The following is a 288,358-nucleotide window of genomic DNA, read 5'->3' on the forward strand; positions in this document are numbered from 1 at the left end:
TAAGCCACCTAGAAATGCTATGGGCAATGCACCAGGTCCAATATTCAAGTCCACAGCCTGTCTTAGGACAACAACCTCTATTGTTAGGTGTCCTAATGCCTTTAGACATGAGATACACATAGATGATGGAGCCAACCAACAAACAAGCGTTAGTACCAACTACAATGTATTATAACTACCAAAGTGGGTACTGCCCTTTGAAGCAACAGAAGATGAGATAAACACAGTGAGTGGTGAGGCCTATACAATCTCCACCTCCTGCGTTCTGACCTGAAGAAAGAAGGTATGAGATGGACACAAGGACATTGCAGCTCATTGTGAACAGAGGCTTAGCTAGGTCAGAGCATGTTTACAGTGCCAAGAGGAATTGCAAGAAAAGCTCCTCAAAAAGAGATAGATTGTCACAAAGGCCATGACAATCACTTGGTCAAACAATGTCCTCAGATGGAGATCACTCAAGTGAATGCCTATTGTCTTGACTGTGGTGTCATTTCACTTGATCCCCGACTATCCAAAAAATCCAAACCGAGTTAGAAATATCACAACAAATGTCTCAAGAATTATTCATCTACCCCCAAGTCATGATATTTCTTACCTATGTATTTTATAAAAAATCATTTCATGCAAGATTCTCTTATTTTTGGTGTGAATCCACTCCAAGGAAAAACCTCAAAAAAATACCTTCCACCATCAATCATTGCTTTTTACTAAATTCCTATTTCCTATAGGTATTATTTCTTACCTCTTGTAAATAAATATACATCAATAAAACAAATGAGGACCCTCCTCATTTGATTACTTATATTTTTATATATTTATGTTTTTTATATATAGCTCACACTATTCTAGATTCCATGAATTCTTTATATATACTAATCTGTTTTTTTCCCATCATATTCATTATTATATTTGTGCATAATCCACAACCATGCATGTTTTCAAACTTCTATAAATAATTTAGGTCATGCTCTCATACAAGGAGGGGCTCACCTTTGGAGTCTAATGCAAATTCAACAAAAAGGGGGCCACTGAAGACTTTTTGTGAAGAAAAATAAACCTTTTGGTGGGATTTTGTATATCCATCTCCACTCCTAATTTGAAGCCTCCATTAAAAGAGAAAATGTGGACCAAAAGCTGAATAATCACTTCAAAACTTTTGATCATTTTTGGAGCTACCACCGGTGAGATAGGATATTTTGAGTGCACCCGAGTCTGCCCACTTTTCTCAAAGTAACCCATAGTCTTCTCTCACCTCCTTTCCTACTTACACACACACACACACACTCATTCCTCTCCATCCCTCACTCAAACCTGCAACTTTCATGGCTTCTTTCATCTTCTTCACCATTCCCATCTCTCCCTTATACACATAAAGGTCAATTTTTCTCTCTAGAATCAAACCATATTACCATGACCTTTTCATTCTTTCACAAAAAGGAAAAAAAATCAGCAAATAACCAAGATCAAGCTCGAAAAAAGAAGGAGTTTGATCATGGAGAAATCAACTTTTCCATGGTCCCAAAAACTACACCGATAGATTTCTACAACCACTCATTTGTTGGAGGAGATAGGTGGAAAATTTTGTTTCTATCTTATGGCTTTCATCAAATTGTGTATACTCCAATCTTTCTCTTACTTTTTATCATTGTATAAATCATATAATGCACCTTGAGTACATATGCATGTAATTTTACCCCATCCTACTAACTACAAACTACTAGCACTAATCACTAACAATATACTAACACAAAATATCAATTGACCTAACCATAAAATACACCTCACCTCAGGCCTACATGTGCATAGTAACTCTCTCTCTCTCTCTCTCTCTCTCTCTCTCTCTCTCTCTCTCTCTCTCTCTCTCTCTCTCTCTCTCTCTCTCTCTCGTTCTCCTTCCTTAAAACTCCACTTTCACCTTATCTACCGTCAATAATGCTCTCTTTTGAGCCCACATCCATGACTCAAGCAGACAAAGAAGGCCCACAAGTTTTTGATATTCAGAAAAAATCATAATCCTGAGTTGTTAGCTTGTAAATTATGATTTCCGATAATCTGAATGAGAGGTCTCCAACCTATAAATAGTCCTCTCTCATTCTTGTGAATAACCTCCAATATCTCACATAGGACCCCAACACTCTATGCGTGAGGAGAGACTTAGGCATAGCAACCACTTTGTGAGCTTCATTTTGGTGTGAGAGAAGCTTTCAAGCTACACATTGCAAGTGAGAGAGTCTCAGTTCAAAAATCTCAAAACCACTATTGTATAGGTTTCCTCCATCATCAATAAACTGAGGTTTGGTGCATCAAAGGCGTGAGTTGACGTTCAAATATTCGTCCTTTTTCTTGGTGATATACGGTTTGGTGAATTCAAGGTGACTTGTGTATTTTAAGTTTCTATCATCATTTGGTCTTGTTTGAGAAAGTTTTTTAGTGTCTTTTCATTGCCAATTTTGTGTCCATTGTAAGAGGGTATTGTGGTGAAAGGTCTCCCACACCCTAAGATAGTGTGTGTGTGTTTGTGTGTGTGTGTTGGCAATGTTTAGAATTTACTGAGCATGAGTTAGTTTTGTACAATCTCTACATCATAAGGAACCATCTCCATTTGCAAGTCACAAACAAGGTATTAAGAAAGTTTTATTCCTCTCCCTCTCTTCCCTTTTCTCTAGCTCTCTCTGCTCCATTTGGTGTGTGTTTTAGTGTGAGATTACTTGTGTGTGATTTGTGGCACATATTCTTGACAAAATATCTCTTGCATCCTAGTTGGCATACCATAACTAGGTGATGCCCCTTCACTTGTTTGATTGTGGATTTGTTGTTGTTTATTGCTTGTGGTTGCCCTAGCCCCAATTGAGCAGCACTGGAGCCTTGAGGGGTGTTTAGAGGTTGCCTCTCTTGTTTCCTGCCCCAGACCGCCACAATGTATTTGTGGTCACTAGATTGAGAATGTAATTCCCTCTTGTTATGGTTGAGTTTTCTACCACATTGACAAGCATGTGGTTATTTTTGGGCACGTATTTGTGCTCTTGTATCCACTCTTGCAAGAGTGAGATTTATCTATGCTCAAAGTGTCTACAAGTAGACTTACGATATGCACTATTTTTTATCAACAGATATTTCAATATGTGAGTCTATTACACATACAATTTAATATAGATAGTCATTGGTTATAGATTCCATGTACTTTTGATAGTTGAGACTTGAATCAGTATGATGATTACAAAGCACAGTGTGGTTATACTACTACGAGAGATTTTATGTGCTGATGTTCTTGATCACTATGAGTGTTGATGAGCTGTTTTTACAGTGTTTTCTCCCCACAAGGAGCTCCTTTAGTTCCAAGTTTGGTGCACTTATCTTTGACATTGATTTATACACATTTCCATTGTACATGTTGTAGATCCATATCTTCATTTATGGAAGTTGATATGTGAGATATTCAAGTCCATGATGATGAATCATGTAAGGAAATTTTTCTTGTTTGTGTCAACACTTAAGATGTTGGAATTGTGCTCACACAAGGCCCATTAGACATCATTTCTTTAGACACGTGAGGTAGCAGTGCAGATCTATGCATGATGTAGAGCTTGTTTTGACATAGATGAGAGAGATAGCTTGATATTCTAGTGACATTGATGTCATGTTTACCTCTAGTGCTCCCCTTACTTTTATGTTGGATATAGATGCCACTTGCTCATGATGGCTACTAGATGAGTATACAATGTTCCAAGGTGTGAGTGCTTTAGCACTTTTTCTATTCGGAGCCTTCATCCTGTGCATTCATAAAAAAGATCAACATATGAAACAGACATTGCAAGAGATGTATACTTTTCATTACCTAGTGGTGAATCTTATATGCTACGGCGTGTGAATTATGTTCCTGAGATTGCACAAAGATTGATATCGGTGAGATAACTAAGAGATAGTGGATGTCAGGTATTTCTTTGAGAGAAATTTCACCAAATGCATTGTGGTTTCCTAATCATTGCAAGAGGATCCAGGATTGGCTTGGCTTACACTATGCATGAATCTGAGGTGCAAGATGGCATAGTCTCAACTACATTGCAGTCATGTCATTGAGAAACCAGACACATATCTTCATGGATGAGATCCAAAGTGCTTTGCACAACATTTCTACAGATCCAGAGTTAGAGCATCCATGTTCTAGCAAGACATATTGGATTGATCCTCTTTGGACCCTCCTACAACAAAGATGGGCAATATGGAGTCCATTGACATGTCATGATAGAGGCTAATATGGTGATTCCACAACACGTGGATACAGTCCCTACAGATGATGAGGGAGTGATGAACACCCTAGATTAATGATTGATGGGTCCATACACGACTAGTTATGGTGGTGATGTAGTGAGGCTTAACATACCTACTGCAAATAGATTGGCAGAGGTCATTTCACATGGCATTGATGCGATTGGCATGGATATGCCATAAACTATTACACATTTTTTATCAACCTTCAGGACTCATGTACGACCTCTTAGTGTGGAGACTCGATATAGCACCTCTAGTGAGAGCGTTTGCAGTTGGTATTGTCAGTCGTGCAATGAGTGACACTAGCATAATGCATCAATGAGTATTGCATGTCATTATAGGATATCTTTAAGATATACATACTGATTCTAGTAGGGATATATGCTTTGCACATCGCTAGAGCCTATACAACAGTATGCATCGACTTGAGAGAGCCAATGGGCATATGTTTAGACCAAACCATGAAGTTTTCTAAAACTAAATTTTTTGGCCGATACACTCCATAACAAATTGCAACCTATGGTCTTTCTTAGTGGACAACACCATGGGGGAGACAAGCAGGGACTACATACTTCCAAAGAATCCCACCAACAACACCTCCTTCTAGCCTCCCTTCTTACCAACGCACCCACCTTCCATTGTAGGGATCCACCTCCCCGCATCATAGGGACCCACACCATTGCATTTGACTCCTTCTTTGCTCAAGCCTCTCCAACATTCTACAGGTGGTCCACGAGCATCATCGACCAACAGCGCACGATGATATTCGTCTCTAGGTATCAAGCATAGGTGGAGCAACTAGAGCTCCTATTGAGAGGCTTGTTTTGGTGGTGAAGGGAGGATTGACTCACCTATTTCAGAGTGTGCCACTCCAGTCATAGAGGATGAAGACACAAATGCACCCATGTAGACACACATGGGTGATACTATAGGGTAAATTATAGTGTTGAGGTTGACTTTGGGACTGCATAGGACATAGCATTTTGGCACCATCTACAGATCCTTATACACTTGATGAATAAGAATTTCTTTATAAAATTCAAGGAACAAGTTCCCAATCATGCATGTTACATTCAAGAAGCATTGCATACTCAATTTCCAAATGCCCTCGACCATTGTTTCTCAGCACGGTGGCTGGAGAGGTATATCAAAACATTTTTTAAAAATAAGCAATAAAGTGTACGGTGTCAAGAAATTTGTGGTCTTGCCGGGAAAGCACCGAGCTTATGGCTGTGAGAGTTTGTGAGAGAACTAAAAAAAACTATATGAAGGAGTTAAACCATAGATTCCATGAAGACTAGGGTTTGGACGAAAGTGCAATCAAAGAAGACCCACTCTTTCTCTCTTGGACTCACACGCACAAAATAGGAACACAACAGAGAATGTCAAAATAACACAAAGATGAAAACATTAAGGTTATGGTCATATCGTATCATGGGTAGTCTGAAAGGGTAAATAGATGAGTTAATGGCATTCAATCTTGGCTGACCAAATCGGCTACGAATTGTTCTTTGGAATTGTAGCTTTGTGCTTACCATAATATATATATTTTGTCTAGTGATTGGGATTAATTGTGTATATAAATCCTCTTGGCTCATAGCAAGATAACTACGCTTACGTCAAAAGAAAAGTTATAGTCTATGAGAGGTAGTATAATCGGATCCGGTGATAGAAGTATTTCATTGAGCCTTTCTGGGCCAAAGAGAAACACTATACGTTGTTGAAAGTGTATTTTACGGCTAATCCATACGTTAATTCTAATAGATCGTACAAAGTGAAAACGATAGAAATTATCATCATGTGGATTACTCATCTAGGATAACTCTAGTATGTGTAAAATGTAGATATGAGAGAAGAGAAGGGAAGATAAGAGAAGAGAAGAGAAGAGAGTTTCCCTCCCAAGCCCTATTCTTGCCCGTAGGCAATAAGGATACTACGGGGAGAGATGTACCTGTAAGCAAGGAGAACTTAAAATTTGTAGAGAGGATGAATTACTAAGAGTGAGAAAGATAGATTTGGTTAAGGAGACGAGATTAGATATATATATATGTTGGATTAGAGATGAAAAAGAAAACAACAAGAAATCAAGAAAACATCAATGTAGAACACATCTTACTTGACAAACCCTTCGGCACCATTATTGATGGAGAGAGAAGAAGAGGGTAGAATTCAATGTTGATTGATACGCCAAGTCCAAGATCTTCTTTGATTAGAGTTGATCTTCCAAGGATAGCGTACAAGAATGGCTAGTCTTCCTCTAGGAGAAAGTGTAGGCTTGGGCTTATGTTAATGGCTAGTACAATTAGGCATTACTACTCACTCCCTCAAGAATTCCTCTCATCAATGGCTTGAATGCTTGAGTTCTTTTCAAGGAAGAAGAGGTCCCCTTTTATAGTTCAAGGGAACCCCCAAGGGTTTACACAAGAAGAGAGGAGCCAGTGTGAATAGAAACTAGAAAAGTTGGAAATGAGTTGTCCATGCATGATGTGGGCAGACTGGGATCCAGTATTTTGATCATATCTCCTCAATCGTGGCTCCAAATAAAAAAGTAAAAATATGGGCACAAATTTCAGCTCATTAGCTATGATATTTATTTTAAAATAATTTTCCAATTCAGATTGGAACCTTGTGTAAAAAATCATCAAAATAGGTTCCATTTATGGCAGCAAAAGTCTTCCTGTGGTTCCCTTAGCCTAGACTTTCATTTGATTCCAAAGGACACCTCATGCCATATGAAAGCATGACATTGCTCCTTGAGAATGTTTTGTAATCATTCTTGCAATAATGCATTAAAATAAGTGTATCTTTGAAGTCATGCTACCTAGTGTCCCACTAGGATTTGATTCCCTCCTAGTAGCTATTTAAAAAGAAATATGAGAAAAATATGAAAAATACATAGAATATATATATATTGGAGTTTATCCTAGATATAGGATATAGCTAGGGTGTGAGATGATAATGAAATAGTAGAAATAAAGAATCAATGCTCTTGCCCCCATGTTAAAGAGACGGAGCTATTGATGCTTTTCCCATAGTATTTTCTGATGGTAATGTAAGAATAGGTTACCCTTGAGAAATATAATAGGATGAGATAGAAGGCTTATTATTATACTTAGATATGCATATGTACATTGTAGGAAAGATAATTATTTATCTAAAAATTTACAAGATAACTCTTGTAGAATGCGTTCCCACTATGTACGTGTCACAGCACGACATCCACCCCCTCTAAACCTGCACATCCTCCGGCATGTGCCAACCTCGTGGTAACTTGTGAAAGCAATTGTATCCCCTGTCATCCCATGCCCTCCTCCATGATCATATGGGTAACTCAAAAACTTGTATTGTACTAAGCAATGAGATTCTCCGCATCTTTTAATTCCTCTTGGATCAGAAGGAATTGTTATATACATCTGTCTCCAAAACATCTGTAACAAATCTCCATTATGCGCAAAATCTTCATGACGAAGAGACATAAGTTCCTCATCCTCCTCTTCAAAAAACACTTCCAGGCTTCCTGTAATATACTTGAAATATTTTTGAAACTACACTTCAACCTTCTCGCCAACCTCTAAATCCATATGTACCTCTTTCGCATAGAAGTCTGAATCTGCATCTTCATTCTCAAAAGAATCCTCTAGATATCCTTTCTCAACATCAAGAGAAACCTCAAAAGTATGCATGGTAAACCTCTCATCAAATCTCTCACCTTTTACCAAATACCTCTCGAGCTTTACATCATAAAACTTTGCATACCTCTCGAATATGGTGTCTAATTCCCTTTCCAAATCATCCTGGTAGGTATGCTCCCGGTCACTTGTAACCGGATCCTCAAAAACCTCCTTGGAGTTAGTCTATGACACAATATCTTCACCCCTTATTCCTTTTTGACCCATCCCTAAATTATCTTCAATTGAATCATGTCTCCACTCATCTAGGGAGAACCCTTCTTCATTACATGACTCTGGTGTCAGCACAGAGCTAGCATCCTCTTCTTGCTTCAAGGAATCACCATGTATACCCTTCATATCCATAGCAGATAGATGCTCACAAACTTGCTTGCAATTCATACCCTGTGACACAAGACCTAAATCCCTTTTATGCCTCAAATATTGTTTGCATACCTGCAGGCAACCAAAATTCTTAGAACCCTGTATAGTAGGAACTTTATGGCAAGCATCTTTATTTGCATCTTCACACAGATAAGAAATATCACCCCAATCACAGACCATATCCCAAGAGGTTTCTTGCTCTTCTACTCTATCCTCTGATGTCACTTCAACCTGTATAGCATAACCAAACACTTCTCTATCTTTGATTTGTGAATTTTGAAGATTCATAGCTTCATCCGCAGAACCCCAATCCTCATGCAGAGAATCTGCATCTGTCATTCCTTCCTCTACCATGGAATTGTGAAAGCTTGCTTCATCTAGATCTAAATAAGGCACAATTTCATGAGTCATCTACATCACATCTGCTACCCCATATATACAAGTCATACATATTACTCTGTCAATGCACTCCTCTTCTTCCACCTCGTCTAGCTGAGGTACTTCACAATCCGCAATGCTACTAGCAGAGCTATACTCACAAAGGAAGAGATTTTCAGTCACTCACTCTAAATTAGCACTTTTGCAGCTAGGCATATCCATTTGGGTAGTACCACATGCATCAAACTCGCATAGGAAAGCATTGATAATGGCTTCTTCATCCTGGTATATGTCTTCACTATAGGCATCCGGATCTTCTAAACTTGGTAAAAGTTCCTGGATCTGCTCAAAAGTAGATTGTAGCACATCATTAATATAGCCGTCTTCCACCTATTTTCCCTTCACATCCTCTATCAAAACCATAGCATCCTCATCCTTGTATACACTCATGTGCATCTTCAAACGAATCAAAAGGAGTGTCCAGATCATCTATTATAGCCAACGAGTTTACATCATCCTCTAAGTTGCTTTGAGCCATTTCAAGCGCTTGGATAGCATCATGAGAGTCATTATCTTGAGATATGAAGGTTACAAGACCCAAACGTGCATAAATAGCTTCCACTATGTCTTCTTCATCTGCATACAATAAATTTGCATCTTGCAAAAGATATGCATCTATTAATGCTTCTAAATTAGCATGTATGGATGTGTTGACACTTGCATGGCTTACAGGAGACACCAACTGTAGCTGGTCATATCCACTTCTACTCTGCTCCATCTCTTGGTCTTGATGTTCCAAGCATACCTGTGTTATAGCTGTAGAAAATTCACCCCAGTTGCTTGCATATACACTTGCATAGTCTTGAACTTGGTGCTTGAAATCATCACTCACAAGTTCAAAAAATGTTGCAATCATCCGAGCTTCTGGAATTGCTTGAAGCCTCATATCTGTCACATGGCACTCAAGATATCCTTCTGGATCATAGCCTTTGAATATATTAAGCTCATTATATACGGATTGCATAGCGCTTTCAATCGCTTTTTGAATCCGGTCTTCTTCTTCAAGCAATTTGCATCTGTCTGCAAGCTCTTTCATTTCAGCATATAGCTGCTCCACTTTTCTAGCCATCTTTATGTACTCTCACCCCGGCTTGTTCGCATCGGGTTCACCAAAAATATGTCGAGAAATTTGCGGTCTTGCCGGGAAAGCACCGGGCTTATGGCTATGAGAGTTTGTGAGAGAACTTAAAAAAACTATATGAAGGAGTTAAACCATAGATTCCATAAAAACTAGGGTTTGGACGGAAGTGCAATCAAAGAAGACCCACTATTTCTCTCTTGGCCTCACACACACAAAGAAGGAACACAAAAGAAAATGTCAAAATAACACAAAGATGAAAACATCAAGGCTATGGTCATATCGTATGATGGGTAGTATGAAAGGGTTAATAGATGAGTTAATGGCATTCAATCTTGGCTGACCAAATAAGCTACGAATTGTTCTTTGGAATTCTAGCTTTGTGCTTACCATAATATATATATTTTGTCTAGTGATTGGAATTAATTGTGTATACAAATCCTCTTGGTTCATAGCAAGATAACTACGCTTACGTCAATAGAAAAGTTATCGTCTATGAGAGGTAGTATAATCGGATCCGGTGATAGAAGTATTTCATTGAGCCTTTCTGGGCCAAAGAGAAACACTATATGTTGTTGAAAGTGTATTTTACGGCTAATCCATACGTTAATTCTAATAGATCGTACAGAGTGAAAGCGATAGAAATTATCATCATGTGGATTATTCATCTAGGATAACTCTAGTATGTGTAAAATGTAGATATGAGAGAAGAGAAGGGAAGAGAAGAGAAGAGTGTTTCCCTCCCAAGCCCTATTCTTGCCCGTAGACAATAAGGATACTACGGGGAGAGATGTACATGTAAGCAAGGAGAACCTAAAATTTGTAGAGAGGATGAATTACTAAGAGTGAGAGAGATAGATTTGGTTAAAGAGATGAGATTAGATATATAAATATATATATATTGTATTAGAGATGAAAAAGAAAACAACAAGAAATCAAGAAAACATCAATATAGAACACATATTACTTGAAAAACCCTTCGACAAACCATTATTGATGGAGAGAGAAGAAGAGGGCGAATTCAACGTTGATTGATACGCCAAGTCCAAGATCTTGTTTGATTAGAGTTGATCTCACATCTTACTTGACAAACCCTACGACACCATTATTGATGGAGAGAGAAGAAGAGGGTAGAATTCAATGTTGATTGATACACCACGTCCAAGATCTTCTTTGATTAGAGTTTATCTTCCAAGGATAGCGTACAAGAATGGCTAGCCTTCCTCTATGAGACAGTGTAGGCTTGGGCTTATGTTAATGGATAAGAACAATTAGGCATTACTACTCACTCCCTCAAGAATTCCTCTCATCAATGGCTTGAATGCTTGAGTTATTTTCAAGGAGAAGAGGTACCCTTTTATAGCTGAAGGTAACCCCCAAGGGTTTACACAAGAAGAGAGGAGACAGTGTGAATAGAAACTGGAAAAGTTGGAAATGAGCTCTCCCTGCATGATGTGGGCAGACTGGGGTCCAGTATTTTGATCATATCTCCTCAATCGTGGCTCCAAATAAAAAAGTAAAAATATGGGCACAAATTTCAGCTCATTTGCTACGATTTTTATTTTAAAATCATTTTCCAATTAGGATTGGAACCGTGTGTTAAAAAATCATCAAAATAGGGTCCATTTTTGGCAGCAAAAGTCTTCCTGTGGTCCCCTTAGCTTAGACTTTCTTTTGATTCCAAAGGACACCTCATGCCATATGAAAGCATGACATTGCTCCTTGAAAAAATTTTGCAATCATGCTTGCATTAATGCATTAAAATAAGTGTATCTTTGAAGTCATGCCACCTAGTGTGCCACGAGGATTTGATTCCCTCCTAGTATCTATTTAAAAAGAAATATGAGAAAAATATGAAAAATACATAGAATATATATATATTGGAGTTTACCCTAGATATAGGATCTAGCTAGGGTGTGAGATGATAATGAGATAGTAGAAATAAAGAATCAATGTTTTTTGCCCCAAGTTAAAGAGGTGGAGCTATTGATGCTTTTCCCATAGTATTTTCTGATGGTAAAGTAAGAATAGGTTACCCTTGAGAAAAATAATAAGATGAGTTAGAAAGATTATTATTATACTTATATATGCATATGTACATTATAGGAAAGATAATTTTGTATCTAAAAATTTACAAGATAACTCTTGTAGGATGCGTTCCCCCTATGTACGTGTCACAGCATGACAACGGTGCACAATGGCCAACCAAATGACAAATCCAAATAGAAACTGTTGTGGTAGGAACATGGTAGATGCAGAGTGGGAGTGGAAAATCCAAGAAAAGATTGATCAAGTTGCAACGGGCTCATCCCCCCCCATAGTCAACAACGTGAAGCTTGGGCTACGTAAACTCCCACATTGTCATGCTACTTTGTGGCATGGGGTGAAAGACAAGAATCTACCTACATTTTTTAGGTTGTTTCAAACTTATGATTTAGACCAGATTCTGTTATGACATCAGGAGATGATTGGAATGTATGCTAATTGTGGTTTTGAGGCCATCAAATGAGGTTGTTGCCTGTAGACTAAGATGCAGTGATGATTATCAAAAAGTGGTTTTATAGGCCAACAATGTAGTGCTTGAAGTGATTTACAAACTAGTCTAGACGGCTCATCAACCAGTGAGAAATTTATTGCAGTTTGAAATAGGAGTGCGTTGTAGATATGAGATGGATAGGGAAAATGGAGACAATTGTTCAAATCAAGTTTGAAGAGATAGATGTGTAGAGATTATGATATGTAGCCTATCAGTCTTTTCATATTGCCAATCGGAGTCCGGGATGTCAAGATATTGCCAGAAGAAGTTTTATCCAGGGCTAGGTGTATGGGAGTTTACCGCATTGATGAATGTGCCATCATGTGGTTTTTGAAGTATGTTAATTGATTCAATGCCAGTTAATAGAAGTTGCTAAAGACCGAAGACATACGGATGCAGATCAAGGATGAATACGAAGAAACAGTAAAGATTGGAATCACACATTTTTCACGTTTTCTTAAAATGGTTATGTATTGTAAATACCCGAATTATTTCAAGCCATTGTAATATTTTAAAGTGTTATGGGCTCAATGGGAGTTCCAAGTTGTAAAGAATAGGTCACTTACTGTGCCTAGGTTGCAGATTCAGTAAGTGGTGAGCCCTAAAGCCTTGGGCGCCCGAAAATTGCATATTTCTAACCTAGGTATATAAGGCAGTGTGTAAAATAAATTAGGGTTATCAAGCTCATTTGTTGAGAGCACTCTTTGGTGAGAGCTCTTGAGGTGTGTGGCTATGGAGTCCTTGAGCTTCTCCTTGCTCATGAGACTTGATTAACACTAATCAATGATTCATTCTATTTCACTATGCCTCTCTCATACTTCTTATGATTGCCTATGATGCTTAGATTAACTAGATCTTAACTAATGAGTGGTTAATACCTCTCTAGTCTTGTGTGATTGCCCTCTTTTGCTTGTATGTGCATGTAGGTTTGATTGGAGTGTGGTGCTCGATAGATCTATGTGTGTGTGATTGCGATTAATGTGTTGCATGATAGGATTAGTGTTGTGTGTGTCTTGCAATTGTAGTGTGTGTGATTGGGTTGATCAGAGGTGAAGAGAAGTGGATATGGAGATTGCCCTTCATTGCAGCTTAGCTCCTCCATAGGCCGAGAAGCTCACCTCGTAGAGTTAACCATTTGTATTGCCACGATTAGCTCACTAACCGTGTGAGTGTTTCCATGCCCTAGCCGAGTATCTCATCCCTCCAGATTGATAATTTTGTTTGTCATTGGAGCTATTGCAACGATGGGACCTCCAACATTTGGCACCGCTGTAGGAGACGATGGCCTACGCTAGTGTAATTGTGGCATAAACGAATGCGTTCCCTCACTAATTTCACTTGTGTGTTTATGTTTTTGTGGATTTTGAATGTGTGTGCATGAAGCATTGTGTTCATAATTCTCTAATGTGTGACCATATCTTGCCAATTGTGTGTTTACACACTCTAATTTTTCACTAACCCCTTGCTAATTTGACTAATTTTTGCTAGTTTACTAATGTGCTATGAAGGATTGGAGCATTCGACCATTCAATTGATCTTCAATGGAAAGGTAATTAAGGTGGTATTCTCAACCTCCCTAGAATCTAGAGATGTGTAGAATTGTGTAGATATCCCACCAAGATGCAATGTAATGCTATGCTATGTTGATGCAATGCAATGTTGATGTTAGGGATGGAAAATTTTGCGATTTTGCGTATAATTTGACAAGTTTCAATTGCTAATTGATGAATGTGTGTTGTTCATTGGGTGCTTAATTGAGTTGATTGCATGCTTGGATGGTCAATTTTAGGTGTGTGTACTAATTTCAAGTGTGTGTGCATTCTAATTGAGTGTATGTATGCTAATTTTAGGTGTGTGTGCACTATTTTGCCCATGTTTGAGCACCTAGAAATCAATGTGTGCGTTATCATTTTTCAATTGTGATGATTGATATGTGTTGTGCATATGCCCAACTAATGATTTGTGACGTCACATTGCAAATCCGACAAATTTAACCCTTTTGTGGGCGCACCTAAAGATTGGTAAAAATTGCCAATTTTTTAGCGTGTGTGTGCCTAAAAAAATGTTTAAATTGCATGGTTAATTCAATGTTTTGATTGCACAAATGATGTGTGTAATGATTAATATCTATGTTTTTGTGCTCAAAACAAAGATTTACACACTCTAATTGCGTCAATTTTTGACCTATTTTTGTCGATAATTTTGCCGGTTTAATTGCCTAGTCTTGATTTTATTGATAAAATTGTTGGCAATTGAATTGCCATGATTTTGGTAATTTTATTTGGCTGCACCATTTCCTGGAGAATTTGTAGAATTTTTTTGGGTATTTTTCGAATAAGTTTTGTAATTTTTTGCCAGTTTTTTGTAAATTTTGGATAATTCCATTAAAAATTGATTTTGCGATCTTTACGAGCTATTTTGTGTGTGCGAATTTACGCCATCATTTTGCCCTCTGTGGTCGAGTTTTGATCGTTTTACTATTTCCGGGGGCCGGGTGGACAATTTTGTCAAAATTTGTATTTTTGATAAAATCTGTTATTTTTTATGTGCTTTTACTCGTCCGAAATTCTTGAGTGTGAATAACGATGATTTTCTAAGATTCCTAGAAATTTTCGGGAGTTTTTTTGACTTTTCTGGTAAATTTTGGGATTTTCTGACGATCTTTGGAGTTTTCGGCTAATTTTTGGCCTATTTTTGGCATTTTTGGAAATAAAAAATAAAAAAGGAAAAGCTGGTTTCGGCTCCCGCAGTGTCTTGCGGCGCATAAAATTCTCCGTCAGGTAAATCTTTTCGGTCTCTTGGGATAGTTTCTTTCGACGTTAAAAGATAAAATAAAATAATCTTCTTCTTTTTCCTCTACTGCCCGCTCTCGTTTCGTTCCGCGTAAACACACCCCTCTCTCTCTCTCCCTTTTGTCGACTCCACACAAACACGCCGGGCCCTGGAACCCATGCCTTGTCGTTTACCCTCACTCTCTTTGCCTCCCCAGTGTTTTTTTTAAAAAAAATCAGGGTACGATATATTTTAACCGGCTGAAATCCTAAAAATCCCGGTTAGATTTTGAGCTTGCCTTGAAGAAAACCGAGAATTTTCACAAGTCTAGTGTGATTACCGGCAAAAGCTTCGAATTTTGACCTAAAAACCGGGAGAGCTTCGAATTTGCCCTTATTTTCCCGTGCGCACCCTCCCTCGACTCTCTCTCTCTCTAAAACTCTCTCCCCATCCCCCTCTTACTCTCTCTCTCTCTCTCCCTTTTTCTCTCTAACTCTTCCTCTTCCTCTGTCGCATGTGAGTCTGTGACGTTTGTAGTGTAGTCTCTCTCAGCCCCGGCCTCGCGATTTGCCTGCACGCATCTCCTTCCGCGCTGAATGCGCGCTGCCAGCTACATTGAACCCGCCCGTCTTCTCCTCCACCTCGCAGTGCGCGCTGCGCGCTGTTGCAGGCTGTCAGTGTCAGTCAACGCTAGGGTAAGCCAGGTAAGGTATTATTATTTAATTTCAATTTCCATTTTTATAACAAAAAAAATCCAAAAAAGGGTAAAAAAACATCAAAATACAATAAAAAACTCACCAAAAAAAAAACTCATAAAAATCATTAAAAGGAAAAAAAAATTGAAAAAAAGAAAAAAGAAAAACATAAAAAACTCACAAAATTTTAAAAGAGTTTGGAAAATCACCAAAAATTTTAAAAAAGGGACTAAAAATTTACACACAATAAAAGAACTCATAAAAAGTTCACAAAAAAATAAAACTCACATAGAAAATCATAAAGAAATTTAAAATTCACAAAAAAATTCAATAAAAATCTCAAAATTTACGGGAAGATCATAAAAATTAAAAAATTGTCCCGAAAAAACAAAATAAATCACAAAGAGAGTAAAAAACTTTTTAAAAAATCACAAAAATTCTAAAATTCAAACAAAAGATTAGAAAAATCCACAGGAAAATAAAAAACACATAGAAAAATTCAAAAAAAACTCTTAGAAAATTTGTAAAAATTTTAAAAATTCCACAAAAAACTCACAAACACTGTAAAAAATTTATAGAAAACACATAAAACTCTAAAAAGAAAAAATTACACAGATAATTCACCAAAAATCATAGAATTTAAAAAAAGTCACGAAAAATCATAAAAAATTCATAAGCTGATTGAAAAAAACATCATAAATCACAAAAAATTTATAAAATCTTTAAAAAGTCCTAAAATTTTCTAAAATTCTCAAAAAAATAATAAAAAATCAAAACCTTTTCAAAAGAATCGTAAAAAATCATAAAAAGACTATATAAAAAAAAGAAAATTCAAAATTTTACAAATAATTTGAGAAAATATAAAGAAAGCCGCCAAAAGAGCCAGAAAATATGTGAAAGACTCAACAAAAGTCAGAAAGTACCAAAAAAACTCAGAAAAGTAAAAAAATCACACGCCGAGCAAAAAACACCAAAACGAGCAAATTAAAAGCCAAAAACAAAAAGCCAGAGAAGTGCACTACAAAGCGAGCACAACTCGAGGACAGCGGCCAAGAAAAAATCAAGCAACCAGCCGAGAAAATCGAGAAATTGACCAACTCACAGCCGATTAAGCCGCAGTCAAATTTTCAAAATTCTGCATACTAGAAATTGGCTTATGCGAGTAATTGCGTAGCAAATTAGTTTGCAATTGGACAAACAGGCGCACAACTCGCATACGATTGTAGATTAGGCTAGTACGAGCAGTAGAAATTCTGCTAATCAATACTAGAATCTACCAATTTACAGTTTTTATAGGACCCTTTAACATGGACTCAAATCGAGCCAAGAATTCACGTACAGCAAAGCAAGTGAGTAGCAGTGGCAGCACAAGTGCAACTGAAATTGACCAGATTTTACAGCTTTATGGCTACAATGGAGACAAAGTATTATATGCAATTCAGAAGGCCATAGATATCTAATGAGCAGCAAAAGCAACACGGGATCCAAGATCCTATTGATCAGAGTAAAGCCAGAGTTAGAGAACTCCCTGATGTTCACAGACTTCAGTGGAGCCAGGTATTGCAAGCTAGAAGTGCAAAACATTGACCCAAGTGGTTATCCAAAAATCTGCACAAGTCCGCAAAGCGTCTATTTGGCGCATATGCAATCTGGGTCATTGTACATGGATTACAATGGTCAAATCTATAGTCGAGATCCAAAATTACAAGATCCAACAGATCAACCAATAGAAGCCAGTTGAAGAACCAAGCTAAAGATGGTACAAAGGTCAAGATGGAGCAATCTACAACTTGATGCTCAGTGTTCTAAAAGAAGATGCCAACAACTTGGCAACCACAGAAGAAGAATCTTCTCAAGTAGAGCCTGACATGATAGAGCCGAATGAAATACCACCAGCCATGGTGTATTGCTCAGATTGTGGATGAAAAGGTGGACATTTTGCTGAAGATTGTCCAAGAAATCCAAACAGCAGGGATACATCAACTGCCAAGCAAGGTACAGAGAGAATTGGAAATGTGAATCTCGATGTAAGTGCATCTTACTCGTCACTTTTAATGCAATCAGATGATTTTGCATTACCATTAGAAGCATCATTAAAAACACTGCAAATTCAAAATCAGCATAACGATGCACAGGCACCTAAAAAGCTTAAAATTGATTCTTTGAACAAAAAATTCTTGCATGAATTTAATCAAGGTGTCGAGATATCACCAAAGGTTGAAAAGACTGTTAAATTTGCAAATGATTTTTCATCCACTGCCACAAGTGTGCAATCATTCACGAGTCTAAGGGACACATCAGACAGAATGATGTTAGCCTTGTATGGTACACATAATTCATATGCACACTATGTATACCAGAAAAGGCAACTATACAAAAAGGATCAACTAGTGTTTGAACGACCCACATACCAGCTCATAGAAGTACGTCCAGAGGAAAGAATATACTATAGCCTATCCTCTCTAAGGCTGAAGGATATTACTCGAGTGAACCCAGAAATCTGTTTAGAGCCAAACTCTCCTCCATTAGAAATCAAGCTTCGATGTTGTGACCAAACGAACATATACTTTGACCACAACAGTCGTAGATATAGACGGGATTCTAGCATCTATGATGCATTGGGTCTTAAAACCACAGAAGATCATATCATAGGAGACCCATGGGATAGACAATATCAAGGCAAAGATAATTCTATCTACAGCGTAACTTGGGGAATCATTTGTCATGTTTCACAAAGATACATAGGAAACTATGTAGAAGCTTTGTAGATGCCAAATGTCAACAGTGATGCCCAAAGTGTATCTTCACAATCCCAAAAGGAACAACATCGAAAGAGGCTAAAGTCCACCACAATTCACAAGAGGATACAGAACAAAGATGGATCTCAAAGAATGTTCCTCTTGGACAAGGATTCTACACAGGGTATACAAAGATTTGGCTACCAGTCAACCACAAGCCAACTGCAACTACACCATACCTGCATAAAGATCTGAAGAAACCAATAAGAATTAGCATGAATCAAAGTCAAAAAAGGAGTTACAAAGGTCATCAAGAGATTTGGATTCCTAAACCTTCCAATGCTCCTAGTCAAAAGCCAGATGCTGACAGCCAACAGAGGCCTACAACAACATCAAAGACTCCTATAAACAGGCCTACTTAGAGAATCAAATGGATAATGGAGTCTTCACAGTCAAAGAAGAACAAACCAACCAATGAGAATGCAGATTTGAAGAAGATAAAACAGGTATGGCAAAAGAAACCTTCAATGCTAACTTGGTCCTGCAGTAATCCTCTTTTTGAGGATTCAAGCTTACTTTTACCTGAAGAAATGTTTGTAGTAAGCTCAAGAATGTAAAAATTCAAGTCGCCAGGGTGCAAAAAACATCTTTGGCATAGTCAGAGTTGGGCTGCTAAGCCATAAAATGAGCAAAGCATTAGTCCCAAAGCTACACGTCATATTAAACTTTGTGCTAAGAGTCATAGTTATTAGGCTTACGCTCAAGTTAGAAGAGTTGCGCATATCTAAAGTCATGTTGCTCATGCTGGATGAGATGAGCATAAGAGTTTAAGTCTATTAACTTACAGTTGGTGGAGTGTCGTAGAGTCCAACACTCACGCACAGTGCACAGTAAGATGAGAGCACATATCCTCGTCAACGAAAACCATTCTTAAAGGAGTGCCAGCTTGCAAAGCCATGTCAACTTTTATAGCTACACCATCTTTCTGAATTACCCCTCAAAATCATTCTTGCAAAGCATATTTTTTCCCATGTATTTTTGTGTATGCATAAATAGGATGTCCCATCATTGGACATATGCATTAGACACTCTTTTTTGCTTCCACCTATGCACCTTAAGTGGACTACAACAGGAAAACCAATGTTCCATCATGCTACAATCTCACATTTGATGCCTTTTTGTTTCCATATCTATCAGCATTTAATTCCTTCAGTACTTTATTAATATTTCCCATGCTAATAAGTACTTCAATAACGTGCGTATCCCAAAGGCACTTTTTTACCACTGGGTTTTTTCCTTTTGGTCATCCAGGTATTAGACCCTAATTTAGAACCTCATCACTCTACATCCCTTGTAAATACTTTCCCTAAATAAACAACGGCCTCATCATTATATTATCACATCGATAAATGCAACATCATCTCTCACATCAGACATATTCGGACTAATGAAGATGCTACAACAAATTGAGCCTCATCAACAAATTCAACGACAAATGAAGACAATCAGACCATCTGTTAACCCTCACGGCTCACGAACACCCTATTAGCTACGACGGACGTTGTAACCTACGGTGGACATTGTATTATTTATTTGGTAGAGTCAGGTACCGGGCTTGTCGGTCCAATAGGAAAAGGGTAAGACTGATCGCCGATGAGAGGCGCACTCTAACTGGAGCATTCAAGGGATTAGTTGGCTAAGCATGGGCGCCCAAGTGTGAATGGAGCAAGATCATATAAAAGTCAACTAAACCTAAAATTCACTCATTCTCTCATTTGTGCAATAGAAGAGTGCTCTTGCTCCATCTCCATCTTCTTCTTCTTCATCTCTTTGTGTGTGAGAGAGAGAGAGAGTGAGAGAGGGAGAGAGAGGGAGTGTGTGGGCGATCGAGCATTACGAAGGCACGACGGCGGTGAAGCGGTTGAGTGCGGCGTAGCGGCGTCTCCTTCTTCTTTGTGGCGAGGAATCCTCCACGAAGCAAGCGTAGAGCGGTGAGTGACACACCATCGCCTTCTTTGAGCTTACTAGTTTAGTCTTGTTGTGTGCTTGGAGCCATTTGTGGCTCGCACACGGTGTATCGGCAAGTTCCTTGCATTGACACGTGCAACATACGCGCACATTTTTGGTGCCGCTGTCGGGGAATGCCATACATGAAGCTCGAGTAGTACTCTGTGCTTCTCCGTGGTGCAATTTCTATTGTAGGAAAGGTAAGGAAGGAGTGTGTGTGTGTTGAGAAGAGGGATTTTGTGTTATACTGTGTTTTTTTTTTGTTAATGGAGTTTTCAAAGGTTCTGTGTTTATTCTCTGTGTATTAAGGTAGTTAGTTTTCTTTGTTAATGGAGATTTCAAAGGTTCTGTGTTTATTCTCTGTGTATTAAGGTAGTTAGTTTTCTTTGTTAATGGAGATTTCAAAGGTTCTGTGTTTATTCTCTATGTATTAAGGTAGTTGGTTTTCTGTGTACAGTAAGAAGGAAGTAGATTAGTGAGAGTTAATAGAGTATGTTAGTGTGTAAGAGTAGGTTTATTAGTTAGAAGTAGGTAGATAGAGTGTGTGTGTGCTCTCGCGCAAGCCGAGGCGACCTTATCCTTTTTTTTTAATATATAAAATTTTTTTAAAAAAATTAAGGTAGGACCGGGATTGGGAATATCTCCCAGACCCAAGCCCACGCTCACGCTCAGGCCTAGGCCTCAGTCGCCTTTTAAAAAAACGAATTTTAGCTTCACACGTAGCTAAAAATTGATTTTTTGAGGTCCAACGGAACGTCAGATGCCCGAAAATTGTGTTGTAAAGCACACATCGATCCTTTAAGTGATATGCTCGTTTCAAGCTATCACACACTTTAAACAAAAAAATCAAACATTAAAAAACATTCAAACAATCAAACATTAAAAAACATCAAAAACAAGAAAAAATCAAGTAAAAAACGGGGTGCAAAACACCCACAAAACAAAGCAAGTAACCTTTGAGGGTACTTGATGACACTTGTAGGGCACCCAAAGCACATGTATCAACGCTCTGGTCGTGTGCTAGAGTCCGAAAAACTAGCTAGTGCTTCGATTTACAGGGGTACTCACTATCCTTCCACACTAGGGTCTACACCCTCGGCGGGGAGCCAAGGTAGTGTAACCCAAGACCCAAATATAGCGGCTAGCGACTCTTTCTTTGACTACGATATTATGGAAGAGCATCTTACACAAAGCCCCGGGGGAACAAATGAAACCGTGCCTAGCTAGGCCCAACAACCTGGAACTAGTGTTTTTAGCCGTTTGATGGAAACTTTTAGGAGAGCTACGCGCTCTGAACCTACGGCTAGTGAAGTAAATGAAGGAGGTGGGGAAGTAGAATCACCATTCACATCTCTTGTAGACCCCACACTCCCTCAGAGTGTCCACGTAGACATTCTACCTACCTCATTTAATGAGGGCCCTACCGAGCTACCACATTCCAAAGTCGCCTCTAAGGTAGCGGTGACTAAAAGTCAAAACACGGGAAGCAACATTGCATCCACCTCACGGCAACCCTCTAGTACACCAAGTTTGGACGGGATATTTCTCAATGAAAATTGGGAATATGACCTACCCACGGAGAGTTTGATCGACCTATACATGGGCTACACATACCATGTGGGTTGGTTAGAAGTTGTACAATCCACATCTAGTGCCACTAGTCTAGAGGAACAACAACACATGATCTACAATTTCATCCATAGGATTATCCAGTCCGAAAGGCAAAATCGAGGAATAAACATACCTTCAACGGGTCCTATGCGATTTTTAGACACGGGCAAAGGGAAACAACCCACTCTATCACAAATGGAGACTCCCTCAGTGAGTCCCATTGATCCCCCATATGTTGTTTTGCCAGGGGTCTCAATGCAATCTGAGCCCACAAGTGATAGCTTTAATTTTCCAAGTCTAGCTCATCTTTCCCTAGATGACACCATGGATACCATGCCTACCCCAATGATGGGCATGCCAAGAAACACACCATGGACCTCATTTGTTAGTAAAGCACCGCTACATGGTAGCTCAATGCCTGCAATAGTACCTACAAGTGCGTACCAATCGTATGCACCTATGGGTCCACGTACTCATATAGTCCCTACCCCTCCCATTGTTTTAACTACCTATGCTCCACAACCACAATACACAAGTTCTTATTTCCATGGGACTATACCGGCTAGCATTAGCATGTCACATCCGACATCTGCTATGCCTAGGGCCACTCATATGAACTATGGACCACCACATGGCACAACATCGTACCCAACGTGGAACCCAAGGGCTTCCTATGCACCAAGCCCAATGCCAATACCTACTCCACATGTAGTCTCTGGAGCGCCTTCACCCACGGTGCCAGCTCATTTAGGTGACTTGGCAACATTTGCTCAAGATATTGGTCGATCTATTGCTGAGAATATGCGTAACACGCCTGATAGAGAGCCTAGAAGTAAGGCTATACAAATAGCCAAGATCACACAAAAATTTAGTGGAGACGGGGATGTGAGAAATCATATTGAAGTGTTTGAACAAATATGTGATTCTCTAGGAGAACACAATGACCTACATTAGAGCAATGATTTAAGCCTAACCTTAAGTGGAAAGGCTAGGGATTGGTATAGAACCCTAAGGGTGGAAGAAAAAACGATTTTCCCTACTCTTGGGAAATTGTTCTTAAAAGAATACATACGAGAGGGAGTGCTTTGGGGTGTAGCCTCTCAGCTCCAGAAAGCCCAACGAGAGGAAGGAGAGTCGGTGAGAGACTTTATAAGTCGCTTGAAGCATTTGAATTCTCGTTGTAATCCAAATGAGCACTTCAACAATAACCAATTGCTTGATAGATTCATTAGGGGATTACGACATGAGGATATCTACAATGGCCTAGTCATTAGAGGTATCACCACTTGGGAAGCAGTCACCACCAATGCAATCCAATTGGAGGATAATTTAATGATTCAAGGAGAAAGAGTGTCTGTTGAGCCTAAATCTATTAGCAATAGGCATCATCCAATGACCCTAAAGCCTATTGCTAAGGAGCCAAAGATATCTAAGATGACTTTAGCAGATCTCACCAAGGCTATTCAAGAGAGTCTTAGAGAAAATCGTGCTCCACAAAACAATCATATGTATCCAAGAAGGGAGCAGCAATGGTGTTCAGTATGCTATGGACCGCATAGTACCAGTGAATGCCCTACTTTTAGAGTAAAATTCAATGGGAACTGCAATGCATGTGGAAGGTATGGTCATCAAGATAAGGATTGCATAGTATTTAAGTGTGCGATGGCCAATAGACCAACCTTAGCATGGACAGACACACCTCGAGTGCCTACATTGATGCCGGCCCCACCTCTTGAACAAACATCACAACATATGGTCCCTAGGGCCCAAAATGTTGTTCAAACAACACCCTTACCACCTCCAGTGCTAGGACTGCAACCACCACATCCAAGAATCACTTCTGTGAATCAAGTGGGTTGTGAGTCATCTATTTCTTGTTTGGAAGGCTATGAGGAAGATATAGATCCTAATATCGCTTATGGGATGGATGTGCTTGAAGAAAGTCCACAATATCACATGGAGGACTATTGGGGACAAGTCAAACATGTATATCAAGTAGCTGCTCTTGCGTCAAGAGGCCAAAAGATCAATTACACTGCTAAGAGACCACCTCTTCAATGCTATGAGTGTGGAGGTCCACATCGTGTAGCCGAGTGTCCTATTAGGCTACAAAAGAACGCCACACTAATGCAAACCAATCAAGCTAGCACGTCTATAATGCCGATACTCATGTGTAATCGATGTGGCATAGATCATTTGATTGCCCAATGTCCAAATAATCCAAATGCATCGAAGATCACGTCATTAAACTTGATTGAAGTTACCGAGGAGCCATCACCAAGTACACCCGTGGTACCAGTAAACGTACTCACACGATCGATGCTCCAAAAACAAAATTATATTCTTGAGGAAAGAGACAGAGCATCAATTTCCCAATCTCAAAAAAAGAAGAAAACATGAAGAAAGAGATCGCATAAAGCAGCGAAGTCAGACCCCAGTTCAAAGACAAACATAAGGACTGGTGATGACCCCGTATATATGAATGACGCTGAAGAAGATTCTGATTCAGGTGAAACCATGGAGACCAAAACGACCACTAACATAGAAACCAACAAGGAAGATCTTCATGAGCCACAATGGCCAAGATCCAAAAAGAAGATAGGAACTTACCCAAACCCTACAGAGGAGATTGAGCGAGTCCAGCAATTAAGGAGTTTGGTAGAAGATACCCAAAGGGATCTAGAACCAGCACCTAGGAAGATCCAGATTACAGACACCGTGTTCCCTACGCAACAACAACATCACCAAGTCCATAGACCCTTGGACATACCTAGTATCATCCACGAATGTTTACAGAGGGACTACCTAATCCTATCGAAGAAACGGAGATCCCGTCTTCCCCACGTCAAGGGACTCAAGGCCAAAAGGTGTCGTTAAACATTGCCAAATTGATCGATTTCATGTCTTCAAAAGTTAGAGCCACCATCATGTCCAAGATATATAAAGACCCTGAGCTAGTCTCAGCCCTTCGAGCCTTCCTCAATGGAGAACTGAAGTTTGGGCTACCACAATTTGCACAGGTGGATGGAGCCGGGGAGATGCCAATAGAGGAGGAATACATAGATCCACAACCCAACCTAGATGAGAACCTTGTTATAAAAATACTTGTTAACAAGTTGGGACAATACTTTGAGGGTGATGAATCCAATGCGACCATACCAATCACTACTAAGGAATTAACTGTGAAGGAAATCCTTGATGGTGGCGCTGGGGTTAGCATTGTGACTAAAAATTGCTGGGAAACTATGGGAAGACCTCACCTTGCGACCACAACCATAGTAGTGAAGATGGCCAATGGGTCTATCGTTAAACCTATTGGGATGCTAGAAGATCTTAAGATCAAGGTCTTTGGACATAAAATAAGAGTTACCTTCATTGTTATGGATTTCTCCAAACACACTATGGCATCGGAGATGATCTTAGGACGTCCTTTCATGATGGAAGCAAAAATGGTGCATGACTGGTCCAAAAACCATGTCTACCTGCAGTTGCAAGATAATGTCATTCGAGTGGATCTTGTGACGGGTTGAGCACATCCTCTAAGAAACAGGTTTATAATTGATCATAGATTTGACACCACAGTTCACTCGGCCCCATTGCAGTATTGTTACACGTGTAAAGCGGACAGTGATGTTGGGGAAGATTCTCCTTATATGGATGTACTACCTGGGATGACTGAGTCAGACAATGTGGATTGGGTCCACCTAGCAGCAACCATAGACACTTTGGGAAACAAGGGGACGACCTGGGTAACACCTGAGGGGGATGAAATGCCCATACCCTTAAATATGCTACAAGCAATGTATATAGCTTCTGACAAGACTCATCCTTATATAACAAAAAGAACATACAAATGGGTCCCTAAAGCTTCTTTAGCGACCATAGCTAGTGCTAAAAAACAGAAGCCTTCTAAGAAACTTTCCACTCGCTCCAAGAAATGTAAGAAAACGTGGTGCTAGATTCCTAAACAACTATTTGAAGACCAAGGCTACTATCAAGGAAATGATCGAATTTGGGTGCCAAAACGTAGATTGTGTTCGTACCTGTCACCTGACCCATGTGAGCCCAATCCTGTAGCTCCAAAATGAATCGACAATCGTGGAAAGAAAAAAAATCAAAGAATGCTACACACCCGCTCCAAAGCTAGTTTGGGTACCGAAGAAAGAACGATTTGTTCCATCTAGCTCAGGAAGGGGGAGTCCCATGAAGCTTCTAGATCCTCATGTAATGCATCCATAGAGGTAAAAGATTCTCCATAGCCTCCACCTACAATAGTGGACCTCCATGAAGCTACAAAGGAATCCACACCTCCCAGTGTTCAAGAATCACCGGATGAACCACTTCAAGTCCGATCCTGGGAGAGTACCTTACCACCCTTGCAACTCGATGAGACACCTAAGGTAACAGAAAACTACTGGCAAAAACCCTCAACTATTACCAACTGGAACAATTGGTTTCAAAGGGTGATAAGCTCATTTCAAACGGTATGATCTACCCAAGGAAGGGGGGAGTGTTTGCTGATAGTCATCATTCACTTGCTTCCCTCTCAACCTTCCTCCCTGACCTCTCAATATCCCAATCTTAGGGAATGTATATATAAATCCTTATACTCATTAAAAACAAAAATAATAAAGAGCAAGAGCAATTAGCAAACGAGTATGCACAATAAAAGTCAAAACATTGACCAGACCTACACATTCACATTCGGTACACTGAAACAGAAACCTATGAAACTGAAACTGAATTAGTATGATAGGAGTGTTTCTGTTTTAGAGTTGAGTGATTAGCAAAGTTCCTTCTTCCCACTGATGTGCCTCCTAGAGGTATTCTTTGTGTTTCTTAGTGTGTACAGGAACGTGTTGTTGTGGTTAGGATTTGGACCTTCATGGAATCTTTATCTCGACTCACTTTTCAAATCAAGTCCGACCATCAACACAAACAGGTGTTTCTTTTCCATTAGCATTGCCCCTTATCTTTTTTGCATCTATGATTGCCTGCTTTGATTGTGATTGGTAGCATAATATCCAGCACATTTTCTTAATATCAAACATTTAATTCAATGTAATTTTTGTCATAATCACTTGTCTAGGTTTAAAAATCAAGCAAGTTCGACTAAGCAAATCTGACCAAGTTAGGTGTTAGAGATCTTCTCTTAATACCATGGGGAATGCCTTCCTAATAATCAATGGTCACTTAGGTTCTTGATCCAATTTAGGTAGCATTGTGTGAAATGTACTAGGGCTTTCTAGTGGGCTTGACCCTATTGACCTTTAGCTTAAGTATTATAAAGGGAGTTTACTAGTGTGATGAGCCTGGGGAGGTGTATCAGTGTTATATGACCCCCCCAAGTTACAAAATTAAAATGCTGAAAATGAACAAACAAAAAATCAAAGTGCCACAATGTAAAATCTTAAGCTGGAAGAGAAATCTCAGCTTGATTGGGTACTTCACTCACATGTATCGCCTATGGTACTAGAGCCCTAGAGGTTCCCAGTGTGGGCGCTTTTCATTGAAAAGCAAAAAACCCAAGGCATACAAAATAAGCACACACATCAAAATTGAATCACTGTGAAAAGACTTTGGGGGGTCAAAGAAAAGTTAATCATTTAGGCGATGATTTTATGAGAAATTCCTTTTATCGTAGCTTAACTACAAGATCTTCTAGGTATAGCCTCTAGTCAGCCCTCGAACATGAAATACTTGGCTCTCGCGATTAAACAACTTAATTGACCAGAGAAAATTAAGAAGCTTACCCATGGTATTAATAGTCGATCTCTAGTGCCTTTCGATCGTTAAATTAGAGACCCTAGACTTGTGTAATTTTTTACCTTTACATCTATTTATGCATTTGATTACATTGCAATTTAATGTTTATTGCTGACAAATTGTTTAAAATTCTATTACCAATCAATTTGTCTGCCTAAAACTGCATATGCTTTTTAATCGCTTATGAGAATGCAATTACTGTGCTAATGTTGTTTGATTTTGCAGTGACTGAAGAAGGCTAAGGACATTCATCTCAAATTCTCTTCCACCTTGATGAACGAGCTTCAACTCAATAGCTTCCGAGGACAGAATCTACATCAGGAAAGGGGGCATGTTAACCCTCACGGCTCACAAACACCCTATCACCTACGACGGACGTTGTAACCTACGGTGGACATTGTATTATATATTTGGTAGAGTCAGGTACCGGGCTTGTCGGTCCAATAGGAAAAGGGTAAGAGTGATCGCCGATGAGAGGCGCACTCTAACTGGAACATTCAAGGGATTAGTTGGCTAAGCATGGGCGCCCAAGTGTGAATGGAGCAAGCTCATATAAAAGTCAACTAAACCTAAAATTCACTCGTTCTCTCATTTGTGCAATAGAAGAGTGCTCTTGCTCCATCTCCATCTTCTTCTTCTTCATCTCTTTGTGTGTGTGAGAGAGAGAGAGTGAGAGAGGGAGAGAGAGGGAGTGTGTGGGCGATCGAGCATTACGAAGGCACAACGGCGGTGAAGCGGTTAAGCGCAACGTAGCGGCGTCTCGTTCTTCTTCGCGGTGAGGAATCCTCCACGAAGCAAGCGTAGAGCGGTGAGTGACACACCATCGCCTTCTTTGAGCTTACTAGTTTAGGCTTGTTGTGTGCTTGGAGTCATTTGTGGCTCGCACACGGTGTATCAGCAAGTTCCTTGCATTGACCCGTGCGACATACGCGCACACCATCAACAACCAATCAAAAACCTTCCACAACCTCCATGGACACCTTTCAACAGTGCCCGAGGATGGGCACTAAAATAGGAAGGGGGAATGTTAATTGAGTCAACGTCAGTTAACAGAAGCTGCTAAAGATCGAAGACGTACGGATGAACATTGAGGATGAATACAAAGAAACAGTAAAGATTGCAATCACATATTTTTCACGTTCTCCCAAAATGGTTACGTATTGTAAACTCCCAAATTATTTCAAGCCATTGTAATATTTTAAAGTGTTACGGGCTCAATGGGAGTTCCAAGTTGTAAATAATAGGTCACTTATTGTGCCTACCTTGCAGATTTGGTAAGTGGTGAGCCCTAAAGGCCTTGGGCGCCCGAAAATTGCATATTTCTAACCTAGGTATATAAGGCAGTGTGTAAAATAAATTAGGGTTATCAAGCTCATTTGTTGAGAGCACTCTTTGGTGAGAGCTCTTGAGGTGTGTGGCTATGGAGTCCTTGAGCTTCTCCTTGCTCATGAGACTTGATTAACACTAATCAATGATTCATTCTATTTCACTATGCCTCTCTCATACTTCTTATGATTGCCTATGATGCTTAGATTAACTAGATCTTAACTAATGAGTGGTTAATACCTCTCTAGTCTTGTGTGATTGCCCTCTTTTGCTTGTATGTGCATGTAGGTTTGATTGGAGTGTGGTGCTCGATAGATCTATGTGTGTGTGATTGCGATTAATGTGTTGCATGATAGGATTAGTGTTGTGTGTGTCTTGCAATTGTAGTGTGTGTGATTGGGTTGATCAGAGGTGAAGAGAAGTGGATATGGAGATTGCCCTTCATTGCAGCTTAGCTCCTCCATAGGCCGAGAAGCTCACCTCGTAGAGTTAACCATTTGTGTTGCCACGATTAGCTCACTAACCGTGTGAGTGTTTCCATGCCCTAGCCGGGTAGCTCATCCCTCCGGATTGATAATTTTGTTGGTCATTGGAGCCCCAACAAAGTACAACTAGGTTCTAGAGTGTAGTGCATATCATGGGGAGTAACCAAGAACTGATGGTGTGTCAAATGACATCACCATTGCCAAGCTATGGCTAGAAGAAATTGGGCGTGTTTGTCAGACGAAAGGCACCAAATGATGTCATTTTGACGGCCTTAATAGGGACCCAGAGGAGTCAAGATGTTGTGGGAATTGCATGGTTTGAGTTCAAAAACTGGGGGCTCCATATGGTTCTTATAGCACGATAACTGAATCACTGAGCAATGAATTGCAGGCTCTAAAAATAAGTGGAGAAGTTTATTTATTTTTGTGTACCACACTATCGGTGTTTTCAAGGGGTTTGAAGGGGTGGCCACTTCTGAGTGTGCCACATGGTCAAGTAGTAGTCCCATAGGAAAACACGAGGATCAATTTTGGAGAATATAAGAGATGAGGCGGGCACTCTAGTAGGTGCATCAAGTGAGGAGCTCAAGGCTATGACTATGGCGATCGCCCATAATTCACTGCTTGCATGGACCTGGTGGCGCTTGATAATGGCCCATTGATGGTCAACATGGCCTGATGTGGCATATTGGGGCACCCTCAGGGGGGTCGTTTACACAGCCTAAAAATACCATCTTTTTATAATCAAAGACCACCTTGCTAGTGCTTGGGGAAGGGGAAGGGGAAGGGTTGTGTGTGTGTGTGTGTGTGAGAGAGAGAGAGAGAGAGAGAGACACACACACACACACACACACACACACAGAGAGAGAGAGAGAGAGAGAGAGAGAGAGTTCAAAGCCTTCAAAGGGAGCTCCAAGTAGACAACTCAAAGGGAGGCTGGTCAAACTAGCCAATTGAGAGGTGTTTCCCATGCAGGGAAGTGGGGAAAGCTTGCCAAGGTGGCAAGGCATGCAAAGTTTACTTGATGTAAAGTGCCAATTATGTGTATGGCATACAAAATACTAAAATGAGCTCAAAGTGAACTGCACAAGGGCCGGAAGCCATTTTTTTTTTGTTTTTTGGGGGGTTAATATCTCCTATAAGAGGAATAGTTTTGAAAGGAGAAGGGTTCTTTTGGGCCATTTTTTAAGGTTTTTGGACGAGTCTTTTGGGGACCTGACTGCAAAGAACCAATGTGTGTGGATGAGTTCTTGAATGGGATTTTGTGCACTGTGGAAACCGACTAAAGCCCATTGGGTTTTGGAGGGTTCTTTTCTTTGATTTTTATTCTTGAGAGTAGTTGGTGAGTATCAAGGGAGGTCTAAAGAAGCACCAAGAGCACAAACTATTTGGACGGTGGTGCAACTTGGGAAAGTTTTTTGATCCTAGGGTTGCAATTCAAAGGCCATATCAAAGCAAGTGTATGCAAAAAAATTGTAAAAGATTAATACAAAATCTTATGTTGTATCACTTGTCAGCTGGCAGCATCTCTTGCATCTCGTTTCTATGTTTCTTATCACCTTAATAGTTAACAGTGTTCTTATTTGCAGTCTTTTCTCTTAGACTCTCTCTAATCACCAATATCATGTGTATCAAACCTTAATTAAGTCTATTGGCACTCTTTTATCCTAGTTTGAGCGATACTAAGCTCTTGTCTATAGCCAAAGGCTCGATGCTTTCTCGGTCGACCCTAGAGAACCATGCACTCCGACAAATTTGGTGAACCTGACGCGAAATTGATTGGGGTAGATACAGCCAACCGTGTGAACAAACCAAGAGAAAGAGATGTAGCATATTATGGGGCTAAGTGCTATTATGTTGCAGCAATAGTATTCAAATCAAGTGCAAAATACAAACCAAAATTTGGATACTAGTTCAAAAATTGAATATCAGGATTTGCAACAATCTACAAAAAGTGAAGTGGGTGGATTTCAAGAGAAAAATAACACAGAAATTTCTCAAGTATCAGAGTCAGCAATGGCCAAAAGGGAATTTAAAGAGGCAAAAAGCTACAAGCAAGAGATGGTGAAGCAATTGGCACTTGAAAGTACCAACCGCTCATTTTTTTATCAGCAGAGTTTTTTTTTTGTTATGATCTAGCAGGTTACTTGGAGTGTTATGAAGAGGAATTGGAGGTACATAGGGGTGCCAAAAGAAAAAATGGATTTTAAAGTTTGACAAGTTTGTGATCCCAAATTTTATTGATCGAGTCCAGGAGCTTCAACAACAAAATATGCTTGCCTGGAGCAAGTTTAAAGATGCTGTCATCCGTGAACAATGGGATCCTAGAATGTATGAAGATGATGAGGATTGTGATAATGTGCCCATTCTGTGGAGGTTTGCAGTTTGATTTGGGCTAAGCTAGGAACTGCTATTGGTGAGTGCTTTCTTTACGATGAAAGGCTATTACAAGATAAGAATGATGAAGAAGTTGTACGACTAATCTATACAAAGCTTGGAATTGAAGATTTCATGGTAATGGTTGAAGATGAAGATATGCAAAAAAGGAGCAACCAAGCATAGCAGAAAAGGGTAACTCAAAGGTAAACATTGAAGTATATCAACCTCAAAAGATGACTTTACCTTCAATGAGCCCCCATCAAAGTTCCCACAAAGCCTCTACATCAAGAGCCAAACCATCAAAAATGCAATGGAGACCAAAGCAAAAAGTCTATCAACCAAAGTTTCCATCATAAAAAAGCATCCAAAAGAAGCCAAAGAAAATCAACCATATGCTAGCATCCAAAGAGCACATCCAAGTCAAAGACCTACTTTGGATACATGAAGCACAAGTTTAGCCTCAACAACATAAAGTGATAGGGTGGGTAGCATTAAAAGAGTCAATTATTGCTCAGGGCTACTTCCAAGGAAACGCTAATGTTTGGGCCAAAAAGCCTAAAGTAATAGCTAGGACCTACCCACCTCAACCAATGAGCTCTACAAAGAACAAGACACACTATCTACACAAGGCAAACAACTCAAGCATGAGAAAGAACAACAGAAAAAGGCATCAAAAGAAAATATCAAAGAATCAGACAATGCGACAAGTTGTGGTAAGTCAATTGCTAGTCAAATTAACCAAGAAAGACACGTGAAGCAACGGATGATTCCAGTCAAGCTACTCAAAGCACAAGGATTTTATGAAGGCAACACCCATATATGGTTACCAAAAATTGTAGCTCAATCTAGAACAACCAAGAGAAATCATGCAGCACAATCTTCTACCCAAAGGCAAGAAATGATAACCAACAGCCAATAGAAGTCAATTGCAACCATGGCTATTACAAACTCTAGATGGATACCCTGATTCCAACTACAAAAGCAAGGCTTCTACAATGGAAACAATCAGTTATGGATATAAAAGCCTAGTGTCCGTCAAGTCATTGAGCAAAAGAAGCAAATGCAAAAGACGGTCACAAGGTGGGTTCCTAAATTTCTTGTGGAAACTCAATCATAGCGAATCCACACATCTCAACAATCGCTTCGCATGCAAGATAAAGCAAAGACTACATCAGTCCCTACAAGAGCCGAGGGACTTGTTTCACAAAATAGTGACAACATATGACAAGAAAGTCAAAAGGAGCCAAAATATGCCAAGCTACTCGACAAAATGGTGTCATCCAATGACCAAAACAATGGAAGAGGCCTAAATTTCTAGAACTTATGGAATTGGGTTTCTGGCATTGAACAAGTAAGTCCAAGTTTCTATTAAAAATACATGGCATAAAAGTCAGAGTCGGGCCACTGATCCACTAAATGAGCAAGTTGTTAGTCCCAAACGTTCATATAATATTATATGTGGTCTAAGCGTCTTAGCTACTCTAGGTATTGATCAAGCTGGAAGAGTTGAGCATAATTATGTTGTGTCACTCATGCTGGTACAGGTGAGCATAAGAGTAAAGATCCTTGTAGTATTGTGGTGAAGTGAAGGAGGAAGTCCAAAAGACACTCATGCACTTAGCACAGTAAGGTATCAGTGGAGAATCTTATACATTGAAAACCCTTCTAGGAAACATGGAATCTATTGAGACATCCATTGATGTCACATGTGCTACATTTGTTCTTTGAAGCAACCATCATCTCCATCTCTTACACTACATGCTTTTGTTCAACAAACTTTCACACATAGAGAGTGTCCCATAATTGGCACTTGAATTAGACACTCTTTCTTTGTTTCTCCAAAGCACTCACCTTGCATGACAAGTACTTCAAGTCCAAATGCTCAACTCCAATAAGAGCGTATACTAAAGGCACTTTTTTCCCACATGGTTTTTTCCTTTTGGTCATCCAGGTTTTAAGACCCTAACCTAGAAACCCTCATCTTTGACTTCTTGTATATTTTCTTTCTACATCAACAATAAGGAAATGGATAACCAAATCAATCATCAATGACTTGGAGATAAAGTTGTAAATCACAACATGATTATCGCGATCAACAAAGCTTCATTAAAAAATGGCAAGATAAAAAATGGCCTACAACGACAAGCAATGAAAAATTCATTTAAAAAAAGCTGTTAATTGACAAGTCAGACAGTGGAGTCATCACTGGGCAAATAGGAATCTTGGGGACTGGCCAATGCTCCCTATTGCTTGGTGTTGACCTTGGTGTTAAAGTCATTACAAGAGGCAATTGAGTCAATATTAGGCAAATAAGAGGCTTGGGGATTGCCCAAACCTCCCTATCTCTTGGTGCTCACCTTGGTGTCAAAGACATTACATGTGACAGTGAAGTCAACACCGAGCAAATAAGAGTCCTGGTGAATGGCCAACGCCACCTATCGCTTGGTACTGACCTTGGAAAACGGGCGTCAGCCCAGTAAACATCCACAAACATTACATTGTTTTGAGTTAGGGACCGGGCTTGTCCGTCCAATAGGAAAAGGGTAAGAGTGATCGTCAATGAGAGGTGTACTCTAATTGGAACATTCAAGGGTTAGTGGGCTAAGCATGAGCACCTAAGTGTTATTGGGCGAGCTCATATAAAAGTCACCTAAACCTAAAAATGACTAATTCTCTCATTTGTGCAATTGAAGAGTGCTCTTGCTCCATCTCCATCTTCTTCTTCATCTCCTTATGTGTGTGTGTATGCGTGAGACAGGGAGAGAGAGAGAGAGATAGAGAGTGATCGAGTACTGCAACAGTACGACAGCAACGAGGCGGTTGAGCACCACACGGCGGTAGCTCCCTCTTCCTCGCGGTGAGGAATCCTCCACGAAGTTGAGCGTAGGTCGGTGAGTGACACACCCTTTCTCTCTTAAGCTTGCTAGATTAGTCTGGTTGTGTGCTCGCAGCTATTTGTGGCTTGTACAGAGTGTATGGCAAGTCACTTGTTTTGACACGTGCGACAAACGTGCACATTTTTGGCGCCGTTTCCGGGCAATGCCCTGGATTAAGCTCGAATAGCACTCTATGCTGCTTTGTGGTGCATTATGAAATGTAGGAAAGATAGAGAAAGAAGGTGTGTGGCTTGTTGAGAAGGATTTGTGACCTTTGTTTTTGTTGCAGTGTACTGTTTTTGTTAATTAGGTGTTGCAATGCACTGTGTTTTCTGTTCATAAGGTGTTAGCTTTAAAGTATTAGATCTGTAATGTTAGGTCTTTAAGGTACAGTAAGTAGATCTTTTAGTTAATTGATGGTTCTAGTATTTTGTTAGTGCGTAACAATATCTCTATTAGTTGCAAGTAGGTAGGTTAGTGTACTCGCGTGCGTGGCACGACTGCGGTTATGTTATCCAAAAAAAAAAATTGAAAAAAAATTAAAAATCTAAATAAATTAAAATTTTTAAAGGTAGGATCAAGATCGAGAATATTCCCCTAGGCCCAAGCCCAAGCCCAAGCCCATGCTTAGCCTCACGCCTTAGTCACCCTTTAGAATTACTTATTTTAGCCTCATGCCTAAGTAAAAATCAACCCTTTTGAGGACCAACAGAGCCTCGAGTAACCGAACGTTGTGCTATAAAGCACACCACGAATCCCTAAGCGATGTGCTCATTTCGAGCTATCACGCGCTCTAATCCAAAAATCGATCATAAAAAGATATTAAAAGACATCAAAAAACAAGTGAAAAGGGGGTGCAAAACGTCCAAAAAATCAAGCGGTTAACCTTCGAGGATATTCATCGATGCTTGTAGGGTGCCAAAGGCACATGCATCTATGCTCTAGTCCTGTGCTAGAGTCAAATCAACTAGCGATCACTTTGACTTACGCGGGTTCTCAATACCCATTTACCTTAAGTTTTGAGCCCAGGGACCCAAGGTAGTACCACTCAGGACCCGCATATTGCATTTAGTTACTCTTTCTCTGACCACGACATCATGGAGGGTTACCCAATGCCTAATCCTAATAGCTCAAGCCAAGACATGCATGCCATGGGCCCACAGTCTGGGTCGAGTGTGCTTAGCCGCCTGAAGGAAACCTTTAGTAGAGCCACTCGCTCTGAACATGGAGCTAACAATGTAAATGAGGGCGGTGGGGAAGTAAATTCTCCATTCATGACCAACGTAGATCCCATGCTCTTGGAGAGTGTGCACGTGAATACTCCATTCACTACATCCCCTGACTCTTTAGAGCTATTCCCCTCCGAGGTTATATTACCTGGTGGTAGAAGCCTTGCCAAAGTGCAAGAGGTTGAGCGATATATCATTGCGGCTAGGGAAAAGGAAATTGAGAGCTTACGCAAGGTGGAGCAACGAAGAGAGTTCAAAGAAAAAAGCCCCTATGTCAATATCCTTGCTAGGAGAGCAATCGAGTGCTCCTGAATTAGCGACCAGTAAGGGTCAACCCATAGAGATCCACATTGCATCTAGTTCAAAGAACACCCCTGGCATCTCAATCCTAGATGGACTATCCCTAAATGAGAACTGGAAGTATGAACTACAAACAAAAGCTCTAACTGACCTATACACAAGTCACACCTATCATGTGGGTTGGTTAGATGTTCCTACAATCCACAACGGGTGCTACTAGTGTAGAGGATCAACAACAAAGAGTTTGTGACGTCATCCATAGGGTTATTGAGCTAGAGAGACAGAACAAGGGGATCCACATGCCTTCAACGGGTCTCATGAGATTCTTGGATACAGGGAAGGCTAAACAACCAAACTTATCGCAAATGGAGACTCCCTCAGTAAGCCCGATGGATCCTCCATGTGTTGTTTCTCCAAGGGTCTCAATGCAATCTGAGCCCACAAGGGATAGTTTTACCTTTCCAAGTCTAGATCTTCTTTCCCTTGATGACACCACGGCTACCATGCCTCCCCAATGATGGGCATGCCAAGAAACACGCCATGGACCTAATTTGTTTTAGTAAAGCACCGCTACATGGTAGCTCAATGCCTACAATAGTACCTACAAATGTATACCAATCTTATACACATATGGGTCCTCATACTCATGTAGTTCCTACCCCTCCCATTGTTTCAACAGCCTATGCTCTATAACCACAACACCCAAGCTCTTATTTTTATGGGACTATACCGGCTAGCATTAGCATGTCACATTTGATGTCTGCTATTCCTAGGGCTACACATATGAACTTTGGACCGCCACATGGCACAACACCATATCAAACTTGGAACCCACGGGCTTCCTATGCTCCAAGCCCAATGCCAATACCTACTCCACATGTAGTCTTTGGAGCGCCTTCAACCACGATACCTGCTCACTTAACTGACTTGGAAACGTTTTCTCAAGCTATTGGTCGATCTACTGTTGAGAATATGTGTAACATGCCTAGTAGAGAGCCTAGAAGTAAGGTAGTACAAATGGACAAGCTCACACAAAAATTTAGTGGAGACGGGGATGTGAGAAAGCATATCGAAGTGTTTGAACAAATATGTGACTCTCTAGAAGAACACAATGACCTGCATAAGAGTAATGATTTAAGCCCAACCTTAAGTGGGAAGGCTGGGGATTGGTATAGAACCCTAAGGGTGGAAGAAAAAACGATTTACTCTACTCTTAGGAGACCGTTCTTGAAAGAATACATACGAGAGGGAGTGCTTTGGGGTGTAGCCTCTCAACTCCAGAAAGACCAACGAGAGGAAGGAGAGTCGGTGAGAGACTTTATTAGTCGCTTGAAGCATTTGAATTCTCATTGTAATCCAAATGAGTGCTTCAATAATAATCAGTTGCTTGCTAGATTCATTAGGAGATTACAACATGAGGATATCTACAATGGCCTAGTCATTAGAGGTATTAAGAAGCAGTCACCACCAATGCAATCCAATTGGAGGATAATTTAATGATTCAAGGAGAAAGAGTGTTTGTTGAGCCTAAATCTACTAGCTTGCAAGCATCGGGGCACCAGCCAATGACCCTAAAGCCTATTGCTAAGGAGCCAAACATATCTGAGATGACTTTAGCAGATCTCACCAAGGCCATTCAAGAGAGTCTTAGAGACAATCATGCTCCGCAAAACAATCATATGCATCCAAGAAGGGAGCAACAATGGTGCTCAGTGCTATGGGCCTGCATAGTACCAGTGAATGCCTTACTTTTACAGTAAAATTCAATGGGGATTGCAATGCCTGTGGGAGGTGTTGTCATCAAGCTAAGGATTGCATAGTATTTAAGCTCGCGATGGCCAATAGATCAACCTTAGCATGGACAGACACACCTCAAGTTCTTGCATTGATGCCGGCCCCACCTCTTGAACAAACATCACAACACATGGTCCCTAGGGCCCAAAATGTTTTTCAAACAACACCCTTACCACCTCTAGTGCTAGGACCACAAACACCACATCTGAGAATCACTTCTATGAATCAAGTGGTTTATGAGTCCATCTATTGCTTGTTTGGAAGGCTGTGAGGAAGATATAGACCCTAATATTGCCTATGGGATTGATGCGCTTAAAGAAAGTCCAAATACTACATGGAGGACTATTGGGGACAATTCAAACATGTCTATCAAGTAGTTTTTCCTGCTGCAATAGGCCAAAATATCAATTATATTTCCAAGAGACCACCTCTTCAATGCTATGAGTGTGGAGGTCCACAGCGTGTGACCGAGTGTCCTATTAGGCTACAAAAGAACACCACATTAATGCAAACCAATCAAGCGAGCACATATACAATGCTGATACTCATGTGTAATCGATGTGGCATTGATCATTTGATTGCCTTATTGTCGAATAATCCAAATGCACCAAAGATCACACCATTAAACTTGATTGAGGGTACCGAGAAGCCATCACAAAGTACACGTGTGGTACCAGCAAACGTACTCACACAATCGATACTCCAAAAATAAATTTATATTCTTGAAGAAAGAGACACGGCATCAAATGCCCAATCTCAAACAAAAAAAAAACACAAAGGAAGAGATCGCAAAAATCAGCAAAGTCAGACCACAGTTCAAAGACCAACATAGAGACTGGTGACAACCCTATATATATGAAGGATGCTAAAGAGGATTCTTATTCAGGTGAAACCATGGAGATCAAAATGACCATTAATAAAGAAACCAACAAGGAAGATCTTCATGATCCACAATGTCCAGGATCCAAGAAGAAGATAAGAACTTATCCAAACCCTACAGAGGAATTCGAGCGAGTCAAGAAATTAAGGAGTTTGGTAGAAGATACCCGAAGGGATCTAGAACCAGCACCCAGGCAGATCCAGATGTTCCCTATGCAACAACAACCTCACAAATTCCATATACCCCTAGCCATACCTAGTGTCATCCAAGAAGAAAGTGACCTAAAATCATGGGAAAGTGGGCATACTCACTTCTTGTTGGAAAGAATGTTTACAAAGGGAATACCTTACCCTCTCGTAGAAATGAAGATCCCATTTTCCCCATGTCAATGGACTAAAGCCCAAAAGGTGCTGTTAAATATTGCCAAATTGATGAATTTCATGGCTTCAGAAGTTAGAAACACCATCATATCCAAACTATATGGAGAACCTAATCTATTCTTAGCTCTTCGAGATTTCCTCAATGGAGAATTGAAGGTCGGGCTACCACAATTTTCACACATTGATGGAGCTAGGGAGATGCCAATAGAGGAGGAACACTTAGATTCACAACCCAACCTAGATAAGAACGTTGTTGTAGAAATACCTGTTAACAAGTTGGAACAATAATTTGAGGGTGATGAATCCAATGCAAAAATACCAATCACTACCAAGGGAGTAACTGAGAAGGAAATCCTTGATGGTGGCACTGGGCTTAGCATTGTGGCTAAAAATTATTGGGAAACTATGGGAAGACCTCACCTTGGGACCACAACCATATTAGTAAAGATGGTCAATAGGTAGCTATTGGGATGCTAGAAGATCTCAAGATCAAGGTATTAGGAAATAAAATAAGAAATACCTTCATTGTTATGGATTCCTCTAAGCACACTATGGCATCTGAGATGATCTTAGGACGTCCTTTCATGAGGGAAGCAAAAATGGTGCAGGGCTGGTCTAAAAACCATGTCTACTTGTAGTTCCAAGATTCTATCATTCGAGTGGATCTTGTAACTAGTCGAGCACATCATCTAGGAAACAGGTTTATAATTGACCATAGATCTGACCCACGGTTCACTCAGCCCCATTGTAGTATTTGTTACACGTGCAAAATGGACACTGATTTTGGGGAAGATTCTCCTTATATGGATGTACTACCTGGGATGACTGAGTCGGACAATGTTGATTGGGTCCACTTAACAGCAACCATAGACACTTGGGGAAATAGGGGGACAACCTGAGTAACACCTGAGGGGGATGAAATTCCACCACTCGTATCCTTAAATATGCTAGAAGCAGTGCATATAGCTTTTGATAACCTACAAGATGAAGGTTTGACTGGCATTGGAGCTAGTAGCGTCTCACAAGACTATAGACCACTTGATTTGGGGTCAAAAATCATCAATTGAAATTTATTGTGAGGACAAAGAATCTGAGTTAAATCTTAGTGAAAATGTGGGGACAAACCATTCAGGGCCCAATGGTACCCTAGATGACAATCTATCCAAGGGAGCAGAAGACACAAGTAGCGATTCATCTAATGACTCTTCACTAGAGATTGGCCATAATCAAATATTAGACAAGAAGAGTAAGAGATATAACAGGCGACAATATCGAGAAAATGTGCACGCTATAATAAATGAAAAGAAATCTACCGTAGAGGCCAACCTAGGAGTTACACATGCATTCCACATTGAAACAGAGGATGATTGGTTGGACTCTGACACACCTCTATGATACCCTATTGAGATAAATAGCACCTATGGAAAAGTGCTATATAACACACAGGTGCTAAGTATAATATGTTATCCTATGGAGTTTGGTGTCAGTTAGGGAAGCCACCTCTATCTGAGAGTATTTCCCAAGTCAAGGGTGTCAGCAAGAAAGAAACTACGGTTTTTGGAATATGGCACACTTCCATCATTTATGAAAATGGGGTTGTGGCTCAAGACTTTTTGTTCATGCCTACTAGAACTATGGAGGGTAATATAAACCTATGATGCATGTGGATGATAGCCACCAAATGCACTATTGATTGGAAGACTAGGGGTGTCACAACATACAGAAACCAACTCTTAGCCCTACCACTCAAGCCATAGTCCCTGGGGTCTTGTTTTCACTTGTCTTCATCTCGCATTCGCATGAGTCAGTTTAATTGAGTGAAGGGCTGCTTTGGTTCCGCACGGTAATGCGTTGTTGTAAAACCCAGAACATTGCATGTCCAAGAGGATCAACAATATGTCCCCATAGCCCAACTCTCTAGAGCTTCAACTGTTGTAGTTGAAATAAAGCTTGAGACACACAAGACCCATCCTAATATAGCAAAGAAAACATACAAGTGGGTCCCTAAAGATTCTTTAGCAACCATGGCTAGTGCTCAAAGACAAGAGCCTGGTAAGAGATGTCCCACTGGCCCCAAGAAATGTTGCGTTGGATTCCCAAAAAATTATTGGAAGCCCAAGGCTACTATTAAGGAAATGATCAAATATGGGTGCCAAAACATCAATTGTGCTCTTACCTGTCACCTGACCCATGTGATCCCAATCTTGTAGCTCCAAACAAATTGAAGATTGTGGAAAGGAAAAAATCACCGAATGCTACACACCCACTCCAGAGCTAGTTTGGGTATCAAAGAAAGAACGATTTTTTTCACCTATCTTAGGAATAGGGAAGTCAAATGAAGCTTCTTGATCTTCATGTAGTTACTATACGGAAATATAAGCTTTGACACAACCTCCACCTACCATTGTACATATCCATACAAACAAGGAAGAGTTTGCACCTCTCGTTGTAAGTTCACCACCTACAAAAACGTTGCAAATAAAATCATGGAAGAGTACCTTACCACCCTTACAACTAGATGAAACGCATAGGGTGGTCAAGAACTATGGGTTAAAGCCTTCACCCATAACAACTTGGAACAATTGGTTTCAAAAGGTGATGATATCATTTCCAAAGGTATGATCTACCCAAGGAAGGGGGGAGTGTTTGCTGACATCCATCATTCCCTTGCTTCCCTCTCAACCTTCCTCACTAGCCTCTCAATCTCCCAATCTTAGGGAATGTATATATAGAGCCTTATACTCACAAAAAACAAAAATAAGAAAGTACAAGAGCAAGAGCCACCAAACAATAATCTGGAAACCTTCAAGTTCTACACATAACACAAAATCATAAAAACACATTATGCTCAAGGAAACGACCTTTAGACACGACCCTTATAATATTTTCACTCTGATCATCATCTATCTGTGTGTACAGATATGGCTAGTATGCTAGAGTAATCCACTCTTGCCTTGGGTGCGAGGTACCCTTGTTAACTTTCACAAGTGTTTCACATGGCCTTTTTGGTGCTTGCGTGTGAATGGGATTTGGAAGGTATGCTAGCATGTGAGAGGAATTTTGATGAGTTAGAATGGTTAATATGTCTCTAGACCACGATTGAATTATACTTAGTAGAGAGTGTTTCTCCCATTGCACAAGCCTACCCTTTTGACCAAAATGACTAGATGTCTAGTGACCTTCTTAACAACCATTGGTGCCTCTAATGATGAAGAAAATTTACATGATTACAGGGATGGTACACATGGTCTCACCGATGATAAATTTGTTTTTCTCGACGACGAGGATAGGGGGTTAGCCTCAGGATTCTACCCCAATATCTACAATATCCTATTCCCTTGACTCTCTAGGGGAGTGCAAATAATTAAATTAGGGTTCCTTATGTCGTTTATTTGTGTTAAATAACGGTTGGTACCTCTTCCCATTGATGTGCCTCCTAGACATATTCTTTGTGTTTTCTAGTATGTACAGGAACATGTTGTTGTTGTTAGAATTTGGACCTTCATGGAATCTTTCTCTTGTTCACCCTTCAAATCAAGCACAATCATCAACACAAATAGGTGTTTCTTATCCATTAGCATTGCCCCACTACAAGACGTTGTGTGCACTTGTGACGTTTTTAGCGACAAAAATACATTGGGTTTCTATACTCCTCAACGTCGCTAAGACTGTCGCTAACACCATGTCTACGGGAATGTCTCTATGAGCATCGTTATAATCATCGCTATATGCGTCTCTATACTCGTCGCTATATAGCAACACCTATAGTGACGCTTATAGCAACGATTAGAGGCTACCTATAGAGACGCTCATAGCGACGTTGCAGAGCCTTATATAGCAACGCTTATAGCGACACCGGAGAGTAAAATGTTTTGGGTGGCAGGGCATTGAATGATTTACCACCCATCAACCATATTAAATGTTTCAATAATAGAGTAATCCTAAATGAATCCAAGATAAGCCCAGATTCACCTTTGAAAGAAAATGCAAGGTATAGACCCAAAGTAGTCACCCACAAGACAATATAACCATTAACTCCATCATCCATAGTATTGTTTGCAGAATAAAGATACAAAACTAGCAAAAGTAAATTGATGAAAGTAAATCAATGACAATTGTACACATTATAGGAAAAATCACTTAATTGTGAAGCGTTGCAAATGTAATAGTTACAACACCATTGTCATTATTAAGAAAATATACACGGTTTTTCAATAGTTACGAAAAGACGTATACACGTCATCTCACTATACATGCTATGACAAAAGGAAACTAATGCTATCTATCTATGGCTATATTGACATCGTTTAATCAGCTATCTCATCACGTCCAAGCGGCATATCTATCGGATTCTGCAGAAAAAAACAATAAGACAACTTTCTATAAGTATAAACATATATTTTACAAAACAATACAACAAATAGAAAAGAGTAAACCCTAATACTAACCATGCCGTCGTGAGAACTTAGAATTTCCATTAGGGCGTTTAAGCCCTAATGGAACTTAGAATTTAGAACTTAGAATTTCCATTAGGGCGTTTAAGCCCTTTCTGCCTGCGTACTCGCGCTCGTACGGTGTGGGGTCACGTCCTGTCATTGACCACTGTTCAAAACATACAAAGAATCAATTACGTTAGAATTTAAAAGTACAAATAGATGTAACTACCACACCTAAAGAGAAATGTAAAAACACTTACAAAATTGGCCTCAAATGATTCCCACCCGACGCTCCCCAAGTGGTGTGAGCTCCCTGCCTCTACTCGCGCTTTGGCTGCCTCCTTTTGTTGCTTCCACTTGTCAGGATTCTTGCATGCTGCTCGCTTTGCATTCTTCCAATCTTCTTTAGCCAGCCAATTTGGTATGTTCCACCCATGCTTTATTGCTTTTTGCACTTCAAAATGCTTGTGCTTGCAGTATTTGCGCATTCGAACCCTCATCAGGTCTTCATTGAAGCGCTCATCCCGTGTTGACACCAGAAACTCGTCATGCAACTTGTTGGTGACTCTATCTTTTAATTCACTTGGTACTTCACTCCAGGTGTTTAGTATGTAGTGTCTAAACACCTGAGAGCAAAGACCGTGCATGCACAAGATCACCTTCTTGCCTTCATCATCCAAGATGATACCGCTGCTGATGTCGATGGAGTACCGCAAGCCCTCTCGCCTATCACGCGTGAATCTGGGTGTCCCGGTAGGGGTCTCTAGTAACGTGTTGATGGGGGTATGGATGTTAGGTGTCTCCACTAGAGTCTAGGTCCCAAAGCAAGGAGTGTTGATTGGGGTGACTTCCAAAGGAGTAGGTAGTGGTATATAGCCAAGAATAGCCGATAGCCGTGCAAAACCTGGCGTAGATGGCACTGTCGTGGCTCGTGTGGGGACAAGCAAAGAAGGGGAAGGTAAAGAGCCTCATCGAACACGAGGGGGTGTTGAGGAATTAGTGGTGGCATCCCCACAAAAACAACCGCCGCCACCACTAGCGCGTCGGTGCCTAGACAAGTGTGAAGATCGTCTCGTCGACACTGAAGCTTCAGAGCATGGTGAATGCTCTAAAACAGAGGGAGACGATGAAGGAGTAGAATGATGTGATGGTGCTCGTACCACTACCTCTCCTAGGGTGACAAAGAAGAAAGAAACTCATCATCATCCATACCTGCATTAGACACACGAACATTTAATCTTAATATTGAATGGAGAAGAAAACATGGACAAGTAGAGAGAGAGAGAGAGGACTCATAAAGGGGGAGGGACTCCAGTGCAGAGAGATTCCTGTGAATTTCTTGTGAATTTGTTTCCCGTGTACATTCTTCGTATCTTGTAAAAGCACTATGCTCCAAGTGCGATGAAGATTGAGGCTACAATCATGATGGAGGTGATCCCTCTCTGCGCATAGATGATGCTTTTCCATCCACTAGATCTAGTTGATCGGGTGAAAGAGATGCTAAGAAGCAGGAGTAGTGCTTCTTAGCATCTCTTTCATCTAATCAACTAGATCTAGTGGAGGGATGAGCAGCATCTATGAGCAGAGACAAATCACCTCCTTTGGGATTGCAACCTCAGTCTCCATCGCACTCAGAGCGTAGTGCTTGTTGGCATATCATACTTTCACGACACATCGAGGAGTGTCCCTGCTTGTGAGAACATACTTGGAGCATGCATACTTGGAGTGGTCGCAATGACGATTAAACACAATTTACATTTCTCAAGTATAGCCACGTGAATACAATATATATTATAAAACGAAGAAAAAATGTTCAAATACAATTTTTATGGATTTAATACGTCTCTCTCTCATCCTCGCATAGCTCAGCATAACTCCCTATGTCTATATAGAGCTCTTCGTTTAGGCAAATGTCCTTCATTTCATTTTTTAGATCCTCTGCATGCACCCCATAGGGAGTAGCATCTTGATGCTCGTCTAGCACCACCTCAGCGGCTTTTGATTGAGCATCTTCTCCAATCTCCTCCATTGATGCTGCTATGATTGGCACATGGTAGCCCTCATACATTCGTGCACTACGAGGGGTTACCTCTATGACGTACCACCAGTTGGATGCAGACTTTGTAGGATGAAATATCACCTGCCAGAGCCACATAACTTCTAAAATTGGATGTTAACTATTTACATGCTTACTTGTTCACAATGCTCGAGTAGTACAAAAGTGTCTCTTAGGTTGGTCCATTTTTTAGTTTAATCCACCTCAACGAAACCAAACTCTCCTCTGCGCACAATAGTGCTGCAACCCTCCATGTTTACCTTGAACCATTGCACTACGTCGAACAAGTATCCTCTATATTTGATCCTCAAAATCTCTTGTAGCATGTCGAAGTAAGTGAGTTCTGCCACCACATGATCTGCATCAAAGGACCGTCGTCAACTAGACTGTTCAAGTTTTGCCATGATTGCACAATCTTAAGTAAAATGCTTTTTGTCAATCCGTTCCACCCTAAAATGTTGACCTTTACACCATGCTTTTGTGTATGACTTATACTACAGCCAACAAAGATTATGAGTGGCCATTCAAACATCTAGAAAGTCACTAGTCGTACATTGCAAACTTACCTTGGTTGCGCAACCCCAAGAGTACTCCCACTCCTCCTCAGTCACTTCTTCACCGCACTATTGTACGCTTTTCAATTGGTTGTGCAACCATCTTACGCTCATAAATGTTGGTAGGCTCTCCAGACCCACCGAATAATGCATCGATGGTCGTCTTCCCCATCTGCACTTGATCCGTGCCCTTTGTCGCTCTTGCTTTGCATCCTCGTATTGTGAAATCTACTTTTGCATCACTGGATTGTGAAGCATACAAAATCGATTCATTTTAGCCTCTAGATCTTTCGTCATCTTCTTCTCAACACTGAGATTGCACATGACAATTCCAGATATGCGCTCATCATCTATGGTTTTCCATAGCATGTCCCGGGCTTTATCAAATCCATCTAGCCACTCTCCAATGTAAACTAGGGACTCTGATACCAGCCAACCTTCTGCCATGCTACCCTCCAGACGTTCCTTCTGATGCACATATCCCTTAAGTGTTTTCGTGAAACGTTCTAAAAAGAAAATCCATCTGGAATGTACTATGCCAGCTGTTTCCACCTCATCAACTATGTGAACAAGAAGATTCACTTGAATGGTTAGCATGGTAGTAGGAAAGTGTTTCTCCAACATGCACACAACCTCCGCATCGTTTAGTTTGGTGAATGGTATGGAGTCTACATGATCTCCTTTTGTGAGATCCATTGCACCAACTTTGCAAGTTTGTAGATTGTGTTATGGACATCAGGAGACAAACATCCCTCAATGGACACCGATAAAATAAACTGCAAAACACGTCTAGCAATGATATAAAAGTCCACATGCAAATTTTTTACACAATTCCCACTATGATATATTCCACTTCAAACATACCTAACACATTTTATGCCACTTGTGTGACTTCAAACTGGTACGCTTTCCTTCTTTAGTGAAACACGTTCGGAGCGAGTACATTACGCCAGTGGGGATCCGTGCAGATTGAATGGTCTCTTTTACTTTGCGTTCTTGGGCTCCTGTCAAAATCCATGACGCTTTAGGGAGCTTTATCGACCCATCGGATGATGTCTGTAGCCAATATTGCTCCATACGATCCACATTTCTAAGGTCAATCATGGCTCCCAAATTATCTTTCTTGCCAGTCAGATGGTCCCATAGCAGATTATTCACATTTTTGAATATGTGCATTGGATTGAGCAAGTGATTGATCATGAGTCGGGGCCAATATGGTAACTCGTACCATAGAGAGAGTCTCTTCATGCCTGGGGTAAAACCGTCATCACACATCTCCTTCTGCTATAACCATGCTTGTGCAGACATCCTCATCGGCTCTCTTCCCAAATATCCATCGTGTAACACATGATTCTTTGGAAGATACGCTTGATGACCTTCATAGATTTGCTTCTTCAATTAGGGTGCCCGACGTGCATTAAGTCTAGGTCCACATGTGACACATGCTCTATATCCACTTGTTTGAAGCCCTTCATGTATACACATGACAATAGATAAGCTTGAGAAAAACCAAGATTTACAGTGTCTGAGTTTGAGTGTAAATCACCTGAGCATTATGTTAGTCCGGGATAGTCATGCACGGTCCACATTAGAATACCTCTGATCAAAGCATTCCGTCGACCTGTGTGTCGGATAATATCCACCACTTCTATGCCAATCCACAATTGTTGTAGCTCTTCCAATAGTGTACAAAGATACATATCCATATTCCTCACTTTATATCACCCCGGCACAATCAAGCTTAGCCACAGGTGCCCCTTCTTGGTAGTCAACCATTGGGGGAATGTTGTAGTTGAGGATGACAATGGGCCATACACTGTAAGATGTTGATCTTTGACCAAATGAATTTTATGTCATCCATAGCCAGGCCTAGGTGAAACTTTTGAGCTTTCCTGGCAAAAATCTGGTCATGTTTTGTCTATATGTTTCCAGGCTGCGCAAACTGCAGGAATCCATAGCACACCATCCAAAGATTTATTCTCCTCATGCCATGATGCTAGAGCGGCCATGGACTTACATTGGAAGAAATTCTTGATGTGAGGAAGCAAAGAAAAATGTCGCAAAACATTTGTGGAGTTTTTGTTCCGTGGAGATCTACTCTATATCTCTTGGAATCACATTTCGGACACTTCTCCATGTCTATATATTTTCTCTGAAAAGAATGCAGTCGTTAGGACAAGCATGAATTGAATTGTAATCCATCCCCAAATTTTGCAAGATCTTTCTTGCTTCCTCTTTGGAATGTGGCATCACATTATCAGCTGGCAGTATGTGCTCTTTGGGCAATCAACACAATGAAAAAAATGCGGTACACTTGTGTAAGTAATCTATCAGATCATTATACATCTAGAGTTTTTTATTAAAGTAAACACATTGTAATAGATCACCTGAAAAGCATTGTGACGCTAGTGTCACTCCATCCAAATTTTTCTTGCATGTTGAAAAGAACCAGGAGCACCTTCAATCTAGACACACGTATTCCATTATACAATGGATTACTGGCTTCACCTTTTATATCATGATAGATAAGCCTTTCTGAATCCATGATCATTTCAATCATTTCATCGATCTTGGGCTCTAGCATTGCCTCGTTGGGAATGTGGTCTAAATGATCATCCTTCGAGCTATCAGAGGCTACATCTTGTAGCCTCACGTATGCTGCTTGACCAAAGCGCCTGCGAACACGACTATTGGGTTGCAAGATTGCTACCTGTTGGCCAACGTCAGAGTCCGACGAGTTATAATTGGCAAAAAATTGATCTGTAATAGATGGATCCAACTTGCCAAATGCGCGAATGTGCTGCAAAGAAACGTGTCTTGTCCGTTGCACAGCATGCTTGCATTGATTACAAGGACATAAGATCCTTGTTGAGAGATAGGTGTTTCCGCTGGACGGCCCCACATCCTCGTCACTACTCATAATGAAGGTAAAACCTTATAACCTGGACATAAATTTAATCTTCTATTGGCATCCTCCATCTTTTATCTCTCTCTCTCTCTCTCTCTCTCTCTGTCTCTCTCTCTCTCTCTGTGTGTGTGTGTGTGTGTGTGTGTGTGTGTTCACATTGTAAACTACCTCATATTCTCTAGTAACGTCCAATCCCCGCACACCTCACTCTAGAGGTGCACGGAGATCAAAACCACCGGGTTATAATCTCGTTTTTATTGGTCAATGCATATATTTGTGATTACGAGAAATCTACACACCCACATCTACATGATAGTTCATGTCGTGGACAAAACCCCTTTGCCTCTTCTCTAGCTGTAGCAATTCATAGCATCTTAACATCTCTTCACATCAGATTTTTGTTTGATGGATTACTTAGCACATTACATGCTGGCCTGCAATCTGAGTATCATGCCGTTAAAAGCTTTCCAACTTAATGTCGCATCCGTAGAGAGGAAGAAAGGAATCACCGTTCACCTAACTCTAACTGTTTTACCGTAATCCCAAAGGTAGACTTCAATATAAAAATTAAATCCAAAATCTAAGTTTAAATCTAACCTAATTGAACATGTGGTGATTCGTTGCTAATTGAATATGGTTAGTGTGTGAGTTAATAGGTGTCAAATTCTGATGGGAATATACATATGGTTGTGTAACTAGTGTTTGCTCTTTGGGCAAAGCGTGCCTTCATTGACATGCACTAAATCTAACCTAAATATAATCTAATCTTAAATCGAATATAAACCTAGATCTAATCTAATCTTAAATCTAACCTAAATCTAAATGTAATCTAATTTAAATCTATTTAATCTTAAATCTTGTCTTAATTTCAAATCTAAATCTAATTTAATCTTAAACTCAACATAAATCTAAATCTAATCCAATTTTAAATTCTAAACCTAAATGTACTCTAACTTAAATCTAACATAGCTAGCTAATCTTAAATATTTGCCTAATTTTAAATCTAACCTAATCTTAAACTAAACATAAACATAAATCTAAATGTAATCTAACCTAATCTTGAATTTAATTTAAATCTTAACCTAATCTCTCTCTCTCTCTCTCTCTCTCTCTCTCTCTTTGTTTTCTCCCCTTACCTCTCTCTTTCGTCTTCTCCCCCCCTCTCTCTCTCTCTTTGGTTTTTTATTCTCTCTCTCTTTCTCCTTCTTTCTCTTTCTCTTTGTTTTCTCCTCTCTCTCTCTCTCTGTTTTATATCTCTCATTCTCTCTCTTTACTTTCTCTCTCTCTCTCTCTCTCTCTCTCTCTCTCTCTCTCTCTCTCTCTCTCTTTTTCCCTCTCTCAATATGTGTGTGTGTATGCATTCTTTGTTTATGCATGTGTGTGTATGTGTTTTTTGTTTATGCATGCTCTTTCTCTCTCTCTCTCTCTCTCTCTCTCTCTCTCTCTCTCTCTCAAAGACACAATGTGTGTGTGTGTGTGTGTGTGTGTGAGAGAGCGAGAGAGGGAGAGAGAGAGAAAGAGGAGAAGGAAACATGAGAGAGAGGAGAGGGAATAAGCATACCTGGATCTCTTTCCTCTCCTTGTGTGTGTGTGTGTGTGTGGGGGGGGGGGGGGGGGGGGGGGGATGTGGGGGGGAGAAAGAGAGAGAGAGAGTGAGAGAGAGAGAGAGAGAGGGAGAGCACGAGTTACCTCTTTCGCTTAAAATCGAAAACTCAGATCTGAGATCTGAGTTTTTGGCGCTCTTGGTTTATTTTTTTTCCATGTCGGTGTCGCTATAGACGTTGCTATGCAACAAATAGAATAGGGATGCCTATAGCTACACCCATAGCAATGTTGTGGATTTTCACTTTTGAGCGTCACACTGCGAGCGTCGCTAATGTAAAGTACCTCTTGTAGTGCCCCTTATCTTTTTTGCATCCTTTTTTGTCTGCCTTAATTGTGATTGGTAGCATAATATTCAACGCATTTGCTTAGTATCAAACTTTAAATTCAATGTATTTTTTTGTCATAAGCACTTGTCTAGGTTTAAAATTCAAGCAGTCCGACTAAGCTAGTTTGAACAAGATAGGTGTTAGAGATCTACTCTTAAATACCAAGGGGAATGCCTCCCTAATAATCAATGGTTACTTAGGTTCTTAATTTGTTTTAGGCAACATTGTGTGAAATGTACTAGGCCTTTCTAGTGAGCTTAGTCCCTATTGACCTTTAACTTAAGTATTATAAAGGGAGTTTACTAATGTGATGAGCGTGGGGAGGGTATCAGTGTTATATGACCCCCCAAAGTTACAAAATGTAAATGCTGAACACGAACAAACAAAAAAATCAAAGTGCCACAATGTAAAATCTTAAGCGGGAAGAGAAATCTCAGCTTGATTTGGTACTTCACTCACATGTATCGCCTATGGTACTAGATCCCTAGAGGTTCCCAGTGTGAGCGCTTCTTCTAGTAAAAAACCCAAGGCATACAAAATAAGCACACACATCAAAATTGGATCACTGTGAAAAGACTTTGGGGGGTTAAAGAAAAGAAAATAAGTCACGCAATGATTTCATGAGCAATTCCTTTTCCTATCTTAACTACAAGGTCTTCTAGGTATAGCCTCTAGTCATCCCTCAGACATGAAATACTTGGCTCTCGCAATTAAACAACTTATTGACCAAAGAAAATTGAGAAGCTTGCCCTTGGTATTAATAGTTGATCTCTAGTGCCTTTGATCGTTGAATTAGCGACCCCAGACTTGTTTAGTTTTTTTACCTTTACAACTGTTTATGCGTTTGATTATATTACAATTTAATGTTTATTGCTAGCAAATTGTTTAATATTTTGTTACCAATCAATTTATCTGCCTACAACTGCATATGCTTTTTATTTGTATATAAGAATGCAATTACTGTGTCAGTTTTGTTTGATTTAGCAGTGTTGACCTTGATGTATAAGACATTACATGAAATAGTGAAGTCAACACCAAGCGAATAGGAGGCCTGGTGACTGCCCAACACCACTTATCGCTTGGTACTAACCTTGGCAAATGAGCGTCGGCCCAGTAAACATCCACAGACATTACATTGTTTAGAGTCCAGGACCGAGCTTGTCGATCCAATAGAAAAAGGGTAAGAGTGATCGCCCATGAGAGGTGCACTCTAATTGGAACAATCAAGGGTTAGTTGGCTAAGCATGGGTGCCCAAGTGTGAATGGGTGAGCTCATATAAAAGTCACCTAAACCTAAAAATGACTCATTCTTTCATTTGTGCAATTGAAGAGTGCTCTTGCTCCATCTCCATCTTCTTCATCATCTCCTTGTGTGTGTGTGTGTATGCGTTGTAGAGGGGGAATGAGGTCCACACCCGACACACAACATAAAGCCTCCCTATAGCTCAGGGTATCCACGGCACCCCTAACCTCTCAAATAACACCTTCAAATTGGCTAATTTGCACTAACAGAACCACCTCGGCACACAGAACAACTATCTCCTACCTTTTGCACATCTTCTCTTACTCCGGGAAGCCTCATACTGACATTGGTTGACCACTGGCTCCTTAATTTAGGGTTTAATGCAAGCAATTACCCAAAAGTGATGTTAGCTTTTTGATTTTGGACATCTCTTACCATATCATATTCAGGATTACCGCACCCCAACTGAAAATCCTTATGTGTAATTCTTCATCTTCACCTCCTCTTGCTTGGCTCTGGCTGCTCTCTACCTTTGTTCACTTTCCCTTAACCCTACTTTGATCTATTTTCCCATTCTGTCTCCGTCTCTCTTTCGCTCCTTGCTCTTTTCTAAGCCATAATATCAACCTCATGCCTGTCAACACCAATATTATTAACACTTTGCACTTCATCATTACCTAAAGGAGCCGCCTGTACTTGGTTTTTGATTTCTTGTTGCTCCCTTTGACGATTAAGATGCGCCTGACCCCTGCCTTGACCACACAGAGGATACATACCTCCCCTTTCCCTCAGTGGGTGAGGGCAATCTGGAGCATAATGGTCCTCCTCTCCCCAATTGTAGCATCTTCCAGGAATTTGCCTAGATCTACCTCTTCTTGTTTTTGCCTAACCTTTGTCCATTAAACTTTAATGCAACTCTTGCATTTTCTCAGACAAATCTTGAATTGTGCATACCCATTGTTGAGGAACGGTTGATACCCCTTGATTATGCTGATCCTCCACTTGAACTTCTTCCCTCGGACTTGAGTCCGGATTGGGAACCATCGCCTCGTATCCCAACGCACCTTGCTCAATCTTTTTTTTAATTTTTTGGTTCTTTGACCATGCTATAGCAACAGCCCCGTTGTAATTCTCCGGGCCCTCAAAATCCACCTTTTCACAAACTTTGGGATGCAAACAAGCCATAAATTTTTCCAATTCAAAGTACTCACCCCCATTGACCAACTGCATGGCTACTACAAAGTCTCTCAAGCACTGTTCAAAACGGGCGAGAAAAACACCAAACTCCTTGTTCACATCCTGCTTCAACTACTTCAATCTTGCATCCAGATTGACAGGAGATACCTCTTTATGTAAGTCGTGTAAAAAACAGGCCCGCAACACCGGCCACATAAGTCTTGGCTCTCCTTCCAAGGCATAGAACCATTTCTTTGCTCTTCCCCACAACAATAGCGGAGACGTTTTCATTTTGCTATCTTCATTTGGCATATGCAGTGATAGCATATACAACTCAAAATCGGCCATCCACTCTTCTGGATCTTCTTCTCTGGTGGAAAATGGTCCATTACTATGCGTTTTCGTCTCTCCTTAATGGAAATAATTGTCTTTTATCAAAACCGACAAGCAATCAATTGCTCCTCATCAGTTGCTCCTCCGTGAGGGAACCAAAAGATGGAGAGGGGGAATGAGGTCCACACCTGACACACAACACAAAGCTTCCCTACAACTCAGGGTATCCACAACACCCCTAACCTCTCAAATGACACCTTCAAAAATTGGCTAATTTGCAGTAATAGAACCACCTTGGAACACAGAACAACTATCTCCTACCCTACAGAAACACTTTCCAGCACAAATACACCCACACTGCTCAGCTCACCCTTTCCAGCTCACAAGACACCCCTATTCTGCCCTCTTAGTAACACACTTCAAGCTGCAGGCATACCCTCTGCAAGCACTGGCAAGTACACAAAGAGCGAGAGAAAAGGAGGGAATGGGGAGAAGAAACACGAGAAACAGGGGAAAATGTTAAGTAGTATTGCACAGGGAGATAGTACAACCAAGCCTGCAGCTCCAATGGCAAGCTTACAACACACAAGCTTGCAAGCCTCCCACAACTATCTCTGGCAAGAAATCCCTTAAAATTCACTTCTATCCCTTTTTATAAGGCTTGGCTAAGGCTAAAAAAGAAAAAACAAGGAGCTATCAAGCTTGTACAATCAAGTGAAGCTTCATTTAGAATTTTTTTTGCATTGCCACCACTTGGCACACTTGTTTGTTTTGGTAACTACATGGTACCTCTCTCTGCCCAATTTGGCCGCCCGACTTTCTTTGCATAGCCCTTTGGGAAAGCTCTTTCCTTTTTCTTTCTCTCTCTTTTGTCACTTCTTACTCCTTGGCCTTTGTGGTGGGCGGGATTGGCTCCTTTGCCTTGCCTCTTGAAGCCTTTGAACTATCTCTCTATCTATCCTGTATGTTGGCCACATGTCGTGGAACCTCCCCCAAAAGAGCAATAGCGACATTGCTATTGGGGGGGTACCCCTCTACCTTCAAACATATTTGACATCCTTGGGCCTGCAGGACCCTGTCCTTGCGGACGTGCATGCCATGTCATCGTTCAACTCTCACTATCGTGACCACCACAGCGAGCGCGCTACTGGGCAAGACCACCCCCATTCACCAACGGCTAGGCAAAACAGCCGCCGTGTGCCATTGGCACCGCCAACACAAAGCCGCAGGAACCCGCCATCAGTGTGCTCAAGGGGGAGCTCCCCTCGCTACTCAAATCCCTTCAAAGGCTCACACCTAGGTCATATGCACTATCCCTGGGCTATCTCATCCCGCATGTGGGATTTTCTACTGCCACGTGGCACCTCCTGTGAGAGGACACTCTAAAGCCTTCAACAACTTAAAATTACTATTATAAAATCCCAAAAGCTTTGAAAAGATCCATCCGTGCTTTCCCAATTTGAATTGCTTGCTAGTTGCCACCCGCCGATCCAATTACCAAGCCGTAAAAGCCGGCCAAAATTTCATCATGTCGACTTGAACACCCCCGGCTCTAGCCGCACCTCAAAACTCCTCGAGTCCCCGAGCCGAGGCTGCAAAAACCGCGAGAACCACCTCTAGCCAATTCTGGGCAAATGCATCTAACCTTCCGGCTGTTGTAACTTTCTGCTCTGGGATCCCTTTGACATGCCGTCAACTCTTGCTAGCTCCATACATTGCGCACCACCTCCTTGAACTATGTCGCGGTCCAAAAAACACCAAATGGCACACCTCTGTATGTGGTCAGGTGGGCACCAACCTAGCCCCCAGCAAAACTTCGATGGGCCATAAGCTGCAACTGGTAGCTCTAATCTGCAATCTAAAAATACAGGTAAGCTCCATAAATTAAGCACTACACGCCTATACCTTAACATCCACTTGGGCCACCTATCCCGAGTTGCCCTATCCTACAAGAATCTACTACACACCGTATCTTCAAACTCCAATTACTTGGGTTCCATTGCTCTGTTTGATCAGCCATCTGGACCTGCTCCTTTAGTACTTCAAGCTCTACATTCATGGATCCAAAGATTGCACCTCGCATCTTGTCATAATAATCAATGTCTAATTCTCCTAAATGATTTTATCATATTAAACTGATCATTTAATGTGGGGAGGTACCAGGGGAGAAAAAGCTAGAATATTGGTTAAGCTAGCAGACCGGCCACAGTAGGGATCCAAAGGAGGGAAAATAGGGATCCAAAGGGGGGGCCATCTGCAAAAGATCCATGTGCAAGAATGGGCTAAAAAGACCCTAAGGTTCAGCCCATTAAGACTTCCAAAATGCTAAGGTTCCAAAATTCAAAGGTTGTGTCCAAAAGGTCAACCCTAGGTAAAATTGGATGCTTTGTGTGTGCCCTAAAAGTGTTTGCACATCCCTACATGGGAGGGGGCGAGCCCTAAAGGTAGGGGATGAGAGAGAAAGCCACACACACACACGCAGGCTCCCTTTACACAAAGGGAATTAGGGACACATGTCAGCTCCCTAGGCCAGATGCCCACAAGGTGTGCCCAATTCCTATTGGAAGACCCTTGAAGTGGACCAATGAGAATTAAGCTAGAGTAAATCTATTTAATTAATTTAAAAACATTTAATAAAAGAAACCAATGAGAATTAAGTCTCCTAGAAGACTATTGGGCAATCTCCCAAGGGGTCCAATGAGCATTCAGAAGCCCCAAGGGTCCAATGAGAGTTTAGTTTAATTATTTAATTACCTAAATCTCTCACAAAAAAGGAAAGGGGGACACATGTCAGAAGGCTATCACTTATGTTGCTTAACACCCATTGGCTTGACTTGGGGAGGTCCAATGAGGCAAAAGCCAGACCAAATTAGCAACAAGGGCTCGCCCAAGAGAGAGAGGGGGCTGATTTTTGCAAGGCATTATCACACACACACTCACAGAAGCTCATGTGTGAAGAAAGAATACTCTATCTCCTCCCAAGCTTTAAGGGAGAGCTCATCACCTACTCCAAGCTTGTGAGATAGAAGCCTACATCGACACTCTCTTGGCATGTGGATGCAAATCCAACCAAGAGCCAAGCTTGAATGCATGCTCATCTCCTCTACCAAGATAATTACTAAGATAAGCTATGCTAATATGAGTGATTATGTGAGGAGATGTACATCTTTCTCGTAAGATACTCCTTCTTCCTCTCAATCTACTCTCATACCCTGCTAGCTCTCACCATCTTCGAAGGTGTGTGAGGTCTTGGGTCTGAGAACGGGGATAATTCAAGTTGTGTTTGATTAAGTGTTTTGCTTAGTGCATGAAGCTTCCATCTTCATTGCACTAGCTAGTCTTGAAGGAACACAAAGAATTGTATTGTACAATGTCTCTCTTGATGGGAGAAACCATAACACAAAGCCTTTTGGAGGGGGGACTGGCTCCATGCAAATCCGGTCCTCAACTGTTGTCAATAGCTTAATTTCACTCTCTTTTGAAAGTATTGTTGATGCTATCTAACTAGGTGTTATGCTTTTTGTTGCTCTCTCCACCCAAGCACTCTTGTAATTCTCATTAGGAATCTATTCTAATGAAATTCCCACTATGTTCATGCTAATTTCCGCTACACATAAGTTATTAGGCCATTAAATGTTACATTGGTATCAGAGCTCAAGGTTTCTCTTTTCTTTCTCAAGAAGGGAGGTCCTAAAGCTAGCTACAAATGGTTGGTACTATTAATTGCCTGTAAGTAAGTAGAATAGGGATTTTTCAGCCTTGCAGTGCGCCTGCCTTCGTGCAGTTAACGGGGCATCACCGACGAGAGCTATGGTCTTAATAGTGGAGTCCTATGGGGCTTGCCTACAGCTTAACCACTGTCATAATAATCAATATCTAATTCTCCTAAATGATTTTCTCATATTAAACTGATCATTTAATGTGGGGAAGTGCCAAGGGAGAAAAAGCTAGAATATTGGTTAAGTTAGCAGACCGGCCACAGTAGGGATCCAAAGGAGGGAAAATAGGGATCCAAAGGGGGGGGCATCTGCAAAAGAGCCATGTGAAACAACGGGCTAAAAAGACCCTAAGGTTCAGCCCATTAAGACTTCCAAAATGCTAAGGTTCCAAAATTCAAAGGTTGTGTCCAAAGGTCAACCTTAGGGAAAATTGGATGCTTAGTGTGTGTGCCCAAAAAGTCTTTCTGCATCCCTACATGGGAGGGGGCGAGCCCCAAAGCTAGGGGATGAGAGAGAAAACCACACACACACACACAGGCTCCCTTTACACAAAGGGAATGAGGGACACATGTCAGCTCCCTAGGCCAGATGCCCACAAGGTGTGCCCAATTCCTATTGGAAGACCCTTGAAGTGGACCAATGAGAATTAAGCTAGAGTAAATCTAGTTTAATTAATTTAAAAACATTTAATAAAAGAAACCAATAAGAATTAAGTGTCCTAGAAGACTATTGGGCAGTCTCCCAAGGGGTCCAATGAGCATTCAGGAGCCCCATGGCTTGCCTGATTCCTATTGGCCAGGAGGCAAAGGGGTCCAATGAGAGTTTAGTTTAATTATTTAATTACCTAAAGCTCTCACAAAAGGGGAAAGGGGGACACATGTCAGAAGGCTATCACTTATGCTGCTTAATCCCTATTGGCTTGACCTGGGGAGGTCCAATGAGGCAAAAGCCAGCCTAACTTAGCAGCTAGGGCTCGCCCAAGAGAGAGAGGGGGCTGATTTTTGCTTGGCATTGACACACACACTCTCACACTTGACCATGTGTGAAGGAAAAACACTCTATCTCCTCCCAAGCTTTAATGGAGAGCTCATCACCTACTCCAAGCTTGTGAGATAGAAGCCTACATCAACACTCTCTTGGCATGTGGATGCAAATCCAACCAAGAGCCAAGCTTCAATGCATGCTCATCTTCTCTACCAAGCTAATTACTAAGCTAAGCTATGCTAATATGAGTGATTATGTGAGGAGATGTACTTCTTTCTCGTAAGATACTTCTTTTTCCTCTCAATCTACTCTCATACCCTGCTAGCTCTCACCATCTTCGAAGGTGTGTGAGGTCTTGGGTCTGAGAACGGGGATAATTCAAGTTGTGTTTGATTAAGTGTTTTGCTTGGTGTATGAAGCTTCCATCTTCATTGCACTAGCTAGTCTTGAAGGAACACAAAGAATTGTATTGTACAATGTCTCTCTTGATGGGAGAAACCATAATACAAAGCCTTTTGGAGGGGGGACCGGCTCCATGCAAATCCGGTCCTCAACTGTTGTCAATAGTTTAATTGCTCTCTCTTTTGAAAGTATTGTCGATGCTATCTAACTAGGTGTTATGCTTTTTGTTGCTCTCTCCACCCAAGCACTCTTGTAATTATCATTAGGAATCTATTCTAATGAAATGCCCACTATGTTCATGCTAATTTCCGCTACAAATAAGATTTTAGGCCATTAAATGTTACATTGGTATCAGAGCTCAAGGTTTCTCTTTTCTTGCTCAAGAAGGGAGGTCCTCAAGCTAGCTACAAATGGTTGGTATTATTAATTGCCTGTGAGTAAGTAGAATAGGGATTTTTCAGCCTTGCAGTGCGCCTGCCTTTGTGCAGTTAACGGGGCATCACCGTCGAGAGCTATGGTCTTAATAGTGGAGTCCTACGGGGCTTGCCTACGGCTTAACCACTATTGAGCTATTAGAAGCTTGACAGGAGCCAGTGCTGTTTTGGTGTCGAAAGACCCTCTCTTCTATTCCTTGCAATTAATGGTATTCGAGCCGCGGGTACAGTAGCTTGAGTGCTTTTTCTAAAGGGGTAAAGAGGAGTAGCAACTAGGGCTTGAAGTTCCAAAGTACACCTAAAAAGTTTACACCTAAAAATTGTTAGAATGGCTGACAATATTAAAGAGAGTGAAGTTAATGTTGATAACTTTGATTTTGCTCATGAGCAAGCTACTAATGATGCTTCAATGCTTGTTAATTATCTTGTTTCTAGGCTTCAACAAGCCATGGGCAATCCATCTCTCCAAAGTGAAGTGCAACGGCAGCTCCGTGCTCACGGGATTCTCCAAGCTCATCACCATGACGAGAGAACACCTAGGAAGCCTCCTTGTGAGACTACCAAAAGAGGTCTCTCTCCGATTCGGGAAGAAGAAGAGAATCCATATGAAGGGCTCAAGAACTTACTTCTTGATGATGCATCTCCTTCCCAAAGGAGAACTCAAGAGCCTCCACCGAAGGAACGAGAAAGAACCGAGTCTCCCGCCACCTCGGCGGAGATGGCTCCACGAAGACGGCGGGCTAAACGCTCTCCATCACCACCAAAGCGGAGAAGACCATCACACTCTTCTCCACGCCATAATTCAAAGAGGGATGATAAAAAGCAAGAGAAGAAAAAGGCGAGAAAGAGGACACCCTCTTCTCCATCTTCTTTATCCTCTTCCTCTTATGAAAGCTATGGTGAAGACGACAAAGATCAAGACAAGAAAAAGACGAGAAAGAGGTCACCCTCTTCTCCACCTTCTTCAAATTCTTCATCTTCTGAAGAAAGTGATGGTGCAACTTTTGAACCATCAAAAAGAAGAGGCCATAGGAAATCCTATGCCGCATGGAAGAGGTCGTCCAAGCTGAAGAAATTCAAAGAGGGAGGGAAGAGCATCTCTTTCCTTACCTATGATGGTACCTTTGGTGCTACAGACAAAGTTTTGGCCTTTATCCAGCAATTCGATGCGGCGTTTGGAGATGAGGGCTTCACGGAGTCCTCTAAGCTACGCCATGTAGCTATGCACTTTCAAAAGTCCGCCAGACAATGGTGGTCTAGCCTACGAGCCAACGGTGAAGCTCCACGAACATGGAAGGCTTTAAGAGCTTCCATTATGAAGCAGTTTTTGGCCACCGATGCCAAAGACAAAGTACTCACCGAATGGCGAAGCTTAAAGCTCTCTCCCAATGAATCCATCCACAAATATGTAGACAAGTTTTGGGACTTACAACTCAAAGCCACTGTCTTCAAAAGGTTGGATTTTGGAGAGCAAAAGCAACAATTTTGTGCGGGCTTAACCGAAGAAATGGCGGAGTATGTCAACTCCCAAAGGCCACGTACCATATCGGCGGTAATACATCATACTATGGTGGCCTCGCGAATCAATTTCCAAACGGGGGGTAAAAGAAATAATAAGCCCCCGGAAAACAAGGGTTCCAATGAGCCCAAGGGGAAGGACAATGTCCAAAAGTCTCCTAAGGGCAATTCCAACAAAGCCAAAGAGAAGGGAGTTTACAAAGGAAAGAATAAACTCTCTCCTGAAGAGCTTGAGCGTTATCGTAAAGATAACCGGTGTTTCAAGTGCAGCGAACAAGGGCATGCGTACCGCGCTTGTCCCCAAAAGAACAACCGCCAAGATCCTCCTAGAGCTTCTTTGGTTGAAATCCAAGAGGAGGAGATTCATCAAACTCACCACAAAGGATCTCCTCTATGCCATGCTTGGGGAAAGGTAAGAGAACATGATGCTTTTATTCTCTTTGACCCTGGTTCTACTCACAATTTCATATCTATGGAGTTAGCCACCAAGCTAGGCATACAATCCTACGAGATGGGAGATATCCTACCCGCAGACAGTGCCTTCAAGGGGCAAGAAGCTTCAGTCACTCCCTTAATCGGGAAATTGAGGCTTCATGTCCAAGGCTATGTGGACAAAGAGGATTTCTTTATCTCTCCTCTCAAGCATGAGGATGTAATCCTAGGGGCACCATGGTTTGACCGTCTGGCTGCCCATGTTAAATTTCCTGAAAGGAGAATCTCCTTTAAGTTCAGGGAAAAGGACATGTATATAGATGCTAGGGAGATGGGTAACACCATCCCCATTGTACATACACCAGCTTTCAACAAGTCAATAAAGAGCTCTATTTCCGTGTACATGATTTTTGTTAAAGATTCTCAAAATGAACCTAATGCTTTAGCAAAAGAAAATAAAAGCAACCAAAAGGAATTAGAGTTATCCAATTTTCTCAAGGGGTTTCAAGATGTCTTTATTGACGACATCCCTTGTGAGCTACCTCCTAAACGAGGTAATGACGACCATGCAATTGAACTTCTTCCAGGAAGTTCACCGCCTAACAAACCTCCTTATAGAGTTTCTCAAGCTCAACAAGAGGAGATTATGCGGCAAGTGCATGAGTTAATTGAGAAGGGCATGGTTAGGCCTAGCTCATCTCCATTTTGCTCACCTGTGCTATTAGTGCAAAAGAAAGACGGCACATATCGTATGTGTGTCGACTATAGAGCACTAAATAGGATCACTATCAAGAATAGGTTTCCCGTTCCACGGGTAGAAGACCTATTTGATAAGCTACAAGGATCGACCTACTTCAGTAGGATTGACCTAAAAAGTGGCTATCATCAAATAAGGATAGTTGATCAAGACATTGTAAAGACCGCATTTCGTACTACATTTGGTCTTTACGAATACATTGTCATGCCTTTTGGCTTGACTAATGCACCAGCCACATTTAACCGCTTGATGGAGAAGCTGTTCAGACCTCATCGAACCTTCACTGGAGTGTTCTTTGATGATATTATCATCTACTCTAATTCATTAGAGGAACACAAGCAACACCTCCAGGTAATATTTCAAGTTTTAAGAGAGAATAAACTTTATGTTAATCGAAAGAAAAGTGAATTTTTCTTGCAAGAGATTCAATATTTAGGTCACATTATCTCTCAAGATGGAATCCAAATGGATCCATCCAAGTTAGAGGTAATAAAAGGATGGCCTAAACCAAGGAATCTTCATGAACTAAGAAGCTTTATAGGTATGTGTGGATACTATAGACGCTTCATAGAAAAGTTCTCACAAATTGCGGGACCATTACATGACCTAACAAAGAAAAATGTTAGGTATACGTGGTCTGCTAAGGAGAACAATGCTTTCGAAAAGCTTAAAGAAAAGCTTATCTCTCAACCTGTGCTTACACTACCGGATCTCTCAAAACCATTTGAGGTCCAATGTGATGCTTGTGGTGATTGCCTTGGGGCTGTTTTGCTCCAAGAAGGGCATGCCATAGGCTATGAGAGTCGAAGGCTCGACCCTGTTGAGCAAGCTCTAGGCATATACGAAAAAGAACTCCTTGCAGTTCTACATGCCTTAGACTCATGGAAGCACTATTTATTGGGGACTCCTTTCATTCTGCGAACGGATCACCAAAGTCTTAAGTACTTCATGACGCAGACCAAGCTCTCCGACAAACAAATGAGGTGGGCAAATTTCCTTTCGCAATTTCATTTTCATATTGCTCACATTGCTGGCAAGCATAATCAAGTAGCCGATGCACTCTCAAGACGACCGAGAGTGAATGCGGTTTCCATAGCAACTCACAATGATCTATCTTCAATGATAGATGAGTATGCTATTGATCCCGATTTTAGAGATGTGATTTCAGCCCTTGCATTAGGGAAGAAAGAAGAACCATTTACTTTACAAGATGGTTATCTTCTCTATGGCAATAGACTATGCGTTACTAACTCACTACGTGAGAAAGTAATGTATGAATCTCATGCTCCCCCATATGCGGGGCATAGAGGGATTCAGTCTACCCTAAAGGGAATTGAAACATATTTCTATTGGCCTACCATGAAAGCGAACATACATGAGTATGTTTCCAAATGTGTGGTATGTCAAAAGACAAAATTTGATAGAGGGAAGCAACTTGGATTGCTTCAACCCTTGCCAATCCCTAATTCACCGTGGGAGAGCATATCCATGGATTTTATCTTTGGATTGCCTAAGTCTATCCATGGGAATACGGGAATATGGACGATAGTAGACAGGTTTAGTAAACAAGCTCATTTTATACCTGTCAAAAAGACTATCAAAGCCCATCAAATGGCAACCCTCTTCATTTCACAAATTTTTAAGTACCATGGCTTGCCAATGTCCATAGTGTCGGATAGAGATCCTAGAATGACCAGTAATTTCTGGAAGGGTCTCTTTGAGAATTTAGGAACAAGGCTAAACTTCTCTTCGGCCTATCATCCACAAACTGATGGCCAAAGTGAAATACCTAACCTAACTATTCTCGATCTACTAAAAGCCTATGTAACGGAAGTAGATCAAAGATCCCAATGGGAGAAGTACTTACCCTTAGTAGAGTATGCTTACAATAACACTGTACATACTTCTATAGGAAAAGCACCTTTCGAGGTAATTGAGGGAAGATCAAAAAGTCCCTTGCTACTTAAGGTACATGGGAAGATCTTCGCTGCAGATGAGTATAGCCGAGACCTACAAGAATATTTCCAAGAGCCATGTGAAACAACGGGCTAAAAAGACCCTAAGGTTCAGCCCATTAAGACTTCCAAAATGCTAAGGTTCCAAAATTCAAAGGTTGTGTCCAAAGGTCAACCTTAGGGAAAATTGGATGCTTAGTGTGTGTGCCCAAAAAGTCTTTCTGCATCCCTACATGGGAGGGGGCGAGCCCCAAAGCTAGGGGATGAGAGAGAAAACCACACACACACACACAGGCTCCCTTTACACAAAGGGAATTAGGGACACATGTCAGCTCCCTAGGCCAGATGCCCACAAGGTGTGCCCAATTCCTATTGGAAGACCCTTGAAGTGGACCAATGAGAATTAAGCTAGAGTAAATCTAGTTTAATTAATTTAAAAACATTTAATAAAAGAAACCAATAAGAATTAAGTGTCCTAGAAGACTATTGGGCAGTCTCCCAAGGGGTCCAATGAGCATTCAGGAGCCCCATGGCTTGCCTGATTCCTATTGGCCAGGAGGCAAAGGGGTCCAATGAGAGTTTAGTTTAATTATTTAATTACCTAAAGCTCTCACAAAAGGGGAAAGGGGGACACATGTCAGAAGGCTATCACTTATGCTGCTTAATCCCTATTGGCTTGACCTGGGGAGGTCCAATGAGGCAAAAGCCAGCCTAACTTAGCAGCTAGGGCTCGCCCAAGAGAGAGAGGGGGCTGATTTTTGCTTGGCATTGACACACACACTCTCACACTTGACCATGTGTGAAGGAAAAACACTCTATCTCCTCCCAAGCTTTAATGGAGAGCTCATCACCTACTCCAAGCTTGTGAGATAGAAGCCTACATCAACACTCTCTTGGCATGTGGATGCAAATCCAACCAAGAGCCAAGCTTCAATGCATGCTCATCTTCTCTACCAAGCTAATTACTAAGCTAAGCTATGCTAATATGAGTGATTATGTGAGGAGATGTACTTCTTTCTCGTAAGATACTTCTTTTTCCACTCAATCTACTCTCATACCCTGCTAGCTCTCACCATCTTCGAAGGTGTGTGAGGTCTTGGGTCTGAGAACGGGGATAATTCAAGTTGTGTTTGATTAAGTGTTTTGCTTGGTGTATGAAGCTTCCATCTTCATTGCACTAGCTAGTCTTGAAGGAGCACAAAGAATTGTATTGTACAATGTCTCTCTTGATGGGAGAAACCATAATACAAAGCCTTTTGGAGGGGGGACCGGCTCCATGCAAATCCGGTCCTCAACTGTTGTCAATAGTTTAATTGCTCTCTCTTTTGAAAGTATTGTCGATGCTATCTAACTAGGTGTTATGCTTTTTGTTGCTCTCTCCACCCAAGCACTCTTGTAATTATCATTAGGAATCTATTCTAATGAAATGCCCACTATGTTCATGCTAATTTCCGCTACAAATAAGATTTTAGGCCATTAAATGTTACAACCACTATTGAGCTATTAGAAGCTTGACAGGAGCCGGTGCTGTTTTGGTGTCGAAAGACCCTCTCTTCTATTCCTTGCAATTAATGGTATTCGAGCCGCGGGTACAGTAGCTTGAGTGCTTTTTCTAAAGGGGTAAAGAGGAGTAGCAACTAGGGCTTGAAGTGCCAAAGTACACCTAAAAGTTGTTAGAATGGCTGACAATAGTAAAGAGAGTGAAATTAATGTTGATAACTTTGACTTTTCTCATGAGAAAGCTACTAATGATGCTTCAATGCTTCTTAACTATCTTGTTTCTAGGCTTCAACAAGCCATGGGCAATCCATCTCTCCAAAGTGAAGTGCAACGGAAGCTCCGTGCTCACGGGATTCTCCAAGCTCATCACCATGACGAGAGAACACCTAGGAAGCCTCCTTGTGAGACTACCAAAAGAGGTCTCTCTCCGATTCGGGAAGAAGAAGAGAATCCATATGAAGGGCTCAAGAATTTACTTCTTGATGATGCATCTCCTTCCCAAAGGAGAACTAAAGAGCCTCCACCGAAGGAACGAGAAAGAAGCGAGTCTCCCACCACCTCGGCGGAGATGGCTCCACGAAGACGGCGGGCTAAACGCTCTCCATCACCACCGAAGCGGAGAAGACCATCATATTCTTCTCCCCACCACAGTTCAAAGAGGGATGATAAAAAGCAAGAGAAGACAAAGGCGAGAAAGAGGACACACTCTTCTCCATCTTCTTCATCCTCTTTCTCTTATGAAAGTGATGGTGAAGATGACAAAGATCAAGACAAGAAAAAGGCGAGAAAGAGGTCACCCTCTTCTCCACCTTCTTTAAATTCTTCACCCTCTGAAGAAAGTGATGGTGCAACCTTTGAACCATCAAAAAGAAGAGGCCATAGGAAATCCTATGCTGCATGGAATGAACTTCTTCCAGGAAGTTCACCGCATAATAAACCTCCTTATAGAGTTTCTCAAGCTCAACAAGAGGAGATTATGCGGCTAGTGCATGAGTTAGTTGAGAAGGGCATGGCTAGGCCTAGATCATCCCATTTTGCTCACCTGTGCTATTAGTGCAAAAGAAAGACGGCACATATGGTATGTGTGTCGACTATAGAGCACTAAATAGGATCACTATCAAGAATAGGTTTCCCGTTCCACGGGTAGAAGACCTATTTGATAAGCTACAAGGATCGACCTACTTCAGTAGGATTGAACTAAAGAGTGGCTATCATCAAATAAGGATAGTTGATCAAGACATTGTAAAGACCGCGTTTCGCACTACATTTGGTCTTTACGAATACATTGTCATGCCTTTTGGCTTGACCAATGCACCAGCCACATTCAACCACTTGATGGAGAAGCTGTTCAGGCCTCATCGAACCTTCATTGGAGTGTTCTTTGATGATATTATCATCTACTCTAATTCATTGGAGGAACACAAGCAACACCTCCAGGTAATATTTCAAGTTTTAAGAGAGAATAAACTTTATGTTAATCAAAAGAAAAGTGAATTTTTCTTGCAAGAGATTCAGTATTTAGGTCACATTATCTCTCAAGATGGCATCCAAATGGATCCATCCAAGTTAGAGGTAATAAAATGATGGCCTAAACCAAGGAATCTTCGTGAACTAAGAAGCTTCATAGGTATGTGTGCATACTATAGACGCTTCATAGAAAAGTTCTCACAAATTGCGGGACCATTACATGACCTAACAAAGAAAAGCGTTAGGTATACATGGTCTGCTAAGGAGAACAATGATTTCGAAAAGCTTAAAGAAAAGCTTATCCCTCAAGCTGTGCTTACACTACCGGATCTCTCAAAACCATTTGAGGTCCAATGTGATGCTTGTGGTGATTGCCTTGGAGTTGTTTTGCTCCAAGAAGGGCACGCCGTAGGCTATGAGAGTCGAAGGCTCGACCCTGTTGAGCAAGCTCTAGGCATATAGGAAAAGGAACTACTTGCAGTTCTACATGCCTTGGACTCATGGAAGCACTATTTATTGGGGACTCCTTTCATTCTGCGAACGGATCACCAAAGTCTTAAGTACTTCATGACGCAGACCAAGCTCTCCGACAAAAAAATGAGGTGGGAAAATTTCCTTTCGCAATTTCATTTTCATATTGCTCACATTGCTGGCAAGCATAATCAAGTAGCTGATGCACTCTCAAGACGGCCGAGAGTGAATGCGGTTTCCATAGCAACTCACAATGATCTATCTTCAATGATAGATGAGTATGCTATTGATCCCGATTTTAGAGATGTGATTTCAGCCCTTGCATTAGGGAAGAAAGAAGAACCATTTACTTTACAAGATGGTTATCTTCTCTATGGCAATAGACTATGCGTTACTAACTCAATACGTGAGAAAGTAATGTATGAATCTCATGCTCCACCTTATGCGGGGCATAGAGGGATTCAGTCTACCTTAAAGGGAATTGAAACATATTTCTATTGGCCTACCATGAAAGTGAACATACAAGAGTATGTTTCCAAATGTGTGGTATGCCAAAAGACAAAATTTGATAGAGGGAAGCAACTTGGATTGCTTCAACCCTTGCCAATCCCTAATTCACCATGGGAGAGCATATCCATGGATTTTATCTTTGGATTGCCTAAGTCTATCCATGGGAATACGGGAATATGGACGATAGTAAACAGGTTCAGTAAACAAGCTCATCTCATACTTGTCAAAAAGACTATCAAAGCCCATCAAATGGCAACCCTCTTCATTTCACAATTTTTCAAATACCATGGCTTGCCAATGTCCATAGTGTCGGATAGAGATCCTAGAATGACCAGTAATTTCTGGAAGGGTCTCTTCGGCCTATCATCCACAAACAGATGGCCAAAGTGAAATAGCTAACCTAACAATTCTCGATCTACTAAAAGCCTATGTAACGGAAGTAGATCAAAGATCCCAATGGGAGAAGTACTTACCCTTAGTGGAGTATGCTTACAATAACACTGTACATACTTCCACGGGAAAAGCACCTTTCGAGGTAATTGAGGGAAGATCAAAAAGTCCCTTGCTACTTAAGGTACATGGGAAGATCTTCACTACAGATGAGTATAGCCGAGACCTACAAGAATATTTCCAAAAGATTAAGGATGCTATCTCTATCTCATAGCAAAGGCAAAAGGATGCTGCTGACAAGCACAGAAGAGCCCAAGCCTTTAAAGAAAACGATTGGGTCTTGTTAAAGTTTCCCAAGGCTCGATTAAGGCACACGACGGGCAAGAATCCTACGGGCCACCAAAAGTACTATGCTAAACTAGCAAAAAGGTACTATGGTCCCTTCCAGATTCTTAGGCCAATCAATGACATGGCCTATCAACTTAAGTTGCCCAATCATTGGCTCATACACAATGCTTTTCATGTGAGCCTATTAAAGCCTTACAAAGGAGAGCCACCTCAAGAACCAACTATTGAAGACCCACCGGAGATCGAGGACCAAGAGGAGGTGCTGCAGCCTGAGTCCATTCTCTGACATGAAGACAAGGTATTAAGAGGCGGTAAGACTATCCGACGATATCTTATTAAGTTTAAGAATTATCCTTTTAAAGATGCTAGATGGATGCAAGGCATACAATTAAAGGATAACCTAAACCTTGTTAATGCTTACAATGCTTCCCAAGAGTAAGCAAATGTACAAAATGTTAAAAATGAACAAAAAATTTTGTCTTATAAGACTCTCTTTTTCTTTATTTGTGCACAAAAATGAAGTAGTATGCATGCTTAGATCAAGTTTGCGGAGACGAAGTCTCCCAAACACCAAGTAGAGCTTGTCACTCTATTATGGAAGACTGATAGGACTAATGTGCAGACATGCTTGCGGCAGCCTCAGGCTCTCAAGCGCCAAATGGACTAGTCATCCATTGTGGAATGATGTTGTAGGGTAACATAGGGATCCTCTACCCGCTAAGAAAAGGACTCATGAATATGCTTTATCTTCTCTACACCATAGTCGAGGAGGACTATGATTTCAAGAGAGAGGTAATGTCATAATAATCAATATCTAATTCTCCTAAATGATTTTCTCATATTAAACTGATCATTTAATGTTGGGAGGTACCAGGGAAGAAAAAGCTAGAATATTGGTTAAGCTAGCAGACCGGCCACAGTAGGGATCCAAAGGAGGGAAAATAGGGATCCAAAGGGGGGGCCATCTGCAAAAGAGCCATGTGCAACAATGGGCTAAAAAGACCCTAAGGTTCAGCCCATTAAGACTTCCAAAATTCTAAGGTTCTAAAATTCAAAGGTTGTGTCCAAAAGGTCAACCCTAGGGAAAATTGGATGCTTTGTGTGTGCCCTAAAAGTCTTTGCACATCCCTACATGGGAGGGGGCGAGCCCTAAAGGTAGGGGATGAGAGAGAAAGCCACACACACACACACAGGCTCCCTTTACACAAAGGGAATTAGGGACACATGTCAGCTCCCTAGGCCAGATGCCCACAAGGTGTGCCCAATTCCTATTGGAAGACCCTTGAAGTGGACCAATGAGAATTAAGCTAGAGTAAATCTAGTTTAATTAATTTAAAAACATTTAATAAAAGAAACCAATGAGAATTAAGTCTCCTAGAAGACTATTGGGCAGTCTCCCAAGGGGTCCAATGAGCATTCAGAAGCCCCATGGATTGCCTGATTCCTATTGGCTAGGAGGCAAAGGGGTCCAATGAGAGTTTAGTTTAATTATTTAATTACCTAAATCTCTCACAAAAAAGGAAAGGGGGACACAGGTCAGACGGCTATCACTTATGTTGCTTAACACCCATTGGCTTGACTTGGGGAGGTCCAATGAGGCAAAAGCCAGACCAAATTAGCAACAAGGGCTCGCCCAAGAGAGAGAGGGGGCTGATTTTTGCAAGGCATTATCACACACACACACTCACAGAAGCTCATGTGTGAAGAAAGAATACTCTATCTCCTCCCAAGCTTTAATGGAGAGCTCATCACCTACTCCAAGCTTGTGAGATAGAAGCCTACATCGACACTCTCTTGGCATGTGGATGCAAATCCAACCAAGAGCCAAGCTTCAATGCATGCTCATCTCCTCTACCAAGCTAATTACTAAGCTAAGCTATGCTAATATGAGTGATTATGTGAGGAGATGTACATCTTTCTCGTAAGATACTCCTTCTTCCTCTCAATCTACTCTCATACCCTCCTAGCTCTCACCATCTTCGAAGGTGTGTGAGGTCTTGGGTCTGAGAACGGGGATAATTCAAGTTGTGTTTGATTAAGTGTTTTGCTTAGTGCATGAAGCTTCCATCTTCATTGCACTAGCTAGTCTTGAAGGAACACAAAGAATTGTATTGTACAATGTCTCTCTTGATGGGAGAAACCATAATACAAAGCCTTTTGGAGGGGGGACCGGCTCCATGAAAATCCGGTCCTCAACTGTTGTCAATAGCTTAATTTCACTCTCTTTTGAAAGTATTGTTGATGCTATCTAACTAGGTGTTATGCTTTTTGTTGCTCTCTCCACCCAAGCACTCTTGTAATTCTCATTAGGAATCTATTCTAATGAAATGCCCACTATGTTCATGCTAATTTCTGCTACACATAAGTTATTAGGCCATTAAATGTTACACATCTCCTTAATCTGCTCCTCAAATTAGTCCCTTCTAGAGCCTTCCTTGGCCTATAAACCGCATGAGCCATATATTTCCGTTGCTACCTGTCAGTCCATGATCTTTCTAGCTGCTCCAGCCTTTTGCCATACTTCTGCTAGCCTGCACTTATCTGCCCATGCCATCTTCTATGGTCGACACACTTTGGTTGTACCAGTGAGAGAGAGAGAGAGAGAGAGAGACAGAGAGAGAGAGAGAGAGAGAGAGAGAGAGAGAGAGAGAGAGAGAGAGAGAGAGAGAGAGAGAGAGAGAGAGAGAGAGAGAGAGAGAGAGATTGAGCATTGCAATGGCATGGCGACAGTGAGGCGGTTCAGTGCGTCATGGTGGTAGCTCCCTCTTCTTCGCGACAAGGAGTCCTCCATGAAGGTGAGCGTAGAGTGGTGAGTGACACACCCTTGCTCTCTTGAGCTTGCTAGATTAGTCTTGTTGTGTGCTTCCAGCCATTTGTGGCCTGCACGCAGTGTATGGCAAGTCCCTTACTTTGACACGTGCAATAGATGATCACACGAGCCATCTACAACAACCATATGTAGCTAACATAGTGCTTCAACATTGGCTACCTATTGTGGAAAACTCAAATTGTAGTGGACCTTGAAATCAAATCCATCATAAATTCCATGACACAAAGAGGATCAGTTCTACAAGCTTAGACATATCAACATCCATCTTTACGGCGGCTAAGATTGGCAACAAAGAGGCGAATGCACAACAAGAAGAAAAGTTGCCTCGACAATCAAATCTCAAATCATGTATCAACAACACAGTAGCTATGCATCAATCAAGGAAGGGGGGAGCGTCATCAATGAAAATGCAATTCCCAAGATGAAGACCAACCTTGAAGACAAAGTTGAAGACAGACCTATGACAAGAGTGAACAAGGTCGTGTCAAGGGGAGATAGGATTAGGAAGTGGGAAATGTTAAGAGACAGATTGAATGGGTGTCCACTTGGCCGATCAGGTAGCCAGACACCACATTTGTACTCTATTAGCTTCCCGAGCTAGTGTAGTGATACTATATGTAAATCCTGATTCCAGAGTAGCAGGTCAATTCCCTAAGTTGTAATGTTGCCATTATATTTGTAAAGGTCCATGCGAACTGGCCACTGACCATTTAGAATGCCCTAGGTATAAATGTCAATAACCTTAATGTGAAAAGGGGGCTTATCTTTAGAGAAGAGAGAGCTCTGTTGTACGTACGCTCAAGCGACTACAAAGCTCTAACTTGTAATCATCGCAGCTAATGATTGGGTAATCCGTTTTCAGTTTTGAAACTTGCATTGTGTTCCTCTCTCTTTGCTCTTTCATTTAAGTATAAGCATTGTCAATTTTGTTGTGGTTTGCGACTACGTGTCTATGAGCCTTAATGGAAGATTTGAGTGCTTAAATCACTGTTTATAGTCATTTTTGACCATAGGAGAGTGTTCTTATACCATACTGCAATATTTCTAGTATGTTTTGCTGCAATTTTTATGACCTTTTTCATGATGGATCATGATTTTGGTACCTTGTTGGATTGCAACCATACTTGGTAGGATAGTGCCTCTAGGTGTCCTAGATCTCCTCCTAAAATTTTGTTGCATTTTGAGTCCGTTCGAGTGCCAAAATGGCGTGATGACCTAGAGCTGTGAGAAAGGATATAGGCAGATTTCTCTGATCGTTGAGTATTGGTCTGCTTGTTGAGCTAGTGTGTTTGATGTTAAGGTTCACTTCTTGAGATTGATGGTCTCAAAGAGTATCCATGCCCCATCTAAGTCACTTCCCTGACATCATGTTAGTACCAAAAAGCTATGATGCGAAAGTTGGATGGGGGGAGAGGGGAACGCACCCGCCGGAAGCCAAACAGTTTACCTCTCTATAGCCCAGGATAATCACTGCACCCTGCTCCACTAGAGTTCACCTTCAAAATTCGCACAATAATCCACATTGATTTGGCCCATTTACGATTGTACCACAATACACTAACTCTCTCTTTCTCTCTCACACATACAGAGGCCTAGGGAGGCACACACATCTCCAACATCGGCACCGGATGGTCAGAATAGAGCAAAGAGAAGAAGGGGGGAAAGGGGAAGAAACGACACCAAAAATCGATATAGTCTGCTTCGATTATGACAAAAAAACCTCGTCTACACAACCATGAAAATTTTCTACAACTTGCTCGATATGGAGACCTTGAGCAACAAAGAAAAAAATTGTAATCTCTGGCTTCACCACCCATGTGGCTCTCCTTGCTGATAGCATGACAAAACACACCTATGATGGCATCTTTGCTCCAAAGGGAGGCCCGCCTTTTTTCTGTCTTGAGAACCCAGGAACACACCTCAGGTTTTCCTCCTCTAGGACAAGGGATCCTCCCTTGAGCAAAGAAAACTCCCTGCTCTTCTTCTTCCTCTTCTCGTTCTCAGCTACCTAGGAGCTCCCTTCCAAAGCCGTCCCCAACTTCTTTTCAAAACTCCCAAAAAAATAGGCCCCTATGGCTGTGTGAGCGTCCTCCTTCCTATTCTCAGACTGCACCTCCTATTTTTAGCCTCTTGTTTTGCATGTGAAAGCACCCCGTGCACTTTCCTTGAGCCCCAAGTCACACAGTTGTGGCGGTGCCACTGTGGGCACCGCCCCTTATTTAAAAGGTTTGGCGCCTCTACGGCACGCGGACATGGCACCCTAGCAAGCTACCATGTCATCGTCCACATCGCAAGCTACACCGCCTGCGTACGCCCAACGCGCCACCCCGAGCAACCAACACAGCACCGACTGACACTCGCTATGGCCGCCGAGAGAGAAAGTCTTTTCGCTCACTTCAATGCCACTGAAGGGTGATGCCTTATGATATGTAGCCTTATGAAACCCCTTTTGAATTTTCATGTGGGGCTTGTATCCACCATGTGGTGCCCATTGGGAGATTGCCTTCAAGCCTTCAAAGAGTTCAAAAATATTTTTATAAAACCCCCCATGCAACCCAACTTTTATCTTGCTTGCCCTTGCCTGCCAACTGTCACCTGGCAATCCAATTGCTGAGCCGCAAAACCCAAGTGCAAGCTCACATGATTGGCTCCAAACTCATCCAACTTTGCCACACTTCAACATTCCCCGAGACCCCAAACCAAGGTCGCAAAAATTCTAGATTTTATCTACAATCAATCACGAACAACTGCACCCCGAATTCCAACTGCTATATCTTTTGGCTTCGGGCTCCGTTTGACAAGCATTCAACTCTTGCTAGCTCGGTATAGGACATAGCACCTTCTTGAACTCTGTCAAGGCCCAAAAAGTGCCAGATGGCATGACTCCCCATGCGGTCACCAACCCGGCCCTCGGAAAAACTTCAACTGGCCATAACCTGCAATCCATAGCTTTGATCTAAAATCTGAAAAGACAGGTATGCTCCATAATTCAATCACTACGCGTCTATGCACTGACATCACCTTGGGTCACCTGTCCCTCAATACCCTATCCGGCAAGAATCTACAATGTAGTGCACCTTGAAACTCAAATATCTTGGGCTCGGTAGCTTGGTTTGATGAGCCATCTGGACCTGCTCCTTCAGCGCTTCAAGCTCCACATATCTAGGCCAAAAACTAGCACCTTCAACCACTTCATCTTCCACCCTATCAGGCCCTATCTAGAGCCTTTATGGCCTGGAAAACCTCATAAAGCATACATCTCCTGCACAAGCTCTTCCCATCTGCTCTAGCCCTCTGCCATGCATCCATAAGCATACACATCATTGTGTGTGCCCTCTTCTAGGGTCGACACACATTGGTTGCACCATCATTGCCCTACCCCCTTGTTGAACATTCATGTTCAACCAAAAAGAACCTTTATTCTTCTACCAACTACAAAAGCTAGAAAACACTATCCAAAATTGTGAGCAAACCACAAAAACCTACCATATGTACAAGCCCCTACTCTTGCCAACTACTTACAAACCTCATGTGGGTTGCCCCAACCCCTGTATCACATAGCTTCCACCTAGGTCAAAAACTTGACATTGATGCATTCCATCCATCAGTAGCACCCTCCAATAGTGTTTCACCCATGTCTGCAAAAAACCATGCACACCACATGCCCAACTCACCTTAGCACTTCTTCTCAACTTTACCTACCTCGTTAACACACTCCGATCTATAAGCAGACCAGCTGTGCCAACCAACAATTCTGACCCTCCCTCGCAACCATGTAAAGCAGAGTTCGTCTCCATGGAATTCCGTATCTGGGAGATAACATACCTTACTGCTGCACTTTCAAGAATACACTTCAACCATGCATTGCATACTTCTTTAGACAACTTGGACTCACCCTCAACATCTCCTTTCTCCTCCATGAAGCGTGACCAATGCGTTGGACCCTCCACCTGTAGAGGGATTAACCCTTTGTGGTCAAAGCCTTATCCACACGCACTTGCATCTCTTCGTCCATGGCATCCTCGGGACCATCAAAGCCCCAATCAGGTTCACTTTCACAACATACCTGATCCAAAAGGCTCGCATTTATATCATCACTATGGAAACCCATAGGCACCTCCGACTACTCTTCACCTTGGCCAATATCCATCACCTCATGAGCTACGAAAATATGCCCAACCCCCTTGGTTTCTGCTTCATCATCATCCCCTTGCCAATTTGGTAGGCCAGCTTGGCTATCTATAAACTCGGACCTATCCTCCTTTGCAGAGCTTTGAATCAATTGTACCGCCATAGCCATTTCCACTGCTACCTTCATTAGCATGGCTGCCAGTAGAGCATTGCATGTCACCTTCGACAACATATCCTCTCTCACTTGCTTGGGCACTTCAACCTGTTCTTCTTTCACATTGACTATGACCACATCATTAGACGCATAATTAGGCAGCATTTCCTTTACCAACACCGACTTATCAGACTCAGTCTCCTTGTCATAGGATGTGGGCTCATCCGGTCTATCTTCCTCGCTTGTCTCTTCGAAATCGGAAATGGCGTCTCCATCTTCATCAGCATCATACACTGACTTGGTATCTGCATCTTCAACCACCTGTTTCTCCACAAAATCTTGACCATCATCTACGCTTTGCACACTTTCTTCATCTTCATCAGCATCATACACTGACTTGGTATCTGCATCTTCAACCACCTGTTTCTCCACAAAATCTTGACCATCATCTAGGCTTTGCACACTTTCTTCATCTTCTTCTAAATCCTCGGTTTTTGCAACTTGATTGATATCTACGACCTTAATTCTCCTGCAAGCTTTTCATAAGAATAGGCTCTACTATTTTAATCTACTCTAGAAACCCAACACCTGTTTCCTCTTTGGCACACGCACTCACTTCATCAAGGGGTCTATCCTCTTTGACAAGCTCGTCCATCACTGGCATATGCACATCATAAACTGGAAACTTCCAAGGAACATAATCAATTGTAGACCTTACCTCAATATTTCTTCATGTTCGATACAATTGGCACTCCCTTTGATTGAACCATAGAATATTCTGCTAGCTTTGCAACAGGAAAATAATTTGTACGCTTCAGCAAACCTAGCTATAGCTTCCAGTTCACCTTTCTGCTCTTCATCTTGTCCAAATACATCATGTCTTCATAGGTATCAGCACCATCTTCCACCTTATCTATGATCCTCAGATGCAAGCACTCAAGAAACTTCGACAGCTTCAAAAATTGATTGCCTTTCACCCCAATGGCAACCTCTAACTGCTTCCAATAGGCTTCAAACTGCTCAAAAAAAAAAAAAATCCTTACTTATGTCTTGGCATACCACTTTCAGCTTTGCACTAGCCTCTATCGGGGTGATCACTTCTGAAAACCGCTCCAAAACTGCCTTTGCAATTGCTACCATGAACTTCAACCATCAACCTTCAAATCATCGTACCAAATCTTTGCCTATCCACACATCAGCAGCGGCACCGCTTGCAACTTTTCTGCATTTGTCAACATATGCATTGATAGCATCCATAATTCAGTGGGTTGAGTGGTGTAGTTGAGAGTAGTAAGATTCTTGATTATGGACTAGTTAGCCTTCTAGAGTGTTTTATGCGTGGGATGTTCTTAGCTGGACAAGCTAAAGAGATTTCCTTTGTGCACCTGTTCTATCATCTGTGTCCTTGATTGACATTATGCTGATCTAGGTTGTGTTGCATGGACTTTATGGGTGGCGTGATTTGCTCCAACAACAATGTGGTAATTGCCTTGGAGCAGTTTTGCTTCAAGAAGGGCATGTCGTAGCATCTGAGAGTAGGAGATTGAATTCCAATGAGAAAACATTGGGCATTCATGAAGAAGAGCTATTAGTTGCTCTACATGCCCTAAAACCATGGAAGCATTATCTACTAGGGACTCCCTTTGTTCTACTGGTGGATCATTAAAGCCAAGTGAAGTAAAGTGTCCCTTGTGTTTGTGCGGAGTACTAGATCTGATCTGAATCCTTAAACACTTCTATTACACCTAACATTGGTATCAGAGACCTGTGCGTACTTTGGCTTCACTAACTCAAGGGAAGAACCATCAAGAACCCAAGCAGAATGAAGAACCCAAAGAACCTCTCTCAATTTCTTTTCTTGAAAGAATCTTCGCGTCCCTACCCCGGAAATATTATCTCTTATCTTCATCACCATGTCTTTGAGCAAAGATCAACATCGGATACACAAAAACCTAGATCTTGACTACCAAAATCTACTTGCCTCTTATGCGGATATGGAAGGAGTTGGAGCTAGGATCCCTAATCCTCTTCTGCATTCGCATTCGCATCCACATGTAGTGTGCATCCACTTTTGTTGACATGGAACCAATGGAGCTACCTCCAAGCACCCTTATCTTTCAGCTTCACCTGCAATGTTTTCACGATAGGACTATTCAAGTGGTCGTACTTGCTCAAAAAGTAGAGTCAACACCAAGGCTAGTATTTTGTAGTAGTAGTAAGTATACCTATAAACTCGTATGGTCTGTGTTTACATTGCAATGGTACCTACATCCAGCACATATAGTAGGAATTTTTGAAAAAATGTGTAATTTTGGGACAAATGTTTGTGAACCAAGTTCTTGAGTGGTGGTTTCATTGTGGTAGGTTGTGGTGTTGTCAACCATTTTTGTCAAGTTCTAGAGTAGAGTTTGCATTATGCTAGGTTGCATCATCATCAACAATTGGTTTCAACTTTGCTAGGTTGCATCATTGTCAACTGCTGGGTGTCCAATTCTACTAACTCACAAAAGTTGCATTGTGCTAGGAATCGTGAGTATATAGAGAACTTGGAGTTAATGTTTGGATGGGGATCAAGAGTATCCACAATGAAATGGAAAAGGTTGATTTTTGACAATTAAAGTGAAGGTAGCTTCTCCTTGTTCTACAAGTAGAAGTCTAATTTGAAGAAACTTGGAGGGCCTTAGATGGTTAAGTGCGGGGGCTACCATGTTCACTTCTTTGAAAGCATGGTGTAGTTGTCCTGCAAAACTCAATCTTGGAATTCTCTTGTATTCTATTGGCAAGGCTCAAGCTAGAGATTGAGTCTTCAAGTGACACCCACAATTTAAAGATTCTAGTTGGTACTTGAGTTTTAGCTAAAACATCCAAAATAGAAAACTATAAGAGAAATGAAATAAATTGAAAACAAGATGAAATTTTCAAGAGATTTTAGAAATTCTTGATGTAAGAAATTCAAATTCAGGAGCTTCCGCTTGAGAGGCATTGCACATCATTTGAGGGAAAGGGACCACATGCCCTCCCATCAACATGGTGATCCTTTGCCCCAACAACATTTAGCTAGATATGCCGCGCACATTTCATAAAAGCTCATGCGATTTTTTTAGGTCATAGTTTAGAATGTATGATGAGAAATTGTATAAACACACTTGTGATACATAACTAAGGTTCCAAGGCTAATACTATCGGAGTAGAATGGAGATGAAGCACTTTTTAAATACAAAAGGTGAATCCTTATTTCATCTAGTTTGTGTGCTTCGTGAATACTCCTTTGAGATGATTGTCATGAATGGAGTATCGCGTAGTAGTGACGCATAGACCACTCCACTAGTGTGTTTTTTGTAGGCTTGGAGGTTGGTGCAATAATATACGTCTTCACTAACACTAGTAATTGGGGTCGCTACTGAAGTCACGGAGCGGAGCTTAGATTGACTCACACACACACAGATACACAGACAAAGATCTTACAGAGTACGCAGAGAATTTGTTGAAGGGTTATCACCCAAATCTTATTATCCACACAATTATAAGTGAGTATATACAAAGAGTTAGTGATAAGCGAGTTAGGCGGGCGGATGGCCATATCCGTATAAGAGGTCACTTGGGGTTTAATCCCAACAACCTCCCACTTAAAGTCCAATGTGGCACTTTAAGTAACTGTAAATCTATGAACATAAATGTACAAAGATTTACATGGCTACCATCTATCCAATGCCCAATAAGTCACGACAATGCACAAAGCCCTCTCCTGGAAGTCCCTTTGTGAGTAGATCAGCAGCATGGATCTTCAACAGTTGTATTTGCTCGTCTTCAAGTACTTCCCTAATTAATGAAGTGATATTTCACATCAATATGCTTAGTCTTCAAATGGAACACTGGATTCTTTGCCAATTGTATAGCACTTTGACTATCACAATATAACTCTGGCATATCTACTTTGATTCCCAAGTCTGCAACCAATCTACCAATCCAAATAGCTTCTTTGCATGCCTCATTTGTTGCAACATACTCAGCTTCTGTAGTAGACTGCGTAATACAATCTTGTAATCGAGATCACCATGATAAGGCACCTCCAGCCAATGTAATTAAAGAAATAGCCTGATGTAGATCTCCTCTTCCTAGTCTCCTGCATAATCTGAATCAGTGTATCCTCTGACACTCAAATCCTGACTACCATAGCATATGCCAATACTCTTTGTATGTTTTAAGTATCTCATGATACCTTTCACTACCTCCAATTAATGTTTTTTGCCGGGATTTGACATATAATTGCTAACCACTCCCACTGCAAATGCAATATCTGGACGTGTAGAAATCATTGCATACATCAAACTCCCACATGCAGACGCATACGGCACCGTATCCATTTCAACCTTTTCCACCTTAGACTGTGGGCAATCTTGGTTGCTTAGTTTTACATATGATGGCAATGGTGTCATCAATGCCTTTCCCCTGTCCATATGGAAACTTTGCAACACCTTGTCAATATACTCTTCCTGAGATAAGTAAAGAATCTTTTTTGACCTATCTTGCTAGATACGCATACCTAGTATATGACTTGCCTCACCCATGTCTTTCATGTCAAAAACCTTTGCCATTTTTGACTTAAGAGCTGAACTTTCTACCATTTGTCTACCAGCAAGTAACATGTCATCCACATACAAGATGAGGATTATCAAGCTACCATCCTTAGCTTGTCGAGTATACAGGCAATGATCTGGCTCACTTCTCCTGTATCCTTGAGAAAGCATAAACTGGTGAAACTTCTTGTATCATTCTCCATAGAGACTCTTTCTCAAACGACATACCAATTTCTCTTTGCCTTTCTCAACATACCCTTCTGGCTGCTGCATATAAACCTCGTCATGCAAATCTCCATGAAGAAATGCCATTTTCACATCCATCTAATGTGAATGAAGATCATGTTTGGAAACCAAATCAAGTACACTTCTCAATGTTGTCATCTTGACAACTGGTGAAAAGACTTCATCAAAATCTATTCCGTGTTCTTGCTTAAAACCCTTAGCAACCAACCGTACTTTGTATTTTGGCTGTCTATCATGAGGAGTAAGTTTATACCTGTAAACCCACTTACAAGGTAGAGCTTTCTTGCCCTCTAGCACTTGAGGAGAAGGCTTATATCACGAATCTACAAAGCCAACCTAGGGGTACATCATGTTGTAACTATAGAGCCCTTTAGAATCACTTTTGACCGGTCTATGGGGGAGCATTGGTAAGGCTCGAGCTTTAGTAGGGCCTTCCCAGCTTTGGAAAGGCCTCTTAGCCAAGATATGCATGCCCATAATATCATTGTTGTGTATGATCTAAATGCTACAGTCCAAATAAAAGCACATAAATTGGGAGCCTCGAGCCGGTTGAAGACTCCTTTTGACTAGCTATGACAAGTTTGGATGCAACTATCTATTGTGGGGGGTGGTAGAACCACCCCCTAGCTTGACCTGAGAAGACAGATTGTTTCACGGAGCTACAAAGCCAACCTATGGTTACGTCATGTTGTAACTACATAGCCCTTTAGACTCACTTTTGACAAGTCTATAGGGAGGAGCATTGTTAAGGCTCAAGCTTTAGTTCGAACAAGCTTGAGGAGGCACTGAGGAACCTACCCACGCGTAGTCATTGGTTAAGTCCATCTAAATTGACGACAACGTTAGGTTTCCCCGTCAAATTTGAAACCCAATGTTAATTTTAAAATTTGAAAGTGACGATGTCGTCTCGCTGCTATCCGCTGAGTCCGCCATCCCGCTTGCTGCTTTAGGTGTGAGCTCGCCATGAACTAGGCAAACGCGAGATCTTGAAGCCCGCCATGAGCTGCAGCCGCCATCCACTACAGTAACTATCCCCTTGAGCCCGCCATCTCACTCCGGCAAGATCTCGCTGCTATCCCCTTGAGCCCGCCATACTCTGCGGCAAGATCTCGCTGCTATTCCCTTGAGCCGGCCATCCACTGCAGCAACTAAATGTCATATCAGCCATCGCGCTTGTTATTGTGCCATGTCAGCATGCCTCTCGCTGCTCTGTTGTGAGCTTGCCATGAACTTGGCTAAGGCATGATCATGAAGCACCATGAAGTGCCATGCCTTGGCCCCGCCATGAGCTACTGCATGAACTCAACATCGCATCAGTCACCATGATTTGATGTGTCTGCACCATGACATCAATTGATTTGCTTCATCTTCACCTTTGTCATGAGCTCTGGTACCAAACCTGCAGTGCGCACTCAAAATTTTCGCTCTCAAGGGCCCCAAATCCTTGCCTGTGTGCATAAACAAGAAGATGCACATCCACAGAGATAGAAATCGAGTTTCCAGCCCTACATTGTTTGCAATTGCTACTACGCCTGCTGCTTCCCCTATTGCCACCCTCTACCTCTCACTTCGCCCCAAAACGCCCTGATTGCCTGCAAGAAATTGCCATAGGTGCTTGCCTCAAAACAGATGCCGGTGGTCGCCTCAAAAAGCACCAATTGCCTCCATGCACCTACTTCTATAGCATGAAGCAGAAGATGGCCAACCCTTGCTCCCTCTTCTGCAACAATCGAGTTGCTGAACGGAGATAGACCTGAGCTACACATTAACTGGCTTGATGTAAAGACTCTCTTTTAATGTGTGTTGAGGCGGTATAAGAAAATGCACGTGACATGCAGGTGCAGATATCATTGACTTGGGTGCACAGTCTACATGGCCATTTAACACCAAATTTACGAGCGAGGAAGAGCTCGCTTGCCTGATACTTGTTGTGGAGGCAATTAAGAAGCTTCCATTCATGGAATCTGTATGGTATGCGCCTACATGCAGGTACATCATATGGAAAAGAGAGCCTCTTGGGAAGTAGGTGGTGAGGATACTGCATGGACAACAGAAGATAAATATTGAGCAAAAGCATGCATGCACTCTTGCAACTGTCATCCACGCTTGCCACATACTACAAAGGAAGTGACACTCATGCCCTTAATTTATTTTGAGGACAGAAGTAGCTCAAGGTATGATATATCCTCTCTCTCTCTCTCTCTCTCTCTCTCTCTCTCTCTCACTCATGATTCTTGAAACAAAGACTCTTGCAAAACTCTTTCTAAGTAGTCGAGCGTTTATTCTATTCCTCTTGGGCTCGAATTAAAGTTTGACCCTCATGACCTGGATAGTTTTCAAGCGTCTTGAGCACGATATACCTTATTTTAGTTTAGCATTTAGTCTCTACCTTCGAGTCTCAAACTTAAGTTCGAGCCTCATGACATGGATATTTATTTTTCAAGCCTCGTGAGCACTCAAACATAACTTGTTTTAGTTGAGCATTTAGTCTCTAGTTTTCAGGCTCGAACTTAAGTTTCAGCCTCATCACTTGAATGTTTAGTTAAATCAAGCTTCATGAGTACTCAAATATAACTTGTTTTAGTTGAAAATCTAGTCTCAAGATTCGAGGCTTGAACTTAAGTTCGAGCCTCATGACACGGAAACTCAATTTTCAATCCTCATGAGCACTCTCGTAGAACCCATAAGGCTCAATCTTAAATTCAAGCCTCATGACATGGACACTCAATTTTCAAGCCACATGACCACTCTAGTAGAACAATTTCTCTCTAGAAACTATCCCGAAGGGTTTGTATCTCACAAGATTTGAATTGAGTCTTCATGCGGTCCAAACTTGTTTTCAATCTCATCATCTAAGGACTCAATTTGTAAGCATCATGAACACTTTAGTACGACTCTTCCAAGCTAAAATACATCTACAAGAGTCCTATCTCATGAGGTTTGAGTCTCATGGGCCAGAGACACATGGAAAAATCTTTCAAGTTGAAAACCATATTTAAACATCTTTGAATCATGAGGTTCTTGACCCTCATGCCCTTGAGACTCAATTATTAATTGTGCGCGTCTTTCACACGTGTCAATGCAAGGAACTTGCCAATACACTGTGTACGAGCCACAAATGGCTCCAAGCACGCAACTAGCCTAAACTAGTAAGATCAAAGATGACGATGGTGTGTCACTCACCGCTCTACGCTTGCTGTCGTGGAGGATTCTTTGTTGCGAAGAAGAAGGAGATGCCGTTATGTCGTGCTCAACTGCTTCGTCGTCGTCGTGTCGTCGTTGCAATGCTCGATCGTATACACTCTCTCTCTCTCTCTCTCATGCATACACACACACACACAAAAAGAGGTGAAGAAGAAGAAGATGGAGATGGAGCAAGAGCACTTTTCAATTGCACAAATGAAAGAATGAGTGAATTTTAGGTTTAGTTGACTTTTATATGAGATCGCCCCATTCACACTGGGGCGCCCATGCTTAGCCAACTAATCCATTGAATGTTCCAGTTAGAGTGCGCCTCTTATCGGCGATCACTCTTACCCTTTTCCTATTGGACCGACAAGCCCGGTACCTGACTCTACCAAATAAATAATATAGCATCCGTTGTAGGTGATAGGAATGTGTGTGAGGGTTAACATGCCCACCTTCTTGATGTAGATTCCGTCCTTGAAAGCTATTGAGTTGAATTTGTTTGTTGAGGTGGAAGAGCATTTGAGATGAATGTCCTTAGCCTTCTTAAGTCACTGCAAAATCAAACAACATTGGCATAGTAATTGCATTCTCATATACAATTAAAAAGCATATGCACTTTTAGACAGACAATTGATTGGTAACAAAATTTTAAACCATTTGTTAGCAATAACATTAAATTGCAATATAATCAAACGCATAAACAGTTGTAAAGATAAAAAATTAAACAAGTAAGGGGTCGCTAATTTAATGATTGAAAGGCACTAAAGATCGACTATTAATACCATGCTTCTCAATTTTCTCTGGTCAATTAAGTTGTTTAATCGCGAGAGCCAAGTATTTCATGTCCGAGGGCTGACTAGAGGCTATACCTAAAAGACCTTGTAGTTAAGCTATGATAAAAGAAATTTCTAATGAAATCATCGATCCCCCAAATTCTTTTCATAGTGATTCAATTTTGATGTGTGTGCTTATTGTGTAAGACTTGGGTTTTTTTCTTTTCAAGGAAAAGCACCCACACTGGGAACCTCTAGGGCTCTAGTACCATAGGCGATACATGTGAGTGAAGTACCAAATCAAGCTGAGATTTCTCTTCCACCTTAAGATTTTTCATTGTGGCACTTTTTTTTTTTTTTGTACCTTTTCAGCATAATTTTGTAACTTTGGGGAGTCATATAACACTGTTACCCTTCCCAAGCTCATCACATTAGTAAACTCCCTTTATATTACTTAAGCATAGGGACTAAGCCCACTAGAAAGCCCTAGTACATTTCACACAATGCTGCCTAAATCGGATTAAGAACATAAGTAACCATTGATTATTAAGAAGGCATTCCCTATGGTATTAAGAGAAGATCTCTAACATTTAACTTGGCCAAACTAGCTTAGTCGGACTGCTTGATTTTTAAACCTAGACAAGTGCTTATGACAAAAAATTACATTGAATTTAATGTTTGATACTAAGCAAATGCGTTGGATATTATGCTACCAATCACAATTAAAGCAGACAAACATGGATGCAAAAAGATAAGGGGCAATGCTAATGGACAAGAAACACCTGTTTGTGTTGATGGTCGCACTTGATTTGAAGTGTGAACGAGAGAAAGATTCCATGAAGGTCCAAATCCGAACACCAGCAACACGTTTCTGTAAACACTAGGAAACACAAAGAATACCTCTAGGAGGCACATCAGTGGGAACAAAGAACTTTGCTAATCACTAAACTCTAAAACAGAAACACTCCTATCGTACTAATCTTACTTACCCTCCATCACTCAAGTGATGAGGATCAATGGTGTTTTATGACATAGGTTTCTGTTTCAGTGTACCGAATGTGAATGTGTAGGTCTAAGTCAATGTTTTGACTTTTATTGTGCACACTTGTTTGCTAATTGCTCTTGCTCTTTATTATTTTTGTTTTTTGTGAGTATAAGGATTTATATATACATTCCCTAAGATTGGGATATTGAGAGGTCAGGGAGGAAGGTTGAGAGGGGAGTAAGTGAATGATGACTGTCAGCAAACACTCCCCCCTTCCTTGGGTAGATCATACCGTTTGAAATGTGCTTGTCACCCTTTGAAACCAATTGTTCCAATTGGTAATAGGTGAGGATTTTTTCCAGTAGTTTTCTATTATCTTAGGTGCCTCATCGAGCTGCAAGGGTGGTAAGGTACTCTCCTAGGATCGAACTTGGAGTGGTTCATTAGGTGATTCTTGAACTCTGGGAGGTGTGGATTCCTTTGTAACTTTATGGAGGTCCACTATTGTAGGTGGAGGCTGTGGAGAAGCTTTTACCTCTTTGGATGCATTACATGAGGATCTAGAAGCTTCATGGGACTCCCCCTTTCTGAGCTAGGTGGAACAAATCGTTCTTTCTTCGGTACCAAAACTAGCTCTAGAGCGGGTGTGTAGCATTCTGTGATTTTTTTCTTTCCACGATCATCAATTCATTTTGGAGCCATAGGATTAGGTGCACATGGGTCAGGTGATAGGTAAGAACACAATCTATGTTTTGGCACCCAGATTTGATCATTTCCTTGATAGTAGCCTTGGGCTTCCAATAGTCGTTTAGGAATCCATCACAACATTTTCTTACTTTTCTTGGAGTGAGTGGTACATTTCTTACAAGGCTTTGGTTTTTTAGCACTAGCTATGGTCACTAAAGAAGCTTTAGGGACCCACTTGTATGTTTTCTTTGTTACATTAGGATGAGTCTTGTCAGAACCTATATGCATTGCTTGTAGCATATTTAAGGGTACGGACATTTCATCCCCCTCACGTGCTACCCAGGTTGTCCCCCTATTTCCCAAAGTGTTTATGGTTGTTGCTAGGTGGACCCAATCCACATTGAGACTCAGTCATCCCAGGTAGTACATCCATATAAGGAGAATCTTTTCCAACATCAGTGTCCGCTTTACACGTGTAACAATACTGCAATGGGGCAGAGTGAAGTGTGGTGTCAGATCTATGATCAATTATAAAGGATGTGCTCAACCAGTTACAAGATCCACTGCTCAACCTGTTTCCTAAAGGATGTGCTCAACCAGTTACAAGATCCACTCGAATGACAGAATCTTGGAAATGCAAGTAGACATGGTTTTTAGACCAGTCATGCACCATTTTTGCTTCCCTCATGAAAGGACATCCTAAGATCATCTCTGATGCCATAGTGTGTTTGGAAAAATCCATAACAATGAAGGTAATTCTTATTTTATGTCCAAAGACCTTGATCTTAACTAGATCTTCTAGCATCCCAATAGGTTTAACAATACACCCATTGGCCATCTTCACTACTATGGTTGTGGTCACAAGGTGAGGTCTTCCCATAGTTTCCCAACAATTTTTAGTCACAATGCTAACCCCAGTGCCACCATCAAGGATTCCCTTCATAGTTAATCCCTTAGTAGTGATTGGTATGGTTGCATTGGATTCGTCACCCTCAAAGTATTGTCCCAACTTGTTAACAAGTATTTCTATAACAAGGTTCTCATCTAGGTTGGGTTGTGGATGTAAGTGTTCCTCCTCTACTGACATCTTCCCAATTCCATCCATCTGTGAAAATTGTGGTAGATCAAACTTTAGTTCTCCATTGAGGAAGGCTCGAAGAGCTGAGACTAGCTCAGGGTCTTTATATAGTTTGGACATGATGGTGGTTCTAACTTTTGAAGACATAAAATCCATCAATTTGGCAATGTTTAATGGCACCTTTTGGGCTTCATCCCCTTGACGTGGGGAAGATGGGATGTCCATTTCTTCTATAGGATCAGGTAGCCCCTTTGTAAACATTGTTTTCATCAAGAAGTGAGTACGTCCACTTTTCCATAACTTTAAGTCACTTTCTTCTTGGATGACACTAGGTATGGCTAAGGGCCTGGTGAGGTTGTTGTTGCGCAGGAAACACGGTGTCTATAATCTAGATCTACCTAGGTGCTGGTTCTAGATCCCTTTGGGTATCTTCTACCAAACTCCTTAATTGCTTGACTCGCTCGATCTCCTCTGTAGGGTTTGGAGAAGTTCCTATCTTATTCTTCAATCCCTACCATTGTGGCTCATGAAGATCTTCCTTCTTGGTTTCTATCTTAGTAGTTGTTTTGGTTTCCATGGTTTCACCTGAATCGAGATCCTCTTCAGTGTCGTTCATATATACGGGGTCGTCACCAGTCCCTATGTTGGTCTTTGAACTGGGGTCTGACTTCGCTGCTTTTTGCGATCTCTTCCTTCGCGTTTTTTTCTTTTTTTGAGATTGGGCAACTGATTGATGCCATGTCTCTTTCCTCAAGAATATAATTTTGTTTTCGGAGCATCGATCTTGTGAGTACGTTTACTGGTACCACAGGTGTACTTTGTGATGGCTCCTCGGTAACCTCAATCAAGTTTAATGGTGTGATCTTTGGTGCATTTGGATTATTTGGACATTGGGAAATCAAATGATCTATGCCACATTGATTACACATGATTATCGGCATTTTAGACGTGCTCGCTTGATTGGTTTGCACTAGTGTGGAGTTCTTTTGTAGCCTAATAGGACACTCGGCTACACGATGTGGACCTCCACACTCATAGCATTGAAGAGGTGGTATCTTAGCAGTGTAATTGATATTTTGGCCTCTTGCCGCAAGAGCAGCTACTTAACAGATAGATTTGACTTGTCCCCAATAGTCCTCCATGTAGTATTGTGGACTTTCTTCAAGCGCATTCATGCCATAGGCAATATTAGGATCTATGTCTTCCTCACAGCCTTCCAAACAAGAAATAGATGACTCACAACCCAGCCTGGTGGATTCATTCTATATACAAAATGGGATGCCACCTGCAAGCGGACAACTTTGATAAAACCCCTATATACGACTCATATTAAGGAATATGACCCCTCTTTCTATGCTTATACGACAATACATGCAAAAAATTATCATATCCCTATCTTACATATAAAATTTAGGTCTTACATGATCTAGTTGAGTAAAACTAGTCAAAGAGCATGTAGCATAGTGACTGGCAACGTACTAAGGAACCCTCAATGTGTCTTAGTTTGACTTTCAAAATATGTGCCCGTTCAACCTGCACTCTAGCTACTCGTCCAATTCTGACCCATCTAAATTACTCAAAAAACATGGTTATAATGTTTTGTTAGATTCTCCGTGTAAATTTGCATCTATACAAACTCTTTATAGCTTTCATTCCTCAACAAATGAACTATATACAAAGGAGTGTTAGTTCTTGCATGTATCTTTGTAGCTATTGACTCACAGGTTCGAGGGTAGAATATTTTGGGAAGCCATGATTTTGAAACACAAAAACTTCCTCTCATGTTTTCCTTTTCCCACTCCCCCCCTCCAAAAAAAAAAAAAAAAACTATATGATACCCCCTCCCTTATTTTTAAGATTGGGAGATAGATTATTGGGGGCCTACCCCTAAATTATATGCTTATGTAACTTGTAAAAAAATCCCCCTCCCCTGCACTTACGTGATGCAATAGGTTTTCCATGGTGAATCCCCCGGGCAACCCACTTGATTCACAGAAGTGATTCTCGAACGTGGTGGTTGCGGTCCTAGCAATGGAGATGGTAAGGGTGTTGTTTGAACAACATTTTGGGCCCTAGGGACCATGTGTTGTGCTGTTTGTTCAAGAGGTGGGTCCGGCATCAATGCAGGCACTCAAGGTGTGTCTATCCATGCTAAGGTTGGTCTATTGGCCATCACGCGCTTAAATACTATGCAATCCTTAGTTTAATGACCATACCTCCCACATGCATTGCAGTTCCCATTGAATTTTACTCTAAAAGCAGGGCATTCACTGGTACTACGTGGTCCATAGAATACTAAGCACCATTGTTGCTCCCTTCTTGGATACATATAATTGTCTTGTGGAGCACGATTGTCTCTAAGACTCTCTTGAATAGCCTTGGTGAGATCGGATAAAGTCGTCTTAGATATCTTTGGCTCCTTAGCGATAGGCTTTAGGGTCATTGGTTGATTCCCTGATGCTTGCGAGCTAATAGATTTAGGCTCAACAGACACTCTTTCTCCTTAAATCATTAAATTATCCTCCAATTGGATCGCATTGGTGGTGACTGCTTCCCAAGTGGTGATACCTCTAATGACTAGGCCATTGTAGATATCCTCATATCGTAATCCCCTAATGAATCTATCAAGAAATTGGTTATTGTTGAATCTTTCATTTGGATTACAACAAGAATTCAAATGCTTTAAGCGACTAATAAAGTATCTCATCGACTCTCCTTCCTCTCGTTGGGCTTTCTGGACCTGAGAGGCTACACCCCAAAGCACTCCCTCTTGTACGTATTCTTTCAAGAACAGTCTCCTAAGAGTAGGGTAAATCTTTTTTTCTTCCACCCTTAGGGTTCTATACCAATCCCCCGCCTTCCCACTTAAGGTTAGGCTTAAAGAATTACTCTTATGCACGTCATTGTGTTCTCCTAGAGAATCACATATTTTTTCAAACACTTCGATATGCTTTCTCACATCCCCGTGTCCACTAAATTTTTGTGTGAGCTTGGCTATTTATACTGCCATACTTCTAGGCTCTCTATCAGGCGTGTTACACATATTTTCAGCAATAGATCAACCAATAGCTTGAGAAAATGTTGCCAAGTCACCTAAGTGAGTAGGCACCGTGGGTGAAGGCTCTCCAGAGACTACATGTGGAGCAGGTATTGGCATTGAGCTAGGCGCATAGGAAGCCCTTGGGCTCCACGTTTGGTACGGTGTTGTGCCATGTGGTGGCCCAAGGTTCATATGGGTGACCCTAGGTATAGCAGATGTTGGATGTGACATGCTAATGCTAGCCAATATAGTCCCATGGAATTAAGAACTTCGGTGTTGTGGTTATGGAGCATAGCTTGTTGAAACAATGGGAGGGGTAGGGACTACATGAGTACAAGGACGCATGGGTGTATACGATTGGTACACACTTGTAGGTACTGTTACAAGCATTGAGCTACCATGTAGCGGTGCTTTGCTAACAAATGAGGTCCATGGCATGTTTCTTGGCATGCCCATCATTGGGGTAGGCATGGTAGCTGTGGTGTCATCAAGGGAAAGATGAGCTAGACTTGGAAAGGTAAATCTATCACTTGTGGGCTCATATTGCACTGAGACCCTTGGTGAAACAACATATGGAGGATCCATCGAACTTACCAAAGGAGTCTCCATTTGCGATAAGATTGGTTGTTTAGCCTTTCTTGTATCCAAGAATCTCATGAGACCCTTTGAAGGCATGTTGATTCCGTTGTTCTGTCTCTCTAACTCAATGCCCTATGGATGACCTCACAAACTCTTTGTTGTTGATCCTCCACACTAGTAGCACCCATTGTTGATTGTAGGACATCTAACCAACCCACGTGATAGGTGTGACCTGTGTATAGTTCGGTTAGAGTTTTCATTTGTAGTTTGTACTCACAGTCTCATTTAAGAATGCTCCATCTAGGATTGAGGTGCTAGGGGTGTCCTTTGAGCTAGATGCAATGTTGCTTTCTAGGGGTTGGCCCTTAGCGGTTGTTAAGTCAGGAGCACGCAATTGCTCTCTTAGCAAGGATATTGACATAGGGGCTTTTGCTTTTAAATTTCTTCATTGCTCCACCTTGCGTAGGCTCTCAACTTCCTTTTCCCTATCCGCAATGATATATCGCTCAACCTCTTGCACTTCGGCAAGGCTTCTACCATGGGATATTATGACCTCGGAGGGGAATAGCTCTGAAAAGTCAGGAGGTGCAGTGAATGAAGTATTCACGTGCACATTCTCTAAGGGCATAGGGTCTATGTAGGTCATGAATGGAGAATTTACTTCCCCACTGTCATAATAATCAATATCTAATTCTCCTAAATGATTTTCTCATGTTAAACTGATCATTTAATATGGGGAATTAAGTGCCAGCGGAGAAAAAGCTAGAATACTGGTTAAGCTAGCTAGCAGACCGGCCACAGTAGGGATGGATCCAAAGGAGGGAAAATAGGGATCCAAAGGGGGGCCATCTGTAAAATATCCATGTGCAACAATGGGCTAAAACGACCCTAAGGTTCAGCCCATTAAGACTTCCAAAATTCTAAGGTTCCAAAATTCAAAGGTTGTGTCCAAAGGTCAACCCTAGGGAAAATTGGATGCTTTGTGTGTGCCCTAAAAGTCTTTGCACATCCCTACATGGGAGGGGGCAAGCCCTAAAGGTACGGGATGAGAGAGAAAGCCACACACACACACACACACAGGCTTGCAATTGATGGTATTCGAGCCACGGGTACAGTAGCTTGAGTGTTTTTTCTAAAGGGGTAAAAAGGAGTAGCAACTAGGGCTTGAAGTGCCAAAGTACACCTAAAACGTTTACACCTAAAAGTTGTTAGAATGGATGACAATAGTAAAGAGAGTGAAATTAACATTGATAACTTTGATTTTGCTAATGAGCAAGCTACTAATGATGCTCTGAAGCTTGTTAACTATCTTGTTTCTAGGCTTCAAGAAGCCATGGGCAATCCATCTCTCCAAAGTGAAGTGCAACGGTAGCTCCGTGCTCGTGGGATTCTCCAAGCTCAACACCATAACGAGAAAACACCTAGGAAGCCTCCTTGTGAGACTTCCAAAAGAGGTCTCTCTCCGATTCGGGAAGAAGAAGAGAATCCATGCGAAGGGCTCAAGAATTTACTTCTTGATGATGCATCTCCTTCCCAAAGGAGAACTCAAGAGCCTCCACCGAAGGAACGAGAAAGAAGCGAGTCTCCCGCCACCTCGGCGGAGATGGATCCACGAAGACGGCGGGCTAAACGCTCTCCATCACCACCAAAGCGGAGAAGACCATCGTATTCTTCTCCTCACCACAATTCGAAGAGGGATGATAAGAATCAAGAGAAGAAAAAGGCGAGAAAGAGGACACCCTCTTCTCCATCTTCTTCATCCTCTTTCTCTTATGAAAGTGATGGTGAAGATGACGAAGATCAAGACATGAAAATGGCGAGAAAGAGGTCACCCTCTTCTCTACCTTCTTCAAATTCTTCACCTTCTAAAGAAAGTGATGGTGCAACCTTTGAACCATCAAAAAGAAGAGGCCATAGGAAATCCTATGCCGCATGGAAGAGGTCGTCCAACCTGAAGAAGTTCAAAGAGGGAGGGAAGAGCATCTCTTTCCTTACCTATGATGGCACCTTTGGTGCTACGGACAAAGTCTTGGCCTTTATCCAACAGTTTGATGCGAATTTTGGAGATGAGGGCTTCATGGAGTCCTCTAAGCTACGCCATGTAGCTATGCACTTTCAAAAGTCTGCTAGCCAATGGTGGTCTAGCCTACGGGCCAACGGTGAAGCTCCACGAACATGGAAAGATTTAAGAGCTTCCATTATGAAGCAGTTTTCGGCCACCGATGCCAAAGACAAAGTACTCACCGAATGGAAAAGCTTAAAGTTCTCTCCCTATGAATCCATCCACAAATATGTAGACAAGTTTTGGGACCTACAACTCAAAGCCACTCTCTTCAAAAGGCTGGATTTTGGAGAGCAAAAGCAACAGTTTTGTGCGGGCTTAACCGAAGAAATGGCGGAGTATGTCAACTCCCAAAGGCCACGTACCATATCGACAATAATACACCATACTATGGTGGCCTCTCGAATCAATTTCCAAATGGGGGCTAAAAGAAATAATAAGCCCACGGAATACAAGGGTTCCAACGAGCCTAAGGGGAAGGACAATGTCCAAAAGTGTCCTAAGGGTAACTCCAACAAAGCTAAAGAGAAGGGAGTTTACAAAGGTAAAAACAAACTCTCTCCCGAAGAGCTTGAGCGTTATTGCAAGGATAACCGGTGTTTCAAGTGCGGCAAACAAGGGCATGTGTACCGTGCTTGCTCCCAAAAGAACAACCGCCAAGATCCTCCTAGAGCTACCTTGGTTGAAATCCAAGAGGAGGAGACTCACCAAACTCATCACAAAGGATATCCTCTATGCCATGCTTGGGGAAAGGTAAGAGGAACATGATGCTTTTATTCTCTTTGACCGTGGTTCTACTCACAATTTTATATCTATAGAGTTGGCCTTCAAGCTAGGCATACAAGCCTACGAGATGGGAGATGTCCTACCCATAGACAGTGCTTTCAAGGGGCAAGAAGCTTCAGTCACTCCCTTAATCGGGAAATTGAGGTTTCATGTCCAAACCTATGTGGACAAAGAGGACTTCTTTATCTCTCCTCTCAAGCATGAGGATGTAATACTAGGGGCACCATGGTTTGACCGCTTGGCTGCCAATGTTAAATTCCTTGAAAGGAGAATCTCCTTTAAGTTCAGGGAAAAAGACATGTATATATATGATAAGGAAATGGGTAACACTATCCCCATGGTACATACACCAGCTTTCAACAAGTCAATAAAGAGCTCTATTTTTGTGTACATGATTTTTGTTAAAGATTCTCAAAATGAACCTAATGCTTTAGCAAAAGAAACTAAAAGCAGCCAAAAGGAATTAGAGTTATCGAATTTTCTCAAGGGGTTTCAAGATGTTTTTATTGATGACATCTCTTGTGAGCTACCTCCTAAAGGAGTTAATGATGACCATGCAATTGAACTGATTCCAGGAAGTTCACTGTCATAACAATCAATATCTAATTCTCCTAAATGATTTTCTCATATTAAACTGATCATTTAATGTGGGGAAGTGCCAGGGGAGAAAAAGCTAGAATATAGGTTAAGCTAGCAGACCGGCCACAGTAGGGATCCAAACGAGGGAAAATAGGGATCCAAAGGGGGGGCCATCTGCAAAAGAGCCATGTGCAACAATGGGCTAAAAAGTCCCTAAGGTTCAGCCCATTAAGACTTCCAAAATTCTAAGGTTCTAAAATTCAAAGGTTGTGTCCAAAGGTCAACCCTAGGGAAAATTGGATGCTTTGTGTGTGCCCTAAAAGTCTTTGCACATCCCTACATGGGAGGGGTCGAGCCCTAAAGGTAGGGGATGAGAGAGAAAGCCACACACACACACACAGGCTCCCTTTACCCAAACGGAATGAGGGACACATGTCAGCTCCCTAGGCCAGATGCCCACAAGGTGTGCCCAATTTCTATTGGATGACCCTTGAAGTGGACCAATGAGAATTAAGCTAGAGTAAATCTAGTTTAATTAATTTAAAAACATTTAATAAAAGAAACCAATGAGAATTAAGTCTTCTAGAAGACTATTGGGCAGTCTCCCAAGGGGTCCAATGATCATTCAGCAGCCCCATGGCTTGCCTGATTCCTATTGGCCACGAGGCAAAGGGGTCCAATGAGAGTTGAGTTTAATTATTTAATTACATAAAGCTCTCACAAAAGGGGAAAGGGGGACACATGTCAGAAGGCTATCACTTATGCTGCTTAATTGTAATTGGCTTGACTTGGGGAGGGCCAATGAGGCTTCAACAAGAGGAATTAGCAAGAGGGCTCACCCAAGAGAGAGAGGGGGCTGATTTTTGCACGGCATTATCACACACACACTCACACAAGCTCATGTGTGAAGAAAGAGAAGACTATCTCTTCCCTAGCTTTAATAGAGAACTCATCACCTACTCCAAGCTTGTGAGATAGAAGCCTACATCAACACTCTCTTGGCATGTGGATGCAAATCCAACCAAGAGCCAAGCTTCAATGCATGCTCATCTCTTCTACCAAGCTAATTACTAAGCTAAGCTATGCTAATATGAGTGATTATGTGAGGAGATGTACATCTTTCTCGTAAGATACTCCTTCTTCCTCTCAATCTACTCTCATACCCTGCTAGCTCTCACCATCTTCAAAGGTGTGTGAGGTCTTGGGTCTGAGAACGGGGATAATTCAAGTTGTGTTTGTTAAGTGTTTTTCTTAGTGCATGAAGTTTCCATCTTCATTGCACTAGCTAGTCTTGAAGGAACACAAAGAATTGTATTGTACAATGTCTCTTTGGATGGGAGAAACCATAATACAAATCCTTTTGGAGGGGGGACCGGATCCATGCAAATCCGGTCCTCAACTGTTGTGAATAGCTTAATTGCTCTCTCTTTTGAAAGTATTGTCGATGGTATCTAACTAGGTGTTATGCTTTTTGTTGCTCTCTCCACCCAAGCACTCTTGTAATTCTCATTAGGAATCTATTCTAATGAAATGCCCACTACGTTCATGCTCATTTCCTCTACACACAAGTTATTAGGCCATTAAATGTTACATTGGTATCAAAGCCCAAGGTTTCTCTTTTCCTGCTCAAGAAGGGAGGTCCTCAAGCTAGCTACAAATGGTTGGTATTATTAATTGCCTGTGAGTAAGTAGAATAGGTATTTTTCAGCCTTGTAGTGTGCCTGCCTTTGTGTAGTTAACAGGGCATCACCGTCGAGAGTTATGGTCTTAATAGTGGAGTCCTACGGGGCTTGCCTACGGCTTAACCACTATTGAGCTATTAGAAGCTTGACAGGATCCTTTAGAGTCCTACGGGGCTTGCCTACGGCTTAACCACTATTAAGCTATTAGAAGCTTGACAGGATCCGGTGCTTTTTTGGTGTTGAAAGACGCTCTCTTCTATTCCTTGCAATTAATGGTATTCGAGTCGCGGGTACAGTTGCTTGAGTGCTTTTTCTAAAGGGGTAAAGAGGAGTAGCAACCACGGCTTGAAGTGCCAAAGTACACCTAAAAGTTGTTAGAATGGCTGACAATAGTAAAGAGAGTGAAATTAATGTTGATAACTTTGACTTTGCTCATGAGCAAGCTACTAATGATGCCTCCATGCTTGTTAACTATCTTGTTTCTAAGCTTCAACAAGCCATGGGCAATCCATCTCTCCAAAGTGAAGTGCAACGGTAGCTCCGTGCTCACGGGATTCTTCAAGCTAATCACCATGATGAGAGAACACCTAGGAAGCCTCCTTGTGAGACTACCAAAAGAGGTCTCTCTCCGATTCGGGAAGGAGGAGAGAATCCTTATGAAGGGCTGAAGAATTTACTTCTTGATGATGTATCTCCTTCCCAAAGGAGAACTCAAGAGCCTCCACCGAAGGAACGAGAAAGAAGCGAGTCTCCCACCACCTCGGCGGAGATGGCTCCACGAAGACGGCGGGCTAAACGCTCTCCATCACCACCAAAGCGGAGAAGACCATCGTATTCTTCTCCTCAACACAATTCGAAGAGGGATGATAAGAATCAAGAGAAGAAAAAGGCGAGAAAGAGGACACCCTCTTCTCCATCTTCTTCATCCTCTTCCTCTTATGAAAGCTATGGTGAAGACGACAAAGATCAGGACAAGAAAAAGGCGAGAAAGAGGTCACCCTCTTCTCCAACTTCTTCAAATTCTTCACCTTCTGAAGAAAGTGATGGTGCAACCTTTGAACCATCAAAAAGAAGAGGCCATAGGAAATCCTATGCCGCATGGAAAAGGTCGTCCAAGCTGAAGAAATTCAAAGAGGGAGGGAAGAGCATCTCTTTCCTTACCTATGATGGTACCTTTGGTGCCATGGACAAAGTCTTGGCCTTTATCCAGACCCTCGATGCGGCGTTTGGAGATGAGGGCTTCACGGAGTCCTCTAAGCTACGCCATGTAGCTATGCACTTTTAAAAGTCCGCCAGACAATGGTGGTCTAGCCTACGAGCCAACGGTGAAGCTCCACGAACATGGAAGGCTTTAAGAGCTTCCATTATGAAGCAGTTTTTGGCCACCGATGCCAAAGACAAAGTACTCACCGAATGGCGAAGCTTAAAGATCTCTCCAAATGAATCCATCCACAAATATGTAGACAAGTTTTGGGACCTACAACTCAAAGCCACTGTCTTCAAGAAGTTGGATTTTGGAGAGCAAAAGCAACAATTTTGTGCGGGCTTAACCGAAGAAATGGCGGAGTATGTCAACTCCCAAAGGCCACGTACCATATCGGCGGTAATACACCACACTATGGTGGCTTCTTGAATCAATTTCCAAGCGGGGGTAAAAAGAAATAATAAGCCCCCAGAAAACAAGGGTTCCAATGAGCCTAAGGGGAAGGACAATGTCCAAAAGTCTCCTAAGGGTAACTCCAACAAAGCTAAAGAGAAGGCAGTTTACAAAGGTAAGAGTAAACTCTCTCCTGAAGAGCTTGAGCGTTATTGTAAGGATAACCGGTGTTTCAAGTGCGGCGAACAAGGCACGTGTACCGCGATTGTCCCCAAAACAACAACCGCCAAGATCCTCCTAGAGCTTCCTTGGTTGAAATCCAAGAGGAGGAGACTCACCAAACTCACCACAAAGGATCTCCTCTATGCCATGCTTGGGGAAAGGTAAGAGAACATGATTCTTTTATTCTCTTTGACCCTGGTTCTACTAACAATTTTATATCTATGGAGTTAGCCACCAAGCTAGGCATACAATCCTACGAGATGGGAGATGTCCTACCCGCAGACCGTGCCTTCAAGGGGCAAGAAGCTTCAGTCACTCCCTTAATTGGGAAATTGAGGCTTCATGTCCAAGGCTACGTGGACAAAGAGGACTTCTTTATCTCGCCTCTCAAGCATGAGGATGTAATCCTAGGGGCACCATGGTTTGACCTCCTGGCTGCCGAAGTTAAATTTCCTGAAAGGAGAATCTCCTTTAAGTTCAGGGAAAAAGACATGTATATAGATGCTAAGGAAATGGGTAACACCATCCCCATTGTACATACACCAGCTTTCAACAAGTCAATAAAGAGCTCTATTTCCGTGTACATGATTTCTGTTAAAGATTCTCAAAATGAACCTAATGCTTTAGCAAAAGAAAGTAAAATAACCAAAAGGAATTAGAGTTATCCAATTCTCTCAAGGAGTTTCAAGATGTTTTTATTGACGACATCCCTTGTGAGCTACCTCCTAAACGAGGTAATGATGACCATCCAATTGAACTTCTTCTAGGAAGTTCACTGCCTAACAAACCTCCTTATAGAGTTTCTCAAGCTCAACAAGAGGAGATTATGCGGCAAGTGCATGAGTTAGTTGAGAAGGGTATGGCTAGGCCAAGCTCATCTCCATTTTGCTCACCTGTGCTATTAGTGCAAAAGAAAGACGACACATATCGTATGTGTGTCGACTATAGAGCACTAAATAGGATCACTATCAAGAATAGGTTTCCCATTCCACGGGTAGAAGAACTATTTGATAAGCTACAAGGATCGACCTACTTCAGTAGGATTGACCTAAAAAGTGGCTATCATCAAATAAGGATAGTTGATCAAGACATTGTAAAGACTGCATTTCGCACCACATTTGGTCTTTACGAATACATTGTCATGCCTTTTGGCTTGACCAATGCACCAGCCACATTCAAACGCTTGATGGAGAAGCTGTTCAGGCCTCATCGAACCTTCACTGGAGTGTTCTTTGATGATATTATCATCTACTCTAATTCATTGGAGGAACACAAGCAACACCTTCAGGTAATATTTCAAGTTTTGAGAGAGAATAAACTTTATGTTAATCGAAAGAAAAGTGAATTTTTCTTGCAAGAGATTCAGTATTTAGGTCACATTATCTCTCAAGATGGCATCCAAATGGATCCATCCAAGTTAGAGGTAATAACAGGATGTCCTAAACCAAGGAATCTTCATGAACTAAGAAGCTTTATAGGTATGTGTGCATACTATAGACGCTTCATAGAAAAGTTCTCACAAATTTCGGGACCATTACATGACCTAACAAAGAGAAGCGTTAGGTATACATGGTCTGCTAAGGAGAACAATGCTTTCAAAAAGCTTAAAGAAAAGCTTATCTCTCAACCTGTGATTACACTACCGGATCTCTCAAAACCATTTGAGGTCCAATGTGATGCTTGTGGTGATTGCCTTGGAGCTGTTTTTCTCCAAGAAAGGCATGCCATAGGCTATGAGAGTCGAAGGCTCGACCCTGTTGAGCAAGCTCTAGGAATATATGAAAAGGAACTCCTTGCAGTTCTACATGCCTTAGAATCATGGAAGCACTATTTATTGGGGACTCCTTTCATTCTGCGAACGGATCACCAAAGTCTTAAGTACTTCATGACGCAGACGAAGCTCTCCGACAAACAAATGAGGTGGGAAAATTTCCTTTCGCAATTTCATTTTCATATTGCTCACATTGCTGGCAAGCATAATCAAGTAGCTGATGCACTCTCAAGACGGCCGAGAGTGAATGCGGTTTCCATAGCAACTCACAATGATCTATCTTCAATGATAGATGAGTGTGCTATTGATCCCGATTTTAGAGATGTGATTTCAGCCCTTGCATTAGGGAATAAAGAAGAACCATTTACTTTACAAGATGGTTATCTTCTCTATGGCAATAGACTATGCGTTACTAACTCACTACATGAGAAAGTAATGTATGAATCTCATGCTCCACCTTATGTGGGGCATAGAGGGATTCAGTCTACCTTAAAGGGAATTGAAACATATTTCTATTGGCCTACCATGAAAATGAACATACAAGAGTATGTTTCCAAATGTGTGGTATGCCAAAAGATAAAATTTGATAGAGGGAATCAACTTGGATTGCTTCAACCCTTGCCAATCCCTATTTCACCATGGGAGAGCATATCCATGGATTTTATCTTTGGATTGCCTAAGTCTATCCATGGGAATATGGACGATAGTAGACAGGTTCAGTAAACAAGCTCATTTTATACCTATCAAAAAGACTATCAAAGCCCATTAAATGGCAACCCTCTTCATTTCAAAAATTTTCAAGTACCATGGCTTGCCAATGTCCATAGTGTCGGATAGAGATCCTAGAATGACCAGTAATTTCTGGAAGGGTCTCGTTGAGAATTTAGGGACAAGGCTAAACTTCTCTTCGGCCTATCATCCACAAACGGATGGCCAAAGTGAAATAGCTAACCTAACCATTTTTGATCTACTAAAAGCCTATGTAACGGAAGTAGATCAAAGATCCCAATGGGAGAAGTACTTACCCTTAGTGAAGTATGCTTACAATAACACTGTACATACTTCCATGGGAAAAGCACCTTTCGAGGTAATTGAGGGAAGATCAAAAAGTCCCTTAATACTTAAGGTACATGGGAAGATCTTCGTTGCAGATGAGTATAGCCGAGTACAAGAATCTTTTCAAAAGATTAAGGATGCTATCTCTATCTCACAGCAAAGGCAAAAGGCTGCTGCTGACAAGCACAGAAGAGCCCAAGCCTTTAAAGAAAACGATTGGGTCTTGTTAAAGTTTCCCAAGGCTCGATTAAGGCACACGACGGGCAAGAATCCTATAGGCCACCAAAAGTACTATGCTAAACTAGCAAAAAGGTATTATGGTCCCTTTTAGATTCTTAGGCCAATCAATGAGATGGCCTATCAACTCAAGTTGCCCAATCATTGGCTCATACACAATGCTTTCCATGTGAGCCTATTAAAGCCTTACAAAGGAGAGCCACCTCAAGAACCAACTATTGAAGACCCACCGGAGATCGAGGACCAAAAGGAGGTGCTGCAGACCAAGTCCATTTTCCGACATGAAGACAAGGTACTAAGAGGCGGTAAGACTATCCGACGATATCTTATTAAGTTTAAGAATTATCCTTTTGAAGATGCTACATGGATGCAAGGCATACAATTAAAGGATAACCTAAACCTTGTCAATGCTTACAATGCTTCCCAAGAGTAAGAAAAAGTACAAAATGTTAAAAATGTACAAAGTTTTTGTCTTATAAGACTCTCTTTTTCTTTATTTGTGCACAAAAATGAAGTAGTATGCATGCTTAGATCAAGTTTGCGGAGACAACGTCTCCCAAACACCAAGTAGAGCTTGTCACTCTACTATGGAAGACTGATAGGACTAATGTGCAGACATGCTTGCGGCAGCCTCAGGCTCTCAAGCGCCAAATGGACTAGTCATCCATTATGGAATGATGTCGTAGGGTAACATAGGGATCCTCTACCCGCTAAGAAAAGGACTCATGAATATGCTTTATCTTCTCTACACCATAGTCGAGGAGGACCATGATTTCAAGAGAGAGGTAATGTCATAATAATCAATATCTAATTCTCCTAAATGATTTTCTCATATTAAACTGATCATTTAATGTGGGGAAGTGCCAGGGAAGAAAAAGCTAGAATATTGGTTAAGCTAGCAGACCGGCTACAGTAGGGATCCAAAGGAGCGAAAATAGGGATCCAAAGGGGGGGCCATCTGCAAAAGAGCCATGTGCAACAATGGGCTAAAAAGACCCTAAGGTTCAGCGCATTAAGACTTCCAAAATTCTAAGGTTCCAAAATTCAAAGGTTGTGTCCAAAGGTCAACCCTAGGGAAAATTGGATGCTTTGTGTGTGCCCTAAAAGTCTTTGCACATCCCTACATGGGAGGGGGCGAGCCCTAAAGGTAGGGGATGAGAGAGAAAGCCACACACACACACAGGCTCCCTTTACCCAAACGGAATGAGGGACACATGTCAGCTCCCTAGGCCAGATGCCAACAAGGTGTGCCCAATTTCTATTGGATGACCCTTGAAGTGGACCAATGAGAATTAAGCTAGAGTAAATCTAGTTTAATTAATTTAAAAACATTTAATAAAAGAAACCAATGAGAATTAAGTCTTCTAGAAGACTATTGGGCAGTCTCCCAAGGGGTCCAATAAGCATTCAGGAGCCCCATGGCTTGCCTGATTCCTATTGGCCAGGGGGCAAAGGGGTCCAATGAGAGTTTAGTTTAATTATTTAATTACCTAAAGCTCTCACAAAAGGGGAAAGGGGGACACATGTTAGAAGGCTATCACTTATGCTGCTTAATTGTAATTAGCTTGACTTGGGGAGGGCCAATGAGTCTTCAGCAAGAGCAATTAGCAAGAGGGCTCGCCCAAGAGAGAGAGGGGGATGATTTTTGCAAGGCATTATCACACACACACTCACACAAGCTCATGTGTGAAGAAAGAGAAGACTATCTCTTCCCAAGCTTTGATGGAGAACTCATCACCTACTCCAAGCTTGTTAGATAGAAGCCTACATCAACACTCTCTTGGCATGTGGATGCAAATCCAACCAAGATCCAAGCTTCAATGCATGCTCATCTCCTCTACCAAGCTAATTACTAAGCTAAGCTATGCTAATATGAGTGATTATGTGAGGAGATGTACATCTTTCTCGTAAGATACTCCTTCCTCTCAATCTACTCTCATACCCTGCTAGCTCTCACCATCTTCGAAGGTGTGTTAGGTCTTGGGTCTGAGAACGGGGATAATTCAAGTTGTGTTTGTTAAGTGTTTTGCTTAGTGCATGAAGTTTCCATCTTCATTGCACTAGCTAGTCTTGAAGGAACACAAAGAATTATATTGTACAATGTCTCTCTTGATGGGAGAAACCATAATACAAAGCCTTTTGGAGGGGGGACCGGCTCCATGCAAATCCGGTCCTCAATTGTTATCAATAGCTTAATTGCTCTCTCTTTTGAAAGTATTGTCGATGCTATGTAACTAGGTGTTATGCTTTTTGTTGCTCTCTCCACCCAAGCACTCTTGTAATTCTCATTAGGAATCTATTCTAATGAAATGCCCACTATGTTCATGCTCATTTCCCCTACACACAAGTTATTAGGCCCGTCAATGTTACATTCATCACCTAAAAAACCCCCTTATAGAGTTTCTCAAGCTCAACTAGAGGAGATTATGCGGCAAGTGCATGGGTTAGTTGAGAAGGGCATGGTTAGGCCTAGCTCATCTCCATTTTTCTCACCTGTGCTATTAGTGCAAAAGAAAGACAGCACATATCATATGTGTGTCGACTATAAATTTAGGTTCTTAATTCGATTTAGGCAGCATTGTGTGAAATGTATTAGGGATTTCTAGTGGGCTTAGTCCCTATGCTCAAGTAATATAAAGGGAGTTTACTAATGTGATGAGCTTGGGGAGGGTAACAGTGTTATATGACCCCCCAAAGCTACAAAATTATGCTTAAAAGGTACAAACAAAAAAAATCAAAGGGCCACAATGAAAAATCTTAAGGTGGAAGAGAAATCTCAGTTTGATTTGGTACTTAACTCACATGTATCGCCTATGGTACTAGAGCCCTAGAGGTTCTCAGTGTGGGCGCTTTTCCTTGAAAAGAAAAAAACCCAAGGCTTGCACAATAAGCACACACATCAAAATTGAATCACTATGAAAAGACTTTGGGGGGTCAATGATTTCATGAGAAATTCCTTTTATCATAGCTTAACTACAAGGTCTTCTAGGTATAGCCTCTAGTCAGCCCTCGGACATGAAATACTTGGCTCTCACAATTATACAACTTAATTGACCATTGAGAAGCTTGACCTGGTATTAATAGTCGATCTTCACGGCCTTTCAATCGTTAAATTAGCGATCCCAAACTTGTTTAATTTTTTACCTTTACAACTGTTTATGCGTTTGATTATATTGTAGTTTAATGTTTATTACTGACAAATTGTTTAAAATTCTATCACCAATCAAATTGTTTGCCTACAACTGCATATGATTTCTAATTGTATATGAGAATGTAATTATTGTGCCAATGTTGTTTGATTTTGTAGTGAATGAAGAAGGCCAAGGACACTCATCTCAAAGTCTCTTCCACCTTGAGAAATGAGCTTCAACTCAATATCTTTCGAGGAAGGAATCTACATCAGGAAGGGGGGCATGTTAACCTCACCCACATTCCTATCACCTAAGACGGACGCCGTATTATTTATTTGGTAGAGTCAGGTACCGGGCTTGTGGGTCCAATAGGAAAAGGGTAAGAGTGATCGCCGATGAGAGGCGCACTCTAACTGGAACATTCAAGGGATTAGTTGGCTAAGCATGGGCGCCCAAGTGAGAATGGGGTGAGCTCATATAAAAGTCAACTAAACCTAAAATTCACTCATTCTCTCATTTGTGCAATTGAAGAGTGTTGTTGCTCCATCTCCATCTTCTTCTTCTTCATCTCGTTGTGTGTGTGTGTATGCCTGAGAGAGAGAGAGAGTGCGATCGAGCATTGCGGCGGTAAGATGGCGACGAGGCAGTTGAGCGCGGCATAGCGGCATCTCCCTCTTCTTCGTGGCGAGGAATCCTCCACGACAGCAAGCGTAGAGCGTGAGTGACACACCATCGTCTTTTTTGACCTTACTAGTTTAGGCTAATTGCATGCTTGGAGCCATCTCTGGCTCGCACACAGTGTAGTGGCAAGTTCCTTGCATTGACACGTGCGATAGACGTGTATATTTTTGGCACCGTTGCCGGGGAAATGCCAATACACTGTGTGCAAGCCACAAATGTCTCCAAGCATGCAACTAGCCTAAACTAGTAAGCTCAAAGATGGCAATGGTGTGTCACTCACCACTCTACGCTTGCTATCGTGGAGGATTCTTTTCTGCGAAGAAGAAGGATCCATCGCTGCGTCATGCTCAACCGCTTCGCCGCCGTCGTGCCCTCATTGCAATGCTCCATCGCACACTCTCTCTTTATCTCACGCATACACACACACAAAGAGGTGAAGAAGAAGAAGATGGAGATGGAGCAAGAGCACTCTTCAATTGCACAAATGAAAGAATAAGTGAATTTTAGGTTTAGTTGACTTTTATATGAGCTCGCTCCATTCCCACTTAGGTGCCCATGCTTAGACAATCAATCCCTTGAATGTTCCAGTTAGAGTGCGCCTCTCATCGGCGATCACTCTTACCCTTTTCCTACTGGAGCGACAAGCCTGGTACCTGACTCTACCAAATAAATGATACAACATCCATTGTAGGTGATAGGAATGTGGGTGACTGTTAACATTAATCCTCATGAGAACTCTAGGAGGAAGAGCTTGCTTTCTTGATACATGTTATGGAGGCAATTAAGAATCTTCTGTCAATGGAATGTGTATGGCATGTGCCTAAATGCAGGTACATCATATGGAAAGTAGGGCCTCCTGGGAAGTAGGTGGCAAGGATACTGCATGGACATTAGAAGATAAATATTGAGCAAGAGCATGCATGTGTTCCTCCAACTGGCATCCATGCTTTCCACATCCTTCAAAGGCAGTGACACTCATTCTCGTAATTTGTTTGAGGACATAAGTAGCTCAAGGTATGATTCATTAGGAAATTTCGGAGGTCATTTGGAGGGCCATATGAAGGAGAGAGAAAATAGAGCGCGTCCAATGAGCAGGAGGGCTACGTTACGTAGGAAAATACGTGGAAAGACTCAAAAAATAGGAAAATATCCTAAAAACTTTCAGGAATCTAGGATTGTGTCATCGTAACTTCTTTGCTTTTACCGAGTTGTTAGGTGCATGTGTGGTCCCACTGCTGATATTCTCTTATGGTCATTAATGTACTGGAGGGTGACCATTAAGCCCGCACAAGATATTGGGATTGTAAAACACTTTCCCTCCATTAGGATGCTTTCAAAGTGAATCTCCCTCCACTAAATCTTTTCTCTCAGAGCTATGTCTTTCACGTCTTCTAGCCCAAGAAGCTGTAGGTGTTTATGGTCTCTCACACCAACTACCAACACCTGCACTTTTCCTAGAAGGCCAAGTAGTAGCATATCCTCAATTGCAATATCAACTTCAATAAGTGTAGAGAACCAATGGGTTGGACAAAGGATAAAAAAAGGTTCATGGGTCCTCATGCAACCAAGAAGAGCCAAGAGGTCTAGTGCTATCAATGTTTACCGCTCAGCATGGAAGGCTAGAGTGTTGGATTCCAAAGTTGAAATCGGCAAAAGATTTGTAAAGGAAGTTCTTGTTCAGCATGTGTTTACCCATCCAGACGTGATAGCAAACGGTGGAAATGTGTGAGATATACATCAACCACGTTGCAATTGTAAGTATTCTTGACATCTCAACTGCATTTGATTTGTCATTTCACTTATTGATACCCTCATTATAACTTTTCTTATATATTTTGGAACATTTATCCCTCTTCTTATGAGCAATGGCTCCATTCTTCACATCTCAACTACATTAGATTTGTCATTTTGACTTATTGATACTCTTAGTTTAACTCTTGTTATATATTTTGCAGATGTTTATCCCTCTTCTTATGAGAATGGGAGCTTGTGGAGTGCATAATAGGCCTCTTCCTTGTCATTCATGCCCACATTGGTTCTCTAAAGTATTCAGGGAGAAGCAGCAAAAGCCTGGCTGATGAAGAAGTATTTTTCTATGACCACTTCTACCAAATCTACCCAGGGAATAAGAATGGCATGTTGGTGAAAGTGCCTCTACCAACTGACTGGAACACTGTGGACTGACCAGTTCCTGAGGAAACAATGGTGGAGGCAATGTGAAGTAAGCTCTACAAGGATATACAGAGGTCTCTACGTAGCTCATTTCCCACCAAACTGGTTAGAATTGCAAATTGTTGTCCTGCTGCAATGTTCATAGAGTTGTTTCATAACTACAATATACATGTTACAAAAACTATGTTCATGTGCAAGTCATTTTAGCGGTCATCCAGTGACAAACTTCTTGACACAGGATGGTATGTAAAGGAAGTGATTGGCATACGGTGCGAGGTCGCACTTGACACTCTAGTTGTCAAGTACAATATGATTGCAAGCCAATCACTGTTAAGTCTCCTTTTGGTATATGCGATCACAAATGCTCAAAGGTAAGTACATTCCTATGGACCAGGTTTCTGCAGGTTTGGAAGATAATCCTGCTATGGATGTGGAAGTGTTTGATAAAGAGCATGGCCTAATGTTGGTGGTTACAATAAGGGAGCTATGCAATCTTATGCAGTTGCGGCACGAATAATTGAAGAGTCAATGGACAGGGACCTTTCAGATTTTTCCTTTTTCCTAGCTGGCTGTAAGCTGATGCGGCGTAGGGAAAAAGATATTTTGTGCAAATAGTTGGATGGTCGGGTTGAAATAGTGTCAATGTAATAGAGATTCTTGTGAACCCAAGTGTATACGAATGACTTTCAATACATGAAGTTTTTTCGAGCTCATTTGTCAATTGTGCTTTGTGAATATAAGTGTTCTTGAAATACATTTCTTTAGACATTGCCACATCTCTCTCTCTCTCTCTCTCTCTCTCTCTCTCTCTCTCTCTCTCTCTCTCTCTCTCTCTATGTTAGGCAATACAAAGACATGATAGAAGAGTCATCTTAATTCATTAGAAAGTACAAACTCGTCCATGAACAATGGACTGAGATACAATTTCTGTAATTATGGAATCAAAATGTCTTCAAGGTAAAAATCAAAGGTATGCCCCTCATAAGAGGGTGGTGAGATAGTTGTTCCTAGTGGATTTAGTTCTCCCTTTTCAGGAGTATCAAATCAGTAGTGTATTATTTGCATCAAAGGGTACATCAATTTGGCTAAATGGTTTGTACAAAAGAGGTAAGTGTGGTTTTTTAGGGTGGCAGTGGCCCTCGACGATAATGCACTTTCTTTGATCATACAAAAAGGCAAAATCAGACGTGTGAGCGCCGCATACACCGCAAACTATTGTAACTAGTGGCGACAAGTTTTGCCTTTGCATTGAAGACGATACGGCAACTCTGAAGCGCAGAAGAAGAAACTGAATAAATTCTTTGGTTCCTGGACGAACCACGACTCGACAAGTTCCCATCCGAAATGTTTGCAAATCCTCGAAGGGGTCTGCTATACCCAAAGGCATGCACATCAACAACAATCCATTGATGTCCAAGATAATCAACCTCTGTAAAAGTTGACAAGTACATATAAGTAGTTAGAATCTGAACATATTTTGCCATACTTGAATAGACATTACCGGAACAACCGTATCTATATGTAGCAAGGGTCCATACTGGGTCTCTATAGTGTTGTTGTAGTTGCTGCTATCCTCTACTTTACCTTCATCTTCATCAAGGGTCTCCCCCATGGCTCTTTCTGCCTCATTCAGGGTTTCCTCCAAGGTCTTTTCCTCTATCTCCGTTTTCCGGCTTGCATCATCCATATCCTTTTGCTCATCCGTAGGCCTGCTTCCCTCATCCATCGTTGCCTCATCCAGGGTTTCATCCATGGGCTCTTTTGGCTCCTCCCCTAGCCTACTTGGCTCTTTCATTGTCTCCTCCATAAGCCCCTCTGCTTGTACACTAGCACCTTGCATATGCTCATTTGACCTTTCTTCATCCTCGGCTCTTTCATCTTCGGCTGATATGACCCCCTCGGCCCGTTGTGATTCCACTGTATCTTATGCAGGGGTTTGTCGTGGTGGCTCGTCATGTATTGTCATATCAATTGTGCGGTCGTCCAAGCCGCTATCTTCAAGTTCTCTGGGGTTCGACATAGTGAGCAGGTGTTGTATTAAAATTACCCGATATCTTTGCAAATAATCATATGTGTAGTTTTGCACAGCACTATGCAAGATTGAAAGACCACATGGTGAGAAGTCTTGTATAAAGAAAACCAAAACTGACTGAATGCATTGCCAAATGGTTACCTTAGTCATGAAAGGTTTTAATGCAAAGTAGCTTTGCAGGACATATTCTGCATCGAGAAGACATCTCCAACCGCAAGAATTTGCATCGGTTTAATTTGGTACAGGTACATCTTTGATTGGGGCCTTGTATAGTTCATACCTTCAACATAGCTCGCCATAAGCAAGCAACAACCTCTTTATACAACTGCACAAAGGAGTATCAGGATGTTAGCTTGAGGCTTTCAAATTTACATGGATATCTATAAAAAACACTTTCTAATACATAACACTTATAGCCTAATTTCAAGGTGGGTTCCTTTTATTGAATTGAGCACCCACACTACTGGCTGCTCAACATCAAGGCATATGAGACTCCAGTGATGATTGTTCTCATATTGAAAGATGATGACAGTTACTTCTAGCATAGCACAGTGGAGAAACCAAATCTCAAATGTGCCAGATGGACTGTTCTTCTGTCTAATAATCACTAATATTTGTGGATCAAGAAGAAACACCTCCGTGTGGGTGTGCGGTGGAAGTTGACTTTTGATCAAACTGCAGGGAGTGTACCTGAGTTAGTACACCTATCATTTGAGTTTTCAAAGTTATCAAGATATTAACACTTACTTAAGATAAGCGTAGATAATTGTATCTAAGATCTGAGCATCTGGATTCAGCAATATCTTTGTTGCTTGCATCTATGGACAGGGTCACATTGCATTCTGTTTGCCTCTGGGACTCCACTGCTACTTTTTCTTTCTCCTTAAGCTATGCTTCCCTCATGTCTTCTGTTTGGCAAGCAACCATCTCTGCCCTTGCCCTTGTATTCACATCATGTGTGACGTCTACAACTGTGACTTGTGGCAATAGCTTAGGGGGCTATAGCAAAATTTCCCTCATTTTATTATCCCTGCAGACATTGGGGACCAGAAGTTTGTCATACCTCCACCTTACCCTTTTTAGTGTCTCACTATCTTTGTCCATTACAGTCACCCTGTGGGCATGGGCTGCTACAATTTTCATATCATTGAAGTACTCAAGCAGGAAGTCCTCTGCTACTTCCTGTAGAGCCATCAATGCATCCACTTTCCACCTTTTAGTGCCCCAGGTAGATTCTTCACAAATGGACCTCACCATCCTCTGAAAGGGTAGCTTTGGTATGCATAAATCAAAACATTTTTGTGCTTTCCTGATTTCTCTAAAAAGTCCCATGCAGCTCCGTAACTTCTTCACCCTTGGACCTTTCAAACTTTTATTTGGTTTTCCAGGTCTCTTCTTTGGGGTTGCAGATCTGCTACTTGCCTTAGCTGCTAACCCTGGTCCCTTGCTTGCATTCCTTGCAGTGGCCTTTATTCTAGCCATTCCACTGTATAAAAATAGAAGACTCTCTCTCTCTCTCTCTCTCTCTCTCTCTCTCTCTCTCTCTCTCTCTCTCTCTCTCTCTCTCTCTCTCTCTCTCTCTCTCTCTCTCTCTCTCTCTCTCTCTCGGGGGATTCACTATGTGTAAAACTACCATATCACGTGCGTTCAAGACATGTTTGTAAAATCCCTTATCTGTGAATTTTGTTAAGGATATAATGTACCCTTTTCTTTTAAAATCTGTAGGTTTTTTTCAAATTTGAAAAAATAATGCCCTTCTGTATGTAAGTTTCAAGAACTTTAAATACCCTTCTGTTGAACTCACATGATAAGTTACATTTTTATTAGGTGACCTGCCTGGGCTCTCTCTCTCTCTCTCTCTCTCACCAAAAATTATCCCATTACTAACGGTGCGCATGAAAGGATTTTTTGACCCCAAAATACACCTCCGCGCACCGTTAGTGAAAAGGAAACAGAAAGACTCTCTATCTCCCTCTCTCTCTCTCTCTCTCTCTCTCTCAAAGCCGACCAAACCACACACACACACACACACACACACACATACACACACCAAGATACACTCCCTCTCTCTCACTCGTTCTACTTGCATTTCCACAGTACTAAAGGCGCGCAAACAGACATCCAAATCGGAGGTGGTTGTCTCTGTGCGCCTTTAGTACATAGAGAGAGAGAGAGAGAGAGAGAGAGAGAGAGAGAGAGAGAGAGAGAGAGAGAGGTTGTGTGTGTGTGTGTGTGTGTGTGTTGTATTTGTGTCTATGTGTGTGTGTGTGTAAGAGAGAGAGATATAAAATTTACTGTGAGAGAAAGAGAGAGAGAAAAAGAAACAGAGAGAGAGAGAGACCTTTGAGAAACAGAGATGGTGATAGAGAAAAAGAGAGAGAGGCACATCCCGACCTTTTGGAATCTTTGGCTTATCAGCCAATCTGATACAGACGGTACCCAACCCCATAGGGCAGCCATAAATTCTGTTTTTATTTTTTCTCAAACAGTGTAATATTACCAATCTTAAGGTTTTTTATAAAAATTTAAGTAGCAAAAAAAGTTTCCAGCACTTCATCCTTAACTAGATTATTCCATTTGAAGTAGTCTCAGGCCACATCAAAGAATACCCACTACCTTGTATATCAACACCATAGAACCTTTTATTCGGAACTTGTTTTATAATTGGGCTGAGATATCCCCCAAAACAAACTTTAAGTTTTTACCACTTATTACCTAACTGAGATACCCCTTCTTTAGAGAAAATTCATAACCATTATTCCCAAAATTTATGTTATGTCATTCCTACTGCTGCCGTATGCCAACTAACAAATGTATACTACAATATATTGGACCACTTAGTCATAGTGAGCCACCTTAGACTCGGTCCGGAAATTTTTATCAATCTCAGGTTATGCCCAGATAGAGGGAACTGTATGCCATGCTCAACTTCCATATAATGCATTCATTCCTATCAACTATCAGAAGTTAGGGCAATAACACTGAAGTAATCTGTAAATTCAGAGTATCATTTTAGTTAAATCCGTAAAAAAAACGTCTGTTATTAAAAAACATCAGATTTAACCAGCCAGGATCCACTTAAGGTCACTATAGGATTTACCCTATGGTATCAAGATCAAACTTATTAGCAAGATGTTAGGTAAGGCCAAGTGCCTATATACTTTAAAAGAGAAAAAGAAGCCAGTAGAAGAAGCTAAAAAAGAATTGAGAAGCCAAGGTTCAACCGAACATCTGCCATCAAAAATCTGTCACCTCTTTGAACTTAGTGATAGGTTTAATCAGAACCTACCCCTATTCTTCTTAGTATATGACAATGCTGAAAAAAAACCTGTAAATTATAAACTTGCATTTTATTCAACCTCAGCCGGTATTTGCAGTCTGCATCAAGGCCACCATAGCCGAAGCCAGTACTTAGGATAACCTTTTTAGCCGATTCAGTACAATAGGCCATCGGTAAAAAAGATCAATCTTACTTGTAAAAAAAGTTGAGTTAAGCTGAAAAAACATTATTTAATCTTACAATCGGGTATGCGAAACCTATCATACCCTACTGTAATATGAGATGCCTGGCCACTATTTCCAAAAAACAGTTCTGAATGACCTCTGAATCCTCTCAAGTAGTTTTTACTAAAATAGGAACCAGATTAAGTAACAGATTCAATTCCGGGTAAGTCCTTTTTCCGAAATTACCTCAGCAAAGTCACCAAACTTATCCAACCACTCACAAATATCTCACTCTTTTTGTGTAAGACAGGTTATTCTCATATCTGCAGTACACCATTCATGAGTACATTACCCATTTGAGTAAAAATATTACCAGAGTCAACATTATATACCCTTCATGTCTTTTTAATACCCCACCATCCTCATTTTTATGTAGTCAAAAGATAAGACATACACCTGGCAATCTGCTTTTTTTTTCAAAAAATTTATACAGGACACAAAAGAACCAGATAGTCCCCCCCCTTTTTTAAAATTCATTTCCATCAAACATTACTCAGTAGATACTGGTTTTTTAAACGCTTTCTTCATGACCAGGAAGAGCCATGTTCCGGAGCCAGTCTCCCAATACTTTACATAGCAAAAACACATCTTTAGTCGAAGCCAAAACCCCATTCCAACCTTATCAAAATTTTCATACTTTACCATATACTTTTCTCCCTATGAACTTTTTGAGAACAGTCACCGGAGCAAGAGAAAATAGTCTAATTACCTGGTTTTTTTAAGGCAAAATATAGGAATAAAAAAAAATTCTATTAACCTGAAGATTAGGAGATGATGACGCCTCCACAATGGCTTTCTCCGATTTTTTTGGCATGTTTGAGCCACAGCAGCCAGTAGATAGAATACGCACAGTTCTGAACTAACACACGCAGAGAAATGATAACAGAACACGCAGCTATGTGAGTATGATAACTCACCTTAGAAGTCATATTTATATAGTTGATGCTCCTCTGTAGCAGACAAGATAGTTGATTTGGACAGGTTATGCCCACAATCGAGGAAGTCAATCCAGGCACGTACACCAGTATCCCCCATAGCCTAAGATCCCAAGGCAGAATCCGGAGGTTAACATGTAAGATTCCACAATATCAACACCTACTGCTCAAGGGAAAAAATGGCGGGAAAGACTGTCATTGCAAACTATTCCTCAAAAAACTAAGCGGCGGCGTGCAGAAGATGCAAGAAGGACCTCAAGCCACGCTTACAAAAAATTAAAGATTTGTACTGTGACCAAACTAATGTGAAGCCAAGTCGGACAGTCCACCTCAACCTATGGTAACATAAGATAGCATATATTCCCATAGTCAAAGCTTGGTTTTATCCACTAGAAGCGATTATATTTGGTGTCGGGTATTTAAAACCCAGTAGGTATTTTTATCTGCTATCCTAGCATGACCTTAAGTTTTAGCATTTCCTTAGTGTAAAATACCTTTCTACACTGTGAGTATATGATATATTTTGGGAAACCTTTCCACATCATAATAAGTCTTAGGAGTTAATAAACTGTTTTTATTCTAAATGGTTGGTTAAATAAAAAAACAAATCTTGAGTATTATATCTAGAGTAAGTGGTTTTTAACTATTTTGTTTTAATTTAAATGTAAAGCCCAGTCAGACAGACTACATCACTCCAAGGTAAAATTAAATAGCAATAATTCCCATATTCATACCCAGGTCTCTAGACTCATAGCTAGTAAGCTGTATCATGTCTCAGGTATATATACACAGTAGGTATTTATACCTGCTATCCATTCCCTATGCTAATGCTTCCGCCCACACAATAGTGTGAAAAAAAACACCTTTTGTGTGAGAGACAACACCATATTTAGGCACACTTTTCTATTTCAAAAATGGTTTTATTAGAGATGGTTGGTCAAATATAAAACCCCAAGTATAGAGTATCATTTCCAGAGTTTGGCATTGTTCATCTATTTTGCATCCTTGGTGTATTATGGCCTACAGTCATGACCAAGTTTTTTTCATAGCAACTGCACATCTCTTTATGTCAAATGAATCTATACGATGAGCAACATTACTCCGTTATGAACATCATCTATTCCCACAGTTAGGAACCTCTGTTTCCCAAACAAAGTGGTGGAATTATCAGGACCGAGTGACCAGAGTGACACTTTGGGGTCGCGAACATTTCAAGAATAATATCCGACTGGCGATGCTTACTGAAGCACTGGGTCTAGGGCCTAAGTATTATTATATCGAGCATTCCATAAAGCCTGGTTTTCCAGATCGGCTATATATGCTAGCCCAGTTTCTACCTCCTCAGAATATTTTCCTATACCGTAGTTATGGTCATCAGCTACGAGGATATTTTAACTGTAGTCACCACACTTGGGAGTATGGGGTAGCCTTGGCGACTCGTATCGTGCCTTTGGCAGAGAGGCCAAGTACTTGCTTCTATTGTGATAGCTGTTTGTGTGATCATGTGATGGGCGGCATAATAGAGATGTAGCTACAAAGCTCATTAGGTAAGATTTTTTTTTGTCACGTGACAGCTTTTGTGTGTGTGTGTGTGTGTGTAAGAGAGAGAGATATAAAATTTACTGTGAGAGAAAGAGAGAGAGAAAAAGAAACAAAGAGGGAGAGAGAGACCTTTGAGAAACAGAGATGGTGATAGAGAAAAAGAGAGACAGGCACATCGCGACCTTTTGGAAAGAGAGAGAGAGAGAGAGAGAGAGAGAGGGCCAAATCTTCGTAGGACGCAAATGTGCTTTTTGTCAGAGACGGGCCTACTATATTTTGCAAGTGCTTTCTGTCGGAGACGCAGACGGAGGCTCAAATTCTCTTCCTCTCACTCTCTTTGACTCTCGCGGTGTCTCACTTTCTCTCTCATACCTTTTATATGTCACATACCAAAGTATCCGGGCCCATTAAATGACCGCACGTGCGGCATCATGCAACTACATTCAATTTTTTAATAACCACGTGGGGTGCCGCCGGGGGTAACCGTTATAAGTGTAGATAGATAGATAGATAGATAGATAGAGAGAGAGAGAGAGAGAGAGAGAGAGAGAGAGAGAGAGAGAGAGAGAGAGAGAGAGAGAGAGAGAGAGAGAGAGAGAGAGGGACATTGAGAAAGCGAAGAGAGAGCAATGGAGAAGACCATGGAGTTTTTGAAAACTCCACCAACAAAAGGTCATCTCTCTCTCTCTCTCTCTCTCTCTCTATTTCTAACAATAGCTAGCAGAGAGTGTATGTGTGTGTATATGTATGTGTGTGTGTGTATGTGTGTGTGTGGAAACAAAGAAAAGCCCATACTGTTCAACACACACACATACACACACAGGCAGACACAAATACACATACATCACACTCCCCTTTCCCTGTGTGTGTGTGTGTGTGTGTACTAAAGTCGTGCAGAGACAACCAAATACCCTTTGCAACTCTCTTCGTGCGTCTTTAGTACAGTTATGAGACCTCTCTCTCTCTCTCTCTCTCTCTCTCTCTCTCTCTCTCTCACACACACACACACACACACACACACACACACACACTCTTTTGATCATAACTTCTTCATCTGAACTCCGATTTGGGTGATCTATAGCCTCAATCGAAGAGCACAAAGTCCTCTACGCATTGATGTAAAGACAAAAATTTTCAGAGTTATGGAAGACATTTCTATAGCAGAATTTCCGAAGTGAACAGGTTCAACAGAATTGATTCTCATCTCCTATTTTACATACAATGTCTTCCGGCACATGCAAGGGTTCTTCTTCTTCAACAAGGTCCACAACCATTGTGGAAAATGATCCAAAATATCCTAAGTGTGGTGATAGAAACACAACCACCCAACCAACGACATCAGAAACCATGATCATGGTGTACTTGGTATCATTGCAAGAGACTATAAACAAACAAGGCGAAGACTTACGAGCACTTGCAATGGAGAATGGCACACAAAGGGTACTTGTGGTTGAGAATGAGAATCTCAAGAGGACACTTGAGATGCAAACAACACGTTTGATGCAACTTGAAGAGGAAGTCAAGGAATGTAAACGCTCTCTTGTGGACTTGAATGCTTTGAAGGAGCGGATGAGCAAAGTAGAGCATGACCATGTATTGAAAGAGGACAAATTTGACACTATGAGGAGGGATGTATGCGACATGAAAAATGTATGCACAAACAAGTCTTGGGCTGATGTATGTGGTAGCAATGTGGTTTCTAATTCCTCACTCATGCAAGCTATGGTTCAAACAAAGAATGTTGAGAATGTGGATGTGGAGGAGTTGACGGAACGGGAGCGACGTTCCAAGAACATTGTTATTCGTGGATTTCCCGAAGAGAATTTAGAGACACCTCCTTCTCTTGCCATTGTTATTGAAGATTTCTTCAAAACCCACTTTGGCATGTTCGGAGTTATGGTCTATGGAGCACATAGAGTGGGGAAGCAAGGAGCTCCTCGCTCGGGAGAATAGCCAATTGTATGCACCATGCCGAATGAGACCAAGCGAAAGATTATCCTTGATAATAGTTGGATCTATTTGAGGGATACAAAATGTTTTGTATGTGAAGATCGCACTATTAAGCAACAAAATATGCGTCGCAAGGCATATGAGGAAAAGAATAATAAAAACAAGGAGATCTCTCATGAAGAAAATGTACCCAAGGAGGAGGAAAGTCTCTCAAGCAAATAGGGATGCGTGACCTATGAGACCGAGTTACAATTGAAAATATGCTTTTGGAATTGTAATGGATACCCATGGAATGCGGGGGTTGGCATTGATGAACTAACAAGCAAAGCCGATGTTGTACTTCTTGTTGAAACTTGGGAGCATGATACACAAAGGATTAATGGCTTGGAAGATTACAATGTACATTCATTGATGTGGTCAAAGAATCTCAAGCAACGAAGAGGACAAGGAGGGTTAGCATGTATGGTTAAGAAAGGATTGGAAGATTTTGTATCAATTGTGAAAGATGACAAGTACAAATGTTATGTATGGCTGAAAATTATGACACCAAAAAGAGCACCCATTTTTGTAGCCGGTTGCTACATTCCTCATCATGATTCTCCCTTTTATGCTTGCATGGATAGAGATCAACCATTTTCTGATTTGGAAGAGGACATTGCTTATTTCAAAGGTGAAGGTGATGTTATTGTATTTGGGGATATGAATGCTCACACAAAAACATTGCAACATGATACTCAACAATTTGATATGCCATACATTTCAAGGGAGTTGGAGGAAGTTCACTTGTATGATCGTACTTCAATGGATGAGAAAGAGCCGGATCACTATGGAAAGTTACTTTTACACATGTGTAATAGCACGGGTATGCTCATTGCCAATGGTGTATCTTTGTGGAGTGGAACCAATGGATTTACATGTAGGAGACATAATGGGGATAGTGTGATTGACTATATGCTACTCTCTGAAGCCATCATGTATCGCATAAAGAGTTTTATGTTTGGTCAATGGACCCCGGAATCCGACCATCGCACCTTATGTATTGACCTTTCATGTGGAGAAGCAACTAAGCATGATAATCTCAGCCAAAGGAAAGAGAAGTTATCACTATGTATGGATTTCAAACGGGCACCAATGTACATTGAAATGGTTGAGCAAAAATTATGGATGACAAAGCTTCAATGTGATGCACCATTATAAACTAAATGGGAAGCTTTCAAGAAAGCTATTTGTTCTTGTGCAGAAGAATGGTTTGCCATAAAGCATCTCCATGGTATCAACAAAGATAGATCACGCAAAAGGTGGTTTGATAAAGAATGTCAAGATGCTTGAAAGTCCTTGATAAAGCTTGATGCAACTATGGACAAAGACAACTATCAAAGTCATTTGCATACATACAAGGCATTGATTCAAAAGAAGAGAAGAAGATGGGAAGTAATGAAACAAGAATTTCAAGTCCAAGAAAAGGCACATGCATGTGGAAGATTTTGGAGAAACTTGAGAGGCAAGCGGGTTGAGAATTTTGGTAACTTGAGTCTAGTGGATATGTACACACATTGTAGGCAATTATATGAGCAAGCAAATACTGAAAAAATGCCATTTTATGGTTCACTCCCATGTATACTGTCTTTTTTTACTATTGAGGATGTATGCGGTGGGCTTGAAAAGTTGGCCACTCGCAAAGCGGGAGATCTTCAAGGTATCAATCCGGAGATGATCAAATGGACGGGAGATTTTACCCATGAGTGGATGTGTGATATGTTCAACCTTGCACTTCAACATGGTATGCCTTATGATTGGAGTACTAATTGGGTTAAGCCTTTGCATAAAGGAGGGGATGTAAAGAATGTAAGCAACTACCGGACTATAATGATTGGGTCTCTTATGGAAAAGTTGTTTGGGTGCATAATGGAGATGAAATTGAGTGATTGGGCTGAGAGAATGACAAGCGTGCAAAGGGACAAGCGAGTTTTCGTCGATGCCATAGCACCATTGATCATCTTGTCACTCTTCGTGTTCTCATGGAGGAAAGTCGGTTGAAAGGCAAGCGATTGTATTGTTGTTTTGTGGACTTTAAGAAAGCCTTTGATATGATTCCACGTAACAATTTGTGGAGAAGGATGGAAGAACTCCAAGTGCCAAGTGAGTTTATGCTTGCGGTTTCTCGAATCTATGAGAAGGTGATTTGTCAATTGCGCATGGGAAGAGAAATTTCAGAGATTTTTGTAAGCACTATTGGGGTTAAACAAGGATGTCCATTGTCACCAACTCTCTTTGGTCTATGCATCGATCAATTGGAACAAATGGTACTTGACTTTATGGAAGAAGAAGGCATTGAAGATGTCACTATTTGCAATGGGGTAATCATGGTTTTGTTGTATGCGGATGATGTAGTGCTTCTAGCACACAGTTTAGAAGATGCACAAAAGCTTATGGTTGTCCTTGAGAACTTTTGCTTGCATAGTGGGCTGATTGTAAATGAATTCAAAACAAAGGTTATGCTTGTGAAAACCAACCATAAGGAGAAGCCATGCATTGTGTACAACAACGAGACACTTGAAGTTGTTGAGAGCTTTAAGTACCTTGGCCTTGAGGTTCCATCCAATCACAAGTGGCATGAATGTGCTATGCATCGTTTGGAAGCGGGAAAGAGAGCATATTATGCATTTGAGAACATGTGTAATGCGGGAAACATCAAGTGTTGGGTTGTCAAGAAGTATCTTTTTGATGCATTGGTGACACCGGTTCTTCTTTATGGAGTTGAAGTGTGGGGCGGGAGCATCTCAAAGTTTCTCCAAGTTAAGAAACAAACACCATATATGCTCCTACTTCTTGAGTAGGGATCTCTTCCAATTGAGGTTATGGGCATGGAAAGGGTTGTGGAGTACATGATAAAGATGCGTCAAAACTCCTCACATCGACTTCCTACAATTGCATGGGAAGCAAGCAAAAAAGTTCAAAAGACGCATAAAAGCAAGATCTTGAGCACGGGATGGATGCAAGACATAAAGAAGTGGTTTGGGAGATGGGATGCATTACACTTGCTACATGATGCTTCAATTGACTCTCAAGTGAATGAAGCTTTTCTACAACGCCACTGTATTACAGCTTGGGAGAAATCCGGTGGGTCACGCTTCATACATTACACCACCTATATTGCCCCCAACTACAAAACCATGTTCTTCGCTGAGAGAGGAAACCGTACTCACACTTACATGCTTGAGCCTATTCCCTTGTCCGCGATACATACTATCGCAGCGATTCGGCTTAGCTCCCATTTCCTTCGATGCGAGATAGGGTGTTGGGGCAATGGAGAAGAGTCAAATCGATTGTGCAGATTATGCTCACTGCAAGTTCAAGAGTCTGAGTACCACACACTACTAGAGTGCTCAGATTTTGATCACATCCGAAGTTGCTTCTCTCACATTTTCAGCCATAACTTAGACCTACACACTTTCCTCTCCCAACCAAAGTGTGGGCTCTCCATTGCGACTCTCATCACTACAATTTTGGAGCATCGAGAGTCACTCATCAGCCATACACATACTACATCACATGTAACTTTGGTCCCATAGGTCATATTTGACCTCCGAGGACGATAATAAAATCTATCTATCTATCCATCTATCTCTCTCTCTCTCTCTCTCTCTATCTATCTATCTCTATCTCTATCTATCTCTGTGTACTAAAGGCGCGCAAAGACAACCACGGACTCTTTGCAACTCTCTACGTGCGCCTTTAGTATTGTTGAGAGAGAGAGAGAGAGAGAGAGAGAGAGAGAGAGAGAGAGAGAGAGAGAGAGAGAGAGAGAGAGAGAGAGAGAGAGTTTGTGTGTGTGTGTCTGTGTGTGTGTGTCTGTGTGTGTGTTTTGGAGACACACACAAACACACACACACACACACAGGGAGAGAGAGTGTCTATGTGTGTTTTTTAGTGTGATTTGGAGAGAGAGAGAGAGAGAGAGAGAGAGAGAGAGAGAGAGAGAGAGAGAGAGAGAGAGAGAGAGAGAGAGAGAGAGAGAGTCTATGTGTGTTTTTTGGTGTGCTTTGGAGAGAGATAAGGAGAGAGATATGCATCTTGATGTTATTCTTGATTTGTCTGCAGATTATTTTGAGACATTGTTCACTGCTGATGTATGCACTACTGAGGTTTTACTTGCCCGTGAGCAGATCTGGCATCACACTCGACCCCATTGTACAGACACTATGGCAGAGATCTTGTTGGCACCCTTCACACTTACAGAGCTCCATGCTGCTATCGAGAGTCTTGATCCATCCTCCTATCCAGGAGAGGATGGCCTCACTAGAGCTTTCTTTTTGACTTATTGGGATGTATTGAATATACGGCTGCTTCGTGTTTGTTGGGACATCTTTGCATCAGGATATATGCATCCGGATCTTTGTTCAGGTCTTATATCTCTTATTTCGAAAGGGGGTGACACCACTCAACTCAGATAGTGGAGACCTACTACCCTACTCCCTTCGGTCTATAAGATATTAGCATTACTGATCAGCCATCGCTTGCGACTGTTCTTACCAGATATTATTCATACTTCTCAGACAGGCTTTGTCATGGATCGATGCATACTGGATAATATCTTCACTTTTTATGAGGCAGTAGAGTGGGCCAGATCATCTTGTGAACCTCTCGATTTTTTCATCCTTGACTTCGAGAAAGCATACGATCGTGTTGAGTGGGACTTTCTCAAAGGATCATTAGCTAGGACGGGTTTCCCTTCGAGATGGATCTCAGGCATTTTCGCTCTCTTCAGGACTGCCAGCAATGCTATTACTATTGGTGGCCGTGTCACTCGCAATTTTGAGCTTTCTCGATCTGTCCGTCAGGGATGTCCTTTAGCAGCATATATGTATCTGTTTGTAGGAGAGACTATGTCCTACTTTCTTCGTGCTCAGAGTCATGCATTTCGTGTCTTGACCATGCCAGTACCTACAACTCTGGACCTTATCGATCAGGAGTTTGCTGATGACACTATGCTAATGTTGCACTATTTGCTAGCTGCTCTTGATGCCATGAGAGAGGCCCTAGAGGTTTTTTGCATTGCCAATGGTGCATGCATTAACTGGCATAAATCTTATGGGTTACTGGTTGGCAATGATGACATACCTACTTGGGGGGTCGCTGATGGTTTCACATGGCTGCAGCCGGGTCAGACATGCAGATATCTGGGCTTTCAGGTTGATTTAGATGTTTCCTCACAGTAGCAATTTGCACCCGTACTACAATCTATTCGCAGGAAGCTATGTCATTGGCCTTCACGTCATCTGTCGTTGGCTGGACGTGCATTGGTTTCCAACCAGGTCATTCTGGCTACAGTATGGTATACGGCCTCTTGCTGGATGCTACATTCTGGTGTGATAGCTTAGCTCCGCCGACTAGTACAGAACTTTTTATGGAGTGGCACAGATGGGACTACTGATACTCGTGCTCGAGTTTTCTGGTCCACGATTATTCGTCCTAGGTCAAAGGGAGGCCTTGGCATTATTGATCCTGAATTACAGAGCCGCGCCCTTCTTACCAAGCTTATTGTTTGGGGTCTTTTTCCCGGCCAAGAACCTTGGAAGATGCTTCTTCAGGCAGCTCTTTGCACAGTGACTGCACGCCTCGGCACTAAAGATGGTCATACTTGGCAAATAGGGTATGGTTTTCTCTTTATGGATTCCCCCTTGTCCACCACCACCCTCTCACCCTTCATCCGATTGCTCCTTCAGATTTGGGTTTCCATGCGACGGGCTATCATACGCTCACCTCCCTCACGTCGTGAGGAGATTGAGCGCCAGCCTCTCATTTGGAATGGTGCAGTTCTTGATTCTTTGGTTAATCCACCTCTTCAGCTTGGAGAGAGGACTCACATTGATTAGGCTGCCTGGGACACTGGCCCTGCTGCCTCTATGCGGTTGTTTCATGAGACACGTATGCTGGATGCAGATTTTGTGGCACAACATTATGACATTGGTCGCGGGGTGACAGATAGACTGCTTGAGATTGAATCCGCCGTTCCTTCACAGTGGGATGTAGTCATGTGAGGCAAAGTTCAAATGCCTCCACATTGTGACTGGGAAGGCCTCTTTGCTTAGAACACTCTCTCATTAGTTTGTTTAGACACCATGCTGTTCACAGTTGATACTGACTACTCTCAGGGGATTCATGCTAGATTGACATATAATACCACCTCTCTGCACCTTGTCCCCCCCGACGCTCGATGGGAGTCCATACGAGTAGTTGGCTCCTGCGGGAAGCGTCATGGTGTTGACCCCCGTTTCGCTTCTGCTGATGCTGCACTTTGGAGGCTTTGGGTGTGGGAGGGTCGTGCCCTATCTCAGCTTTATTGGGACCCAAGAGAGTGGCATTGGCCTCATTCTGACCCCATCGGTGCACCTGTATCATTATTTGAGTACACTGTCAGGATTGGAAGGTTAGCATTGATGAGACAGCAACCAGAGTAGCCCACTTGTATGCGTTTCTGGTTACATTCAAGTCTCTCCCATGCCTATCTAGAGCAGTTTTGGTCAGCCATCTAGGATTTACATGCGGCTCGTCGTATTTATTTTTTCATGTGGATGATTGCACATGCAGGACTTCTAGTTGGGACTTGGCTAGCTACTATGGGTCATGATCTGTATGTACTTGCTGTCCTTTGCGAGTACTTGAGTCACCTTCACACTGCCTTTGGTCATGCTAAACTTCTCATGTAGTGTGGATTGCACTTTGCTTTTTACTTAGCAGAGCGGGTGTTCAACATGGATTTCTCACTTGGGGATCTGTCTCATGGTTGATGCCGATGCCCGGACCGCATCTTTTCTATGAGTGCTCAAACACAGATCTAGCCCTTATGCTTACCTTGACTGGTTATCGGCGAGGGACTTTGGCTATGCTACCAAAGATTGCTTGGCAGGGGGATCCTCAGACACGTGATGAAGTTTTTTCAGTCATCACTAGCATTACACTATGGAATGTTTGGAGAGCTCCTTGTCTTCACATTCTCAGTGCGGCTCTACAGCTCCTCCAGGATACCCTCACTTCCATTTGGCTGGACATCATTCACACCCTAATTTGGTAGTGGGATTCTTCCTCAGGTACATCTCGAGTAGCCGAGGCTCGTCGATTTTCCTTCCTTTGGCGTTGGGCCCGATCCCCACTCTTCTTGACACTTACAGGTGGCCAGATTACATGGCATTATGCCCCTCCTCAGTGGTTTCTCCTCCACTCATCACACCGACCACCATGAGATTGTTCTAGTCGAGTTGTCACTATAGTGGCTCTCATCCTTACATTCAGCTTGTACACCCCACGTGATAGGCTATTTTGGCATCCGCTGGGGATTATATTGTACTCAGTAATATACAGCCCTGACTTTTGAGAGAGAGAGAGAGAGAGAGAGAGAGAGAGAGAGAGAGAGAGAGAGAGAGAGAGAGAGAGAGAGAGAGAGAGAGAGAGAGAGAGAGAGAGAGAGAGAGAGAGAGAGAACAAAGACTTGACATGCTTCCTGATGAATAGGATTAAGGTACATTAGGCAGAAGAGGATAAAACCGGACCCAGAGCTTGTGCCAGGATTCCGGCCTTTGCAGGCTCAGTTGCTTAGTGTTTCTTCCAAAAGAACTATTGACTTTTGTGAGGACATTGATCAAGAAGAGTCAATTTGTGAAGATGAGTCAGAGAGGTCAGCAGGCCAAGAGGATCCCTCACCCTACAAGGGTCCCTCACCCTCTACGGTACTTGTCAAGAAAAATACAAGAAAGAGGAATATAGACTTCTCAGATGATGCAGATCTCCCAGCAAGCAGTCCTTGTGCAAGTAAAAGTAAATCCAAAGAGGATGTGCCTTCTCTGGAAGACCTAGCTGTAACTGATGTGAGTTTGTTCGATTTTGCAGCATCATGTGGTGTTGGAGACAAATATGATCTAGTTCATTCTATGTTTAACCCAAAATTTGATATTGAAGACCTTTTAGCTCAGCACAGTGAATTCTTGCAGCCCTACAGAGATCAATTTGAACTGATGGTGTAGGTAGGGAGGGTTGTTCTTCCCAGTATGACTGTCGTTCATTTAAATGACTATGGTGGAAAAGGACAGGGACCGAAGAAGTATAGGGAATTACCACCTACTTGCCGACATTCATCCTGCCCTTTGCACCAAAAAGAGTGCAAACTTATTCAGGAATCCTTTGGCTTTATGATTTACCTGAACAGCCTGTTTGGATTCCTCATGCAGAATCCTGATGAGGTGCTAGAGGAGCAGGATGCAGCACCAGACAAAGAATGCGAGGAGACAACACATATACAAGAAGTCGAGGAGGTTGAAGATACAGTAGACCTTGAGGTTGAGGAAATTGAAGTACAAAGAAGTAAGATGCTCTCTGTGAAAACAACAGAAATCAAACTACCCTTGGATGTAAGTAACTTCACTGAGAAGCATGCTCAGATGATGCTGCGTGCTATGCCTGACTTCAGGATTGGAGACAGGACCTATATCTTTTTACATGATGTGCAAAGCATCTTTTATTTAAGGCAGGACTTCTCCCTGGCTATCATTTCCAGAGTCCAAGAGGAGAGGAGTGGATTCGTTTTAGAGGATAGTAGTGATGTGAGGCAATGGAAACATCCAGCAATCCAATGGAATGCCTCCGAAGATGCTTTGAGAAAGCTGAAAAATACAAAGAGACACTAACGGATGAAGCCACCTTCCAAGAAATAAGACAAATCCTAAGACCATCAACAAGTCACAAAGAAGTGGAGGATTGGTTTAACCATTCAGGTCAGGGGTCAACTACATCTGTGGACATGTGGCAGGAAAACCTCTTTTTGCAGGATGAGAGCTTCATGGTAACTCTGTGTGTGTGTGTGTGTGTGTGTGTGTGTGTGTGTGTGTGTGTGTGTGTGTGTGTCACTTACTCAGACATGATATGTGCAGTATTGGATTGCTGACAACGATGACTTCCTTCGACGGTAGACTCGAGAGTATCATGGAAGGGATGTGGCCCTAGCACAGTACCTTTCAAAGCTTTGCGAGTCGCCGATAGTAGTTTTTCACAATGGAATGTCACAAGAGGGTTCAATAGCAACTTACACATTAAAGACATTATCACGCTTCTTGGGTGGACCCGTGCTGCCTAAAAGTGCAGATAAAGTCATTCTTGTGGACAAAGTGTTTGCCAGAGATTGTTTTGGTTATTGCCCAGGCTATACAGGTGGTCAGGCAGCGTATTACTACACTTACACAGCAATGTCACTAGCTCTTGGCAGACAAAACCCGGATGAACTTTTAGAGTATGGAAAACATCTCATGATTCGTTACAAGGTGATGTGCCAAAAAACAAAATTGAACCTTCAAAATCTTGATACACTTCAAGTAGCAATTGTATAAGATCATGTATTACAGAAATTTTGGACAATGTCATCCACTCAGAGTATCTTTCTCCACTTGTGGTTCACATACACCATTGTCTCTCTCCACCTGCGTTGACCTTCATGAGCACCGGAGTTGTTGTATGCCATTGATCTTTTAACTTTTTTTTGTTGTAAATGTCTGATGGCTTGTGCTGTTGCTGAAGAGGTCAAGACTTCTTTTGCCTGCATTCGATGAATGATTCTATGATAGAACCATTCAAATAGTTCTCTCAAATTGTTAGCCTTGATTCGAGAGCCACCATGTCGTGTGTGCCTGAAATAAGCATTTCTCGCCATGTAATGAGACTTTTCCATCCCTTGGGTATTCCATATTGCCGGGTTCCCATAATTTTGTATAAAATATGGTAAATGATTGAAAAATGATGTGCTGGATATGAAAACAGATTACTTAGAATGTTTTACACTCACATAGTTACACATAAAAGAGAATCAAATACACAATTATACCATGTAGTGAGTAATCTGGGTGTCTGTCCATGCTGTCTTGAATGATTTTTTGAGAAGGTTGAGATTCTCCTTGAACTTGTTCATATCACCTTGTGACCAGTCATCTTTGTCGCACATAAAAAATAGCATGTCTATTGATCGCCAAACCTCAGCCTTCACGTTACGAGTAGTTGGTTCTTGATCTTTGACTGCAATATATAGCTTTTTCCAGCTCTCATACTCTACCTTGCTAACATAAGATGTGTTATATATTTTTCCATGTTTCATTAGCTTCAGATCTCGTATTCCTTGGTGTTTAGATAAAAACCTTCGTGTCTTCATCCTGCAGATGGATGGTTTGCATGGAACATCCTTCTCAGCAGTTGATCTCTTTTCATCCCGTTGGATTTTCACATTGCCACCATGAAGCCCCATATCCGACAGTACCAATTCTAAGCACTGCAGACCCACTGGTCGCTCTGCTGAGTTCTTGATTTTCCAAGCAAACCCGATATATAAGTAGACCAATTTCTCCATACTTCTACAAAGGGCATGCATTGTACAGATGTGGACATTCACAAGTGGTATTTTCAAAACCGGTCGAAAAGCAGGGTCCTCAATGTGACATGTTGGAGCTTTTCTCCACCACTTTGGGTCCATGACCTTTGCACGCTCCATGCAGAACAAACACGATGGCTTTGCCATTGCACCCATTCCACAATTATACATGCACTTTAATGTTTTGAGGTTACCTGCAAGATGCCACTAAACTTGAAAGTCTCCCCTTCCATCTAGACGTAGTACCTCTCCTTGGTTAGTCTGTCGATCAATCACCTCCGGAACATTAGTTTGATGGAACACCCAATATAGAATCTCATGATCTTCTTTCTTTACATGCCACACAAAATAAATAAGACTTAAGTAGATGTGAGCATTTGAGCTTAGCTAAGAATCTCTCTTACCTCAAAAGCACCAAGCCACCATATGTTAGATTATGATTGAACACTAAAATACAAAGGATCATCATTGGGACACTTTGAGAGGGCTCTATTCATTAAAGTAATAGTAACACGCTGTAGCTTTTTCTATTTAACAAGCTCACACTCATCCAGTTTCAACACAAAATGTAATACCCCTCGTGACTCTTCAAATGTGATGTTGTAAAACTCCACCATTCTCTTCTGCAACATCTGCAGGTCCATAAAAATATTGTTGAACTCATCATATGACATGTTTGCTCCATGGCCACTGTAAGTTGCTTTAATATGAAAGGGTTGTCCAAGATATTCTCCCTGTGCATCGTTAAGCTGAAGCCTCTCTTTCCAAACACTTGAGGCTGATGGTAAAAGTTTGGATTTTATACCCTTCTTAACAAAGATGGATGAGACAGATTTTTGAATAGCTGAATATCCTCTTTTTCTTACACCAAGTGAATCAAGTGTGCCTTGTATCTCTTTTGCAGGCACTGAGTTATCTGAAATAAAGCGTTCCACTACATTTCGTTGTAGGACCTTAAACTTCTTGTCATGTACTATATCTGTTGCAAGGCTTCTACTTATAAGTGGCTTCAATCTCTTTCCTATATTGTCTTTGGGGTCAATGTTTTTCTTGTCAGGATAGATTGAATCTCTACATGAAGACAATACATAAGTAAATAACAAAAAATTTACTTCACTAACACTATTTAGGCACATGAAAACAATGCATAACAAGAAAAAACAAAAAAATTACTTAACTAAGATAATTTAGTCAACCAAGAAGCATCACCTTAATGCTCGGATTCTTTTCTTGAGACCTCCGGATGCAACCTGCAATGTTTCAAGATTGCGCAATTTCTTCTTTCGGATACGACCACCCAAGATGGTGTCCTTCATTTGACAACTTTGTACCTTTCCTTTCAGTTCCTGTACCTCTGTTTTGTGTTGCAAAATGGTAACCTGATCTGTAGAATGTAAATATGAAAGACGAACAATCTCACATTGTTGAGCTTGGACAATGCCCTTATAAGTTCCAGCTTCCCTTGTAAGAGATTTATAATAACCCAGAAGGTCCTTTTCTCCATCACTAGCAAAGGTCGATAAGCTTGTCGGATTGACAAACGATGGAGACGCATTAGTCATTGGATTCTTAGGATAGAGAGAGCCTCTCGTCCAGATATCTATGTGTTTAGCTCCCTGAGCTCTGAGCGTGTCTATGGATGCGGGAGGTATATGTGTGTTTGCTTTACTAAGCTTAATCAATGGTTGGTACTCATTGTCCAAATCAATGTGAAGGTGATATTTGGCTCGTTTCTGCGTAACATTTGTGCCATTTGAGGAGTGTTCCATTAGCCAAATGTGCAGGTTTAATGGAAAGTGAATAGGCGGGTGCGCCTTCGTCCCTCCATGTTAGCCTCATTCCCTCCATGTTGACGAGGTTCATTCAATGCAACTGAAAAGAAGATTATCCCTCAATCATTACGAACGAATGTTCAGAAGAGTAAAGAATCTACTTAAAGTACACTTTTTGAAATTTTACCATGAAAGACCCACCTCTATTACTCGCCATATTTTCTAGAGAGAGAGTGCAAAAAATACATTTTCTTAGAAGGCCCTCTAAATGACCTCCGAAATTCCTAATGACTCTTAACCAGATTCTGACACTCAGAGACATTACCAAGGACAATAGATATCATGATAGGAGGATCTATTGTAGCTTTGTGGATTTTTGCAAAGCTTTTGACATAGTGCCAAGAGCCAGAGTTATACACAGACTATAGGACATGGGTGTGCCCATAGAGTTGATATGTAGGATCTTGAATTTATACAGGACAATTGTGGGGTAGGTACATATTGCTCAGGGCATGTCTACAGACATGGTTCATTCCACTATTGCGGTGAAGCAGGGATGCCCCCTATCTCTGACTCTTTTTGGGATGTATGTGGATGAGTTTTCAAAGTATGTAGAGCAAGAGGGATATTGAGAGGTGCTCAGCTAGTAGCAACATTGATTTCTTTTTTCTTATATGATGATGATATTGTGCTGATTTCAGACTCTCTAGAGGAGGTGCAACTTCATTTTGGATGCATTGCATGTGTTTGCCTCGAATAGCAGATTGTCGGTGAACCTTGGTAAGACCAAGATAATAGTGTTGCACACCCGACACAATGACCTTTACATATGGTCAAGAGACTATGTAGAATACAGATGCATATACGTACCTCCGGGTGATCTTTCACTGGCCCAGTATTTTCCTTGAGGAGAGCAACAAAGACAGATTGACTAGAGCTTACGCATCATTAGGGAGAGTAGAGAGGATGTGTTTGCAGGCTCAACTCTAGGAACCTTGATTAAAGATCTAGCTCTTTTGACACTCTAGTCACTTCTGCCATGCTATACAGAGTGGAGATATGGGGACCCTTAGTGGACCATCAAAACAGAGCTAGTAGTAGTAGTCATAGCTGGAGATGTTTGAGTTTGAAGTTAGAGGTGGTTACAAATCTGAGACAGATAGGCCAGGTTGATGCCAGGTAGTCCAAGCCAATTTGGAGCCATGGGCATGTAGTGCTTGATATATGGAGCGTGTCGGTCTTTTCAGATCGTCCATCGGAGCTATGGATACCAAGATACGGAGAGATGAAGTTTTGTCGGGGGCAAGGTTGGTGCCGGGTAGTCCGTCTCGAGAGATGTGCCATATGGTTTTTTTTGAGGCTCGACCAAGTTTTGGACTATGCTATGCAACATATGGAGTTATCAGAAGAAACTGCATGTTGATTGGAACTCAGAGCGTGAAGTTATAGCCCGTTGAAGTTGCAGACGTGTTGTTGAGCAGATCAATACTGATGATTGTGGCAATTTTTGGACTGGCGGTTGGAATTCTTGGCAAAGTCAAGGTGCGGCCAAGACAAAAGAAACCAAATCTGAAAACATGGAGTTTTAAGATAAGTTTACGGCTCAAGGAGAGGAGCTCTACGCCAATAATGGTAGGTCTATGAAGGTGGGCCAAAAATGAGTTTTTCGGTGGATTTTTTGGGGATTTTAGGAACCCTTGTGGGTGTGTTTCCATGATGCAGCGATAGAAGAGGTGGTCAAAGAACAGGAAATTGAAGATGACAAGCAGGTGGAACAGATCGATCTTGAGGAGCCAGTGGTTGAAGAAGAAGATCTTGATGATGCTAGTAGAGAGAAGTGTACGAGTTCAGAGGAGGTGGAGAGTCTAGTGCCAGAGGCATGCCATATGCAAAATGAAGGAGATTTCCCAGTTGTGTCCAAGCTATCAAAAGAGGTATGCAATACATGGCTGAAGTGTATGCTTGTAAGTGCAGCACTGAGGTATGTTATCTACCAAATACGGAGTTCCATCGAGATGAACTCTTCTTTACATGGTTGGGAGGGAGGATCAGAATTGTTAGTTGGTACGGATGGTGTGTTTACAGAGTCAAGTATGTTTATGAGGCAGGTAACGGTGAAAGGAAGTGCTAAGGTGATTTGGGCATATTGTGTGCATAGCTGGTTGCGGACATGGGTGAAGCATTATTGGAGGGTGCTACAGATGGATGGAAGGAGTCAGTGCCAGGTTTTTGATCCAGGTGGAAGCCATGTGGTGCAAGGAGTGGGGCAACCCACTTGAGGTTTGGAAGTAGCACGCATGAGTAGGGACCTGTACATATGGTAGGATTTTTGTGGTTTGCTAGTTTTGTATAGTGTTTGCCAGGTTTTGCACCAAATAGAAGAATAAGGATGCTTTTTGGTTGAGCATGAATGTTCAACAAGGGGGTTGGGCAATGATGGTACAACCAAAGCGTGTCGACCTTAGCAGAGGCCACAGGTAGTGATGTGTATGCTTACAGATGCATAGTAGAGAGCTAGAGCAGATGGGAAGATCCTATGCAGGAAAGTGGCAGCTGAGATGTATGGTTTATGTGGTTTTCTAGGCCAAAAAGGCTCCAAATAGGGCCTGACAGGGTGGAAGATGAAGGGTGATCAAAGTGATGTTTTTGGCCCTAGTATGTAGAGCTTGAAGTGCTAAAGGGACAAGTCCAGACGGCTCGCTAAAAGGAGCTATAGGCTGCAAGATGTTTGAGTTTGAAGTTAGAGGTGGTTGCATATTTGAGACGGATAGGCAAGATTGATGTTGGGTGGTTCGAGCCAATTTGGAGCCATGGGTGTGTAGTGCTTGATTTATGGAGCGTGTCGGTCTTTTCAGATCGTCCACCAGAGCTACGGATACCAAGATATGGCCAGATGAAGTTTTGTTGGGGGCAAGGTTGGTGCCGGGTCTCGGCTGCCTTGGGAGATGTGCCATCTGGTGTTTTTGAGGCTCGACCAAGTTTCAAATTGTGCTATGCAGCATATAGAGTAAACAGGAAGAAACTGCATGTCGATTGGAGCTTGGAGCATGAAGTTATAGCGCGTTGAAGTTGGGGACCTGTTGTTGTGCTGATCAATACTGATGATTGTGGCAATTTTTGGACCAGTGGTTTGAATGCCTGGTGAAGTCAAGGTGCGGCCGAGATAGAACAAACCGGAGCTAGAAACATAGAGTTTTAAGAAAAGTTTACGGCTCGAGGAGAGGAGCTCTACGCCAAGAATGGCAGGTTTATGAAGGTGGTCGAAAAACAAGTTTTTTGGTGGATTTTTTTGGGGATTTCAGGAGCCCTTGGGGGTGACTTGCTCAGGCAGTGCCACGTGGTGAAAAAGTGGTTCCATATGCGCAGTGTCTGGGTGGGTTGCCAGGAAATTAGAGCCTGAAGCTGAAGCCCATTAGGCATCATGAGGAGAGCAGAGCTCTTTGGGAGCGTGGCTATGCTGCGGGCCTTTGGACATTGTGTTGGGCGTGCGCAGTGGCGCGTTGGGCGTCCGCTGACAATCGCGGGCGCCCTAGCTTGCGAGGAGGGCGATGACATGGCGACCTACCAGGGGGCCGTGCCCGCGTGACAAAAAAGGCGCCCAAGAAACTTTTGATAAGAAACGGTGCCCGCAATAGCGGCGTCGCAACTATGTAAACTTGGGGCTCAAGGCAGGGCCGCCATAAAGGGGTGCTCTCACATGCAATAAAGGGAGGCTAAAAATAGAAAGGAGGCCAAAAATGATGCCGGGACTCACACACGCCGAGAGGAGGAAAAACCTTTTGCATGGGTGGGGTTTCCTTGGAGAAGAAGAAGGAAGAAGGAGGGTGCTCGAAGGTGGAATTTGTGTGTGAAGGGATTGTGAAGAAAGCTGCCCACGACAGTGTAGAGAGCTCTTGAGGTCTTTCCAATCCAACGAAGGTTCTCGTGCTTGTGTTCTCAAGAGGGGAACAATTCTGAGGCGGCATCAGAGACCTTCCCAGTCCCTTGTTGCTCGTCGTATTGGAGATGACTACGTCGTGTGATAGTACGGATTCCATGGAATTGAAATAGCTTTTTGTTGTGATTAGAAAGAAAACCATAGCCGAGCTTGGTGTTATCTCTTCCCCATGTTTTCCCCTTCTCGTCTTTGCTCTATCCCTACTATGTGGTAATGGTCTGAGAGCGGTTTGTGTTGTGTGGGAGTTGACAGCAGACTAGGTTAGTGCAAAAGTTGTGTGTGTACGGTCGTGTGTAGGATTTGCAGTCGAATTGTGGATTTTTGAAGGTGAACTCTAGTGGATTGTGGTGTAGTGGTTATCCAGGGCTATAGAGAGGCGTGCTATTTTGTGACGGGTGTTTTCCCCCTTTCCCCCCATTCAACGATAACGAAGGCAACATTCACGATCAAGAACAAGATGATAACACATTGAAAAAAGAGTGGAAAACGGAGATGGAATGATGGTGGAAGGAAAAGGCCAACCTCATCCAAATGGTCTTCAAAGAGGGTAAGCAATGGAAAAGGAGAAATAATATTTTTAGACAGAAGTCCAAGCGCTCCAAAAGGAGGTCTTAGCCCTCAAGCAAGAGCTTGGCAAAACTAGAGCAGGGAGTAGAATTTAAGGAGAAATCCAACCCTCGATGATAGAGGAACTCAAAGTTATCAAAAGAACAAGTACGGAAGATCAAAGAACAAGAGAAGCAACATGAGGCAAAGATGTTCATAGTGGGTAGATGTAATCACGAAAATGTGAAAGAAGGTAGATGAGGCCGAGAAATGGGTAGAATTTGCCAAGAAAGTGAAAGGGAAAGAACCAACAACCATCCCCACTCCCACATTAACATGATCCTAGAGGAAGAACAAAGGAGGAAGGCTAGAGCTTTACATGTACGAGTGACCGGCCTAAAAGACATTGATGATGTGTAGGGGGAAGTCAAAGAACTGCTACTTATGATGGGTAGTGAGGCCACTCACACAAAGGCTTGGAGAGTGGGGAAGAAGAAAGAAGGAAATGGGAAGACTTCAAAGGAAAGAGCCTTGATCCTTCACTTCCCCTCCATGGGAGCAAAAAAGGATTTCTTGAAGAGGCATCCTACACTACAGAAGACGGGGATATTCCTCGGGGACTACCTAACACTCTCACAACTTGCTCATATGCAAGAATCTATGCATGAGATAAAGACAACCCGAGAGAAAGAAAAAGTGACCTTCTATAGATATGGATGAGTGGTGATTGTGGAGAGGCGCTCCGCATGACGGTGCAATACCTATGGGGCCACACTCAAAGTTGTTGAGTGAGACATCATCTTTTACTCTGAGACACATGAAGCCCCTTGACAGTCAATGCCACATGTTAGCAAATACAGATGGGAGTCATCTTGCAGACAGGAGACTTGATCAGAGCACAGAGGATGGGGCTCAAGGGGAGTGGTAGTTTTACTCAAGGAGGAGTTTCAGCCATTGATACATATAGCCCATAGGGATGAGCAGGCTAGGTACATGTGGGTTATATTGATGGTAGAGACACGCAGATACCTCTACATTTCTATTTGCTACTTTCCTCCATACACATCAATATATGCAACACCTCGAGGATAGTCCCCCTTTTCTACTTTGGATGATGATGTATGGAAGTTCTCTAGGGATGGTGACATTATCATCCTGGGGGACTTCAATGCTAGGACTTTCCATCACCGTACAATATTTTACGATGCTTTAGAGGAGATGTTGAGGGAGCTGGATGTTGCACAAATGGGCCTATCTAGAGTATCATGGGATGTGGAACATACTATGGATGGCACTTGATAGACATGGGGATTGCACATGGATTGGCCATTTTGAACGGCCTACAAAGATTTGCCATTGCGGGAGGTTTTACATGCTTTCCACACAGACATGGAGCCAACACAATGAATTATGTCATGGCACTGCCGAGATTTATCTTCTCACAGGTGCACCCAGACTTGTTGGTGGGACAGTAGATCATGCCCTTGTGTCAATGAACATCTCTTTACAATTTAGTGTAGCACACATACCACAAGTAGCACCCCTACTCACTAGGCCATTATATGGGAAACAGACTTTGTCTACATAGGTGGTATCTACAGGTGCATGTGCACTGAGGATCCAGGGCTACCTCTAGAGGAGCTTACTACTATACTGACATAGACATTGCATGATGCAGTAGTAGAGGCATACCCACACACCCCGCCTAATCAAAGAGGATGTTCTGGGAGCATGTCCTAGAAAAAAAAGTATAACGAGAAGTGACGTGAGGAAAGAGCCACCCTTTAGAGGGAGGTTTCTTTAGGGGCCACCTACTGTGGCGGAAGAAGAGGGCATTTTTTGTCCAACTAGAGTAGGATCTATATCAACTATTCTTGAGTCAGAACTCAAGTTAGGCATGGTGACTCTTTCATGAGCACTCCCCCCTCTTTCCATTACTTCTACAGAGGCATAGGGCCAGTATGCATCATCTCTGTACACAGTTGTAGGACAACCGTCTCTTTCCAATGCCCCCAAGCCATGCCCTCACACATGTGATTTTTTATATCGTTGAGATGGTGAAGAAGGCCATTCATAGGATGAGGACTAGGAGAGCATATGATCATGATGGCTTAGTGGCTGAGCATTTTATACATACCACGGATATGCTCGCAAAGCCTCTAGTAGTGATGTTCAACCGTACCATGTGTGAAGGCCTGCGTGATACTTGGAGTTTATCTACTATTGTACCTATCTTCAAGTCAAGAGACCCTATGGAGCTTGGAAATTATTACACTATCATGATTGCACACACATTGGCACTATTGTACGCATGTATTATTGAGAAGCAATTGAGTAGATGGATAGAGAGGAAGGTTATACGCACAACTGGACAGGCAGGGTTTAGGAGGGGTTTTTCTACTCTTCACCACATTCTGCCACTCACACACATTATTGAGGAGGGCAGATCTCATGGGAGATGAATCTATTCTAGCTTTGTGGACTTCCACGCAAAACATTTGACACAATGCCCAAAGCTAGATTGATGTGTGCCATAATAATCAATATCTAGTTCTCCTAAATGATTTTCTCATGTTAAACTGATCATTTAATATGGGGAAGTGCCAGGGGAGAAAAAGCTAGAATATTGGTTAAGCTGGCAGACCGGCCACAGTAGGGATCGAAAGGAGGGAAAATAGGGATCCAAAGGGAGGGCCATATGTAAAAGAGACATGTGCAACAATGGGCTAAAAAGATCCTAAGGTTCAGCCCATTAAGACTTCCAAAATGCTAAGGTTCCAAAATTCAAAGGTTGTGTCCAAAGGTCAACCATGGGGGAATTGGATGTTTTGTGTGTGTCAAAAAAGTCTTTACAAATCCCTACTTAGGAGGGGGTGAGCCTAGCTTGTAGGGGATGCGAGAGAAAGTCACACACACACACACACACACAAGCTCCCTTTACACAAAGAGAGTGAGAGTCACATGTCAGCTCCCCATCCCAGATGCCCACAAGGTGTACCCAATTCCTATTGGATGGCCATGGAGGTTGGCCCAATGAGAATTAGGCTAGAGTAAATCTAGTTTACGTAATTTAAAAACACTTAATAAAAGAACCAATGAGAATTAAGTCCTCTAGAAGACTATTGGATAGTCTCCCAAGGGGTCCAATGAGTATTCAACAACCCAATGGCTTGCCTGATTCCTATTGGCCAGGAGGCAAAGGGGTCCAATGAGAGTTTAGTTGAATTATTAAATTACCTAAAGCTCTCACAAAGGGGGAAAGGGGGACACATGTCAGAAGTCTATCACTTATGCTGCTTAATTGTCATTGGCTAGCCCTAGGGAGGTCCAATGAGAGGGTAGAAAGAGCAAATAGCAAGAGGGGTCGCCCAAGAGAGAGAGGGGACTGATTTTTGCAAGGCATTATTACTCACACAATCTCATGTGTGAAGTAAAGAAGAATCTCTCTCCCTCTCAAGCTTTAATGGAAAGCTTACCACCTACTCCAAGCTTGTGAGAAGGGAGGCCTACACCAACAACTCTTGTCTTTGTGATGCAAATCCAACCAAGAGCCAAGCATCAATGCATGCTCATCTCCTCTACCATGCTAATTACTAAGCTATGCTATGCTAATATGAGTGATTATGTGAGGAGATGTATATCTTTCTCATAAGACTACTCCTTCTTCCTCTCAATATACTCTCATACCCTGCTAGCTCTCACCATCTTCAAAGGTGTGTGAGGTCTTGGGTCTAAGACCGGGGATAATTGATGTTGTGTTTGATAAGTGTTTTGCTTACAATGTCTCTCTTGACGGGAGAAACCATAATACAAAGCCTTTTGGAGAGGGGACCGGCTCCATGTAAATCCGGTCCTCAACTATTGTCAATAGCTTAATTTCACTCTCTTTTGAAAGTATCGTTCATGCTATCTAACTAGGTGTTATGATTTTTATTTCTCTCTCTCTCTCTCTCTCTCTCTCTCTCTCTCTCTCTCTCTCTCTCTCTCTCTCCACCAAAGCACTCTTGTAATTCTCATTAGGAATCTATTCTAATGAAATGCCCACTATGTTGATGCTAATTTCCGCTACACACAAGTTTTTAGGCCATTAAATGTTACATTGGTATCAGACCACAAGGTTTCTCTTTTCTTGCTCAGGAAGGAAGGTACTCAAGCTAGATATAAATGGTTGGTATTATTAATTTCCTGTGAGTAAGTAGAATAGGGATTTTTCAGTGTTGCAGTGCGCCTGCCTTCGTGCAGTTAACGGGGCATCATCTTTGAGATCTATGGTCTTAATAGTGGAGTCCTACGGGGCTTGCCTCCGGCTTAACCATTGTTGAGCTATTAGAAGCTTGATAGGAGCCGGTGCTGTTTTGGTGTTGAACAACCCTCTCTTCTATTCCTTGCAATTAATGGTATTCAAGCCACGGGTACAGTAGCTTGAGTGCTTTTTCTAAAGGGGTAAAGAGGAGTAGCAACTAGGGCTTGAAGTGACAAAGTACACCTAAAACGTTTACACATAAAAGTTGTTAGAATGGATGACAATAGTAAAGAGAGTGAAATTAATGTTGATAACTTTGATTTTGCTAATGAGCAAGCTACTAATGATGCTCCGATGCTTTTTAACTATCTTGTTTCTAGGCTTCAAGAAGCCATGGGCAATCCATCTCTCCAAAGTGAAGTGCAACGACAGCTCCGTGCTCATGGGATTCTCCAAGCTCAACACCATGACGAGAGAACACCTAGGAAGCCTCCTTGTGAGACTTCCAAAAGAGGTCTCTCTCCGATTCAGGAAGAAGATGAGAATCCATACGAAGGGCTCAAGGATTTACTTCTTGATGATGCATCTCCTTCCCAAAGGAGAACTCAAGAGCCTCCACCGAAGGAACGAGAAAGAAGCGAGTCTCCCGCCACCTCGGCGGAGATGGCTCCACGAAGACGGCGGGCTAAACGCTCTCCATCACCACCAAAGCGGAGAAGACCATCGTATTCTTCTCCTCACCACAATTCGAAGAGGGATGATAAGAATCAAGAGAAGAAAAAGGCGAGAAAGAGGACACCCTCTTCTCCATCTTCTTCATCCTCTTTCTCTTATGAAAGTGATGGTGAAGATGACGAAGATCAAGACAAGAAAATGGCGAGAAAGAGGTCACCCTCTTCTCCACCTTCTTCAAATTCTTCACCTTCTAAAGAAAGTGATGGTGCAACCTTTGAACCATCAAAAAGAAGAGGCCATAGGAAATCCTATGCCGCATGGAAGAGGTCGTCCAACCTGAAGAAGTTCAAAGAGGGAGGGAAGAGCATCTCTTTCCTTACCTATGATGGCACCTTTGGTGCTACAGACAAAGTCTTGGCCTTTATCCAACAGTTTGATGCGAATTTTGGAGATGAGGGCTTCACGGAGTCCTCTAAGCTACGCCATGTAGCTATGCACTTTCAAAAGTCTGCTAGCCAATGGTGGTCTAGCCTACGGGCCAACGGTGAAGCTCCACGAACATGGAAAGATTTAAGAGCTTCCATTATGAAGCAGTTTTCGGCCACCGATGCCAAAGACAAAGTACTCACCGAATGGAAAAGCTTAAAGCTCTCTCCCTATGAATCCATCCACAAATATGTAGACAAGTTTTGGGACCTACAACTCAAAGCCACTCTCTTCAAAAGGTTGTATTTTGGAGAGCAAAAGCAACAGTTTTGTGCGGGCTTAACCGAAGAAATGGCGGAGTATGTCAACTCCCAAAGGCCACGTACCATATCGACAGTAATACACCATACTATGGTGGCCTCTCGAATCAATTTCCAAATGGGGGCTAAAAGAAATAATAAGCCCACGGAATACAAGGGTTCCAATGAGCCTAAGGGGAAGGACAATGTCCAAAAGTCTCCTAAGGGAAACTCCAACAAAGCTAAAGAGAACGGAGTTTACAAAGGTAAAAACAAATTCTCTCCTGAAGAGCTTGAGCGTTATCGCAAGGATAACCGGTGTTTCAAGTGCGGCGAACAAGGGCATGCGTACCGCGCTTGTCCCCAAAAGAACAACCGCCAAGATCCTCCTAGAGCTACCTTGGTTGAAATCCAAGAGGAGGAGACTTACCAAACTCACCACAAAGGATCTCCTCTATGCCATGCTTGGGGAAAGGTAAGACAACATGATGCTTTTATTCTCTTTGACCCTGGTTCTACTCACAATTTTATATCTGTAGAGTTGGCCACCAAGCTAGGCATACAAGCCTATGAAATGGGAGATGCCCTACCCACAGACAGTGCTTTCAAGGGGCAAGAAGCTTCAGTCAGTCCCTTAATCGAGAAATTGAGGCTTCATGTCCAAAGCTATGTGGACAAAGAGGAATTATTTATCTCTCCTCTCAAGCATGAGGATGTAATCCTAGGGGCACCATGGTCTGACCGCCTGGCTGCCATGTTAAATTCCCTGAAAAGAGAATCTCCTTTAAGTTCAGGGAAAAAGATATGTATATAGATGCTAAGGAAATGGGTAACACTATCCCCATTGTACATACACCAGCTTTCAACAAGTCAATAAAGAGCTCTATTTCCGTGTACATGATTTTTGTTAAAGATTCTCAAGATGAACCTAATGCTTTAGCAAAAGAAAATAAAAGCAACCAAAAGGAATTAGAGTTATCCAATTTTCTCAAGGGCTTTCAAGATGTTTTTATTGACGACATCCCTTGTGAGCTACCTCCTAAACGAGGTAATGATGACCATGCAATTGAACTTCTTCCAGGAAGTTCACCGCCTAACAAAACTCCTTATAGAGTTTCTCAAGATCAACAAGAGGAGATTATGCGGCAAGTGCATGAGTTAGTTGAAAAGGGCAAGGTTAGTCCTAGCTCATCTCCATTTTGCTCACCTGTGCTATTAGTGCAAAAGAAAGACGGCACATATTGTATGTGTGTCGACTATAGAGCACTAAATAGGATCACTATCAAGAATAGGTTTCCCATTCCACGGGTAGAAGACCTATTTGATAAGCTACAAGGATCGGCCTACTTCAGTAGGATTGACCTAAAAAGTGGCTATCATCAAATAAGGATAGTTGATCAAGACATTGTAAAGACCACATTTCACACCACATTTGGTCTTTACGAATACATTGTCATGCCTTTTGGCTTGACCAATGCACCAGCCACATTCAACCGCTTGATGGAGAAGCTGTTCAGGCCTCATTGAGCCTTCACTGGAGTGTTCTTTGATGATATTATCATCTACTCTAATTCATTAGACGAACACAAGCAACACCTCCAGGTAATATTTCAAGTTTTAAGAGAGAATAAACTTTATGTTAATCAAAAGAAAAGTGAAATTTTCTTGCAAGAGATTCAGTATTTAGGTCACATTATCTCTCAAGATGGCATCCAAATGGATCCATCAAAGTTAGAGGTAATAAAAGGATGGCCTAAACCAAAGAATCTTCATGAACTAATTAGAAGCTTTGTAGGTATGTGTGCATACTATAGACGCTTCATAGATCACAAAGTGATGACGTGGCGAACAACAGAAACCCTATTTTTTGCCAAAACCTCTAAAATTCCTACAAACCCTAATTTTTGCCAAAAACCCTAATTTTCAAAAATCGCGGAGAATTTTTTTTATTTTTTTATTTTTGAAATGACGAGCGACACGAATTTTTGCTTTTTGTTATTAAAAAGAAAGAAAAGACTCTCTAAGAGAGAGAGAGAACTGATGCTTTTTATTTTAAAACGTTTTGGGGCTCTGCTTTTGGGCATCCCTTGTAACCTTTAAATTAGTGGTGAGGGCCTCACTTCTCAGAGCATCTGGACGCAGAGTCTGAGAGTGAAAGCCTAGCCACTCTCTTGTACTTTGAACCGATGAATACAAAAAGAAATACCGAAAGGGGCGCCAGTCTTTGGGGCCAATATCTCTAGGCAGGGAACTCCGCCGGGCCAGTGCAAATCTATTGTGATCTGTGAATTGTTTTGAAGTGGTTATTTGGTGTTGTCGCGATTGATTTTTGACTTGGAGTGTCCAAGTCTGTTACAGTGGTATCAGAGCACGGCCGATTTCTCTTCTACAGGAAATCCGATCCCCGATTTTTTTTCCATGGCACCTATGGCTTCAGGCAATGATCAATCGACTCCCTCTGCATCTGGAGATGCGGGCAGGGATCACAACGAAGATTCCGGCAGAGAGTATGGCCCGCCTTGGCCTACTTAGGCGGAGCGACGAGAGATGGAGCGTCACCAGTTGATTGGCGATGCAACAAAGATGATGCTCAATTTTGCCAAGCACCCAAAGATGGAAAAATATATGAACCAGACCTCTTTGGAAGAGGTACAGATGGAGTGGCAGAGAACCACAACACCACTCCCGAAACCCGCTCTCAAGAAACCTTCTGCCTCCAAGAAATATACGGAGAAGGAACTGGAGAACATGGTTAATCCACGAATTTCTCAGCTTTTTGACATGCAAAAGAAAGCCAAAAAGCACGGCAAAAAGCAAAAGAAAAGCACTGAATTCCAGGTTATTTGGGTCGTCAATCGACTTTTGACAAGGCAAAGAAACAGAAAAAGCGAGTTCGATTTGAAGGAGTACCCAGTTCTTCTTCTTCTGATAGTTCTTCTAGTTCCTCGAATTCGAGCGAAGAAGACAGAAAAGGTAAAAAGAGAAGCAAGAAACAAAGATTCGGAAAGGGCAAGAAAAAGGCAAAGAAGGCTACATCTTGCCCAGAGAGTGACAGTTCTATTGAGGACTCGTCTACAGACAGCTCAGATTCCGATGACAGAAAGTTTTATGCGAACAAGAAGAATTTTTACAAAGCCAACCAGTACAACTTTCTCGAAGATAAAAGCAAGAAAGTTCGAGAGTTTAAGGAAGGTGGCCACTCGATCAAGTTTGATACTTTTTAGGATACTCAGATGCTTCAAAGGCTTTGTCTTTTACACAGCAGTTTGACATCGCTTTCGCGGGAGGACGCTATTCAGAGCACTCCAAGATTCGGAGAGCTACCTCTTACCTTAAGGGGAATGCTCGTACTTGGTGGTCCACGCTTCTTTTAACAAGAGTGCACCAGTTAAATGGCTGAAATTTAAGAAGCTTTTTATTTCTTCTTGGTTGACGCAAGAATATGAACGAGATACACGAGCTGCTTGGAACCATCTTTGGATGACCAAGAAAGATACAATCAATGCTTATTGTGAAAGATTTTGGAGCTCTACCCGCCTCTTCATTCAAGAAGATCTCATTCAAAGAACAGATTGAGCGGTTTACCTTGGGTCTACCTACAGAGATCCGAGATCACTGCTTGGAATAGAAGTCAGCTTCTATTCAGGAGTTGATGAGTCATGTGAAGTGGGGCTTTGCCATTCACTCTGGCAGTCTGACCTATTCCACAGATAAGGCCATGATACAACGAGCCAAACAGACTTCTGGGAATGAAAGTAGAAAGAAAAAGAGCAACCCAGAGAAAAAGGATGCACGACCCAAGCTTACTCCTGAGGAGAGAGATTGCTTCATCAAAGAGGGGAAGCTATTGGGATGCGGGGAACATGGACATATCTCTGCAAAGTGCCGTAAAAAGGCACAGAAAGAACAGAATGATAAAGACGACGACAGGCTTGAGAGTTCGGGAGCAGCTGAGGAGCGTGGCAAAAAAGGCAGATAGAAAAGCAGAACTCGTACCACATGGCGTGGGACTTGCACCGAATCAAATAAATGAAAGTACAAACTTTTCCGCTTTTTTGGGACAAAGTGAAGGATCAGGAAGCTTTTTTGAAGGAGCCAAGGCCAACTTCTTTTCACTTGGAATTGGCGGCTCGATTTGGAATTACGCCCGACAGACTGACGCCACAGGCAGAGGTAGTTCGACTCTAACCCGGATGGGATGTTGCCATTACACCGAGCATTGGCAAACTTTGTTTGCAATGACAGGGGTGTTCAGGGCACGCGAGTGACGTTCTACTCAGGATCCCTTGGTACCACAAGAAGTACCCCGTGGTTATGACTGAATGCCACTGTCCACCTTTTACGGGTCACCGCGGCATTGCTACCACCATGAAGCAAGTAGAGAGATACTTCTTGGGCCGAGACTCAAAAAGGATGTGGAAGAGTTTTTGCGCAGTTGCTTGGTATGCTAGAAGGTCAAGTTTGACAGGCATAAGGCAAAGGGATTGTTACAGCCTTTACCCATACCCACCCACCCCTGTGAAAGTATTGCAATGGATTTCATTTTTGATCTCCCAAGAACACAGAATGATCACGATGATTTTCTATTACATGGCACGTCTGAGACGATTGTCTCCGACAGAGACCCTAGATTTATGAGTTTGTTTTGGAAGGCAATTTGGGAGAACATTGGCACGCAGTTACAGTTCTCCTCATTGTTCCACTTGCAGACTGATGGGCAATTTGAGATTGCCAATTCAGTGATTTTAGATTTATTGAAGTCTTGTATCCCGGATTAGAAGACTCAATGGGAAAAGAACTTACCTTTGGTGGAATTTGCCTACAATAACACGATACACTCTTCGACGGGGAAGACGCCATGTGAGATTGTTGAAAGTGCTACGAAGGTTCCATTCTTCCTGAGCACGAAAGATTAGATATTTGAAGCGGATGAATATTCACGAGATTTGAATACGGCTTTTGCCAAGGTTCGCGAGACTTTGCAGGAGTCTCAAGAATGATGAAAAAAGGCAGCGGATCGCCATTGTCGCGACTTGAAAGTGAAGGAGGATGATTGGGTGCTCTTACTTTTGAAAATGCACGCCTACGAAAGAAAAAGGGAAAGGAGAGGCTTTTTCCAAAGCTTAGTATGCGATACTACTGACCTTTCCAGATCACTGACAAGATAAATTGTGTCTCCTTCCAATTGAAACTGCCAGATACTTGGAGGATTCATAATGCATTGCATGTGAGTCTCTTGAACCCTGTTAAGGGTGATGTGCCTGATGATGGGGAGCCTGATGAGCAACCCAAAGTGGAAGAAAACGAGGAGATCCTTGTTCCTGAAGAGATTTTGGCACATAACGATACGAAGAAAGGTAAAGTCTGAAGGCAGTTCTTGGTTTAGTTCAAGAACTTTCCTGCATTTGATGCAAAGTGGATGGAGGAGGAGGACCTAGCAGATACTCCTCGGATTGTGAAACTTTACCTCGATGTTTTGGTTTAGCATAGTCTACTCCAAACGGAACCCAGAAACTCAGCTTGGCCGAAGATCTGGTGCAATGGGATGCACAAGAGGAGAGTTACTCCGCTCCTTTGTCAACAGATGCCTCGATCTTGATACTAAAGTCACTAATGGCTCTTTGAGCTTCAGGGATACTGAGAGATAACAGTATTCTATTGGATGACTTTATGAAATGGAATTCCTGATAATGATACTGATTTGTTCTTGACTTCTTTTGAATGCAGCAACTGATAACCGAAATGACTGCAGCATTTTGGTCTGATTGATCTCGAATAGACATGGTTGCAATAGGGGTTAGTCAATCGGAAATTGATGAGGTCCCAAGTGGACCTAGATGTGATTGCTAGTGATAGGAGCAAAGCGAACCCCGAACCCCCGACAGCCTCTAAAACATCAGGGACCGAATGGCGCACCTCGTGCCTGTCACGGTAAAGCTAACAGGGGGCACCACCTAGCTTAAGCGGCTAGGACGCAAACAACACAACACCATAACAAAATTTTCATCCACGAGAGATGGATGCTTGGGAGTAATGATGAAGAGGAAAGGGAATGAGATCAAGAGAGAGAGAGAGAGAGAGAGTGAGGGAGGGGGTATAGCGGCTTAGTACTTAGGCACCACAAAAGGATGGCGAATCTGCACACCCTTCACACATACACAAGCTCACTCCAAACACAAGACTAGGTGGCGATTCCGCACACCTCACATGGGAAAAACATTGCAAGAAAACATACTCACAAAACCTCAAGCTTTATTTAGAGAATAAGGCGATGAAATGGGAAGCATAAGGTAGGGGAATGAGAAGGGAGAGAGTGGTAGAGCACATGGCGGATAGGTGGGAGTTGATGGCGAAGACTCGCACGAGGGTTATGGCCATCATCCTTCATTTAGTTGCCCTTCATCTTCCATAGCCCAAGGGTGTATAGTTCATGCTCAAGACGAGCATGGTGATTGCGGTGATGGTGATGGTGTGGGTGTGTGTGTGTGCACTAGGCACACACAGTGCATAGTGTGTTCTTTGGTGATGTTGTGTGTGTATTTAGTGTGATGGTGACCCCTCTTTATATGGGGGAGGAGGGGGGAGGAATTCTAGGATTTAGAAATGAAGAAATCATTATCTACATAGGCCATGTGACTGTGGGCCCCACTTGTCTGGCTGTGTGTATATGTGCCAGAACAGCAGTCTCATGAGAGAGAGACTAAGAGAGAGAGATGGGTTGATGAAAAAAAGTGAGAGGTGACATGGAGAATAAAGTAATTACAAGAGGGGAGAGAGGGGAGTGTGTTCAGAGGTGAATCTGTGTGCAGATGTCTGTGGACACAAGAAAAATCAGGTAACCACCGGGTGGGGATGGGTCTGTGGGCACCTTTTTCAGTGAAACTGAGTGTGTGTGAGTGTGGGGAAGGTTATTTAGCTACAAGACAAGAGATATGGCGCCCTTTAGAGAGAGAGGGGGGTATTTGGGTCATGGGATATGATAGGAGAGAGAAAGAGGGGGTGGGGTATACTATTCTAGAAGATAGGGTAAGTTGCATGTGAGTTAGGGTGCATTATTGGTGAGTTAGAATGCATTATTGGTGAGAGATGGGGTAGCTTGAGGGGAGAGAGAAAGGAGAAAGGACAAGGGTAAGAGAGAAGGGGTTGACCTTTTGAGTGGAGGAGAGGAAAAGGGACACACGGCGGGGCAATAGTGAAGAAAAAGGAGGCAAGGTGGGGATGGGCTGCCCCGCAGGCATGAGGTGGCCAATTTTACCTTTCTCATATATTTACATAATCATACTTTATTTTTTCTTACTTTTTCCAATGCCTTTTATCACTCCCTCCCTAAGAGGGGGTTTTCATGGGGTGGGGACAAGAGAAGAGGGGTATGGGAGCTTGGCTTGTGAAAATCCCCCATCATTAGCCCTCCCCTTTTGGATAGAGGCATTCATGTCTCTAGCTCATCTGTTTCTTCTTCTGCTTAGCTGTAGGATCCGATATCGAGTTGCCTTCTGAACTAGCCATTCCATTTGGCCATTGGTGAGATTTCTGGGATATTCATGAATCTGTAACAGGTCCGAGTGATAACTTGTTCCTTGGAATAGTGTCGGTTGATTAAAGGGGAAGCCCATGGCTTCCAGAACTTTTTGCCAATGTCCTCCTGGATCCCAAGTGAAAAATAGGATCATCGTTTGCAGTGTCCGAACAATAAAATTTGCATGCCAAATTGGATCAAATTTGTAACCACCAGTAGCGAGAGGGGAAATGAGCATCTTGGCTCCTGCAAAGACAGAACTGAAAATTATGATTCCCAAGAGTGTACCAAGAATCCACCATATATGGCCGCCTTGTTGGTGTGGTGAGATCAAGTTGTCTTCAGAGTCCTGCTTACTGCCATTAGAAAAAACTGCAAGCATATCATGCTTCTTTTGGGTGTGCTCAAACATGTCAGCTTCCTTTACTGATGCTAATAGCAAGCCACCTACCTTGCGGCTTAAATACAAGCGTAATCCACTTACGTTTCTCCAAAGAGAGGATGCACTATTTGTAAAACAATTGTACCAAATTGCGAATGAGGTCTTTATTCTTGCATTCTATCAGGCTTTGGTCTATCCATGGATCCTTTTCTCTTATCTCCATGCTGATCTTCTCTCTATATGTTAGAGCAGCTAGCCATAGCCATAGGTCTGATGCATCCCATGCAAACACAATGCTGTGTTGTGGAGGAGTTTGGAACATCCTTAAAAGGTTGGCAACATATTGATCATCAAACTTACTCTGAATACCCTCACATAAACTAGAGGCATTACCCATATCCAAGTTTATAACACCCTTCAGTAGACTAGAGGAATTACCCATCTCCAAGTCTATAACACTACACAATAAAGTCTTGCTCGGCCGCCAAGACTCTGGAGCAATAGCCAACTCCAAACCTTCAGTCATACTTTCCTCTTCATTATGGTCCTCAAGTGAAACTTCCTTGATGCAAGATTCCTTTAGCTTGCTACACTGTCCTGGGTCCATGCTGGTGCACAGGCTTCCGTTTTCAAAGCCCTCCCCTTTGCTTGATATGTTGTCCATCTTCTGCAAAGCCTTGCTAACAGGCTGGTTTTCCTCTTCTCTTGTATCTTTCATGACCTTTGCATTCCTCTTACTCTGACGATGCCTAATCAACACTTTACACCTTCTTATCCTTACTGCCCAATGCTGTCGATTGATCGCTTTGGTTCCTATTTCATTCAAGGTTAAATATGTACTCACATTTGTAACACAATTTTCTTGACTTACCTCCCCCACCTGGGTAGCATCTTTTGATTCTTTAACCTCTTGTTCCACTGCTTCAGTTCTTTGAATAAACTTCTCGCTTGATCCTTCTTCGGTTACCTTCATCTTGACCTCTTCTGCAAGACCAATGATACTTGGTGTGCGGGTACCAATTGATGGTGGGCGTAGGATGATTGTAAGTGGTGATTATGGCGGACGTAGAATTTGTGTTGGTGGGGTTGGTGCTCGGGGTGGGGGTGTTCTTTCTCTAGGGGGTGACAATTGGTTCCTCCTACCTCCTCTATTATAGTTTTGTCGTGGTTTGGGACAGTAGTACATACCGTGACCATCTTCTCCATAGTTGTAGCAATGATACTCCCTATTTTGTCGTTGTGCTCTTCCAGGGTCTTGATCTCTTTCTTGACTCCTCCCTTGCTATATTAAGTGGACAGAAAAATTCTGCAGTTGGTCAGTAATATGGGCCAACATATCTTGTTGGTCATCTCTTACCCCAAGAGCCGGTGGTGATGGTGGAATGGTGGTTGTCGTAGTTGCAGGTTGACGCGATGTTCCTGCTTCTGTTGACTCGGTTTCGTTGGCTTTCATTCGCAACTTCTTGTCCTTAAGGCGAGCAATCTCAACGGCCAACTCATACGTAGCCAAGAATCTACCTTTCACCTTCTCCTTGAGAAGCGGCCATAAACCATGCGTGAACCGATCTTTTTTTAGGAAATCGGGTGCAGCTTCCCCCCTTGTCAGTGACTCAACCCACCGTTCCCACAAATCCACAAAGTTGGACTCATAGGTGGCATATTCTAAAAGACCCTCCTGCTTCAAGTCTCTCAACTTGTCCCACAACTTTTCTGAAGTGGTACCTCCCCCAAAGCGCCTCTTAAAAGCGGTTTTTAAGGGTTCCCAGTCATCCTTGGTTGCTTGTGGAAGTACATTGTACCATGATCTAGCTTCTAGCTTCATGAGATGCTTAAAGATTCTAACCCAGGATTCATCCGTATCTTTGTTTCTCACTACACATGCTACTTCAAAGTCATCTAGGAAGTCTGTTACCAAATCCTCCCCCTTCTTTCCTTTAAATGTTGGAAATGCTACACTTGCCATGATTATTGAGAGAGAGCTAGAAAGACACATTGGTTAACTTGCAAAAGTTTTTTTCTTCTTTACAAGGAGGCGTGTATACCCTCTTATACTAGGACATAGATTAAAACTTCAAACGGTACATTGCCTTGTACCAAAGGTAGGACAAATGGTTGATCTGATGCCAGAACCTCAAAAATGGCTCCCCACCCAGCATGGTGTCAATGACGTGCTGGTAGTGAGCCTTCAAATCCAGTATTACCTTGATTGAGCGTACACGTGTTGGTATGTCTGATCTATCTTGAGGTAGGTTGTACTGATTCATGTGAAGCTTAGAGGTGCTTAGTCACTGTCCAAGCTTGTGGGAGAGGGTGGTGTTCTTTCCTGAAACAAACTCAGTAGATCCCTAGTTTCTCTAGTGAGAGTGTGAGCCAATGCTTCTGTTATCTGTGCTGCAGCATCAGGTGCGACTTGAAAACTGATTGTAATATCTACCTCAGTGACTTGAGTTACCCGATTCTCAAAGTAGAATAGTGTTGATTCTCTATTGTGTAGAGCTCCTTCCATTTTGTTGTTGTGGGTTGGTTGTAGGTTGCGGATATGGTTTCGACCTTCTCCTTCTTCTTCTTGGCACTTGGCCTATGTATATCCACTGGGTTTGGCGTGTTGGTCGACTCTCCCACTGCAAATCGATTACCATTACGCGTGGCACTCGAGCTTCGATGGAGATGCGGAGTTTGTCTAGTTGTGCTTGGAGCTCTTCTTCTTCTGTCGTCCAATTAGCAAATCCTGCTAGCCATTCATCCATTCACAATAGTTTAGGGGTTTTAGTCTTGTAAAATGAAGGTCTTGAGTTCGATCCTCAGTGGGGGCACCAAATGACGGGAGCAAAGCGAACCCCGAACCCCCGACGGCCTCTAAAACATCGGGGACCGAATGGCGCGCCTCGAGCCTGTCACGGTAAAGCGAACAGGGGGCACCACCTAGCTTGAGCGGCTAGGACGCAAACAACACAACACCATAACAAAATTTTCATCCAAGAGAGATGGATGCTTGGGAGTAATGATGAAGAGGAAAGGGAATGAGATCAAGTGAGAGAGAGAGAGAGAGAGAGAGAGTGAGGGATGGGGTATAGCGGTGTGAGCGGGATGAAAACACACAGAATGCCTCTATAAGGACCCGACACACACTCTTGGAAAGATACACACACACACTATGGGGCACCACTCGGCTTACACAATCCACCTGGCCGAGACAGGGAACACACCTATGGAATGGGAGGAGAGAGACTATCCACTTGCCCACTCCACACAGAGACACACACACACACACCCAAAAAACTCAGCTCAAAAGAGGAGAATTTCTGATGTTTAGATACAATTGAGCTTGGGCCAACACCAATGGGGCAAATAGCTCATACAATACGGGTAAAATAAGCTAGATACAATCACAAACTAGAGCAGAAACTTCGCTCACAGGAGAAACTTACACAGAAAAACAGCAGAAAAAGAGTGAGGAATTTGGCAAAATGGACAGTGCCATCGCGTCCGGAACGGCCCAAAATCCCAGTCTACAATGTCAAAGTGCTCAAACCCGACCTCAGATGAGCAGTTTACGACCAAAATAGGCTCCAAAATGAGCAAAAAACACACCTGCGGTTGTTCCTCCTCTCTTCTCCACGTTTTTTCTGGTCTTCTCTCTGTATTTTCAGTTCCCACACTTACCTTAATTACTTGGGCACCCTTGGCCTTTTAGATGACCTCAAACGGACCCCGAACAGGCCAAAAACTGACCTCGCAGTGCATAGTTGTCATCTTTTTGCATCATTCGCACACCTGGCACTCAACTTTTTTCCAATAATGCATCTCGCCACCACGTGAAGTGGCCCCAAAAATTGGTTCTAATGATGACCTTTCTGCATAACTCTCACAAGAAAACACCCACGTTGTGTCCGTCCTCATCCGCGTGCAAATATTGACCTCGTTCGCCCTCTTGACGCCACTAGATGCCATCTGACGCACCTACTGACCTCATGTCGTCGGCCCGCGGATAGCTTCCTCGAGAAGTTTTACGTGCTACTAACTCCTCCTTATTGTAGAAAAAACACACTAGTACTGATAATAGTGAAAATCGATGCACTATGTACATGCTGTCCTACCTGTACACATGTGGGCCCCACGTAACCACCTGGCTATGGAAATTGGGTAATCCTTTATTCGATGCACCATGCATGTGTATGTACATATGCGCAATCGCTTCCTCAAAAAAACTCCTGACATAATTTGCCCATCCCCTAGCCTGCTAGATCATTCATGATCAACAACAACAAAGAGCGATATGAGACTCGCCGCATCACAGGTCTCCTCATCCTTCACCAACATTGCTTGCTCCACAGACAGCTCATCTTGCTCCACCATCATCAATATAGCATGATACAATTTAAGACGCAATCCATTTACCCTTGACTTATGTAGAACACCATCCAGGTTAGCCAGTTGATATGTGCCATTTGGAAAACACTCTACTACCTTGAAAGGGCCTTCCCACTTAATTTGAAACTTCTTTTGGAAGGTGTTTTCCAGCTTACTGTTGTAGCGCAAAACCAAGTCATGTTTCTTGATACCCTTACTTTTGACCTTTTCATTTATCTTTGCCAAAGCCTTATTCTGCATCTTCCCATTATGGTCCAATGCGCTCATCCTATCCAACTGGACCTCTCTTAACTGCAAGAGCCTCTCTTTGAATGCATCACTAGGCGGCCCAAGCAACTTCTTTAACATCTTGACCGCAGGAAACTCTACCTCCACAAGCAATAGTGTTTCCTTTCCATACACCAAATGAAATGGAGTAAACCATGTACCTGTCTTCACCGAAGTACGGTAAGCCCATAATGCACTAGGCAATTCCAAATCCCAATTCTTTCCTTGGTGCTCTGTCACTTTAGAAAGAATTTGTACCAACTCACCATTGAATCTTTCATTTAAGCCATTACACTGTGGGTAATAAGGAGTGGTATGCTGGTGCCTAATCTTCATCTTTGCACATAAAAAATCTAGCAGTTTATCTCTAAAGCCAGGCCCCTTATCTGAAAGTAGCTCTAGTGGCACCCCAAACTTGCAACATATTTCATCATACACAATTTTTGCCACATCCTTTGTAGTGATCTGTTTTACTGCTATAGCCTCTGCCCATCTAGAAAGATAGTCCACTGCCGTCAAAATATAGCTTTTGCCCCTGCTTGTGATAGGTAACGGGCCTATTGCATCAATCCCCCACTTTTCAAACACATCAAACGCCATAATGGTTTTTCGTAGCTCTGGCTTCAACACTCTCTTCCCAAATGCTTGACACCTATTGCAAGACCTACACCAATGGTGAACATCCTTGTGCAAACTAGGCCATACATACCCCTCTTGCAAAATCTTATGCAAGGTGATCTTTAGAGCAAAATGGCCACCACATGCGCCTTCATGATTCTCTTCCAACACTCTGTAAAGCTCCTCCCGCCAAGGTACACGTCTTAACACGAGATCAGCCCCTTTCATGTAAAAGACATCACCAATCAATTTGTACATGTATGCTCTATGCACAAAGCCATACTTCTTAGACTTCTGAATCTCCTTTGGAATGATTCCTGTTAGCAAAAACTCCTCTTCTTGATCCAAACTTTCCCGGCCATGATAAAGAGGTAAAGTGGTCCTCAACACAAATAGCTCCCCAATCATGCCTTGAGCTGCTTCATGTGCCTCTCCATTTAGAGCACGTTCAATGTGTCTGATGATCCACGCTTTGAACTTTTTTAATAGGCCTTTAATTCTGAAGCACATTTCCTTCAATGAGGTGTTCTTGCTATTCCACACACCCAGCACTTGCTTCACCACTAACAAGGCATCACCTTTTATGCTCAACCTTCGAACCCCATGCTTCAAACAAATGTGTAATCCGGCTTCCAATGTAGAATATTCAGCCTCATTGTTATTATGCGGATCCAATTTGAACCCTCTCTTGCATACTAGCTTCCCCTCTGGATCATAAAGTGCTATACCCCCTGAAGCTGCATCGTGGCTCTTTCTATATGAACCATCAAAGGACAACACATGTGCATTGCTGATCTGTGGCCCTTCTTCAACTACCTTTGTCACCACCTCTTCCTTAACAATAAGGGGATTCTCCTTGTAGGTCAACAAATCAGCTAGGGTAGCCCTTGTACTATCTTCCACTAGAAAAGAGAACTCAAACTCTTGCAGCTCAATTACCCATTTCTTCACCACATTTGACATGTTAGTACCATTAATTAACTGTGGAAAAAAAGCATAACTCGTCAAGAAAACAAAAGTCCGTTGTAGCAAGTAATGACGAAATCGTCGACAAGCAAATATTACACTGGCCATCACTAGCTCTACTTCCGATAACTTTCTCTCTGCTACCAAATTCACTCGGCTTGCACAATACACTGGCCTCATATAATGGCTGCCCTTCCCCTTTTGCAATAGCATGGCTCCAATGGCATCATACCCTACTGATGGATTTACATTAAAAAAATTCTCCCAATCAGGAGTCTGCATGGCTAACAACCCCCCTAACACCTCTTTCACCTCTTGAAACACTTCTTCACACTTGTCATCCCATTGCAATGGATCATGCTTTGACACTTGTTGTAATGGATAAAGAATCTGAGAAGACAATGGAATAAACCTTGCCATGTACTTCACTTTGTGTATAAAGGTTGCCAATTGCTTCGTACTCGTAGGTGATGGAAGAAGAATAATAGACTTAACCTTATCTGGATCAGCCTCAATGCCATTTTCTGACACCATATGGCCCAATAACTTCACCCTTGGCTGTGCTAGATGACATTTCTTTGGATTTAGTTGTCCTCCATATTCATCATATCGAGCCAATACTATCTGCAGCTTCTCATGGTGTTCAGCCCTACTCCTGTAAACACAGAAGTCATCCATAAAATCTTTAACACAACTACCAATGAATGGTTCCAACACCCAATTTGCTCTCTCTTGATAGAAGGAAGGTCCATTTGACAACCCAAATGGCAATACTGTGTAGCAATAGCAGCCCCATGGCGTAATAAAAGTTGTCTTTATGCGGTCTTTAAGAGCAATCTTCAATTGAAAATAGCCTGAAAAACCATCACACACACTGTACCTCTCATAACCTGCCACTGAATCCAAGATCTGATCGATGAATGGAAGAGGATATGGGTTCTTCTTAGTGGCTGCGTTTAAGGGCTTAAAATCTACACAAATCCTCCACTTCCCATCCTTCTTTGGACTGACTACTACTGGACTCACCCATTCTGTGGTCTCCACAGGGACTATGAACCCTGCCTTCAACAACTTGTCCACCTCTTCTCGCAAGGCTTCCATTTGCTCTTGACCCATCCTTCTTAGCCTTTGCCGCACTGACTTAGCACCTTCTTTCATCTCTATATGCATCTCTTCTCCGTTGAACCCTTTGATGTCTTCATATGAAGTAATGAACAAATCAGGAAAACTAGCCAGCATGTGCAAATATATATCCTTCTCCATAGTTGAGAGGTCTCCACTGATCATTTGTGTCATCAATTCCTGCTTCTTTGACAACTCAACCATGGTTTGCATCAGCCCTTCAATCACTTCATAAGGCCCTTCACTTTCATCTTCAACCTCATTCGCAAATGCAACTAAACCAAACTCCTGCATTTCTTTATCCATCAAAAGAAATGCAACATCAGCATCCTCATCACTGCTGGTAGTGCTATCACTGTCCTCATCTGTCACCGTGGAAGAGTCTTCATCACTAGACTCATCCTCATCTTCATAAAGCTCCTCTAATCGTTTCCTTGTGTCCATATTATAAAGCTTCTTGGTACCTGTCTTTCCATAGAGGCTAATCGTACCATGTCACCAATCTTGAACAACTCCCACTGCACGTAACCATGGTCTACCCAGTATAATAGGATATGCTCCCAACCCTGCTGGCATCACATGAAAATCAACCACTCCCTTTGCATCGTATGCCTCCACTTCTAAGCTCTTTACAACACCCAAGCATTTTACTTTTTGATGGTTTGCCAATCTGATTCGAAAACCTGACACCCCAGCCACTGTGAGACCCATCTTGTCAACGCATGAGTGTGTTATGACACATATTTGGGCTCCGCCATCCACATAACCTTGTCCCAAATTTTTCCTTTTATGCCACACATCTACTATTGGACAAATGTCTGGTAGTTCATCCATTGCCAACACCTTTACTGAACCTCTCTCTGGCTCTTTCTCCATTGGGTTAACCATCCTCTTCCACTGTCGCTTTAGCTTAGGCACCATCTCTATAAGCTGCCCAAAAGTAACATCTGCCTTCCTGCTCGTCAAATCCTCCTTCAAGTCATAGCGTAATTGCCCATCCCCTAGTGGAAAATCTGAAACATGAAACTTTCGACGAGCTCTCCTTTTCCTCTTGGCCTTGACATCCTCGCCTTCATGGCTCTTTCCTTTCTGCTTACTAGGACCTGGGGCACTTCTTCCTTCTTTATCCTCTGTGGTCCTCTTCCTAATAGGCATCACTAATGTATCCTCTAGCTTTGATGCCTTCTACAAGGTGACTACACTTAGCACTTTTGTCTTTCCCTTTTCCTCCTGGGTCAGTCCACTGGTTCCTTCGTCTCCCTTAATTTCGATGCCATAATCATTTGACCTAGTTAGCACCTGTCTTGGCAATGGATACATGTCTCCCCCCATCCTTGGTGGTTTATCACATTGCGGGCTGATGTGACCCAACTCTCCACAATTATAACATGTGGGAGTCTGCCTCCAAAACCTACCATTGCTTTGTCCAACACCATTCCTAGGCCTTTCTTCACCTCCTGGCTGATTTGAAAACCTCCCTCGACCTCGATTATTTCCCACTTGACCTAGCATGTTTAGACTGAGATTCTTCATCAAATCTACCATTTGCCTCATGTCTTGCCTTAGCCCACCATCTTGCACTGCTGTAGTGACCACTGCTGGCATAACCCGAGTAGTAACAGGAACCACTGGTTCGTGATGAACCCCTGACATGGGACCTTGTAAAGACTCTATAGGCTGAAATTCAGACCTCATGGGCAAAGACTCCACCCCTAGCTGGCTCATTTTCCTCAACTTCCACTCTTTGTTCCTTGATACCTCTAGTGCATCTTCATATGTCCTATGATTATTTAGCTCCACTCTCCAACGTATATTCTCCCAAAGACCAGCCAAGAACCTGTCCTTCTTCATCATGTCAGGCGGGGGTACCTGTGGTGCTAAGGCCTTGCACATTCGCTCCCATGCCAATGAAAACTTACGTATGTACGCATCTACTGGCTCACCTTCCTTTTGCACCAAAGCCTGTACTTCTTGCCACACTTTGTCGGGATCTTCTATCTTCACAAACTCCACTTCCAACCCATGTCGTAGATTGTCCCAACTCAACCTTACAGGTGGATCAGCCACACGCAACTCCTCTTCAAATGCTTTAGACCAAACTCGTGCATCACTCTTCAAACAAATTTGGAGAAGGCGTAACATCTGCGCAGGGTCATGAATCTGGTTGCTAATGCAGACAACCTCCATCTTTTCCAAAAATTCTTCCACATCTTCATCACTTCTTCCATGAAACTCCGGATAAGAGAAAGCCATGGCTACCCAAGCTACAATGCTTTGATAACCTCTTTGAACACACGTGCAAGAACCCAAAACTTTTGACTACCCAATCCCTAGAAACTTCAATGGAGCTCAACTTTAGATAAGGACAAACATATGCACATCAAATGAGTTTTCATAGTTGATCATCGGAATTACAACAGGCAAAGGACATTCCAAGATCTCTTGTAATCTTCTTGGCCCGAACATAAAGACTATGCGCTGCTGGAAAAAAATCTTTCTGGACACATGAACATTTATCTGGATTCTTTGAGTTAAATGAAATGGAGTGAATTGAGGGCCATTTTGATCATCCATTAAAGCCAACCATGAAGCTCCCAAGAAGGCACACCTGACTTAACCTCTGATTTTGCTAAAATTTCAGCAGCATAACAGCATAAATGGCTCAAAAGACCAAAAAACCAGCCATCATAACTTGGAAAAATTTTGGCAGAGTTTCCCCAGAAATAGAGCAGTAGGAACCCAAAATATAGACTGTATGTGTAAGCATAGACTGCCAACAATAGAACTCGAGCATCAAGTAGGAATCACTAGTACATAGCCTATGGCGAGGTCACGAAAAGGGTGCTCCAGCTACCTGTATCACCGAAAGGATCTCTACATTTGAGAATCCCCCATCTCAATAAAAACCTCACGCTATCGACCCTCACACGAAGGCTAATGCAAATCGCATATAGTCAAGTCTCAGAAATGACTATCTTCCAGACCAAGTCTCAGAAATGGCTGGGACTGCCAAATACAACCAAGTATGGCTCCACAAATGCGTACAATGGTAGTTTCCACAAGTAACGTACAATCCAGCAGACAATGCGCTCAAACAGGCGCCAAATGATGCATACCCACAACAACTGCAAGTGACACCACTGCTATAGTATATCACTGTACTCCAGCTACCTGTAGCTGTGTGAATCACCTGTACCTGTACCTGTCCCTGTAACCTGTAACCTGTAATCTGTAATCTGCAACCTGCAGCCTGTAAGCCCAAATCCCAAAGCTTGAAGCTCGAAGCCGAACGTACTCGAAGAAGATCCTCCGTGGGGGCGCCAAAAGAATGTGAGCGGGATGAAAACACTACAAGAGGTTGTGTACTCTTGTGACGCTGCTAGCGACGAAAATACACTGGGTTTTTATAACCCCCGGCGTCGCTACGAGCGTCGCTACGAGAGCGTCACTATAGGCGTCACTATATGCGTCACTATATAGCGACGCTCATAGCGACGATTATAGCGACGTTTACACAGAAGACTATAGCGACGCTCATAGCGATGCTCATAGCGACGATTATAGCGACGTTTACACAGAAGACTATAGCGACACTCATAGCGACGCTACAGAGCCATAAATAGCGACGCTTATAGCGACGCCCGAGAGGATTTTTTTTTTGGTGGCAGGGCATTGAATGCCCTGCCACCCATCAACCATATTGTACTTGATTCACTTTTTAAAAAAAGTGCAAGGGTAGATAATAGACCCAAAATAGTCACCCACAAGACGCATTGTTTGCAAAATTGACAATTGTACACATCATAGGCAAAATGAATTGATTGGCAAATGTAATAATGACAATTGTACAACATCATAGGCATAAAGAATTGATTGGCAAAAGGAACTGCGGTGACAAATGTAATAATATACATGGTTCAAAAAGACGTATAAAATCCGTCTCATGATACATAAGCTATGAGAAACCCTAAACTAATGCTATCTAGCTACGGCTAAACTGACGTCGTCTAGTCAGACGTCTCATCGCGTCCAAGCGGCGTATCTGTCGGATTCTGCAAAAAAAGACAATAAGACAGCTTTCAGTAAGTATAAACATATAACGACATTTATAAAACAATACAAAAAATAAAAAAGAGTAAACCCTAATACTAACCATGCCGCCGCGAGAATTGAGAATGTCCATCAGGGCGTTTAAGCCCTTCTTGCCTGCGTACTCGCGCTCGTACGGTGTGGGATCACGTCCTGTCATCGACCACTGTCAAAACATACAAAGATTTCATTATGTTAGAATTTAAAAATTCATAAACCCTAAACTATCGAGCATAAAGAGCAATGTGAAAACACTTACAAAATCGGCCTCAAATGATGCCCATCCACCGCTCCCCAAGTGGTGCGAGCTCCCTGCCTCTACTCGCGCTCTGGCTGCATCCTTTTGTTGCTTCCACTTGTCGGGATTCTCGCGCGCTGCTTTCTTCGCATTCTTCCAATCTTCTTTGGCCAGCCAATCTGGCCTGTTCCACCCATTCTTGATTGCTTTTTGCACTTTGGAACGCTTGTGTTTGCAGTATTCGCACGTTCGAATCTTCATCAGGTCTTCATTGAAGCGCTGATCCCGTGTTGGAACGGGAAACTCATCATGAAGTATACTGATGACTCTGTTTTTTAAATCACTTGGTACTTCACTCCATTTGTTTAGTAAGTAGTGTCTAAACAGCTGAGAGCAAAGACCACGCATGTGCGAGATCACCTTCTTGCCGTCATCATCCATGATGATGCCGCCGCTGATGTCGACGGAGTAAGGCAAGCCCTCTGGCCGGTGACGCATGAACCTGGGTGTCCCGGCAGGGGTCTCTAGCGGCATGTCGATGGGGGTACGGACGTCAGGTGTCTCCACCGGCGTCTGGGCCCCGAAGCGAGGAGTGTCGAGTGGGGTGGCTCCTGGCGGAGTAGGTAGAGGTGTGTAGCTTCTAGGAACAGTCAGCCGTGCAAAACCTGGCGTAGATGGCGATGTTGTGGCTGGTGTGGGGGCGGGCAAAGAAGGGGAGGGTAAAGAGCCTCGTCGAACACGAGGCGGTGTGGAGGCATCGGTGGCGGAATCCCCACAACAACCGCCACCGCCACCACTAGAGCGCCGGTGTCTAGACGAGTGTGAAGCTCCTCTCGTCAACGCCGAAGCTTCGGAGCGCGCCGCATGCTCCGAAAGACAGGGAGATGCGGATGGAGTAGGAACGCGCGATGATGCACCAGAGCGATGACGCTCCACGTACCACTGTCTCTGCTGCGTTGACAAAGAAGAAAGAAACTCCTCATCATCCATACCTGCATTAAACACACAAATATTTAAACTTAATATTGAATGAATAGAGTAGACAATGACGCAAAGACCATTAAATACAATGACGTAATGATGCATATAAATACAATGACGTAATGACGCATATAAATACAATGACGTAATGACGCATATAAATACAATGACGCAATGAATTGAGTGATAGAAGAGGCAAGTCGAAAACTCAGAATTTTCAATCAAAAGATGTGAGCGCGAGTAGAAAAGAGCGTTATACACCATGGAAGGTACTTAGAGAGCCAGAGCTTTTACAACACGGAGCAAAATTGTTCAAATACAATATTTGTGGCTTTAGGAGATCTCTCTCTCATCCTCCCATAACTCAGCATAACTTCCTATATCTATATAGAGCTCTCCGTTTAAACACATATCCTCTATTTCATTTTGTAGCTCCTCTGCATGCACCCCATATAGAGTAGTAGCATCTTGATGCTCGTCTGGCACCACCGCAGCGGCTTCTGATTGAGCATCTTCTCTGATCTCCTGCATTGATGTCGTTGTGATTGGCACATGGTAGCCTTCATACATCCTTGCACTACGAGGGGCTACCTCTATGACGTACCACCAGTTTGATGTAGACTTTGCAGGATGAAATATTACCTGCCAGAGCCACATAACTTACATGAGAGCTTTCAAGCACATAACTTGTAAAAGGGGGATGTTAACTATTTACATACTTACTTGTTCACAATGCTCGGGTAGTACGAAAGTGTCTCTTAGGTCAGTCCATTTCTTAGTAGAATCCACCTCTAGAAAACCAGACTCTCCTCTACGCACAGTAGCGTTGCGACCCTCCATGATTATCTTGAACCATTGCATGTCGAACAAGTCGACAAAAAATCCTCTGTAATCGATCCTCAAAATCTCTTGCAGCGTGCCGAAGTAAGTGAGTTCCGCCACCACAGGATCTGCATCACAGGCATGTCGTCGACTGGACTGTTCAAATTTTGCCATGATTCCACAATCTTGAGTAAAACGCTTTTTGTCGATTCGTTCCACCCTAAAATGTCGACCTTTACACATGCTGCTGTGTATGACTTATACTACAACGAACAAAGATTATGAGTGGCCGTTCAAACGTTTATAAATAAAGTCACTTGCTAGTCGTACATTGCAAACTTACCTTGGTCGCGCAACCCCGAGAGTACTCCCACTCTTCTTCAGTCACTTCGTCACCGCATTGTTGTGCGCTTTTCAATTGGTTGTGCAAACATCTTAAGCTCATGAAGGTTGGTAGGCTCTCCAGAACCGCTGGATAGTGCATCGGTGGTCGTCTTCCCCATCTCCACTCGATTCGTGCCCTTTGTCGCTCTTGCTTTGCATCCTCATATTGTGAAATCCACTTTTACATCACTGGATTGTGAAGCATGCAAAATCGGTTGATTTTAGCCTCTAGATCTTCCGTCATCTTCTTCTCAACACCGAGATTGCACATGACAATCCCAGATATGCGCTCATCATCTATGGTTCGCCATAGCGTGTCCCGAGATTTATCAAATCCGTCTAGCCACTCTCCAATGTACACTAGGGACTCTGATACCAACCAACCTTCTGCCATGCTACCCTCCGGACGTGCCTTTTGACGCACATATCCCTTAAGCGTTTTCATGAAACGCTCTAAGAAGAACATCCATCTCGAATGAACTGTGCCAGCTATTTCCACCTCATCAACTATGTGAACAAGAAGATGCACCTGAATGGTTAGCATTGTAGTAGGAAAATGTTTCTCAAACATGCACACGAGCTCCACAGCATTTAGTTTGGCGAATGGTATGGAGTCTACGTTGATCTCCTTTTGTGAGATCCATTGCACCAGCTTTGCAAGTTTGTAGATTGTGTTACGGATGTCGAGAGACAAACATCCCTCAATGGCAACCGGTAAAATAAACTGTAAAGTATGTGCAGCAATGATATTAAAGTCCACATTTTATGCAATGATATTAAAGTCCACTATGAACGTACCTGACACATTTTATGCCAATCGTGTGACTTCAAACCGGTAAGCTTTCCTTCTTTAGTAAAACACGTTCGGAGCGAGTGCATTACGCCAGTGGGGGTCCGCAAAGATCGAATGGTCTCTTTTACTTTGCGTTCTTGGGCTCCTGTGAAAATCCATGGTGCTTTAGGGAGTTTTATCGATCCATCAGACGCTGTTTGCGGCCAATATTGCTCCATACGATCCACATTTCTAAGGTCAACTCTGGCTCCCAAAGTATCTTTCTTGCCGGTCAAATGGTCCCATAGTAGATTACCCACATTCTTGAATATGTGCATTGGATCGAGCAAGTGATTGATCATGAGTCGGGGCCAGTATGGTAACTCGTACCATAGAGATAGTCTCTTCATCCCTGGAGGCAATCCGTCATCGCACATCTCCTTCTGCTCTAACCATGCTTGTGCAGACATCCTTGGTGGCTCTCTTCCCAAAAAGCCGTCGCGTAACACATGATTCTCTGGAAGATACGCTTGATGACCTTCGTAGATTTGCTTCTTCAGTGAGGGTGCCCTACGTGCATTCAGTCTAGGTCCACATGTGACACATGCTCTGTATCCGCTTGTTTGAAGCCCTGCATGTATACACATGATAATAGATCAACTATGGGAAAAAACAAGATTTACAGTGTCTGAGTGAGGAGTGTCAATAGATCACCTGAGCATTCTGTTAGCCCGGGATAGTCATGCATGGTCCACATTAGAATGCCTCTGATCAAAGCATTCTGTTGTCGTGTGTGTCGGCTCATATCCACCACCTCTATGCCAATCGACAATTGTTGTAGCTCTTCCAATAGTGGACGAAGATACACATCCATATTCCCCACTTTATATCGCCCTGGCACAATCAAGCTTAGCCATAGGTGCCCCTTCTTCGTAGTCAACCACGGGGGAATGTTGTAGTTGACGATGACAACGGGCCATACACTGTAAGATGTTGATCTTTGATCAAATGGATTTATGCCATCCATAGCCAGGCCTAAGCGCAAATTTTGAGCTTCCCTGGCAAAATCCGACCATGTTCCATCTATATGTTTCCAGGCTACGCAATCTGCAGGAATTCGTAGCACACCATCCGAAGATTTATTCTCCTCATGCCATGATGCTAGGGCGGCCATGGACTTACATTCGAAGAAATGCTTGATGCGAGGAAGCAGAGGGAAATGTCGCAAAACCTTTTGTGGAATTTTTTTCCCGTGGAGATCTACTCGATATCTTTCGGAATCACATTTCGGACACTTCTCCATGTCTATGTATTCCCCTCTGAAAAGAATGCAGTCATTAGGACAAGCGTGGATAGAATTGTAATCCATCCCCAAGTTTCGCAAAATCTTTCTTGCTTCATCCCGGGAATCTGGCATCACATTGTCAGCTGGTAGTATGTGCTCTTTCAGCAATTTACACAACATAAAAATATGATACAGTCGTGTAAAAATCTATCAAATCATTATACATTTAGAGTTTTATTAAAGTAAACTAATTGTAATAGATCACCTGAAAAGCGCTATGACGCGAGTGTCACTCCATCCAAACTTTGCCTACATGTTGAGAAGAACCAGGAGTGCTTTCAATCTAGACATACGTGCTCCATTATACAATGGCGTATCGGCTTCACTTTTCATATCATCATAGATAAGCCTTTCTGAATCCATGATCGTCTCGATCATTTCATCAATCTCGAGCTCAAACATTGCCTCGTTGAGAATGTGCTCTGCATGATCATCCCCCAAGCTGTCAGAGGCTACATCTTGTGGCCTCACATATGCTGCTTGACCAAAGCGCCTGCGAACACGTCTATTGGGTTGCAAGATTGCTGCTTGTTGGCTAGCGTCAGAGTCCTACGAGTTATAATTGGCAACAACTCAATCTATAATAGATGGATCGAACTCGCCAAATTCACGAACGAGCTGCAAAGAAACACGTCTTGTTCGTCGCACAGCATGCTTGCATTGATTACAAGGACATAAGACCCTCGTTGAGAGATAGGTGTTTCGGTTGGACGGTCCCACATCCTCGTCGCTACTCATAATGAGGATAAAAAACTTATAACCTGGACAACAAATTTAATATTCTATTGGCATTCTTCGTCTCATCTCTCTCTCTCTCTCTCTCTGTCTCTCTCTCTCTCTCTTTACCTCACATTCTCTAGTCATGTCCAATCCCCGCACACCTCGGTCTAGAGGTGCACGGAGATCAGAACCACCGGGTTATAATCTCGTCTTTATTGGTCAATACCTATATTTGTGGGTACAAGAAATCTACACACCCACGTCTACATGATACTGCATGTAGTGGACAAAACCCCTTTGCCTCTTCTGTAGCTGTAGCACTTCACAGCATCTTAACATCTTTTCATAGTAGATCTTTTTACTGTTCGTCTAACTCTAAACCCTAAACCGTAAGTAATTCTTGCGTGGACTCGATCTAACGCAAATAAGCGTAAATCTAAATAAACGTAAATCTAACTAAAAATAAACCTAAATCTAATTTAACGTAAGTCTACATCTAACCTAATCTTTAACGTCTTTTGGGATAGTTTCCTACGACGTTAAAACTCTCTTGTTCTTGTGTGTGTGTGTGGGTAAACCTAAATAAACCTAAGTCTAATCTAATATAACATAAATCTAAATCTAACGTAAATTATGTTATATTAAAAACAAAGAACTAAACTAACAGGGATTATAAGAACCTTAAAACTGATTTAACACATAATTTTTCACATAACTCGGCAAGAGTTGGCATTCTCATCACTAAAGATGTGAGAGTTAACTTCCGACGGTGACGCTGCCTCATCTCCATCCACATCTGACGACAGCAATTGGCCCTTTAGACCGTTCTTGCTCTTGTTACTAACTTTGAAGTTGCTGTTGAATGACTAGAGGTTGTCTAGATGGTCATTGTGTCGGGGATGTAGTGACTCTTGCCGCCCTGAAGATCCACCTTCTTCCCTATCTTCTGAAGACATTTCACCAGTACTTTTGGATCGACGGAGCCCACCATGAGTGAAGGCAGCAATACCCTATATTCCATTGAGGGCTTTCTTCACCCGCTTCATGCAGGCATCGCAGTCTATGGAGACCTAAATCTAATCTAATATAACGTAAATCTAAATCTAGCGTAAATAAACGTAAATCTAGTTAAACATAAACCTAAATCTAATTTAATGTAAGTCTACATATAACCTAATCTTTAACGTTTTTAAGATAGTTTTCTACGACGTTATAACTCTCTTCTTCTTGTGCGTGTGCGCGTGTGTGGATGTGTGTGCCAATAAAAAGAGATAAATGGTATAACCTTTCTATCACCCATGCCAAGTATGATAGATTGATTATGCCATTTCCCTCTTGAATAATAGGTCTTGAGTTCAACTCCTGGTCGGCTAGATCTTTAGTTCTTTTAATTTTAATTAGTTTCCTACGACGTTAAATTAGTTTCTCTCTCTTTCTCTCTCAATGTGTGTGCGTTTTTTTGGATCGTATGCATGTTTTCTCTCTCTTTTCCTTTCTCAATGTGTGCGTTTTTTGTTTATGCATGTTCTCTCTCTCTTTTCCTCTCTCAATGCGTGCGTTTTTTGTTTATGCATGCTCTCTCTCTCTTTTTCTCTCTCAATGTGTGTGTGCATTCTTTGTTTATGTATGTGTGTGTGCGTTTTTGTTTTTGTTTGTACTCTCTCTCTCTCTCTCTCTCTCTCTCTCAAAAACACTATGTGTGTGTGTATGTGTGTGTGTGAGAGAGAGAGAGAGGGAGAGAGAAAGAGGGGAAGGGAACATGAGAATGAGGAGAGGGAAGGGGCATACCTGGCTCTCCTTCCTCTCCTCGTGTGTGTGTGTGTGTGTGTGTGTGGAGAAGAAAAAGAGAGAGAGGGAGAGAGAAAGAGGGGAAGGGAACATGAGAATGAGGAGAGGGAAGGAGCATACCTGGCTCTCCTTCCTCTCCTCGTGTGTGTGTGTGTGTGTGGAGAAGAAAAAGAGAGAGAGAGAGAGAGAGAGAGAGTGAGGGAGAGCGTTACCTGCTCCTTGCTTGAGGGTGCCGAAAAACTCAGATCTGAGATCTGAGTTTTTGGGCGCGCTCGGTTATTTTTTTAGCCCAGTCGGCGTCGCTATGAGCGTCGCAAATTTCTTTGTAAATTTGCGACGCTCATAGCGACGCCGGGAATTTTTTTTTTGAGTGTCGCTGTGTGAGCCTCGCTAATATGAATAGCCTCTTGTAGTGAAACACACACAGCGCCTCTATAACGACCCGACACACACTCTTGGGAAGATACACACACACACTATGGGGCACCACTCGGCTTACACAATCCACCTGGCCGAGACAGGGAACACACCTATGGAATGGGAGGAGAGAGACTATCCACTTGCCCGCTCCACACAGAGACACACACACACACACACACACACACCCAAAAAACTCAGCTCAAAAGAGGATAATTTCTGATGTTTAGATACAATTGATCTTGGGCCAACACCAATGGGGAAAATAGCTCACATAATATGGGTAAAATAAGCCAGATACAATCACAAACTAGAGCAGAAACTTCGCTCATAGGAGAAACTTACACAAAAAAATAGCAAAAAAAGAGTGAGTAATTTGGCAAAATGGACAGCGCCATCGCGTCCGGAACGGCCCAAAACCCCATTCTACAATGTCAAAGTGCTCAAATCCGACCTCGGATGAGCAGTTTACGGCCAAAACAGGCTCCAAAATGAGCAAAAAACACACCTGCGGTTGTTCCTCCTCTCTTCTCCACGTTTTTTCTGGTCTTCTCTCTATTTTTTCAGTTCCCACACTTAGCTTTATTACTTGGGCACCCTTGGCCTTTTAGATGACCTCAAACGGACCCCGAACAGGCCAAAAATTGACCTCGCAGTGCATAGTTCTCACCTTTTTGCATCATTCGCACACCTGGCACTCAGCTTTTTTTCAATAATGCATCTCGCCACCACGTGAAGTGGCCCCAAAAACTGGTCCTAATGATGGCCTTTCTGCATAACTCTCACAAGAAAACACCCATGTTGTGTCCGTCCTCATCCGCGTGCAAATATTGACCTCGTTCGCCCTCCTGACGCCACTAGATGCCATATGACACACCTGCTGACCTCATGTCCTCGACCCGCGGATAGCTTCCTCGAGAATTTTTACGCGCTACTAACTCCTCCTTATTGTAGGAAAAACACACTAGTACTGATAATAGTGAAAATCGTTGCACTATGTACATGTTGTCCTACCTCTACACATGTGGGCCCCACGTAACCACCTGGCTATGGAAATTGGGTAATCCTTTATTCGATGCACCATGCATGTGTATGTACATATGCGCAATCCCTTGCTCAAAAAAACTCCTGACAGCGGCTTAGTACTTAGGCACCACAAAAGGATGGCGAATCCGCACACCTTTCACACATACACAAGCTCACTCCAAACACAAGACTACGTGGCGATTCCGCACACCTCACATGGGCAAAACATTGCAAGAAAACATACTCACAAAACCTCAAGATTTTTTTAGAGAATAAGGCGATGAAATGGGGAGCATAGGGTAGGGGAATGAGAAGGGAAAGAGTGGTAGAGCACATGGCGGATAGGTGGGAGTTGATGGCGAAGACTCGCACGAGGGTTATGGCCATCATCCTTCATTTAGTTGCCCTTCACCTTCCATAGCCCAAGGGTGTAGAGGTCATGCTCAAGACGAGCATGGTGATTGCGGTGATGGTGATGGTGTGGGTGTGTGTGTGTGTACTAGGCACACACAGTGCATAGTGTGTTCTTTGGTGATGTTGTGTGTGTATTTAGTGTGATGGTGACCCCTCTTTATATAGGGGAGTAGGGGGGAGGAATTCTAGAATTTAGAAATGAAGAAATCATTATCTACATAGGCCATGTGACTGTGGGCCCCACTTGTCTGGTTGTGTGTATATGTGCCAGAACAGCAGTCTCATGAGAGAGAGACTAAGAGAGAGAGATGGGTTGATGAAAAAAAGTGAGAGGTGACATGGAGAATAAAGTAATTACAAGAGGGGAGAGAGGGGAGTGTGTTCTGAGGTGAATCTGTGTGCAGATTTGTGTGGACACAAGAAAAATCAGGTAACCACCGGGTGGGGATGGGTCTGTGGGCACCTTTTTCAGTGAAACTGAGTGTGTGTGGGTGTGGGGAAGGTTATTTAGCTACAAGACAAGAGATATGGCGCCCTTTAGAGAGAGAGGGGGGTATTTGGGCCATGGGATATGATAGAAGAGAGAAAGAGGGGGTGGGGTATACTATTTTGGAAGATAGGGTAAGTTGCATGTGAATTAGGGTGCATTATTGGTGAGTTAGAATGCATTATTGGTGAGAGATGGGGTAGCTTGAGGGGAGAGAGAAAGGAGAAAAGACAAAGGGAAGAGAGAGGGGGTTGACCTTTTGAGTGGAGCTAGGAGAGGAAAAGGGACACATGGCGGGGCAACAGTGAAGAAAAAGGAGGCAAGGTGGGGATGGGCTGCCCCGCAGGCATGAGGTGGCCAATTTTACCTTTCTCATATATTTACATAATCATAATTTATTTTTTCTTACTTTTTCCAATGCCTTTTATCACTCCCTCCCTAAGAGGGGGTTTTCATGGGGTGGGGACGAGAGAAGAGGGGTATGGGAGCGTGGCTTGTGAAAAGCCCCCATCACTAGCTACATTGCCGATAAATCAGGGTCTAAGATCCGAATGAATGTTGAATGTCATGTGATGTCCTATGATGTCTGGTGATGTCCTCTGATGTCATGTGATGTGACTGTCGATTTTGTACATGTGCTAGATGTGTGTTCCTAGTACGTAGGTACTAACAGTCAGTGTCTGCTAAGACGGTTTATGGCTTTTGTCGGTTTTGCAAGAGTAATCGCGCTCGATTACAATGCTTTCAAGAGGGGGGTATGTCACAAAGTGATGACATGGTGGACAACATAAACCCTAATTTCTGCCAAAAACCCTAAAATTCTTGCAAACCCTAATTTCTGCCAGAAATCCTAATTTCCAAAAATCGCGGAGGCTTTTTTTAAAAAAAAATTTAAAAATTGAAATGATGAGCAACGCGAATTTTGCTTTTTTTAATTAAAAAAAGAGAAACGACTCTCTAAGAGAGAGAGAGAACTGATGCTTTTTATTTTAAAAGCTTTTGGGGCTCTGCTTTTGGGCATCCCTTGTAACCTTTAAATTAGTGGTGAGGGCCTCACTTCTCAGAGCATCTAGACGCAGAGTCTGAGAGTGAAACCCTAGCCACTCTCTTGTACTTTGAACTGATTAATACAAAAAGAAATACCGAAAGGGACGCCAGTCTTTGGGGCCAATATTTCTAGGCACGGAACTCCGCCGGGCCAGTGCAAATCTATTTTGATTTGTGAATTGTTTTGAAGTGGTTATTTGGTGGTGTCGCGATTAATTTTTGACTTGGAGTGTCCAAGTCTGTTACATCATTACATGACCTAACAAAGAAAAGCGTTAGGTATACATGGTCTGCTAAGGAGAACAATGCTTTCAAAAATCTTATCTCTCAACCTGTGCTTACACTACCGAATCTCTCAAAACCAAATGTGATGCTTGTGGTGACTGCCTTGGAGCTGTTTTGCTCCAAGAAGGGCACGCCATAGGCTATGAATGTCGAAGGCTTGACCCTGTTGAGCAAGCTCTAGGCATATATGAAAAGGAACTCCTTGCAGTTCTACATGCCTTAGACTCATGGAAGCACTATTTATTGGGGACTCCTTTCATTCTGCGACGAACGGATCACCAAAGTCTTAAGTACTTCATGACGCAAACCAAGCTCTCCGACAAACAAATGAGGTGGGAAAATTTCCTTTCGCAATTTCATTTTCATATTTCTCACGTTGCTGGCAAGCATAATCAAGTAGCTGATGCACTCTCAAGATGGCCGAGAGTGAATGCGGTTTCCATAGCAACTCACAATGATCTATCTTCAATGATAGATGAGTGTGCTATTGATCCCGATTTTAGAAATGTGATTTCAGCCCTTGCATTAGGGAAGAAAGAAGAACCATTTACTTTACAAGATGGTTATCTTCTCTATGGCAATAGACTATGCGTTACTAATTCACTACGTGAGAAAGTAATGTATGAATCTCATGCTCCACCTTATGCGGGGCATAGAGGGATTCAATCTACCTTAAAGGGAATTGAAACATATTTCTATTGGTCTGCCATGAAAGTGAACATACAAGAGTATGTTTCTAAATGTGTGGTATGCCAAAAGACAAAATTTGATAGAGGGAAGCAACTTGGATTGCTTCAAACCTTGCCAATCCCTAATTCACCATGGGAGAGCATATCCATGGATTTTATCTTTGGATTGCCTGAGTCTATCCATGGGAATACGGGAATATGGACGATAGTAGACAGGTTCAGTAAACAAGCTCATTTTATACCTGTCAAAAAGACTATCAAACCCCATCAAATGGCAACCCTCTTCATTTCACAAATTTTCAAGTACCATGGCTTGCCAATGTCCATAGTGTCGGATAGAGATCCTAGAATGACCAGTAATTTCTGGAAGGGTCTCTTTGAGAATTTAGGAACAAGACTAAACTGCCAGGACCTGACTTAGATAGATATCCGGAGGACTTGGATATGACTGACACAGGAGTTGGACACGAAGATGTCTTTCTATAGAGAGCATCTTCTCCAGCAGGTCGAGAATGGTCTTGTGACAAGGCCCAAATACATGGACACCCACTTATCTCATAGGATATCATGTGCTTCTTCTCGAGACTGGTAGATACAGTGGAGTACCAGCAGAGGCATGGACATGTCACCTACGTCACATGGAGCTTGAGACAGAGTTGCACTACACATGCCACTACCTAGTTTATTATCATATATGAGGCCTATTTCACTACCTGTTCAAAGAGGGATTTAGACCACTTTCTAGAGTCATGGGGTATGAGAACCAAAGATGTCTGGGACTGTTTTGAGGCTGGTAGGAATGTATCCCAAAACTTGTGGCAATAGTGGTCTAGAGTATCTTCCTTGGTCATTCTACGATAATTTTAGGCTGTAATAACATCCTCTTCATATTCTTCTCTGAGCCATGCAGAAGTGAAGATGTGTTTGAATTTTATCCATGGTGTAGGCACTTCCTTGCAGGGTCGACCACCAAGTGTGGGCATTCCCTTTCAAATAAGAGGACGCTCGTCATAGTTTAGAGTGTTCAGAAAAACGTCCTCCCAAGAAGACAATGTCAAAGTGTTATATGAGAGAAAGAGTTTTGTGGGTGTCTTTATAGCCTGAACATGTGTCATTTTTGAGTGCTTGTCCTCCCTCTTCAAAATCCTTGGTCCTCGTGTCTCTCTTCTCAAGATGGTCAAACTCATTCAGGCGGTACTGGTGTCTTCGCTTCGTTCCAAATATGGACTCATCGGGATCAAAATTGTCCAAGGACAAGGTGTCTCTGTTAGAAATGTTTAAATGTTGGTTTCATTAAAGAATCAAAGCCAAGCTTGGTCATTATGGCTTGGCATGTGATGAACAAAATAGAGCTTCATTCTCACAATAATTCATGGGAAAAGGTAAAAGCTCATGACAAATTATTGGAAACTGTCAGGGAATTCAAATGCTCCATTGCACATTGGTCACCATGGCTCTTTAAGTTAGGAGGAGGAACCTTGAACTTCTTATGGAGAAAAGTTGATAGAAAGGAAAACAGACTAAGATAGCACACCTCTCGGACATGAAAGTTGACCAATTGGTGAAGCAATAGAGTCAGACTCTTCAGTGCATGTCGACGAGGTAGACCTTGATTGAAAACCTTTGCATTTTCCAAAAGATAGAATATTTGCACTCATAGATGAACATGGAGGATCTATAACAAGCTATGGCATACACAAAAATGGTTTTCTCCACTTATCAGCTTCTTAGATGTGAATTGGTCAGAAGGGAAGTGGCAGAAGTGTACAAACAACATATGTGAGACAAAGTGGCCAAGTTCAATGAAGATTTTTGCATGGAAGTTGTTAAATGGGGAGCTCTCGAAACAAGGAATAAGATTCGAGCAAGACAGATTGGCAGAGATACTTGTTATGGGAGTCGATGGATTTTTAGGATCCCTTGCATTTATTTAAACATTGTTCCTCCATGAGGGGGCTTGCCGAAGAGGTTTGTAAGTGGGTACAGAGAACGTGGGAGGTGAGATTTGATAGTTGAGAAGAGAGAGAAATTTCCAAAACCAAGCAATGTTGGTGGGATGGAATGCCACTTAGGTTGAGCCCACAACTCAAGAGTTGATGGGACTTCACCAGGTCTCATCTTGGAAGGCACTTACAGGAGGTATGGGACTTGCAAAGTACACTGATTAGGAGACACCCATAAGGATTGGCAACCCGGACCATATATAGAATCTCAAACTTCGTGCAGCTTTATTGAGTAAATGCTTGGCTTTATTAAACTTTATAGTTTTTAGATACCATGCTTGCCACTTGGAATCCTCTTAAGGATGCCACATCCTTGAGAGTCCGCTATTTAGTGAGAGCCCCCGTCTAAACCTCACCTTCACGAGCAAGAAGTATGTGGCAAACTACTCTCGAAAGAAGACTTATTAGGGGGGATCTTGCACGATCCCCCTGGTGATGGTATGGAAAACGGCGAGTGACTCGCTTGGGCACTCAACCTTTTCCTCGTCGAATGGCAAATCGTCACCTGGAGTCCACGCCAGCATGCTAGACTTTGGATAGTAAGCAGCTTAAGCTACTTGTTGTGCAGCCAACATGGGGTCGTTTGCATTTCAAAATAAACATACCATATCTTTTATAAAGTGTCAAAATATTCACAAAATGACTCTAGCTTCAATGGGCCTTTCTCCTAGGCTCCCAAAGTACTCAAGAATTCTTTTACAAGTTACCAAACTTTAACTCAAGAGATCGGACAAACTGTATTACTAGCCTATGGGCTATTTCAAGTCACTATAATCAAATTTTGAAGACGCTATTTTCTTCAAAATGACCAAAAAATGTGGGATTTAATTTTACCATAGGAAACAGGAAACAACCCTTGTTAACATAGGCTATTTCAAGCCTCTACAATCAACCTCACAAGTAGTTTTGGCAATCGATGGTCCATAGATTCTTGAATCTTTTAAAGAACAATTTTCATGAACTGCCCGCTTTACAAAATGCTACTTTACAAAGATATTGCAACACAAATGAACAAAATAGTCCACGTTAACATGTATTTTGTTGGACGGGCCGACGACGGGATTAAAAAGACAACATATATTTGACCATGCATCACATAAACCGAGAAAAGGTTCAACTAAAGCTTTCAAAAGAGCCTACCACGAAATATGTTGTTGGAAAGCCTTATTTTCAAAAAATTGAGATCTATTATATCAACAAAATAAGATGTTTTTTACGACTGTGTCATGTTCCACGCACGTTTATTTAAAAGTGGGGTCTTCAAATAGATTGGGTCTTCGTATTTTTGGACTGTGGCATTTCCAACTCCTTTCTATGACGCATGTTTTCAAAACATTTGGCAAAAGCAGAGTTTGGATAGATCTTGGGTTCCCAAAGCTATACACGTCAAAATTTCAGTCAGACATGAAAGAGAAATTTTCTTGAGTTGATAGGCAAATGCCATAGTATTCTCTTCCTTCTTTAATTAAAACAGTGCTTCATTCCTTTGAGTCCAAGAGTCCCATAAGTAGGCAAATCTCCACATATTCCATAAAGGGGTATCTAATCTGATACAATCATCTATAAGGAGCTCTTGGACATAGAATTTTTCAGGATGTAATTCTTTACAGCATCTACTAAGCACTTGAATCTTTTAGATGGACACTCCACAAAGAGATTAATGATGTCTTCAGAAGCTCCACATCTGATGCACTTGTCATCTCCCTTTTTGGTTTTTGAGATGTGCACACACCTTGGTGCAAAATAAGCCGGGCCAAAAAGTTATGTTTGGCTCGCGGGGGATTCACCATGGAAAACTTACCGCACCAAGTAAGTGTAGGAGAGGGTTTTTTTTTTACAAGTTACATAAGTGTATAAATTAGGGGTAGACCCCCATAATTTATCTCCCAAACTTAAAAATAAAGGAGGGAGGTATCATATTTGGTGAGGGGCCGGGGGGAGGGTTATGCTACATGGCGTTGACCATAGTGACTATAACTTTTCTCATCTCGAATAAGGTTTATTAAACTTTATAGCTTTTAGATACTATTTACCTGGTCGAAGGAAAAAAGAATAATCTCTCGAATAATTTGAAGAATTTGCGTGTTTTTACATTAAATCTTGTAAAGTCATGTCTGTTTTCTTCAAGACAATCTTAAAATATACTTGGAATTTTGAAATTTTGACCAATTAAAACTAGCCTAAAGGCCTTTTTTCTTTTTGCAAACGCAAATCTAGTCAATGCAAGAGAGAGGGGACAAAGAAGAAGAATAATAATAAGTAGATGAAAAAGAGAAGTTTTAACGTTATCTTAAGGGACCTCGTCTTGAACTCGAGATCTACTGACCACACAACAGCTCACCAAAAACTCGCTAAACATATAGAAGAAGGTCTTAGAGCACAACAAAAGTTTGAATAATGTTGGGTTGGAAATGTGAAGGATTTGTTGCGAAATTCTTTGTGGGGGGGCCGAGGGGGAGTTTTCGAGCACTCATTGAGTTTCATGTGCCAAAAGCCAACACATGTGAGGGTTTGCAATAGCAATAGCTTTTCGAAAATATTGTGACTGTCTAACACTTGCAGCTTTTGGAGCAGGCCGAGTACAACGGTACGAAGGGTGCTGTCTTGAGGATGGCTAGCCACCAAAATGGCGTAGAGCCACGTTGGCAACACATGTTGGAGGTGGTGCTCTCGATAACTATCCACAACCAGCATGATGCCCCTATTGGATTCGATTTCAAGAAGATTGTATCTCGGAGGTGATGTCAGATGATCCCATCTGTAGTTTGGTAGCACATGCTGGGGGGAGACGATTGTGAGTCCACTAGCCCGGTGATTGTAGGGTTGATCTAGATTTTGGACTCTCTGCCTACTTGGCAAGGAGCCCCTTCTACCGGCAACCAGGGTCGCTTGCAAAAGGGTTAAACACCCCCTCCCCCCCCCCGGTGAAAGAAAAGTTTAAACAATACAAACATTTGAACACACACTTGGGATCAATCAAGCAAGCGAGGTTGAGCCATGGCCTCTCCTTGCGGGTGCTTAAGTTCGAATCCTGGAGTTTGTTGTGCTACAATGCATAATCATTTTCGTGATTGAGCATTTTGCTCTTTGTGCAAAGGGTTGGGCTTATGAAAGTTCTAAGTACATTTCCCTTCCAATACTCATGGATGCACCCTCTGTGACTCTTACACAATCTGAGATCACGAGGCTCATCTGCCAGGACCTGACTTAGCTAGATATCAGGAGGACTTGGATACAAATGACACAGGAGTTGGACATGAAGATGTCTTTCTATAGAGAGCATCTTCTCCAGCTTATCGATAATGGTCTTGTGACAACGCCCAAATACATGGACACCCACTTACCTCATAGGATATCATGTGCTTCTGCTCGAGACTAGTAGATACGGTGGAGTACCAGCATAGGCACGGACATGTCACCTACATCACATGGAGCTTAAGACAGAGTTGCACTACACATGCCACTGCCTAGTTTATTATCATATATGAGGCCTCTTTCACTACCTCTTCAAAGAGGGATTTAGACCACTCTCTAGAGTCATGGGGTATGAAAACCAGAGATGTCTGGGACTGTTTTGAGGCTGGTAGGAATGTATCACAAAACTTGTGGCATTAGTGGTCTACAGTATCTTCCTTGGTCGTTCTACGATAATTTTAGGTTGTAATAACATCCTCTTCATATTCTTCTCTGAGCCATGCAGAAGTGAAGATGTGTTTGAATTTTATCCATGGTGTAGGCGCTTCCTTGCAGGGTCGACCACCAAGTGTGGGCATTCCCTTTCAAATAAGAGGACGCTCGTCATAGTTTAGAGTGTTCAGAAAAACGTCCTCCCAAGAAGACAATGTCAAAGTGTTGTATGAGAGAAAGAGTTTCGTGGGTCTCTTTATAGCCTCAACATGTGTCAAAATCGAGTGCTTGTCCTCCCTCTTCAAAATCCTTGGTCCTCGTGTCTCTCTTCTCAAGATGGTCAAACTCATTCAGGCGGTAGCGGTGTACGAAGGGTGTTGGCTTGAGGATGGCTAGCCACCAAAATGGCCTAGAGCCACGTTGGCAACGCATGTTGGAGGTGGTGCTCTCGATAACTATCCACAACCAACATGATGCCCCTATTGGATTCGATTTCAAGAAGATTGTATCTCGGAGTTGATGTCAGATGATCCTATCTATAGTTTGGTAGCACATGCTGGGGGGAGACGATTGTGAGTCCACTAGCCCGGTGATTGTAGGGTTGATCTAGATATTGGACTCTCTGCCTACTTGGCAAGGAGCCCCTTCTACCGGCAACTGGGGTCGCTGGCAAAAGGTTTAAACAAGCCCCCCCCCCCCGGTGAAAGAAAAGTTTAAACAATATAGACATTTGAACACACACTTGGGATCAATCAAGCAAGCGAGGTTGAGCCATGGCCTCTCCTCGCGGGCGCTTGAGTTCGAATCCCGGAGTTTTTTGTGCTACAATGCATAATCATTTTTGTGATTGAGAATTTCGCCCCAGTGTGCAAAGGGTTGGGCTTACGAAAGTTCTAAGTACATTTGTCATTGCTCACTACCTTGTTCTTTTGTTCTTTTTTACAAGTTACATAAGCGTATAAGCTAGGGGGAGACCCCCAATAATTTATCTCCCAAACTTAAAAATAAAGGAGGGAGGTATCATATTTGATGGGTGGGGGAGGGTTATGCTACATGGAAATTGACCGGAGTGACTGCAACTTTTCTCGTCTCGAATAAGGCTTTGATTTGTCGACGAGCATACTGAATGGTGGTTTTATATGCTTCATTTCAAGATGATGTTGACAACATCTCTAGACATAGGTAGATATGATGCACACTTGTAAATGCAATCTATAGGTGGTACAAAATAATTAGGGTTAAATTGATGTTCCTATAAGTTTATAGACTTCTCCATGGGGTTAAAATATACACAGTTGTTCTTTTGGTCTCTCACTACCTTGTTCTTTTACCTCTCCTTGATGCAAAAAGACCATAGTTTTTTCAAAACACTTTGTAAGTTTTACCGCTTGTGCTACGGCCACTCATTTCAATAATTATGCATTATAATGACATGGATTTCATGGGCTTGTTTTGGGTTTCCTTGGAGATTTTGTCTGCTGTTTCAAAACATCATGTTGCATGCCTCCGTGTTATTAGACAGTGAAATTTTTATTTTTATTTGTATTGTTATTATTTCGAGATCTAGTGATTATTTTTATCCATATATTTGCCAAATCTACTAGAGGTCTATATTCTTGCCAGCTGGAGAAGATCAACCACCAAACTAAGCAAAGCACAGAAGCAGGATCTGATGCTATGGAAAAATTGATCTAAAGAGCTGAAGTAGACCTGCAGGCCAGCATGGCAGCCATAGATGTTAAGCTTTGAACAAACCCAACACTACCCACTACCACAACATGCGTTTTATAGGACTTCATGACAAGATCTCAGAACAACTCAACAAAGAAATACCTCGTGTCTCCGATTCTGAGATAAAAAATCCTCCTTTTAAAAATGAACCTTGGCTGAAGAATTTTGTAGACTTGCCTAGCCACTTCTGGATCTCTCTCAGCAAAATCTGTGGCAGCAAAGAAGCTGAATATCAAGCTTGGGTTATCAACAAAACCTTCCATGAAACACAGAAGTGCACGAGTTGAAGGGCAGCCACCTACCTTCAACAGGCAGCAGAGCTCCACCATCTTGAGGATTTTGAGTAGTATCCGCATTAATAGAAGTTGCACCATTATTGACCTGTCTCAAATACAAATGCCAACATTACCAAAACCACTATGCACTTGACCTTGATGTCTCATCAATCGAGTGTTTGTAACCTACCTCATCCAGTGATTTATCCAGACACTCGACAACGGCTGAAATTGGAACACAGCACACAATTTAATTTGTCATACATGACCCAAAAGACTGGCTTCAACTCTATTCACTGTTACTGAATATTCGATTCCTATGAAACAAGCAGTCACACATCCCCGAGACACAAAGAAGATCCAATTATCAAAAAGCCCCCCTAGGCCTTCCCTACTTGCGTACAAGTTTGAGGCCGGTCACCTACCTTCAACCAGCAGCATGGGTCCACCATTTTGAGGATTTTGAACAGTATCCACACGTGCAAAAGTTGCATTATTACTAACCTATTTCAAATAAAATTGCCAACATTAACATAAGGACCCAGTAATTGACTTTGATTTCTCATTAAGCCTTTGTGACCTACCTCGCCCAGTGAATTGTCCAGACGGGAGACAATTGCTGAAATTGGAGCAAATCAAGCAAGTCAAATTGTCATGAATATATAAACGACCCAAAGAAAACTGGCTTTGACTCTATCTATTGTCACTGAATGTTCAGGTCCTGGACACAGGAATAGCATGATTTGCCTTTGTAGTATAAACAGAGTGAGAGCCACGCATGAAAAAGACAAACGAAAGAGAGTATGCCCAAGATAAGATTATGCCTTGCCTAACTTTCCTAGAGTCCAACAACGAAGGTTCATAGGATAGGAACGCCTACCGCATGTCAGGCTTCCCACCTTCCAGTCAGTCTATGCCTTTTCATAATATACTTTAAAAAACGGTCTGTGAGAATACCGCATAAGTTTCAAGGCAGGTCGTCTACCTTCAACCAACAGTATGGGTCCACCATCTTGAGGCTTTTGAGCAATATCCACTTCGACAGAAGAAGCACCATTATCGACCTGTTTTGAATACAAAATTGAGACGTAAAATGAGGACTACTGCGCACTTGACCTTGATGTCTCATTGAACCTTTGTGACTTACTTCGACCAATGGATTATCCAGGCACCCGGCCATAGCTGAAAAATAGAGAAAATCGACACGATTCAATTTGTCATAAATAAACTGAAGGGCAAGAAACAATAGGCATTTCAGATACAAAATATGAAGATGAGTACCAGAGGCATTCGAATGGAGAAACTTGGGATGAACCTGTACGTGATCATTGCCTCCTGTAAATGGACATGAGAACAACTTATAATGAGAAACCCGTACTATCTCACAAGTTTGACATGTAGATTCTTGAACCAACTCAAGCAACAATCTCCTAAAATATACACGACATGAACATATGTAAAAACTGACAGCAAATGTATGCTTTGAAAAGATAAGAATGCCACTAGTAAAACTAAGCTAATTTATCACTCTAAACCGAGAATTCTACCATAATGGCATAAACAAGATTGTGATGAAGATCATTTTTCCTCCAACTTTTGCTACCGATTGCTGTGTGGAGTGTAAATTTGTTCCCCTACCGCTTTACATGGACCTGTAGTGGTTGTCTTTCCTGCCTTCTTATCTTTGGCACAAAACAAAAAATGTCATTTCAATAATGTGCATTAAAATTTGGAATAGCGCACTTGAACTGACCTTTATTGATAAACCCGGACGGGTGTTGTGGCAGCTCAATGCCACAATCGGGTGCGCACGTGCATTTCATTAAAATGCGTGGAAGTTTACTTTTAGATTGCTTCGGATGTTTGAGAGCTTGTCGTGGAGAGACTGTTGGAATTATGATTGTGTGTAATTTGCATGCTCTGCCCACATCATACATGACAATTCTCTTGGAATGGTCGAGCTATATGAATGGGTTGTTGGTTTCTTGATGATATTGTGGGGGAATACAAGTGTATATGGTTAAGATTCTCGTCAAGCTTTGACTATGTGCTATTGATATTAAATGTGATTTGTTCTTGTACTTACATTGAGCACTTGAATGTTTGAATGTTAAGTTCGAAGCAAGCATAGACATGGTGCAAGTTGAGAACGCTTAATTTCTAGTAACTTAACTCTAGTTAAGCTCAGCATGCCTAATTTACACTGAAATGTTATAAATTCTATGCTGTTTACCAAATGAGAAAATATGCAAGCATTTGAAATAAAACTAATGGATATCAACAACAATAATTTAGGTATTATGGGAGACTAAGTACAAGGCTATTGCTAAGATACCATCTCAAGACTCGGGAGTGTGGTTGAATTTGCCACGACTTGATCTCCATTAGAGACAATGGTATGTGTTTTTTTCATTTTAGGAAAGTCATTGCTATACTAATAGGCTTTGAAGCTGCATTAATCCTTGCAATTATTCTAAGCCTTAGTGTTTGCACAAAAATCATTCATTTCATTGACATATCATGATTGGTAGAGTCAAGTTTAGCAGCCTTCAATTTCCTAGCTTTTCTGCTATTGGCAATCACCGTAGGCAATGTACCTAGGGGCACAGATGAAAAGTCTCTATTTTGACACTGGCTGGGTGAGCTTCTACCATTACAGTCATTCTGCAAGTCATCGCCTAGCTTGGCCTTCTTAAGCCGCAAGGTTATCCTTCTGGCACTACACATCTACGGTCTTCATGTTTTATCTCAGATTATTGCAGGGAAGACTCCTGAAGAAGGTTCTTGAGGTCATCAAGGATCTTGTGACCAAGGATAATATCAATTTCTCTGCTACCGGGTTTTATTTGCAAGATTAAAATCCTAGCCATGTTTTCCTTGTGGCTTTCCTTCTACGTTTGGAGTGCTTTAAGTGGTGCGACTACAACAATTGCGACCTTTCCAAGGGTATGAACCTCAACAATATGTCCACGTAATGATGACATCATTACCATGAAGGGAGATGATGGGGGTAACATGGCTATTTTCATGAATGTTTTGATTTTTGGTTTTTCTTTGGAAAGACTATCTATTTTTCACTTCATCAAACTGTTCTCTCTGCTCCTTTCTTGTAAGGGTGCATCTTCTGATCGTGGGCACATATTTGATTGCTTGGAATGTTTGAGAGCTTGTCATGGAGAGACTACTGGAATGATGATTGTGTGTAATTTGCATGATCTGCACACATCATACATGACAATTCTCTTGGAATGATCGAGCTTTACTAATAGGCTTTGAAGCTGTATTAATGTCTGTTCTATCTCTAGTAGTGATGTGTTTTGCTTTAGGGAAGGTGTGTGATTATGTACAAAAGGTGATATAGGGAGTGAAAAATTAATGTGTTGCCAAACTAGCTTCCTACATGTGTAGCATTTGGTTTTCAAAGTAGAATCTAGATACACCCCTCCCCTTCGATCGTATTGGTTCTTTTTCTGTTTCTCTTTCTCTTGTAGAGAGTTGACAACTCCTTGAAGATATGTCGCAGGCTCTTTCTCTTCTAAGATTGTTTCAATGTGCTCATATTTAGGTTGCAATGCTCGTAATAACATTGCAACTTTGTCTTCTTCTTTAACTTCACATGAGGCTATAGATCACCCAAATTGGATTTCAAACAAAGATGTTATGATCGAGCTATTTCATGCATTGTTTCTGTGCATAGATACCTGCAATAGCTCGTAAGCATACTTTATCCTGATTCTCGATTTCATTTACATTTTCTGATAGCTTGTGGCCTCTTCACTCAAAGTTCTTGGCTACTCAAAGTGTGGAATCAAGAACTCCATGGAAAATAGGGCATTAAGCCCAAACACCATATTAAAAAGTGTAAGCAACTTGGCTTGTCTAACGAGCTGAGTGTAGCGTTTGGTCACAGTCTGCTCTTCACTCATTCACTATCTTGGTGAGCATCCTGCATGGGATTTTTTTCGTACTTTCAACTTAATGTCCATTAGCATGAGGGTGATATGGTGTTGATTTGCAATGAATTACCAAGAATTCCTTTAGCAAGAATTCAATCACTTTGTTTAGGATGTGAATCTCTATTGGTAGCCCATATCTTGTAAGTATGTTCACATACAAGAATTGTGTAGTCATTTTTACGTTTCTTTTTTTGTGTAGCTTTGGCTTTAACCCATTTGGTTAGATATTCTACGGCCACAATGATATATTGAGCATGGGTACAATATGCGGGAGGTGCTATTGGTCCTACAAAGTCTATCCCCCACTTGGAAAAAGCCCTTGCCCCCATCATTGTCTTGAGAGGAATATCATTTCTCTGCCTAGGTACTTTTGATAAAAGACAACATTTTAACACGAACATTTGTTGTGTCTCCCTCTCTCTGTCCATTTTCATAATAAACACATAAATGTCTTCATGATTCTGTTCTCAAGTCTGAGAAAGTATATGCAGCTCTAGCATTGCGTGGGTTAGAGAGAGAGAGAATTTGATACATGTTTTGGCAGATGATTTAATCGCACTTACATTGTCTACGCTCCTTGTTTTGGGAGTGAGCGTAGCATATAGCTTGAGCTCTTTCATTTGCTAGGTTTTTCTTGGTCTTGGTCTACTCCATGGCCTGGCCATAGAAAACTATCCATTATACTGGCGCAAATATGGAAACAAACCATACAATTCCCAACAGTGCCCTAATTGACAATCTATCCAGGCAAGGAGAACACACGAGTAGCGATTCATCTAGTGACTCTTCACTAGAGGAATATCGTAATCGAAAATTAAACAAGAGAGGTAAGATATATAAGAGGTGACAATATTGAGCAAATGTGCATGCTAGGATAAATGAAAATAAATCTACCGCATAATGCCTCAATTATACAGGGACATGTGATGCTCATCGGAAGTTGGTAGATAATTGGGGTGAATACCTTTAAAGTGTCATATGGTGCAACCCCACAACCCATTGACATTGCATAGCTAGAAGCTACAGATAATCCAAATTTGAGCCGTACTGTAAGGAGATGACAAAATCGAGAGCTAGCTCAACAACAAAAGGAAGCGATAGAGAAATCACAGTCCACAGATTTACATCCTCCACCTAAGCATTTCAAATCCTACACCACGGAGGAGCGTAAGGTTGTGTATACAAAGGCCTAGAGAACACATATCGACGGAAGTAATGGAGTTTATGATGGTCCAACGATAGTTAATGAAATAGAGTTAGAAGACCTAGGTGAGGAGTCCGAACCTGTTTTCATTGCCCAAGATCTGACAGACACTGAGGAATATGTACTTAAGGACATTCTCAAGGAATTCAAGGATATATTTGCTTGGACATATTATGATATGAAAGGTGTTTCACCTTTCGTGGTGCAACACACAATTCCCTTGAATAGCAGGCTAAACCAGTCCAGCAACTAGCCTACCCAATGAATCCTAAGTATGCAAAGATTTTACAAGAAGAGATTGAAAAGCTTGTCAAATGCGGATTCATATACCCTATTGAGCACTCAGAATGGGTGTCTCCAAATAGTTACTATGCCAAAAAATAATGGGAAACTCAGAGTGTGTGTGGATCTCAAGAAGGTCAATGCCGCCACTAGGAGAGACCATTACCCCTTGCCATATTCGGAGCATGTGCTTGAAATAGTTGCAGGGAAGGAAAGTTATAGCTTTTTAGATGGGTACTCTGGCTACAATCATATCACAATTGCACTAGAGGACCAAGCTAAAACTACTTTAACAAGCTATTGATATTAAATGTGATTTTGTCTAGTACTTACAATGAGCACTTGAATGTTTGAATTTTAAGTTTGAAGCAAGCATAGACATGGTGCAAGTTGAGAACGCTTAATTTCTAGTAACTTAACTCTAGTTAAGCTCAGCATGCCTAATTTACACTGAAATTTTATAAATTCTACGTTGTTTACCAAATGAGAAAATATGCAAGCATTTGAAATGAAACTAATGGATATCAACAACAAGCATTTAGGTATTATGGGAGACTGAGTACAAGGCTATTGTTAAGATACCATCTCAAGACTCGGGAGTGTGGTTGAATTTGCCACGACTTGATCTCCATTAGAGACAATGGTATGTGTTTTTTTCATTTTAGAGAAGTCATTGCTATACTAAGAGGCTTTGAAGCTGCATTAATGCTTGCAATTATTTTAAGCCTTAGTGTTTGCACAAAAATCATTCATTTCATTGACCTATCATGATTGGTAAAGTCAAGTTTAGCAGCCTTGAATTTCCTAGCTTTTCTGCTACTGGAAATCTCCGTAGGCAATGTACCTAGGGGCACAAATGGAAAGGATAGTGGCTGGGTGAGATTCTACCATTACAGCCATTCTGCAAGTCATCACCTAGCTTGGCCTTCTTAAGCCGTAAGGTTATCCTTCTAGCACTACACATCTACGGTCTTCATGTTTTATCTCAGATTATTGCAGGGAAGACTCCTGAAGAAGGTTCTTGAGGTCATCAAGGATCTTTTGACCAAGGATAATATCAATTGCTCTGCTACCGGGTTTTATTTGCAAGCTTAAAATCCTAGCCATGTTTTCCTTGTGGCTTTCCTTCTACGTTTGGAGTGCTTTAAGTGGTGCGACTACAACAATTGCGACCTTTCCAAGGGTATGAACCTCAACAATATGTCCACGTAATGATGACATCATTACCATGAAGGGCGATGATGGGGATAACATGGCTATTTTCATGAATAGTTTTGATTTTTGGTTTTTCTTTGGAAAGACTATCTATGTTTCACTTCATCAAAGTGTTCTCTCTGCTCCTTTCTTGTAAGGGTGCATCTTCTGATCGTGGGCACATATTTGTTGCTTGGAATGTTTGAGAGCTTTTCGTGGAGAGACTATTGGAATGATGATTGTGTGTAATTTGCATGATCTGCACACATCATACATGACAATTCTCTTGGAATGAACGAGCTATATGAATTGGTTTTTGGTTTCTTGATGATATTGTGGGGCATACAAGTGTATATGGTTACGTTTCTCATCAAGCTTTGTCTATGTGTTATTGATATTAAATGTGATTTGGTCTAGTACTTACATTAAGCACTTGAATGTTTGAATTTTAAGTTCGAAGCAAGCATAGACATGCTGCAAGTTGAGAACGCTTAATTTTCTAGTAATTTAACTCTAGTTAGGCTCAACATGCCTAATTTACATTGAAATGTTAGAAATTCTATGTTGTTTACCAAATGAAGAAAATATGCAAGCATTTCAAATGAAACTAATGGATATCAATAACAACAAGCATTTCGGTATTATTGGAGATTGAGTACAAGGCTATTGTTAAGATACCATCTCAAGACTCGGGAGTTTGGTTGAATTTGCCACCACTTGATCTCCATTAGGGACAATGGTATGTGTTTTTTTCATTTTAGAGAATTCATTGCTATACTAATAGGCTTTGAAGCTGCATTAATGTGTGTTCTATCTCTAGTAGTGATGTGTTTTGCTTTAGGGAAGGTGTGTGATTCTGTACAAAAGGTGATATAGGGAGTGAAAAATTAATGTGTTGCCAAACTAGCTTCCCACATGTGTAGCATTTGGTTTTCAAAGTAGAATCTAGATACACCCCTCCCCTTCGATCGGATTGGTTCTTTTTCTGTTTCTCTTTCTCTTGTAGAGAGTTGACAACTCCTTGAAGATATGTTGCAGGCTCTTTCTCTTCTAAGATTGTTTCAATGTGCTCATATTGAGGCTCCAATGCTCCTAATAACACTGAAACTTTGTCTTCTTCTTTAACTTCACATGAGGCTATAGATCACCCAAATTGGAGTTCAAACAAAGATGTTATGATCGAGCTATTTCATGCATTGTTTCTGTGCATAGATACCTGCAATAGTTCGTAAGCATACTTTATCCTGATTCTCGATTTCATTTACATTTTTTGATAGCTTGTGGCCTCTTTACTCAAAGTGTGGAATCAAGAATTCCATGGAAAATAGGGCATTAAGCCCAAACACCATATTAAAAAGTGTAAGCAACTTGGCTTGTCCAACAAGCTGAGTGTAGCGTTTTGTCATAGTCTGCTCTTCACTCACTCACTATCTTGGTGAGCATCGTGCATGGGATTTTGTTCGTACTTTCAACTTGTCCACTAGCCTGAGGGTGATATGGTGTTGATTTGCAATGAATTACCAAGAATTCCTTTAGCAAGAATTCAATCACTTTGTTTAGGATGCGAATCTCTCTGTCGCTGACTATCTCTATTGGTAGCCCATATCTTGTAAGTACGTTCTCATACAAGAATTGTGTAGTCATTTTTACGTTGTTTTTTTTTGTAGCTTTGGCTTTAACCCATTTGGTTAGATATTCTATGACCACAATGATATATTGAGCATGAGTACAATATGCGGGAGGTGCTATTGGTCCTAAAAAGTCTATGCCCCACTTGCCAAAAGCCCTTGCCCCCATCATTGTCTTGAGAGGAATATTGTCTCTCTGCCTAGGTACTTTTGATAAAAGACAGCATTTTAACACGAACTAGCCTACCCAATGAATCCTAAGCATTCAAATATTTTTCAAGAAGAGATTGAAAAGCTTGTCAAATGCGAATTCATATACCCTATTGAGCACTCAGAATGGGTGTCTCCAAATAGTTACTATGGCAAAAAAGAATGGGAGACTCAGAGTGTGTGTGGATATCAAGAAGGTCAATGCTGCCACTAGGAAAGACCATTACCCCTTGCCATATTCAGAACATGTTCTTGAAAGAGTTGCAGGGAAGGAAACTTATAGCTTTTTAGATGGGTACTCTAGCTACAATCATATCACAATTGCACTAGAGGACCAAGCTAAAACTACTTTAATAACCGAATTTGGAGTGTTCACATTTTGTGTTATGGCTTTTGGCTTAACCAATGCCCCTGCTACCTTCCACCAAAGATTAATAAACATTACTTCAAGGGAATATTTGAGGGATTTTTGGCGAAGCTTTCTTAGATGACCTTTGTGTTTATTCTTCTTGGAAAGAACATCTATCATGCTTACAAAAAGTGTTTGAAAAGTACAGATTGTATCGCATCTCGTTAAACCCTTTCAAATGCCAATTTTGGGTTAAACATGGAGTCATTTTAGGGCATATAGTGTCCAAAAATGGGAATTCCACATATGAGAGAAAAATCAAAGCCATTTCCAATTTTCCACCACCTACAAACTATAAAAGAGTTCAAAGGAGTTCAAAGGTTCATGGGCCATGTTGGTTATTATCGGCGGTTTATTTTAAACTTTGCCGAGATAGCTTGCCCGTTGTACAAGCTTCTTATTGATTTCCACTGGACCACGGAGTGTGACCATGCTTATGAGTTATTAAAAAAGGCCTTGACAAGTGCTCCCATCCTATGAGTGCCCGATTGGAATGTAATTTTCCATGTGCATATTGATGCATCAAACCTTGCTATTGGATGTGTTCTAGCTCAACCAGGAGAACATAAATTGGACTATCCATTAGCTTTGCAAATAGTCAATTAAACGATGTTGAGAGGAACTACACCACTACATAGCGGGAAGGTTTAGCCATGATTTATGCAGTAAATAAATTTTTCTACTACCTTCTTGCCAACAAGTTTGTTTTCTATGTGGATCATCAAGTGTTGTTGTATATAGTGAATAAACCTTGTTCCACGGGAAGAATTACACGATGGTTTTTAATTCTTCTTGATTTTGATTTTACCGTTGTGGTGAGACGTGGTAAAAGATATGTTATGATGGATCGTTTGTCTTGCATACCCAATGGTGAGACCCCTACTGGAATCAATGATGACTTGTCCGATACTTCCATATTCCTAGTCGAGACCATGCCCGAATGGAGCGAGAAGATTGTGAACATTTTAGTTATGGTTTTCCACCCAAAGAGCTTTGTAAGGATAACGCTCAAAAACTATTAAAGGAATGTAAACTAATCTAGCAAAACGTGTTTGGTGTAAAATTGGTGTTACTCCTTTTTCTCCCTTTTGCAGGTCTTGATCGCTATGAATTTCTAAGAAATAAACTTTTTAGTTAGTGGTTTTCCACCCAAAGAGATTCATAAGGATATATCTCAAAGAATGTGAACCTTATTCTCTAATTGCAAGAACTCTCTACAAGCTAGGGAAGGAAGATATTCTTAGACATTGTGCTCATGATGATGAGTATTTATACATACTGCAAGAAGCCCACATGGGTAGACAGAGAAAATTTCTTAGGGGAACTAACTGCTAGAAAGGCGTTGCAATCAGACTATTGGTGGCCTACCTTATTCAAGGATGCATCACTCTTTGCAAAAGTGTGCTATGAATGCCAACGTTACAACATCACATGACAAAAGGATAATATGCCCTTACATCCTATTAAAGTGAACCATTTGAAAAATGGGGTTTAGACTTTGTAGTCCCGACTACTCTAGGAGTTTGTAACACTCAATCTTGATATATTATTGTTGCCATTGATTATGTGACGAAGTGGGCGAAAGCCAAGGTGACACTCAAGGCTGATGCAAGGTCAACTGCTAAGTTTCTCTTTGAGAATATTATTACACGATTTGGCTGTCCCCTTGAGATTGTGAGTCACAATGGTACTCATTTATAAATGGAGTAATAAAGAAACTCACGACAAACTTCATGATAGCCCACCATAAGTCTACACCTTATTATCCATAAGAAAATGGCCACAAAACTGAGAGCACTAACAAGACTTTAATTTCTATCTTGACCAAAACAGTGGAAGCTCATCGCACAGATTGGGATTTGAAGCTGACATCATCTCTATAGGCTTATCATACCGCTTACAAAGTGGCTATTAATTGTACACCATTCAAGATGGTATATGGCCTAGAAGGAGTTATGCATGGGAGTTTGTAGTTCCTAGTCTGCAGGTAGCTTCACAAGAAGGTTGGGATGGTAACCCTTCAGTTGAGAGTTTATATATCCTTGAGAGGTTAGTTGAAGAAAGACAATTGGCTGTGCAAAATGCACTTGTGGAGAAAGACATGGCTCGACCATCATTTAAAGAACAAGGATATCAAGGTTGGGGATAAAGTCCTTATGTATGGAGTATGTACCGAGAAGAGAAAGTGAAAATATGCAGGAAAAGAACCATATAGAGTATGCGAAATCACCCCACAAGGTACCATTTGTGTGAAAACTATTGATGGATTTGAAACCATTGGATTCCTCTATGGGAGTAAATTTAAAAGATATTACGATCCTTTAAGCCAAGAGGAGCTACGTGGCATCCATCAAAAAAATGCAGCCAAGGCACAAGCAAAATTTGAAAAGATTCAAGCTCAAGCTAAGGCTAAGGAGCAACATCAACGTATTAGATATCAACAAGAGGCCAACCTTGGAGTTACACATGCATTTCAAGTTGAAATAGAGGATGATTGGTTGGACTCTGACACATCTCTACGACACCCTATCGAGTTAAATAGCACCTATGGGAAAGCGCTATATAACGCCTTATTGGACACAAGTGCTAAATATAATCTGCTATCATATGGAGTGTGGTGTCAGTTAGGCAAGCCATCTCTATCTGCGAGTACCATCCAAGTCAAGGGTATCAACAAGAAAAAAAATATTGTTTTTGGAACCTTGCACACTTCTGTCAGTTATGACAACGGAGTCTTAGCTCAAGACTTTTTGGTCGTGCCTGCTTGAATTATGGAAGTCAATATAAACCTAGGATGCAAGTGGATGTTAGAGACTAAATGCACTATTGATTGGGGGACTGGGAGTGTCACAACACAAAAACCAACTCTTAGCCCTACCACTCAAGCAATAGTCCCTGAGATATCACCTCCTTAGGAAATACATCCCAAAATATTGTATGTCCAAGGGGTTGAACCATCTGTAATTTTAACCCAACCCTCTAGAGATTCATCTTCTGTAGCTGAAACAAAGCATAAGACACACACAAGACTCATTGTAATATAACAAAGAAAACATACAAATGGGTCCCTAAAGCTTCTTTAGCGACCATTTTTTACGCTAAAAAATAGAAGCCTTGTAAGTGTGTATGTGTGTGTGTGTGTGTGCTTGAGAGAGAGAGAGAGAGAGAGAGAGAGAGAGAGAGAGAGAGAGAGAGAGAGAGAGAGAGAGAGAGAGATCATTGCGGTTGTATGGGAGGCAACGAGGTGGTTGAGCACAATAGCGGTGGCGTCTCCCTCTTCTTCGCGGTGCAAAATCCTTCACGCCGGTAAGCATTGAGCAGTGAGTGACACATCATTGCCCCTTTGAGCTTACTAGGATAGTCTGGTTGTGTGCTTGCAGCCAGTTGTGGCACGCACATAGTGTTTGGAAAGTCCCCAGCCTTCAACACATGTGATGGAAGCGCACAACCTTGGTCATCAAGCACCTCAAACACCTTAGTCATTAAGCATCTCAAGCACCTTAGTTAGCTTAAGCACCTCAAGCACCTTAGTTAGATATGCCTAGCTTGTCTAAGGTCGAAAGTACCTAAAGTTCCTAGGTCTAATGACTTTAAGCACTAAGCTTTGGAGGTCTTTAATGAAGCTAACCATAAGTTCGTTTAAGCTCCATTATTTCCTCATTGCTCTTTGGTAGACCATCTCCTTTTTGGACCCTCAATGAGATGTAGCCTTCTCTCCCTTTGGTCCCATGCTAAGATATGTCTAAAAGCAGATATCTATATTCTTAGTCTTGTTCCTATTTATTTTTCCACATTAAAAAATCAGTTCAATATGAGAAAATCATTTGGGATAGGTAGATATTATATTTTATGACATTAGAGAAAGAGAAGATAAAACCTTAGTCATTAGTCTATGTTTCTTAGAAGATAGATGATCCCTTTTTACCCTACGGCATCATTCCAGAATGGATGACTAGTCCATTTGGTGCTTGAGAGACTCAGCTGTCGCAAGCATGCCTGCTCTTTAGTCCTTATCATACTCTTAGAGTAGAGTGAAAAATTCTACTTGGTGTTTGGGAGATGTCTTCATTACAAACATGATTTTAAGCAGTCTTGTGATCATGTTAATAACTCAAATAATTACACATTAAAAATATGTGATCATGTTAATTGTTAACGTAATCTTGATGATGAACTACAAAAACAAATAGAGCTGATCAACTTGCCGGGCTTGTTTATTTTCCCTGCGGGTGCATCGGACTTTTTTATTTTCCCGGCGCGGCCGTCAAAAAAAAAAAAGCTCGGCAAGCGTAATTATATATAGTAAAAGCTCTTCTAACATTGGAATTTTGACTAGGAAAATCCCTAGAAAGTGTATGTGAGTGCTAGGTACGATCCTCTCCTTGTGGCTATAGACTCACATGTCCGTTTTTTGTGCCAAGAGTGATTCTTAATACGGTAACCACTTCTAAAAATATTTAATCCTTCACCGAACATAAAGGTACGAAGCCAAAACAATTAAGAATTTGAAGAGTCATGCTCATTGCAATGAAGCCATTAGTCCATAAAAGGTCCAAAGTTGGTTTTAGAAGATGAGCATATGTAAATGATGAGTCAATAGTCAAGGGTCCAATGCCCTGTACTAGTACTGGGTATATAAAGATCCTTGAAGTGTTGCATTTTACACCATCATAGATTTGAGTTGATATACATTGTCACGGCACAATATGAGATCTATAACCCTTAATTGGGTCGAAATAGCTTTTATATATTAAAATTGGATGCATAAGAGGGCTACAACCCTTGATTGGGTACAAGTAGTCCTCAATTGTGTAATTGTGTTGAAGATTTCATTGCTTTGTTTTATGCATTGGTTTATATAGATAGTGCATTATGTATTATGAAATATTGTTAGTGCATGGGATGACCAATCATAGATATTATTGATTCTTTGTGTGTTTTGCAAATAAAATATCATCATTTTAGTGTAGAAATTGATTATTATGTGTAGCTTTTGAAAATAGATGTCCCTTATTGTTTGAAAAAATTGAAGAGGATGTATAATAAATAATCATATTTATAATTGCATTGAAAAAATCATAGTATTGTTGTATGCATAATGCCGTGTAGAGAGTGCATGCAATGTGTATGTTTTCTCACAACATATGTGGATTGACTAGAGAGCATTACAAATCTCATACTGTGTAGATTTGATTTCTTTCTCAGTGATTTTTTTTCTAATATATGTTGAAAAGAAGAAAAATGTTTTTAAAACTGAACATCTAGTTCTTATGTCTTCAATATTAAATTGAAAGCAATGGAGCAAAATGTCGGCACAAGTGGTATGAAGAAGGCAAAGAACAAAAAAGCGCCTAGAAAAGAGTGATATTATGCTCACAACATATGCGGTCGATATATGGATTGTTGGCAATGTAAATTTTCCTTCACTACAAAATCAGGCGGTGCACCACATATTAGGGACCATTTTTTTGGTAGCATTACAAAGAATTGTAAGAAATCTGAACATCCTCAGGTGCGTGCAATTCCAAAGCGTTTCAGAGAAGAGCTCGCCAAAAAGGGTGGAAAGAGAAAGCGAGTACTTAGCTCTGTTATGGATGAACTTACAGGTACAATGGGGGTGTCAAGGCTCCAATGTGTAAGAAGAGTACAGGTGTGGGTGGGCGGGAAAGAGAGAGATAGGGGGGCAGGGGGGGAGGTGAGGGGGTGGATAGGAGACTAGGGGGGGTGGGTAGGGGTAAGTAGGGGCAAGGAGTGGTGAGGGGGTAGAGAGAGAGAGAGAGAGAGAGAGAGAGAGAGAGAGAGAGAGAGGGGGGAAAAGTGGATAGGAGCGAGGGGGGGTTAGGTAGGGGGAGAGAGAGAGAGAGAGAGAGGGGGGGGGGGGGGGGGGGGGGGAGGAGAAAGGGACGATGAGTGGGTGAGTAGGGTCAAGGGGTGGTGAAGGGATGGATGGGGGACTAGGAGTGGTGAATAGGGGTGACAGAGAGAGGGGGGTTGGATACGGGTGAGTTTGGAAGGGGGGTGTGGAGGGGAAGGATGGGGGACTAGGAGTGGTGGATAGGGGTGACAGAGAGAGGGGGGTTGGATAGGGGTGATTTTGGAAGGGGGGTGTGGAGGGGCAAGGGGTGGTGAGGGGTTGGGTAGAGGACTAGGCGCATAGGAAGGGCCAAGAGAGGGATGGGGGGTGGGTGGATAGGGGCCTAGGGAGGAATGGGTAGGGACAAATGCAGAAAGGGTGCGAGTAGGGGCGAGTAGTGGTGAGGGGGTGGGCAAGGGACTATATGGTGGGTAGGAGTGAGAGAGAGGGGGAGCGATGGGTAGAAGCGAGGGGGGAGAGCAAGGGGTGGTGACTTGTGAGGGGTGGGAAGGGCACGCGAGAGAGAGTTGGGGGGGGGGGGGAGGTGGGGAGGGACGAGGGGGAGGCGAGTAGGAGCGTTTGAAGAGATTACAATAGGGGGTTGAGAAGAGACATTTGTGGAGAACCTGTGGTAGGATTTGGAACAAACATGCCCTCTGTGTCCCTTGCAAAAACTCTCTCATCCAGCTTCCAGATGGGTTGAATTTGGAGTTGTAGCATCACTAGGCGCACGAGAAGTTTTTCAAAGCAATATCTCTCCAACTTCTCAGTGCATGACTCTTTTATCAATTTGGAAGAGGCTAATTTTATTAGATATGACTGTTTGGTCTAGTATCATCGGGTGTGCATCAAAGTCGTCAAGTTGTCTTCCTTTAGTGGGTCTAGAGATGGCACTATTGAAGATTTCACTGCAGGTGAAGAGGTTTCTGCTTCTAGGAGCAGAGAGATATCATGAGTTGGTGTTTCATGAATATTGAAATCCCCATTTTTTTCTTGTAACCCTCCTCACGAAAGCTCGTTGTTGAAGGGTAATTCAGCAAAAATAGAGGAAAAATTTGGCTTGGTCAAAGAGTGAAACACAGATGAGGCTGAGATTGAGGTGTAGTAAACTCCTGTAAAGGAGATTTCTTTCCCCTTCTATGATTATTTATAAAATCACGACGTCAAGGCGTCCACCAAGGGACCAGTTGAGTTAGCAGCCTTGGTGATCCCTGTTACCATATACATGTGGTAGTGATGTGTATGAACACACTAGGACCGCCGGGGCATTTTTTCCCTCTTTAGGAGGTTTTTTTCCACGTGCATTGTATATACGTCCATCACTCTAGGGCTATCTATCTTTCTATTGCACACTAAGTAACACACTCTCTATTGTGTGCCTTGAGCTTCCTTCGTCTTCTCCAAGCTGTGTGTGTTTCTCTGCAACCCTCATTCCAAAAATTGCTATCAGAGTAGGTCACGTCCTCTCGGGCTTAGTCGCCAACTACTCCAGCACACGCCTGCTCACTCTCTCTGATTTCAGTGACCTGTGGCAAGCGTTCGTAGGTCGACAAATATTTTGGGCGAGCTCGTAGAGCTCGGTCTGCTCAGAATTTTGATTTGGGCTCATTTCGACCTCCGTTTCCACTACAAGCAGTACTGCACAGGCTATTTCATCATTTTGTGTAGAATTTCTGTCAATGCCGTTTTTTGCATAACAGGTGCTTTATAGTCTTCTACAGTTTGTGCTATATAGCACAGGTTGTTCCCACTCCGTTTCTCCTATGTTCGGGCAGTTTTCACATCAGGTGCGACATTTACCATGGCTGACAACAAGAACACAGATGTGTTCAAGATGTTTGCTGTTGGCGACAGGTTGGATGGGGACAACTACCCTATGTGGGCTTATATGATGCAACATGTTCTTGTGTCAAAGGGTGTCTGGAACATTGTGCAAGGCATTGATGTACACCCTGGTTCTGAGGATGTAGGCGATGTTGAGGATGTTGCAGGTCTTGCTGCAAGGATTTCCGCTGTTAGAGTTGTTTTACCTATGGCAGAACAAGCTCGTTGGGATATTAAGGATGCGCAGGCTCATGCATTGATTGCGTTGTCTGTGAAGCGCACCATTGTTCCTCACATCCGTTCAACAAAATCTGCAAAACAGGCTTGGGATATTCTAGCAGGTCTTTATGCAAGCCGCAATGAGGCTAAAATTGCTTTGCTACGTAAAGAGCTGGAGTCGAAGATTATGCATGAGGAAGATGATATGGACACTTTCCTTGCTAGTGTCAAGGATATCAATGAGAAACTTATTTCTATAGGTGAAATCATTTCAGACAGTTCCCTTGTGCAGATTGTTCTTGATGCCTTACCAGATTCCTACCACACTTTTCCTAGTACTTGGAGACTGATGACCCAAGGAAATCCTGAAGTTGTTAAGTTTGATGCATTATGCACATTGCTGTTGCAAGAGTCACTTTCTAGAAAAAACAGGACTAGGCAGCGTGCAGTTGAACAGGCTTTTATTGCTTCTCAAAGAAAGGGTGGTAACAGTAATACAGCCACTTCTTATGGTTCTGCTGCGAGTGGCAAAAATTCTGTTCCTAATGCTTTTGCTGGCAGCACTTCATCTGGCAATTCTGGTGATAAGGGCAAAAAGAAGATGCATTGCCATTATTGTAAATCCAATGATCACTTGATCAAGCCATGTCCTAAGCTGAAGGCCAAAGATCGAGGCTAAGAAGAAAGAGGGTGGTTCCACTGAAAATGCTCGTTGCACTATAAATGCAGCCATTGTTGAGTCTTCTATGAAAGGAGATTGTGTTGCTGATGTTGATGCAAAATGGGCATTTAGTGTAGAGTTCACGTACAATCCCGCTGTCCATGATGCATGCTTGTCAGTTGCTACAGATTCACATGTGTGGTATTTCGACACTGGTGCTACAAAGCACACTACCTCAGATCGTGAATTGTTTACCTCTCTCAAGTTTGTCCCTCATGGGAATTCAGTCACTTGTGCCAACAACGCCTCTTATCCAGTTCAAGGAGTTGGAAAGATTGTGCTCACTGCTGCTAATGGCAGTTCTTTCACACTTGTTGATGCACTTTATGTACCTGGGATCAAGAAGGATCTCTTGTCTGTATCCGCACTTGCTAGACTTGGACTTGTAGTCAAATTTGTTGATGACAGATGTACAGTTCATGATCTCAGTTTTGGTGATGAAATTGTTGCATCTGGGCTTTTATGCCGTGGGCTGTATAAGCTCACTTTGTATGACAAGTGTGGACAAAACTTTGCAAATGTTGTTGTAGATTCAAGGGCTATTTCAGATGCAAAACTTTGGCATACACATTTTGGTCATCTGAATTTTGCCAGTTTGCTGCACTTGCAGAAATCTGATATGGTTGCTTCTTTGCCGTCTCTTGAAGCACCTGTCAAACATGTTTGTGAAGGCTGTATTTTGGGTAAGATACAGCGTTCTAAATTTCCAAAGGATGGTTCAGTTCGGGCCACATGCAGGTTGCAGGTTGTGCATAGTGATTTTTGTGGGCCCATGCAAACTCCGTCCTTAGGCAATTACCTGTACTTTGTGACTTTCATTGATGATTACTCCAGGCATGCATGGGTATTTCCACTTAAAGCGAAGTCCGAAGTTTTTATGTGCTTCAAACAATTTCTGGCTATGACTGAAAATGTCTCAAAATGTACTATGGGCACCCTCCGTTCAGATCGAGGGGGGGAGTATATGTCTCATGAATTTAATGCATTTCTGGCTAGTCGTGGGATAAAACACCTTTGTACAGTGCCTTATACACCTCAACAAAATGGTGTTGCTGAGAGGAAAAACAGGTCACTTACGGAAATGGCACGATGTATGGTCAAAAGTCAAGCTTTGCCGCATTCGTTTTTTCTTGAGGCCATCATGTGTGCCAATTATGTACTTAATAGGTGTCTTACGAAATCTTTGCAGTCTATTACTCCATATGAAGCATGGCATGAGAGAAAGACTTCTATTGAGCGCATGCGTGTTTTTGGTTGTTTGGCATATGCTTTGGTGCCACAAGTGCAGTGCAGAAAATTGGATGATAAGGCTGTCAAATGTATTTTTGTTGGTTATAGTGCTGAAAGCAAAGGTTACAGGTTGTATCATCCGCAAACAAAACGTATTCTGGTTTCACGGGATGTAGTGTTTATGGAAGATTCTGTTCATCCCTTGTTGTCATGTACTAGAGACAGTAATGTAAGCTCACATGACATTTCTGACACTTTGTTGCCTCTTTTCAGTGGTGGAAATACGAATGTAAGTTCCAATGAGGCAAATGTACAGCCTATGGGGGTTTCTGAAAATGTTTTACATCAGCCTATTACTGATGTAGATGTATATGATGTACTTGATGAGTAAAGGGCTGAAAATGAGCAGGCTAGAGGTATGCTAAAATGGCTGGTGCACACTTTGCGTGACAGTAAATTGGATGCACCTTTGTATAGTCGTACTCGTTCAAGCTCTCGCCATGCATCTTATGCATCAGATTGTTATGCTTTGGCTGTGTCTAGTTTACATGATGTTGAGGAGCCTCTGTCTTTTGATGAAGCACAGAATTCAAAAAATTGGATGGCTGCCATGCAATCAGAATATGATGCACTTATAGAGAATGACACATGGACTTTATGTGATTTGCCTCATGGGAAAAAGGCCATTGGTACGAAGTGGGTTTACAAGTTGAAATGCAAGCATGGTGAGATCGATCGCCATAAGGCTCGATTTGATGCAAAGGGTTATGCACAACAAAAAGGCATAGATTATGAAGAGACTTTTGCTCCCACTTGTCACATGACTACTGTGCGTTTTCTATGTGCATTGGTAGCTCATTTTGGTTGGGATGTACATCAATTAGACATTCTTACTGCTTTCTTGAATGGTGACATATTTGAGGAAGTTTATGTAACGCAGCCTCGCGGTTTTATCATAAAAGGACAAGAGGACAAAGTGTGCAGATGTAAGAAGGCTTTGTATGGGTTAAAGCAATCTCCTCGTGCTTGGTATGAGAAAGCTGACACTCACTTGGTTAAACGAAGCTTTCATAACAGTCCAACAGAAAGCACATTGTATGTAAAGCGTGAGGGTGATGTACTTCTCATTGTGGTTCTTTATGTTGATGATTTGTTGATCACTGGGCCAGATGAGAGACATATTGCTGAATTTAAGGCTGATTTGAATGCTACTTTCAAGATGAAAGATTTGGGGCTGTTGCATCATTACTTGGGTATACAGTTTAAGCAGTGTGATGGTGGTATTGCCTTGTGTCAGAAAAGTTACATAGAGACATTGCTATGTAAGTTTGGACTTGAGGATTGCAAACCTATTGCCACTCCCATGGAAACAGGTTTGAAGTCGAGTCTACATGATGCTAGCGATCCTGCTGATGTCACTCTTTACCAAACTGCTGTTGCATGCCTCATTTATGTATGCAACACGAGGCCGTATATTCAGTTTGCAGTCTCACAGGTCAGCAGATTTATGCATAGCCCAGGGTCTAAGCATTGGCAAGCGGTCAAGAGGATTTTCCGCTACCTTAGTGGCACTTTACATCTTGGCTTGTTTTATCCAAGGGGGGATCATTGCCGCCAGACTTACAGGCTGGTTTTTTTGACACGCAAGTGTCCACAAGTGGTTTTTTTTTCATACTTGGCAGTTCATGTATATCATGGTTGAGCAAGAATCAACCTACTGTGGCCACTTCGAGTTGTGAGGCTGAGTACAGGGCAGTCTTCATAGCTACAGTTGAGTGTGTATGGCTCAGACGCCATATGGCTGATTTGGGTGTTGGACAGGACACTGCCAACACTATCTACACTGACAGTCAGAGCGCATTGGCAGTTGCGAGGAACCCTGTTTTTCATGCTCGCACAAAGCACATTGAGGTGCATTACCACTATGTCAGGGAGAGGCTCTCAGCAGGAGAGATCAGCTTGGCTTATGTGCCAACACAGGACAACCTTGCAGCGCATTGGCAGTTGCGAGGAACCCTGTTTTTCATGCTCGCACAAAGCACATTGAGGTGCATTACCACTATGTCAGGGAGAGGCTCTCAGCAGGAGAGATCAGCTTGGCTTATGTGCCAACACAGGACAACCTTGCAGATCTTTTCACAAAGGCATTGTCTCAGGAGAAGCTTGAAGCTTTCCGCAAAGATTTGGGCTTACTCCCCTTTGTGGGCTGATCATGTCCTCAGGGCATGGCACTTCCCTTTACTCATGTGCCAGCTCTCGTTCACCGCATCACTCCAGGGGGGATTTGTTACCATATACATGTGGTAGTGATGTGTGTGAACACACTAGGACGACCGGGGCATTTTTTCCCTCTTTAGGAGGTTTTTTCCCCCGTGCATTGTATATACGCCCATCACTCTAGGGCTATCTATCTTTCTATTGGACACTAAGTAACACTCTCACTATTGTGTGCCTTGAGCTTCCTTCGTCTTCTCCAAGCTGTGTGTGTTTATCTGCAACCCTAATTCCAACAATCCCCACACTTGTTGTTGGCTCACGCGGCTCAATTATTGAAGAAAGATTTGAAAATGGTGTATCCTTAGTCAAAGTTTGAATAGACCCCATAACAAGGCATAAACTTGATAGATTCCAACCATTCCAGCAAGTCTTCGTCTGGTCCATTAGGTGGAGTAGGCTATTCCAGTTTAGGGTTATACTCCATTGAAAAAGAACTATGTTGCACTATTGGATCCATGGCTCCTTCAAGTCGAATGGGTTTCATTTGGGATCCAAGAGTATGTATCCACATTGCATCATTTCTCAATCATGCAGTGCTTTAGTGTGCCACAGTCATGGTCTATGATGACCAAAGGAAATCCTCCCTCGACCTTGGGAAGACGGACAACAACAAAAGGTGAAATCTTGTACTTGTTGGAGAGGCACCTTGTCCACTATGCCTAGTGGGTACACTGTCTTTTGGTCGGCCAAAGTAACTATGAAGGGGGCTGGTCAGGTAGGTTGTAGACCTAATGGCAACATGGTGAGCTCAAGCATCGGGTTGATGCCAGATCCATCTGCTGGGATTAGCCCAACTTGGGCAACCAGGTGTGAACCACCTCTTTGTATTTGAAGCCTATAAAGGCTAAAAGAACTCTAAGTAATATCTCTTTGTTTTATGTGTGCTTCATTTGTAGCCTTATCTTCTCTCTCTCTCTCTCTCTCTCTCTCTCTCTCTCTCTCTCTCTCTCTCTCTCGCGCGCGTCCATGGCGCCTCACAGACTGCACCCAACACCCACCATAACATCTTACCCATCAAGTGGTATCAGAGCTTGGGTTCCGACTTTGACATCTTACTCCATCTCATGTGTGTATCTACCTCCACTAGATTAAGGTTGAGAGATTGATTTGATCGAGAGATTAGCTAAGATCCAAATCGGTGCAAAGAGACAATCAGATTCTTTACAATAAATCCATTGAGGAGGAGGGTACAATTTGTCTGCGCCACAAGTATCGTAGCTAGTTGTAGATTTGATTGCTGCTTAGCAGCTTAATCTCCAAAAAGGAGGCAAAGTCATCTGACGGGTGCTTGTGATCACTAAAGCCTCTCAATATAAAGATTGAGAGCTAGAAAATTGAACAATATGGGCGGTGCTTGAGCAGCTAGAGCGTCTGCGCAAAAAAAAAGGAGAGAGAAACTTGCTTGAAGCAGAAAGAGGAGCCTCCGTCATCGCAAGAGGCCAAGGGACACACATTAAATAGCTTTTCAAGAAGAGCTTGTTGCAATCCGAAATGAAACATTTTGTGCCTATCTGGCTCATCGTACATTGCAGACACTAAAAGGGCTCGCCGGCTTGCAAGCACAAGGACGAGTTGAACTACACGCCTTTGTGATCATACAGATGCACCCATTTGTGCAAGTGTAGCATCATCGACACACACCGGCGTAAGCGCTACGGCTTTTGCACGTCTTTTTTTTTAATAAATTGAGGCCTTATTATATCTTAGAGCATGTTCACATGAACATAGTGACGAAAATGATCTTTATGTATGATAATGTATATCATTCTTGATGATGCATGCTGATGAATCACATCCTTAAGCCATTGTTAATATTTTTGTAATAGGATTAGACACTACCTCGTGAGTGAATGTGGTGGATAGTAAGACCTTCTCAATGCAAAGCCCCATTCCTTGTACATCACTACTCATGAGGTTAATGGGTAAACCTTAACCCAAAGTTAGCTAGAGTGTACAAGAAACTCTAGGGTTTTGGTATAACCATAAGCGCGCATGATGTTAGCTCAAAAGTAGCACCAGGTTGTGAGAAAACTTAAAACTCACGGTTTGCGAGTATACCAAAAACTCATTGTGTCATGAGAGTGAAGAATTAAGTTCAAGGGGGCTAATGGTGACAATTATGCCAAGTTTGGCTACAGGGGGCGATTGTTGGGATCATCCCAACTTGGGCGACCATGTGTGAACCACCTCTTTATATTTGAAGCCAATAAAGGCTAAAAGAACTCTAAGTGATATCTCTTTGTCTTTTTTGTGCTTCATCTGCAACCTTATTTTCTCTCACTCTTGTCTGGCGCCTCACATGCCACACCCACCATAGCATCTTACCCACCACCACCATCAACTATCACTACTAAGAATTGCCACCTGACATGCTGAGATGGGGGCTTCTATAATCAATGAGGAGGGCAGTGGGATATGATACCATGTAGGACTCTAAGGACGCACTGGGAGGTGCCTAGCACTAGGACCTACCACGGGGTAAAGCAATTGAATAATTGCAAGAGCTTCACTTCGAATACCTGCATCTAGCCAGAGCATGTTGTATAGTGATACTTGTTGATAGGTATTCTTCAAGATAGTTTCCGCTGTAGGTTTTTCGTTTTGGATCAGTACCTTCTCTGTTTCCTTGATCTATTGTAGGTCAACAACTGCTTCTAAGAAAGCCCCATCAATATTGAAGGGTAGAGATGAAGATCCTTTCTTGGCACTATGGGATGGCTTGTCAACTACTAAAAACCGGGGTATCCACTAGTGAGATGATGGGTGGAGGAGTGGAACTTGCTAGAAGATAGAGACATAGGAATGCCCTCTTGTTCAAGTGAGGACACCAACAAGCTCCTCTAACTACTGGAATTTGTCGTGAGGGGCCACCACATGAGCAGAAGGTGACAATTGAGGGATGGTGCTTACAGTTATAAAATTGATTTCGGGAAAGGTGAATTCAAGTGGATTTGTGTTGGGCTTGAAGATGTAGATGCACACTGTTTTAGATGGTTCTTACTATAATGATTCTGAGCCGCAGGGAAATGTTGGCAAGGAGGACACCCTTCTGGTAGGGGACATTTTCTTTGGTAATGCCCATATTCCCCACATTTGTAGCACAAAATGGTGGTCTTTGCTCCTGCTGCATGGAGGTGAAGGGTTAGGTGTAGAAGCTCTAAGGTGTTGATAAGGGTATTTAAAGTTTTTGAAACTTACAAAAATCTATAGACAAAAGGGAACTATTTTTTCAAATTTTAATACAAAATCGTAGTTATATTTCTAAAATATTTCACAGATAAGGGGTTCTACAAACATGTCTTGAACACATGTGGTATGGTAGTTTTACATATAGTGAACCCCTAGAGGGTGGCATGTAGTTTGGATGTCCATAGAGAGAAACCAAGTTGGATGTAGGTGTCAACCCTTGTTAAAGAGTACGGGCAAAACTTTGTTGTAGTTTCTCCAATCTCTTTAGGTAGTAGCAATAAGCACGAAGGGGGGTTTTTGTTTAGGATGCACTGGAGAGTGACATGAGATACACCAAACCATAGCCTTACACTCATGTTGAACCCCTAGCTCTTCTATCTCCCACTTGATCTGGTCCAAAGCCTCATGATGTGGAGGCTTCTCATCTCAAAGAGAAAATAATCTCTCCTCCCAAATATCTGGTTCAAACTTTAGCGCTTCTAGTTCTCTGTGTGTATAGCTTTCTTGCTCCTTCTATCCTAGTAGCAGTAGACAGTGACAAACTCCACCAGAGGGGCTTCAGGTTGAAGACTCTCAATGTTTTTCTTGAGAAGTCTTGGGGAGAACCTTCTTCATCCACTTCTTGATTGTAAATTCTGTTGGTCTATAGTCTTTTATTCTTGTCATAAGTTATGAAAAAGTCTCATTTGAATGGAGCACTAGGTTTGTCAACTCATCGAGTACCTTCTCTAGGAAGTCACCGGGTATGAAAGCTTCGCTGAAATCTTGACTTAATGTTGTCCAAGCAGTGAAGTTTTTCTTAGGAAACTGACTATATGATTTATCGATTAATTAAGCCATCCAAGGTTGATGGGAAGAGCACTAGGTAGGCATATTCTCTATTTAGACCATGAGCCTTGTAGAGGGACACAAATCTCCTAGCATGGTCGCCCGCATCCTCTGTGGAGATTCCTCTAAAATTTGGAAACTTTATATTCACTTTAGCCAGAAAACTGGTCAACTCCTCCATGGCTACCTTCTCAGGAGCTTGTTGTAGCCCAGTGGTCGAGAGTTGTACTGGGAAAGGTGACCTGGGAGTTGAAGAAATGGTTGAGAGAGTGGAGGTAGGAATGGATAGCTCCTCAATATGTAGGCTTAGTAGAGTGGATTGAGACCTCAAATGAGGTCCCACCGGGCATGCCAAAATGGAGAACACCTGTAGCAAGAAAAGTGTGTCGTGCTCTCTACAGTGGGTGCTCCTCAATGCAATATGGGTGAAACCTCACTCCTACAGAAGAAAACATCACACAATAATGGAACAACAACGCAAAGCACAATATCAAACTCTGAACTCAGTGGAACTCGATAACTCATAAAACCATATAGACTCTGGCTGCATCACATTCAATTTTGCATTGCAGCACACTCAGCACAAATCCCAATACTCACAAGTACAATGGAGTTGTCGAGTCTCCAATGTGCAAGGAGAGTGCAAGTGTGTGGAGCTAGACTCAAACTCAAGACTCAAGATGCTAGACCATAAAAAGAGGATGATGATGTAGTGTATCATGACTGGAACCAACCACACATATGTATATCATAAAGAGCCACTAATGGCTAGAAAAACATCCAAGTCCAGCTAAGTCTATCTCCAAATTGTGGTGTTGTGATCTGGCATGGTGTCCCCTAGACCACCACTCGTATCATTGCCCATGCAATGTGAACTCTAGATCAACTGTAACTAACTGCCTGTCATGTGTCAATGACATTATAGCCCCTGCTACAAAGGTCCACATTGACTAGCTGAAATCTAGTCCATGGGATAACTTGGGATTCATAAGAAAATCCTAAAAGAAGGAAACTAGACAAAGAGTGTCCACTAGCATGCCAATATGGCCAGGCCCAGAGCAAATGCAGCCAGCATAACATGCACATGGATGGCCATCCCACAAGGTCAACTAGCCATACAAGCGTGCCCTTATCCTAGGTGAAGCACTAGAGTGATGTAAGTCTAAAAATTTGCAGCCAATTATAAATTAGGCGTGCTACAAAAACCATGAAGATGAGCGTCAAATTCACAAGTACAAATTGGTTTGAAAAACAATTGGTCAAAAATCAGCTTTGACCCTATATTGTACACTCCAAGGTCATTGGAACTATGAGCAGATTAGGATAAGAAAAATCTTACCAAATTGCACTCATTACAAGATTGAAATATGAACAACACCAGAGAGTACCGAAACACGGTGGCTTTCTTGTTATGCTTTGTGAAACACAATTACAAGAAAAGTTTTATCTGTTATCAAAACATACAAGTTAACCTAAAACTTGAGAGGCATGCACAAGAGTTAAGTCCATGTCTAATTAACATTAATCTTATCTTTTACAATCTACTCATCAGTATAACCAGCTACACCTTGCCATTTCACTAGAAAATCAGATGCACCTTTAAAAAAGATCCATAAAAAACAAGATAGAGTTGTCACAAACAGTCCACACCCTTGAACTCCAAAGGACTACATTGAGCTCATGATTACAACCATTTTTGTGGCACTCTAGGCTTTATGGATGTCCAACAGCGAGAGAAAGATCACTTATTCTATAGTCTAGTTTAACCAGCACCACTCCCCATACACTTACTGAAGCGGTCTGGGGCGGGCAACAAGAAGAGTGGCCTTCAACATAGCTTGCGTAAATTTCACCACAACACATCACAAGAAAAGCCACCCCAATCACTGTCTTAAGGCCAGGGGAGTCCTCTCCACCCTGTCGCCCTCTTACAGTATGTGGGATTTATGGCTAGATTGATGACAACACCAGAGACAAGCTATCAAGAACTTAACAAAAAACACCAAGACACTTACGCGTCATTGTTGTCCATTACTTCACGTTGGAAGGGAGACAAAGTATCCAAGCTTAGTCCAAATCCACCCTCCTTGATTCAGCGAATGTTGGGCTTACACTAGTAGGAGAAATGATAGATTTCCTACTCTCAATTGAATGATCACTCTCTCTCTTACAATGGCATAGAGTTCCCTTGCTAATCCCCTATTACAACACATGCACATGCATAAGACAATGAGCTTCCACTCAAGAGCTCCTTCTAGAGAGGTTGAGCTTGGCTTCTCAAGCTATAGCATAGTGCTCTTGCTTATGGCTCCCCCTTTTTGTGCTAGCTACACCCTCCTTTTATAGCAATTTTGAAGGCTAGGGTTACTCCTCTAACCATGGTTGGGTTAGATTTTCAGCAATTTATCTAATTTCTTTTGCTTGGAATTATCAAGAAGTTGGTGGGAAAAGAGAGAGGACAGAAATGGAGGTGATAGGACTTTTCATAGTGGGTTAGTGTTAGTAGAGTTAGTATTAATTTACAAATGGAATTGGATATTTACAATGGGAGTATCCATGTAGGATACAAATAAGGAAGAAAAACTCTTAAGAGGTAAGAAAAGGTGGATTTCTTACAAGGTTGATGCTCCAAGTGTCTTGAGTAGGGCCAATTTTGACGCTTGTTGACGGTCCACTGGCTTTGACGGTACATTTTTTCTCCACTCTTGCCCTTCCTTGAGAGACAAGGTAATTGAAGCTGAGTAATCAACCACCATGATGCTGTCTTTTAAGAGAAGATGCTGAATTTTGTGGTTTTTTTTTAAAGATAATGAGGCTACCATGCTGAATCTCTCTCATTATGAGGCTACCATAAAAAGATAAATATTTTTGATGTTCTAATATTTTAGAAAAAAAACAAAATAGATGTAGGAAGGGAAAAATCACAATAGTGAAAAAATATACACATAAATAAAACTAGTTTTTTTGGATTTTTGTTGGGGTGGAGTTACACCAAATATAAGAGAAGCTTACATGAAAATATTTCTATATGGAATAAAGAGTATGAAAAATGGTAAGAAAAAATTGTGGTAATGGTGAAGCAATGTACAGAGCATAAATAGTACACACCTAGGTAGAAATATTTAAATAAATACCAAAATAATTATGAAAAAATCTTTTATTTAGGCCCTATATACAAAAAAATATTTACATACGCATGGGCCATAATATACTTATATTTTTTATATTTTTTATTTTTTTGGCTCAACTAGCCCAATGACTAGCTAATTGAGGGTTTTTTAAGAAGATATGGGAAAAGTCCCGTGACTCACGCACCTATATACAGTGAAAGGGTGAGGGTAACCACAGTGTTTGGGTGATTTTGGTAGGGTGAGGTAACTCACTATGGCAATTACAGAGAGCCGAAAAAACGGCTATCATTAGCCCTCCCCCAGGATGATGGTATATTCATGTACCATCATAAAGAATTTTTTCCAACGAGAGTGCTTCAGAGTCCTTGAAAAGATCTTCATTGTTTGGCCCCTTGGAATTTTGGTTTGTGTTACACTCATGCTTCATGGAACAATACTTACATGAGATAGTTGCCTTTTGCTCTGGTAGACCCTTTGGTAGAAGGCGACTCAAGTAAGGCTTCAAGCGATAGCTGTTCGACTCAAGTAAGGCTTCAAGCGATAGCTGTTTACCTTCCTGGAGTGCTCTTTCCCATTCAAGTCCATAAGTTGATAGTAACTTGAATTGAAAGCCTTCTTGACTATGTATGGCCCCTGCCATCTTGTTTCAAATTTGGCATCAAAACGATTATCGAGTCGATTGTCATACCTTAGCACAAGATCTCCTTCATTAATGCCTTTGTCCTTCAGTTTCTTGTCAAGCTTCTCCTTTGTCTGTGTGGCTTTCCTCTTATAGCACTCGTATGCTGCTTCTCTTTTCCACTCAAGCTCAGCTAAGGTAAGAAGTCGATCCATCCATGCTTCTTGATCATCTTGTGTTGATTTGCCATGAAGTCGCATTGTTGGAATGTTTAGCTCAATTGGCTGTAAAGCTTTTTGACCATAGACCAAGTGAAATGGTGTGAACTCCGTGGCTTCCCTATATGTGGTTCGATACGCCCACAAGGCACCATCCAAGAAGTCATCCCACAACTTTGTCTTGTTTTTCACCATCTTTCTAATGATGCCTGCAATGACACCATTAGCTTTTTCTACCAAACCATTTGATTGGGGATAGTAGGGTGTACTGTGACGATGTAGAATGTGAAGTTCTTCACAGACTTCTGTGAGCAATCCTTTTCTAAACCCTGGACCATTATCAGAAACAATCTCCAAAGGTGTGCCAAATCTACAACAAATGTGAGTGTAGACGAATTTGCTCACTGTCCTCTCATTTACCTTTGCCACACTTTGTGCTTCCACCCACCTAGTCATATAGTCTACAGCCACTAGAATGTAGAGTTTACCATTTTTTGTCCTAGGCAGAGGACCCATAGCATCAATGCCCCACTTTTCAAAGGGTCCATTTGCAAGCACGATTTGCCTTGGACCATAAACCAATCTTCTATTCCCATTTACCTGACAATTGTGACAACTTTTACACCAATGTTGGACATCCACATGGAGACTTGGCCAAACATACCCCGCAAGCAAAATCTTCTTCACAGTTAATTCTTGGGAAAAATGACCACCACATGCCTCTTCATGCAAACCTTTTAGAATGGCTGGAATTTCCGCGATAGTTGGTACTCTTCTGCACACTTTATCCTTCCCTCTTTGATAGATGGAGCCTTCTAGGAAGAGATACATGCTTGCCTTCTTCATGAGTCTCCTCTTCTGAGCCTTCGTGAAGTCTTGTGGAAACTCACCCTCCAAAATGTAGCCAATAATGGGAGCCAATGACTCCAATCCTTGGTATCTCGGTTGCTTCATAGCAGCCGCCACCATGATGACCTGCACTTATTTCTTTACACATGCAATGGCTTGTTGTGCAAGTAAATCAGCATCTTCATTTTGTTTCCTAAGAATATGATATAATTGCACCTCCTCAAATTGATTAAATAGCCTACGGATGGTATGAACTTTGGCCCTTAGTCTTTCATTTTTGCATACCCAGATGCCTAAAATCTGCTTCACAATGAGAAGTGCATCCCCTTTTACCATGAGACGTTGTATACCATGTCCAATGCATATTTTTAAACCATGAAGTAGTGTGTCATATTCTGCTTCATTATTGCTAGTTGAACCTGGTAGATTGACCTTCTCTTTCATGACCACCTCTCCACTTGGGTTGAGGAACACTAGCCCTCTCCCTGCTTTCCGTGTGGCTCGACGAAAAGCTCCATCAAAGAACAGGGTAAAAGCATTAGGAATACTTTTTGGTGGTGGCAATGGTAGGGTCTTTACTTGAGGCACCTTAATTTCCTTCTCATGTACCCTATAAGTGAGAATCCCTGCCAATTGTACACGCACACTATCTTCTACCTTGAAAGAGTATTGGAACTCTTGCAACTCCATAATCCACTTTGAGATCCTAGTACTAAGATTCATTTGAGATGACACCCAAGGGAACAAATTTTCTGCAATGAGAATTACAAAAGGTTTTGGTAGCAGGTAGGATCTAAACTTTCTCATCGCAAACATGAGAGAAAGCATCATGAGTTCTGCTTCTGTGTAGTCTCTCTCCAAAGCATTCATGACCCTACTAGCAAAGTAGATGGGTCGCATCCTTGTACTGTGGGGATCTTGTTGTAGCAACACAACACCAATTGTTTCCCTTCCAACACTAGAGCTAACAAAGAATGTGTACTCCCAACAAGGAGGCATGAATGTTGGTAGCTCTGACAAAATGACTTTAATGTTACAAAAATACTCTTCAAGCTCATCAGACCATTCAAATTCTACTTGTTGTGTCAACTTTTGCAAAGGATGAAGCAACTCCGAGGCTAAGTGAATGAAGCGTGACATATACTTCACCTTCTGAATGAAAGAGATGACCTCCTTAAGACTCTTCGGTGATGGGAGCTCAATAAGAGCCTTTGCCTTTGAAGGATCCACCTCAATGCCTCTATAGGAAACCTTGTGACCAAGCAAGATCACTTTATCCTCAGCTATGTGACACTTGTCGGGGTTGAGTTGACCTCCCATATCATAGAGATTCTTTAAACCTTCTTCTACCCTTTGTAGATGCAATGATTTTGAGCTATAAATGCAAAAATCATCAATAAAAACCCTAATGGACTTTCCAAAGAATGCTTGAAACACCATGTTCATGAAGCGTTGGAAAGTTGCAGGAGCATTTGTTAGGCCAAATGGCATGACTCTAAAAGCATAACAACCCCAAGGAGTGATAAAGGTTGTTTTCAATTGATCCTCCAATGCGATACCTATTTGAAAGTAACCCGAGTAGCCATCACACACAGTGTACTTCTCATGACCAGCTACTTCATTTAGTATCTCATCCTGAAATGGGAGGGGAAAGTGATCTCTTTTTGTTGCCTCATTAAGTGGACGATAATCCACACACACCCTCCACTTGCCGTTTTTCTTAGGAGTGACAACAACGGGAGAGACCCACTCTGAATTCTCCACTGGATAAATGAAACCTGTTGCTAGAAGCTTTCTTACCTCCTTGAGTAGATCCTGCTCCTTAATGACTCCTAGCCTTTGTAGCTTTTGAGCCTTAGGTGTGGCCTCTGGCTTCAACTCAATCTTGTGTTGAACAACATCTACTCCACGCACATCGGTGTAGTCTTTAGCAAAAAGCCTCGGAAATTTCCTTAGCACACATTTGAACTCCTCTCTTTCATCCTTTGTAAGTGTTGTAGACAACATACCTTCTAACATTCCTTCATCTTCCACCTTTTGGTTCTCTTGGGAACCTACCTCTTCCAAACCTCGAGAAGAGGTCTCCTGGTTGTTTGGCTTAAACCTTACCCCCATGACTTCAATGGAGGACTCCTCTTCAGTAATGCTGCCGCTACTTTCTTCTTCTGAAGTGCTATCGGTCCAACCTTCTTCCGTCTCACTTTGAGATGATTCTTCATGGAGCTCCTCTTGGCGTTGCTCCTTCATGTCAAAGACAACCTTCTTATGATTGTCATTCCTGCAAATTAATTTCCCACTCTCCCAATCCTGCAAAGCTCGCATTTTCATTAGCCATGGTCTTTCTAGGATAAATGGATAACCACTTCCCTTGGTCGACATAACATAAAAATCCACCGCTTTCTTAATGCCAAAGGCCTATACAAAGACATTTTTACAAATGCCTACACACCTAGCCTTGCTATTGTTTGCCATCTTGACTTTGATTTCAGGTGTCTCATGGATGTGCATGCCTAGTCTTTGCATGAGTCCCTCTGTCATGATGCAAATTTGTGCACCCCCATCCACTAGACCTTTCCTAACCAATCTTCCTTTGATGTAACAGTCTAGCACCGGTGTAATGTCCTCATTCATTTCAGCTTGTGCAATTTTTACAACAGGCACACTTTCTTTTACCTTTCTCCTAGTGCTAACTGCCCTTGTTAAATCCCTCCTTACTTGTGGACATAATGCAAGAAATTGAGGCCATGAAATATCAGGACCCTTAGCTCTCATGTCTTCCAACAAGTTGTACGGAGCCATACCATGTCCAAGAGGGAAGTCTTGGAGGTTGATACGATGTCGAGCCCTCTTGGTTTCCTTGGTCTCCTTTGCCTTTTTGCCTTGTCCATGGTCACTCTATGATGTGACTCCTTCTTTCTCTTTACCTTTCCCTCGGCCACGCTTAATGCCATTGGCTTCCATGTCAACCTCATTTGAATTTGTCACCTCTACCACATGCACATTTGGATCTGGCAAAGGTGGAACTCCTTCTACCCCTTGTGGAGGTGGTCTTGGTCCATTTGGCCTTTGTAGAAGCCTTGGTTGTTGACCAGCTCCTTCTCCTGCATTCATCACTGGGTAATTCAAGTTAGGTCTCCCTGGCTCTCCACGGGGCCAAGGACAATTATACATCCCATGTCCAGACTCTCCGCAATTCCAACATTGCAAGACTCTCCTAGTTCGTGGCTCTCTCTCTTCTGACTTCTTTGCTTGTCCCTTTGGACCTACAGCTTGTGCAAGGTGAATTGACAGGCTGCTTAAAGATTCGTTTAACTTCTCAATTACTTCCGCCGTTACCTCAGGAAGCTCCCTCGATGTTGATGCTTGTGACTTACCTTTGGGTCTAAGACCTTCTATTGGAACCTCTCCCCTTAAGCACTTGAGTTTCCTATATTTCTCAGCAACCCTAGTTCCAGCTGCATCAAAGGTAGCAGGTGCACCCGCCTCAACTTTTACCTTAAGGTCAGGAAAGAGTCCGGCTATGAACCTCTCCTTCTTTAGAAATTCTGCACCATCACCAGGGTTAGCAACATTTCGTATCCATAGAGCCCAAAGACGTAGAAACTCTTGCTTGTACAAGTAGTAGTCATCTAAGTCTTTTTGCTTATGGGAAACAATGTCTTGCCATAATTTTTGAGTGTTTTGGGGATCAAAGAAGTATTTCTTGAAACGATTCAAAACTTCTGTGTAATTCCCCTTAACTTCCTCAGGCAAAGAGTCAAACCAAGTGCTAGCATCTTTCCTAAGGACCACCTCAAACATTTCTACACGTTCTTGATCAGTTATTATCCTCTTGATACGGCAAGACATCTTGAAATTTGCTAAAAATAATTCAGCATCCTCTCCAGGCTCTCCAAAGAAAAGAGGATACCCAGACATTTGGCGTTGGCTTTCCATTGAATTGATTTCAAAGTGACACCCGTTTTTGTTTTTCTTTCTTAAAAAGATTTACACAATAATGTATCTAGCTTGCAATCTATTCTACAACAAAATAAAGATATTCACATCAAACGACCTATGATAATCAATAAGAGGTAGGATGACAGGGTTTGGTGATGCGAGAATTTCTCCTACTCTTTGGGCACCAAACATGAACACCATATGTTGTTGAAAATGGATTTTCCTACTAATTGCAATGTTTATTCTAATGTGTGGAGTGAAATGGAAGGGGAAAACCTCTATTCCTGGGCCATTATCCATGGTCTATGCATGACCTAATGCTTTAAAAAAAACAAAAATATAGACGTCCAAACTAAGGTCGTACCTAATGAGAGGCAAAATAAAAGGATTTACTGAAGCGTTTATCTCGGCCAACCTAAGAGGACCTAAAATTCTACGAATGACACGTTGAAATTGCAACTTAGTACTAACAATTATGTGTACCTTTTGCCTTGCAATGGGAATGAAGGGATCATACAAATTTTCGTGATTCATGCAAACTACTTGACTATGCTAAAGGTTGATTCTGCACAAAAAAACACAAGCCGTTCCTCCTTGGGGGCACCAATTTGAAGCGGTCTGGGGCGGGCAACAAGAAGAGTGGCCTCCAAGCACTCTTCTAGGCTCCCATGCTGCTCAATTGGGTTGGGGTTGGAAAAAACAACAAACACACACACAAACACGCAACCTAACCCTACACAAATTTGGGGCACCAGCTAGTTTTGGATGCGAACTAGGATGCGTAGAGAGAGAGAGAAAGAGAGAGAGAGAGAAAGAGAGAGAGAGAGAGAGAGAGAGAGAGAGAGAGAGAGAGAGAGAGAGAGAGAGAGAGAGATAGTGCTCGGGCTGCTTTGAAACGTATCGGCAATGATCAAGCAAACACAACTATATATTTAAGAAAGAAAGAGAAAGGGGGAGGGGGTGCTTGTTGCATTAATACCTTCTTACAAATCTGTCATGACAAATCAAAGTGAGATTAGTATTTGTTCAACATAGCTTGCGTAAATTTCACCACAACACATCACAAGAAAAGCCACCCCAATCACTGTCTTAAGGCCAGGGGAGTCCTCTCCACCCTGTCGCCCTCTTACAGTATGTGGGATTTATGGCTAGATTGATGACAACACCAGAGACAAGCTATCAAGAACTTAACAAAAAACACCAAGACACTTACGCATCATTGTTGTCCATTACTTCACGTTGGAAGGGAGACAAAGTATCCAAGCTTAGTCCAAATCCACCCTCCTTGATTCAGCGAATGTTGGGCTTACACTAGTAGGAGAAATAATAGATTTCCTACTCTCAATTGAATGATCACTCTCTCTCTTACAATGGCATAGAGTTCCCTTGCTAATCCCCTATTACAACACATGCACATGCATAAGACAATGAGCTTCCACTCAAGAGCTCCTTCTAGAGAGGTTGAGCTTGGCTTCTCAAGCTATAGCATAGTGCTCTTGCTTATGGCTCCCCCTTTTTGTGCTAGCTACACCCTCCTTTTATAGCAATTTTGAAGGCTAGGGTTACTCCTCTAACCATGGTTGGGTTAGATTTTCAGCAATTTATCTAATTTCTTTTGCTTGCAATTATCAAGAAGTTGGTGGGGAAAGAGAGAGGACAGAAATGGAGGTGATAGGACTTTTCATAGTGGGTAAGTGTTAGTAGAGTTAGTATTAATTTACAAATGGAATTGGATATTTACAATGGGAGTATCCATGTAGGATACAAATAAGGAAGAAAAACTCTTAAGAGGTAAAAAAAGGTGGATTTCTTACAAGGTTGATGCTCCAAGTGTCTTGAGTAGGGCCAATTTTGAGGCTTGTTGACGGTCCACTAGCTTTGACGGTACATTTTGTCTCCACTCTTGACCTTCCTTGAGAGACAAGGTAATTGAAGCTGAGTAATCAACCACCATGATGCTGTCTTTTAAGAGAAGAGGCTGAATTTTGTGGTTTATTTTGAAAGATATAGGTAATTTGGAGGAGGAAAAATGAGACTAGGTGGTCAATTTTGGAATGGAATTGTGTGTGGGAGGTATGAGTTCACCATGGTTTCTTTGATTCTTCAAGGTTGAGGAGAAGGTGAGTAGGGTGCAGAGAGGAGTGGTGAGAGAGGTGGGGATGATGAGTGGAGAAGTGTGTGTGAAAGAGGAAAATGATAAAGTGGAAGAGAGAGTGTGGCTGCATAGCATGGGAAAACTGAGGTCCACTAATAAAATCATAGCTCACAGCTCGTAGCTCAAAAAAATATGAAAAAAGTTGAGGCAAAAGTTCAGCTCACGAGCTACAACTGTTGTTTGTATCACCTTTTCAAATTTGGAGAGCAAGTGAACTTTAAAAATTCAGTAAAACCGATCGTTGTTTTTCACTGCACAAGGTCCTTGTGGGGTCCTTCTTTAGATGATTCTTTTGAATACCTCCAAGAGTGAGCCCTCCATAGCGCATGTATGCATGCCACCTACCCTTGACCTTATTTGGTAGGTCTATAATTGAAGATATTGTTGAGATTATGATATAAGTGAATAGTACAACTAAGAAAATTAAATATTGAGGGGTCTAAAAAATATGTACATGTCAAATATAAATAATATAAGTGGAAAAAAATATAAAGGGGTCAAAAGAAATCTCTCTCATTATGAGGCTACCATAAAAAGATAAATATTTTTGGTGTTCTAATTTTTTAGAAAAAAAAACAAAATAGATGTAGGAAGGGAAAAATCACAATAGTGAAAAAATATACACATAAATAAAACTAGTTTTTTTGGATTTTTGTTGGGGTGGAGTTACACCAAATATAAGAGAAGCTTACATGAAAATATTTCTATATGGAATAAAGAGTATGAAAAATGGTAAGAAAAAATTGTGGTAATGGTGAGGCAATGTACAGAGCATAAATAGCACACACCTAGGTAGAAATATTTAAATAAATACCAAAATAATTATGAAAAAATCTTTTATTTAGGCCCTATATGCAAAAAAATATTTACATACGCATGGGCCATAATATACTTATATTTTTTATTTTTTTTATTTTTTTGGCTCAACTAGCCCAATGACTAGCTAATTGAGGGTTTTTTAAGAAGATATGGGAAAAGTCCCGTGACTCACGAACCTATATACAGTGAAAGGGTGAGGGTAACCACAGTGTTTGGGTGATTTTGATAGGGTGAGGTAACTCACTATGGCAATTACAGAGAGCCGAAAAAACGGCTATCATTACCTTAACACTAGTTCTGTAATCAAATACTCAAGTGTCTTGTTTTTCTAGCAACTTGTCATAATTATTTGGTGAATCATTTAGAAAAAAACTTTATATGTCACTTTCATACCTTGAGTCAATTATGAGGTGCAGAACATAGTCAAATTTTACTTATTTCAAAATTAATACCAAATTAAAATTAAGATGAGAAGTTTTAAGATGAAAAAATCATAGAAATTTAGTGGAGCTTTAACAAAATTTTCATAAATTGAATATAACTTCTGATCAAAATAAGGTTTTACATAGATTTCAAAGTGTATGGATGGGAAAAAACTTACTATAGCAAGAAACCAAGCTTCATAACTTAGTTATGGAACTAGATTTTTGTTATAATGAGAAAATCCAAATCCAAATTTTGGTCTTTCAAGGCCTCTTGCATTAACATGATGAAGTTATGGGGCAAAACCTAAGATCTATAATGTATCTATGGGTCACAACCCATCAACTAAGCATTTTTCAAGGTTTGAAACTCATAGGCATCTTGTAATTTAAGCTCGTTTAAAAAAATTCGTATTGCATAATTTCTTGCAAAAAAAAAAATTGCTATGAAAAATTAATGAAAGTGGGTATACAAATTGTCCAATTGTGTCCATATTAGGCATTTGTATACAAATAATTGAGATGAATGAAAAATCCAAAAGTGACTTTATTTTAAGGCATATCTTTTAACAATAAAAGTTAAGAATTACAACATGCACAACTTTTAGCATATGATATAAATAACCAAATGTGCCTTCCATAACCATAAAAAAGTATCACCTTATGTAATAGAGTCATAGATCTAGTATATATGCATCACAAGCCATTACAAATTTAGATGAATTAAATGTTTTATTGTGATTGTTAATTGAATTTGTAAACATTGCGTTTTTGACCCACACAAACAAAGGATTTTCTTCTCACATGAAAATTGCAAAAATATCAAGTTCACATATATAAGTAGTCACCAGGATTATTGCATGCACTGTGCTCACTTTTCTCTTAGACTAGAGTACAAGTTTTAATGTAACATCAAGTGATATTTTGTATAGGTGCTTTTCATTTGTAGTTATTGTTGAGGTTGTGTACGAAAGTGACATATTATAATTTTTAAGAGTACTTTGAATAACATTTTATAACTTTGCAAAAGCATTCTTGATATTTTTTCTAGATTTCATGTACCATTTTATTTAAATTCGTGAAAAAAGGACGGTACCAAAATAATGTTAAACCATTGATATACGAACAACCATACCATGAACGAGAGATAGATAGATAGATAGATTCCATGATCATCCTCGGAGGTCAAATATGACCTGTGGCACCAAGAAAACATGTACAATAAAGGCTCCTCTGTCTAAGAGGGTACAATGTTTGCAATGACACATGTAGATGTGGGGGACGAGGGACTAGGGGGATGATACAACAAAATTGCAACATATGTTGCTTATGAGCGTGGGATGGCTAAGGGGGAGGAGGGGGATGTCACATGGGTTTTTTTGTTTGACACTCCTCAATGATAGTTCTATCACCATGATAGACGGCATACTTACCTGCGACCCGTGCATCTCATACCTTCTGCGGCTCTTGCTTCTTTATCTTGAGTTGGGGGGTTAGAGCCTCGCTAATCCATATTGTTGTGCCCTTGAGAAGATGCGTTTGCTTTACGAGTGCCATGCGTTCCTCTTTGGTCTTGAAAACAAGGCTCCTTTGGTTGGTGCGGGGATCTCGATCGACGAATTCGATGGTGGGAATGTCAAACTTGATTGGTTGGATAGCATTGTTGAGCATACATGCTCGGCTCAATAGTACATTGGCTCGTAAATATTTGAAGGCGTTTTTCAAACTCAATCAGTTGCAGTGATTTTGATAGTTTTTGCGGTAGCTTAATACATGCATGCCAAAACAGACTTCTGAAAGGCTTCAACATGGCTTCAAAAGTTGATAAATTTAATGGATTCGGCTTCCACACCTGGAAAATTATAGTAAAGGGATATCTCATGCGCAAGAATTTGTGGAGCATTGTCAAGCCGCTATCAACCGATGAAGCAGGCACATCTGCTGCAGTTACTAGAGTGCTATCTGTCGAGAAACAACACAAGGACAAGCAAGCATTAGGTATCATTCTGACATCTCTCAAAGATGATTTTAGTCATTATTTGGATGATGTGCAATCTACAAATGCTGTTTGGATGGAACTAGAGAAAGTGTTTGGTCCTAAAGCCAGATATTCCAAAATGAGCCTTAAAATGGAGTTGTATTCTCTTTCAATGCGTGAAGATAAAAATATTGAGGCTTTAGCTAGCAGAAGAAAAAGCATCCACACTCAGCTAATTTATGTTGAAGCTCCTGTCCCAGCTGAAGATCTTATAGCTGTTTTTTTAATAGCCTACCTGCAGAATTTTGTCAAACTGTCACTATTTCAAAGGAGAAGGATCCTCTACCTTCTTTGGATGGTATTATTAACTCATTATAGGAAGAAGAGAAATGAGTAGCATGAATTAGCTCTTTCATACCAACTGCATATGTAGCTCGTGGAAAGACCAATCATCCTTTGGATAAATTATTTAAGAAGAATAAGCGACAGATCAATGTGGTTGAAGGTGATGAAGATGGTGAAGTACCAATGCTTCTTGTAGAAAGTGATGTCCTGTAGTTTTGAGTTTGTCTTTATGTTTCTTTTATGTCACATTTTGAGAATTCTAAGCTCGCCATCCGCGTCCGCGAAAACACTAAACTTCATCTGCAACCAATCTCGACCAACTGCACCCAACCTTCCATTTGCTATAACTTCTCGCTCCAGGCTCCGTTTGACAAGCAGTCAATTTCTATTGGCTCCATACACTACATAGCACCTTCTCGAACTCTGTTGAGGCCCAAAAAACACCAAATGACACAGTTCCCCATGTGGTCAGGTGGGCACCAACCTGGCCCCCGACAAAACTTCAAATGGCCATATCCTCTGCAATCCATAGCTCTAATCTGCAATCTGAAAAAATGGGCATGCTCCATAATTCAAGCTTTATGCACTATCACTTCAAATCACCTTTGACCTCCTGTTCCCATCTGCCCTGCTCGTCTTAGATCTGTAACTACTTCCACCTTTCAACTACAATAACTTCGTCGCTAGGGCTCCGTTTGATGAGCCGTTTGGACCAGTTACTCAGCACTTCAAGCTCTACATTTTTAAGCAAAAAACAAGCCCTTTTTTCCTTGTTCACGTGTCAGCCCAATTGGTTCACTTTGGTCTACAAAAAACACGATATTACATACATTCCTGCCATAAATAGTTCTAGCAAAGTTCATAGATTTGTCAAAGTTCATAGATACAAACAAAACCTTATTTTTCATCTTGTGCATGCAAAGCAACACGATAGTGCGTACAGTGAAGATGTAGGAAGAGCCTGGAGCATATAGTTATTTCGCTCATCACGTGGCCTTCTTTAAGTTATCGAGGTCACCATATTTAAAGCTTCGAGAGTCCTAGTTGTTTATCTAAACTTCTTCTGCACTTCTTAGTGGTCCTGCCTCCCATCACCTTCCCCCTCCCTCGCCTTTGTGCACTTTTGTCGTAACCCACCTAGGCCCTCTTGCAACACCCTCCTCTTGCCTTCCCTTCCTCCCCTTCCTTTGCCCTGATCCCACTGGCTCCATATGGTCACCAATATGAGGGCCAAATATGCTACATAGAGCGAGCTTGCCAAATGCTTCAGTAAGACTTTGAGCAAACACAAAGACTTTATTTCAAGTACCACCAGCAAAACTTCCTCTAGAACATGTTTAAATTTGTAAGAGTAATTATTTACCTTGTTTAAGTACACAACCTAAAAATTTTACACGGTAAGTGAAGGGTGCAAGGTAATGAAATGTAGCATAGCCAATAACACAAATTAATGGACCAAGAACCTAGGATTTGAAATGATGCCCAGGAGTAGTGACTTTGTTGCTCGTCTTCCTACTCTCCTTAGATAAAGAGGTGGCCTCATGAAAATATCAAAATAGAGGTGAGACTGGTTATGTGATTACTAGGCAATGACTTGTGGCCACATAGACTATGCAATGCAGCGGTGTCACTAGACGATGGTGCACTTGTATATTGAGGATGATGAGAGGGGGAAGATACACTTGACTTGAAGACTAAGGTGCGTGTAAAGAATGAGGATGCAAGAGAGCTACACAAGACAAGCACAAAGCACACAGAGATGGAAAGCTTCTTCTCCTTCTTCACAGAAAAGAGAGTACAAAATGACTAAGTGCTAAAGCTGAAAAGTAGCACATATGTACATGCGGTCACTAAGTGTGAACTCGCTAGAAGCGTACTAGGCTGGCACTATAAGTGTAGTCCAGCTGTAGAATCACTGGCAGAGATCCTCCGTGTCGGTCACCTAACGCGCCAGTGAGTAAATGCCGTAATCGGCCAAGACCCGTAGTGGATGCCAGCTCAAGGTGTAGAGCTCGACATCTCAACACTCCCCCTCGAGCTCTGCATGTCGCAGAGTCCAAGCATAGTCCGGAAACGTCGAAGCTTCTCAGCTCCGAGGGCCTTGGTAAAGATATCCGCTATCTGCTCCTCTGTGCTGACGTAGACCAAGTCGATGTCGCCCGCCAACACTCGCTCTCAAACGTAGTGGTAATGGACCTCTATGTGTTTGGTCCTGGCATGGAACACTGGGTTCCTAGCCAATTGCATGCTGCTGAGGTTGTCACAATGGATGAAAATCTGCTGGTCCACCTGCACTCCCAAGTCCTCAAGTAATGTGCGTAGCCAAGCTACCTCGCACGCCGCAACTGCTACACCTCTGTACTCGGCCTCTGTGCTCGATAAATCAACCGTAGGCTGCTTTTTGCTGCTCCAAGTAACAGCAGCACTCCCAAAAGAGAACATGAAGCCACTCGTAGATCTCCTATCAACAATGCTACCTGCCCAATCTGCATCTGTATACCCATACAATGCTAATGGTGCATCTGCTGCATAGAACAATGCGTAGTCAAGAGTACCTTGCACATACCTAAGTGTGCGTCGTACTCCATCCAAATGTGGCTTCCTCGGAAGCTGCATGAACTGACTCTCCAAGCCTACTGTGTAGCTCAAGTCTGGCCTCGTGATAGTCAAGTAGATTAGACTACCCACAATCTTCCTGTACATGTTGGCATCCTCAACAACATCACCCTTCTCTGCACTCAGCTTTGCATTCACATCCAAGGGAATAGAAATTGGCTTACAATCAACCATACCATACTTTGACAACATGTCCAAAGCATACTATCTCTGTGATAGCCATACACCCTCTGGAGTCCTGATCACCTCAATGCCAAGAAAGTAGCGCAACTCGCCTAAATCTTTCATTTCAAACTCCTGTTTGAGAAGACCCTTCACATGGTCAATCTCCATAGCATTGTCACCAACAATAATAAGGTCATCTACATATATGGTAATGACCACAATCCCCACATCACTCTCACGTACATAGAGTGAATGATCATCATGAGCTCTCCTAAAACCAATACTGACAAGATACTTGGCAATCCTGTCATACCATGCTCTAGAGCCCTGCTTCAAACCATACAAAGCTTTGAGAAGTCTGCATACATAATCTGGGTAACCTGGATCGACATAACCAGGTGGCTGATCCATATACACTTCCTCTTGCAACTCACCATTCAAGAAGGAATTCTTTACATCCATTTGATGCATAATCCATCCTCTAGATGCAGCCACTGCTATGACAGCTCTCACTGTCGTCATCTTTGCCACTGGAGCAAAGGTCTCCTCATAGTCTATGCCATACGTTTGTGCATAACCCTTTGCGACCAGCCTTGCCTTGTGACGCTCAATGTTACCATCAGCCTTATGCTTGGTTTTATACACCCATTTACAGCCAATAGCTTTCTTGCCACTTGGCAATGGCACCAACTCCCATGTGTCATTTGCTTCCAATGCAGCCATCTCTTCATTCATTGCATCATCCCAATGCACATTTCCAACTGCATCCTCAAAACATGTGGGCTCCACATCCTGTATCACCTTAGCCATGTAGGCTTGGTGATGCGCTAGATACCCATCATAAGTCAATTTCTGAACTGGATTTCTGACTCTATTAGATCTGCGCGGTCCTGGGTCACTCCTTTGCCCTCTAGCATCTTCTTGTACTTTCCTTACACCAGGTGTCCTGACAGCCGGAATTCCAAATTCCTCATCAAGACTTTGTTCAGAACCATCTGAATCCATGTCTACATGTGAAAAACCTGATGATGCATCAACCATAAAGGGAGGTTCATCAACCTTTTCCTTTCCTTTTCGTGATACATTCCCAGTACCTGTTGGTGGAGTAACCTGCGTACGTAGTCTACCATTCCATGGTTTCTCAACAGAGCCACGAGAAGAGGACTCTTGTGGTCCACTCAAAACCTGTGACTGTGGCCTCACATTTTGTACAACCACATCATCTTTTACATCAGCCCCAATAGTGCCATGTGCATTACTGTACCAGCTGCTCATCTCATCAAAGACTACATCTCTGGTCACTCGTAATTCTCGTGTAGTAGGATTGTAGCATTTGTACCCCTTTTGTTCAAGGGAATATCCCACAAGAATACATTTCTCTGCTTTAGGATCCAATTTCCTACGCAACTCATCTGGTACATGCACGTAAGCTATGCAGCCAAACACTTTCAAGTGTGCCAAATCAGGCTTTGTACCTGTAAACTTTTCCTCAGGTGTTACATCATGCACCGCAGCTGTAGGTGTCCTGTTCATAATGTACACAACTGTATTTACAGCTTCAGCCCAGAAATGATGAGGCATGTTCTTCTCATTCATCAATGCATGTGAAACCTCTGCAATGTGCCTGTTTTTCCTTTCTGCGACCCCATTCTGCTGTGGAGTATATCTGCATGTAAACTGCCTGTGTATACCATGCATTCGCAGAAAATCTGAAAAATCATTGGAGAAGTACTCTCCCCCTCCATCTGACCTCAATGTCTTGATTTGCATATCTGTCTCCTTCTCAATCATGACTTTGAAGTCTTGAAAGTGACCAAACACTTCACTTTTGTTACGCATGAAGTAGACCCATACTTTCCTTGTATGGTCATCAATGAAATAGACATAATACCTGCAACCATGTATACTTGCAGTATCGGTTGGACCCCAAACATCTGTGTGCACCACCTCAAGTGGCTTTTTACATACATTGCGCTCATGTGGAAATGAGCCCTTTGACTGTTTTCCAAACTGGCATGCTGCACACACTTTATGCATACCATCCACCTTGAATTTGGGCAAACCTTTTACAATCTGTTTTGATTGCATGCTGCGCAATCTCTGCTCATTGACATGGCCAATGCGTTTGTGCCAAATGTCAACATCAGCCACAACACCTGTGCCCTGTGCAAATAATGCAGCTTTTACCTCAGGCATGTCTACATTCAGTGTAAACATTCTGCCCACACATTTGCCCTCTGTGATCAGCTTACAACCATTCTGGAAATCTTCTACATAACAGCCATTTGGATTGAAGCGAACCTGCAAACCCTGCTCAACCATTTGTCCAACAGAAACAAGATTCTTTGTAATGTTTGGGACATGAAGTACATCTGCTAAGTACTTTGATTTCCCACTCTTCGTATTTAGAGGTATGTCCCCTACATGAGCAATGGGGTGAGCTGTGTCATCTCCTGTCTGCACATAGCCTGACACATCTGGTTTGCGCATATCTCTAAACCACTCTCCACGAGACGTCATGTGATTAGAGGCACCTGAATCCACATACCAAACATCATCTTGGGTGGAATTCTCTGCAGTCATTGTATTCATTACATGTTGCATAACAAACATGCGCTCGTTTTTGCTGTCATCTACATCTCTGCTAGTAGATGCATAGTTGCCCTGTTCTCTCTATCTACTTGCTTTTCCCTTTGGACAGTCACGTGACATGTGACCTCTTTCACCACAAGTCCAACATTCTCTACTATTTGGAGTATGTTGCTGCCTGCTTGATCCTGCACCACGACCTCTTTGACTCCCCCTGCCTTGAGACTGGTTTCCCCTGCCAGAAATTGACCTTCCAGAAATTGGCCCCTGCAACCCCTTGGGCCTCCACCACGACCTCTACCTCTACCTCTGTTAGAGTTAGAATAGAAGGCCTGTTCAGAATTATTTCTGCCATGAGAAGAAGATGTGTCAAGGTTCTTCTCCTCAAGAATAAGCATAGAAATCAAATCTTGGAACACGGGGATGTCGTCTCTTGTATTCATGGAAGACCTAAAATGTACATACTCATCTCCTAGACCATCCAAGCATGCACGTATAATGTCATCATCTTCCACTGAGACTTTAATAGATCCAAGAGCCTCAATGATGCTCTTGATCTTCAAAGCATAATCATTGATGGAGAGGTTGTTCCTCTTAACCTGATTTAGCTCCGACTTTAGTTGAAGCTTCTTGGCCTTGGTGTTCACCTCGAACACTCTGCCTAAGTTTCTCCATGCAATGGCGGGGGTTTTAGCATCCTGTAGATAGCCCATCATGCCATCTGTGATGCTCATAGAAAGCCAATACATCACTTTGCTCTGGCCTTGTTGCCAGTCCCTCAAAGCTTTCCTTTGTTCTGCTGTAGTATTTGCCTCGGGAATCTCTGGTTCCTTTTCATTGTCTCCTTCTACATAGTCCCAATAACCTTTTCCTTTTAGGAAATTTGTTATTCTAAACTTCCATGCAGGGTAGTTATTTTTCTCAAGCTTCTCAGTAACAATCTGACTGAAACCGTCAGACATCTTGAAGCAGTAAGACAAAATAGCTGCAATCTGCAAAAACCTGCAAATCTGCTGAACCTGCTATCGTGGTACCTGTAACGCTTTCTACACTCAACGAGTGTCCACAATCAAGCGTACATACAACCACTGTACTTGTACAGTAAATCTCTGTATACTGCATGCACTTTGGAGACCTGTTCAGAAACTTGTGCGAAAAACCCCTAAAAAATTTTTCGCTGCGAACGAAGGGATTGCGAACGAAGGGATTGTGATGCTCTTGCTCTCTTAGCCTCTCTTGCCTGCACCAGGCTCTGATACCATGTAAAGAATGAGGATGCAAGAGACCTACACAAGACAAGCACAAAGCACACAGAGATGGAAAGCTTCTTCTCCTTCTTCACAGAAAAGAGAGTACAAAATGACTAAGTGCTAAAGCTGAAAAGTAGCACATATGTACATGCGGTCACTAAGTGTGAACTCGCTAGAAGCATACTAGGCTGGCACTATAAGTGTAGTCCAGCTGTAGAATCACTGGCAGAGATCCTCCGTGTCGGTCACCTAACGCGCCAGTGAGTAAATGCCGTAAGCGGCCAAGACCCGTAGTGGATGCCAGCTCAAGGTGTAGAGCTCGACATCTCAACAGTGCGTTCATAGGATTGGAAGCTAGGGTGCTCAACAAAACTAGACAAGAAGGATCTCGCTTCCTAGGCGGTGGCCAGATAGTGGCACCATAAGAAGGAAGGCCTTGGAGTTTCTGCCAACTATTCCAGGAGCTTCATCATTAGAAGTATTCCAGGATGGCCAGCCCACGAGGCCAACTAGCCATACAAACGTGTCCTAATCCTAGATGAAGCACTAGAGTGATGTAGCTCTAAAAATTTGCATCCAATTATAAATTAGACGTGTTACAAAAACCATGAAGATGAGCTTCAAATTCACAAGAGAAAATTGGTTTGAAAAACAATTGGTCGAAATCAGATTTGGCCCTATATGGTACACTCCAAGGTCATTGGAACTGCGAGCAGATTGGGATAAGAAATTCGTACCAAATTGCACTCATTATAGGATTGAAGTATGACAAACACCAGAGAGTACTGAAACACGGTGGCTTTCTTGTTATGCTTTGTGAGACACAATTACAAGCAAAGTTTTATCTGTCATCCAAACATACAAGTTAATCTAAAACTTGAGAGGCATGCACAAGATTTAAGTCCATATCTAACTAATATTAATCCTATGTTTTACAATCTTCTCATCAGTATAACCAACTACACATTTCCATTTCACTAGAAAATCAGATGCATCTCCAAAAGGGGTCCATAACAAAACAAGATAGAGTTTTCACAAACAGTCCGCACCCTCAAACTCCAAAGGACTACATTTAGCTTATGACTACAACCATTTATGTGGCACACACGGCTTCATGGATGTCCAACAACCACAAAAAGATCAGTTATTCTATACTCTATTTTAATCAGAACCACTCCCCAAACACTTACCTTAACAGTAGTTATGTAATCAAATACTCAAGCGTCAAGTTTTTCTAGCAACTTGTCATAATTATTTGGTGAATCTAGAAAAACACTTTATAGGTTACGTTCATCCCTTAGGTCTGTTATGAGGTGAAGAACATAGTCAATTTTACTTATTTCAAGATTAATACCAAATCAAAATTATGTGTAAGGACATGGGTCCTATGGGCAAGGCCACCTGCACGGTCGGATAGTGTGTACGCTAGGGGGAGGCTATAAGATAGCACGGTTGGGTGGAGACTAGCACACGCATTACAACCGCCCTTCCACTGGTATCCGAGCTATTTTTGGGAGAAGGCGAAAAGCGGGTTGCATGTGCGTGCGAAGTTTTGCTTCTCTCCCACGTTCTGTAGACAGCGATGTCTTTGTTGTGCAGCAAAAAGAAGACAGATACGCTTTCCTGTGCGCAACGCGTGGACAGGCAACGACAAGCGGCCGCGAGCGCCCCATCTACGCACTCCACAATGCACGACCAAGGCGGGCGACCGAGGCAAACACAACCGGAAACTCGACGGCACCGAGGCTATCCAAAATATACGGGGTTTTAATAGGGGCCTTGACAAAGACTATCATCTGCATGTCAAGACCCAACATCCAAAAACTTTGGAAGAATCCATCAGTCATGCCCAAAGATATGATGATGAGCAAGAGAGGAAAAAAATCGTTCCCTACTCTAAGAATACTTTTACAAAGAGCAATGTGGCTAAGAGCCAATGGCCAGGTAGATCTCCCACATGCTCCAAAAGGAATAAGAGACAATCTACCTCTCCATGCCCACAAGAGGCTAAGAAGCCTAAGCAATCACGAGATACTCCACGTGGGTCTCTCATCACTGCTGATTTTCAGCGTACAAAGAAACACAATTTTTGTTTTAGATGTCTTTCAGACCAACATAACAAGAAAGATTGTCCTCTTTTGCAAGGCAAAGAAAAGGCCATGCACACGGTGCAACACCTCACATTAGATTCATCTTGTGCTATAGAGGTTCTTCATATGGAAGAAAAGCACAAGTGTTGTGTGCCTGTTTCAATGTGGCAACCCACCTTTGGCCCCCATGATTTGATTCGCATGCATGGCACTATTAATGGACAACATGTTCGTATTTTAATGGATGATGGTGTAACTCATAACTATAAGCTAGCCAAGAAATTGAAGCTTACACAGACTCCCTGCTCTCACAAGTATGTGATGGAGCAGATATTTGGGAATGATATAGAAGTATGGGACACGGTAGTTCAAGGGGTTGAGCTTATTGTTCAAGATCATATGATGACCCTTGACATCCAATTTTTGAACATGGACCGTGCTGATATAGTTTTAGGACGGGAGTGGCTACATGGTTTAGGGAACACATTGCACACTAGTTATGAACACAACTCCTTATCCTTTATGGCCAATGGTAAACATGTGCTTTTTCTTGGTGAGAAAAATATACCATCTGCACCTCTTATATGTACAACCGAGCTTTCTTTTTGCAGAAAGCAGATTTAATAGATGAAGTCATTTTGTGTTACTGCTTGTCTCCAAGTCTTGTGAATTCTCAAGAGCAAAGTGTGATGAATTCTAGTAATGGTATGCAAAGTGCAATGAATTATACGGATAAACAAAGTGTTAACAAGTCTAACCAGCAAAGTGCTCTCAATTTTAATTCTATAGAGCAACGTGCAACTGTTCTAAAACAAACATTACATGAATTACAAGATTCTCCATCCCAGCTTAACTCTAGTTTACTTTCTCCTTTTGCACGGCAAAACCTGACTCACTTTCTCATGGAGTATAGCGATGCGTTCTCAAGTGATTTACCACCGGGTTTACCCCCTACACGTGATGTGCAACATGGCATAGATGTCTTGTCAGGCACTAAACCGGTGAGTAAACCACCTTATTGTATGAGTGCTAAAGAAGCCAAGGAGGTTGAGATTCAGTTGGCTGACTACCTCGCTCATGGTTTCATTAGACCTAGCACTTCTTTAGGCATCACCAAGTCTATTGGTAAAAAAGAAAGATGGTACTATGCGCATGTGCGTAGATTATCGCGGATTAAATGCGATAACCATTAAGAACAAGTATCCTCTACCTAGAGTGGATGAGTTGTTTGATCAACTACATAGGTCCTACTGCAAGATATCTCCAAAAGTGCCTTTAGAACACGGTTGGGGCATTTTGAATTTTTGGTTATGACTTTGGGTCTAACCAATGCTCCAGCTACATTTATGACACTCATGGATAGTGTCTTATGTCCCTATCTTGGAAAATTTGTTGTGGTTTTCCTTGATGACATTTTCATTTACAGTAAGACTAAAGATGAACACATAAAACACTTACGATTAGTGTTTGAATAGATACAAGCTCACGCGGTGTATGCTAAGCAAAGCAAGTGCAACTTTTTAAAAATAGAGATACATTACCTCGGTCATGTGATCTCTTATTCTGGCATCAAGATGGACACTAACAAGGTCGCTGCCATTTTTCGATGACCACATCCCAACACATTTGAGGAGCTTCAAATGTTTTTAGGCATGGCTGGATTTTACCGACAGTATATCCGTGACTATGCCAAAATCATGGTTCCTATGACGGATCAACTTAAAGCAAAAGGTAAGACCTTTTCTTGGGAAGAAGCCCAAAAACGCAGTTTCGAACAGCTCAAGGTAGCTATAGCCACTGCTCCCATCCTAGAAATCGTCAATCCACTTAAGCCGTTTGAGGTAGAGATTGATGCTAGTGATAAAGCCATTGGTGCGGTACTTCTCCAGGAGGGAAGACCTATAGCCTTTGAAAGTAAAAAGTTAGATAGATCAACATTTTTTTGCACGCGCAAATAGAAACTCCAACACATAGAGCTCCACCCCTACTAAGGAAGAGCTTAAGTGATGGAAGAATTTTTCCATTGATGATGGCTACTTACTCCACAAAGGTAGAGTATGTGTGCCAAAGGACTCAGACACTAGGCGCCAAATCTTATTTGAGTGTCACGATAGTCCAAGTGCTGGTCATCCAGGTATTCGTAAGACGTATGCCTTAGTTCGATGGCAATTTTATTAGCCGGACTTACATCATGATGTTCAAGAGTACGTACCAAACTGCCAACAGTGCCAAGTTAATAAGGCAAAGAGCCTCAAGGTAGGTGGCCTTTTACATCCTTTAGAGATTCCACAAGGTAAGTGGGAGAGTATCTCTATGGATTTTGTAGTAGGACTACCTACTACAAATCATGGCCATGATGCCATCTGGGTAATTGTAGACCGTCTCACAAAGACGGTTCGATTCATTCCCACTAAGACTACGATTAAGTCACGGAAATTAGCACCGCTATTTGTAGAGCATATAGATAAACTCTACGGTCTTCCATCTAGTATCATTAGTGACAAAGATCGAAAGTTCGATAATCGCTTCTGGAGAGCTGTGTTCCAAAAGCTGGAAACTAAACTTAATCTAAGTACGGCTGATTATCGAGAAATGGATGGTCAAATAGTAAGAGTTAATTAAGTGCTAGAGGATATGCTATGAGCATACGTTAGCAAGAAGTAAACCAATTGAAAAGACTGCTTACCTAATTGGAATTTGCTTATAATAGTCCAAAGTATGTGACTACAGGGTTTAGTCCATTTATGCTTTTGTATGGATTTCAACCTAGATCACCCGTTCCAGTGGGGTTGGCTAAGGAGAAGATACAGCAAGCGAAGGATTTTCTCCAAGACCATTTTGACATGCTTCGAGTTGCTCGACAAAATGTTAAGCAAGCTCAAGATCAATATAACAAGTACGCAGATGAGGATCATCGTCTTGCTACTTTCGAAGAAGGAGACAAGGTTTTCCTCAAAGTTCCGGAGCATTCAGAAAGTCTGAAAACGAGAAAAGTTATTAAACTTTCACCACGCTATTGTGGACCATTTACCATTCTCAAACGTAAAGGTCAAGTGGCCTATAAGTTAGCTCTTCTAGAGAACTCACGAGTTCATCCTGTTTTTCATGTTACCCATTTATGAAAACAACTAGGACAGAATGATAATATCATTGACACAGGTGTAATGGTTGACCTTATCGCACCGCCAAGCATTCCTCATGAGCCTGAAAAGATTTTGGATTCTCATGAGCTTCGCACCAGACATCATGTCAGATGACAAGTGTTGGTAAAATGGCTAGATAGACCTGAATAAGGTTTAGACATGGGAGAATGTCTCCGCACTTAAGAAATGTTTTTCTACATTCGTTTTCAAGGATGAAAACGATTCTCCAAGGGGTGGTAATGTAAGGGCATGGGTCCTATGGGCAAGACCACCGACAAGGCCACCGACACGGCCGGATAATGTGTACGCCAGGGGGAGGCTATAAGATAGCATGGTTGGGTGGAGACTAGCACACGCATTACCACCACTCTTTCATTATGATGAGAAATTTTAAGATGAAAAAATCATAGAAATTTATTGGAGCTTTAACAAAATTTTCATAAATTGAGTATAACTTCTCATCAAAATAATATTTTGCATAGATTTTAAAGTGTATGGATAGGAAAAAAACTTATCATAGCAAGAAATCAAGCTTCATAACCTAGTTATGGAACTAGATTTTTGTTATAACGAGAAAATCCAAATCTTCAAAACACTGGCAAAAAGGAAAAATTTGGTCTTTTAAGGCCTCTTACATTAACTTGATGAAGTTATGGGGTAAAACCTAAGATCTGGAATGTATCTATAGATCAAAACCCATCAATGAAGCATTTTTAAGGTTTTCAAACTCATAGGCATCTTGTAATTTAAGCTCGTTTAAAGACATTCGTAGTGCATAATTTCTTGCACAAAAAAAAAAAACATTTCTATGAAAACTAATGAAAGTGGGTATACAAATTTCACAATGTGTCCATATGAGACATTTGTTTACAAATAAGTGAGATGAATGAAAAATTCTAAGGCATATCTTTTAACAATAAAAATTAAGAATTACGACATACACAGCTTTTAGGATATGATATAGATAACCAAATGTGTCTTGCATAACCATAAAAAATATCACCTTATGTAATAGAGTCATAGATCTAGTATATATGCATCATAAGCCATTACAATTTCAGATGAATTAAATGTTTTATTGTGCTAAACATTGCATATTTGACCCACACAATATACCATATTTAATTCACATATATAAGTAGTAGCCATAGATTATTGCATGCACCCTGCTCATTTTTTTCTTAGACTAGAGTACAACTTTTAATGAAACATCAAGTGATGTTTTATGTAAGTGCTTTTTATGTGTAGTTACTGTTTGAATTAGGGTTGCAGAGAAACACACACAGCTCGGAGAAGATGAAGGAAGCTCAAGGCACACAATAGAGAGTGTGTTACTTAGTGTGCAATGGAAAGATAGATAGCCCTAGAGTGATGAGCGTATATACAATGCACGGGGGAAAAAATCTCCTAAAGAGGGAAAAAATGCCCCGGCGGTCCTAGTGTGTTCACACACATTAGTACCACATGTATATGGTAACAAATCCCCCATGGAGTGATGCGGTGAACGAGAGCTGGCACATGAGTAAAGGGAAAATCCATGCCCTGAGGACAGGATCAGTCCACAAAGGGGAGTAAGCACAAAGCTTTGCGGAAAGCTTCAAGCTTCTCACGAGACAATGCCTTTGTGAAAAGATCTGCAAGGTTGTCCTGTGTTGGAACATAAGCCAAACTGATCTCTCCTGCTGAGTGCCTCTCCCTAACATAGTGGTAATGCACCTCAATGTGCTTTGTGCGAGCATGAAAAACTGGGTTCCTTGCAACTACCAATGCGCTCTGACTGTCAGTGTAGATAGTGTTGGTAGTGTCCTGTCCAACACCCAAATCAGCCATAAGGCGTCTGAGCCATACACACTCAACCATAGCTGTGAATACTGCCCTGTACTCAGCCTCACAACTAGAAGTGGCCACAGTAGGTTGCTTCTTGCTCAACCATGATATACATGAACTGCCACGCATGAAACAAAAACCACTTGTGGACACTCGCGTGTCAAAACAACCAGCCCAATCTGAGTCCAAAAAAGCATGTAAGTCTGGCAGCAATGATCCCCCTTGGGATAAAACAAGCCAAGATGTAAAGTACCACTAAGGTAGCGGAAAATCCTCTTGACAGCCTGCCAATGCTTAAGACCCTGTGCTATGCATAAATCTGCTGACCTGTGAGATTGCAAACTGAATATCCGGCCTTGTGTTGCATACATAAATGAGGCAGCCAACAGCGGTTTGGTAAAGAGTGACATCAGCAAGATCGCCAGCATCATGTAGACTCAACTTCAAACCTGTTTCCACGGGAGTGACAATAGGTTTGCAATCCTCAAGTCCAAACTTACATAGCAATGTCTCTATGTAACTTTTCTGACACAAGGCAATACCACCATCACACTGCTTAAACTGTATACCCAAGTAATGATGCACCAGCCCCAAATCTTTCATCTTGAAAGTAGCATTCAAATCAGCCTTAAATTCAGCTATATGTCTCTCATTTGGTCCAGTGATCAGCAAATCATCAACATAAAGAACCACAATGAGAAGTACATCACCCTCACGCTTTACATACAATGTGCTTTCTGTTGGACTTTTACGAAAGCCTCGTTTAACCAAATGAGTGTCAGCTTTCTCATACCAAGCACGAGGCGATTGCTTCAACCCATACAAAGCCTGCTTACATCTGCACACTTTGTCCTCTTGTCCTTTTATGACAAAACCGCGAGGTTGCGTTACATCAACTTCCTCAAATATGTCACCATTCAAGAAAGCAGTAACAATGTTTGATTGATGTACATCCCAACCAAAATGAGCTGCCAATGCACATAGAAAACGTACAATAGTCATACAACAAGTGGGAGCAAAATTCTCTTCATAATCTATGCCTTTTTGCTGTGCATAGCATTTTGCAACAAGGCGAGCCTTATGGCGATCAATCTCACCATCCGGCTTGCGTTTCAACTTGTAAACCCACTTCGCACCAATGCCCTTTTTGCCAGGAGGCAAATCACATAAAGTCCATGTGTCATTTTCTATAAGTGCATCATATTCTGATTGCATGGCAGCCATCCAATTTTCTGAATTTGTGCTTCATCAAAAGACAGAGGCTCCTCAACATCATGTAAGCTAGACACCGCCAAAGCATAACAATCTGATGCATAAGATGCATGGAAAGAGCCTGAACAAGTACAACTAGACAAAGGTGCATCGAATTTATTGTCACGCAAAGTGTGCACCAGCCATTTGGGCATACATCTAGCGTGCTCATTTTCAGCCCTTTCGTCATCAAGTACATCATGCACATATGCATCAGTAATAGGCTGATCTAGAACATTTTCAAAAACCCCCATAGGCTGTACATTTTCCTCATTGGAACTTACATTAGTATTTCCACCACTGAAAAGAGGCAACAAAGTGTCATAAATCTCCTCTGAGCTTACATTATTGTCTCTAGTACATGACAACAAGGGATGAACAGAATCTTCCACAAACACTACATCCCGAGAAACCAGAATACGTTTTGTTTGCGGATGATACAATCTGTAACCTTTTCTTTCAGCACTATAACCAATAGAAATACATTTGACAGCCTTATCATCCAATTTTTTGCACTGCACTTGTGGCACCAAAGCATATGCCAAACAACCAAAAACACCCATGTGCTCAATAGAAGGCTTTCTATCATGCCATGCTTCATATGGAGTAATAGACTGCAAAGCTTTCGTAGGACACCTGTTAAGTACATAAGTGGCACACATGATGGCCTCAAGCCAAAAAGAATGCGGCAGAGCTTGACTTTTGACCATACATCGTGCCATTTCCGTCAGTGACCTATTTTTCCTCTCAGCAACACCATTTTTCTGAGGTGTATAAGGCACTGTACATTGGTGTTTTATCCCACAACTAGCCAGAAATGCATTAAATTCATGAGACATATACTCCCTCCCTCGGTTGGAACGGAGGTGCCCATAGTACATTTCGAGACATTTTTAGCTATAGCCAGAAATTGTTTGAAGCACATAAAAACTTCGGACTTCGCTTTAAGCGGAAATACCCATGCATGCCTGGAGTAATCATTAATGAAAGTCACGAAGTACAGGTAATTGCCCAAGGACGGAGTTTGCATGGGCCCACAAACATCACTATGCACAAGTTGCAACCTGCATGTAGCCCGAACTGAACCATCCTTTGGAAATTTAGAACGCTGCATCTTACCCAAAATACAGCCTTCACAAACATGTGGGACAGGTGCTTCAAGAGGTGGCAAAGAAGTAACCATATCAAATTTTTGCAAACGCAGCAAACTAGCAAAATTTAGATGACCAAAACGTGCATGCCAAAGTTTTGCATCTGAAATAGCCCTTGAGTCTGCAACAACATTTGCAAAATTTTATCCACACTTGTCATACAAAGTGAGTTTATACAGCCCACGGCACAAAAGCCCAGATGCAACAATTTCATCACCAAAACGGAGATCATGAATTGTACATCTGTCATCCACAAATTTGACCACAAGTCCAAGTCTAACAAGTGCAGATACAGACAAGAGATTCTTCTTGATCCCAGGTACATAAAGTGCATCAACAAGTATGAAGGAACTGCCATTAGCAGCAGTGAGCACAATCTTTCCAACTCCCTGAACTAGATAAGAGGCGTTGTTGGCACAAGTGACTGAATTCCCATGAGGGACAGACTCGAGAGAGGTAAAAAATTCACGATGTGAGGTAATGTTCTTTGTAGCACACTGTCGAAATACCACACATGTGAATCTGCGGCAACTAACAAGCATGCATCATGGACAGCAGGATTATAAGTGCACTCTGCGCTAAAAGCCCATTCTGCATCAACATTAGCAACACAGTATCCTTTCACAGAAGACTCAACAATGGATGCATTTGCAGTGGAACCAGCATTTGCAGTGGAACCACCCTCTTTCTTCTTAGCCTCTTTGGCCTTCAACTTAGGACACAACTTGATCAAGTGATCATTGTCTTTACAATAATGGCAACGCATCTTCTTTTTGCCCTTATCACCAGAATTTCCAGGCGAATTGCTGCCATCAGAAGCATTAGGAACATAATTTTTGCCACTCACAGAAGAACCATAAGAAGTGGCTGTATTGCTGTTACCACCCTTTCTTTGAGAAGCAATAAAAGCCTGTTCAATTGCACGTTGTCTAGTCCTGTTTTTTCTGGAAAGTGACTCTTGCAACATCAATGTGCATAATGCATCAAACTTGACAACTTCTGGATTTCCTTGGGTCATAAGTCTACAAGTACTAGCAAAAGTCTGGTAAGAATCTGGTAAGGAATCAAGAACAGTCTGCACAAAGGGAACTGTCTTAAATAACTTCATCTGCAGAAATAAGTTGCTTATTGATATCCTTGACACTAGCAAGGAAAGTATCCATATCATCTTCCTCATGCATAATCTTTGACTCCAGCTCTTTACGCAACAAAGCAATTTTAGCCTCATTGCGGCTTGCATAAAGACCTGCTAGAATATCCCAAGCCTGTTTTGCAGATTTTGCTGAACGGATGTGAGGAACAATGGTGTGCTTCACAGACAACGCAATCAATGCATGAGCGTGCACATCCTTAACATCCCAACGAGCTTGTTCTGTTGTAGGCAAAACAACTCTAACAGCTGCAATCCTCGCAGCAAGACCTGCAACATCCTCAACATCGCCTACATCCTCAGAACGAGGACGTACATCAATGCCCTGTACAATGTTTCAGACACCCTTTGACACAAGAACATGTTGCATCATATAAGACCACATAGGGTAGTTGTCCCCATCCAACCTGTCCTCAACAGCAAACATCTTGAACACATCCGTGTTGTTGTTGTCAGCCATGGTAAATGCTGTATCTGATGTGAAAACTGCCCGAAAATAGGAGAAATGGAGCGGGAACAACCTGTGCTATATAGCACAAACCGTAGAAGACTATAAGGCACCTGTTATGCAGAAAACGGCACTGACAGAAATTTTGCACAAAATGACGAAATAGCCTGTGCAGTACTGCCTGTAGTGGAAAAGGAGGCCGAAATGAGCCCAAATCAAAATTGTGAGCAGACCTGCGAACGCTCGCGAAAGCTCACTGAAATCGGAGAAAGTGAGCACGCGTATGCTGGAGCAATTGGCGACTAAGCCCGGGAGGACGTGACCTGCTCTGATACCAATTGTTAGAATTAGGGTTGCAGAGAAACACACACAGCTTGGAGAAGATGAAGGAAGCTCAAGGCACACAATAGAGAGTGTGTTACATTGTGTGCAACGGAAAGATTGATAGCCCTAGAGTGATGGGCTTATATACAATGCACGGGGGGAAAAAACTCCTAAAGAGGGAAAAAATGCCCCGGCATTCCTAGTGTGTTTACACACATCACTACCACATGTATATGGTTACAGTTACTGTTGAGGTTGTGTATGAAAGTGACGCATTGTACTTTTTAAGAGTACTCTGAATAACATTTTATAAGTTTTCAAAAGCATTTCTTGAGATTTTTTCTAGGTTTCATGTATTATTTTATTTAAATTCATGAAAAAAGGATGGTAACAAACTAATGTTAAACCACTGATATACTGACAACCATACAAACATGCAAAAATATAATTCTTCATTGCTAGTAGGTAGGTTATATTTGCCTTTTGAATGCGTGGAATATCCAACCTTGGATATAAATGAGAATGAATGAGAGAGAGAGAGAGAGAGAGAGAGAGAGAGAGAGAGAGAGAGAGAGAGAGAGAGAGAGAGAGAGAGAGAGAGAGAGAGAGAGAGAGAGAGCACTATTTTTAGAATCAATATCAATAATGAAACCATTGCTTCCAAATGGTTTTATTATTGATTCTGATAATCAAGTTTTGTATTTGTTGTGTATTTTGTACAAAAAAAATTCAATTTTGGATTTTGTTGTGTTCATCTTCACTAATTTTGAAGTCTCATTTACAAGTTTGTAGAGAAGGATTCCTTGAGAAAGGCTCCTTTCTATTGTAGCAGAGGATACTATATCATCCCAGTTTAGGACCTCGCGACATAAACTGCACATTTTTTATTTGCATCTTATTTGAAACATGTGCAAAGGAAAGAAAATTGGATGACCCAATTTTCTCATAACTTTGCGAAATGTGGATCCATCATCTCTAGTCGCAAGCTTGAAAGGTGGACCTGCGCAACATACATGGAAAAGTTTAGAAATCATTAAGTCACAATATCCTTTTAAGGCTGAATTATATTCATTCTTCAATATTTTGTAAGACATCTTATACATGGACACATCAACGATGGGAAAATAAAGTTGTAGCAGTCACTCTGTCAAAGAAGCATTGAAATTTTTCTCACCTAAACAAAAATAAAGGAAAAGAACAAAAGAAAGATCGAGGTTAAAGATAAGAAAAATTAGGACATGCGAATGTATATGTTGGATTTAACATCCAATACTAATGCTTCTAATCAAATATGGACAATTTATAGATCCATGGGTCTAACATCCAAAATGCCAAAATACTCATGGTCATCCTCACTAGACACTCACCCTTTGAGTAGCCAACCAAAACGGAGTTTATTGCAATGGTGATTGTAACCGCAAAGGAACCATGCACCAACATAAATAAAAACTGTAGCACGTAACCAACAAAATTATAAAGGCAATACCCTACTTGAGTCGAGACATGGAGTGGTGGCATTCCACTCCTAGATACACATTCCCCTAGTCAGGATCCCCTTCAGGTTTATCTTAATTATTGAATTTTCACAAACTACAACTTTCAAGGAGATCTTTAGTCCAACTAGAAGTCTGTAAGAGACACTCCCAAGGTACTATAACAGGAAAACTATGTTGCTCTCGACTTATCCCCAAGATCGTAGAGACTGACCATATATACAATGCACACATCTCATCCATGACTACTAGAAAATATCTCTAAGACTGCTCCATATTTTTGGATTGTGATGGGAAGTCATAGGTGTGTCCACTCGGCTCCTCTTCTTCGTGTCTCGCCAAGCGTCTCTTGTCCACTGGCAACCCTAGTCCAACAGTCAAATGACCACAAACTTCATGTCCCATTCATGTGACGGTATAGCCTAGCTACAAGTTTCTTACCGGAAGGCGACTCACCTTCCTAGTGAATGAAGCTCCAACATGAGATATTCACTCACCCAAAGACTGTAGTGTTCTCAGAAAAAAAAGAATAGCACATACAATGAATGACATCAGACAACTTGTCGAGTGCCATCCTAGAAGAATTTGGGTAAGCTATCTCTAGGGAGGGCGAGCCAAGGCTAGAAAGATTGAGAGAGGTCTAGCCAAGTATATAGGGGTCTAGGAGTTTGAGGGAGGGAAAGCCAGGTTGAGGGAGGGTGTCGCCATATTTAAATCTTAGTGGTCTTTGTGCGCTTTTGTCGTAACCCCCCTAGGCCCTCTTGCAACACCCTTCTCTTGCCTTCCCTAGACAAGAAGGATCTGGCTTGCTACGCGGTGGCCAGATAGGCCTTCAGTTTCCGCCAACTATTCCCGGACTTTCATATCAGGCTGGGATTGTAGCCCATGTTGAGACCAAGATATTGGTCTTATGTGTAGGAGCAGAAGGGAATAGGAGTAGTGATAGCACTTATAAAAAACCAGCTAGCCATGCAAAGCGTACGCTTGTATTTGATTCGTCGGAATCCCTCCAGGGGATTCATCCAATTTGGGTCGAGTTCGTGGGGTTGCCAAGTTGGCTATGGGATAATATCATGATGCTTTCCAGTCAGCTAGGCAAGACCGTGAACCACCAGGGCAGATCTGGTATCACTAATAGATGGAGATGTATGGAGAGGCATGCAGTCAAGATGATCTCTCGATGATTCAGGCTAAGGCCTCAGTGCCACATGATATTATTTGGGTTGAGCTAGATGCCTCTCCTCTTGTAGTTGAGGACCTTACTATATCAATTTCCTTCATGCATAATTATGGGAACTTCCAAGAGACAGATATGCTCGGCTAGCACTTGAATCATCCCAACAGCTAGCGCTACAAGGGGACACAGCATGTTGGTATTGGCAAATGAAATCATAGTTTCATTCACATGGCTTCAACATGGATAGATTGCCTCCATTCCAATACTCCACCAGAGAATCGGGACTATTCTAGCACGACATGGGAAACCCCTAGTACCACTATTTACAAAGGGGGACATTGACAAAGCTCTTCAACAACCGATGCAAGCTTCCTCGGACAACACCCGATGCTCGACATTCTTGGGCATGTATGATGATGATGATGATTTTTAGTCCGACCATTTTAGTCTTTCACTTTACTTCATTTTATTTTTGTACCCAGACATTGGATTAGATCCACAAGAATTGTATCAGTTTGGTCTCATAGGTCATTTTGGCCTTTTGAAGATTTTGGCCTTTTGATGATGATGATTTTTAGTCCGACCATTTTGGTCTCTCTCTCTCTCTCTCTCTCTCTCTCTCTCTCTCTCTCTCTGCGACTATAGAATGGTTATGCCATTTCCCTTTTGAATGATAGGTCTTAAGTTCAACTTTCCTTGTTGGATAGATATTTAAGGTCTCTTGAGATAGTTTCCTACAACGTTAAAACTCTTCCTCTTCTTCTTCTTCTTCTCAGCGATTGTGCAGCAAGCCCTCCCCGGCTGAAGCAAAGAAGAAGGGGCTCAAGCAGGTTTAGGATTTGCAGCAGGAACAACAAACATGTGCATGAGGCACTGAAGGTGCTCAGGTGTAGCTGTGTGCACATGGCACACAACAAGTTGTGCAGGGCTTTGAGGTGCAACAGGTCGCACAGGGCACTATAGAGCAGGTTGCACGATGAAAACATGGTCGTGCGACTGAGGCAACAAGTCTCGTGCATGATAAGTCTCAGCGCATAGCCCTTCTTGCTAAGATTCAATTATCCCTAGTGTTCGTTTGAATTTTCTAGAAACAGAGGCTTCGCTTGAAGCAGACCCCCTACTTACTGCAAGCAAAGGGGGTTCTTGGCTACTTAAAAACAACAAAGGAAACCATGACGTTACCAATATCCAAGTCTCCCCCGACGGTAACAAAGGCAACATTCACAATCACAAACAAACGGATAAGGCAGGTGGCAAAAGAGATGAAGGAATGGAAAACGGAGAGGGAAGGATGGTGGAAGGTGAAGGGAGCCTTCTCCAAATGTTTTTCAATGAAGGAAAACAATGAAAAAAGGAGAAAGAAGACCTTCACACGGAAATCCAAACACTTAAGGCAGACTCACAAGTACTTAAAGAGGAGGTTTCAGCCCTCGAGCGAGAGAAATAAAAACAAGCAAACTGTGGACTTGAAGAAGGAGAAATTCAATCTTCGAGAATAATGGAACTCAAAATGTAGAGCAGGTTGCATGATGAAACATGGTCGTGCGACTGAGGCATCAAGTCTCGCGCATGATAAGTCCCAGCGCATAGACCTTCTTGCTAAGATTCAATTATCCCTAGTGTTCGTTTGAATTTTCTAGAAACAGAGGCTTCGCTTGAAGCAGACCCCCTACTTACTACAAGCAAAGGGGGTGCTTGGTTACTTCAGAACAGCAACGGAAACCATGACGTTACCAATATGCAACTCTCCCCCGACGGTAACAAAGGCAACATTCACAATCACAAACAAACGGATAAGGCAGGTGGCAAAAGAGATGAAGGAATGGAAAACGGAGATGGAAGTATGGTGGAAGGTGAAGCGAGCCTTCTCCACATGTTTTTCAATGAAGGAAAACAATGAAAAAAGGAGAAAGAAGACCTTCACTCAGAAATCGAAACACTTAAGGCAGAATCACAAGTACTTAAGGCAGACGCACAAGTACTGAAAGAGGACATTTCAGCCCTCGAGGGAGAGAAATCAAAACAAGAAAACTGTGGACTTGAAGAAGGATAAATTCAATCTTCGAGGATAATGGAACTCAAAGTCATCAAGGAACAGGTACGGAAGAGAGAAAGAGAAGCAACATGAGGCAAAAATGTCTTGGTGGGTGGATGTGATCACGAAGACACAAACGAAGGTGGATGAGGCAAGAAATGGATAGAAGTTTCCAAGAAAGGGAAAGGGAAAGAAACAACAACCATCCAGACTCCCACAATCATCAACATGATCTTAGAAGAAGAGCAGAGGAGGAAGACTAGAGCTTTACATGTACGAGTAACCGGTCTAAAAGATTGGGATGATATGGAGGGGGAGGGGACGTCAAGGAGCTTCTCTTCATGATGGGTAGTGAGGCTACTCACACATAAGCATGGAGGGTGGGGAAGAAGAGAGAAGGAAATGGAGAGACTTCAAAGGAGAGAGCATTGATCATTCATTTCCCCTCCATGGAGGACTTCTTGAAGAGGCGTCCTACACTAAAGAAAATGGGGATATTTCTTGGGGATGACCTCACACTCTCACAGCTTTCCCCTATGAATAACAACTCGAGAGAAAGAAAAATTGACCTTCTATAGAGATGGAAGAGTGGTTATTATGGAGTGATGCTCCGCATGATGGCGTGATACTTGTGGGACCACACTCAAAGTTGCTACGTGGAATTGTAATGGATCTCTACGTCTTGATGTAGGTGCTTTTGAGTGTAGTTTCATTGGAAGGGACATCATCTTCTACTATGTTAGCAGCAGATACAAATGGGCAACAGCCTGCAAACTAGAGACTCGATCAGAGCGTAGAGAACGGGGCTCAAGGGGAGTAGCAATTTTATTTAGAGAGCAGTTGCAAACATTGATACATATAGCCCGAAAGCATGAACATACTAGATACATGTGGGTGAGACTGAGCAAAGAGATAGGTAGATACCTCTACATTGCTATTTGTTATTTTCCTCCTAGTACGTGAGTATATGCATCACCTAGAGGACAATCTCACTTTTCTATTTTGGATGATAACGTACGGAAATTCTCCAAAGATGGTGACATTATCATCTTGGGGGACTTCAACGCTCAAACTAGACAATATTCCATGATACTTCAGAGAAGATCCTAAGGGAGCTTGATGTTACAGAGATGTGGACCTATCTAGAGTCTCATAGGATGAGGAGAACACTGAATATGGATGATACCTGATAGACATGGGGATTGTGCATGGATTGGCCATTTTGAATGGCCTTTAGAGATTCCCAGCAACAGGAGGTTTTACTTACTTTCCACATTGCCATGGTGCTAGTACAGTGGATTATGTCATGGCCCAGCCAAGCCTCATAACATCTTTTCTTGATTTCATGGTGGGCCCTAGACCGATTGGAGTAGCAGTTGATCAAGCTATCTTGTCTTTCACTCTGATGTTTCAGTTCACTACAGCTCCATTAGGAGAGGTCTCCACACACACTCGATATACCTTTACAAGGGAGACAAACTCTATATACATAGACGAGATATACAAACAACTATGTACTCAACAGCCACGATAGTCATTAGATGAGCTCACTCATATACTGACAGAGACGCTTCATGATACAGCATCAGAGGCATATCCCCACAGTTAGTCTACATGGAGCCGATCTAGGAGCATATCCCAGAAGAGCTGTTATGATAAGGAGTGTGGAGAGACGAGGATCAAACTATAAAGAGAGGTGCTAACGGGTATCACCACACATAGACAATCAAGGATTATCTTTATCCACCTTGTGCGACAAAAGAAGAGGGCCTACCTATCTCAATTAGAGCGGGATCTATGCCAACTATTTATGAGTCAGGATTCTGGCAAGGTATGGAATTATCCCATGAGTACTGATCACCACCCGCCATCACCTCCATAGAGACATGGGAGGAATATAGCACATCTCTATACACAGTGTCAAGGTATCCACCCTTGCCTGACCCACTAGAGACATGCTCGACTTTCTTTAGTGTTGAGAGGGTAAGGAAATCCAATGAGAGGATGAATACAAGAAGAGCATAGTTTCATGATGGTTTGGTAGAAAAGCACTTCATTCAAGCCAGAGATATGCTTGCAAAGCCTCTTTCTATGATGTTTAATTGAGCTATGTATGAGGGTTTTCTTGAGACTTGGCGTATGTCCAAGATTTGCCTATCTTCAAGTTAGGAGATCCCATGCTTCCAAGGAATTATCAAACCATCGTGGTTGGTCACACGTTGGCTAGGTTGTATGCATCTATTTTTCAGCAAGAGTTGAGTAGATGGGCAGAGAGAGAAGGCATACAGGCATCAGGGTAAGCAGGGTTCAAGAGAGGTTTCTCTACTCTTAACCAGATTCTTACACTCAGAGATATTACTGAGGACAATAGATATCATGATAGGAGGATCTATTGTAGCTTTGTGGATTTTTGCAAAGATTTTGACATAGTGCCAAGAGCCAGAGTTATACACAGACTATAGGACATGGGTGTGCCCATAGAGTTGATATGGAGGATCTTGACTTTATACAGGACAATTGTGGGGTAGGTACATATTGCTCAGGGCATGTCTGCAAACATGGTTCATTCCACTATTGGGGTGAAGCAGGGATGTCCCCTATCTCTGACTCTTTTTGGGATGCATGTGGATGATTTTTCAAACTATGTAGAGCAAGAGGGAGATTGAGACGTGCTCAGCTAGTAGCGACATTGATTCCGTTTTTCTTATAAGATGATGATATTGTGCTGATTTCATATGCAACTTCATTTGGATGCATTGCATGTGCTTGCCTAGAATAGTAGATTGTGGATGAACCTTGGTAAGACCAAGATAATGGTGTTGCACACCCTGCATAATGACCTTTACATACGGTCAAGAGACTATGTAGAATACAGATGCATATACCTACCTTAGGGTGATCTTTCACTGGCCCAATATTTTCCTTGAGGAGAGCAACAAAGACGAGATTGACTAGAGCTTACTCTAGGAACCTTGATTAAAGATTTGGCTCTTTTGACACTCTAGTCACTTCTGCCATGCTATACAGAGTGGAGATATGGGGACCCTTAGTGGACCATCACAACAGAGCTGGTAGTATTGATAGCTAGAGATGTTTGAGTTTGAAGTTAGAGGTGGTTACAGATCTGAGACAGATAAACCAAGTTGATGCCGGGTGGTCCAAGCAAATTTAGAGCCATGGGTGTGTAGTGCTTGATATATGGAGCGTGTCGATCTTTTCAGATCGTCCATCAGAGCTACGCATACCAAGATATGGCCGATGAAGTTTTGTCGGGGGCGAGGTTGGTGCCAGGTCAGCTACCTCGGGAGATGTGTCATCTGGTGTTTTTGAGGTTCAACCAAGTTTTAGATTGTGCTATGCAGCATATAGAGTTAATAGGAAGAAACTGCATGTCGATTGGAGCTCGGAGCATGAAGTTATAGCCCGTTGAAGTTGGGGACCCATTGTTGAGCTGATCAATACTGATGATTGTGGTAATTTTTGGACCGGCGGTTTGAATGCCTGGCGAAGTCAAGGTTCGACCGAGATAGAAGAAACCGGAGCTGGAAACATGGAGTTTTAAGAGAAGTTTACGGCTCGAGGAGAGGAGCTCTACGCCAAGAATGGTAGGTTTATGAAGGTGGGCAAAAAACAAGTTTTTTGGTGGACTTTTTTGGGGATTTTAGGAGCCCTTGGGGGTGAATTGCTCTGGCACTGCCACATGGCGGAAAAGTGGTTACAGATGCGCAGTGTCTGGGCGGGTTTCCAGGAAATAAGAGCCTGAAGGTGAAGCCCATTAGGCATCATGAGGAGAGGAGAGCTCTTTGGGAGCATGGCTATGGTGCCAGCCTTCGTAAGTTGTGTTGGGCGTGCGAGGTGGCACGTCCGGCGTCCGCCGACGATCACGGGTGGCGTAGATTGCGAGGAGGGTGATGACATGGCAGTCTACCAGGAGGCGGTGCCCGCGTGCCAAAAAAGGTGCCCAAAAAACTTTTGATAAGAAACAGTGCCCGCAATAGCAGCGTCGGGATTGTGTAAACTTGGGGCTCAAGGCACGGCCGCCATAAAGGGGTGCTCTCACATGCGATAAAGGGAGGCTAAAAATAGAAAGGAGGCAAAAAATGAGGCAGGGACTCACACACGTCGAGAGGAGGAAGAACCTTTTGCATGGGGGGGGTTTCCTTGGAGAAGAAGAAGGAAGAAGGAGGGTGCTCGTGGAGGATTGAAGGTGGAATTTTTGTGTGAAGGGATTGTGAAGAAAGCTGCCCATGACAGTGTAGAGAAGCTCTCGAGGTCTTTCCAATCCAACGAAGGTTCTCGTGCTTGTGTTCTCAAGAGGGGAACGATTCTGAGGTGGCATCAGAGATCTTCCCAGCCCCTTGTTGCTCGTCGTATTGGAGATGACTACGCCGTGTGATAGTACGGATTCCATGGAATTGTAATTGCTTTTTGTTGTGATTAGAAAGAAAACCATAGCCAAGCTTGGTGTTATCTCTTCCCCCTGTTTTCCCCTTCTCATCTTTGCTCTATCCCTACTGTGTGGTGCTGGTTTGAGAGCGGTTTGTGTTGTGTGGGAGCTGACAGCAGACTAGGTTAGTGCAAAAGTTGTGTGTGTACGGTCGTGTGTAGGATTTGCAGTCGAATTGTGGACTTTTGAAGGTGAACTCTAGTGGATTGGGGTGTAGTGGTTTTCCAGGGCTATAGAGAGGCATGCTATTTGTGCCGGGTGTGTTCCCCCTTCCCCGCATTCAACGATAACGAAGGCAACATTCAAGATCACGAACAAGAGGATAACACATTGAAAAAAGAGTGGAAAACGGAGATGGAAGGATGGTGGAAGGAAAAGGCCAACCTCATCCAAATGGACTTCAACGAGGGTAAGCAATGGAGAAAGGAGAAAGAATATTTTTAGACGGAAGTCCAAGCGCTCCAAGAGGAGGTCTTAGCCCTCAAGCAAGAGCTTGGCAAAACTGGAGCAGGGAGTAGACTTGAAGGAGAAATCCAACCCTCGATGATAGAGGAACTCAAAGTTATCAAAAAACAAGTACGGAAGATTAAAGAACATGAGAAGCAACATGAGGCAAAGATGTTCATCGTGGGTAGATGTAATCACGAAAACGTGAAAGAAGGTAGATGAGGCCGAGAAATGGGTAGAAGTTGCCAAGAAAGTAAAAGGGAAAGAACCAACAGCATCCCCACTCCCACAATCATCAGCATGATCCTAGAGGAAGAGCAAAGGAGGAAGGCTAGAGCTTTACATGTACGAGTGACCGGTCTAAAAGAAATTGATGATGTGGAGCAGGAAGTCAAAGAACTGCTACTTATGATGGGTAGTGAGGCCACTCACACAAAGGCTTGGAGAATGGGGAAGAAGAAAGAAGGAAATGGGAAGACTTCAAAGGAAAGAGCATTGATCCTTCACTTCCCCTCCATGGGAGCAAAAAAGGATTTCTTGAAGAGGCATCCTACACTAAAGAAGACGGGGATATTCCTTGGTGACTACCTAACACTCTCACAGCTTGCTCATATTCAAGAAGTTATGCATGAGATAAGGACAACCCGAGAGAAAGAAAAAGTGACCTTCTATAGAGATGGATGAGTGATTATTGTGGAGAGGCGCTCCACATGACGGTGCAAGACCTATGGAGCCACACTCAAAGTTGCTACTTGGAATTGTAATGGATCTCTATGCCTTAATGTAAGTGCTTTTGAGGATAGTTTCACTGAGAGAGACATCATCTTTTACTCTGAGACGCATGAAGCCCCTTGGCAGTCAATGCTACATGTTAGCAGATACAGATGGGAGTCATCTTGCAGACAGGAGACTTGATCATAGCACAGAGGATGGGGTTCAAGGGGAGTGGTAGTTTTACTCAAGGAGGAGTTGCAGCCATTGATACGTATAGCCCGTAGGGATGAGCAGGCTAGGTACATGTGGGTTATATTGAGGGCAGAGACATGCAGATACCTCTACATTGCTATTTGCTACTTTCCTCCGTATACGTCAGTATATGCAACACCTCAAGGATAGTCCCCCTTTTCTATTTTGGATGATGTTGTATGGAAGTTCTCTAGGGATGGCAACATTATCATCCTGGGGGACTTCAATGCTAGGACTTTCCATCACCATACAATATTTTATGATGCTTTAGAGGAGATGTTGAGGGAGGTGGATGTTGCACAGATGGGCCTATCTAGAGTATCATGGGATGTGGAACATACTATGGATGGCACTTGATAGTGAGTGGCATAAAATGGTAACCATCTTTTTGCAACATTTGTCAGCCTACTAAACGTCCTCTTCCTCATATGTGTATATGTTGTTCTACGCTATTAAGTTATATAGAGTAAATTCCCCCTCTTCGTTTAACCTTTGTGGCGACACATACATTATATTCTTCCCAAAAATGTCACCTTAGTCATATATTTATATTACCACCCTTTTCTTTTTTGCTTTGTAAATAGAATAAGCATACAATAACCAACTATATACCCCAAACTTTCTTACCTCTTGTGAATTAGTAGTAGAAAAATAATATATCCATCTTCCACCCCATATAAATAAATTCCCATGGAAATCAACTCTCCACTTGTCTTTACTAAAGATTATGGTCCCTCTCTACAAGTCTTCTATGCCCCCTACATAGGTGGCCCAATATCTCTGAAGAATATACATATAGTTTCTCTCCTTTCAAAAAGACTCCAATTGTATATTCTTTTCACAAGCAAATAATATTGGGCCCTCCTCTATTTGTTTAAGCATCATAGCCTTTTGAAAAAGCATGATTCCCCTTGGATGCATACAAGCAAAGGGCCCATACAAGAAGACTTGGAAGCAAAAGGTTCCCTAGCCTAGTGTGGACCTTCCAAACCGAATTCCTTGGTGCATAGGCGTGAATAATAGTCCAAATTCATATCAAACATGTTGAGAAGATCAATTTTTCCTTTTGAAGCATGTCATTTCGAGGTACAGGTAAAAAGTTATGGTCAAAATAGTGTAAATCTGTCAAATTCACAGCAAAAGGGAACTGTAAATCAAGTAAATCAAGAGGGTGAGATCTTATTTTTTCCCTACTCATCTTCTAGAAGAGCAATGAGTGTTCAAGGTCACTTGCATGTGATGGGACCAACCTAAAGATTTTTTTTTAAATGCCAAGACAGACAAGTTGAGATACCCCGCAGGAGCCACCCGCAGGGCCTCATGGTGGGGCCCACCTACATTATGCACCCCTATGGAGCCTTCAGGGTCTAAAATGATATTTTTGGTGAATAAATAGTCCCTTTTATGTCCAATATTCAATGAGTGGTCAAAGGACACTTAATTAGCTCTAATCACTTACTCTAATTAAGTGTAGCATAATCCCACTCCTACACAACTATAAATAGCCCCCCTTGGAGAGACTCAAGGACACACACCTATATTTTCAACTTCATGTTGTTTCTTGATCAATAGTAGAGAAAACACCAACTCTCCCTCTTTCACGTCCTCCCTCCTAACCCTCCTCTTTGGAGGAAGTGCAACTCTATCCTCCACTCTTTCTATTCTACAATCTCTTACTCCATCAACCCAATAAATCATTTGTAGCACCTCAATAACTTGTAAATACATCATGTTAGTGATCATGAAATCATCTTCAAAAATTTCAAGTGTCGCAGTTCGTGATGGTTAGCCAGCGTCTATCCTCCCCTTAAAAGGTGTGCGAGAAATCAAGTAAGTGTTCTATTCTCAATTTACCATTGGTTTGTTTCTCCACACTTATTCAATTGGTCTAAAGAAATTTCTCACTCCAACTCTCTTTTGCTTCATTACATATGCATGTGGCTACCTCTCATGGTGATTTTATTTGTGTCACGGCATTGCATAGATGGAGATGAGCTCTCTATGCAAAGTGTGTTAGTTTGATGTAAGTGATTCTCTTGTGTGTTTGAGAGGCAAGTCTTGTGCGCATGATTTTTTGATGAGTGCTTGAGAGAGGAAGAGTTTGGATGTATTATGGGTATTCTTATGGGGAGAAGGTGAATGCTATTCCACAAATTGCATATTTCATTTTGATGCACGGCATTCGGTTGCATAATCGTTGATGGTGTTCAAGTGTCCAAAGTGTATATAGAGTAAGGGGCTTTTCAAAGTGGGTTGCTTGAGTGGGTGAGTGCAAGTGTTATTTTGATTGGTTTCCTTGTCCACTCCCAAAAGAAGGTGGTGCCCCAAGTAGTGTGCGTACCTCTTTACGAACATTTTGTGAGGGTAGGCCCATTGGTTTGGGTTTAGAGGCCCCATTTCAAAAAGCTCGCCCTCATAAAGTAGTGCCCCCACGGAGGAACATATTTCCAAGTTACCTTCAAATTTTTTAGTGATGAACAATGGAGTTCCCCTCTATCCATTTCATTTTGCACAACACATTAGAGTAAATGTTCACATAGATAGAAAAGACTTTTTCCAGCAACGCATTGTTTTAATGTTTGGTGCAGAAAGACTTCGAGAAATACTAGCATCACCCAATCCAATTATACTTCCAATCATCAATTATGAACTTCTTTTGATGTTCACATTTTCATTTTGTTTTAAAGGCAGGAACAAGGAGTGGTGAAGGGGTGCTCAAGGGCCATATGAAGGAACGAGGTCTTCAAACCAACAACGAGGAGTAGCACATGAATCACAATCAAAACAATGAACCTTTTAGGCCTATTGCTCGGCAATCCATTCATATAATCATTGAAACTAAGTTTAGGTTTCAATCTATCATAAGGAGGATATTTGGATCCACTCGCCTCAATGAAATCAATGCTTCAATTAATCCATTTATTCTACCTATGATAAAGTACTAATTAACAATGGATGTGTACATCTTCATTTTAATGTAATCATATTTATAGTGTCAACAATCTTGTGCGGCTCGTAAGAGAAAATTTTCTTTTATAAAAAAAAAATCAAAAAGTCTAAACAAAATGTCAAGTTCTTTTCCCACATTCTATGCAAGAAGTGGGGAAGATGCGCAAGAGTTTCTTGACAACTTGGAGATGGCACATCTCATATCTGGGACAGATGAAGAGGAAGTAAAGCTACGAGCCTTCCCGTTGGTTCTAAAAGCAGAAGCTAAAGCATGGTATGAGACTTTGCAACCCCAAATCAAGTCCAACTAGGAGAGACTGCGAGGAAGCTTCCTCTCCAAGTTCGTGCAAGGTGATACTTCTGAAGGACTATGGAAATGTCTTATTGGACAGAGGCAGGTATCACTTGAAGACTATCCCTCTTATGAAGCAACCTTTGTCAATCTATGGGGTAGGTGGGAGGCTACATTAGAAAATCATGGTGGTGCACCTAGCTTTCTAACAAAAGAGAGATTCTTGGTTGGATTGTATCCACTTTTAAAGGCTAAAGTAGAGCTAAAATTCCCATCCACCTTTGAAGAAGCACGTGAGGTAGCCATCATCAAGTTTAGAAAACTACACTTCCAAGCACATAGAGCAAGGGGTTTGAATGAAGTGAGTGAGAGGGAGTCTTCACAAACCATGGAAGCACCAATTAGGGCCCCTCTTGCACAATCTTCACAAATAGGAGATAACTCTCAACAAGAGGTTTTACAACGGCTAACTCAACAGCTTGAGAACCTCACTCTCTGAATCTAGTACAGGGTCTACCTCAACAACGACAACCAAGAGAAGGGAATCGCAATCAATGAAGACAAGCTCAAGAGTTGCGATGTTGGAATTGCAATGAAATGGGCCATGGCATGTACAATTGTCCACATCCAGAAGGCGACTTTCGGGAGACATATATCCCCCCAGACCGCCTCCTCTCACTGTGCAGCAAGAACTAGCTCAAGGCCCACAAATCCTTCGTCGACCACCACCACCAGCAAATATACCTCCTGTCCCACATGAGGAGGAAGAAAGAGGAGTCAACATCATCAAGCTAGAAGAGGTAATAGATGAGCATACTCTAAACTTTGATGTTATGCCGGCAGAAAAACGCACAAGATCACATGATAAGGATGAAGACATGAGAAGTGAAGGAACAAATTCAACCAGAAGGGACAAGAAGAAGAAGTCAAAGATGGAAGAAGCTGAAAGTAGCAGGAAGAAAAGATCAAGGCGAAGGGAAATTGGTATCAACGACTTCCCATTGGGAAAGGAGCTAGAGCCCTACAACATCCTGGAGGATTTACAAACCCAAAAGCCAAACATTTCATGGCCTCAACTTCTACACCTATTAGCCAAAGTAAGAAGGCAATGGCCAAAGTTGGTAAGTACAAGAATTCCAAAGAAGAAAGCAAATCTTTCCATTAAGGTTGTGGCCTCAAAGCTACAAAAAGATGTGGAACCCATTGTGGATGCTTACATAAGGGGTAAAAAGGTGTCTAATGTGTATGTTGATGGTGGAGCTCAAATGTGTGTGATCACGGAAAAATCAATGAATAGGTTAGGGCTTGAAATTACAAAGTCCTCTAATTTTCAAGCTAGGCTAGCCAACAACTCAAGTGTGAAGTGTTTGGGGATCATTGAAAATGTAAAAGTCTCTGTATGTTGTTAAGTATGGAGCCTGATTTACCCTTGTAATTTTCTGTGGTAAAAGCGCACATTTGTATGGCCCCCATTATGAGGAGAAGCCATCGTGCGTAAAGGGAAATCACTCACCGGAAACCAAAATTTTCACGGACAAGAATCAGGGGCAACTTTTTCGTCGGACTATTCTTTTTCGCAAGAATATTATGGCCGGACGGCGGCCGAAAAGTGGTCACAAAACAACCGTTCGGTTGGCCGGTCGCAGGTAGTCAATGGCCGATGGCCGATGGCCGGAAGTCAATGGCCGGGGGCTGGTGGCCGAAGTCAATGGCCGCTGGCCAGTAGTCAATGGCCGATGGCCGGTGGTCAGAAGTCAATGGCCGGTGGCCGGTGGTCGGAAGTCAATGGCCGGTGGCCGGTGGCCGAAGTCAATGGCCGGTGGCCGAATTCAAAAGCGGACTTGTCTTCTCAAGGGTGGCCACACATGGGCGGATTGGAGGGTCCGATTTGGACTTATTCACACAAGGGTGGCTACACATGGCTGTCTCTCATAAGAGAGGGCAGCCCTTTTGGCCTATAAAAGGAGGCCATTTCTACACACATTTCATAGTGTGAAGTTGATGCAACAAGGTGAGTGTGAGGTGGTGAGAGTGAAGCAAGGTGGGAGCTCCATTAAGGGTATAATCCCTTTGTAAACTACTTCTTGTTTTGAAGTACTAAAGCCATTGAGTGGCTGCTTTCCCGTGGACGTAGCCCACATTGGGTGAACCACGTATATCGTGTGTACTCTCTCTCTCTCTCTACTCTATAATCTTGTGTATATAAATCTGTCTCTCTCCATTAAGTAATCTACTCAATTATCTATTTAGCTACGTCTTATTTCCAACAACTGGTATCAGAGCAAGGTTTGCTCGTAGCTAAATTATCTCAAGGAAAGGATTCCTTGAATTGAGTGGGAGTTATGGTGGAGGAAGGGAAGCTCAAGATTGAGAAGTTCAACGGAAAAAACTACCAACATTGGAAGATGCAGATTGAAGACTATCTCTACCAGAAGGACCTCTATTTGCCACTAGGCGGTCTTGCGAAGAAGCCCGCAACAATGGCATATGAAGCATGGATTGTCCTTGATCGAAAGGCACTGGGAACAATCCGGTTAAGCTTGGCGTCAATGGTGGCCTTCATTGTTTCGGAGATGAAGACCACGGAGGACTTGATGAAGTCACTTGACGACTTTTACGAGAAACCATCGGCATCCAATAAGGTATTTCTTATGAAGCGCTTGTTCAATCTAAAGATGGCAGAGAATGGTTCAGTTGCAGAACACCTAAATGAATTTAACACAAACATAAGTCAACTTCGATCAGTGAAAATGAATTTCGATGACGAAGTGCGAGCTCTCCTTATACTATCATCTCTACCGGATAGTTGGGATAGCCTTGTGATGGCTGTAAGTAATTCTATCTCTGGCACAAATACTCTTAAGTTTAATGATATTTTGGGTGTTCTCCTAAGCGAGGAAATGCAAAGGAGAAGCACAGGAGAATCATCAAGTGCTGCACTATCAGTGGAAACAAGAGGAAGGCTTAAGGAGAGGTTCAAAAACCAAAAGGGTCGTGATCGCTCAAGGCGGAGCAAGTCACGCACAAAGTCAGTTCTTGAATGTTGGAACTGCGGCAAGAAGGGCCACGTCAAGAAGGATTGCTGGTCCAAGAAGAAGAAGGAGACAGAGTCTCAAGACAACAAGACAACATCGGAGGCCAATGTGGCAGGTAAAGTAGAGCAAGATGCTCTAATTCTCTCATTAGACAATGTGTCTAATTCCTGGATAGTAGATTCTGGGGCTTCATTCCATGCGACACCACACAAGCAACATTTCCAAGACTACACCAAAGGTAATTTTGGGTATGTATACTTGGGAGATGATGAAGCTTGTGAGATTGTTGGCAAAGGTACAGTTTCTGTCAAAACTGCTAACGAAAATGAATGGAAGATTAAAGATGTTGGGCATGTTCCTTCTCTTCGCAAAAAATTGATCTCTACAGGACAATTGGACGATGAAGGTCACAACATTCCATTCGGAAACAAACGGTGGAAGATCTCAAAGGGATCTTTGGTGGTTGCCAAGGGTGAAAAAGTCGGTACACTTTACTTGTGTACTGTTAGCACCCAACCTTCAGCTTGTGCAACAACTACAGAAGTTGACAGTGCGGTGTGGCACTACCGACTTGGGCATATGAGTGCCAAAGGAATGCAAATCCTTCAAACAAAGAAGCTTCTACTAGGTTTGAAAGAAGTGGAATTAGAGTTCTGTGAAGATTGTGTTTATCGTAAACAAAAGAGGGTAAAATTTTAAAAATCAGGAAATGAAAGAAAAAATAAAAAACTTGAGTTGGTTCATTCTGATGTTTGGGGTCCTGCAAGTACACCATCACTTGGTGGCTCATTGTACTATGTAACATTCATAGACGATGCGACTAGAAAAACATGGGTTTATGTCATGAAGAATGAATCCGATGTATTTTCCATATTTCAAAGGTGGAAAGCCTTTGTGGAGAATGAAACAGGTACCAAGGTTAAATGCCTCAGATCCGACAATGGAGGCGAATATTGTAGCCAAGCTTTTGAAAGCTTTTGTGCTAGCAATGGCATTAGGAGGCAAAGGACAACCCCAAGGACACCTCAACAAAATGGGATTTTGGAAAGGATGAATAGGACAATCATGGAATGAGCACGAAGCATGCGGCTACATGCAGGCCTACCGCTTGAGCTTTGGGCGGAAGCTGTAAGTACGTCTATGTACTTAATCAATCGGTCACCCTCAACGGCTTTGGATGGAGAAGTTCCAGAAGAGGCATGGACAGGTAAACCGGTGAATTATGCATTTCTCAAAGTGTTTGGGTGTGAATCTTTCATGCACATAGATAGAAGCCTAAGATCAAAGCTAGATGCAAAGTCCAAAAAGTGTTTCTTCATTGGCTATGGAAAAGGAGACTTTGGGTATCGCCTATGGAATCCTGAAGATGGTAAAATCTTAAGGAGTAGGGATGTAATTTTTAACGAGCAAAATATGTACAAAGATTACTTGGAAAGAAAACAAACAAAAGAAACAGGTGATGAGTACATGGAGCTTGAGGGCGGTGAAGACTCAAGGACTGCAAACGGTGACAATGTGCAACAACGTCAACCAAATGAGGAGCCTCAACCTATTCCCCGAAGATCTAGAAGAGCAAGTAGACCTTCAGAAAGGTTTGTTCCTTCCTTCAACCATCTCTTGATCTCAGATTCTGAAGAGCCGGAATCATACAAAGAAGCTATGCAACATGAATCCAAAGAAGAATGGACGAAGAGCATGCAAGTGGAGATGGAATCACTACATCGCAACCAAACATGGGAGTTGGTTGAGTTGCCTAAAGGTAAGCGGGCACTTCAAAACAAATGGGTGTACAAGCTGAAGGAAGAAGAAGGTGGGAAGAAAAGGTACAAGTCTAGGCTTGTGGTAAAAGGGTTTTCTCAAAAGAAAGGTATTGACTTCAATGAAATATTTTCTCATGTTGTAAAAATGAACTCAATTAGGCTTGTCTTAAGCCTTGTAGCTGCTCATGATCTAAATCTCGAGCAAATGGATGTAAATACGGCATTCCCTCACGGTGACTTAGAGGAGGAAGTCTACATGCTTCAACCAAAGGGGTATGAAGTAAAAGGTAAGGAGAAAATGGTTTGCAGATTAAAGAAGAGCTTGTATGGTTTAAAGCAAGCATCAAGACAATGGTACTTGAAGTTTGATCGATGGATGTTGGATCATGGATTCACAAGATGCAACTCCGATCACTGCGTCTACACGAAGAATTTGGGAGATGGGAAATTCATCATCCTAATGTTGTATGTTGATGACATGTTGATTGCAAGTGCTAACATGCAAGACATCAAAGACCTAAAAGAGGAGCTGTCTAAATCTTTTTCAATAAAAGATTTAGGTGCTGCAAAGAGGATACGTGGTATGAAAATATCAAGGGACAGGACGAAGAAGACAATAAAGCTATCTCAAGAAGATTACATCAAGAAGGTACTAGAAAGGTTTGCAATGCAAAATGCAAAACCAGTTTCTACACCTTTGGCTGGTCATTTTAAACTAACGAAGGATATGTGTCCAAAGACACAAGAGGAGATAGCCTATATGTCTAAATTTCCATATGCTGCAGCGGTAGGTTCTCTAATGTATGCTATGGTCTGGACAAGGCCAGACATTGCACATGCAGTGGGAGTTGTGAGTAGGTTCATGGAAAACCCAGGTAAAGAGCATTGGCAAGCTGTGAAGTGGATACTTAGGTATCTAAAAGGGACAACAATAAATTCTTTGTATTTTGGAGGAACTGATATTTTTCTAGAAGGGTATGCTGATGCAGATATGGCAGGTGACAAAGATACTCGAAGGAGCACTACTGGCTATGTGTTCATGGTTGGAGGCACAGCAGTAAGTTGGGCTTCAAAGCTGCAGAAAGTGGTTTCACTTTCTACCACGGAAGCAGAGTATGTAGCAATGATGGAGGCAAGCAAAGAAATTCTGTGGCTTCACAGATTATTAGAAGATCTTGGATTCAAACAAGACAATTGTGTCTTGTATAGTGATAGCCAAAGCGCTATCCATATTGCAAAGAACTCAGCCTTTCATTCAAGGACAAAGCACATTGAGGTGAGATATCACTTCATACGCACCCTTTTGGAAGAGGGACAACTGAAGCTAGGAAAGGTGCATACAAGTGAAAATCCTGCAGACATGTTTACAAAGGTGGTCAACAAGGAGAAGTTGAGCTTTTGCTCATCTTCAATCGGCATTCAAGGATAAGAAGCCAGAATGGAAAGCAGTCACAGGTTTGGTTTGGAGATCAGTCTCCAAGTGGGAGATTGTTAAGTATGGAGCTTGATTTACCCTTGTAATTTTCTATGGTAAAAGCGCACATTTGTAAGGCCCCCATTATGAGGAGAAGCCATCGTGCGTGAATGAAAATCACTCAACGAAAACCAAAATTTTCACGGACAAGAATCAGGGGCAACTTTAAAGGCCTCGGGGGCGGAGGCCCCCGAGACTTTTTTTTTCGCCGGAATATTATGGCCGGACGGCAGCCGAAAAGTGGTCAGAAAACAACCGTTCGGTTGTCCGGTGGCCGCTAGTCAATGGCCGATGGCCGGTGGTCGGAAGTCAATGGCCGGTGGCCGGTGGTCGGAAGTCAATGGCCGGTGGCCGGTAGCCGAATTCAAAAGCCGACTTGTCTTCTCAAGGGCGGCCACACATGGGCGGATTGGAGGGTCCGATTTGGACTTATTCGCACAAGGACGGCTACACATGGCTGTCTCTCATAAGAGAGGGCAGCCCTTTTGGCCTATAAAAGGAGGCCATTTCTACACACATTTCATAGTGTGAAGTTGATGCAACAAGGTGAGTGTGAGGTGGTGAGAGTGAAGCAAGGCGGGAGCTCCATTAAGGGTATAATCCCTTTGTAAACTACTTCTTATTTTGAAGTACTAAAGCCATTGAGTGGCTGCTTTCCCGTGGACGTAGCCCACATTGGGTGAACCACGTATATCGTGTGTACTCTCTCTCTCTCTACTCTATAATCTCGTGTATATAAATTTGTCTCTCTCCATTAAGTAATCTACTCAATTATCTATTTAGCTACGTCTTATTTCCTAACATATGTAGCATAGATGCACGAGTGGATATGTATGTCATGCCATCTAAGGGGGAGGGCTATCCCATCATCCTAGGGAGGCCTTGGCTCATTGCTGTGAATGCAGATCAAAAATGGGGAAGTGGTCGTTTGATTCTTAAGAAGGGTCAACCGGTGGTGTATGATTGGCGAGAAGGAAAGCAACTAGATATCAACTATGAAACCACGGCAGATGAAGAGAGTGAGGAGGAGAGTCCTTACTCAAGTGATGAGGAAGCATCAACCAGTGAAGAGGAGTCCTCTTTGGAGATAATGGGAATTGTATTCAACGCCAACACCCAAGATGTTTCTGTAGAAGAAAAGCCAACAGACAATCACACACGAGGGGATGAAAGATGCCACCACCTTGAAGAAGTATTTGAGAAGATGCTTGCAAAAGATCTTACTTGTGAGGAGAAGAGGTCCTACATCAATATGTTAAGGAGGTATCCCAATTTGTTTATCACTGACTACTCACAAATAAGAGGTGTAGATGTAATAGAGCATCGAATTGAATTGAAACCAGGGACCAAACCTGTGGCTCAAAAGTTAAGGCGACTAGGATCTGTGCAACAAAAGGCTCTCCTACAAGAAGTGAATCGAATCTTGAAGGCTGGCTTCATCTATCCAGTATCCAACTCCGAATGGGTATCACCTATTGTAGTCACTCCCAAGAAGAATGGTAAGTGGAGGGTCTGCGTGGATTACAAACCCCTCAACGCTGCGACAAAGAGGGACCACTTGCCTCTCCCTTTCCAAGATGAAATTTTGAATGAAGTAGCATGTCACGAATGCTACACTGTGTGTGATGGGTATTCAGGATATTTTCAAATTAGAATAGCACAAGAGGACCAACCAAAAACCACCTTCATCACACCTTGGGGATGTTTTGCATTCAGAGTAATGCCTTTTGGGCTCACCAATGCTCCTAGCACCTTCATGAGATTCACAATATTTGTATTTCAGCCATTCTTTGGAAAATCTATAAGAGTCTTTATGGATGATTTCTGTATTTATAGTTGTAGATCACTTCACTGCCAAAAGGTTGAAGAGGGGCTTAAGAGGCTCCATCAATTTGGGGGACAACTCAACCCAGAGAAGTGTCATATCGGTGAATCATAGGTGGTTTTGCTAGGCCATGTGGTTTCTTCACAAGGAATTCAAGTGGATCCCTCTAAAGTAGAGGCCCTTTTGTCATTATCTCCACCAACAACAACTAAGGAGCTAATGACCTTCAACCACAAAGTGAGGTACATGTCTCGCTTCATCCATCTCCTAGCAGAAGCCATCGCCCCTTTGCATAGGTTGGCAAGCCAATCTACATTTGAATGGGGGAGGGAACATGCAAAATGTTTTGAGGAAGTAAAGGGCATTCTTAGCTCTCTCCCAATCCTAATGCCACCAGATCCAAAGGAGACCTACTATGTCACTCCAAGTGTAGGTTTCGAATGCAATTGGTGTTGTTTTGATGCAAAAAGATCCTAAAACATCATACATGAGGCCGATCTATTTTGCAAGCAAGGTGATGACTCCGACCGAGAAGGGATACACTGAAATGGAGAAAGTGGTCTTTGCAATCTTGTTTGCGGTAAGGAAGTTTCGATCATTTCTTCTCCCTGTGCCATTTGTTTTTCTCACCTTAGAGCAAAATCTACCATATGTAGTACAACACATGAGCCTCTCATCTAGAATAGCAAAGTGGGTGCTTGAACTCCAAGAATTTGAATACACTTTCCTTGTAGAAGATAGCACAAGAGCAGGACTTGCAGACATTCTCACCTACAAAGTGAGAGAAAGGGAAGGATCACGACTACAAAGAGAGGAAGGCTCAAAATAGTTCAAAGTATAGGAGATTGATAATGCCCATACTTTATGCTTTGACGGAGCTTATCAATGCCAACAAGACAAAGCAGCAGGGGGAATCATCATTTTGAACCCACAAAAGGAGGTAATGGTTAGAAAAGGTATCACTCTACCCAGTGTTCACTCTAACAATGAGGCTGAGTATGCTGCTCTAACCCTTCGGTTAGAAGAATGCAAAGAATTAGGCATACAAAGACTTATTATAAAAGGTGATTCTTTGCTAGTGGTCAGGCAAATCCAAGGGACTTGGAGGTGCAAGAATCGTACATTGTTTGAGTGGCTTAGTAGTGTAAGAGCTTTGATGAAGGGTTTTAAAGCAACACAGGTACAACACATTGTGAGAACTCATAACAAGGAAGCAGACTTACTCGCAAATGAAAAGCTTCAAATGGCGGTAGGAGGTGTGAAACTATATGAACCCAAATATCAAGGTCAAGAGGAGCTAAAAGACATTATCTTCTTTCTACAAGCAGGTGAGTGTCCCAAACACTTAGACAAGGTGCAAAGACATAGACTAGTTAAGAAGGACACACCTTACCAGTTGATCGGGGATGATTTATATCACAAAGGGAAAGATTTGGTCTTGAGGAGAGTACCAGGTGCGCAAGAGATAGAGAAAATTCTTCTTTCATTTCATGATGATGTCTGTGGTGGTCACTTTCCTCAAGATATTACAAGTAGGAAGATTTTACAAGCAGGGTTTATTTGGCCGAGCTTACATCGTGATGTCCAATATTGGTGTAAGGCATGTAAGCCATGCCAAATTGCTGGGGATAGACGACTGACATATGAGCCTCGAGTCCAAATAATATCTTATGGCCCTTTTGAAAAGTGGGGTGTGGATGCAATAGGTCCCCTACCTCGTACTTCTACAGGGAAGGTTTTCATCATCATGGGTGTTGACTACATGACACGATGGGCAGAAGCAACAAGCACAACCCGAATCACAGCTGAAGAGGTATCAAAGTTATTTTTGATCATATTTGTAGTAGGTTTGGAACACCCCTAGAAATCTTATCAGATCGAGGCCCGGGTTTTAGGGCTGACCTTCTGAATGATCTCTTGAGGAGGTTAAAAGTGAAACACCTGCATTCCACACCCTACTATCCTCAATGCAATGGATTGGTGGAAAAAGTGAATGGAATGATATGTAAGATCATTTCTAAGTAGGTTGTGGACCGGCCTAATGATTGGGATCACCATTTGACAGCTGCTCTTTGGGCGTATAGGACATCTTTCAAGGTATCTACCCAATTCACCCCTTTTCATCTAGTTTATGGACAGGAGGCACTTCTCCCCATTGAGGTAGAGCTCTCAAGCTTGTGCGTTCTTGCAAGAGTGGCAAAAAAACCAAAAGAGGTTCTATATGAAAGGATCTTAGATCTCCAACGACTTGAGCTAGATAGAGAAGAGTCCATTGATCACTACATCACCAAAATGACAAGCCAAAGGGATAAAATCAACAAGAAGCTCAAGGGGAAAGGATTGAAGGAAGGTATGTTGGTTCTTCGCTATGATAACCGACTTGATACTCGACTTGACAAAAAGTTTTTGCAAAGATGGGAGGGACCTTTCATGATAAAAACAAAGTTTGGGAATGGTAGTTACAGATTAGCAGATTTATCAGGAAAACTCCACAAGACCAGAGTCAATGGATGGAGATTAAAGCCCTACTTTTAACGTATCAATCCGTTGATAGGCAGTCATCTGCCTACATCGTCTAAGCTCCAAATTGACATGGCTCCCTTCGGCTTGGCAAATGCTCCACCTATTTTTAAAGCTTTGATGTGCAAAGAAGAACCAGCCTTGGAATCTGAACATACCCAAGGCAACCCTCCCATCTCCGATTTATGGGATTGAGGTAATGAAAAGCAGGTCTAATGGAGTAAAAGATTGCATGACACTCCTCCTATTGAAAAAAAAAAAGTGGAAAAGGAAAAATGAAAAAAAAAAGAGAAAGAAAAGAAGAAAAAGAAGCAACACCGTCCTCCTAAAGATATGAATATCTCTAGGCTTGGGGGAGGGCACTTGATAGTGAGTGGCATAAAATGGTAACCATCTTTTTGCAACATTTGTCAGCCTACTCAATGTCCTCTTCGTCATATGTGTATATATTTTTCTACGCTATTAAGTTATCTAGAGTAAATTCCCCCTCTTCGTTTAACCTTTGTGGCGACACATACATTATACTCTTCCCAAAAATGTCACCTTAGTCATATATTTATATTACCACCCTTTTCTTTTTTGCTTTGTAAATAGAATAAGCATACAATAACCAACTATATACCCCCAAACTTTCTTACCTCTTGTGAATTAGTAGTAGAAAAATAATATATCCATCTTCCACCCCATATAGATAAATTCCCATGGAAATCAACTCTCCACTTGTCTTTACCAAAGATTATGGTCTCTCTCTACAAGTCTTCTATGCCCCCTACATAGGTGGCCCAATATCCCTTAGGAATATACATATAGTTTCTCTCCTTTCAAAAAGACTCCAATTGTATATTCTTTTCACAAGCAAATAATATTGGGCCCTCCTCTATTTCTTTAAGCATCATAGCCTTTTGAAAAAGCATGATTCCCCTTGGATGCATACAAGCAAAGGGCCCATACAAGAAGACTTGGAAGCAAAAGGTTCCCTAGCCTAGTGTGGACCTTACAAACCGAATTCCTTGGTGCATGGGCATGAAGAATAGTCCAAATTCATATCAAACATGTTGAGAAGGTCAATTTTGCCTTTTGAAGCATGTCATTCCGAGCTACAGGTAAAAAGTTATGGTCAAAATAGTGTAAATCTATCAGATTCGCAGCAAAAGGGAACTGTAAATCAAGTAAATCAAGAGGGTGAGATCTTATTTTTCCCCTACTCATCTTCTAGAAGAGCAATGAGTGTTCAAGGTCACTTGCATGTGATGGGACCAACCTAAAGATGTTTTCTAAATGCCAAGACAGACAAGTTGAGATACCCCGCAGGAGACACTTGTAGGGCCTCATGGTGGGGCCCACCTACATTATGCACCCCTATGGAGCCTTCACGGTCTAAAATGATATTTTTGGTGAATAAATAGTCCCTTTTATGTCCAATATTCAATCAGTGGTCAAAGGACACTTAATTAGGTCTAATCACTTACTCTAATTAAGTGTAGCATAATCGCACTCCTACACAACTATAAATAGCCCCCCTTGAGGAGACTCAAGGACACACATCTATATTTGCAACTTCATGTTGTTTCTTGATCAATAGTAGAGAAAACCCCAACTCTCCCTCTTTCACATCCTCCCTCCTAACCCTCCTCTTTGGAGGAAGTGCAACTCTATCCTCCACTCTTTCTATTCTACAATCTCTTACTCCATCAACCCAATAAATCATTTGTAGCACCTCAATAAAATGTAAATACATCATGTTAGTGATCATTAAATCATCTTCAAAACTTTCAAGTGTCGCAATTCGTGATGGTTAGCCAGCGTCTATCCTCCCCTTAAAAGATGTGCGATAAATCAAGTAAGTGTTCTATTCTCAATTTAGCATTGGTTTGTTTCTCCAAACTTATTCAATTGGTCTAAAGAAATTTCTCACTCCAACTCTCTTTTGCTTCATTACATATGCATGTGGCTACCTCTCATGGTGATTTTATTTGTGTCACAGCATTGCATAGATGGAGATGAGCTCTCTATGCAAAGTGTGTTAGTTTGATGTAAGTGATTCTCTTGTGTGTTTGAGAGGCAAGTCTTGTGCGCATGATTTTTTGATGAGTGCTTGAGAGAGGAAGAGTTTGGATGTATTATGGGTATTCTTATGGGGAGAAGGTAAATGCTATTCCACAAATTGCATATTTCATTTTGATGCACGGCTTTCGGTTGCATAATCGTTGATGGTGTTCAAGTGTCCAAAGTGTATATAGAGAAAGGGGGTTTTCAAAGTGGGTTGCTTGAGTGGGTGAGTGCAAGTGTTATTTTGATTGGTTTCCTTCTCCACTCCCAAAAGAAGGTTGTGCCCCAAGTAGTGTGCGTAGCTCTTTACGAACATTTTGTGAGGGTAGGCCCATTGGTTTGGGTTTAGAGGCCCCATTTCAAAAAGCTCGCCCTCAATAGACATGGGGATTGCACATGGATTGGCCATTTTGAATGGCCTACAAAGATTTCCCACTGCGGGAGGTTTTACATGCTTTCCACACAGACATGGAGCCAACACAATGAATTATGTCATGGCACTGCCGAGATTTATCTCTAGTATGTAGGACCTCACAGGTGCACCGGACTTGTTGGTGGGACAGTAGATCATGCCCTTGTGTCAATGAAAATCTCTTTACAGTTTAGTGTAGCACCATACCACAAGTAGCCGCCCCTACTCGCTACGCCATTAAATGGGAAACAGACTTTGTCTACATAGATGGGATCTACAGGAGCATGTGCACTGAGGAGCCAGGGCTACCTCTGGATGAGCTTACTACTATACTGACATAGACATTGCATGATGCAGTAGTGGAGGCATACCCACACACCCCACCTAAGCAAAGAGGATGTTATGGGAGCATGTCCTAGAACAACAAGTATAATGAGAAGTGCCTTGAGGAAAGAGCCATGCTTAAGAGGGAGGTTTCTTTAGGGGACATCACTCACAAGCACTCACGGATTGCCCTCCGACACCTAGTATGGTGGAAGAAGAGGGCATTTTTTGTCCAACTAGAGCAGGATCTATATCAACTCTTCTTGAGTCAGAACTCAAGTGAGGCATGGTGACTCTTTCATGAGCACTCCCTCCTCTTTCCATTACTTCTACAGAGGCATGGGGCCAGTATGCATCATCTCTGTACACAGTTGTAGGACAACCGTATCTTTCCAACGCCCCCAAGCCATGCCCTCACACATGTGATTTTTTTTACTGTTGAGATGGTGAAGAAGGCCATTCATAGGATGATGACTAGGAGAGCATATGACCATGCTGGCGTAGTGGCTGAGCATTTTATACATACCACGGATATGCTCGCAAAGCTTCTAGTAGTGATGTTCAACCGTACCATGTGTGAGGGCCTGCCTGATACTTGGAGTTTATCTACTATTGTACCTATCTTCAAGTCGAGAGACCCTATGGAGCTTGGAAATTATCTCACTATCATGATTGGACACACATTGGCACTATTGTACGCATCTATTCTTGAGCAGCAACTGAGTAGATGGGTAGAGAGGAAGGGTATACGCACAGCCGGGCATGCAGGGTTTAGGAGAGGTTTTTCTACTCTTCACCACATTCTGACACTCAAAGACATTATTGACGAGGGTAGATCTCATGGGAGATGAATCTATTGTATCTTTGTGGACTTCCACGCAAAGCATTTGACACAATGCCCAAAGCTAGATTGATGCGCGAACTACGGGAAATGAAAGTGCCCACATAGCCGATTTGGGGGATCATGGCATTGTACAGGTCAGTAATGAGCCATGTACGCACTCCATATGAGTTATCTAAATTAGTTCATACCATTATCGGGGTGAAGTTGGTATGCCCGCTCTCTCTTACTCTATTTGGTATGTATGTGGATGGGGCTTTTGACTATATTGAGAAACAGGGTGATAAAGGTGCACAACTTCTTGTAGGAACATGGTTTCTACTATTGTTGTATGATGATCATATTGTGTTGATCTCCAACTCTCCGGAGGGGATGCAACATTACTTGGATGCTTTGCATAGGTTTGCCCATGATAGTGGTTTGTCTATCAACCTTCATAAACCAAGGTTATGGTGTTTAACACTATCCCACAGTGGACCAGGAGATCAGCACCCACATTCACAAACGGGGCCATGAGATAGTGGAGTATACAGATGCTTAGACTTACCTTGGGGTGGTCTTTAGTGGACTAGAATTTTCATTGAGGAGAGCAGGAGACGCTAGATTGACCAGAGATATTGGATGGGGAGACATGGAAAAGCATGTGGTCTCTATGATCTTGCGGCTTATTAGAGCCAAGGCTTCAATACCACATGTCATTATTCGAGCAGAGCTAGTTGCCCCCCCCCCTCCCCCGTGGTTGAGGCGCTTACCAGATCGGTCTCCCTTGTATACCTCTTGTGGAACCTCACCAGAGATAGATATGCCCGCCTAGCACTTGAGTCCTCTTGATAGTTAGCTATATGGTGCTTGGTATGGGGAGATGACATTATGGTTTCAAGTACATGGGTTTAGCATGAACAGATTGCCTCCCTTCCAATACTCATGGATGCACCCTCTCTGACTCTTACACAATCTCAGATCACGAGGCTCATCTGTCAGGACTTGACTTAGCTAGATATCAAGAGGACATGGATACAAGTGACACAGGAGTTGGACACGAAGATGTCTTTCTATAGAGAGCATCTTCTCCAGCTTATCGATAATGGTCTTGTCACAAGGCCCAAATACATGGACACCCTCTTACCTCATAGGATATGATGTGCTTCTGCTCGAGACTGGTAGATATAGTGGAGTACCAAGAGAGGCATGGACATGTCACCTACGTCACATGGAGCTTGAGACAGAGTTGCACTACACATGCCACTGCCTAGTTTATTATCATATACGAGGCCTCTTTCACTACCTGTTCAGAGAGGGATTTAGACCACTCTCTAGAGTCATGGGGTATGAAAACCAGAGATGTCTGGGACTATTTTAAGGCTGGTAGGAATGTATCATAAAACTTGTGGCAATAGTAGTCTAGAGTATCTTCCTTGGTCATTCTACGATAATTTTAGGATGTAATAACATCCTCTTCATATTCTTCTCTGAGGCCATGCAGAAGTGAAGATGTGTTTGAATTTTATCCATGGTGTAGGCGCTTCCTTGCAGGGTCGACCACCAAGTGTGGGCATTCCCTTTCAATTAAGAGGACGCTCGTCATAGTTTAGAGTGTTCAGAAAAACGTCCTCCCAAGAAGACAATGTCAAAGTGTTGTATGAGAGAAAGAGTTTCGTGGGTGTCTTTATAGCCTGAACATGTGTCAAATTTGACTGCTTGTCCTCGCTCTTCAAAATCCTTCGTCCTCATGTCTCTCTCCTCAAGATGGTCAAACTCATTCAGGCGGTACCGCTGTCTTTGCTTCGTTCCAAATATGGACTCATCGGGATCAGAATTGTCCAAGGACAAGGTGTCACTATTAGAAATGTTTAAATGCTGGTTTCATTAATGAATCAAAGCCAAGCTCGGTCATTATGGCTTGGCATGTGATGAACAAAATAGAGCTTCATTCTCACAATAATTCATGGGAAAAGGTAAAAGCTCACGACAAATTATTGAAAATTGTTAGGGAATTCAAATGCTCCATTGCGCATTGGTCACCATGGCTCTTCAAGTTAGGAGGAGGAACCTTGAACTTGTTATGGAGAAAAGTTGATAGAAAGGAAAACATACTACGCTAGCACACCTCTCAGACATGAAAGTTGACCAATTGGTGAAGCAACAAAGTCGGACTCTAAAAGAAAGGCTTTTAGTCAGTAGTGTTAGAAGTCTTGAGCAAATCTTCAGTGCATGTCGACGAGGTGGACCTTGATTGAAAATATTTGCATTTGCCACAAGATAGAATATTTGCACTCCTAGATGAACATGGGGGATCTATAACAAGCTATGGCATACAGAAAAATAGTTTTCTCCACTTATCAACTTGTGAGATGTGAATGGGTCAGAAGGGAAGTGGCGGAAGTGTACAAAAAACATATGGGAGACAAAGTGGCCAAGTTCAATGAAGATTTTTGCATGGAAGTTGTTAAATGGGGAGCTCTCGAAACAAGGAATAAGATTCAAGCAAGACAGATTGGCGGACATACTTGTTATGGGTGTCAGATGGCTTTTCAGGATCCCTTGCATTTATTTAAACATTGTCCCTCCATGAGGGGGCTTGCCAAAGAGGTTTGTAAGTGGGTACAGAGAACGTGGGAGGTGATATTTGATAGTTGAGAAGAGAGAGAAGTTTCCAAAATCAAGCAATGTTGGTGGGATGGAATGCCACTCAGGTTGAGCCCACAACTCAAGAGTTGATGGGACTTCACCAGGTCTCATCTTGGAAGGCACTTACAGGAGGTATGGGACTTGCAAAGTACACTGATTAGGAGACACCCATAAGGATTGGCAAGCCGGACCCATTTATAGAATCTCAAACTTCGTGCAGCTATATTGAGTAAATGATTGGCTTTATTAAACTTTATAGTTCTTAGATACCATGCTTGCCACTTGGAATCCTCTTGAGGATGCCACATCCTTGAGAGTCCGCTATTTAGTGAGAGTCCCCATCTAAACCTCACCTTTACGAGCAAGAAGTATGTGCAGAACTACTCTCGGAAGAAGACTTATTAGGGGGGATCTTGCAAGGTCCCCCTGGAGTCCACGCCAGCATGCTAGACTTTGGACAGTAAGCAGCTTAAGCATATCTTTAAAATGTTCACAAAATGACTTTGGCTTCAATGGGCCTTTCTCCTAGACTCCCAAAGTACTCACAAGCTAACATTAACCTTCGATGCTTTTCCAAGTTACCGAACTTCAACTCAAGAGATCGGACAAGCCTATGGGCTATTTCAAGTCACTATAATCAAATTTTGAAGACGGTATTTTCTTCAAAATGACCAAAAAATGTGGGATTTAATTTTACTATAGGAAATAGGAAATAACCCTTGTTAACATAGGCTATTTCAAGCCTCTACAATCCACCCAACAAGTAGTTTTGGCAATCGATGGTCCATAGATTCTTGAATCTTTTAAAGAACAATTTTAATGAAGTTCCCGCTTTACAAAAAGCTACTTTACAAAGATATTGCAACACAGATGAACAAAATAGTCCACGTTAACATGTATTCTGTTGGACGGGCCAACGACGGGATTAAAAAGACAACATATATTTGACCGTGCATCACATAAACCGAGAAAAGGTTCAACTAAAGCTCTCAAAAGAGCCTACCTTGAAATATGTTGTTGAAAAGCCTTATTTTCAAAAAAGTGAGATCTATTATATCTACAAAATAATATGTTCTTTACGACTGTGTCATGTTCCACACACGTTTATTTAAAAGTGGGGTCTTCAAATAGATTGGGTCTTCGTATTTTTGGACTGTGGCATTTCCAACTGCTTTCTATGACGCATGTTTTCAAACATTTCACAAAAGCAGAGTTTGGATAGATCTTGGGTTGCCAAAGCTATACACGTGAAATTTCAGTCAGACATGAAAGAGAAATTTTCTTGAGTTGATAGGCAAATGCCATAGTATTCTCTTCCTTCTTTAATTAAAGCAGTGCTTCATTCCTTTGAGTCCAAGAGTCCCATAAGTAGGCAAATCTCCACATATTCCATAAAGGGGTATCTAATATGATACAATCATCTATAAGGAGCTCTTGGACATAGAATTTTTCAGGATGTAATTCTTTACAGCATCTACTAAGCACTTGAATCTTTTAGATGGACACTCCACAAAGAGATTAATGATGTCTTCAAAAGCTCCACATCTGATGCACTTGTCATCTCCCTTTTTGGTTTTTGAGATGTGCACACACCTTGGTGCAAAATAAGCCGGGCCAAAAAGTTATGTTTGGCTCGCGGGGGATTCACCATGGAAAACTTACCGCACCAAGTAAGTGTAGGAGAGGGTTTTTTTTTTACAAGTTACATAAGTGTATAAGTTAGGGGTAGACCCCCATAATTTATCTCCCAAACTTAAAAATAAAGGAGGGAGGTATCATATTTGGTGAGGGGCCGGGGGGAGGGTTATGCTACATGGCGATTGACCGGAGTGACTATAACTTTTCTCATCTCGAATAAGGTTTATTAAACTTTATAGTTTTTAGATACTATTTACCTGGTCGAAGGAAAAAAGAATAATCTCTCGAATAATTTGAAGAATTTGCATGTTTTTACATTAAATCTTGTAAAGTCATGTCTGTTTTCTTCAAGACAATCTTAAAATATACGTGGAATTTTGAAATTTTGACCAATTAAAACTAGCCTAAAGGCCTTTTTTCTTTTTGCAAACGCAAATCTAGTCAATGCAAGAGAGAGGGGACAAAGAAGAAGAAGAATAATAAGTAGATGAAAAAGAGAAGTTTTAACGTTATCTTAAGGGAACTCGTCTTGAACTCGAGATCTACTGACCACACAACAGCTCACCAAAAACTCGCTAAACATATAGAAGAAGGTCTTAGAGCACAACAAAAGTTTGAATAATGTTGGGTTCGAAATGTGAAGGATTTGTTGCGAAATTCTTTGTGGGGGGGCCAAGGGGGAGTTTTCGAGCACTCATTGAGGGTTTGCAATAGCAATAGCTTTTCGAAAATATTGTGACTGTCTAACACTTGCAGCTTTTGGAGCAGGCCGAGTACAACGGTACGAAGGGTGCTGTCTTGAGGATGGCTAGCCACCAAAATGGCGTAGAGCCACGTTGGCAACACATGTTGGAGGTGGTGCTCTCGATAACTATCCACAACCAGCATGATGCCCCTATTGGATTCGATTTCAAGAAGATTGTATCTCGGAGTTGATGTCAGATGATCCTATCTATAGTTTGGTAGCACATGCTGGGGGGAGACGATTGTGAGTCCACTAGCCCGGTGATTGTAGGGTTGATCTAGATATTGGACTCTCTGCCTACTTGGCAAGGAGCCCCTTCTACCGGCAACCGAGGTCGCTGGCAAAAGGTTTAAACAACCCCCCCCCCCCCGGTGAAAGAAAAGTTTAAACAATACAAACGTTTGAACAAACACTTGGGATCAATCAAGCAAGAGAGGTTGAGCCATGGCCTCTCCTGGCGGGCGCTTGAGTTCGAATCCTGGAGTTTTTTGTGCTACAATGCATAATCATTTTCGTGATTGAGCATTTTGCCCTTTGTGCAAAGGGTTGGGCTTACGGAAGTTCTAAGTACATTTGTCATTGCTCACTACCTTGTTCTTTTGTTCTTTTTTACAAGTTAAATAAGCGTATAAGTTAGGGGGAGACCCCCAATAATTTATCTCCCAAACTTAAAAATAAAGGAGGGAGGTATCATATTTGGTGGGTGGGGGAGGGTTATGCTACATGGCGATTGACCGGAGTGACTGCAACTTTTCTCGTCTCGAATAAGGTTTTGATTTGTCAACGAGCATACTGAATGGTGGTTTTATATGCTTCATTTCAAGATGATGTTGACAACATCTCTAGACATAGGTAGATATGATGCACACTTGTAAATGCAATCTATAGGTGGTACAAAATAATTAGGGTTAAATTGATGTTCCTATAAGTTTATAGACTTCTCCATGGGGTTAAAATTATACACAGTTGTTCTTTTGGTCTCTCACTACCTTGTTCTTTTACCTCTCCTTGATGCAAAAAGACCATAGTTTTTTCAAAACACTTTGTACGTTTTACAGCTTGTGATACGGCCACTCATTTCAATAATTATGCATTATAATGACATGGATTTCATGGGCTTGTTTTGGGTTTCCTTGGAGATTTTGTCTGCTATTTCAAAACATCATGTTGCATGCACCCGTGTTATTAGACAGTGAAATTTTTATTGTTATTATTTTGAGATCTAGTGATTATTTTTATCCATATATTTGCCAAATCTACTAGAGGTCTATATTCTTGCCAGCTAGAGAAGATCAACCACCAAACTAAGCAAAGCATAGAAGCAGGATCTGATGCTATGGAAAAATTGATCTAAAGAGTTGAAGTAGACCTGCAGGCTAGCATGGCAGCCATAGATGTTAAGCTTTGAACAAACCCAACACTACCCACTACCACAACATGCGTTTTATATGACTTCATGACAAGATCTCAGAACAACTCAACAAAGAAATACCTCCTGTCTCGGATTCTGAGATAAAAATCCTCCTTTTAAAAATGAACCTTGGCTGAAGAATTTTGTAGACTTGCCTAGCCACTTCTGGATCTCTCTTAGCAAAATCTGTGGCAGCAAAGAAGCTGAATATCAAGCTTGGGTTATCAACAAAACCTTCCATGAAACACAGAAGTGCACGAGTTGAAGGCCAGCCACCTACCTTCAACAGGAAGCAGAGCTCCACCATCTTGAGGATTTTGAGTAGTATCCGCATTAATAGAAGTTGCACCATTATTGACCTGTCTCAAATACAAATGCCAACATTACCAAAACCACTATGCACTTGACCTTGATGTCTCATCAATCGAGTGTTTGTAACCTACCTCATCCAGTGATTTATCCAGACACTCGACAACGGCTGAAATTGGAACACAGCACACAATTTAATTTGTCATACATGACCCAAAAGACTGGCTTCAACTCTATTCACTGTTACTGAATATTCGATTCCTATGAAACAAGCAGTCACACATCCCCGAGACACAAAGAAGATCCAATTATAAAAAAGGCCCCCTAGGCCTTCCCTACTTGCGTACAAGTTTGAGGCCGGTCACCTACCTTCAACCAGCAGCATGGGTCCACCATTTTGAGGATTTTGAACAATATCCACACGTGCAAAAGTTGCATTATTACTAACCTATTTCAAATAAAATTGCCAACATTAACATAAGGACCCAGTAATTGACTTTGATTTCTCATTAAGCCTTTGTGACCTACCTCACCCAGTGAATTGTCCAGACGGGAGACAATTGCTGAAATTGGAGCAAATCAAGCAAGTCAAATTGTCATGAATATATAAACGACCTAAAGAAACCTGGCTTTGACTCTATCTATTGTCACTGATTTGCCTTTGCAGTATAAACAGAGTGAGAGCCACGCATGAAAAAGACAAACGAAAGAGAGTATACCCAAGATAAGATTATGCCTTGACTAACTTGCCTAGAGTCCAACAACGAAGGTTCATAGGATAGGAACGCCTACCGCATGTCAGGCTTCCCACCTTCCAGTCAGTCTATGCCTTTTCATAATATACTTTAAAAGACGGTCTGTGAGAATACTGCATAAATTTCGAGGCAGGTCGTCTTCCTTCAACCAACAGTATGGGTCCACCATCTTGAGGCTTTTGAGCAATATCCACTTCAACAGAAGAAGCACCATTATCGACCTGTTTTGAATACAAATTGAGACGTAAAATGAGGACTACTGCGCACTTGACCTTGATGTCTCATTGAACCTTTGTGACTTACTTCGACCAATGGATTATCTAGGCACCCGGCCATAGCTGAAAAATAGAGCAAATCGACACAATTCAATTTGTCATAAATAAAATGAAGGGCACGAAACAATAGGCATTTCAGATACAAAATATGAAGATGAGTACCAGAGGCATTCGAATGGAGAAACTTGGGATGAACCTGTACGTGATCACTGCCTCGTGTAAATGGACATGAGAACAACTTATAATGTGAAACCTGTACTATCTCACAGGTTTGACAAGTAGATTCTTGAACCAACTCAAGCAACAATCTCCTAAAATATACACGACATGAACCTATGTAAAAACTGACAGCTTTGAAAAGATAAGAATGCCACTAGTAAAACTAAGCTCATTTATCCCTCTAAACCAAGAATTCTACCATAATGGCATAAACAAGATTGTGATGAAGATCATTTTTCCTCCAACTTTTGCTACCGATTGCTGTGTGGAGTGTAAATTTGTTCCCCTACCTCTTTACATGGACCTGTAGTGGTTGTCTTTCCTGCCTTCTTATCTTTGGCACAAAACAAAAAATGTCATTTCAATAATGTGCATTAAAATTTGGAATAGTGCACTTGAACTGACCTGTATTGATAAACCCGGATGGGTGTTGTGGCAGCTCAATGCCACAATCAGGTGCGCACGTGCATTTCATTAAAATGCGTGGAAGTTTACTTTTAGATTGCTTCGGATGTTTGAGAGCTTGTCGTGGAGAGACTGTTGGAATTATGATTGTGTGTAATTTGCATGCTCTGCACACATCATACATGACAATTCTCTTGGAATGATCAAGCTATATGAATGGGTTGTTGGTTTCTTGATGATATTGTGCGGGAATACAAGTGTATATGGTTAAGCTTCTCATCAAGCTTTGACTATGTGCTATTGATATTAAATGTGATTTGGTCTAGTACTTACATTGAGCACTTGAATGTTTGAATGTTAAATTTGAAGCAAGCATAGACATGGTGCAAGTTGAGAACGCTTAATTTCTAGTAACTTAACTCTAGTTAAGCTCAGCATGCCTAATTTACACCGAAATGTTATAAATTCTATGTTGTTTACCAAATGAGAAAATATGCAAGCATTTGAAATGAAACTAATGGATATCAACAACAAGCATTTAGGTATTATGGGAGACTGAGTACAAGGCTATTGTTAAGATACCATCTCAAGACTCGGGAGTGTGGTTGAATTTGCCACGACTTGATCTCCATTAGAGACAATGGTATGTGTTTTTTTCATTTTAGGAAAGTCATTGCTATACTAATAGGCTTTGAAGCTGCATTAATGCTTGCAATTATTCTAAGGCTAAGTGTTTGCGCAAAAATCATTCATTTCATTGACATATCATGATTGGTAGAGTCAAGTTTAGCAGCCTTGAATTTCCTAGCTTTTCTGCTACTGGCAATCACCGTAGGCAATGTACCTAGGGGCACAGATGAAAAGTCTCTATTTTGACAGTGGCTGGGTGAGCTTCTACCATTACAGTCATTCTGCAAGTCATCGCCTAGCTTGGCCTTCTTAAGACGCAAGGTTATCCTTCTGGCACTAGACACTGTACGGTCTTCATGTTTTATCTCAGATTATTGCAGGGAAGACTCCTGAAGAAGGTTCTTGAGGTCATCAAGGATCTTGTGACCAAGGATAATATCAATTTCTCTGCTACCGGGTTTTATTTGCAAGATTAAAATCCTAGCCATGTTTTCCTTGTGGCTTTCCTTCTATGTTTGGAGTGCTTTAAGTGGTGCGACTACAACAATTGTGACCTTTCCAAGGGTATGAACCTCAACAATATGTCCAGGTAATGATGACATCATTACCATGAAGGGCGATGATGGGGGTAACATGGCTATTTTCATGAATAGTTTTGATTTTTGGTTTTTCTTTGGAAAGATTATCTATGTTTCACTTCATCAAACTGTTCTCTCTGCTCCTTTCTTGTAAGAGTGCATCTTCTGATCGTGGGCAGATATTTGATTTCTTGGAATGTTTGAGAGCTTGTCGTGGAGAGACTACTGGAATGATGATTGTGTGTAATTTGCATGATCTACACACATCATACATGACAAATCTCTTGGAATGATCGAGCTATACTAATAGGCTTAGAAGCTGCATTAATGTATGTACTATCTCTAGTAGTGATGTGTTTTGCTTTAGGGAAGGTGTGTTATTATGTACAAAAGGTGATATAGGGAGTGAAAAATTAATGTGTTGCCAAACTAGCTTCCCACATGTGTAGCATTTGGTTTTCAAAGTAGAATCTAGATACACCCCTCCCCTTCGATCGGATTTGTTCTTTTTCTGCTTCTCTTTCTCTTGTAGAGAGTTGACAACTCCTTGAAGATATCTTGCAGGCTCTTTCTCTTCTAAGATTGTTTCAATGTGCTCATATTGAGGTTGCAATGCTCCTAATAACACTGCAACTTTGTCTTCTTCTTTAACTTCACATGAGGCTATAGATCACCCAAATTGGAGTTCAAAGAAAGATGTTATGATCGAGCTATTTCATGCATTGTTTCTGTGCATAGATACCTGCAATAGCTCCTAAGCATACTTTATCCTGATTCTCGATTTCATTTACATTTTCTGATAGCTTGTGGCCTCTTCACTCAAAGTTCTTGGCTACTCAAAGTGTGGAATCAAGAATTTCATGGAAAATAGGGCATTAAGCCCAAACACCATATTAAAAAGTGTAAGCAACTTGGCTTGTCCAACGAGCTGAGTGTAGCGTTTGGTCACAGTCTGCTTTTCACTCACTCACAATCTTGGTGAGCATCGTGCATGGGACTTTGTTCGTACTTTCAACTTAATGTCCATTATCATGAGGGTGATATGGTGTTGATTTGCAATGAATTACCAAGAATTCCTTTAGCAAGAATTCAATCACTTTGTTTAGGATGTGAATCTCTTTGTCGCTGACTATCTCTATTGGTAGCCCACATCTTGTAAGTATGTTCTCATACAAGAATTGTGGTCATTTTTACGTTGTTTTTTTGTGTAGCTTTGGCTTTAACCCATTTGATTAGATATTCTACGGCCACAATGATATATTGAGCACGGGTACAATATGCGGGAGGTGCTATTGGTCCTACAAAGTCTATCCCCCACTTGGCAAAAGCCCTTGCCCCCATCATTGTCTTGAGAGGAATATCGTCTCTCTGCCTAGGTTTTTTTGATAAAAGACAACATTTTATAACGAACATTTGTTGTGTCTCCCTCTCTCTCTCTCCATTTTCATAATAAACACATAAATGTCTTCATGATTCTGTTCTCAAGTCTGAGAAAGTACATGCATCCCTAGCATTGCGTGGGTTAGAGAGAGAGAGAATTTGATACATGGTTTGGTAGATGATTTAACCGCACTTACATTGTCTACACTCCTTGTTTTGGGAGTGAGCGTAGCATATAGATTGAGCTCTTTCATTTGCTAGGTTTTTCTTGGTCTTGGTCTACTCCATGGCCTAGCCATAGAAAACTATCTATCATACTGGCGCAAATATGGAAACAAACCATACAAATCCCAACAGTGCCCTAATTGACAATCTATCGAGGCAAGGAGAACACACGAGTAGCGATTCATCTAGTGACTCTTCACTAGAGGAAGATCGTAATCGAAAATTAAATTAACAAGAGAAGTAAGATATGTAAGAGGTGACAATATCGAGCAAATGTGCATGTTAGGAATCTAGCGCATAATGCCTCAATTATATAGGGACATGTGATGCTCATCGGAAGTTGGTAGATAATTGGGGTGAATACCTTTAAAGTGTCATATGGTGCAACCCCACAACCCATTGACATTGCATAGCTAGAAGCTACAGATAATCCAAAGTTGAGCCGTACTATTGAAGCAGTCCGGGGCGGGCAACAAGAAGAGCAACCTCTAGACACCCTTCAAGGCTCCCGTGCTGCTCAATTGGGTTGGGGTTGGAAAAACAACAAACACACACACAAACCCGCAACCTAACCCTACACAAATTTGGGGCACCACCTAGTTTTGGATGCAAACTAGGACGCGTAAAGAGAGAGAGAGAGAGAGAGAGAGAGAGAGAGAGAGAGAGAGAGATAGTGCTCGGGCTGCTTTGAAATGTATCGGCAATGATCAAGCAAACACAATTATATATGTAAGAAAGAGAGAGAAGGGGGAGGGGGTGTTTGTTGCACTAATACCTTCTTACAATTCTGTCATGACCAATCAAAGTGATATTAGTATTTGTTCAACATAGCTTGAGTAAATTACACCACAACATATCACAAGAAAAGCCACCCCACTCACTGTCTTAAGGCCAGGGGAGTCCTCTCCACCCTGTCGCCCTCTTACAGTTTGTGGGATTTATGGCTAAATTGATGACAACACTAGAGACAAGCTATCAAGAACTTAACAAAAAAAACACCAAGACACTTACACATCATTGTTGTCCATTACTTCACGTGGGAAGAGAGACAAAGTATCCAGGCCTAGTCCAAATCCACCCTCCTTGATTCAGCAAATGTTGGGCTTACACTAGTAGGAGAAATGATAGATTTCCTACTCTCAATTGAGTGATCACTCTCTCTCTTACAATGGCATAGAGTTCCCTTGCTAATCTCCTATTACAACACATGCACATGCATAAGACAATGAGCTTCCACTCAGGAGCTCCTTCTAGAGAGGTTGAGCTTGGCTTCTCAAGCTATAGCATAGTGCTCTTGCTTATGGCTCCCCCTTTTTGTGCTAGCTACACCCTCCTTTTATAGCAATTTTGAAGGCTAGGGTTACTCCTCTAACCATGGTTGGGTTAGATTTTCAGCAATTTATCTAATTTCTTTTGCTTGGAATTATCAAGAAGTTGGTGGGGAAAGAGAGAGGAGAGAAATGGAGGTGATAGGACTTTTCATAGTGGGTTAGTGTTAGTAGAGTTAGTATTAATTTACAAATGGAATTGGATATTTACAATGGGAGTATCCATGTAGGATAAAAATAAGGAATAAAAACTCTTAAGAGGTAAGAAAAGGTGGATTTCTTACAAGGTTGATGCTCCAAGTGTCTTGAGTAGGGCCAATTTTGACGCTTGTTGACGGTCCACTAGCTTTGACGTTACATTTTTTCTCCACTCTTGACCTTCCTTGAGAGACAAGGTAATTGAAGCTGAGTAATCAACCACCATGATGCTGTCTTTTAAGAGAAGAGGCTGAATTTTGTGGTTTTTTTGATAGATATGGGTAAATTGGAGGAGGAAAAATGAGACTAGGTGGTCAATTTTGAAATGGAATTGTGTGTGGGAGATATGAGTTCACCATGGTTTCTCTTATTCTTCAAGGTTGAGGAGAAGGTGAGTAGGGTGCAGAGAGGAGTGGTGAGAGAGGTGGGGATGATGAGTGGAGAAGTGTGTGTGAAAGAGAAAAATGATAAAGTGGAAGAGAGAGTGTGGCTGCATAGCATGGGAAAACTGGGATCCACTAATAAAATCATAGCTCACAGCTCGTAGCTCAAAAAAATATGAAAAAATTTGAGGCAAAAGCTCAGCTCACGAGCTACAACTTTTGTTTGTATCACCTTTTCAAATTCAGAGAGCAAGTGAACTTTAAAAATTCAGCAAAACCGACCGTTTTTTTCCACTGCACAAGGTCCTTGTGGGGTCCTTCTTTGGATGATTCTTTTGAATACCTCCAAGAGTGAGCCCTCCATAGTGCATGTATGCATGCCACCTACCCTTGACCTTATTTGGTAGGTCTATAATTGAAGATATTGTTGAGATCATGATATAAGTGAATAGTACAACTAAGAAAATAAAATATTGAGGGGTCTAAAAAATATATACATGTCAAATATAAATAATATAAGTGGAAAAAATATAAAGGGGTCAAAAGAAATCTCTCTCATTATGAGGCTACCATAAAAAGATAAATATTTTTGGTGTTCTAATTTTTTAGAAAAAAAACAAAATAGATGTAGGAAGGGAAAATTCACAATAGTGAAAAAATATACACATAAATAAAACTAGTTTTTTTGGATTTTTGTTGGGTTGGAGTTACACCAAATATAAGAGAAGCTTACATGAAAATATTTCTATATGGAATAAAGAGTATGAAAAATGGTAAGAAAAATTGTGATAATGGTGAGGCAATATACAGAGCATAAATTACACACACCTAGGTACAAATATTTAAATAATACCAAGATAATTATGAAAAAATCTTTTATTTAGGCACTATATACAAAGAAATATTTACATACGCATGGGCCATGATATACTTATATTTTTTATTTTTTTGGCTCAACTAGCCCAATGACTAGCTAATTGAGGGTTTTTTATTTCAGTAAGGAGATATGGGAAAAGTCCCCTAACTCACACGCACCTATATACAGTGAAAGGGTGAGGGTAACCACAGTGTTTGAGTGATTTGATAGGGTGAGATAACTCACTATGGAAATTACAGAGAGCCAAAAACCGGCCATCATTAGCCCTCCCCCAGGATGATGGTATATTCATGTACCATCATAGAGCATCTTTTCCAAAGAGAGTGCTTCAGAGTCATTGACGAGATCTTCATTGTTTGGCCCCTCAGAATTTTGGCTGGAGTTACACTCATGCTTCATGTAACAATACTTACATGAGACAGTGGCCTTTGGACAGATCTTTGGTAGATCCTTTGGTAGGAGGCGACTCAAATAGGGCTTCAAGCGATACCCGTTTACCTTCCTGGAGTGCTCTTTACCATTCAAGTCCATAAGCTGATAGTAACTAGAATTGAAAGCCTTCTTGACTATGTATGGCCCTTGCCATCTAGTTTCAAACTTGGCATCAAAATGATTGTCAAGTCGATTGTCATACCTTAGCACAAGCTCTCCTTCCTTGATGCCTTTGTCCTTCAGTTTCTTGTCGTGCGTTTCTTTCGCTTGTGTGGCTTTCCTCTTGTAGCACTCATATGCTGCTTCTCTTTTCCACTCAAGCTCCACTGACGTAAGAAGTCGATCCATCCATACCTCTTGATCATCTTGTGCTCCTTTGCCATGAAGTCGCATTGTTGGAATGTTGAGCTCGATAGGCTGCAAAGCCTCTTGACCATAGACCAAGTGAAATGGTGTGAACTTCGTGGCTTCCCTATATGTGGTTCTATATGCCCACAAGGCACCATCCAAGAAGTCATCCCATAATTTTGTCTTGTTTTGCACCATCTTTCTAATGATTCCTGCAATGACACCATTAGCCTTCTCCACCAAACCATTTGATTGTGGGTAGTATGGTGTGCTATGACGATGTAGAATGTGAAGCTCTTCACAAACTTCTGTGAGCAAGCCCTTCCTAAACCCTGGACCATTATCAGAAACAATCTCCAAAGGTGTGCCAAATCTGCAACAAATGTGATTGTACACAAACTTGCTAACTGTCCTCTCATTCACTCTTGCCACACTTTGAGCTTCCACCCACCTAGTCATATAGTCTACAGCCACTAGAATGTAGAGTTTACCATTTTTTGTCCTAGGCAGAGGACCCATAGCATCAATGCCCCACTTTTCAAACGCTCCATTTGCAGGCACGAATTTCCTTGGACCATAAACCAATCTTCTATTCTGATTTACCTGACAATTGTGACAAATTTTACACCAATGTTGGACATCCACATGCAGACTTGGACAAACATACCCCGCAAGCAAAATCTTCTTCACAGTTAATTCTTGGGCAAAATGACCACCACATGCTTCTTCATGCAAACCTTTTAGAATGGCTGGAATTTCCTCAATAGTTGGTACTCTTCTGCATACTTGATCCCTCCCTCTTTGATAGAGGGAGCCTTCTAGGAAGAGATATGCGCTTGCCTTCTTCATGAGTCTCCTCTTCTGAGCCTTCGCGAAGTCTTGTGGAAACTCGCCCTCCAAAATGTAGCTAATAATTGGAGTCAATGACTCCAATCCCTGGTATCTCGGTTGCTTGACAGTTGCTGCCACCATGATGACCTGCACTTCTTTCTCAACACATGTAACTACTTGCTGTGCAAGTAAATCGGCATCTTCATTCTGTTTCCTAGGAATATGATATAGTTGCACTTCTTCAAATTGATTAAACAATCTACGAATGGCATGAACTTTTGTCCGTAAGCTTTCATTCTTGCATGCCCAAATGCCTAAAATATGTTTAACAATGAGAAGTGCATCTCCCTTTACCATGAGGCGTTGTATCCCTTGGCCAATGCACATCTTCAAACCATAAATTAGTGTGTCGTATTCTGCTTCATTGTTGCTAGCTGAACTTGGTAGATTGAACTTCTCTTTCATGACCACCTCTCCACTTGGGTTGAGCAACACTAGCCCTCCCCCTGCTTTCCCTGTGGTTCGTCGAAAAGCTCCATCAAAGAACAAGGTAAAAGCATTGGGAATACTTTTTGGTGGTGGCAATGGTAGGGTCTTTACTTGAGGCACCTTAATTTCCTTCTCATGTACCCTATAAGTGAGAATCCCTGCCAATTGTGCACGCACACTATCTTCTACCTTGAAAGAGTATTGAAACTCTTGCAACTCCATAATCCACTTTGAGATCTTAGTAGTAAGATTCATTTGAGATGACACCCAAGGGAACAAATTCTCTGCGGTGAGGATTACAAAAGGTTTCGGGAGCAAGTAGGATCTAAACTTTCTCACCGCAAACATGAGAGAAAGCATCATGAGTTCTGCTTCTATGTAGTCTCTCTCCAAAGCATTCATGACCCTACTAGCAAAGTAGATGGGTCGCATCCTTGTACTGTGGGGATCTTGTTGTAGCAACACAGCACCAATTGTTTCCCTTCCAACACTAGAGCTAACAAAGAATGTGTACTCCCAACAAGGAGGCATGAGTGTTGGTAGCTCTGACAAAATGACTTTAATGTTACAAAAATACTCTTCAAGCTCATCAGACCATGCAAATTCTACTTGTTGTGTCAACTTTTGCAAAGGATGAATCAACTCCAAAGCTAAGTGAATAAAGCGTGACATATACTTCACTTTTTGAATGAATGATATGACCTCTTTGAGATTCTTGGGTGAGGGGAGCTCAATAAGAGCCTTTGCCTTTGAAGGATCCACCTCAATGCCTTTATAGGAAACCTTGTGACCAAGCAAGATCACTTCATCCTCAGCTATGTGACACTTGTCGGGGTTGAGTTGACCTCCCATGTCATAGAGCTTCTTTAAACCTTCTTCTACCCTTTGTAGATGCAATGATTTTGAGCTATAAATGCAAAAATCATCAATAAAAACCCTAATGGACTTTCCAAAGAATGCTTGAAACACCATGTTCATGAAGCGTTGGAAAGTTGCAAGAGCATTTGTCAGGCCAAATGGCATGACTCTAAAAGCATAACAACCCCAAGGAGTGATAAAGGTTGTTTTCAATTGATCCTCCAATGCGATACCTATTTGAAAGTAACCCGAGTAGCCATCACACACAATGTACTTCTCATGACCAGCTACTTCATTTAGTATCTCATCCTGAGATGGGAGGGGAAAGTGATCTCTTTTTTTTGCCTCATTAAGTGGACGATAATCCACACACACCCTCCACTTGCCGTTTTTCTTAGGAGTGACAACAACGGGAGAGACCCACTCTGAATTCTCCACTGGATAAATGAAACCTGCTGCTAGAAGCTTTCTTACCTCCTTGAGTAGAGCCTGCTCCTTTATAACTCCTAGCCTTCGTAGCTTCTGAGATTTAGGTGTGGCCTCAGGCTTTAACTCAATCTTGTGTTGAATAACATCTACTCCACGCACGTCGGTGTAGTCTTTAGCAAAAAGCCTAGGAAAATTTCTTAGCACACCTTTGAACTCCTCTCTTTCATCCTTTCTAAGTGTTGTAGATAGCATACCTTCTAGCATTCTTTCATCTTGAACACCTTCGTTCTCTTGAGGACCTACCTCCTCCAAGCCTTGACAAGAGGTCTCTTGGTTGGTTAGCTTAAACCTTACCCCCATGACTTCGATGGAAGACTCCTCTTCAGTAATGCTGCCGCTACTTTCTTCTTCTGAAGTGTTATCGGTCGAACCTTCTTCCGTCTCACTTTGAGATGATTCTTCATGGAGCTCCTCTTGGCGTTGCTCCTTCATGTCAAAGACAACCTTATTATGATTGTCGTTCCTGCAAATTAGCTTTCCACTCTCCCAATCCTGCAAAGCTCGCATTTTCATTAGCCATGGTCCCCCTAGGATAAATGGGTAACCATTTCCTTTGGTAGACATGACATAGAAATTCACTGCCTTCTTAATGCCAAAGGCCTCCACAAAAACATTTTTACAAATGCCTACGCACCTAGCCTTGCTATTGTTTGCCATCTTGACCTTAATTTCAGGTGTCTCATGGATGTGCATGCTTAGTTTCTGCATGAGCCCTTCTGTCATGATGCAAATTTGTGCACCCCCATCCACTAGACCTTTCCTAACCAATCTTCCTTTTATGTAACAATCTAGCAGAGGTGTAATATCCTCGTTCATTTCAGCATGTGCAATTTTTACAATAGGAAAACTCTCTTTTACCTTTCTCCTAGTGCTAACTGCCTTTGTTAAATCCCTCCTAACTTGTGGGCATAATGCAAGAAACTGAGGCCATGAGATATCAGGACCCTTACCTCGCATGTCTTCCAACAGGTTGTATGGAGCCATACCATGTCCAAGAGGGAAATCTTGGAGATTGATACGACGTTGAGTCCTCTTAGCTTCCTTGGTCTCCTTTGCGTTCTTGCCTTGTCCATGGTCACTCTGTGATGGGACACCCTCTTTCTCTTTACCTTTTCCTCGGCCACGCTTAATGCCATTTGCTTCCATGTCAACCTCATTTGAGTTTGTCACCTCTACCACATGCACATTTGGATCTGGCAAAGGTGGAACTCCTTCTACCCCTTGTGGAGGTGGTCTTGGTCCATTTGGTCTTTGTAGAAGCCTTGGTTGTTGACCAGTTCCTTCACCTACATTCATCACTGGGTAATTCAAGTTAGGTCTCCCTGGCTCCCCACGGGGCCAAGGACAATAATACATCCCATGTCCAGACTCTCCGCAATTACAACATTGCAAGACTCTCCTAGGTCGTGGATCTCGCTCTTCAGACTTCTTTGCTTGTCCCTTTGGACCTACAGCTTGTGCAAGGTGAATTGACAAGCTGCTTAAAGATTCCTTTAACTTCTCAATTACTTCTGCCGTTACCTCAGGAATCTCCCTCGATGTTGATGCTTGTGACTTACCTTTGGGTCTAAGACCTTCTATTGGAACCTCTCCTCTTAAGCACTTGAGTTTCCTATACTTCTCAGCGGCCCTAGTTTCAGCTGCATCAAAAGTAGTAGGTGCACCCGCCTCAACTTTTACCTTAAGGTCAAGAAAGAGTCCGGCTATGAACCTCTCCCTCTTTAAAAATTCTGCACCATCACCAGGGTTAGCAACATTTCGTATCCATAGAGCCCAAAGACGTAGAAACTCTTGCTTGTACAAGTAGTAGTCATCTAAGTCTTTTTGCTTATGAGAAACAATGTCTTGCCATAGTTTTTGAGTGTTTTGGGGATCAAAGAAGTATCTCTTAAAACGATTCAAAACTTCTGTGTAATTCCCCTTAACTTCCTCAGGCAAAGAGTCAAACCAAGTACTAGCATCTTTCCTAAGGACCACCTCAAACATTTCTACACGTTCTTGATCGGTTACTATCCTCTTGATACGGCAAGACATCTTGAAATTTGCTAAAAATAATTATGCATCCTCTCCAGGCTCTCCAAAGAAAAGAGGATATCCAGACATTTGGCGTTGGCTCTCCATTATTATGAAAGATTACAACACGAGTTACAATAAGGGATACAATAGAGATTTAGAACCACTCGCCTGCAAATGAAGAAGTAAGAAAATACCACTCTAGGTTTTCTTCTTCAGCTATCCAAGCTTCAATGAGGTCTCGATTTGTTTGATCAAAACAAAAAGGTAGACTATTGATGATCTCTAAGACGGGTTGAAATTCTTCAAAGCTAAGGCGATAAACAGAAATCTCTAGAACTTCATTTTCTGGATCCAAAAGAGCACCCACGTCCCAAGTGATAAATTGCACTTGCTCTACAATTCCCAACGCACAAGCGGTTTGTATAAAAACTAGATCTTCATGCTCGTCGAAGGCCGTGAGAAAGTAGCAATTGACTAGGAGCTCCTTTCCTTCGAGTTCCACACAGTCGGAGTGAGGCAACCTTCTCACAATTTCATAAAGAACATCCTCATCAAGTCCAATCAAGTTTGCAAGATTTAAAGACTCCACTTGTGCTACAAAATTCATGGACAAAAACTCCTAAGGATTATGGTTAAATCATTCAAAAGCATAAAGAGATTTACAATGTCTCTATGAACAAAGTGTCATAGAAAGTACAGAAGGATGAGAATTTATACAAATTTGCAATCTTCTCTATGCTCTCTTTATTAAGACAAGCTCTGAATAGCTCCCTATCTCCTTTGTTGAAAGCGAAAGGAAGACTATTAATAAGACGCAAATGAGGGAAAAATTCACCAAATGTGAGTCTATGAAGCATGAACTCTGGCCGCAAGTTTCCTGAAGAGTCTTCCTCAATGGTGAAATGCACTCGCCAAACGCCAAATTTCACTCTATTTACCAATCTTAGGGCACACACTAGTTGGATGAATGTGTGGTCTTCCTTAGTGCCCAACAACAAGAGGAAAATGGAATCCACGCGTAGGACCTTCCGTCTTAACTTCACCACCCTCTTGTTATGAGGGAGACGCCTTACTACTTGCTCCTACAACTCAATTGGTAATAGAGCTAGATCTCTAAGGATTGAACTTTCACTGCACACACATTCCCAGTTAGAACAAATGATCGTTTTTTTGTTTCTTGTAACAACTTGGACAAAGAAAAAACAAACATACACACTATTTTGCCAGGCTGCACTTCATTTTAAAATAAAATGAACACATGTACATCAAAAGAAGTGTGGTAGTTGATGAGAGGTAGAATGACAGGGTTTGGTGATGCAAGAATTTCTCCTACTCTTTGGGCACCAAACATGAACACCATACGTTGTTGAAAATGGATTTTCCTACTAATTGCAATGTTTATTCTAATGTGTGGAGTGAAATGGAAGGGGAAAACCTCTATTCCTCGGCCATTATCCATGGTCTATGCATGACCTAATGCTTAAAACAAAACAAAAATATAGACGTCCAAACTAAGGTCGTACCTAATGAGAGGCAAAATAAAAGTATTTAATGAAGCGTTTATCTCGGCCAACCTAAGAGGACCTAAAATTCTACGAATGACACGTTGAAATTGCAACTTAGTACTAACAATTATGTGTACCTTTTGCCTTGCAATGGGAATGAAGGGATCATACAAATTTTCGGGATTCATGCAAACTACTTGACTATGCTAAAGGTTGATTCTACACAAAAATACACAAGCCGTTCCTCAATGGGGGCACCAATTTGAAGCGGTCCGGGGCGGGCAACAAGAAGAGCAACCTCTAGACACCCTTCAAGGCTCCCGTGCTGCTCAATTGGGTTGGGGTTGGAAAAACAACAAACACACACACAAACCCGCAACCTAACCCTACACAAATTTGGGGCACCACCTAGTTTTGGATGCGAACTAGGACGCGTAAAGAGAGAGAGAGAGAGAGAGAGAGAGAGAGAGAGAGAGAGAGAGAGAGAGAGAGAGAGAGAGCTCGGGCTGCTTTGAAACGTATCGGCAATGATCAAGCAAACACAATTATATATGTAAGAAAGAGAGAGAAGGGGAAGGGGGTGTTTGTTACACTAATACCTTCTTACAATTCTGTCATGACCAATCAAAGTGATATTAGTATTTGTTCAACATAGCTTGAGTAAATTACACCACAACATATCACAAGAAAAGCCACCCCACTCACTGTCTTAAGGCCAGGGGAGTCCTCTCCACCCTGTCGCCCTCTTACAGTTTGTGGGATTTATGGCTAAATTGATGACAACACTAGAGACAAGCTATCAAGAACTTAACAAAAAAAACACCAAGACACTTACACATCATTGTTGTCCATTACTTCACGTGGGAAGAGAGACAAAGTATCCAGGCCTAGTCCAAATCCACCCTCCTTGATTCAGCAAATGTTGGGCTTACACTAGTAGGAGAAATGATAGATTTCCTACTCTCAATTGAGTGATCACTCTCTCTCTTACAATGGCATAGAGTTCCCTTGCTAATCTCCTATTACAACACATGCACATGCATAAGACAATGAGCTTCCACTCAGGAGCTCCTTCTAGAGAGGTTGAGCTTGGCTTCTCAAGCTATAGCATAGTGCTCTTGCTTATGGCTCCCCCTTTTTGTGCTAGCTACACCCTCCTTTTATAGCAATTTTGAAGGCTAGGGTTACTCCTCTAACCATGGTTGGGTTAGATTTTCAGCAATTTATCTAATTTCTTTTGCTTGGAATTATCAAGAAGTTGGTGGGGAAAGAGAGAGGAGAGAAATGGAGGTGATAGGACTTTTCATAGTGGGTTAGTGTTAGTAGAGTTAGTATTAATTTACAAATGGAATTGGATATTTACAATGGGACTATCCATGTAGGATACAAATAAGGAATAAAAACTCTTAAGAGGTAAGAAAAGGTGGATTTCTTACAAGGTTGATGCTCCAAGTGTCTTGAGTAGGGCCAATTTTGACGCTTGTTGACGGTCCACCAACTTTGACGGTACATTTTTTCTCCACTCTTGACCTTCCTTGAGAGACAAGGTAATTGAAGCTGAGTAATCAACCAACATGATACTATCTTTTAAGAGAACAGGCTGAATTTTGTGGTTTTTTTGATAGATATGGCTAAATCGGAGGAGGAAAAATGAGACTAGGTGGTCAATTTTGGAATGGAATTGTGTGTGGGAGGTATGAGTTCACCATGGTTTCTCTTATTCTTCAAGGTTGAGGAGAAGGTGAGTAGGGTGCAGAGAGCAGTGGTGAGAGAGGTGGGGATGATGAGTGGAGAAGTGTGTGTGAAAGAGGAAAATGATAAAGTGGAAGAGAGAGTGTGGCTGCATAGCATGGGAAAACTGGGGTCCACTAATAAAATCATAGCTCACAGCTCGTAGCTCAAAAAAATATGAGGCAAAAGTTCAGCCCATGAGCTACAACTTTCGTTTGTATCACCTTTTCAAATTCAGAGAGCAAGTGAACTTTAAAAATTCAGCAAAACCGACCGTTTTTTTCCACTGCACAAGGTCCTTGTGGGGTCCTTCTTTGGATGATTCTTTTGAATACCTCCAAGAGTGAGCCCTCCATAGTGCATGTATGCATGCCACCTACCCTTGACTTTATTTGGTAGGTCTATAATTGAAGATATTGTTGAGATCATGATATAAGTGAATAGTACAACTAAGAAAATCAAATATTGAGGGATCCACTAATAAAATCATAGCTCATAGCTCGTAGCTCAAAAAAATATGAAAAAATTTGAGGCAAAAGCTCAGCTCACGAGCTACAACTTTTGTTTGTATCACCTTTTCAAATTCAGAGAGCAAGTGAACTTTAAAAATTCAGCAAAACCGACCGTTTTTTTCCACTGCACAAGGTCCTTGTGGGGTCCTTCTTTGGATGATTCTTTTGAATACCTCCAAGAGTGAGCCCTCCATAGTGCATGTATGCATGCCACCTACCCTTGACTTTATTTGGTAGGTCTATAATTGAAGATATTGTTGAGATCATGATATAAGTGAATAGTACAACTAAGAAAATCAAATATTGAGGGGTCTAAAAAATATGTACATGTCAAATATAAATAATATAAGTGGAAAAAATATAAAGGGGTCAAAAGAAATCTCTCTCATTATGAGGCTACCATAAAAAGATAAATATTTTTGGTGTTCTAATTTTTTAGAAAAAAAACAAAATAGATGTAGGAAGGGAAAAATCACAATAGTGAAAAAATATACACATAAATAAAACTAGTTTTTTTGGATTTTTGTTGGGGTGGAGTTACACCAAATATAAGAGAAGCTTACATGAAAATATTTCTATATGGAATAAAGAGTATGAAAAATGGTAAGAAAAATTGTGATAATGGTGAGGCAATATACAGAGCATAAATAACACACACCTAGGTACAAATATTTAAATAAATACCAAAATAATTATGAAAAAATCTTTTATTTAGGCACTATATACAAAGAAATATTTACATACACATGGGCCATGATATACTTATATTTTTTATTTTTTTGGCTCAACTAGCCCAATGACTAGCTAATTGAGGGTTTTTTATTTCAGTAAGGAGATATGGGAAAAGTCCCCTAACTCACACGCACCTATATACAGTGAAAGGGTGAGGGTAACCACAGTGTTTGAGTGATTTGATAGGGTGAGATAACTCACTATGGCAATTACAGAGAGCCAAAAAACGGCCATCACTATAAGGAGATGACAAAATCAAGAGCTAACTCAACAACAAAAGGAAGCGGAAGAGAAATCACAGTCCACATATTTACATCCTCCACCTAAGCATTTCAAATCCTACACCACGGAGGAGCGTAAGGTTGTGTATACAAAGGCCCAGAGAACACATATCGACGGAAGTAATGGAGTTTATGATGGTCCAACGATAGTTAATGAAATAGAGTTAGAAGACCTAGGTCAGTAGTCCGAACCTGTTTTCATTGCGCAAGATCTGACAGACACTGAGGAATATGTACTTAAGGAGCTTCTGAAGGAATTCAAGGATATATTTTCTTGGACATATCATGATATGAAAGGTGTTTCACCTTTTGTGGTGCAACACACAATTCCCTTGAATAGCAGGCTAAACCAGTCCAGCAACTAGGCTTCCTAATGAATCCTAAGTATACAAATATTTTTCAAGAAGAGATTGAAAAGCTTGTGAAATGCGGATTCATATACCCTATTGAGCACTCAGAATGGGTGTCTCCAAATAGTTACTATGCCAAAAAATAATGGCAAACTCAGAGTGTGTGTGGATCTCAAGAACGTCAATGCCGCCACTAGGAGAGACCATTACCCCTTGCCATAT

The 288,358-nt window shown here is 41.8% G+C and overlaps 1 pseudogene; it reads right to left on the reverse strand.

Annotated features, from left to right (window-relative positions):
- Positions 1–126,758: 126,758 nt before the first annotated feature.
- Positions 126,759–127,634, reverse strand: LOC147448406 (uncharacterized; annotated as a pseudogene).
- Between the last annotated feature and the right edge of the window lie 160,724 nt (positions 127,635–288,358).

The sequence above is a fragment of the Adiantum capillus-veneris genome, chromosome 10 (genome assembly GCF_014529385.1).
Source record: "Adiantum capillus-veneris isolate H3 chromosome 10, ASM1452938v2, whole genome shotgun sequence".
Lineage (NCBI taxonomy): Eukaryota > Viridiplantae > Streptophyta > Polypodiopsida > Polypodiales > Pteridaceae > Adiantum > Adiantum capillus-veneris.